The 244541-nt window shown below is 50.6% G+C and overlaps 3 protein-coding genes and 1 non-coding gene across 4 annotated transcripts; all 4 read right to left on the reverse strand.

Annotated features, from left to right (window-relative positions):
* Positions 1–5079: 5079 nt before the first annotated feature.
* RABIF (RAB interacting factor) lies at positions 5080–8162 on the reverse strand. The gene is made up of 2 exons (XM_058039717.1): positions 7977–8162; positions 5080–7909 (listed from the first exon to the last, which is right to left on the reverse strand). The coding sequence occupies exons 1-2, from the start codon at positions 8160–8162 to the stop codon at positions 7667–7669; spliced, it is 429 nt and encodes a 142-aa protein (XP_057895700.1). The 3' UTR covers positions 5080–7666.
* A 6957-nt stretch (positions 8163–15119) lies between these two features.
* On the reverse strand, positions 15120–45451 carry KLHL12 (kelch like family member 12). Its single transcript, XM_058039886.1, has 12 exons — positions 45368–45451; positions 44921–45118; positions 37873–38026; positions 36877–37094; positions 33534–33683; positions 31193–31307; positions 27688–27794; positions 25848–26043; positions 24092–24250; positions 22433–22531; positions 18035–18221; positions 15120–16657 (listed from the first exon to the last, which is right to left on the reverse strand). Exons 1-12 carry the CDS (start codon positions 45449–45451, stop codon positions 16531–16533), a joined length of 1794 nt encoding a protein of 597 aa, XP_057895869.1. The 3' UTR covers positions 15120–16530.
* Positions 45452–65601: 20150 nt separating this feature from the next.
* LGR6 (leucine rich repeat containing G protein-coupled receptor 6) lies at positions 65602–238614 on the reverse strand. The gene is made up of 18 exons (XM_058039639.1): positions 238418–238614; positions 173836–173907; positions 161176–161247; positions 147602–147673; positions 123976–124191; positions 114230–114301; positions 96357–96425; positions 94579–94650; positions 92797–92868; positions 91710–91778; positions 90649–90720; positions 87072–87137; positions 84597–84668; positions 81893–81964; positions 80717–80842; positions 76541–76701; positions 69239–69319; positions 65602–67770 (listed from the first exon to the last, which is right to left on the reverse strand). The coding sequence occupies exons 1-18, from the start codon at positions 238612–238614 to the stop codon at positions 66533–66535; spliced, it is 2871 nt and encodes a 956-aa protein (XP_057895622.1). The 3' UTR covers positions 65602–66532.
* Positions 77400–77492, reverse strand: LOC131093038 (U6 spliceosomal RNA). Its single transcript, XR_009115532.1, has one exon. It is a non-coding gene; the product is annotated as a U6 spliceosomal RNA (small nuclear RNA).
* Positions 238615–244541: the final 5927 nt, after the last annotated feature.

Consider the following 244541-nt stretch of genomic DNA (forward strand, 5'->3'; position numbering starts at 1 on the left):
TTGGTTTCTATTTCCCTCTCTTTATTAGTTTTCTCCTCTTACATTTTTTAAAAGTTCTTTTTCATTATTTACTTGTCTTCATGCTAATCCACCAGTTTTCTCACTTTCACCTTCCACTTCTGCCATTACAGTGTGGAGGAGAAACGAGGGTGTTGGTGCTTAGCTGCCAGCTGGGGTTAAAGCACAACACTTCCACAGTCCAGACTCCTTCATGTGTGATGGCCAGGCAGCAGAGGCTGGGGGAAGTGTCACAGACCTGACTTGGTTCTTGCTACCCAAAGTGTCACAGACACAGAAAAATCCTTTCTTTAGGATTTTTCCCTCTTCTGGGAAGCTGAGGCCCCAGAGAAAGAATGTAAGCAATGGTTATCTGCTCCTGTGGAATGCAACAGGTGCATCTGTGGTTGGCCCATGTTGGTTGTGTACAATTAAGGGCCAGTCAAAGACTGAGCTCTCTCTGGGACAGAATCAGAGAGAGCTCCTTTGTTTATTCATTCCTATTCTATTCTTAGCATAGCAAGCTTCTGAACTTTTCTCTCTATTCCTTTTAGTATAGTCTTACTGTAATATATATCATAAATCAATAAATCCAGTCTTCTGATCATGGAGTCAAGATTCTCGTCTCTCTCTTCACCCCTGCAACCCTTGCAAGCCCAGCAACACCCAAAGTGCACACAGGGTGGCTGCACTGAGAATCCTGTGCAGTGCTGAGCAGTAAAACAGGTAGGAACAGAAAGTGCTCAGTCCACTGGCTCAGATTTGAGACCCTCTGGGGATTCATGGTGACACTGATGGATTAGAGCAGGGCACCAGGACAGAGCTGAGCATTCATGCCCCCCATTAGCCCTGAAGCACTCTAGGCACTGACCTGGCTGGAGAGCTCCAGGTGGTGCAGTGCCCTGCCCAGGGGTTCATGGACAAGGCAGAGGTGCTCTGCAGTGCTCTGCACCACAACCAGTGCACCCAGCCCTGCACATGGAACAGCCTCTTTTCACTGCCCTCTGTGCCAAGACCAATTTCACATCAGCTTAGCTGGATCAGCAGCACACACTAATTGTCTGTGAAAGCAGGGAGGGGGTGCCAAGGAGTGAGCCAGAGGGTCCCAGTGAACTGCACTTTATGCTGTGCTGCCCTGAGTATGTCCAGTGCTGGCGCTGTGGCATCACCTCTCCCAAAACCAGAAGCTGTGTCTGGGGTACCCTCCAGCTACACACAAGACATTCCCTTTTGGTGCCAGCATACTGGGATCCCAACAGAAATCCCATATCCTAGCAGGGGCCTTGAGGAAAGGGATGGAACCAGATCCCCCCGAGCAATGCTGGCATCATGAGGGCTGTGGAGTGCTGGCAGCAGAGCCAGGCTGGGACACCTGTGGCTGCAGCAGGGACTGAGCTGCTGAGGCCACAGAGCCCCAGATCGCTGCTGAGGCACAGCCACAGCCCTCACACTTTGGTGGTCCAGAGCTTTATTCTGAATAAAGAATCCAGGCCTCTGAATGCAGCACCAGCTCCAACAGAACTCCCTGAGCCCGTGGTTGCTGCTCCTTTAACCCCGGGGAGAGGGGCAGGGAAGGGGCAGGGAGCCACCAAGCAGGGACAGGAGGGGAGGGACAAAGGGACAAAGGACACCTGGATGGCCCAATGCCCCCCAGGCACCTTTGGATCTGCCAATCACTCTGTGCCCTTCTGGAATGCCAGGACTGACAGACAGTGCTGGGAGGGGAAAGGAGAGGGGACTGACACACCTGGGAGGGAATGATCAGGGGAGGGACCCGGGGTTCTGGGGTAAACCTTGAAATCAAACCACAACACTGCCCTTTTTTGGTGCCAGTCCCTTGGACATGTCATGGCCTGGCAGAGAGAACCAAGTCCTCCAAGAGAACAGGAAAGAACGAGGCAACAAGTTCTTGAGGCCATGTCCTCATGTTCCACTGCCAGATATTCCAAATTACCCAGCGATTGTGCAACGAGCCGTGCTCTGGCTGTTTGCCATGGACAGCATTCCAGGCAGCGTGCAGAGCCAGCTGCTTCGGAAGGGGAAGGATACCTGTGCTGACACGGCTTTGCTCATTTTCCCTTGCTCTCAGGGCATCTCCTCCAGCTGGGCTGGAACAATGGCACAGGGTACTCGGGGCAGCGAGCAGATGGAGCGCTCTGCCTCTGCACGCACAGCGATTGCAGCAACTGTCAGCTCCCCGCAGGGAGCCCGGAGCCTCGGCAAGATAAGGAACATGAGGGGGGCAGAGCCCAGCTGGGCACACACACACCCGGCTGATTCCCCAGCCAGGAGAGGCGGGGACAAACACACCCTCGAGGGATCCTCCCAGCACAGCCCTGCCCCAGGGACGCTCGGATCCCATCAGCACAAATTACCCTGAAAGGTTTGTGAAGGACAGACCCGCCGGCAGCTCTGCCCTGTCCTGCCACAGACAGCCGGGACTGCTGGAAACACGCGGCTCTGGCTCTGTGCTTCGGCCTCCTGGGCACCTGCTGTGGCAGCAGATGCCCCACTGCATTCCTGGGCTCTGCATTTCTGTCCCACTGCATTCCTGGGCTCTGCATTTCTGCCCGGCTGCATTTCTGTCCGGCTGCATTTCTGGGCTCTGCATTTCTGTCCCACTGCATTCCTGGGCTCTGCATTTCTGTCCCACTGCATTTCTGCCCGGCTGCATTTCTGTCCAGCTGCATTCCTGGGCTCTGCATTTCTGTCCAGCTGCATTTCTGCCCGGCTGCATTTCTGGGCTCCAAACCTGCCCCGGGCTGTCCCGCCCAGCTCAGCCCACATGGTGGCTGAGAGGCAGGTGCCCTTCCCTCCCTGGCAGGGTTTCTCCAGGCAGAAGCTGTATCTGACTAGTTCATGTCTCTGTTCATGAGTGAGTCCCCAGGAAATGGCCCTGGGATGCTCAAGGGACAGATCCTCCTCCCCCAGGTGCTCCCACCCCCGCAGCTCTCCAGGAGTTCGATGTGCAGCACTTCAAAAACAAAACTGCAGAACCACTGGGATAGACTGTGCCACACTCGATTCAGTTTTAGAAAAGATGCAAGAAAGACTTTTCTCAGAGCTGCTTCCCCCTCTCTGAGGATGGAAGTGTTCTCTCAGCAACCTGCTCACTCTTCCTCAGGGGTCACATGAAGGGAGCCAAGCACTCAATTTTCACTCTGTGTAAGATTGGGTCATTTTCAGGTGCAGGGGCACTCACCCCACAGCACACTCCTGTGAAAATTGCCTTCTCTCCCCCCTCCAGCCCCACGGCTCACCTGCATTGCTGGGCTGCCATCTCCCCCCTCTCTGTCACTGAGGCGCCCAGCTGTGCTCATACCAAAGCTGCACTGGAGGGACCTGGCTGCCTCACAACTCAGCACTCAAGTATTTATGCTGAAATGCATAGTGTTGGTTGAAAGAGAACAAAGCTGGCTTTGATAAAAGCCCTCATGCTCTCTCTGCATTTTTATGGCCAGTTCCACTCATCTGCTGTGGTTTCCTGTTGTGTCCCCAGCCAGCTTCAAAATACTTGGTGGGTTTTTGGCAAAATGCTCAGTGGTTTTTTTACTCTTTGATTCTGGAGTTTGGCCTGTATTAACCTGACTCTGTGGGAGGCAGGGACGCTTTCCCTGCACCAGTTGTCCAAGGACTCTGAAGCTATTTCATCTCAATTGTTTCCTTTCCTCCTACTTATGTTCCTGCCAGGGAGTGCAATGTCAGATATGTAAAATTACCTTCAGGGAAATTCATAACACATTTCAGAAATCCCTGTTCCCCCACCAGCTCCCTGCAGAGCCGCCTGTGCTGATGGGGCAGTCCCTGCTCACACCGAGGTTCAGGGAATGCAGCAAGGTGAGCTGTGCAGGACAGGGAACACCACAACCACCTCCCTGGCCAAGCTGGCCCTGCTTTCATCAGCCACAGATCTCCTCTGAGCTCCGCTGAGCCATTCCCCTCCACTCCTGCAGGCACAGGTCCCACAGCCACAGAGATCTCACTTCATCCCTGCTGGGTTCCTCTGTGAGGCCTCAGCTGGATGGGACACAGCAAACAGCAAAGTTCTCCAAGCTGCTGCTTCAGAGTCCACACTGTCAGCACTGCCCTGGTGAGGATTCCCTCAGTCAGAAGGGAGGAATCAAGGAGAGGCCTCAGGTCCTGGCAGGCCCAGGCACCCAGGTTTGCTGACTTGCAGAGCTTGGGAAAGAGGGAGCCTTGAATCCTAGCCCCTCCTCCATGCACCACTTACCTGGTTCAGTGAAATGTAACTCATTTAGGGAAGGAAGAGTGTGATTGTGACCTCTGCAAGGCTTGAGTTGTGGCAGCTCCCCAGGACAGCTCAGCTGATCTCACAGCCTGCAGCTGTCAAAAAGGAGCAAAGGCCTCCATCCTACCAGTGTCCCTGGAGCATCCCACATGCTGCATGTGCCAACCCAGCAGCCAAGAAAGGAAAATTTAGCCTAAGTTATCAAATTTGACACACAAAGGGTTCAGCAGCTGCTCCAGTGGGAGGTTTGAGTGGGAATGGGAGCAGAGAGGTGAAGCTGCAGGAGGTGTAAATGCCAGAACCAGACCACAGCTCTGGGCTATGAACCCATCCCAGTACCAGAGCCAGACTGGAGCAAGGTCTGCTTTTAACCATCCTGAGCACATTTAGGGCATATAAACAGTAACCCATACAAACCAGGCAGGCACTAGAGATCCTGCCAAATCCACACCGCGAAGCAATTAGACAAAACTGTTTTTATTCGCCCCCTTGAACCTTGCTGGAGGGATTGGCTGGAGCACAGGAGGCAGGTTTGTTACTGTTCCCTCTCGAGGCACTGCTACATCTTAACACAGGAGGGTCTCAGGAGTCAAATCTATGCAGACATTAAATAGAAGAATCCATTTTCAAATTAATTTAAAGTGATCTACATGTGGAAATTCGGGTTTCTGCTCTGTCTTGGTATTGATAAAGATGGGCTGCAAGATGAGCCTTCCTATGCACCATGTAAGTGCTTCCCATGCTTAAGGGTTGTCCACCCTTATTTTCAAGGAGTTACCACAGGCAACTGGAAAACAGTTTTTCAACACGCTGGATAAAAAGCAGTGAAAATATTTGTGAGTCTATGTGAATTTTTATTAGCTCTCATTGACACAGGAACGGTGCAGCTTCAGCAGAGCCCAGACGTGGTGCTGTGTCCAGTGGAGCAGCAGCTGCTCTTCCCCCAGGCTGTGTCTGCTGGCTGGGACACTGCTCCCCACAGCTCCACTGAAGGCACAGGGGAGCTGCCTGAGCTCAAATCCCACACTGTGATGCTGCTTTCCCCCACCTCCTGCCCACCCCCTGAAATTCTCAGTCACCTCTGGGAACATGAATTAGCCCAGGTGCTGGCTGAGAGCTGGGCTGCACAGCTGTCCCAAAACCTGCCCCAGGTGTCTGTGCCACCAGCACTGCAGGGGTTTCTCATGGGCTGCAGGAACCCAGACCCTGCTGAGGCTGAATGACACCCAAGATCTCATCATACAAAAGCTTCTTCCCAAGAATTCCCATCACACTGGTCATTTCTTCTCAGCATTTCAAGCCTATGTGATCCTATTTAGTATTTAAGAGCCAGCAGAAAGCACACCTGGATCCATGCAGGACTCAGCTCCCCTCTCCCACTGAAGAGGAGCAGGAGCTCCCAGCATTCAGGGCTGTGCTGAGGTGGATTTCAGCTGCTGCCATTTCGATGTGAAGGCTTTGACCTGAGCTCTCCCATCTCTCCAGGGCTGTTCTACTGCCTGGGAAAGCTGCCACCACCCCCAGCTCCTCCCAGTGCCACCCACTGCTCAGGAATCCACAGGTGCCATTTCTTGGAGGTCATTTACTCAGTGGTACTCAAGCTGATTTCCAGTCTGTTCTGCACAGTGGCTCCTTCAAAATGAGGGGTGAGCAGTGCAGCACATTTAAGTAACATGGACTGTAACTCAGGGATTTCAGGTCAGAGCACATATCCTAAGAGAAAATAATCCAAATGAAAGTGTGAAATTAGTGATGTGATCCCACCATTTTGCCATGGGTGCAGAACCTGAGTGAAGCTCTCCTGTCCTTTGAGGACATCTGCTTGATGAACCTGTGCAGTCCTGGGGCTTAGGGCTAAGAGACAGGAAGGGCAGGAGGGAAGAAGCAGTTTCCATGACAAATGTCCATCTGACACATTCAGCAAGGACACAGCACAGGATTTGCCTCCTGCTCCTCAGCCCTCAACCTCTAGATCACAGTTGTGCCTCTCTCCCTGCCCTGATAAATCCTGACACCAGGCTGCACATTGAGGCAGTGTCTCCAAATCATTGAAGTGCAGGTGCTCAAGCACTGGGACTTGTTTCTGCCCCTCCTGCTGTCAGGATGCCTCTTCTGGGAGACTCATCTGAGGCTCTGCCTGCCCTACAGAGCCCTGCCAGCAAAATTGTTTCATTAGAGGGGTAAGGGAAAGGTTCTTCCCACAGCTTTGGGGCAGCACCCTACCCTAAACCTTGAGTTTGGTGGCACAAACAAATCCATCACCCTGCTCAGCTAGGTCAGCACCCAAGTGCTTGGGAGCAGAGGACAGGGATGTGTCCCACAGAGAGGCACAGCACCAGTGAGCCCAAAGCACCCCTGGACAACTCACACAGGGCTCAGCAATGGAGAATGAGCTGGGCCACGATTACCAGCAGTGATAAATACAGGGAGAACCATGGCTCCTGCAGCCTCCTTCCATCTTTAATCAGCTCTGTGCCCAGCTTTCAAAAGGCAGAAACCAAAACTGGTCACAATATCCCAGATCACTCTGACCACCAGCTTTTACACAAGAGAAATTCCTGACATCACTGTTTAACACACTCATATGTTCTGACATGCTTCAGCACTGCCTGTCCAATGATTCAGGTGCTTTTCAGGCTGGAATCTCTTCACTCCAGCTGCCTGAAAGCTCCATGGTCTGGTACATTTTCTTTGTTTGCTGCTCTATCAGCTTATGCTGTCTGCACATTCTACCTGTGTTTGTTCCCAAGAACTCAGTTAATAGGACTGCACACTTTAGCTGGAATGCCTCACACTCACTTCAGGTGCCACAGCTGTCAGGTGGGATGAGGTTTTGGAGAACATAAATGTTAGAGCTTGGGGCAGCGAACATTCCTTCTGAAAATCAACAGAAGACTCAGCCTTAAGCCCTGGAACTGCTGTGGCTGCAAGTCAGACAGTTTCAGCTGCCACGAGGACTCAGTGCAGCAGTGCTGTCAGTGCAGTCCCTGTCCCAGTGCCCCATTCACACGGGGTCGTGAGAGACACCTCAGCCCCCCGGAGCAACAGCAGCCTCCAGGGAAGCGGCAGAGTAGCCAGACAGGGGCAGGTTGGGCTAGGAGGCAAAGGTGTCAGGGTGAGCTGTCCCGGCAGGGCACAGGGACCCTCCCACCACCAACACTCTTCCCGTGTGGGCGCAGTGAGGAGCCGGCCGTGCCAGGGCTGTGATTCCTGGCGCTGCTCAGCTGCGGATCTGGGAAAGGGGGCGGCAGTGGAGCCGTGGGTCGGTCACACGGGGAGCAGGCAAGCTGCGGCCAGCCAGGCCGCGGGGCGGGCGGGCCGTGCTCGGCGGGGCCCGGCCGCGGTCAGTCCAGGGCTGCCCGGCCCCGCGGGGCTCCGGGGGCTCCCGAGGGCCGGGCCCGGCTCCCACCCGGGCCGGCGTCACTCGTGGGCCACGCGCTCCAGCGCCACGTAGAAGCTGTCCTTGTCGTCCAGGCAGTGCCAGCCGATGGGCCCCGCCTCGCAGTCGGCGCACACCAGGAACTTGACGTTGCCCACGTCGCGGGTGAAGCCCACGTTCTCGAAGGAGAACATGTCGCGCACCAGCCAGTGCTCCCGCAGCACGTCCCCGCCGCCGCCCGCCGCCGCCGCCGCCGCCTTCTTCCTCATGGCGGGCAGGAGGAGCTGCGGAGACACGGGGCCGTCACCGCCCGGCCGGCACCGCCCGCTCCCTCCCCGAACCCCCCGGTACCTCTCGGCGGGCGAAGGTGGCGGCGCCGGGCAGCAGCACCCGGGAGCCGCAGCGCTGGCACAGCACGGCCCGCAGGTTGCGGCCCTGCGCGCACACGAGCCCGGCCGAGCCCGGCGCGGCCGCGGGAGCGGCGGGGGCAGAGGCCGGAGGCGCCGCCGGCTCCATCTCCGCGCAGGGCGCCGCCATGGCGAGGGGCGGGACCGGCACAGTGACGTCAGCGGAGCGCAGCGGTGACGTCATCGCTGTGGTCCCGCCCCGCGGTGGTGGCCCCGCCCCTCTGCCCATCCTGGGAGGGGCCGGGAGCGCCGGGCTGGGAATTCTGTGCGGGAATGGTGCGCGGGAATGGTGTATTGGGAGTGGTGTATTGGGAATGGTGTACAGGAATGGTGTACTGGGAATGGTGTATTGGGAATGGTGTACGGGAATGGTGTAAGGGAATGGTGTGCGGGAATGGTGTATTGGGAATGGTGTACGGGAATGGTGTACGGGAATGGTGTAAGGGAATGTTGTACTGGGAATGGTGTACTGGGAATGGTGTACGGGAATGGTGTAAGGGAATGGTGTACGGGAATGGTGTACTGAGAATGGTGTACTGGGAATGGTGTAAGGGAATGGTGTACGGGAATGGTGTACGGGAATGGTGTAAGGAAATGGTGTACGGGAATGGTGTACGGGAATGGTGTAAGGGAATGGTGCACTGGGAATGGTGTAAGGAAATGGTGTACGGGAATGGTGTACTGGGAATGGTGTATGGGAATGGTGTAAGGGAATGGTGTACGGGAATGGTGTACGGGAATGGTGTACTGGGAATGGTGTACGGGAATGGTGTACAGGAATGGTGTACAGGAATGGTGTACGGGAATGGTGTACGGGAATGGTGTACTGGGAGTGGTGTACGGGAATGGTATATTGGGAATGTTGTACTGGGAATGGTGTACGGGAATGGTGTATGGGAATGGTGTAAGGGAATGGTGTACTGAGAATGCTGGGCTGGGAATGGTGTACGGGAATGGTGTAAGGGAATGGTATATTGGGAATGGTGTACGGGAATGGTGTACCGGGAATGGTGTACTGGGAATGCTGGGCTGGGAATGGTGTACTGGGAATGGTTTACGGGAATGGTGTACGGGAATGGTGTACGACGGATAGAACAAGAGGACACAGTCTCAAGTTGCGTCAAGGTAGATGTAAGTTAGAAGTAAGAAGGAAATACTTCACAGAAAGAGTGGTCAGAAACTGGAATCATTTACCCAGTGAGGTGGTGGAGTCATCATCCCTTGAAGAATTCAAAAAAAGACTGGATGTGGCACTTGCTGCCATGATCTAGTTGAACAGTTAGAACATCGGCCGGACTAGATGATCTTATAGGTCTCTTCCAGTCTTGAAAATTCTGTGATTCTGTGATTCTGTGAATGGTGTACTGGGAATGGTGTACGGGAATGGTATAAGGGAATGGTGTACGGGAATGGTGTACGGGAATGCTGCCACTGGGAATGCTGGACTGGGAATGCTGGACTGGGAATGCTGGACTGGAATACTGGACTGGGAATGCTGGACTGGGAATGCTGTACTGGAATCCTGCACTGGGAATGCTGGACTGGGAATCCTCCCCCAGGAATCTTGCCCTGGGATCTGGCTGAGACCCCAGCACAGGCTGAACCCCCAGCTGTAGCTGCCCCTGGGTCCCTGCAGTGTCCCAGGCCAGGCTGGACAGGTTTTGGAGCCCCCTGGGATGGTGGAATTGTCCCTGCCCATGACAGGGGGATGAGATGAGTTTTTTGGGTCCTTCCCACCCAAACCAGTCTGGGAATTTCTGGCCCCCAGGGATCCTGGACTGGCAGTGCTGTGTCTGTTGTGGCCCACAGGGACCATCAGGGACAGTCACTTCCCAGCCATGGGAGTCTGCAGGTGTCTGAATTCGTGGTTGGAGAAGGAGCTCAGTTGATGCTGGACAAAGGGAAATTGTCTCCCTTTAAAGCCTCCATCAGTGGAGATATTCCAGAACCATCTGGACGCAATCCTGTGCCGTGGGCTCTGGGATGGCCCTGCCTGGGCAGGGAGTGGGACCAGATGAGCCCCTGGAGTCCCTTCTCTGACCCCTCTGGGACCCTGTGAAGCTGCAGCAGTGATTGCACCAGGTTATGGGAGCACCTGGGCTGCTCTAACAGCAGCTCTGTGGCTGCTTGGCACAGGGAGAACCCTCAGTGGGGAGGGCAGGGGGCCTGAAAGGGGCAGGGGCACATTGGCAGCAATGTGTGACCCCACAGAGCCTGGGCAGTGCCAGGGCAGTGCCAGGGCTCACAGGCAGCACTGAGGGACGAGGCCCTGGGGCCCAGGGGACTCTGCTGCTCCTCACTGAGCACCTTTGGGCCCCTCTGGCTGCTCTGGGCTGCTGCTGCCACCCCTCTGTTGGTGTTGAGAAGATTGAAAGAGGGATTTGATTGAGCCACTGCTTCTTTAGAGGACAGGCCAGATCCCAGCAGAGCCCTGGTTTGGTGTAAATGTGCCCCATGCTCCTCCTGCTGCTCACTCCTGACTGCTGCCAAGAGCCCTCAGGAGAAGCCAGAAATGGGAACTGACATTTGAGGTGAATATTCACTAAATATTCTCTGGTGTTCACTAAATAAAGGAGTAGGATTTCAGCAGCAATACTTACACAAGCTGGGGTGTGAGTGTGGCTGGGAGACATCAGCTCACCCTCCTGGCACCTGGGCAGAGTTTGGGGGTTTGAGCTCCTGAGCTCTGTCTGGGGCTGTGTGGGGACCAGAGCAGGGGGAGGAGAGGAGCTCAGCAGTGCCACTGACAGCCCTGGGGCTGCCCTGAGCCTGGCTCAGACCAGAGAAAGGAACAGGGTCCAGTCCTGTCCCATGGGAAGGTGACAGGGTCCAGTCCTGTCCCACAGGAAGGTGACAGGGCCCAGTCCTGTCCCATGGGAAGGGGACAGGATCCAGTCCTGCCCCACGGGAAGGGGACCAGGTCCAGTCCTGTCCTACAGGAAGGGGACAGGGCCCAGTCCTGTCCCATGGGAAGGTGACAGGGTCCAGTCCTGTCCCATGGGGACAGGGTCCAGTCCTGTCCCACAGGAAGGGGACAGGGCCCAGTCCTGTCCTGGGGCTCAGGGAAGGCCCAGAACCCCCATGCCTGGAGATGCTCTGGACTCCACAGAGCCTGATCGATCCAAAGAGGATCAGGGTTGCAGACCCCCAGAGTGCCCTTCCCAAGCACAATTACCCCTGGATTCTGTGGGGTCCTTCCTGCTCATGGAGAGTCAACACCAGTTTGAGAAAAACACCCCAGAGCATTGCTGGGAGCTCAAATCCACCCCTGCCCTGGAGCTGACTCTGGCTGCCCCAGAGGCACCTGAGGGTCACTCGGTGTCACTCTGTGTCACTGTCTGTCACTCCAGGGTCACTCTGTGTCACTCTCTGTCACTCCAGGGTCACTCTGTGCCACTCCAGGGTCACTCAGTGTCACTCCAATGTCACTCCAGTGTCACTTTTCTCTCTCTCCAGAGCTTCAGAGCCTCCCCATGGCCACTCCTGCCCCAGACCAGCCAGGAAAGCTCTGCTCTGCCCACACATCTGCTTTGCAATGGAGGAGGCCTGTGGCTGCATTTCCCTCCACAGAGAAAAGCAAGGCACAACTTCCCGAGGATATTTCCTGGGAATCGCAGCGAGGAACCTCAGAGAAACAGAAAACAATTCTTATCTAATTTGCTCCTCCTGTTTTTGTGTTGGAAGATTGTTTATCTGAAGGAGTTTGTCAGTTGGATTCTGCTGAGGATTGTTTTGTTTCCTTGGCCAATTGGAAAAATCTGTGTCCTGACTTTTGAGAGACAGTCATGAGTTTTCTTTAGTATCTTTTAGTATTCTTTAGGATTCTTTGTAGTATAGTATAAGACAGTATAATAAAGTAATTAATTATCCTTCTGATACCATGGAGTTCTGCCCATCATTCTTCCCAGACATTGGGGATCCTGCAAATCTGACAGGAGGCCTTTCCCTGCCAGTCTGGAGCTGAACATTTGTGAGGTTCTGCTTGGCTGTACCACAGGTGCATATCCTAATTTTGGGGTAACCCAGGCTGTGAGGGGTGAGATCCCAGCCAGGTGTGGGAGGGGAGCCTCTGCCTGCCCTGGGAAGGCTGCAAACCCACCCTGCAAACCCACCCTGCAAACCCACCCTGCAAACCCACCCTGCAAACCCACCCTGCAAACCTGTCGGTTTCTCGGCTGTTTTAATGACCTGGAAAGGCCCGGGGTGGCCTTGGGCAGCCCGCGCTCCAAAGGACGAGAAGAGGCTTCAGGTTTTTTCTCGGTCTTCAGTGTTTATTAATTGTTTATCTAAAAGATTTTCTCTCGGCCCAACAGAGGTCTGCTCAGCAGCCAGCCATGAGCACACTGAGAGCCCCCGGGGCGGTCACCTATCTTTATACTCAAAATTACATATACAATATTTACTTATTTTCCCCAATACCTTTTACCCTTATTGACCAGTGCACTTTTAGTAATAACCAATCCCAAAGTGCCAGCATCACCACAGAAGATGGAGGCCGAGAAGAAGAAGAAGGACAGGACACGCCCCAATTCCTCCATCTTACTTCTCCAGACCCCCCCTGTACAGAAATCCTAAACCCTGTGTTTTACACTCTAATTAACTTATCCCTTCACCATTTATCCCAGTGAAATCCTCCCATCCTCATACAGGTGTCGTCTCCTGTGCAGGATCAAAGTCCAGCCACCAGACACTTCTGGCAACATTCCAGGACTCCCGAGCCCCCCAAGGGTGGTCTCGGTCACTCTGCACATCAGGACTGAGGTGCTGAGATCCCACACAAACCCACCCTGCCAGGCTGCACCTGCCCTCACCTGCTCACATTGGTGTGAGATGGGCACTCCTGAGGAGTCCCAGCCCATAAACCTGAGTGGCACCACAGCACCCTGATGTCTCAGCTCGTGGCCCCAGGCTGCTCTGGTCAGGGCTGGTGGCTGCAGTGGTGGCTCTCATTGTTGCAGCCCTTGTGGACAGTTCAAGAGGTAAATAAAAACCCACTAAAAAGATCTTTGGCCAATTCTTAAGTCTTGGATGGGAGCTTTCTTTGTTGGAAACTCACCTTTAATTCTTCAGTTCTTACTGAAGTTCTTACTTCTTCTCATTTCCCAGGACATTTCCTGACCACTGCACAAATGTATTCTTTCTCTTTCATACAAATTGGTTTGCTGCAAGGTGTTCATTCACAACCAGCTCAGTCAGGAAAACTGTAGTATTTTTAATTTATTTCTGTGACTGTTACTTTATCAGTTACTCTTGCAAAACTCCCAAGTCAGAGGTGGTGCTCCCATGCTTTGCTAGCTCCCTCTACATAAATAAGGCAGAGTGCTTAGTGTTTAAAGAAGAGCTGAGGTGATTATGTGTGCCTTAGCTGCAAGGCCTGCCTTGGTGATTCTCTCCTGCTGCTTCCATGCAGCCAGCAGTGGTAAGGGTGAAAATGTCTTTCAGCATTTTCTGCTGGATCATTCATGAAGCAAAGCTTCACTCTTGCTGGCCAGGGAGATCCATACCATCTTCCTCCCAAGCAGAACATTTTGTCCCTTTGTTTTGCTTTCAGCAGGAGCCTGGACATTTTCTCATCTCCAGCACCAACATGGAGCATTTTGAAGATTTATATTGTGCATTAACTCCCTGGAAACACCTTGAAGTTCCTATTCAAAACCTTCAGTACATCCTGTCATGGAGAGGCAGGGATGGATCTGCTGGTCACATCCTGCTGTGACCCAGTTCTGCTGCTGCTGAGTTTGTGCCCAGCCACACACTGGACACGGCACTCGTGGAGCTGAATCCCCCTGAGCCCCCTGCAGGAGAGCAGGGCTTGTCAGGGAAGGGACAGCAGCCACTGACAGCTCCAGGGGCAGCATCAGAGCCTGGCAGCTCCCCCTGCACCCTGGCAGAGGGCACAGCTGGAACAATCCATGGGTGGCACCAGGGAGTGCTGCGCTCCCCAAAGAGCCTGTTCCCTTCTTTGCTTCCCCACTCCTCACTGGTTAAAGAATGATGGAGCAGTTTGGGGACAGGTGTCAGGAGAGGCTCCTGAACATCTGGAGTGAGTGGTGAGCTGTTTGTGGGGGGACCAGGTAGCAGGGGGAGGATCTGGAGCCATCAATGAGGCAGTTTGCCCTGAAACCAAGAGAATCTGTTTTGCACATGGACAGATGAATTAATGCTGGGCTCCATTCATCCCACATGCCCATGGAGGAAACAGGAGCTGTAATTTTTTGCAACTGCAGCTCCACTGTAACAGTATTAGAATTATGGAATTGTTTAATTTGGAAAAGGCCTCTAAGACCATTGAGCCCAACCATTTCCCCAGCACTGCCGTGTTCACCACTAACCCATGTCCCCAGGGGCCACATCCACAGGTCTTTTGAACACTTCCAGGGATGGTGAATCCACCACTGCCCTGGGCCTGATCAGCCCTTCAGGGAGAGATTTTCCCCAATATCCAACCTGAAACTCCCTTGGCACAGTTTGAGGCTGTTCCCTCTCCTCCTGTTCCTGTTTGCTGGCAGCAGAGCCCAACTCCCCCTGGCTGCCCCTCCTGTCAGGAGCTGTGCAGAGCCACAAGGTCCCCCCTGAGCCTCCTCTTCTCCAGGCTGAGCCCCTTCCCAGCTCCCTCAGCCACTCCTGGAGCTCCAGCCCCTTTCCCAGCTCCATTCCCTTCCCTGGACATGCTCCAGCCCCTCAATGTCCTCCTTGTGAGGGTCCCAAGGCTGCTCCCAGGATTGGAGGTGTGACCTCAGCAGTGCCAGCACACAGGGATGCTCACTGGTCACAGCATGGCAGGTACACACCAGGTGTCATTGGCCTTCTTGGCCACCTGATGATTCATTATTGCTGCTGACTGTCATCTCTGCTCCATGCTCTTCTCCAACAGACCTGGCATGAAATTCCCTCATTGGGGAGTTCTCCAGGCCTGGCTGGTCTCTGTGCACAGATCTCACAGCTGGAGCAGCTGTTTTTCACCACTGGGCTGAAGCTGCAGGGCAGAGACACCTGAGGGCAGCTGCCTGTCTAGCACAGGCTTTGCACAAACCCTCCACACAGCAGTCAGTCATGTCTGGAAGGTGGAGAACAGAAGCTAAACTCCTACTGGCTCAGGAAATATTTTATTCTTTATACTTTCATTAAAAAATAAACATAGGAAACGAAACCACAGAACACTTGTGTGATAGAAACAAACGCAGAAGGTCAGAGCATTGGCTGAAAGTGCATCATTAGGTCATGCTACCACGTCCCTGATCCCACCCTGTCCCCAAGCAAGGAGTCAGCAGGAAGCCCAACGAGCAGCACTACATGGAGCCCAGGCACTGTGGGGCCAAGCTGATGGCAGAGGGGAGCCTGAGCCCCCACAACAGTGAGGCAGGACATGCTGAGCAGGGAGAGCTCCATGAGCTGCTGGGAGCCACTGGTGGAGCCTCACCTGGGCTCACGGGGCAGCCAGGGATAGCAAGTGTCACAGGATGTGGAGTCATGAGACAGGGGAATAAACAGCTGAGAACAAAGGGCGAAACAGAATCCTGGATGTCACTCCAGAACAGCCCTGGAAGCAGAAAAATCCTAGATGAAAGGAAAACCAACACAATGAACTTGAGTGAAAGGCTGCCTCAGGTGTGCTGGGCTCGGGTCTGTCTGGGGACAATCCCCAGTGCCTCACCCAGCAGGACCCTGGCGGGCAGCAGCCACTGTGTCCCTGCTCTCCTGGCCTCAGCTCAGGTGGCCTCCTCACAGGATGGGGCACAGCCAAGCCCCCGGTGCCACACATCATTTGCAGCTGGAGCTGTCAAGCTTTTTGAGGAAACACGATGTGATGAACCTTGCTGAGCACCTGATCAAGAGCACAAACACTGCAGATGCTTCTGTGGCAGGCACTGAGCTCCTCCCCTGCCTCTGCCCGTGGCCTCAGGCTCCGCTCACAGGGGCTGACAGCTTTAACCTTCGACTCCTTTGTGCAGCCCTGCAGACACAGCGACAGCTCAGGGCCCTCACACCTCACCCAGGCTGGCTCTGCAGTGCTGGGGAGCACGCTGCAACATTCAGGACGTACACAATGATTTGAAGCTGGAACACAAGAGCAGCTGGGCTCAGCCTCACACATCCACACGGCTGAGAGCGCCCAAGGACCCGCGGGGTCCTGCGGTGGCTGAAGAGGTGACCCAGGGCTATGTACATGTCCTTGGGAGGGGCCACCAGGCTGCCTGAGACCAGGCTGGGGCAATCTGCTCTGCCCACAGACTGAGCCACAGGAACAACACAGAGTGCAGCTTCTCCTGACCCATTCATCCCCTTCCTCCAGCTTCCCACAGAGCCCCTGATTTCAAATGACTGCTGAGATCACACAGTTATGCACATGCTCTAGTCACAAGCAGCACAGAAAGCTGCTGTTCTGGTGCCTATTCCCACAGCATCCACAACTCTCAAGAACAGTCACTGCAAATCATTTGGGACTCTTCCTCCAGCCGAGACATTTTAGAATGTTTTTCTTTGTGAGTTGCCTCTGCTCACTTCTCCCGGAGGACGCAGACCCCGGCGTCGCAGCGCTGCATCCCCAGGGAGGTGACGACTTCCCAGCTGTCAATGATGGGGTCGTAGCACTCGATGCTGCTCAGCAGTGAGTTGCCATCGTATCTGCCAGGACACAAAGTTACACATGAAGGATGGTGCTGGAGGAAGAGGCTGAGGCATTCAGAGCTCTTCCTAGGAGGCTGGAATAGCCCAAATTACCCAAATTATAACCCCTGCACCAGGCTGCCACTGCTGTCGGCTGCTGCTCTCCTGCCTGCCTGGGCCCTGGACTGTGGCATTCACATTCTCTGAAAACATCTCTTCACCCAAGATTTTTCTCCTGGGAAGCTGAAAAGACTCAGAGAAAAGGAAAACAATTCTTATCTCATTTGCTTCTCCTGTGTTTTGCTCATGTGGAATGTGAATGGAGAATATTTACCCACAGGTTGTTCCAGATTGCAAGGCAAGATGTTTTCTATTACCATCTGTATGGCAGATTATCTTTTGTCAAGTGGGCAGTTTGCCTTATCTCTCTCTCAATGATCACCATCACTCCTCCCTCAGGAGGGGACATCTGCTGATAACAGCTATTGAATGTCACTGCATGGCTGATAAGAACTACAGCATCCCATTGGGAGGTGTGAGCCCAGAGGGAGGAGCCAAGCATTCCTACCCGGATAGAATCTGGAGATTCTGGAACACCAGCACAGCTTCTGCACTGGATTGCCCAGAGGAACAGCAGCTGCCTCTTCTTCCCCTGGATCTTCAGAGGCAGAGACTGCACCTTTCTCCAGGATCCCTGCTCCAGCAGAACCAGCCCTGACACTGCAGGAGGGCTGAGCCACAATTCCAATGGGACTGCTGCCAACACCCTGACCCACAGGGTGTCAGGATGGGTTCTGACTCTGGCAGTGTTGTTCTAGTGCACTGCATTGTTTATTTTATCCTTTTATTTTCTTCCCTATTAAAGAACTGTTATTTCCTGCTCCCATATTTTTGCCTGAGAGCTCCTTAATTTAAAATTTATAGCAATTCAGAGGTGTGGGGAGGGTTTACATTATCCATTTCAGGGGAGGCTCCTGCCTTCCTTAGCAGACTCCTGTCTTTCCAAACCGAGACAGATTTGTTTCATTGGATTCTGGTGTGAGTTGTTTTGACTCTTTGGCCAATCAGGGCCAAGCTATGTCAAGACTCTGCAAAGAGTCAGGAGTTTTCATTATTATATTTTTAGCATTTTAGTAAGTATCCTTTCTGTATTCTTTAGTATAGTATAGTATTCTTTAATATAATGTAGTATTACAAAGTAATAAATGAGCCTTCTGAGAACATCGAGTCAGATTCATCATTCCTGCAAACACCACACTGACCTTTGTGCTGCCTGTTGTGGTTGGGCACAGTGACCCTGTGGGTGTCTCCCCTCACAGAGGAGAGGCCCCGTGGCACGGGCAGCAGCTGTGGGGTCCCTTGCAGGGCATGCAGAGCTGCAGGGCCCTGGCTTACCCGGCGATGGCGTAGAGGCGGCCCCGCAGCACAGTGGCCCCCACGTAGCAGCGCGGCGTGGTCATGCTGGTCACCGTGGTCCAGGAGTCGGTGCGGATGTTGTAGGCCTCCACCGAGGAGAGGTGAGCAGTGCCATCAAACCCACCCACCACGTAGATGTGGTCATTGAGCAGAGCCACGCCGGCCCCTGTGCAGAGAGAAGGTGGCACAGTGACACCCATGAGTGAAACTGGCAGTGTCTCTGTCCCTCAGGGAGCCTCTCAGGAACCCCGGCCAGTCCTGAGTTGGCAGACACTGGGAGGGCAACAGTGGGGAGACACTCTCTGTGCCCTGAGGGTACTGAGGGCTCTCCCGTGCCCTGAGGGTCCTGAGGGTTCTCTCGTGCCCTGAGGGTACTGAGGGCACCTGGGCTGGTCACCTTTGCAGCAGAAGAGACACCAGAGACATTGGTAGATGCTAAAGGGCTGACTCTTAGCACGGGTTAATCCAAGGTTTTATTGAGGGGCTCTGGGGGAGCTCCTGCACCTCAGGGGGCTGTCACAGACATCTTTTCTGAAAAATCCTTTCCTTAGGATTTTTCCTTCTGAGAAGCTGAGAGGCCTCAGGAATAAAATGTAAACATTGATTATCTGCTGCTGTGGAATGCAACAGGTGCATCTGTGATTGGTGTCATTCGGTTGTTTGTAATTAATGGCCAATCACAGCCCAGCTGGCTCAGACAGAGAGTCTGAGCCACAAACCTTTGTTATAATTCTTTGTTATTCTATTCTTAGCTAGCCCTCAGATGAAATCCTTTCTTCTATTCTTTTATATAGTTTTAATGTAATATATATCATAAAATATTAAATCAAGCCTTCTGAAACATGGAGTCAGATCCTTGTCTCTTCCCTCATCCTCAGACCCCTGTGAACACGGTCACAGAGAGCCCCTGCTGAGAGCCCCAGGAGATGTGCCAAGGTTACATTTAAAGGGAGGTGCAAACCCAAAGTAGAGAACATTTTACCAACCAATAAGTGACCCTAAGGGATGGGTACTGGGGGATGGACATTTAGGACAGTGTATGGGGCAAGGCTTGGGGGGCTGACCCCTGGCCTCTGTCTAATCACTCGAGATCCTGGATCAAAGCTTCTAGATGGAGGGATGGGATGCTGAGTGATTGACAGAGAGCCAGGGTGGGGGTTTGGGGATGATCTTAGCAATGGAAAGGGATTACACAGGTTAAGGGAGGGGGGTACAGTCTGGGATAAACCATTTGGAAAAAATACAGGGATATAAAACAAAATTACTTCAAAGTATTACAAAGTATAAAAACACACTACAACAGGCAGCACCAGGCTCGCTGCCACAAGGTGAACAGCTCAATTCCTCCCTCTCCAAAGGACATTTTTTATGCTTGTACCTCCCCTAAAATAGCTGATAACTCTGTCTTCTGTTGTTGTCTCCAATATGAAACATGAAAACACCTCACTCCACCAAACACTGCTGACTCTGGGGCATGGGGGGTCTGGGCAGCACAGCAGCACAGGAGTTTACCTGGGCTGACACCTGAGCACAGGTGTGTGAGCACAGCAGCACCAGGCCTGCTCTGCTGGCAGGCAGGGACAGGCTCCTCTGGTACTCTGAGTCCCTGGTGCCACCCAGCTCCTGGCTGTGGCCTGGAGAGAGCTGCACTCTGCTCCACGCTAAGCTGGAGAGGGATTTCCCTGGTGCTCCATGCTAAGCACACTGCTCCATGCTAAGCTGGAGAGGGATTTCCCTGACATTACTCCTCTGAAGACAAAATGAAAACTGGTTTCTTCACTGTTGCAGAGGCAGAGGTGGCTGGAGCAGCTGCTGAACAGGTGTTCTCACAGTGAAAGCAGACAATAATATGCTGCTCCAACTGGGAATTTATGAAACCAGCAGCAAATAACCCCTACCAGCCTTGGTTCCTCGCTGGCAGCCCCTCAGGTACAGCACAGGAGGACACTGTGACATTACCAGGCACTTGGTGGCCTCAGGGGCTCCTGAGAGCACAGTCAGCCCTGTCAGGCTGTCACCACCCACAGGGAACTCTTGCACTAATGAATATCCTGAAGGAAATGAGCCAGCTACCCTGGCATGGATCTGTTTCTTTACAAACAGGGTATAAGAGACGTTCTGTTCCTCTAAACACATCCTGCCTTTCCCTGCCTGTCCTTGCTGAGAGCCCCAAAACAGCTGGGAATGGCCAGGCTGGCCCAGGGGGCTCTCCAGGAGATGAAGAGACCAAATGCAGGCCTAATCAGGGAAATCAGGGTCCAGCAATGCAATGTGGCCAAGGTCTCTGAGAGGGGGCCTCCCTCCAGAACCTGTCCTAAGAGGTGAAAAGAAACAAGGAAGAAATGTTCTGTGTGAATAAAGGCAAGATTACTCTTAGTCCTGATCTTGGAATTCAAACATCTGCATGTGGATAAATCTTAGAGGGTTTTTTGGGGACAAAAGAAATCCTGCAGGGTCCCAGGTCACCAGCACTCATACCTAAGGTGTGAGTAGTTCGGGCTGTTACTACCAGAGTGGCAGCACCAAAACCTGAGCAAAAAAAGGCCCTTGGGCATGTTTCAGATCCAGGCACTCCAGGTCACAGTGCCAAGGAAGGAGCCACTGAGCCAGTGCTGGGGACAAGAGCCTCACCAGGGTCCTGCTGGCTTGTGGCACCAGGGAGCTCATGCTGCAGCCAAGGCACAGACACTAAAGCCTCCAGCTCCTGTGGGGAGCACAGACCTGGGAAATGCCTTTTGCAGAAAACTTGAACCCTGCTTTTGTCTTGAACTTGGTCTTGCTTGAACTCTGGTCTTGTCCAAAATCAGACTATTCTGGTGCCCACAGCAGGCCCCTAGAGAAAGCCATCTGATCCACAAGCTTCCTAGAGATTCATGGATTGACCTCACATGGTGCCTCTGACCTAGAAAAACCTGCAGATCTCATCCTGTGTTTTATATGTATGGCCTTCCTGGATGTGGAAAGTGCCCAACTCCTAAATCAAATCCACTCTTGGCAGATAAACCAACACTTAACAGGAATATCCCTGTCACAGGAATAAATATTTAAAGATTGGGGTTTTGGTGAATGCCACTGCAGGCACAAGAAAACTGAAATGTTTTGGAACAGAGCCCAGTTTTACTGAGTACCCAGTGCTTGTCCCTAACCAGGACCACTGCACAGGGATCACATGGAGCAGTGCTGCCCAGCTGGCTGTGAGGGCCAGTTATTGCAAGAAGCAGAGAAAAAGCAACTTCAAAAGGGATTTGGAGAGGGTCTAAGCACATAACTGTAAACACTGGGAGGCACACAGGGGTGGAGACACAGAGCAACCTTCCCATGCACACACAGGCAGGGCCAGGGCAGCAGGCCTGAGGCACACAGCCAGAGCAGGAGTCAACACACCTGGGCACACAGGAGCTACAGGAGCCCCATGACAACCCCTCTGAGAAATGAAGGAGAGTTTAAACAGAAAAATACCCCAAAAGTAGGATTTAAACTGTATTTTTGTCCTAGGTACAAGTGCCAACTTAAAGCTTGGATAGAACACCAGGCAGAGAGGCAAGTGAAGAGCTGGTGGGGATAATTATGGTGTGACTGCACCTTTTGTGTAAGCCCACTGCTGGGTGACAGTGCTGTGACAGTGCTGTGGCAGTGCTGGCCCAGAGCAGGGCTCAGGGGAAGGAGCCTGGTAGTCACACCTGCCCTCACCATGCCCCATGGAGCTGCTGAGTGCTGACCCAGTACTGGGGTCAGTCTGTGCCTTGGGAGCTCTTCTCCATGCCAGGCATTGCTCCTGGTTGTGGAAGTCACCCAGCATTTCATCAGCCTCCCTGTAACCTGTGATCCTGCCACTGCATTCCTCTGTACACACCTTGGGATGGAGGCATGTGAAAATTAATATTTCTCTTGGGAATTCAAGCCAGTAAAATCATCCTTTCTCAAAGCCAACCCACCCACTGGGGCCAGAGCATCCTCCAGGGCAGCAGAACACAGCAGCAGTGACTGCTCCCTCAGTGCAGCAGAAGCACACTGACCTCAAGGCACTGTGGCTGTGGATGTGACATCTGGTCAGAGAGAGAAAGCTAGATAAGCTTTCCCATGAATTGGTCTGAGGCAGCTGGAGAGAAAGAATGATAGTCAAGTACTAAACAATCCACAGGTGGTGTTTGTAGTAAGTTGTTTTCCTTAAGGCTGTTTACAGATGGGGGTCTTCTTAATTAGCCAGTGGTGATGGTGGTTTGGTTAAAGGACCAATCAGGTCCCTTATAGTGAACTAGAATATAAAAAGGAATGGGTTCCTAATGAAATTGTTATTAGCCTTCTGAACACACATGGAGTGTGTCACTCATTTATCTGAGTCATTTCTGACCCAGCAGTGACACTGTGGGCTCTTACCTGAGCGCTTGGTGGCCATTGGAGTGACATTTGTCCAGTGTCCAGTGTGGGGGTCATACCTCTCAACAGAATTCAGGATGTTCAGCCCATCGTAGCCTCCTGAAACAAAACACAGGAGCAAACCATGGGGTTCACCTGGGGAGAATGTTTTCTGTGCAGAGAGCAGTACCATGCTCTTCTAGTACTGAAATTACAATCGACTTCCAATCCTTAGGATCTGGTTTAAGCCCAGAGAAGAGTAATAAACATAATCCTATTTATACTGGCCCTAAGCATCCTCCTAACTGCACTGAACTTTTGACTCACCCAAATATCCCCCGACTCAGAAAAACTATCCCCATATGAATGAGGATTCAACCCCCTGGGATCTGCTCGACTCTCCTTCTCAATCCTCTTCTTCCTAGAAGCCATTCTCCTCCTCCTATTCAACTTAGAAATTGCCCTACTCCTCCTGCTACCATGAGCCACCCAACTACAATCCCCTACCACCACCCTAACCTGAACCTCCTCACTTCTCCTCCTCCTTACCTTAGGACTAGTAGGACAACACAGGAGCAAACCATGGGGTTCACCTGGGGAGAATGTTTTCTGTGCAGAGAGCAGTACCATGCCTGGGGAGCCCCAAGCACAGCGTGGCACTGCCATCAGCACAGCCCATCCTGGTGGGGCAGAGCATCCTGCAGCCAGCCCAGGGCCAGCTCTGCCCCACACTGCCCTGGGAGGGCATCACCTCCCCAAACCAAACCAGGCCAGCCCCATGGAGCTGCCTCTGAGCACACTGAGGCCACTGCTGGTGCAGCCCTGCAGATGTGCAGCTCCCAGGTCTGTGCTGAGGCTGAATGGTGTAGGCTGGGATCTCTCAGGAGCTGTTTCACAAGCAGATACTACAATCTGTGCAGCCCAGCAAAGGAGCAGTGTGCTGCCATCCACCCTGGGGAATGAACATGGTTGGTTTAGGCCAGGTTTGGCAGGGTTTGGAGTAATCTGGTCGAATGGAAAGTGTCCCTGCCCATGGGAGGGGGTGGAATGAGATGAAGTCCCTTCCAACCCAAACCATCCCGTGGTTCTATGAAACCAGTGCCTAAGATCTGTGACTCCCCAGGAACAGGACTGCAACAGAGGTGGGTGCAATGCTGGGCCTGCCTTTTCTGGGGCCTAGAAGGTGACCAACAGAAGCTTCAGAGTGCTTTGTCCTCTGGCAATCTCACTATATTCACAGCTGGTGTAGTGCTCTGAAACCGAAATGAGTGCTACAGGAAGAAGCTGGAGAACAGACAGCTCAGGATACATTTCTGGAGCACAACAGCCACCATTGCAGGTGCACTCCCTGTCCCACAGCTACCTGCTTCATCTCTGGGCATTCAGAGCCCAGGCCACACAAAGCCTCAGCTGGCATTTCTTATCCTCCACACTCCTGCCACCTCTCAAATGCAGTATGTGTAAATTGTGTTTAATTTGCAGTGATGTGGCAGCTACAGTCCAAGCCATTGTGATGGGCACAGTGAGGTCAGGCAGCACTCACACAGCTGTGAGTGCCCAGTGAGGTTAAGCCTCCTCTAACATGGACGTGACAGGTTGGGGCTGCTCAGGCAGCACTTGAATGTTCCCTTGGGTAAAAAGGCAGGCTGTGCCCAGCTCAGGGGTGCTGAGGGTACCTACCCAGGCAGTAGATGACTCCATTGGCCACCACGAGCCCTGCTCCCTCCCGTGCTGTCTGCATGTCTCCCAGCATGCTCCACTGGTCGATGTTGGGGTCGTAGCGTTCCATGCTGGTGTGCCGGCGGCTCCCGTCGAACCCGCCCGAGACGTAGATCATGTCTGCAGGGACAGAGGAGGCACAGGCACAGCCAGTCAGCCAGGGACAGAGGGGGCACCCAGGCACAGCCAGGGACAGAGGAGGCACAGCCACAACCAGTCAGCCAGGGACAGAGGGGGCACCCAGGCACAGCCAGGGACAGAGGGGGCACCCAGGCACAGCCAGGGACAGAGGGGGCACCAGGCACAGCCAGTCAGCCAGGGACAGAGGGGGCACCCAGGCACAGCCAGGGACAGAGGGGGCACCCAGGCACAGCCAGGGACAGAGGAGGCACCAGGCACAGCCAGGGACAGAGGAGGCACAGCCACAGCCAGTCAGCCAGGGACAGAGGAGGCACCAGGCACAGCCAGGGACAGAGGAGGCACAGCCACAGCCAGTCAGCCAGGGACAGAGGTGGCACCAGGCACAGCCAGTCAGCCAGGGACAGAGGAGGCACCAGCCACAGCCAGGGACAGAGGTGGCACCCAGGCACAGCCAGGGACAGAGGTGGCACCCAGGCACAGCCAGGGACAGAGGTGGCACCCAGGCACAGCCAGTCAGCCAGGGGCAGGCAGCACCAGGGCCCTCACACATGGAGCAAAGCTACAGCATGGACTGCAAATCACAGAAAACAGACCATGGCACACCAGGAGCCAAGATGAACCCAGGCTGCTCAGCCTGGCTCACAGGCCCAACAAACAAACACAAGTCCCATCTGGCCCTTAAATCTGCTTCTTGCTGATGGATGAAAGAGGATAAACACAATCCAGCTATTTTTTCTCATGCTGCAGAACCACTGAAACACTGCCATGCCCAAACCAAACCCTGCCCATGGTGAGCTTCATGTCAGTACCTCCCCAAAGCCCTCACTCTTTCCCTGCAGATGTTCCAGTCACTGCAGTGCTGGATGGTCACAGCTGTACTGGCTGTCCTGTGCTCAGTGTTGCCCAACACTGTCCCCACCCTCAGAGCTTCCCACTCCATAATCTCTCCCAGAGCCCCTTTCCCCCAGTTCACAGATACATGCTGCAGGAATGCAGCGGAGGCAGAGCTCCTCTCAGGATATGTGGGCAAGTTTTCCATTTCTGCATCCCAGTGATGAGAAGGCAGAATCTCAGGCTCCCCTCCTCCCGCAGAGCCAGCCCACTCTTCACACAGCAGCTCAGGGCACCTCAGGCTGGAGCTGAACAGGCTGCTCTGCCCTGGTATTGCAAATCAAAGGTGACTCTGATGAAGGGGAGAGAGAATGATGCATCTGACTCCATCATCAGAAGGCTAATGAATTGCTTTACTGTACTATACTATGTACATTGTATCTAAACTGGATCTGCCATGCACTCACCCTTGCTCACAACTGCACAGAACTGCACTCATCTCTGATTCTCTCGTGACTGTCCTGTGACAGCCTGACTCACACACACATTCTTGGCCCTGATAGGCCAAGGGAACAAAATACCCTCACTTTGGGTAAATAATCTCCATATTGCATTCTACTTCAGCACAACACAGGCCCAGCAAGCGAGATAAGAATTGTGTTTTCCTTCTTCTGTGCTTGTCTCACAGCTCCTCTCTGTTCAGAGGGTGTGTGAACACCACACCCTGGCAGTGAGCAGGACGTACCTCCAAGGGTTGTGGCTCCTGCCAGCCCTCTCCTCACGTTCATGGGAGCCACAGAGTACCAGATGCCATCCTCATCCGAGGTGTAATCCAGGCACTCCACGGAGCTGAGGCGGGAGCGGCCGTCGTAGCCCCCGATGACGTAGATGCGGTCGTGCAGCGACACCGTGGCCACGTAGCGCCGCTTGCGGGTGATGCTCTGTGACAGCAAAACAACACTGAGCTCAGGAAACAACAGCACTGGGCATGGAGACCAACCCCTCACAGAAACAACACTGGGCATGGAGACCAGCCCTGCCCTTCACCCTCTGCTGGCATGGAGACCAACCCCTCACAGAAACAGCATTGGGCATAGAGACGAACCCCTGCTCTTCACCCTCTGCTGGCATGGAGACCAACCCCTCACAGAAACAACACTGGGCATGGAGACCAGCCCCTCACAGAAACAACACTGGGCATGGAGACCAACCCCTGCCCTTCACCCTCTGCTGCTGCTCCTTTGGGAAATGACATAGATGTGGTCATGCAATGACACCATGGCCACGTAGCGCCGCTTGCGGGTGATGCTCTGTGACAGCAAAGCAACACTGAGGTCAGGAAACAGCACTGGGCATGGAGACCAACCCCTCACAGAAACAACACTGGGCATAGAGACCAACCCCTGCTCTTCACCCTCTGCTGCTGCTCCTTTGGGAAATGGCCACTGCCCCAGGGCAGGCAGCTCTATGGATTTAAAGAGCACAGCCTGAGTGACTGTGCCTGCCCCCACCTGGCCGTGCTCTCTTCTCAGGACTGTGCCTCTTTGCACTCAAATATTTCATTTATCCTGTGCTGCTGCATAACCTCTGATGCATTTGGGATGATTTTGTTAGCCTCCTATTACAATGGGAAAAAGTAGGGACTCTGAATATTTGATGAAGCTTTTAGCCTCCAAAAAAGATCAGAATCTTGGAACACCAGGTGATACTGAGTCTGCCCTGACTGGTGATACTGAAGAAGAGGCAGTTCTCCACACTGGGCGTGGAGACCAACCCCTGCTCTTCCACCTTGTCCTGCTGCTCCTGTGGGAAATGGCCACTGTTCAAGGGGAGGCAGCTCTAAGGATTTAAAGAGCAAAGTCTGAGTGACTGTGCCTGCCTTCCCCAGCTGTGCTCTCTTCTCAGGACTGTGTCTCTCTGCACTCAGATATTTCACACTAAATGTCATTTATCCTGTGCTGCTGCATAACCTCTGATGCATTTGGGATGATTTTGTTAGCCTCCTATTACAATGGGAAAAAGTAGGGACTCTAAATATTTGATGAAGCTTTTAGCCCCCAAAAAAGATCAGAATTTTGGAACACCAGGTGATACTGAGTCTGCCCTGACTGGTGGTACTGAAGAAGAGGCAGTTCTCCACCATTTCACACAGATAAAGGTGATTTTAATTTGAGTAGGAATATTCCTCAGTGCAGGAATTCTCTCTTCCCATTATGCTCCAAAACACTGCAAGCAGTGGGATCATGCAGCAGCCTTAAGACTGCACTGATTACACGGTTCCTATTGACATTCCAATTATCATCACTAACCTTAAGCTTCACACCCCTTCACTAAGAAACATGATAGTTCTCACTCCCACAGCCAAGATGTGGGTCTCTGCAGGCTCAGCTGATCAGGTCTATGACAACAACCCCCTCTCCCTCAGTCACTCTGCATTCACCATGTAAATCTCTAAAGAATTTCTGTCAGAAATCCTCAGCAGATTGCACAGGACAGCCCAAGGAGGTTGTCATCCAGCTGGTGCTGCAGATCAGTGTTTGCTCACAGCCTGCTCAGCCCAGTGGTGCTCAGAAGCATTCCCTTACCGGCAGGAAACTCCACTCCTGGGTCTTGGGGTCGTATTTCTCCACCACATCGATGGGGGACTGCTGGCTGCCGAAGCCGCCGATCACCAGCAGCACCTCGTTAGCTCCTGAGGGACAGAGGGACAGCAAAGCCAAGTCAATCCCTTCACAACCACAGGGTCACCTCAGGGGAACAACCTGGAGAAACTCTGAGCCTTCCCTGGCACAAAGCTGCCTCTAAATCCCTGTTTTTGTCTTGGCTCTGGAGAAGGGACCTAACCTGGCTCAGGCACTCACACTCCCTTGTCACTGTCACATTTTCTGGAAAAATCCCTTCACTAGGATTTCTTCTCCTGGTAAGCTGAGAAGCCTCAAAGAGAAATGAGAACAATAATTATCTGATTGCTTCTCCTGGGTTTGCTGCTTTGGAATGTGGTCTGGAGATTGTTTACCAACAGATGCATTTGATTCGTTTCATGTGAATTGTTTTTACTTAATAACCAATCACCATCAGCTGTGTTGGACTCTGAGGAGTCAGTCATGAGTTTTTATTATTCATTCTTGCTAAGCCTTCTGTCTGTATCCTTTCTCTTTCTTTAGTATAGTTTTAGTATAGTATAGTATAGTATAGTATAGTATAGTATAGTAGAATAGAATAGAATAGAATAGAATAGAATAGAATAGAATAGAATAGAATAGAATAGAATAGAATAGAATAGAATAGAATAGAATAGAATAGAATAATAAATCAGCCTTCTGGGAGCATGGAGTCACATTCCTCATCTCTCACCTCATCCTGGGGAGTCTCACAAACTCACTCCCTCTGTGCTCAGTAAGAAAGAGAAGGGAGAAACTCTTCAGAGCATGTGGCAGACAGTAGACTGAGGTGTTAGGAGCTGGCTGCTGGAGGGCTGTTTCTCCTAACATCAGAGGCTCTTTGAAAAGACAAGCTGCCTCAGAGACAGGTGGTGAAATTCACTCCTTTATATCTCCTTTTGTATCCTTTCTGCTATTTTCCCCAAACCTCTCACCACCCCACAGAATCTGTAGGAGAATGGCTGCTTCCCTGCAGCCTCCTCACAACACAAAGTCTCCTCTTGGTCTCAAGTGACATCCAGACCTGATTTAGGGGACTTTGTTCACCACATAACTGAGAAAGAAGTCAGGCTGTCTGAAGCTTGGAAAACCAATTAAATATTTTCCCAGGAATTGCCTCTTAAATCTTGTGTATTTTATTTCAAAATTGCATTCCCTCTATTTTCTCTGAGATGAATTCCCTGAATTTATCTTATTTCCTCCATGACTGTTAGTAACAGCTGTGACCTGGAGAGTTGTAACTTCCCCTCTAATCCCTGCCTGGAAGCCTCAGGCTTCTGTCTCAGGTTTAGAACAGTTCAGCATCCCCTCCACTCCTTGGCCCTTTCTGGAACAGGGAGTTTATCACTAGAATTTAGGACTGTCCAGCCTTTCATTGCACAAGGACTGAACATCAAACAACAAACATTTAACAAGAGTTTCTCTGTCACAAAGCAGAAAAGCTGCCACCTCAGATGAAGAATAATATAAAAAATAACTGGGAAGGATTCACAAGAGCTCCAACATCCTGGAAAGCCCCCCTTCCAGTAAGAAAGCTAAAAGTGCAATCAATTCAGCTCCTCCCATGAAAGTTAATACATGCCTTGATCACAGTTGAAAGTGACCCATTGCTGATATCAGATGGTATGGAATCAATTAAAACAGGTAGGGCTGAATCCAAAGCATGAACCTCAACAATAATGTGCAGTTTTAACCCATAAATCAGACAATAAAACAGTTTTTAAATGTCATTTTTATCAGGCGAAGTATTTCAACTAAGAATAAAATGAAATTTGTTTTTCTAAAATCACAGAATCACAAAATGGTTTGTGCTGGAAAAAAGTTTAAAGCTCGTGTCATTCCATGTTTGCACTATCCCAGGTTGCTCCAAGCCCCATCCAGCCTGGCCTTGGACATTTCCAGGGATGAGGCAGCCACAGCTGCTCTGGGCAGCCTCACCACCAGGGCCTCACCACCCTCTCAAGGGACAATTTCTTCCCTACATTTCCCCTCTTTCAGTGTGAAACCATTCCCCATTGTCCCATTGCTGCAGTTTCTGATGAAGAGTCCCTTTCTGGCTTCTTTGAGGTCCCTTCAGATACTGGAAGGCTGATGCCATGACAGGCTGAGCTGAAGTGCAGCTCTTTTCAACTGGCACAGGAATTCCCACAGAATGTGCTAAGGCCTGGACTAGGCAGGAACAGCATAACAACATTTCCTTCAGGCCAGAGAGGTCTGATCAGTGTGTCTCTGACAAACCTGATCTGCCCTCCTCCTTTTGTGGTTAAAAAAGGCCACAAAGGGATTTTGGAATCTCTCTCCACCACACCTGCAGTAGCACTGGAGACACACAGGGAGGATTCCTTGCAGGGAGAGTGGTCCCTGCTGGCACTGATGGCAGTGCCCTAGGAGTGCACCAGGACACAGGCATGGCACAGAAGAAGCCAGTAAAATCCTTTTCCTTCTTCTGTAGGTCAGTCCTACTTTTATGTTGCTCTTGAGTGCTCACAGCCCAAAGACAAACATTTTCTGTACAATTCAGTGACCATGCTTAGTAGAAGTTACAGAAATAAAGGAAGATATCATTTATTCGCCTTAACAAGGCTAGGGAGAAAATAAAAGGCACCTCTGAAGGGGAAGAGGGACATCTCCATCTCCCTCCTTGTTGCAGAATGAGTTATTTGTCGGGGATGAGCTATTTGTTGGGTGCAGGGAAAACTTGGGACTCTCAATGTGAGAACAGCAAGCTTCGTCTATTAAAAAAGCATCAGACACTTATACAACAAGTAATAAGCTCATAAATACTCTGTAATTTATACTGGCTATTAGCTACACTACAACATCAGCTCTTCCCCATTCTTTAAAAGTTACATCTCTCTTTTCTCATATCTCTTTCACTATTTGTTATCATACTACAGCTAGACTCAAAGACACACTATCTTGCAAGTACAAAACTTAAAATTAGCCACAGCCTTGTACTTTTCTAATTCTTAGCTACTCTCCCAACACCTCCTTGCACCTTCCCCTGTTCAATTTGCTGTGGAAGCTTGCTGTCACTGTAAGGCAACTGCCACTCACCTCACAGCTCTACTTTGAACTCTGATTCCTACCTCTTCAGATAGGAAGAAACTCTTCCCACACGTCTTGGACAGCTGCATGCTGGGACAAATGTATCGGCAGGCACCAGGTACTCAGGAGACTGGTTTTGAGGCCACAGCAGGGCCTGGGATTAAAGGCAATCAGCTAGACCCCACATTGGCACTAAACAATCATACTCTATAAAAGAGGCACCTCTGCCCTTTGTCCAGTCCCCTCTCTGTCCACTGGGGACCACGGCATGACAAATTACTGCTGTGAAGAACACCAACACAGTCACAAGGCACTAGAAAAGGGCTAACACAACACTTGCCAGTGCCCTGGCCCCTTCTCAGGCCCTTTCCCTGCTGCTCACCCAGACGTGCTCGTGTCCTGGGTCCCTGCATCTGGCTGCGGAGCTCGGGCCGAAGGTGGAATTTCTTGGCTTCGTCCACGAGGTCTCTGCACTGCAGGCTGCAGCGGATGAAGGGCTGGCAGGGGAGAAACATGAGTCACTGCTACATGCAATGTATTTTAAGAAACCTCAGAAGAACTGTCCTAAAGCCAACTCTCATCAGCTCAGACAGCATGAAAAGGACTCGTGTGCGGGCCCTGGGAAATGCAAAGGCAACTGAAGATGCTGAGCAGATCTGGCTCCATCCTCACAGTCTGGTACTGAAAGCTCCCCAAAGAAAATGGCTGCATTGGAACACTAAGGAAAAGCCACTACTGCTCCATTTAAGCCAGCAGAAGTATGACTAGGAAGGGGAACTGGCAGTGAAACCACCCTTGTTCTGCCCCACATAACCTGTCCTGCACCTGCCATTGGAGAAGAGAGGCACAGCACAGCACAATAAAACTGTTTAGCTGATTTACTGCCCTGATCACTGGGCACACGGGGACATGGAGTTGTGAAGAGGCAACAGGAATACTGAGGTCTTGTTGAAGAGTGAGGGGCATTCAAGGACAGCCTCATCTCCTTGCACACTGCTGTGTAATTCCCTTCCCTAGCCAAGGGCCTGGACCAACCTCCTTTCAGCTCAGCACTCATTTTCCCATGGCTGTTGGGTGTACATGCTCATGCTGCTTCAGTAGGTTCAGATTTACCTCTACAGGCTCCTGGTGTCTGTGTGAGGCAGCCACATGGGGCCAACACTCCACTCTCCACACTGCCCCAAGCTGAGGATGTGCCACCAGTGTGTGGCACTGCCAGACTGGACAGGTCACCCTCCACGTTCACTCTGAGAGCTGAGGGCTGTACACACTCTGGCTCAGGCTAGGTTTGGAACAGATCTATTTGTTCTGGTACCAGTCCCTTTTCCATTAGCTTAAATTTCAGTTTGAAGTGGACCACAATAATCTGACTGAACACCCTTTAGCTCTGGCACAACCTAACACAAGAGCCCATTAGTTTGTCCTGATTTAACAAAATCCATAATCTATCACATCTGAGATGACTGTTGATAAATCAGCCTTTTCCTGACATAGAGAAATGTCTGTCATTCACCATTCAGCACCTGTCAGGTGACAAGGACTGGTGACCCTTGAGTACATCCTATCACCATCTAACGTGAAGGCTGGTTTGACCTTCTCTGGGCCTTCCTTTAAAATCTTGCTTGGGGTCACTTCCTGTCTGGAAATGAATTAGCACTTAAAAGCTTAATTGTCAATTTGCAACATCCCCATTTTGGGCTGCCTCTGCAGCACCCCAGAACACAAAGCAGCAGTGTTAGCCATGGCTCTTGGCTGTGTGTTGGTCCTGGACCCACACAGCTGCTGCTTTTCTCACTCAGAGGTACTGGCTGGCCATCTGCACCTCAGACACCTTCTGAGGAGCCATGACCTTCCTGAGATCAATGCCAGCAATCCTCAGTCTGGGGAAGGGGACCTGCCAGTGCTTGTGAATGAAGGCAGAAAGCACTTGGAGACTGTGAGAGATGACAAGAGAAAGGTGCTGTGGATATCTGCAGAGGCAGCTGACTAATGGCTCTGGAGAGGGCACCCTGGGGCTGCAGAGCAGGATGCTGTGACTGCTGGCACAGCAAACAGCTCAGTGTGACAGCAGCGATGTGCTGAGCAGGGACAGCTGCACAGTGTCACCAAACTGCAGCAGAGAAAGGGCTCTGCAGCCATCCTGGGGCCAGCAGAGGCCAGGCAGGAGCAGCAGTGGCTGCTATACTGTAGCAGACTCCATAGAATTGTCTAAGACCCCTTGGAAGGCTGAGACTTAACAATAGGAATTGCTGAGTCATGATGAGACAGCAAAATAAGCTCCTGTCTTCTGCCCCTCGGAGCCCAGCTTATCTCTGCAACCCCACAGGTCACTTTCCCCTAACCCCCACCATTGGACAAGTTTGGGTCCCTCTGTACCCTATAAAAAGGGGCTGGTTTAGGGCATTCAGCAGAAGAGCCACTGCTGGAACCCTTCACACACCCCTCAATAAAACCATCACTGTGGAACCACCAGGACCTCTCCTTCTCCTCTCTCTCGCTGCTTCTCCCCCGAGCCCACTGGCGCCTGAGCAAGCAAGAGCTGGAATCCCAAGAGAGCTGATAATCACTAAAGAGCTGAAATCCACTGAGCTTGCTTAAGGCAGCAGTGGCTACGAGCAGCCTGGGTATCCAGGCACTCTGTCTCCAAGAGGGACTGAGCTGTCTGGGTAGCACTGCCTTGCTGGGGGCACAGCCTGCTCTGGGGCAGGGGCCCTTGGCCGTACCTCGGTGTCGATGACGTCGGTGATGTAGCGCGGCGTGAGCAGCGGCATCCGCACGTACTGCAGCAGCTCCGGCAGCGACGCCTCGCGCTCCTTCTTGGAGTGCTTCACCCAGTTTATCACGGCCTCGAACACCGGCTCCTCCGAGTCCACCTGCACAGAGGCACATCCTGATCAGGGGCAGCACAGCAGGAGCTACAGGCACGGAGCACAGAGTGCTCAGCTGCTGCACTGCTTCACAGCCAGCAGGGGAGCGGGACACTTCAGCTAGGAGTGCCTTAGGGAAAGCCCCATAACCACAGTGAACTCCCTCGCTTTCTTTTCCTTAAACCTGTGTTCGCTTTTTCCCCTGCAGCTGAGATCAACCACGGGCAGTGCAAGTCCCAGAGCAGGGAGTGCTATGGTGCAGAGCAGAGCCTGGAGCCAAGAGCTCCATCCACTGTCAGTGGGAACTCACAGGACAGCTCCCCCAGTTCTCTGGAGCAGGAGCTGTGATCCTGCAAAATTCAAAGGGCTATCAAAGAGATGATTAAATCATGTTTCCTTTGCACAGCAAAGTGTCTGCCCTAGGCCCTGGCAGCCCTGGGCCTATGCACTGCCCCTTGGACACTCCAGCCAGAGCAGGTACATTGAAGGTTTCAATCCACCTTTTAAAAACTACAAAGGATTTCAGAGTGGAAAATCCCAGGGCATGAATGCTACTGTTTATTTCTACTGTTTATTTTATTTTATTTTATTTTATTTTATTTTATTTTATTTTATTTTATTTTATTTTATTTTATTTTATTTTATTTTATTTTATTTCTGTCTCCATTTAGGACCAGCACATGCTGGTGCTTGCACTACTTCTGGAGATTACACTGACTAAATCATCTAAATTTGATCCTGTAATGAACCACAGATGCTTTGGACACCTATGATTATCAAAAGCAAAAGAATTGTAAATATATATATATATATAAAAGAATTATATATTACTTATTACCTATATGTATGTAAGAATTATATATTACTTATATATATATAAGAATAATATTACTTTAACATATATAAGAATAATATATTACTTATAACTTATATATATAAGAATTATATATTACTTATTACTTATATATATATAAGAATTATATATTACTTATTACTTATATATTACTTAGACTTTGTTTTCTTCTTGCACATCTATCAGATCATCCAACGTAAAAGGAAATCAGACATGAATTTATTATCACACAGTCTGTTAACTGAGACTAAATATGAAGATAAAAGAAGAGCCTGTGATGAAAGGACTGAGCCTTCCCACCAGCCTATGACTGGTCCCCTTTGAAATCCAGTTTGAAGCTGTCAGGCAGAATGTTTTGAAGGAGGGAGCCACAGAGGTTAATTATGTAAGGCATTCTTCTACACCATTGTTTTATATTTGTTACATTGTAACTTGGAATGGCCTCTTTCTCTTGGAATTACAGGGGAAGGACAATTAGAGCTCACAAAAGGAGAGCAGACTACTGTATTGTTTCCAATTTCCCCACCTCCTCTTTAAATGCAATAATCCTGTGTTGATTTATTCCCTCCTGAACTGAATGTCCTCAGATATATTTAACAGCTTTACCATTCATTGAATCATTTATGTTTTCTGATAAATGATGAGTAACACTAAATGCAGGATCACACTGAGGACCTGTCATTGCACTTCTTGAGCAGCCCAGAGATTTTCTGAGGGTGTTCCCTTACCACACTCTTGATTCCACACAGCACCTCTGTGCTGGCACAGCAGGACAGAGATCTGCTCCTTATCCCACATTGGTCTGGGCTGGAAGGGACCTTAAAGCCCATCCAATTCCACCCCTGCCATGGGCAGGGACACTTTCCACCAGACCAGGTTGCTCCTGCTCCTTGGACACTTGCAGGGATGGGGCAGCCACAGCTGCTCTGGGCACCCTGTCTCAGCATTCTCACAGGAAAGAATTTCTTCCCAACATCAAATCTAAATCTCTCCTCTTTAAAACTGTTAATCCTGGTCCTATCACTCTCTGCCCATGTAAAAAGTCACTCTTCCTCTTTTTTATAAGCCCCTATAAAAGGTTTCCCTGCAGAATCCTCTTCTCCAGGTGAACAGCCCCAGCTCTCCCAGCCTGGCTCCAGAGCAGAGGGGCTCCAGCCCTCAGAGCATCTCTGAGGCCTCCTCTGGACCCTCTCTAACAGGTCCCTGTGTTCCCTGTGCTGAGAACCCCAGACCTGGACACAGCACTCCAGGTGAGGTCTCACAAGGACAGAGAAGAGGGGGAGAATCCCCTGCCCTGCCCTACTTGTCACATGTTCTCAAGGTACAATAGTGCATGCCCACCACACTGCCTGCTGCAAGGTCTGAACCAGCCCTTCCAATGCACAGGGAATGTCACCTTTCCTGAGCAGATCATCCAAGAAACTGGGCTGGGTCAGTCTGAAGTTCCACATTATTTTCTGCTCCCAGTAGCATCACTGGCCACAGGAGCTCAGCCCCTCACAGCACAAAACTGCAGCCTGTCAAACACCAAGCACACTCAGCCAGAGCTGGGTCCTTCACCACTGCCTCACATGGTTTTTCTCAAGTAGCCTCACTAACAAGGGGATGTTGGCATGGCTGAAGACCACTTTCAAGAAATACATCAACAATTCTCCTCTGGCTGCCCCTGCACTGGCTTTTCAGGAATCCCATCAAAGATATCCCATACTTTGCTTCCAAGCATTCCTGTTCCCCTGAACTCTGAGCAGTGATTGCTTCAAGCCTTTCCACTGAAGCGAACATCACATCTCGACAAAATCCACCTTAATAAATAATCAAGTTCTCTCATCATTACCAGGGAATGTTCAACTTATTCATAGAAAAGTTGGAAAAATGCATTTGAGATGTTCCAGTCACATAGAATACCCTCCAAAAGCTCACCTTCAGGGAACTAAATCTCCCTAAAATCCTCTGCAGAGTCAGACCACCCTGCACCATCCCAGGATTCCTTGTGCAGCAGGCAAACATAAGTTAAGGCTTGAGGCCATTGCAGAAATGTAGGCATTGAGACAACTTATCTTCTCCAGGGAAAGGAGGGAATGAGGGCCAGTAACTCTGCAAAGGGAACTAACTCGCTGTGGTTGACTTGCAAGAAACACTTGTGTGACAACAAATTCTTACAGAGAAACTACATGGCATTGATAAAATTACAAACTAGCAAAAAGAAAAATAGATGCCTCCTGAAAATTAAATTTCAAATTCAGGAACTGTGTGAGGAGTCCATCCCAGGAGTATGGACTAATTACTGACTGGTTTCAATGTTTTATTTCAATGCTTTGCACAGTAATGGTACTTTTCAGGTTTTACCTGAATTTCATCACACTTGATGAGCTTTTCAACCTCTTCTTGATTTAAGAGGATAAACTCTTCATGCTGAACCACCTCTGGAAAATGTTTCTGGCTGAAGACCTCTGCAGCTTGCATTAGATCCACACAATTGTGTGTCTCAGCAAAATCCCGAATGCCCAAACAATTTGATGGATCCAGCTGGCTTTCTAGAAACTCACAGCAAGCTTGTTTCACACCTATGGAAAATTGGAGGGGTGAATGAGCACTGCACACTTACTATCAATCCACTGCTTTGGCAAGGCCTTCAAAAAAAAAGTTCTAAGCAATAATGAAAATCCAATTCGAACAACAAGTAAAAGTACTACAGAAACATCCACATGCATGTATTGCTTTGGAGACTGAAGATACTTGGAGCAGCCAGACCACGTGTTTGGGCTGGTGTGAGCTCTGACTGTTCCATTCCAATGAAAAAATTACATCAATCTGATACTAGGAATACTCCAATGTGAGTTGTACTCAGCTTCATGGATTACAAACCACTGCTGTGTCTGCCAGTGGATATGGCACCAGATTTCTGTGATAACTTTTAGGTAAGCTGTCTGGGATTTGGGATAATTGTCTGGGACAGCTCCATAGGTGCATGTGCAATGACAGCAACCAGTCTGTTACTGACCCAGACACACTGTGAGGGCAGGTCAAATGGCATCCAGGATTGCTTATTATAATAACCTAACTGAGCTGTAACATTTATGAGCTATACAGCTCACAATTCCTCTTGGGAATCCTCCTGCAGAAATACTGTAGCCCAAAGAATGGAACCTGTTTTACCATTTTGTTTTGCACCCAAATCTGTTCCTCCACCAATGAGACCACAGCACACAAGAAAAGAGAAGGTGGACATAACTACTTATAAATATCATTCCTCCCCCAGCCTCTCTTCCATGCACAGAGGGACAAACAAACCAAATTTCTAAACAGCAGCAATGATGCAATTTGTGCTAATCCTTCAATTACCTTTCAGCTGAAGCAGACATGCTGCTGGAAGCAATTCTTGGACGTTTTCTACTGTCACATGCACAGTTTCTGTATATACAAAGTCCAGCAGGATTTCCATGGTGGAGGCTGTCAGGCCCTGGATATCCACACAGGGTTTATCCTTCTCTGAGAGCTGTAAATTAAAAGGGAGACACAGCTTTATATTTCATTAATGTGATCAGAAAGCCCACAACCCTCAGCAGGTTTGAAAATAAGATCTGTCAGAGCTTTCAGGAGAGATTTGTCCTTTCTATTCTGGTGCTCACTGAAAGGATATAGGGAAGGAGGGAATTTCCTTACAGAATTCACTTATAGAAATGAGTAAGATACAAAAGTTGTTTATGGATCAAAAGGACAGTCACACAGCACAGTAAAACCTGCGAGCTGAGATCTGAGTCAGCAGAGATCCCATGTGTCACCTGTGCAAGACAACTAAACTCTCCTCCATGCAGTACTCCAAGCTTTATTCCAAGGGAATTCCCCCCTGAGCTGGATGTGTGTGACATGCTGCAGTTCCCATGGAGTTTCCATCTAAATGTTGGTCCAAACCAGGTTCTTTCACCTCGTGTGAAAGAGGCCAATCCACACCCAGAGTCTGGGGATTTGGTTCATTTCACTTCAGTAAAGAAAGGGGGGGCTGTGGGCCAAAGTCCCCAAATCCCCAAAGGCAGCCTGTTTACTATTAATACATTTTAGCAAACAAAGGCAATAATGTTCATTGGGGTCTGAGGCCATATATCATGGTGCAAATTGTAGGATAGATCATGAATGAACAGTGCAATGGGGAAGAAGGTAAGGGAGTAGAAGTCTATTTTTAGGCTGATGGGGATTTTGAAGTTTATAATGAATTTTCATTCTCAGAAGGAGGTGAGGCTTTCTGTTCTGGAGTGGATGTAGATTGCTATTGGGATTAGGCTGATCAAGAGGGAGGTTTTGACTGTGTTTGTAATTGTGTTGGGGGTGTTCTTGAGGTTGTTGGATAGAAGTGGAAATAGGATGGGGGTGGAGAGGGTTACTAGGGTTAAGAGTAGTTCTCTTATTGATTAGCCTTCTATATTCTATTGGTTAACAATTTCCTTGCTTCTGATGCTAATTAGTCCCATGCTCAGTCTCCCTCTTCCTCTGGGTCAGAGAACTTCTGCAGTTGGTGGCTGTGAGTCAGCAGCCTGGACATGCCCCTGCCAGCATTACCTTCTGCCCATTCAGAGCTGAACTCAGCACAGCTGCTGAGCTGGCTTTATCAATTTCTTCCTTATTTTGGGAGTTTTGCCAAGTGTCTCTGTGGCCCAGAAATTTGGCTCCTCTGTGCCCCCTATCAGTAGGACATCCTTCTGCCTGAGCTTTGGTAACTTCTCCCTGAGCATGTCCAGCCCTAAACCTGAACAAGTCAATTCTACTGACTTGTAATTTTCCTTTCCAACACCTGGACATCTTCACCACTCTTCTCTAAAACCAAGCCAAAGAAAAAGCTTTCTCAACTTGTCAGTATCCTGATACATTCTTCAAGCTTGTGGTGAACTTCATTCCTAAAATGAAACAAAGTAAAATGACAGTTTGTGCAGTGATGGCACTTACACAATCCAGGCTTTGTCCTCCGACTATTTAATCACCTCTATGATTAATTTTGGAATAATCATTTTTTCCAAGGAACATTATCCTCTCAATGGTCAATCTTTGGGAACACCAAATTCTGTGAATCCATCAAATTTGTACAAAACAGATTATATTTCACAAAGCATCAGTTTCATGGTTCAGTGCCTCCAGCACAGAGCTGCTGGCAGAGCACCTGATGATTCCTGACCAATGGACTGGCTGGTGGGCTCACTGATCACACCCTGCAGTTGCTGCCAGCTCAGCAGCATGGCTGCACCTCAGGAGATAATGATCTTCCTGTGGCATGCTGCAAAACCAGCCCCTGGCTGCTGGAGCAGTCAGCACCAGTGCAAGCACAATGCAGATGAAAGCCAGGGGCTTCTCTTGCCAAGAATGAGCCCAAAGTTGGTACAGCCAGTTGAGCAGAGGCTCAGGGAGCAAAAAGCATGGCCAAACATCATCACTGAGCTTCACATCTGCCACAGCTGGGCAAAAAGGAGGTGACACAGAAACAGAAAATAAGAGCAGTGGAAGCTCCTCCTGCAGAGGCACTCCATGACACAGCAGAGATGTCTGCTGGGACTGAGCCCTGTCTATCATGCAGAGACACACTTGCACAGAAGTACAGGAGGTAAGGGTGACCCTTGAGGGAATTTGAGGGAATTCAATTCTCTTGACTCAGTGAACAACCTTTATGGCTTCCAAAGCTGGGAAGGAACAGCAAATTACCTTGTCTGACCTGCTGTGTGACAGGCCAGGCATTGCATTCAGAAGCTAAAACCAGTTCCTGCCTTGGGCCACACAAAACATTCCTGAACCAAGACTAAGCTGTTTGTTCCACAAAGGACACAGGTGCCACCAAAGTTCAGAATTGATCAGACAAGATATTCAGATGATTCTAATAAGCAAATGAAGACACAGACCATACATATTTAGGATCAAAGGTGTTACAAATTTCTGTTTAGCTGTAAGCATCAGTTCTTCACACATCAGCTGGAGCTGATAAAGAAGCTCCTGACCCACAATCAACCAACCATGCACATACTGTATATTGGTGACCACAACACAAACCACAAGGACAACACCAATACCATACAGATTACCACTTCCTACTTCCCTTGTACTTCTGCTACACTCCACTGCTTGGTTGTTATTTTGCTCAGTTTACTCACATGATAAGAATGCCCAGGAGGAAGGAAGTATTTCATGTAAATTCATCTAATGTGTGTGATGCAGAATTGGGATCCTAACATTATACCTTAAAGAAGGGTCTCAGTGTGGAGACAATTTGATTCTGAACACAGAATCATGGACTGGTCTTGTTTGGAAGGGACCTTCTGTGGACCCTCTCTGTCAGTTTGAAGCCATTTCCCTTTCTCCTGTAACCCCAGTGAAAACAGTCTCTCTCCATTTTCTTGTTGGTTCCCTTCAGGTACTGGAAGGCCACCCCAGAGCCTTCTCCAGACTCAACAATCCCAACTCTCTCAGCCTTTCAGACTCATGAGGACTCTGAGCTGAGCTCCAGCATTAGAGAGCTGCCTGCAGTGCTCAGTGCTGGGCTGCTGGGACACAGACAGTCCCTGCTCCATGCAGCCACATCCTTGGATTCAGAATGCAAAATGATGGTCATGCAATGCAACCAACACATAGGCCAGGCAGCTTTCCTCTCCAAGGTGTTCACTGGTTACTTCTGAGGTTGTTCAGTGGCACCAGCCACATCTCTGCGGTCAGAATTTCAGATGGGTTTCCCACTTTGCTGTTTAATATCAGAGCTGTGCTCACTCTCCCTGAAGGGAGTAAAGTAGCCCATACATAGGAAGTGTGCAGCAGTACAGATTCCAAAAATCAACCACAGCATCCAGGAAAACAGCTAAGGACAGTCACTTCCAGGCCTCAGGAGTGTTGCCTCAAGATACCCAAGGTGCTGAAAGCCTTAAGGCAGGGGCTGAGGTTACAGCTCTTTTGCGAGACACAATGTTGCTTTCTCCATTCCACCCATAAATCATTCTGCTGGGTTTGGCAGGGGTAATTTATTCCCCTCCCAGTGGCTGGCATGGGGCTGTATTTTGGATTTGTGCTGAATGCAGGGATGATGATGGAGATGTTTTTGTTGTTGCTGAGCAGTGCTCACACTGAGCCAAGGCCTTTTCTGCTTTTCACACTGCCAGGCTGGCAAGGGGGCTGGGGGTGTGTGGGGAGCTGGGACAGGTGACCCAAAGTGACCAAAGGCACACCCAGGCCATTGACACCATGCTCAGCACACAGAGTGGGGGAAGAAGGAAGGAGGGCAGGGATGTTTGCAGTGATGGTGCTTGCCTTCCCAAGTCACTGCTGTGTCCTGGAGCCCTGTTCTCCATGGGATGGCTGAACACCTGCCTGCCCATGGGAAACAGGCAGTGAATTCCTGGTTTTGCTTTGTTTGCATGTGTGGCTTTTGCTTTCCATATTAAACTGTGTTTATCTCAACCCACAAATTTTCCAGCTTTTACCCTTCTGACTCCCTCCCTGATCTTGCTGGTGGGGGAGCAAGCACGGGGCTCTGAGGGGCTTGGCCGCTGCCTGGGGCTAAACCACGACAATCAAGCAAGAGAATGGGTCTAAAATTTTGCAACTCCTTTCTTACCCAAGGCTACTTCTTGTTTTTGCTCTTACTAATGCAGATCCACAAAAGTACTCTGGAATAAACCCCAATTTCTTCTCACAGGGGGAGAGAACTGCTGGCATGACAGTGCTGATGTGTGGCTCACTGTACCCTGGAGAGCAATCACAGCACAGAGAAGCTGACCATGTAAGAACCTGGAAACACCAGTTGTTTACTTTCAGAATAATATTTCTCTGTTCTGGGGGGAAAGAACCCTTCAATTTCTAGAACACAGCCTCCAAGAGAAGACAGAACAGTTTCCTTCTGAGGTGGAGCCAGTAATCAGCTCTTAAAAGATCCCAAGTTATGTTAACTTGGACAAACAAAGACAAATGCCAGTGCACAGCCAAGATCCAGGGGAGATAAAACTGCTCTGCAATTTTCACTACAAGGAACAACCCTGCAGGTAAAACTGATGCTGTTTCAGTGCTCCCACACTGCTCAGCACAGGGGCAAAGCAAAGTGTTGCAAAAAGCCTGGGCTTCACCAGGTGATCAGTGGCTTCTCCTCATGCTGTAAAACGGGAACAAAAAATGGGAAGGAATTAATACTAAGCTAGATTGAGAACTTCTTAAAATGTTAAAAGTCAGAAGTGAGAGAAGGAAGGAAACTCGAGACACAGAGAGGCAAAGGCAGTTCCTTATGACAACAGCATTGCTGACAGTCTCAGTGTTGCACTGGCTATGCACAGATGTGACACCAGGAATACCGTGACATAACCCCAGGAGAAAAGGTCAGGAATCCCATGGCAGAACCCCAAGATCAATTCTGAGCAAAGCCTCGTGCAGCCCAGCCTGGCACACCAGAGCCAAGCAGTCTCCAGAGCTGCAGGAGGCAATGCATGGACTGCTGAGGAACCCTGGCAGGGGCTGTCAGCCCATGACACCACACACACACACACACACACACAAACACTCTGAGCTCCCTGGAGTCCCAGCCTGGCCAAACCCTGCACCCACAAGGGCCTGGAGAGTGTCCAAGCACTGTCCCATCACAGCCCTGACACACACAGGAAACATGGCCACTCTGAGGCTCACCAAGCTGCCCCTTCCTGGAAGGAAGTGTCCCACAAACACTCTCTAATTGTTGCCCCTTGGCAGGTTGGGCACTTTAGGGTTTCCATAACAAAGAAACAAGTTTGGAAGAAACACAAACCAAGCAAAAGAAAAGAAACCCTTAAAGCAGAGACACTGTGGAAACATGAGAGAGCAAGCAATTCTGCCCACTGAGCACAGCTGCTTTCCCAGGAAGAATTTAATTTCCTAGGAAGATTCCCATGTCTGAAAGAAGGTCACAATGATGTTACAGTTAACAAGAGTGTAACAAAGCAAGGAGAGACAGCCCAGACCCAAAGCACAGCAACCCCCAGCCTTTGTTAGCAGCCACAAAGAACATTCTGGAGCACATGGAGTGACACTGCCTAGAACAAGGCCAGAAGTCACAAGCACTGGCAGGAACGTGGAGGCAAACCCAGAGAAGCAGGGACACCTCTGTACTGCTGAACACCTAGAGGTACTGGAGAACTTCAGCCTCCAGGGATTGAATCTGCTTTGTGTGTTTTCTTCATCTAATTACATTTCCTTTATGCAGAGAAAGAGCACAAACCTGATGAATTTACAAATTTCATGAAGATATGGAGAAAAAAATATATTGGTCTGAGGTCAGGCCACACATGCATCATTTTGGTTTCTCTGCACAGGACTGTAAACACCTGCTGCCCTGACAGCACTGAGCTAAGTGGCACACAGAGAGCTCTGCCACAGCCTTCGTGCCTGGGTAAAACAAAGAAAAAAAATCACTCTCTGCTGCAATGACTCTTGGGCTAGCAGGGAGGGCTTTAGGACCTGTGAGCTACTGAACAATGTTTCTCCCTGCTCACGGGCAAGGTGGCAGGATAAGGAAAGCATCTTCCATAAGAAAAAGCTGCAAAGATCGACTCCAACTTATAAAGACAAAGCCAGGCAAAGCATCTGACATTCAGCAGTGAGTGCCAGCTCCAGCTGAGGCAGTGCCTGTCAGTGACTCAGGGAAACTGCACACAGGTAGTGCAGATCTCACCGAAGGGCTGAGAGCCAAGGTGCTCACAGGTGACATGTGCTGGGTGGCCCAGAGCCGCCCCAGCCCCAGTGACACCCCCACACAGCCCAGCCCTCAGCCAGTGCCAAGGGCAGCCCAGAGCATCAGCAAACACCCTCCCTTGCTCTGCAAGGGCTGCCCAGAATCCCCAGCACGGCTCCCACAGCGCTGTGCCAGGGCAGGAAAGATGCCCGGAACCACGGAAACCACAAATCAGTACTAGAAAAATAAAGAAATGTATCAGAACCCTCTGGCTTGGCAGCTCAGCCTGGCAGCTCCCTGGGCACAGGGTGGTCACAGCAGACCATGAATCAAGGCCACAAGCTCTTAACTCCCCACCAGGTCACAATAAATGGCTCTGGAGTCACCATAAGACACAGAATCACCTCGAGGGGCTCCAGGGCCACCAAGACAGAACCCAGAGGGCTCCAGGGCCAGCATAGGGGGATTCACAGAGACCAAGGAAATATCCAGGGCCACCATGGGGGTTCCTATGGCACCCACAGCCACCATGAAGGGAACAAGAACCACAACGGGGGCATCCTGAGCAACCACGGGGAGTATCGAGCGCACTCCAGGATCACCACCAGGGGATCCTGGGCCCCCACGGGGGGATCCTGGCCCAGCTGCTGAGCAGCTCAACAGAGAACAGCCCAAGCACTGGGCGGCCCTGCCTCCTCCACCCACGGAGCACCCAGGGCCGGCGGCAGCACCGACCTCGCTGGTGAACATGGCGCAGAAGTAGTCGCTGCAGGCGGCCAGGACGATGCGGTGGGCCGGGAAGTCCTTGTGCTCCACGCGGAGGGTGACGTCGCAGAGCGTGTTGCTCTTACGCAGGGCGTTCATGGCGTTGAGGATGGACTTGGCGTGGGAGTTGGTCATGATGTCCTTGGGGGGGGCCATGGCGCGCGGCACCTGCGGGCACAGCCAGCACGGCCACATGGCACGGCGCCCGCCGCCGACAGGGGGCGCTGCCGCCGCGCCGCCCTCAGCGCCCGCCCTCAGCGCCCGCCCCGCCCGCCCGGCGCCCCCGCCCACCGCGACCCCGCGCCGACACCCGCCCGGAGCCGCCAGCTCAGCCCGGCCCGGCCCGGCCCCGCCTCACCCCGCCCTGCCCCGCCCGGTCCCGCTCGGCTCGGTTCGGCCCGGCCCGGCCGCACTCACCGCCGCGGGGAGAGGTCCCGGCCCGCACACCTCGCCTCCCCCCGCCCTTCCCTCTCCCCCTGCCGCGCGCTCTGATTGTGTCATCGCGCCGCGCGCACAGCGCCCCGCCCCTGGGTGCCGGGCGGTTGCCGAGCAACGAGATCGGGGCGGGTCCCACAGCGCCCCCCAGCGGCCCCCGGGGGACCCGCAGGACGCTGAGGGGCGGGGGGGGACGGAGCTGAGGGAGCTGGAAGGGGCTCAGCCTGGAGAAATGGGGGCTCAGCCTGGAGAAATGGGGGCTCAGCCTGGAGAAAAGAGGGCTCAGCCTGGAGAAATGGGGGCTCAGCCTGGAGAAAAGGAGGCTCAGCCTGGAGAAAACGGGGCTCAGCCTGGAGAAAAGGGGGCTCAGCCTGGATAAAGGGGGGTCAGCCTGGAGAAAAGGAGGCTCAGCCTAGAGAAAAGGAGGCTCAGCCTGGAGAAAAGGGGGCTCAGCCTGGATAAAGAGGGCTCAGCCTGGAGAAATGGGGGCTCAGCCTGGAGAAAAGAGGGCTCAGCCTGGAGAAAAGGAGGCTCAGCCTGGAGAAAAGGGGGCTCAGGGGGCCCCTCTGGCTCTGCACAACTCCTGACAGGAGGGGACAGCGGGGGGGAGCTGGGCTCTGCTGCCAGGGAACAGGGACAAGAGGAGAGGGAGCGGACACAGGCTGGGCTAGGGCAGGTTCGTGTTGGATACTGGGGGAAGTTTCTTCCCTGGAGGGGTGGTCAGGCCCTTGCACAGACTGCTCAGGGCAATGAGCATGGAATGGTGGAATCACCATGCCTGGAAGTGTTCAAAATATGTGTGGAGGCGGCCCCTGGGGATATGGTTTTGTGGTGAATATGGCAATGCTGGGGGAATGGTTGGACTCCATGATCTTAGAGGGCTTTTTTGACCTTAATGATGCTGTGATTCCATGATTCTGGGTTCCCTGCTGCAGTGCTCTGAAGCAGAGCCCTCACAGCTCGCAGAGCTGCCTCCTTCCCCTGGTGTGGCTCCTGCTGGGTGAATCCCTGGATCTGGCTCTGCCAAGCTGGGAGCCAGGCACCGGCAGCCTGCTCTAGAATCCCAGGATTTTTAAATTAATACTATTTTTGAGCTCTTCCCACACACACAACTCAACATCTCCGGCAGATCGCCTCCAGCTGACAGCCCTGAGCCGCCTCCGCTCCCCTCCTGCCCTCGAGCTTGCTTCCAAACCTGCCTGGGGATGAATTTTAAAACCTGAATCCATACATACAGTCAGGTGCACAGTCATTGTCAACAACCTGAGATAAATTCCCAGCTAAATGTAGAACAGAGTATGACTTAAGGAATCTGTACATGAAGGTTGAGATATTATCCTGGCCTGCAGGCTGATCATTAATTCATAAGCTTTGTCCTCCAAGAACCAGGGTCAGTGTTTGGAGGCTGTACATGGAATGAGAATTTGGAGGATTTGTTTGACCTCAACAATGCTAAAGAAGCAAAGGATTGGCAAGATCCAGCAGCTGGAGATGAGAATACAGTGTTTGGCAAGGAGGGCAGTTTACCACTGCCTTCAGAGCTGCAGATGCTCTGCCACAGGGGATTTTTGAGTCAGCAGCTCCTCATTCTCTAGATCAAACTCTAGCAGAAATTGTTGTTCTGGAGGCAGGTACCAGTATGTGTGTGAGACTGCATCATCACTGTTCCTCTGGGAGCTCAGAGTCAGGAGGGATGTGTGACCAGGGTGTGAGAGCAGACTCAGTGCATGGGAGATACAGCCTGGAGGAACAGAGGAAAGAGGCAGCATTTGCCTGCTCTGTGCTTTCTGTGCACCTCATTTCCCAACACTCAGCCTCTGTGTCCACCTGGGGCTGATTGTCCAAGGCTACAGATGAAATCCCTGGAGTACCAAAGGCCAGTTTGGAACAATGGGTGGCTCCCCCACCCCCTACATGGATGCAGCCTCACCTCCAGTCTGGGAGCAGTTTTGGGCACTGCAATGTAAGAAAGATCTGAAGTTGTTGGAGAGTGTCCAAAAGAGGGACACAGAAATAGGGAAGGGTCTGGAGGGGCCACACGAGGAGCAGCTGAGGGCACTTGGTCTGTTCACCCTGAGGCCTGAGGGTGCAGCTCTGATCTCTGCTCTGTGTGACAGTGGCAGGAGCTGAGGGAGCAGCTGGAGCTGTGCCAGGGCAGGGTCAGGCTGGGTATCAGGCAAGGTTCTTCCCCCAGAGGGTGCTGGCACTGCCCAGGCTCCCCAGGGAATGGGCACAGCCCCGAGGCTGCCAGAGCTCCAGGAGTGTTTGGGCAGCGCTGCCAGGGATGCCCAGGGTGGGATTGTTGGGGTGTCTGTGCAAAGCAGGGGTTAGACTGGATGATCCTCGTGTGTCCTTTCCAGCTCAGGTGTTCTATCTATAATTCTATGATTTTTTTTCAAGAAAAAAAATCCGAGGAAAATTAAGGCAGCCACGGTAAAAATTGCACATTGAAATAAAATGTTATATCTCAAAGGATGAAAAGCACAACACAATTTACTGTATGTTTGTTAATTTAGGTACTTCTTATTTGAATGGTGACATATATTGCATTGCTCTCTACATTAATGTTCTTCATATATTTTTATCCTTTTAAATAAATATTATTGAAATAGGAAAAAGGAACTAAAATAGAGAAATTAGAATGATCAAATTTGTGTAAACAAGAGCAAGGTGCATCACAGGGCTCAGAAATAATGTACAAATAAATTCACTGCAGCAATGTTCTTTAAGAATAAGCAAATATTCAGAATAAGCAAATATTTCAGAATAAGCAAATAAGTAAAGCAGGGGCTTTGAAAATGAACATGTCATCCCATGTGTGGGAGTGCATTTCAACCCCACAGTGGTGATGCTATCTAGAACACTCTGTACAAACACACCATGCTCCAAAGACACCTACATGTACCTGGACAAGGCTCTGAGCCACCTGATGTGTTGTTGGTTTGGCTCTGCTCTGAGTGAGGTGGGACCAGCTCTCTAGGCCTCTGATTTAAGTTGTGCTTTGGGTCTGGGTTAATGTCCAAAGCCAAGTTCTTTGGTTTGTTTAGATAGGACTTGTCTGGTCCTTGAAGCGCCCTCTGGGATTTCATAAAAAGCTCCCACCTGGTATGGTGCAAGGGAAGAACTTGGGAGAACTTTATCTGTAGCTTCATTTTGGGTTTCTCCCTCAGAATGGCTTGGACTGAGACACCTCCTGCCACTGGAACAGGCCCAGCCCAGTGAGTGGAGGAGCCACCTGTGCTGTGCTTATGTGAAGAGGCAGTTGGGATGTGGTGAAATGGCTTTTGAGGTCTGTGTTCCATGATTTTTGGGGCAGATGGTACTGAATCTCACCTGCAGCAGAGCTGCTCAGGCCAGCACTTGTGCTCCCAGGACTTCCTGCAGAGTGCTGTGACCCAAACATGGCACTCTGTTCCAGGTTGGAGGGCAAGATGTGTTCTGTTACCATCTGTATGGCAGTTGACTTTTGTCAAGTGGGCAGTTTGCCTTATCTCTCTCTGAGTGCTCACAATCACTCCTCCCTCTGAGGGGACATCTGCTGATAACAGCTATTGAATGTCACTGCATGGCTGATAAGAACTACAGCATCCCACTGGGAGATGTGAGCCCAGAGGGAGGAGCCAAGCATTCCTACCTAGATATAATCTGGAGATTCTGGAACACCAGCACAGCTTCTGCACTGGATTGCCCAGAGGAACAGCAGCTGCCTCTTCTTCCCCTGGATCTTCAGAGGAAGAGACTGCACCTTTCTCCAGGATCCCTGCTCCAGCAGAACCAGCCCTGACACTGCAGGAGGGCTGAGCCACAATTCCAATGGGACTGCTGCCAGCACCCTGACCCACAGGGTGTCAGGCTGGGTTCTGACTCTGGCAGTGTTGGTTTAGTGTACTGCATTGCCCCTTAATTAAAAATTTATAGCAATTCCGAGGGGTGGGGAGGGTTTCCATTCTCCATTTCAGGGGAGGCTCCTGCCTTCCTTAGCAGACTCCTGTCTTTCCAAACCAAGACACACTCCCTGGTGACTCAGGTGTTCTGCCAGCCCTGTGCTGGGACATCAGGGACACCGTTCCCAGCAGTTGTGGGAACACTCCCAGGCTGGGGAAGCTGCTGTCACACTGCCAAGCAAACCTGGTTTTCTGCAAATCAAGGTGAATACACAGAGTCTGTGCCTGCAGGTCCTGTAGGTTAAGGACACTGAGATGAGATCCCCAGGAAAAACAGCTGCTCTGGCTGTGCTCCAGCCCTCTATCTCCCAGACATACTCACTCTTTCTCTTAGAAAGACAAGTCAGACCCTTTTACTTGGGCACAGCAGTGCAGAGCCCAGATGCCCAGTGTGAGATGTTTTGCATTTGCTGTTTTTGTGGATCCCAGCTGGAATCCCTCTCACTCCTCCCTTGTTCCCTTGTCTGTAGCTCTCAGGGATAACAATCCTTGGAGTTGTCATTGCCCAGCAGAGTAACCTGGGGAGGGTTGTTCTCCTACACCTGTGCACTTGGGAAGGTGATTGATATGGCTTGGACAAGTGTAAGTCTGCCACAGGGAGGAACAAGGATTTCAAGGAACAGACAGATGGATTCTGGAAGAACTGAGGGTGCATCCAAGCCACCTTCAGTGCTTTGGTTTGAAAAGTCTGCTAAGGAAGGCAGAAGCCTCCCCTGAACTGGAAACTGTAAACCCCCTCTTCTGAATTGTTATAAATTTGAAATTAAGGGGGGCTCTCAGGTAAAGATATGTTAGCAGGAATAACAGTTCATTATTAGGGAAGAGAATAAAAAAATAAAATAAACAATGCAGTAAACTCAAACAACACTGACAGAGTCAGAACCCAACCTGACACCCTGTGGGTCAGGGTGTTGGCAGCAGTCCCATTGGAATTGTGGCTCAGCCCTCCTGCAGTGTCAGGGCTGGTTCTGCTGGAGCAGGGATCCTGGAGAAAGGTGCAGTCTCTGCCTCTGAAGATCCAGGGGCAGAGGCAGCTGCTGTTCCTCTGGGCAATCCAGTGGAGAAGCTGTGCTGGTGTTCCAGAATCTCCAGATTGTATCCGGGTAGGAATGCTTGGCTCCTCCCTCTGGGCTCACATCTCCCAATGGGATGCTGTAGTTCTTATCAGCCATGCAGGGACATTTAATGGCTTCTTATCAGCAGATGTCCCCTCAGAGGGAGGAGTGGGTGTGGAAGAGATAAGGCAAACTGCCCACTGAACAGAAGACACCTGCCATACCTCTTAACAGGTGATAAAATACATATTGCTTGGCAATCCAGGACATTCAGGAACTCACAGGGCCTGTGTGACTCAGGCACTGCACTGTTCAAGGAGTGGAGGTGTGCAAGAACTCTGGAGACTCAAACCAAATGTGCCCCTGAGATAGCAAGGAGAGCTTTAGCCTGAGTACAGGCAGGACCATTACAAACAATTCTGATTGATAAAAAAAAAAGATTTATTTGAAATACTTTAGGTATAAAAAGTTTTTTGGAGGCTCATGCACTTGTAGACACAAGACTGATGTGTTTTATTGTTCATTCACAGAGAAAATATTTTCTGTTGATGTTTCTGTTATTAGAAGTTTCCTTCTTTTCCAGGACTTTGATCCCTTTGGTCCCACACTGGGCCCATTCTCAGTGCTTGCAGGGCATGCAAAACTGTGGTGCTGTGGGAGAAGGATGGTTTGGGGAAGGCAGAGGAAGAAATGTTGGAACTGGGTTGACTGTAAGTCTCTTATGTCAAAACTAACAAAAGCCACCACCAGATTTGGAAATATCCTCTTGAGAACATTAATCCTCTGGAGGATAATCCTTTACCAGCCAGAGGCACTCAAAGGCTACTGCCAAGTGCCTCCTGTTTTCAGCTCCTGCTTGGAACAGCTCATCTGAGGAGCTTGTTCTCAATTCCTGTGCTGCAGTTTCCAGAAGAAACGTTCAGATACTGCATTTCAGCTCCTGTTGCAAGCCCTGTGTTAAGAAATGTTTTTATTCTCTTCCAGTCCAGTTACCCAATGGATGTTCTTCAGCTGGAAAGAAGGAAGAGGCGATCTCTTATATCAGAGAAACTGATATTCCTGGAAAAACAGGCCAATATGCACCCAGGCTCTCCTTCAAGTCTGAGCAGCAGCAGGGAGCTCCAGATTCTTCTTCAGCAGTGGTTTACCAGTTTGGGATAGGCAGGACTGTTGTGGCTGTGATGATGGAAGAAGCCAGACTCTTTGATCCCTCACTTCTTACACAGTGGTTTTCAATCTGGCTGCACTGTGGAGCAAGTCAGCTCCATCCCTGTGGGAGAAATTCATGCTCACTGTCAGGGCAGTGGTGGAAGAGGGATCCAGACTGGGCTGCTGATCTCAGTGATCTGCTGGGAATTGTTGCAGTCATGAATGGAAATATTCGTGGCAGATTCAGTTTGCTCCTCCCATGAGTTGCAGGGTAGTGACAACTCCAGCTGCCCACAGTATGGCTGTTCTACCTTTCCATGAGGTCACAGTGACTGTGGTTGTCTCCACTTTGCTCTTCACAGCATGAAGTGGGTCCAGTGAATGCGACTTAACAGGGAAAACTCACAAATACATCACTCAGGCCTTTAAATCACATCTCTGATCTTTCCCAAAGACACCGTTACATAACCATTATGTAAACTGTCTCCAAAAATCTAAGAAATGCCTCTTGTAAAAATACCCCACCTCCATCATGGAACTATTGTGAAAACACACAGAGGAGACCAAAAACACTGCCAAGGAGCTATCAAGAGTAAGCCCAAATTCCCACAGAGGAACTATTGTAAACCTAACCATAAAAAATGGAGGGATCATTGTACAAATCCCTTCAAAAGGCCCCCATGAGAATACTTCCAAATATCACACAAAAGATTTTTAATACTGGATGCTTTGTGGGATTTTTTAGTTGGTTTTTTTTTTATGGTCCTTTTAATGAGGTGTTTATTGCTATGCTTTGACATTACAGATCACTTCCAAAATGGCTTCTATGTGATGTTATTGGGGCAATTTTACAATCACCACGATGTTCCCAGTAAATCCATATGGTTTTGACTCTAGGGCAGCTTTACAATTGCCTTGATGATTTTCACAATTGTTTCATCAGTGACACCCTGAGGGCATTTTCTAAATGTCCCTTTAATGGGATCTCTGAGACTTGTGATAAATTTCTTTGCTGGGACCTTAGATCTATGTATTTTCAAAACTGCCTTTGGCTGTTGTTTCTGGTGTGCTGTGTCTGTAGTTCAGAATTTTTTTCCAGCTTTCAGAAAAGTCACAGAATTGTTGGCTCCTGGGCTGAGACTTTGGATAATTTTTCAAATTTTTCTGTCCTTTAGGTGAGAGCTTTGAGTCAATTTAAAATGACTTTGGGATACCAAGGTTCTGGAATTGGGGGATGTATTCAGGAATACTGTAAGAGAAGCCTCACAAGGGTGGTCTGAGCAGCAGTTTGAAAACCTCCTGTGATGAAGTGAGCTTGAAATGGCACGAGTCTGTTGGGGGGCGTCACATGGATGGGATGTGTCAGGCACAGCCCTGAGCCTGAGTGTCACCAGCACAACTGCACAGCCCCCTGCAATGGTGTGAGGATCCATGGGGATCTGCAGGGCTGTGGAGTGTTTGTGTGTCTGTGTGTCTGTGTGTGTGTTTGTGTGTCTGTGGGTCTGTATGTCTGTGTGTGTGTCTGTATGTCTGTGTCTGTGTGTGTGTGTCTGTGTCTGTATGTCTGTGTGTGTGTGTCTGTGTGTGTGTGTGTGTGTGTCTGTGGGTCTGTATGTCTGTGTGTGTGTGTCTGTGTGTGTCTGTGTGTGTGTCTGTGTGTGTATGTGTGTCTGTGTGTCTGTCTGTGCATATCTGTGTGTGTGTGTGTGTGTGTGTGTGTGTGTGTGTGTGTGTCTGTGTGTGTGTCTGTGGGTCTGTATGTCTGTGTGTGTGTGTCTGTATGTCTGTGTCTGTGTGTGTGTGTCTGTGTCTGTATGTCTGTGTGTGTGTGTTTCTGTGTCTGTGTGTCTGTCTCTGTGTGTGTGTCTGTGGGTCTGTATGTCTGTGTGTGTGTGTCTGTGTGTGTCTGTGTGTGTGTCTGTGTGTGTGTTTCTGTGTCTGTGTGTCTGTCTCTGTGTGTGTGTTTGTGGGTCTGTATGTCTGTGTGTGTGTGTCTGTGTGTGTGTGTCCGTGCGTCTCTGTGTGTATGTGTGTCTGTGTGTCTGTCTGTGCATATCTGTGTGTCTGTCTGTGCGTGTCTGTGTGTGTGTGTCTGTCTGTGTGTGTGTGTCTGTGTGTGTGTCTGTGCCTGTGTGTCTGTGTGTCCGTGTGTGTGTCTGTCTGTGTGTGTCTGTGCCTGTGTGTGTGTGTCTGTGTGTGTGTCTGTGTGTCTATCCGTCTGTCTCTCTGTATCTGTGTGTGTGTGTCTGTGTGTGTCTGTCCGTGTCTCTGTGTGTGTGTCTGTCTGTCCATATCTGCATGTGTATCTGTCTGTGTGTCTGCGTCTTTGTGTCTGTCTGTGTCTATCTGTATCTGTGTCTGTGTGTATGTGTGTCTGTGTGTGTCCCACTGTCTGTCTGTCTGTCTGTGTCTGTGTGTGTCTCTCCGTGTATGTGTGTCTGTCTGTCTGTGTCTGTCTGTGTGTCTGTGTGTGTCTCTCCGTGTGTGTGTGTGTGTGTGTGTCTGTCTGTGTCTGTGTGTCTGTGTGTGTCTCCGTGTCTGTGTCTGTCTGTCTGTCTGTGTGTGTCGGAGCTGCAGCAGTGCCCGCACACCACACGAGGGCAGGGCAGTTCCGAGCCGGCGCCAGCGCTGGGAGAGCTCCGGGAGCTCCGGGTGTGTGTGAGTGCGGCTGGAAAGACCCCGGGGACTTCTTCTGAAACCCCCAGGCAGGAGATGAGGGTCCCTCTAACCTTACCAGGGCAATATTTGGGTGTTACAGAACCACAGAAGGCTTTGAGTTGGGACGGACATTGGGACGGGCTCATCATTTCCCAGCCCCTGCCATGGGCACAGACACCTTCCCAAACCCTGTCCGACCTGGCCTTGGTGGTGCAGTTCTGGGACAGGTCCTGGGAAGCTGGGAGAATCTCTATCCTTGGTGGGCTCAGAATTTACCAGGAGAAGGTGCTGAGCAGCCTGTTCTGGCCTTGGGGTTATCCCAGCTATGGGGAGGGGGTTAGACTGGGGTCTTCCAGAACCCTAGTCTGACCAAAATTGTTTTAGATTTCTTTTATCTCTCTGCATAAAGGGCTGTATTTGAGTTTAATCTAAACTTCCTATTGAGGACCATAAATGTTCCAGTATTTATTTTGTATGTAGGTTCTGTATATTATATTATATTATATTATATTATATTATATTATATTATATTATATTATATTATATTATATTATATTATATTATATTATATTATATTATATTATATTATATTATATTCGTTTTTTAATATTTAACTTTGCCCTGTGTAGAACCTTTACAAGATCCCTTGGACAGGCTGGTTGCTGTTACAGCATCTGGGACATCTGGGACAGTCTAAATTATTTCAAAATCATAAACTGCCACTAAGAGGTGTTCTGTCTGGTACTGCTGTTTTTACTAACACGTTTTGCTTACAGGCTTTCTTTGCATAGGGACAGTGCTCCAAAATCCCTGTGTAGTTCACCAGGGCCAGGAGAATCTTCCTTTAGTTGTGTTTTGCAACCCTCAATGCTTTACAATGTATTTTCTAAACCAGTCTGTGTTTTAGTCAGATAAGGTCCAGGGAATATGGAGCTAGATCAGTTCACATTTTATTTGTTCATTCACAAAAAGGTTTGGATGGAAGGGAAATGAAATGAAAAAGGCAAATGTTTCTGTCCCTATACACTATTGAAAAAGCTGATGCTTTGAATCTTGATATCTGCAAAATTTTTCTGTAGATTCCTCTGTTGCTATTGGGTTCTGGACACCTGCTCCCTCTAGACTGAAATGGTAATGCCCACCTTGTATAGGTTTCATTAAGAAAGCCATAAGGGTTTTTCTTTTGCCTGTAGCATTGCAATGGAGCTGTTATTGTGCTCTGAGTGATGGGGTTGTTGGGGTGGGAAATGGATAGGAGGCCTTTTATGCAGGAAAGATTGCTGCCATCATGTGCTTTAAAGTTTTATGGGGCTATAGGCAGTAAAAGTCATAATTCTTCTATAAGCAATACCTCCTGTCCCTGAAATTCTGGTAAATAGGAGATCACACTGAATAGGAAAAATGAACTCACCAGAAAATTAAGTTCCCAATACTATGGATTGTCAGAAAATGAAGTTTCTTTATATTTTCTCTTTATTTTAACTCCTCAAGGTCCATCCCATGGAGGTGTGCACCCAGAGTCCCCATAGAACCAGGCTCTGGCAGAAGATTGGGCATGCCTGTCCTTGATGGCTGTGAGATGAATCTCATCCAGCTCAGCAGCCTTTAGCTAACATTCTTTATTCCCTGTGTCTGACTGAGCTCTAACTTCTGGTAAGTTCTGTTGGTTTTTTTGTTTGTTTTTTTTTTTTTTTTTCCCTTTTCAGAAACTTTCTTTGGAGCAAAAATGTCATATTTGTATTAAAAAAAAAAAAAAACACTTTCAGTTTGGAAGGACCTGTTTCTGGAAGGTGAACTGCATCTCACCCCATGGTGAGCACATGGTGAGGCTGCTGCAATTTCTGCTGTAATTTTGAGCATGTGGAAGGTATTTAGAGGTGAGGGTTGGATCCCTGGGCACAGTGTTTGGAGCACAGACCCTCAGTTAAGGATGAAGCACTTTATATACTGATTTTTTCCTCTTTTTCACTTGGTTGATAAATCCACTTCACTATAAGCTCCCCAAGGCTTTGTTAACAGCAGTCATTATACACTGCTAGGAAGGAGGAAAAAGAGCTTAGAGAATGTGTCTGTGCTCCTGATCACTGATGAGGCAGTGACAGAGCACTGAGTACCTCCGGTGGGGGATTCTGCTGCTAAGAGCTGGCAAAGAGATCTCTGAGCATGTGAAATGTCAGGAGCCAGGAGCAAGCACTGGAGGGAGGCAAGATAGAAGCTTCAGTTCAGCTGGAGAAGGAAATACCTCCTGCCAGAGCTGCTGTGTAGAGGGGCGTGAGGTTCTGTGAGTCCCCTGGGCCAGGGGATTTAGCATCTGTTCCTTGTGATCTGTGCCACAGACCTCAAGGGCTTTCCTCCTCCAACACTTCTTCTTATGATGTGCCTCTCCAGACTCCTGTGCAGATGATCTTTAAGGTCTCTTCCAACCCAAACCATTCTATGACTCCATGATTTTCTCTCTGCCCTCTCCCCTGTACTGACTGCTAAAGGTATCTGTAGCTGCCTGTGGATAAGGGAGATGAGGAGATGTGGACCAGCCTGTGCAGTACAACTTCTCTGATGCAAAGTCTTTTTGCTGTTTCTTGCTCACGTGGGAGGATGAGGAAGGTGGTGGTGTAGCATGTGTGGTGTCTGGCTGTGGCTTCCCAACTTTGTGTCTGCTGTTTGAAGACTGGAATTTTCAGATAAGCCTGCAAGAGAAGGGGCTTTCCAAAAATCCTCACCTCAGTGCACTCATTCCATGGAGATCTGGGGGACAAGTAAGGGCTTCTGAGGGATGGGAGTAGAATCCAAAGGACCAGGCTCCTGTTCAGCCTCAGGAGCAGCCACCACTGCTGTGACAGGAGTGGCCTGGTAGAGAATCCCCTCAGTGCCTGTGGCACTGGAGCTGCCATGCAGCTGCAGTGGAGCTCTGAGGGCCAGAGCCCAAGGCAAGAAGCTGAGAAATGCTGACTCTTTGCACAACAAAGGGCCCAGGGTCCTGTGGCCAGGCCATGGACTTGGACACTCAGAGACATGGCAGGAGCCAAGGCCCCCCAGATTTTCCTGTCCTTAGACGGTGATGGGATAAAAGCTCAGAGTTTTCTCTGGGGTGCCTCCTCAGAGGCCCCAGCTCAAGCTGTTAGTTTGTTATTTAGCTGTTGTACCATAATTAAATTCTTGTAAGGATCTGGACATTTGAGACTTTCATGGAGTTCCCTGATGGGAAACCCAGGATGGAGCTGGTGAGAAAATCTGGAGTCACTTGGTGAGTGTGGGGATGCAGCTGCAGAGGGACCTTGGTCCCAGCTCGGGTGGTGGGACAGTGACAGCCAGAGTGGCTCCTGGATGTTGGGACAGGGCAGTGCCTCTGTGTGATGGGCATGTGCTCTCTTGGGAATTGCCATTCCCTCTCCAGTTGCCTTGTCAGCACATCCCCATCCCTGCCTGTGCTCCCTGCAGAGCACACAGGGCCCCAGCCTGGCTGTTCTCACTGGCACAGATCTGCTCAGCCTGCTCCAGTAGTGCTCTTGGAAAGGCTCTGGAGCAACCTCACAGTCAGCTCAAACCCCTCGTTCCCTGCAAGCCTCCGGGGCTCTGGGATGTTCCTTATTCACAGAATCACAGAATCATTGATGTTGGAAAGGACCTCGAGGTCATTGAGTACAACCTGTGCCCAATCCCCACCTTGTCACCCTGCCCAGATGTCCTGGATTGTAAGATAAGTGTGTATTCTATCACCATCTGTCAGAGCTGGGGCAGTTCTCTGCTGTTCATGGGACAGGTTTTTCTTTATCTCTCCCACAGCCAATCCTCCCTCCAGGAGATCTCTGCTGTCCATGGCCAGTGAGTGTCCCTGCAGGGCTGATCCAATCCCAGCATCCCATGGGAGATGCTCCGCCCAGGGGAGGAGCCAAGCATTCCTGCCTGGATCCAATCTGAGCTTTGGGACACCCCAGCAGCCTTTGCCCCCTGCATTGCCAGAGGAGCAGCTTTCTGCTGCCCTGCATGGCCAGAGGGAGTCCAGGCCCATCTGCAGCAGCCCTGGAGCTGCAGAGGAAAACTCCCCCCTTGTGCAGGATCCCTGCTGCAGCAGAGCCACAGCTGGCACTGCAGGAGGGCTGAGCCCCCATGGCATGGGGCTGGGACACCACGCTGGCACACAGGGGGGCAACTCCTGTTCTCACTCTTTCAGTGGTTTGTTGTTGTTTTATTGCATTTGTATTTTTAATTTTCCTAGTAAAGAACTGTTATTCCTATTCCCATATCTTTCCCTGAGAGCCTCTTAATTTCAAAATTATAATAATTTGGAGGGGGGAGGTGTTGCATTCTTCATTTCAGGAGAGGCTCCTGCCCTCCTTAGCAGACAGCTGTCTGTTCAAACCAAGACACTAGAGACACCAGCCACCTCCACGTGTTCTTTGGACCCTGCGGGGATGGGGACTCCAAACCTCTCTGGGTAGCCCCTTCCAGTGCTTAACAAATCTTTCAGGAAAGAAATCCCTCCTGATGTCCTCTTGCAGTATGGTAGAAAAATTATAAAAGAAAGGCCTCATAAAATCAGACCTGCTCAGTTGGATGGATGGCTGGCCTGTCATTTCTTCTAAGCGCAGCTAGCACTTTGCAAGTGTCCATGTTAAAGCAATCCTGGTGTGAACAGTTTGTTAACATAACAATCTATTCCTAGGTAAAAAAACCCTCCATAAACATTAAACCTATCCCATCAGAACCAGTGAAGAAAATATGTAAACCCCTTAAGAGTAGAGAGATTTGATAGACAAGTAAAATACCTTTTACTAACAATAAAGTAATTGGCAAGAAAGCTCCTGACCAACTGGAGTCACACATGAGGTCTGTAAAACTGTATAAAAATGAGTTATGTGAATAAAGGATGGGCTTCTTCCACCATGAAGAAAATGGAGTCTCACCTGATTTATTCTGATGATGTCCAACCTGAACCTCCCCTGGTGATCCAGCCCCTCAATGTCTTTCTTGGAATGAAGGCCCCAGCACTTGTCAAAAGAGAGAATTGGACTCTTCAAGGCTTTGCTCACTCAACTCACACTGGCCACCTTCAGATGTGCAGGGCAGTTTTATTCCTCTTACAAGTGATTTTATTCTGTGTCGGGTGATGAGGCGTGTACATAGCAGGAATGCATTCCCAGAAACAAGACTGAGAGGAAGAAGTGATGTAGTAAAGTCAGAGAGATGGGGATGAATGGAGGGTTTATCAGCCAGGCAGTCATGGCAAGGCAGGGGAGGGTAAGCCAGGCTCAGGAACTGGAACCTGCTTTGCCTTAATGTGTCTTTTCCCTTTGCCCCTGATGTAACTGTGCCCATTGAGACATTGCCCTCACTGTCTTTCTCAAATGTCTCCAACGTGGTGACAAAAGAAAATGTGAAATTCCAGCTGTGGAATTTTCCAAAACACGAGTTTAAATAAAAAGGGAGGAGGAAGGGGGAAAATAAAGGTCTAAATGTGAGTGGAGAAGGAAGAGGAGAGGTGGGTTAGCAGGGTTAGGCAAGGAAAATAATCCAGTTATTTTAATTGATTAACTCAATTGGCAAATTGCAAGAGAAAACCAGAATATTAAAAGCATAAAAGGCTTTTTCCCCCAAGGGCTTGGAGTAAAACAACTGCAGACTTTTTGGTGCAATTGTTTTTTTGTTTGTTGACTGGCTTCATGGGGCAGGACAGCAAAGGGGAGGAAGAGCCCAGCTGTGTAGGAGCCAGAACTTCTTCTGGGCACTCCTTGAACCTCAGTGGCAACCTTGGACTCAATTTACCATCTGCTTCAGGATTAGAGTTGATTTAGCTGTGCTGCTGAAGGCTATAGTTTCCTGAACAGCTGATTTTGGGAAAAGTTGTCAGTGGCACCAAAACAACTCATCTGCTTCCATCCTCCTCTCTTTGCTGGTTCAGGGAAGCATCCATATTGAAAGTGGCCTTTGTTGTTTTTGTTGAGAATTAACCTCAAATCTTTCCTAGGTGTTGTGGAGTGGCTGCTGGGTTTTATACCTGGACTGGCAGCAATTCAGGATCAGCTTTTCTCACACTGTGGTGTAAGCATGGATGTAGAATGATGTTTTTTGAGAGGAGGAGCCAATTTTTGCGTCTACTCACCAAGTTCATGGCCCTTTTTCAGTTATAAGTGTTAAAATAATTATGATTATATTATTATTATTATTATTATTATTATTATTATTATTATTATTATTATTATTATTATTATTACTATTACTATTACTATTACTATTACTATTACTATTATTATTCCCTAGTGTTTGGGGTCAAGTAGTGTAGCGGTTAGGAAAAATAATAGGTAGGTGAAAAATTTTGAAAAATGTAGGGGTCTGAGCAGAATATTTCCAAGGATACTTCTGCTTCCCAACAGAATCCTTCCCAGAACAGGAGAGTGTACTGGCCAGAGGAATCAGAGCAGACTGTGAACTCTCCAGCCCCTTCCAACTGTGACCGTGTTCACAGGGGTCCCAGGATGAGGGAAGAGACGAGGATTTGACTCCATGTTTCAGAAGGCTGATTTATTATTTTATGATATATATTATATTAAAACTATACTAAAAGAATAGAAGGAAGGGTTTCATCAGAAGGCTGGCTAAGAACAGAATAAGAAGGAATGATAACAAAGGTTTGTGTCTTGGACAGAGAGTCTGGGCCAGCTGACTGTGATTGGCCATTAATTAGAAACAACCCCATGAGACCAATCACAGATGCACCTGTTGCATTCCACAGCAGCAGATAACCATTGTTTGCATTTTGTTCCTGAGGCCTCTCAGCTTCTCAGGAAGAAAAATCCTAAGGAAAGGATTTTTCATAAAAGATGTCTGTGACCTCCAATCTCTGCACCATGCTCCTTGCTATCACCTCTCAAAGTGATGCCTCTCCCTCCTCTGCCTGTGGGAAACATCCAGCTGGAGCAAGGCAAATTTCAGATGGATGTGTGGCTTTAGCCCTGGGATCCCCACTTACTGTGCTCCTACCTGAAGGCTCTGGGGACAGGCAGCTCTTGGCTGCATGAGGGCCATGTGGCCTTTACCCAGCACAGGACACCACGAGGTTCTTGCTCCATGCCCTTCCGTGGTCCCAGCTCTCTTCGGGTACAACCCTGTGTCTTTTGTAGCTGAGCCCTCTGTGAGAACATCCACCAGATCTCACCTTTTCCTGTGCCAGTCTGCCCATCTTTGACTGTTTCACCTTGAAACTCTGACAGAGACCATGCAGTGGAGCAGATACAAGGGAAGCCTCCACCATGGGGAGTACAGATTGAAGAACACAGTGTCTTTCACTTGGAGAACAAAAGCTGATCTGTTTGATCCTTGTGATGCTCCTGCTCTGGACCACACCAAGCAGCTTCCCTGTCCTGGATCTGTGATGGAAGGAAGAGATGTGTGGGGATTCAGGGCTGGGAGCACAGTGTCCATATGGAGAAAAGTGGGGCCTGGATGGCAGGGAAAAGATCCCAGCAGGAATTACAGATAAGAAAATGTTCACAGACAAAACGCTGAGATGAAGTTCCTCAGTTTTGCTTCTAGGAGTTCAAACCAGCAAGTGTTGTGTGAACAGGAGTCTGGGAATTGCCATCAGGCCTGGGGCAGTAATGGAAGAGATTTCCTGAGAAAGTGAATGTGGTTTTGTGTCACTGGAGAGCAGGAACAAGGTGCTAACCCCTTGGTAGATCAGGTCTGACCTGGAACTGCTGAGGTCACCTGCCAGACCTGATGTGTGGTCCATCCCAGTGCTGAAGATGGCCTTGCATTCTCCAAAATGTCTGTTTTCCTTTGGCCTCCAAGGAGGTCAGTGTCAGACATTGCCACCCCATGCACAGTTTGTTCCTCATCACTTGCACGCCCGTGGCCACAGCCGTGCTGCCCTCCCAAACGTTCCCAATCATAGCCCAGTCTTACAGAAATCACAATGTTGGTGGAAAAAACAATGAGGTTGAAAAACAATCCCGTAGGGTGCTTGCTCTGCTGGCTCTCTTTCAGAGGAGCTGCACATCTCCAGCCAGGAGGGCTGGACGAGGGGAAAATGAACATCTGAGCGTGCCTGCACGCTGCCTCCACATTGTCCTGCCACACAATGCTTCCGGGTCCCTCAGGGCCAAAATCCTCCTCACACATGCCATGTCTGCCCTTCAGGCTGTCCTGGCAGTGCCTTGCTGACGTGCAGGGGAAACCTCAGAGGTGCCCAGCCCTGACAATGGCTTCCAGAGCAGTTGTGCCTGTCACCCTGCCACCCCCAACACTGCTCCTCAGCTAGAATGCAGCCCACAATGGCCTGAGCCTCCTCCCTGGCAGCTTGGCCCAGCACCTCAGTGCCCTCCTGCCCACTTGGGCTGTTGCAGTGTGTCCATCAGCTCAGAACTGTGGCCTTATCACAGTGGGACTCCCAGCCTAGCTCCTGAATGATTTGGGTCAGAAGGGACCTTAAAGCTCAACTCATTCCACTCCTTGCCATGGGCAGGGACAACTTCCACTATCCCAGGTTGCTCCAAGCCCCATCCAGCCTGGCCTTGGGCACTGCCAGGGATCCAGGGGCAGCCACAGCTGCTCTGGCCACCCTGTGCCAGGGCCTGCCCACCCTCACAGCCAAGAATTCCTTCCCAATATCCCATCTAACCCTGCCCTCTGGCAGTGGAACCCATTCCCTGTGTGCTGTCCCTCCATCCCTTGTTCCCAGTCCCTCTCCAGCTCTCCTGGAGCTCCTTTAGGCCCTTGGAAGGAGCTCTGAGCTCTCCCTGGAGTTGTCTCTTCCCCAGGTGAGCACCCCCAGCTCTCCCAGCCTGGCTGCAGAGCAGAGGGGCTCCAGCCCTGTGGTCAGTGTGGTGGCCTCCTCTGAACCTGTTCCCACAGATCCACATTACCTTGTGTTGGCAGCCCAAGAAGTGGAGGCAGCTGTAGGTGGGGTCTCACCTGACCAGAGCAGCCTCACGAGCTCTTGCTGGTGGAGGATGGGGAGCAAGAACTTCCCTGTGTTCTGGCCTTGCTGAGGTCATTTCACACCTGTGCTGGTGGCCAGAAGTGGGTGACACAGTCTAAGCTGACTCCAGCATGGGTGTGGGACTGGCCAATCCAGGTGGAATGTGCTGCCTGCAGAGCCCAGAGTCACCCCAGGTACCACAAGGTGGGCAGGGTGGCACCAGTAAGGACCACACCAGCTGCTAGGAAGGGAGGTGGAGTGGTGTGGGATTGCTTTTACTTTTACATTTTTTAAAGAAGTGGTTGAAGTTAGTGCTTGGTAGAGTGGAAAGACATGTACACTGTTAGAGATGTGGGGAAAGGCATTTCAATGAGCATTTTCCAGAGAGCTCATACTCTGGATTTATGGCCTGCAGCAGAAATAGAAAGGTGCTGCTTTCTGTTTCCTGCAGATCCACATTTCACTGTTTTTTGGGCACCTCTTTGGTCAGTACAGGATGTGCTCTGTGTTTGTGCTCCCTCCTTCCCCTTAGCAGCCCTGCAAGGAGCACAGCCCAGAGAGGCCTTCAGGCTGTGCCTGCTGCCATGGGCTCTGAGGGGCTGCTGTGGCCTGGGCAGCAGAGGGACCAGAGGGAGCAGATCCCTGCTCCATGGCCAGCTTGTGCTCAGTTAAGCAGATCCCTGCTCCATGGCCAGTTTGTGCTCAGTTAAGCAGATCCCTGCTCCATGGCCAGCTTGTGCTCAGTTAAGCAGATCCCTGCTCCACGACCAGCTTATGCTCAGCTAAATTCCCCTGACTGCCTGTGCAGCAGCAATGTGTGGGAGGGCTCCGTGCCCATGGGAGCTGGGTAAGAGAATCCTGGCTGGTGCATTGAGCAGTGCTCCAAGGAGCTTTGTTCTCTCTGAGCTGACAATTCCTGAGTTGCCAGGAGATGGGCATTGGCTTTCAGAGGAAACTGAGCTTCCCTGGAGGGAGCCAAGGGACTCTTTCCTCCTGAGCAGTGAGGAAAAGCTCCTGTGCTTTACAGCATGTCTGCTTTTGGGGCTCAGGGCCCTTTGGGGTGATCTGGTGCTCTGTCTGTCCCTCCTTCCCCAGAGATGCTCTGCAGCCTGTCCTTCGCTCACTGGGGACACCCTCCATGCCTGCAGACATCAGTGAGGCAGAAAAAGGGTGCAGTGGGGATCCTGGGTGAGCTCAAGTAATGGTCAGCACATCCATGGGCAGCATCTGCTGGGGAGCCCTGAGGGGTGAGTGAGGTGCTGAGGGTCTCCTTTTGGCTGCCCTGGGCTGGCTCTGGCACAGACAGGCCCTGCAGGGCTGCTGGCCATTGCTTCATCTGGGAGGAGAGGGTGTGGGAAGTCCCCCATTGATCAAGGACACCCACACAATCCAGAGAGCTTTTATGCAGACCCACAGTGGACTTTTCCACAGCTTCCTGGAGGAATTGTTCATGGGAAGGCCAGTGCTTTCACCTGTACCAGCCCTGTCATTATCACCCACAGTCTTCCTGGCTCTGTTTTTAATGAGCCAAACATGAAAACAGATTTTGAGCACGTGTAGGATATCAGAGGTCTGGATCAGGATTCAAGTCTCACAATGGGCCATGTTTTTCATAGTTCCCACCTGAAGACTGTAGCAGAGCTTTGGATTTTGTCACTAAATTTGGGGGTCCCACCCTCTTCTCTAATTGTTGGATCTTGTTCCTCTGATTTCTTGGTATCTCTCAAGTTTCTCATCTTGAGATAAGACCACAGAAGTGGTCAAGTGGTCAAGTGCAGAGGAGGGAAGCAGAGCCAGGATCTGTCTGGTGAGTCTGGCTTTGCATAGACCCTGTTACATGATGCCCTTGCACTTTGATGCCGCAGATCTGTCCTGGAAACAAACTCAAACCCCTGAGCAGCAGATCCCAGGGTACAGGGTCTCACATGGGACCTGGAGGGGCACCTGGTGCCACAATGCTGCTGCAGGAAGGTGATTTGGCTCTTCCCTCTGAGAGCAGGGCTGGGGAAGGTGGTACCAACTCACATGGACACAGCACAATTTCTCAGCTCTCACTCTGGCAGTGCAGACAGCACCCAAGGCACAGCAGCTGCCAAGGGAACCACCAAGGTCTCCTCACATGAAAGAGGACAGAAACCAGCCACTGGTCAGCAACAGGGCTCATTTATTATCTCATGAAAATGAGTGACAAACAGCTGCAGTAACGTCAGCAGAACCAAAGCTTTGCCCAGGCCTGAGCCCTGAGCACAGGGCTCCCTGCTGCGCTGGGGGCACTGGGAGGGTTTGTGATGGAGTCAGAGGATTGGGAGATCCCTGAGCGGCAGGGAAGGGATTTGAGGCTGTTCCCAGTGGCCTGTGTCCTCCTGATGCCACCATCCCACAATGCTGATTTCTCTTTCCTCCTTCTACACCAGCTGCCTGCCCTTAAAACAGGAGAAGGCACATGCAGTGCCCAAAGTGGCTCCACCCCAGAACCAAGAGCCTCTTCCAGGGGTGAGGTTTGGGGGCAATGAGGCAGCAGCCAGACCCCATTCTCACCATGTCTGACCAGGAGCAGGTGGCTGCAGACAGGAGTGCCCCAGGTGTGCTGTGCTGTTTGAGGGGGCCTGCTGTGCCCTTGGGTGCCTTGGCTTGGTGCTGCTGGGTGACCTCAGGCAGAGCACATGGGATTCTCCGGGAACTGTTTGGGTTTGGCTGCTGCGGGTTTCAGAGACCCCTTGTGAGACTCTGTGGGTCAGATTGAAAGGCTGAGCATCCCCAGCTCCTGGGCTTGGCTGGAAGTGAGGGTTGTGTCCAACCCATGAGGCTCCCAGTGAATGAATGGGGATTCCCAAAGTAGAGGTGTCCAAAACTCAGGTGTACACATGGATATGCTGCTTTTGGTGGTGTGAGGCAGGCACCAGCCCATTTCCAGGGGTGTGTGGGACCTGCAGAGAGCCCTAGAGGACAAGGCCTGGGGTTCCTGTTGGTGGCCATGTCCTCACAGGTGGCCATTTCCAGGGGTTGCCACAGAGCCATGACTTTGGCCAAGAGGTCTCTGCCTTGGGAACACAAGCTTGGCTTTGCTGCAGGCTCCTCCTGGCTGGTGATGCTGCAGGGTGGGCAGGAGGAGCTTTCCCTGACCCACTTCCTGAGCCAGGGGGGCTCTCTCCCAGGCAGTTCCTAGCAGAAGTGAGACTCACACAGGGATTGTCTCCTTCCATGGCCAGCCCTGAGTGTCTGGAGCTCAGTCAGAGCCCTTCCAGGCCAGGGGCAGCTGGCAGAGCGGTGCCTGTTGCCCAGGCAGGTGTGATGGGGATGAGGGTAGACAGATTGTACTGGTGCTTTTCAGGGAGCCGTTTGTGTCACCTTACTGGCCCCTGGGCACTGGTTTTGGCCCTCGGTGTGGGCTGTGGGGCCGTTCCCACGGCTGCTCCCAGCAGGGTTATACGTGAGATGTGTAGGGCGGCGTGGCTGGGGAGGGGAAGAAGGTTATCCGGAGGCTGCTGCCAGACAGATCCCGGCTCTCTGGAGTTATCAGCACCTCACTGTCATTGAGGCAGGGGCAGTGCTCAGAGCAGCCCCTCTCCTTGCCCCTGGTGCCCACCCTTTGCTGGCAGGGGATGAGCGCCATGGAGGGGAAGCTGTAGCTGTCAAGGATGGGCTGCACTCCCAGGGAATCAGGTGTCTCACACATGTGGTCGATGTCAGAGAAGTTCACCAGAGCCTGGGTGGAGTCATAGGAGCTTTTCTCCATGTCATCAGCCCTGCAGGACTGGGGGAAGCTGCTCTTGTCCTGCCCTTTCTGCCTCAGCAGGCGGAAGTCATCTCTGAAGTGGGGGTTGAAGAGCAGGTAGAGCAAGGGGTTCAGGCAGGCGGGCAGGGGCAGGACCACAAGGAAGACGGATTTGATGACCTCTGGGGTGATAAGGAAGAGATTGAGGGTAGAGGAGAAGGTGAGGAAGGCCACTGGGCAGTAGAGGAGGCAGTTGGTGAAGATCAGCCAGGCCACATGCTTGACCATGGCGCAGTCCCAGACAGCGCTGAACTCCCCCTTGAGCAGGCTGCAGTAGAGGCGGATGTAGGTGCCCGTGATGGTCAGGAAGCAGAGCGTGTTTGTCATCACCAAGGCCACGGTGAAGCCCAGGCTGCTGGGTTTCCCCTCTGGGATGGGGTATGGGAGGCACAGAGGGGATGCTCCATATTCCCCAATGGAGAAGAGAGGCAGGATGGCGGCCACAGAGGACAACAAGAGGCAGCAACAGGCAGCGGCCTTGACCTTGCCCAGGGACGGGGACTTCCCGTATCCCCGCACGCAGGAGGCCGAGAGGCTGCACTGCACAGCAGCCAGGGTCAGCAGGAAGATGGCAGCCTGGGAGGCCAGCACGGACAGGAACCCTGTCACCCTGCAGCCCGCGCCCGTCTCCCATCGGGCGCCGTAGCGGGCGAAGCGGCCGTAGGTGAGGCTGTCCACGAGGGCCAGCATGCTGCACGAGATGCCCGTCAGCAGGTTGGCCCCGGCGATGGAGCCCACCAGGAACTTCACCGGGGACAGGTAGCTGGGGGAGGCAAAGACAGCCAGGATGACCAGCCCGTTGCAGAGCACCGAGACGAGGACGATGAGCCAGACTCCCAGGCGGATGATCCAGCTCTCAAACAGGTGATCACAGGGCTTGAAGGGACCTGCAAGACAAACCCCAGAGTTACACCCAGCAGGAACTGCCTCTCTCCAAGTCCCAGCCCTCTCCTGGCCCCATCAGCCTCATGAGTGCCTTGGAAAATAAATATGACATTGTCCCCCCTCTTCTGCAGCTGCCTCTTTGGTCTCCCCTGTGCTCCTGCCCTCACACTGGAGTGCCTCTGGCACCCTCTCAGATCTTGTCTAGGGTGGGAAGAAGGTGCAGGGTGGGGTCAAAATAAAATATAAAAAGCAACAATCTGATCAGTGCTCCTAAAATGTAAAAAAGTCATGACTGCAGACTCCTCTGGCGTGAGCCTGTTATTTGGGCTCCTCTGCCATTCCCTGCTCCTCCTCACGTTCCCCCTGGGAGCTGGTAGTGTGGAGATCTGCCAGGATGCTGCATCCTGCTCTGGCACTGCCAGCCTCTCTCTGTGCACTCAAGACCTTGGCTAAGAGGTGTCTGCACCTCTTCATTCACTCTGCATGAATGGGGATGAGCACCAGGAGGTGAAGTGCCTGGGCATGAGGGAGAGAGGGAGGGAGCTGGGGTGGCAGGGAAGGGACAGAGGGGTCTGGGCAGGCAGAACATGGAAGGATGTCAGGAGAAAGAAAGAATAGAAGTGTATGGAGGGGGAAGTGAGTAAGGGAAGGTCATGGAGGAGTAAAAAGATAACTGGTCTGGAACCTGAAAAAAGAAGAGAGTGGGCAATGGTATAAAATTGCCTCTGGGAGGGATTGGGATGTTTGAGTGAGTGGCTCAGCAAAAACAAAACCAGGGTGGTAGAAGTTTTAGGTGGTAGAGAGCAAAATAATTAGGGGAAATGGAGAAAGCTTTTTCATTTCTAAGGAGGTGAAGCTCAGAGTGCCAGGCAGCAGGACATGCCCTCAGCTGAAATCTTATTCGTTTTGCAACAAACTCAGTGGAACAACTGGTGAAGTCTGTCCCTGTCAGTGTCCCACAGCAGGCTGGCTGGAACCAGACCTCTGCAGCCTCCAGGTGTGCCTGTGTAGGACCCCACTCAGCTATGAACAGGGACAAAATCAGAAGGAAACTTCCTTGAGCCCCAGCCAGCATGTGCAGCCCAGTGCCTCCCCTCCCCTTCCTCAGGACACAGAGCAAAGTGTCCCTGCAGTTTGCAGTGCCATGGGTGTGATCAGGACACCAAGGACAAGGCCTGCCATGCAAAATTCCAGGCTGGATGAGGCAAAGCTGAGTGTCAGGAAATCAGGAGAACCAGAGCTGAGGGCAGCAGGTCAGTGGATGGAGGAGCTGGTGGTACCTGGAGTTCCTGCTCTGGTTTTCCTGACCTAGGAGAGCAGCTGCATCCAGGGGGGAGAAGGACACTCCTCACCTGTCCCCCACTTGGTCTAAGCCCAACCTTTCTGATCTGTAAGGTCGTGAGGGATCCTGGGCATTGAGAGAAGATCAAAGATCCCAATTCTGTTCAAAGGGTTTCCCTGGCTGCTCACCTGGGCTTGGTGTGCACTGAATTGTGGGGTGCAGCTTGGATTCCTCAAGGTCCAGCTGAAGATCATCTGCATCCAGGTCATCTGGGGAGGAAAGAACAAGAAATGGTGCTCAGATAAGAACCAGCAGAACCATCAGAGCCAAGTGGGTCAGGAGCTTTTTGTCGGTTTCTCGGCTGTTTGGGTGACCTGGAAAGGCCCGGGGTGGCCTTGGACAGTCCGGCGCTTCAAAGGACGAGAAGAGGCTTCAGATCTTTTCTCGGTCTCGGTGTTTATTAATTGTTTATCTAAAAGATTTTCTCTCGGCCCGACAGAGGTCTGCACAGCAGCCAGCCATGAGCACACTGAGAGCCCCCGGGGCGGTCACCTATCTTTATACTCAAAACTACATATACAATATTTATCAATTTTCCCCAATACCTTTTACCCTTATTGACCAGTACACCTTTAGTAATAACCAATCCCAAAGTGCCAACATCACCACAGAAGATGGAGGCCAAGAAGAAGAAGAAGAAGAAGAAGAAGAAGAGGACACGCCCCAATTCCTCCATCTTACTTCTTTAGACCCCCTGTATAGAAATCTTAAACCCTGTGTTTTACACTCTAATTAACTTATCCCTTCACCATTTACCCCAGTGAAATCCTCCCATCCTCACACAGGTGTCGTCTCCCATGCAGGATCAAAGTCCAGCCACCAGACACTTCTGGCAACATTCCAGGACCTCCGAGCCCCCAAGGGTGGTCTCGGTCACTCTGCACATCAGTCCTGAGGTGCTGAGATCCCACAGCTTTTCCCGCTGCCTGTCCTGCACACAGACCTTCCCAGCCAGTTCAAAGCAGCTGCTGGTGTGCAGTTTGTCCCCTGCAGTCACTGCTGCAGAGGGAGAAGATCTTGTAAACGTTGGTGGGTTGCAGTGTAGCCAACCCCTCTGTTTTTAGGTTGCTCTCTACATTTGAAGTGTGAGAGCCCCAGATCCCAGAGCTGTGGGACTGTGGTTCCCTCCTCCCAGCACTCTTTATTAAAAGTAAAGAAATCCTCCAGCCTGTGTGGTTAAAGAACACAAAGCCTTCAAATGCAGCTTCTCCATGGGAGCTCTCTGGGCAGGCCTTGTCCAATATTTGTTCATCAACAGGGATTTTGGGGCTTTGTTCAGAGGGAACCATCAGCCTCTTCTTGCAGCACAAATGTTTTGTCAGCAGCAACCACCACCAAGCAGTTCCTCAGCAAAGAGACAAGGGAACACAACATTTATTGTGTTATTTTATGTCCTGTAAAATCCTGGGACTGTGGTGCCCTGTTTTTGATCGTGGATGTTCCCAGGATTTGCTGAGGGATTTGCAGACTCTGCAGCCATGGGGTTTGTGCAGCCAGGCTGCAGAGCCCAGCTCTGCACCAGCATCTCTGCACCCCGAGCCAGGCTGGGCTTGCTGAGGGTCAGGCAGAGCCCCTGGCTGAGAAGGAGCTGCTGGAAGGGGATGGGGCTGAGCCCTCAGCTGTGTGTTCAGTGCAGGCTGTCACCAGGGTGAATGGCATCCTCTCAGCCTAATCCACGACTTTTCTGCTTTGTTCCTTGCTCCTGTTCCCAAAGTCCTGCTGGCTGGACACGGTGAGGACAGCTCTGTCCTGCTGCCCCATTCCCAGCTGTGGCACCAGCTCCCAGTGGAGAGTTTGGGAGGGTTTTCTGCCAGCAGGAGGAAAAGGAAAGGAAAAGTGGTTTTGTTCTTGCTACAACCTAGTAGCCAGAGAGTTGGATCTCTGGCTGTGGGATGAGCTCTCTCTTGGATGAATGGACTGATGCTGGAGCCCAGGTGTGCACCTGGCAGCTTAGACACTGGCCAGGAAGGCAAATCCCCACAGATAAGGCTGACCTGAGTGGGATTGATGTGTCTAATCTGTTTAGAAGTGGTGCCTCTCAAGAGCTGTGCTCCCTGCCTGTGTTTGAAAATGTGACTGGGATTATTTGATTAAAGGATGATGACAAATAACGTGCTATCTTTAGTGCCTCCTGACAAGCTTCATGGCTTTCTCGGCTTCAGGGAGCTTTGGAAAAAAAGGTCATTTTTAAAATCTGTCTGTGTAAGAATTGAAATATTACTGCTGCTTTGGAGCCTGGCAAGGAAACCCTCACAGTGGGATGGAAAAATATTTCATCCTTGTATTTTATAGTCTTATAAATCTCCAGTGTCTTTTCCAGCCACAGTGCGGAGGCTGTGATGTGCAGTCACGATACCCAAATAAAACAGACACAGCCTTGCCTTGCTGTGCTCTGCTGAGACCCAGCCCTTGGGAAAGTGTAACCTGTGCCATCCATTTTCTCCTCAAAGCCTGGTTTTAAGCCCAGGTTAAACATTTTCCTGAAGTGAAGGATGATCTCTTGTTTTGCCTGGCCTACTGAGCCTGCTGGGAATTACAGAGCAATCCTTAGTCAGCACAGTGGGATTCAAAGTGAAAAATGTACCTCTGTCTGCTCGAAACCAGTGCCTCTCCAGCCTGGGAGCTGTGAGAAAGGAAAATGGCTGCTGTGTCCCAGCAAGGCAGGCTGCATTGATTTTGAAGAAGCTGTTATTTATTTGAATTTTGCTGAGGTGCCTTCACTTTCTGAGGTCTTATGAGAAAAGCCCTCTTTGCAAGTAGTGCCCTTTCCATGAGAAAGGAGCTGCCTATACCAAAAGTCAAGTGAGAGGAAGAGGAGCAGAATTGCTGAGGAAGGGGTGGAACAGAAAACACTGGGCTGAATGCTTTTCCCCTTAGTGCTGCCTGCTCATTCCCTGCTCAGTGCTGTCTGTCTCAGCCAGGGCAGCCCCAGAGCTGGCAGGGCCCTGCCCTCTCCTCGGTGTGAGGGTGGCTGCAAGAGGCCTGGGCAGATCCTCTTTGGGGTCTGGAGTAGCTTTTTGAATGGCAGAAGTAGAGGTGTATCTCTGAGGACCCTGCAGGGTTTGCAGGTTGTTGGGGAAGATGAAACAGGAAAGCCTTATAAATATGATTGCCTGGCAAAAGATTTTGGGAACATAGAAACTATAAGTGAGATTGAAATGAAAGCAAACTTTGAGATCCCTCAGTTGCTGAACAACTGGAAAACAATGGTGTGGCCAGCTGAAGGTGATCCCCTTTTGATGGAACAACACCCTCTGCTTGCAGACAGGCCCAAGGGTCAGAGCAGACCCTACAGCTTGGCAGAAAGGCCCAAAGAGGAGTTTTTAGGGTTTAAAATGTAACACAGTGTGGTAATGTAATGATTCTTATAGGCTGTGTATAAATGCTGTAGGATTTGTATCTTGTACTAGATTGGTTAGTGAGAATTAGAATATTCAGCACAGAAGAAGATTTATGGTATTGCAACAGGAACCTCACTTTCTCACCTTTTTACTCTCTCACCCTCTCATCTTCTCTGCCCCTCTCTTCTCTCAGTCCTGCTCCAGCTGTGGCTGGCAGCTCCCAGCAGGGCCCTGCACCCAGGCCCTTTGCAACAACCCACAAGTTCCCAGCCCTGGCTGCAGAGATCTCTCATCTCCATCCATCCCAACTGTCCCATCCCCAATGCTCCTACCGCAGGTGGCTGCAGAAGTTCATTCTAACATTAACTCAGTTCTAACTTCAGAGGCTGCTGGAGGTGCTGGGCTGGGGGAGCGGTGTCCCACTGCCCAGGATATCACACAATGTGCTCCCTTCTCCCTTCCCACAGCTTTGTTCCATCATTGCAAACACATGCTGTAAGTGAATTCATCCCCCTCCTCTCCTCAGACCAGAGGTCCCCAAGGGAGGTGCTGCGATGGTGATGGAAGTGCCCCAGGGCACTTTTGCTGCCCTCCTCTGCAGCACCACTGGGAGCTGCTGGGGGCTGTGCTGGGGGCAGGTCCCTGAGCCATCCTTGGGTTCCTGGTCAGCCACAGAGGCAGACTTGGTGCAGGGGATGTCTGCTAAACACTGCCAGCTGTAATCCAGAGGCTGAGACAATTGGGATTGCCCAGCCTAGAGAAGAGAAGGCCCCAGCATTTAGGGACCCTTCCAGTGTCTAAAGGGGTGCCAAGAGAGCTGGAGAGCAGCTGTGGCTGCCCCTGGATCCCTGGCAGTGCCCAAGGCCAGGCTGGACAGGGCTTGGAGCCACCTGGAACAGTGGAAAGTGTCCCTGCCATGACACGGGGGCAACAAGAAGAGCTTCAAGGTTCTTCCCAAACCATTCTAGAATTCAATGATATCCCAAACATTGAAAGTGCTGGAAATGAGACCTTAACTATCCATTTTGGCAAGGTGACAAACAGTTTGAATGGTGAGATGTGCACTGACCACTCTAGTTTGGGCCCCAGGTGGGTGTTACGCAGATGAGAATGGACACACTCAGGTGCTGAGGGGGAGTTCCCAGCACCCAGGGCCCTGGGGAAGAGCTAGGGTCTGTGGCACCACCTGTGCTCTGGGTCTGGGGTCAGGGGCTCCCTCAGGGCTGGGCTTGGCTGGGATGGGGATGGGATGGAGCAGCAGAGGCTGTAGGAGCCACATCCAGGCAGGGCAGGGCACTGGAGCCTTTTCCTGTCCCTGCATGGCTGCCCGGGACGAGCTGCCTTGCACTGCCCAGCCTGAGGTTCTGGGAACCTCTTCCCTCATTTGGGAAGCAATGCACAAGGCTGAGAGGACAGAGCTCTCTGGAAATGTTCCCTGTCCCTCTCCAAGCTCTCCCACAGCATCCTGAGTGCCCTGACAAGCCTGGCTGGACCTGCTGCCACACAACCCTGAGGTATTTTCTCTCCAGCTGACCACTTTCCCTCTTGCATGAAAGGAATGTTTGGGAGCTTTTTTCCTCTTTAATGAGGAAGTGTTACAAGGTTCATACAACCCAGCTAAATGCCATCAGTGGCCATCAGAAAGGAAGCACAGGGAACAGAAATAAAGCCATGATTAATTAAGCAAAACAGCAATACCACAAACCCCATATCATCAAGAGCAGACCCTGCTGCTGGAGGTCTGCAGAGTCATCTGCAAAAGCTGCACATCACAAGGAATGGTGTTCCTGTGCATTTCAAATTTGCACCTCTGTGCTTTGATATTCCAAAACAGATCCAATGCTTTAACATCTGAAAATGGGAGTCTTTATGAGCTGTAAATATCCTCATTTGGCACATCTCAGAATCAGTCAGGAATCAGTCAGCATTCCCCTCCTGGTGCTGGGACTGGCCTGGAGGCCTGGGGTAGGTTCTGCTCTGCTGACAGGGCCAGGTGAGAGCATCCTTTGGCACATCAAAGACTGAGCAAAAGCAGCTCTGTGGCCCCTTGTCACAAACAAGATCTTCCCACAAATGCCATAATTTGCTGGACAAACCCCACAACTATCTGCTCTAGGACTGCCACAGTATGGGCTGCATTAATGATGGAAAAAGTGACCTGGCTCAGATGAAATCCTGCAGCAATGACTGAAACATGACTCCTCTGTGCTGTCTGGCCAGTGTTACCACCAAGTCTACCATGCTTCCTGGAGCCACAAATGCCAGCAGGAATCACATTGGCTGCCCTCTGGCTGCGCTCTGTGCATGTCTAAAGGTCATTCTCAGGAAGGATCAGTGCAGGAGCAGCAGCACAGGGCTTGGGGGGTCCCTTGCTGGCTCTGTCACAAAGTGTCTTGGTCATCCTGCCCAGAACACAGTGAGAGGAACAGCAGATTTGTCTTTACAAACGAGCTGTGGGTCTGCTGGTAGATAAAAGAAGCAATGGGAAGGATTCCACTGATTGATGAATGGAAAAAGATATTTGCTTTTACAAATAAACTTCAGGTTTGCTGATAAATGAAATTAGGCATTGAAAGATGAAAGAAACAATGGGGAAGAAAAACCCCTAAATTCCATAAGAATTAAAAATTAAAAGGGGGGGTTGTACATTAGAGGGAAATCTTTGGTATCAGGTGTTTTGGGAAGTCTGAACCTTTCAAGTACCTCAGAAATGGGGAATGAGAGAAGGGAAATGCAGCTGGGAAATTGGGATAAAAAGGAGGATGCATCCTCCAAAAATCTGAGAGATCCCAGGGGAATGCCCCATGGCCTCTCCCTTTATTCAAATAAAGTCAAAGGACTCCTCTGTCTCCCTTTGGACATAAACCCCTGGTGTTTGTGGGTTAATTTTCCTGACAGCAGTGTCCAGCAGCTCTGGGTCTGGCTGTGCCTCAGATGCAGTCCTGCCTGCCCAGGCTGTGCAGGGCAGCAGGGCTGGATGCCCAGAGCTCCAGAGCTCCTGGATCAGGTGGGTCAGGGCACAGCCCTCTCTCACTCTCCAGCTACCACGTGGATTTGCCTGCAGGATGTCTCAAGAGGCCTCGGAAGTGCACTGTATTTACACAAATATATAAATAGAATTAGCATCCAGGCTGTGCTCTGAAATGTTTGCACTCTCCAGCAGTTACAGAGGAAGCAAAGGGGTTCATGTTTTCCTTTATGCTATTCTGAGATTCTCTTGCAGAGGGGTCGCACCAGCCTGGTGCTGGAGCTGCTGCTGTGCTGTGGGGCTGGGAGTGCAGAGGTGCCTTGGACTCTGCTGGCTCCTGGAACTGGCCTCAGGCAGTCTGAGCAGAGCTGCACTTTGGAGCACAGAATAAATGGATTCCTGGACAGAAAGTGCTGTTCAGCCATGGAGCTTTCCTTCCCTTCCCTTGGTCAGTCCCTGTGCTGTGTTCCCCAAGCATGTCCTGTTGTCACACCTAACCCTGGCCTTGGCTGTAACACCCAAGAGAGAGATGACAGCTCTCTCTGCCTCCAGTCAGAGGGATGTTCCAGGTCTTTGAGTTCATTCTCTTACTCAGATTAATCCCAGGTCCTTCCTCTAGATGATGCAAGAACAAAGATTGATGTCCTGCCAAAGGCTCCACATTGCCCAGAAGCCTAATGACCAAGATGACCAAGCCCAGTTGTCCCAGGTAGCCTCAGCCACCTCCCAGTGCCTTGAGCAGCCTCCCTCCATGGCCAGCAAGGCTGAAATGACAAACATGCCCAAGGTGTGGGGGCTGCAGGTCCTTTGGCTCCATTGTGAAGGTTTGGATGTGCCAGACCTACTCTTTCTCTCACACAGGGTCACGAAATGGAGCCTGCTCGAAGCAATGGGCCCCCTGTGCTGAAGAAGGTTTGGATGTGCCAGACCTACTCTTTGTCCCACTCAGGGTCACCAAAGGAGCCTGCTCCAAGCAATGGGCCCCGTGTGCTGCAGAAGGCTCAGCCTGCCCTCCCTGAGGCAGTGTCACCTCTGAGAGTGGCACCAGCCCTGCAGAGGCAGGATGGCACCCCAGCTCTCAGCCCTGCCCAGGCTGATCCCCATGCAGGCTGTCTACTCACAGTGGTTGTCACCGTGGCCTGGGAACAACTCCAAGGTCCTCTTGTGGGGATCCTCCTCCTCAGGGGCCATGTCTTCTGCCTCCCACTGGCTGGACACCCTGAAGAAGCTGCTGCAGCTCCCATAGGCACAGCACTGGTAGGCATAGGGCACCTCCAGGACTCTGCACAGAGGAAAGCAGAACTTTAAGGTGTGTCCCTGTTGAGAGTTTTTTGCAGATTGAGGAGTTCTTGCCAGACAATGGCCATATGCAGCTGATGCACAATCCAGCCTGCTTGTGCTAATGGACAATGGACACGTGCACAAACAATGAATATTCAGAAATAGGGTCTGTATATCCTTGAAAGAGATACAAGAAGAAGAGTCATCAGGACTCAGCAAGTTTGTCAGCAAGCTTGGGAAAGTAAGAAAAAAGTGAGCCATGGGTGAGCCAGACGACCACAGCAAGATGCATGAAAAATTAGCAGATCCAATCAGCATTCTAATTTAGACACATGAACAGCTAGGATTAACCAATCGTATTAGCTAGAGACACGTGGACAGTAGAGATTTATTATAAATATAGTCTTTTAGGGATAATAAATTTGGCTTCACTGGATCATATTGGTTATGGTGTAATGACCCTGAACCTCTGCACCCCACATGTCCCCTCCATGGCCTGACTCCCCATTGCTTTGGACTTTTTGCTTAGTTCCTTCAGTTGTTCAAAGATGAAACTCATCTATACAGAGTCACAAAATATTCTGGGCCAGAAGAGACCCACAAGGGTCATCATGGGCAGCTCTGAAGTGAATGGGCCCTACAGGGATCACATCCACACTGTTGGTGCTATTAGCACCGTGCTCTAACCAGATGAGTCAAAAAACCATGGAACACTTCACAAAATTCTGTGCAGGAGCCATGCTGATGTTCTCTGTATCATTCCAGTTTTGGTACCTGTGCTGCTGACATGACAAAAGCTGGTCTGTGTGCTGATGGTTACAGTGGAGAGGGACTTTGCTTTGGTGGACCCAGGGCAGCCCATGGTGTCCCTGCACCACTTTTGATGCTTAAGGAACTGTCAGTCAATAGAATGTTGTCAAACACCAGGTTTGGAAACTGCTCTACAGTTCCCAGATAGTTCCTTGTCCTGGTTCCAGCCAGAACAGGGTTAATTTTTGCAGGAGGTGTGAGGGAGCATGGCCAGGACCCAGAGGTTATTCTGTACCATTTCACTCATTGCTGGGGGCTAGGGGGAAAGGAGAAAATGTGGTGGAGGAGCCATCTGGCATTTGTTTGTTTTTGGGGGCTTTCCATGTAAATAACTTTCTTTTCTTATACTTTTTGTTATTAATATTGTTGCTGTTAGTGTTTGTGTCTTATCTCATTGCTGTTTCCAGTAAATTATTCTTATCTCAACCCATGATCTTGGCCTTTTGTGCCTCCAGTTGGGGAGGAGCGAGCGGTGCACGGTTTTAGCAGGAACACTAAATTGGAGAATACCATTCCTAAACCACCACATTCCTAAAAACCCTTCTGCTGTTCTCCTCAGAATAAACTAGCCCCTCTCTCCAACATGCAATGGAGAGAAATGATCTTCAATTTTTACCCCAAGGCCATGTTTTCCCAGGCATCCTTTCCCTCCTTCAAGGGGAGAAGCTTCCCTAGAGCAAAGCTCCCCTTGCTTGCTGTTGAGGGCACCTTCAAACTCCACTTCCAGGAGTCCCAGCTCAGGCAGGGAATTCTCAGGTCTCCCAAGTGAAGCAAGTTATTTAAAAATGTCTGATTTCTACTCAAAAGTTGAATTGATAGTTGCTAATTATAGTATGTATTAGAAGGTTAATTCAGCAGCAGCTGAGCATCATCTGGATGCAATACCAGGCTGTCTGTCAGCAGCTGCATTTTTGGCTTTGCTGCAAGTCAGGGAGACTGCTGATGAAGGCAAAGGAACCCCAGATTTTTCAGACAATTAAGGTCCTCTGACAAGATCAGTAAATATGGTAAAACTCTATATTCTAAAAATATGCTTTTGTTTTATGTTCCCAAACATTTCTGGCCGAGCCCCGGGAGGGTCTGGAAATTCTGTATACAACTTGTTTCCTGTTATAAGCTCCAAATTAGATCCTATTATTGAAAGGTGGTAGGGAGGTGCAGCTCCTCCCAGCAAGGCTCAGAACTGCTCCCAGATGACTCCTGCAGACATGCCCCAAGAGTAAGGCTGCTTAATGGCAGCACCCCAAATTTGGGGAATGTTAATGGCTCCATTGCCTGGCATGGTTCACTGAAGCACTGCTGCAGGCTCAGTTTCTCTGCTGCAAACACAAATCAGCTCAAGAGATGTGAATGGAACTAATTTAGAGGAGAAACACCCTGGAAGTGCTGAACTTGACCCACCCTGCACAAGGGACTGACTCTTGGAGCAGGTCCAGAGGAGACCACGGAGCTGCTCCAGGGCTGGAGCCCCTCTGGAGCCAGGCTGGGAGAGCTGGGGGTGCTCACCTGGCCAAGAGAAGGCTCCAGGGAGAGCTCAGAGCCCCTGGCAGTGCCTAAAGGAGCTCAGCACTTGTGAGGGTGCAGCTTCAGTCCTGTGCCCAATTCTCACTCCAAGGAAGACATGGAGGGGCTGCAGTCAGGAAAGGGAAATGGAGCTGGGGAAGGGTCTGGAGGGTAAATCATATGGAGAGTGGCTGAAGGGGCTCAGCCCGGAGAAAATGAAGCTCTCCCCCATCAGCAGCAACCTTATCACTCCTTACAACTGATGATTTGTAACAAGGTGGGGATTGGTCTCTTCTCTGGGCACTGCAGGGAGAGAGAAAATGGCCTCAAACTACACCAGATGAGACTCATGTTGGAATCAGGAGGAATTCCTTCAAGGAAGGGCTTGTCAGGCATTGGAAGGGGCTGCCCAGGGAGGTGGTGGAGTCCTCATCCTGGGAGGTGTTCAGGGAACAACTGGAGGTGGCACTGAGTGCTCTGGGCTGGTGACGAGGTGGGGACAGGTCACAGGTTGGACTCGATGATCTCAGAGGTATTTTCCAACATTAATGATTCTCTGGTTCTGTGGCTGTGTGAAGAAAGCTGGAGAGGAACTTTGGAGAAGGGTTTGGAGGGACAGGACAAGGAATTGTCATTTCCTACTGGAAAGGACAGGGTTTGATGGGATATTGAGAAAAAATTCCTGGCACAGGGTGCCCAGAGAAGCTGTGGCTGCCCCTGGATCCCTGGAACTGTCCAAGGCCAGGCTGGACAGGGCTTGGAGCAACCTGGGATGGTGGAAGGTGTCCCTGCCACAGTAGGGGGTGGAACAGGATGAGCTTTAATGTTTCTGTCCAACTCACACCATTCTATTGTTGTGTGATCTTGGGTGTAGAAAACCCTCCAAAAGCTTCTGGAACCCCCTGCCATTTGGGAACCAGTCATGCAGCATTTCCTAGCCACGAATAAAAAAGTCAGAAGGAGAGAGCCCTGCACTGCAGAGGCAGCTGAAGGGAGAGCTCCACACTCCTCCTCAGGCCTGAGCTTTAATCCCTGTGTTGGTGCAGTGACCCCAGCCCTGTGTGTAACCTGGAGAAGCTCCAGCTTTGGGAACCCATCCTGGATGAGTGGGAGCATCAGCTCAGGCATTCTTGGCTTGAAGGGAACTCCCTGGGACACCCAAGCACGAGATGACTTCATCTGGGAGGAATCTGTGCTCCCTGGACCCTGGGTGTCTCAGCCCAAAGGCAGGTGCCACACTGGGACCCAGGAGCCAAGGAGGGTCTGAAAGTCTGAGCCTGCAGGACAGCCCTCTGCTCTGAGCCTTCTGCAGCCTCTTCTTCATCAGCCTGACTCCTCCAGGCTCCTCATTAATCCGTAACAGACAAGACACGGCCACACAAGCAGAGTTTATGGAAGAAAACCTGGATGTCATTAGGTAGGACTGCTTCTGGGAATGTTTTCCATTGAGAGGAGCCCTGAGCTGGGCCTGCTCCACGTTTTCCACTTGTGTGTGTGTGTTTGGGGTGGGGGTGGTGGCCTGGGAGCACATCACTGCTCTCCCATGGAACAGATTCAAGATGAGATGTGCAAGCAGCAGATGGATCCTCCTCAACCCATGGGCCTGGAAGTGTGGGGAGAGCAGGAGATGGGCCAGGAGAGCAGGAGGCTGAGTGCTGTGAGCAAACACAGCCCAGAAGGGAAAGAGCCAACACCTCAAGTACCTCATTTTGGGGAAGCTCTCCTTGCTGAAGGGCTCAGAGAGAGCTGGGTTGCCCTGGAGTTTCAGGTGGGTCAGTCCAGCCAAACCATCCAGGGGCAGCGTGGCCAGCTGGTTGTCAGTCAGGTCCCTGTGAGGGGAGAGCAGAGAGGGAGAGCATGGTCAGGGCTCTGCTGCCAGGGGTCTCTCAGCCAAGCAGAGGGCACTGCCTCAGTTTCTCCCTTGATGTGATGCTGAAATGAGGCTGGTGCTGCTCTGGGGCCAGGAGCTCTGGAGATAAACACTGCAGGGCTGGGGTTGGTGGCCATGCTGGCAGCTCTGGGTGGCATCTCCCTCCCTGTGCACATCTGTGCCCCACACATCTCATTCCACTGTGGGTCAGGAGTAGCTGCAGGTCCCAGCCCATCAAATACCCAAGGGTTTTAGAGAGGGGCCTTGTCGCAGACATCTTTTTGTGAAAAACCTTTCTTAGGATTTTTCCTGCTGAAGCTGAGAAGTTCCAGCAAGAAAATGTAAACTGGTTGTCTGCTGCTGTAGAATGCAACAAGTCCATCTGTGATTAGCCCATCTTAGATGTTTATAATTAATGGCCAATCAAAGGCCGAGCAATCTTGGACAGAGTCTGAGAGAGCTGCCTTTTGTATTCATTCTTTTCTATTCTATTCTTAGCTAACCTTCTGAGAGGAAACCTTTCCTTCTATTCATTTTAGTATAATTATAATGTAATATATATCTCATAAAATAATAAATCAAGCCTTCTGAACATGGAGTCAACATTCCTGTCTCTTCCCTCATCCAAGAACCCCTGTGAACACTGTCACAGGGGCTGAGAACTGGGGCCCTCCAGAGCCAGCACAGATGGTCTGCAGTGACTCTTGCAGAAACAGCCCATCCTGTTGATCTTCCTTAAAGGCATCTATGGAAGCATCAGGAAATAGAGGTTTAGTGTTCAGGATGAGAGCATCTTGGAGACGGCCCCTCCTGCACTTCATCATCCCTTTGTTAATAGTATTAATAGGAAACCTTGGGATTTCTTGTGTCCACATCAGTGCTGAGACATGAACCTCAACACATCAGTCATCCAACATCTCAATCCCAGGTGTTCTGGTAGCCCAGGGAGTGAGTCTGAGGTGCTCAGATACCCCCCATCCCTGGTGACAGAAACATCCCTGCAACTTACAGCTTGGTGAGGGAGTGCAGGGTCACAAAGGCTTCTGGGTGAATAAACTGGATGGAATTCCAGCTCAGGTCTCTGCAAGGCAAGGACACAGCAGTAAGAAGAGAGCAGAGCAGGGCAGTGAAGCTGCTGACAAAGGCCCTGGTGGGAGCACATGTGGGATCTGTAGCCCCTTGGTCAGCAGCAATTTCTGTCCCATTGCAGCTCCCCACAGACAAGTCTGGGGCTGTGTCTGGATGGTTTCCAACAGAGGGCACAAGAGTTTGCCTTGCAGGAGCTCCTCTGCTGAGACCAATAGGAAAGGATCCATGAAAAATGTTCTTTCCTGGCTTAATTTCTGCAAATTTGGGAATTTTTTGCCAACATGCCGAACAGGTGCCAGAGCATCCCCAGTGCAGTCACAGTGCTGGGTGGGGCACAGGCAGACAGGGCCAGTGTGGAAACCCAGAGCACATTGAGAATATTTCTGTGTCTGCTCTGGGGTGCCCTGACTGTGACCCTCATCCATTGAGAAAGTTTCCTAAACTTCAAGATAAACTAGAATCAACAAAAATGTGAAATAGATTTTAGAGAGTAGTGTAGGTGTATCACTTGGTGAGAAATTGAGGTTTGAGGTTTGGGGATTTTTAGTGTGTTGTGGATGGAAGCAAGATGGAGGGCACAGGGTGTTGTCCTGGGTTTCTTCTTCATGCTTCTTCTTCCTCCTTCTCCATGGGTTTGGGTGGCATTTTGTAATTGGGCAGAAAAGTAATTGGGGGCTCTTTGGGATCAGTTGTTGGGCTAAAAGGGGAAATAATCTAGGTGTCAGTTCTTAATTGGATAGTTTAGCTTTAAAAGGCCTTGTACCAAGAGATTGTTGGCCATTTTTGTGGTGCTTTTCCAGTGTGCTGAGCCTGATGTGGACAGCGTGCAAAACTTTAAATAAGCTAATAATAAACAGGAACCTGAAGACTGAAGCAATCCACTGCATCTCTCTTTCCTGACACAAAACCACTCCAGAAGGGTCTCCCCTGATGGGGGAGCCACCAGGGAGAGCCCAGCCTGAGCCCCAGAAGGTGAGGAATCAGCAACAGGAGCCCTGACAGCCCAGGGCTCTGGGGAAGGTGAGTTTGGAATGTCTCCTGCCATGCACAGATGCTTTGGGTTCACTGAGTCCCCTCAGAAAGCTCTGCCTCTATCCAAGGGAGACAGCTCCACTCCCTCTGTAGGCAGGGCAGAGGGAACCAGCAAACTGGGACACATTTCTTGCCCTAAGGCTGGCTACAGGCCAAACTTCATCTCTCCAGCTCCAAGGGAGCCGAGACACCTGCTCAGGTGTGTGACATTGGGTGGGATGGATCCTTTCCCAGGGACCAGAACACACCCAAAGCTGCCAGAGCTTTCTCTGTGTGTGTGACTGGGCTGGGGCAGCCTGCTCAGGTTCCCTGGGTGTCTGCAGTGTCACCTGCCACACCTCAGGTGTAACCACGGTGTCTGTGACACTCAGGGGATCCCAGGAACTGTTAAATGGCACTCACATTGCAGCACCATGGGAGCAGGTTTGGTGGGATTTAGCTCACTTCCTAACAGAACAGCAAATAAAGACTGTCAGGGCTCTTCCTAGATGGCACAGAGCCAGGGGTGCCCTTCAGGGCCTTGCCTGGCACCTGGGAGGGGACTCTGTGTGTGTGGGAGGTGCTTGGGTGCACCTGTGGAACACAAACTGCTGAGGAGTTTCAAACCAAACAGGATGGGTGTTCCAGGAGTGCATGGCCCAGAACCTGCCTGTGTAGGACAGGAGTGCTGGAGCTCAGGGGCACTCAGGAACTGCCCTGGGTTTCTCCTGGCATTCAGGAGCCTGTCTGTGATGTGGGCTCTGCCTTGGCAGTGTGTGGGGTGTGGGCACGAGGGGGCAGGTAAGGAGGGGGATCTGCAGGCACAGGGGAAGCCAAAGGATGGTTTGTGCCCTCCTCCTTCCTAAGGAGGAATGGAAGAGGGATGTTGGGAAGGATGAAACAGGAAAGCCTTATAAGTATGATTGCCTGGCAAAAGATTTTGAGAATATGGAAACTGTAAGTGAGATTGAAATGAAAGCAAGCTTTGAGATCCCTCAGTTACTGAACAACTGGAAAACAATGGTGTGGCCAGCTGAAGGTGATCCCCTTTTGATGGAACAACACCCTCTGCTTGCAGACAGGCCCAAGGGTCAGAGCAGACCCTGCCAGCTTGGCAGAAGGGGCCCAAAGAGGAGTTTTAGGGTTTAAAATGAACAGAGTGTGGTAATGTAATGATTCTTGTAGACTGTGTGTAAATACTATAGGATTTGTATCTTGTACTAGATTGGTTAGTGAGAATGAGAATATTCAGCACAGAAGAAGATTTATGGTATCGTAATGGGAACCTCACTCTCTTACTCTTTTACTCTCTCACCCTCTCATCCTCTCTGCCCCTCTCTTCTCTCAGCCCTGCTCCAGCTGTGGCTGGCAGCTCCCAGCAGGGCCCTGCACCCAGGCCCTTTGCAATAACCCACAAGTTCCCAGCCCTGGCTGCAGAGATCTCTCATCTCTGTCCATCCCCACCGTCCTACCCCCTGATGCTCCTACAGAGGGACTCAGCAGAAAATCCTCCCAGCAGAGACAGGGGCAGGCTGGGAGCTCCCCCAGCCCCCCTGGGCTCACAGCCCCCTCCCCAGCACAGCCCCAGCTGCTCCCTGGCAGGCAATACTTGCATGGAGCGCAGGGCCAGCAGCTGCACAAAGGTGTCTGCTCTGATCTCCTGGATCTTGTTGTGCTGGAGACCCCTGGAAAACAGAGACTGGTTTGAGAAGAGAGCTGAAGGCAGTGATGGAGATCTTTGTCCAGGGCAGCATTGTCACTGTGGAAGTTGCAGTGCTTGGGAGGCCTACTCTGATTTCAGGAGCTGAACAGGATGAGCAGGAAAATGTGTCAAAGCCATTCTCTCCTACAGCAGCGCCAGGGCTCAGACAGCCTCTGCTTTTGATGCCATCATGACTCAGTTGATGTGCAGTGGCCAAAGGTGCCCTGTTAACCCCAAACCCACACTGGTTTCCCACTCTGCTCTGCCCTAAGCCTCCAAACTGCTTTTTCCAGAGGAAAAGCTGAGAGCTTGGAGCCAGTGGTCAGCGAGCAGCTCTGTGTGACCCTTCAGGAAGGACCATGGGGTGCTGCCCTTTGCCTGGGGGAGGATGAAGGTTTGAGGGCTGAAGGTATCTCAGTGTTTCATGAAGAATTCTCTTGATGTCTTGTAGAACCCACTGTCCACATCTGCACATGAAGTGCCTCAGCCCTGCACATCCCCTTTCCAGCTTCTTCATCCCCTGGGAAGGGGAAAAATCAAGGTGAGAGTTCACACAGAATCTGTGACTGACCTACACACTCCCCACATCCTCAGGAGACATCCTGTATCCTGACCAAAACCTCATTTTGGTCCCTTAATAAGAAAAAAAATTAATTTTAATATTAATACTTAATATTAATATTTAATACTAATTTGATATTAATCTTTTTAGAGATACATAGGTATAATCTATTTGACTTCACTAGCCAAAAACTGGGATTTAATGTGATTCTATATTAATGTCAAGTCTGAATTTGGCATATTATAAAATTTTGTAAGAAGGAACTCAGGCAGAATATGTGAAACTACAGGTTTGAAATTTTGAACATTTGTCTTTTTTTGGTGTACTTTTTATTTTTTTCAAATGTTTTCCTGGGGGTACTCTCACAGCTGCCACAAAAAGCAGCAGGGGCTGTGTGCTCTCATTTCCATGTAGTTTCACAGTGCTCTAATGTGCAGTTTGCTGAGGCTGGATGAGCTGCTCTGACTATCCAGGCTAAGGTGCTACAGAGAGCAGGGACAACCTCTGCTGTGGGGTTTTAATGGGGATGCTGCTCCCATACATGTGTTCTTCCAGGTAGCAGAATTCTGTGAAAAATCATGGAGTCTATCTTGATTGGTTTTTTTAACAGTTTTTCTCAAAAAGGCCAAGAACTTGTGCTTTATTTGAAGTGTAGAGCCACATTTTGAGCTGAGTGTGAATAACTTTGTCTCAGAGCAGCAGCAGTGCCTCCTGGGGCCTGGAGAGGACCGAGTTCCAGGGCTGAGGAAGGAATCCCCCTGAACTGAGGAGGGGCTGGCCCTGGGCAGGGTGGACAAAATCTGCTTTGTGCCCATGGCATGGACCCCTCCTTGGAGCAGAAGATGTTTATGGTGGACATAAACCCATTTTTGATTAGCTCATAGCAGGGCTGGAGTTAGAGAAGGGAATTCAGTGTTGTCACATCCCACTTCTGTTTGAAGTGGCTGGGACCTCTGACAGGGCCTGAATTAAGCTCCTGTGCACAGGGGATGTATTTTTATTTATTCTGTGTGTGCACAGGGGATGTATTTTTATTCTGTATGTGCACAGGGGCAGAGTGGAGTGTGGGAATCCAGGACATCCCTCTGTCTGTCCAGGATGGCCAGGACCCCTGCCAGGGGGCTCAGAGACCCTGGCACAGAGCCCAAAACACCTGCGGGTTTGAGCAAATTACCAACCTTAGATGAAGATCTGCCACCCACAATAGTTTAGGTAGAATATTAGTGAAGTTATCACAAGGTGGAAAAGTAGATTTTGGGGTTTTCAGAATGGGGGTTCAGGGGGCAAGATGGAGGAATCTGGGTGTGCCCAGTCTTTCTCCTTCTTCTTCTTGGCCTCCATCTTCTGCTGTGATGGTGGCACTTACAGATTGGTTTAGAGTAGAAGCTCAATGTCTAACATAGGTGATAGGTATTGGGAAGTAATTGTAAACATTGTAGATGTAGATTTTAGTATAAAGACATAACACTGCCCTGGGGGCAGGCAGAGTGCCTGGAACTGTCCTGCTGGATGGACCTTGGCAGGGCAGGAGAAAATATTTTATAGATAAGATAAAATAAACAACCTTGAGAAGGAGAAATGAAGAGCCCTGACTCCTTCTTTGAGGATCAGCCTGGGAAAAGAGACTTTTGAACTTTTCTTGGGGTCGCTGTGACAAGCTAAAGATCCCAACAGTGGAGCTCTGGTCCATTTGCACTCCAAACAGTGAGTTACAATGCCCAACTTCCCCAGAGCTTGGGAGTTCTGTGGGTGGGAACCACCCCTCTCCTCAAAGCAGCCCTTTTCCCCAGAGCACAGCACAAACAAGGACATTTCCATACTCACAGCTCCTCCAGCTGCTGGCACCGGTGGAAACTGGGCAGCTCCTCAATTTGGTTGTGTGACAGCTCTCTGCAGGGAAAGGACAGCGCAGGAATGTTGGGACGCCAAAAGCCAGAGCCCCTGAGCCCTCCCTTGCAAGGCAGGTACTGCTGAGAACGAGGTGACCTCACTTCATCCTGCACAGCTCCACTTGTGGTATCCCAGAGAGTGGGATCTGCTCCCTGCAGCTGCTGCTGGCTCTGGGTGTCTCTGTGCAAGGTGAGGGCTGCCCCATCATTTCTTGTCACAGACATCTTTTATGGAAAATCCTTTCCTTAGGATTTTTCCTCCTGAGAAGCTGAGAGGCCTCAGGGACAAAATGTAAACAATGGTTATCTGCTGCTGTGGGATGCAACAGGTGCATCTGTGATTGGTCTCATGGGGTTGTTTCTAATTAATGGCCAATCACAGTCAGCTGGCTCAGATTCTCTGTCTGAGCCACAAACCTTTGTTATTCATTCCTTCTTTTTCTATTCTTAGCTAGCCTTCTGAGGAAATCCTTTCTTCTATTCTTTTCGTATAGTTTTAATATAATATATATCATAAAATATTAAATCAAGCCTTCTGCAACATGGAGTCAGATCCTCTTCTCTTCCCTCATCCTGGGACCCCTGTGAACCCTAACACAATTTCTGTGGAGGGTGAAGGTTGCCCCATGATTTCTGTGCAGGGTGAGGATTGCTCCATGATTTCTGTGCAAGGTGAGAATTGTCCCATAATTTCTGTGCAGGGTAAAGGTTGCCCCATGATTTCTGTGCAAGGTGAGGGTTGCCTCATGATTTCCCCACTCACCCACCCCCAGCCCAGCTCCCTGCCCAGCCCGTAGGCTGATGGAGCTGCTGGTACAGCTGGGGTGGGCTTGTCCTCCCCAGCCTCAAATCAGCTGGGAAAGGAAACCCTCCTGTGCCACTTCTGCCATGCCCAGCCCTGCTTTCCATGGGCACAGCACAGAGATGTATCTGCCAGAGCTTGCACAAGCTGCAGATGTGCCTGGAGAATTTCACCAGCTCCCTCCTGGCACAGCAACTCCACTGCCCATTGCCTGCTCCCCATTCAGCCTTTCCTGGCTTTGTCCCAGGGTCAGGGAAGGGGTTGTGCCATTGGCAGGGATTTGGTTCAGGACATTACAGACTTTGGCAACCCCTGGTCCTTGTTTTTTCAAGTGCTGTCATTCGAAAGCAGTTTGCAGCAAACTCCTCTTGCCACTGGTTCATGGCTCAGTGTCCTGTCAGCATCCAGAGTGGCTTGATAGTCAGAGGAAAACCCACCCTGGCACAGCTTAATGAGAATTTATTGAAGCTGAAACAGACTGGGGAAGGAGCAATGTTTAAACCCAGCTCTTTCCCCACCAGCAGAGACTGGATTTGTGGTTGTTCAAGGGAAATTTACCCCAGGGTAAAGTTTTGTATGTGGTTTCTCGGCCGACTTTCCAAACTCGGTTTCCATCTTTCTGCCAATAGATTGCTCCTCAAATATTTCAATTATTTTTTTTTTGCCAACCCACTCACCACCAGTTTTCCATGGTGGAGAGGAGGAGGGAGGGAAAAGCAAGCAAAAGGTTTGTGCTTGGCTCTGGAGGCTGTCACCCAGGATGGAGAAAATCCTTAGCTTCAGTCACTGTGTCAATGCATTGGGCTTGACAGGGCTGCAGCGTAGCTAACAGTGATGGGGAGAACCAGCCCCAGGAGTTATTTCTGGCTCCTCCAGACTGAGGGTAACCAGGTGCAGCCCAGAATCTACAAACAGAGCAGCCTCAGTCACTCCTGCTCTGTTGGGAGCACACCAGGATGAAGGTGCTGATGGCACCAAGGGACTTCAGCTCTGCTCGGGGCAGTGTCACCTATTTCTGCTTGAGGAGAAAGACAAATCTTCAGAGCCCAAGGAGCATTTGGACTACTCTGTCAGGCCCAGGGTGGGATTGTTGGGGCATTCTGAGCTGGACTCAATGATCCTTGTGGGTCCCTTCCACCTCACGATTGCACAAAATCTGTGCCCTGAGCAGGAGCTCTGGATAGAAGCAGCAGGATGATGCCAGGTTGATGCCCAAGGATGCCCTGCCTGTGTGGGGCATCCCAGGATGGCTGTGGCCCTCTGCCCCTGCAGTGGCTCCACAGTCCCTGTGCAGGGTCCTTGCAGAGAATCCACACCTGGAAATGCAGCTGTACCTGTGCCATCTATGGCCAGAGGTGTCACAGCCACAGCTCCTGTGGCTGCCCAGAGACCTGCAGGGAGCAGCACTGGCTCTGTGGGGACAGGGGTGAGGCATTTCAAAGGCAAGAGAGATGTGAACATGCACAAACATTGGCCCTCACGCTCTCTTTCCAAACCCAAAAGCAATGCAGTTAATGTCAGGAATGTTCACTAGGGAAGAGGAACAAGGGGCAAGGAACAAGGTGGTGTGTCCCAATAAAACTGTCCCACAGGGTGGTGGGGGCAGGCACAAGGAACAGGCTCTGCTGTGAGGGTTTGCAGTCTGATAACTGCAAACATAAACAGAGCTCTGGGACCCAGAGCCTGGGCCAGCCCAAAGGCTGCACTTTCATAGCAACTCATCCATTGAATTGGTCCAGATGTCTAAAGATGGGAGATCTTCCCTACAGGGACATCTGGAACCAAAAGCCTCTAATCTCCTAAGTTACAAATTGTCTTCTTTTATTTTTATGTTTTACTCTTGTTTCCAATTTCTGTGATCAAGAATTCACTCCTGTTGCTTTCCTGGAACAAACTTGTTTTCTTTTTCAGCTTGCTTGTATAAAGACTGATGAGAGGCAAGCCTGTTGTTGCCCTAAGGCTGCAAACTTGTATAAATCTGGCTCATGACTCATTTCCTGAGGATGTCTTTCACTGCAAACATAGTTGAGGATCTCAGGAACCAGGGATGTGATTCCTGAGATGATGCAGAACCTTTCTGAGATGTTGATTTCATCATGTACCAGGCTAAAGGAGAGAGATGACCCCTCAGCATCGTTCAGTGCCTGGCTAAGCAGGCAGAGCCAAAGAAACAGAGACCAAGCAAAACCCTGACCTGGCTGTGCTGCCCCAGGTGAGGAAATGAGGCCTTGTGGCCTCACAGGTCCCCATCAGGTCATACCTGATCCCTCCTGGGGTATGAACAGGATCCTTCCTCCAGGCGATGGCACTTGCTGCAGCTCCAGCTGCAATAAGCCAAAGCTGGGGCAGAGGGTGAAGGTGATTTCCCCCTTGTGTTTGGGCTGAGGGGAGCTGTGAAGGGCTGTGGCCATCCTAACCCATCTGCTTTTGTTCTCTGTCTACTCCCCCTGCATGGTGCAGGGCAAGGAGGAGGTGCTGGTGCAGCCCTGGGACCAGAGCAGCACCTGGGATGGAGCAGCAAGGGCAAGAACGAGCAAGAGCTCAAAGCAGTGATGGAGAAGGTGGAGATTTCTGCATGGAAAAACGATGGGAGCAAGAACCACAGGAGGGTCTCCCACAGCTGGCCCTTTCCCTGAGCTGGACAAAAGGAAAGCCCAGTAACTGAGGGCACTTTGTAAGGACCAGGCAGGCAGAGGCACGGGTTACTCACAGGACTCGGAGGCTGGGCAGCTGCTGGCACATCCTTCTGGGGAGGAAATGGATTCCTGCCCGGGTCAGGGTCCTGCAGGGATGGAGGAGAGAGAAGAAATGCTGTTGCTGGCAGTCAGCACACACACTCTGTGACCCCAAAGCCCAGCCCCAGATAGTGGCAGGAGAGACAATGTCAGTAGGGCAATAAAATACATGGAGAGGATAAAACCCTGCCTGGCAGCTTTGGAAAGAGGCACTGCTGCTGGACCTGGCTAAGGTGAATGTGAAGAGCTCTGGGCCATTCCATGAAGAGTTCTGGGCCACTGCTGAGTACTGAATTCACAGCTGTCCCTGGCCTTGCTGGGGGCAGGTGGCAGTGGCCTCTGTAGCATTCTCTGCCACCCCTGCTCCCTCTGTCCAGGCTGGACAGGCCTGGAGCCAGGACTGCTCAGAAGCTGTGTGTGAGGGATGGATGGATGGATGGATGGATGGATGGATGGATGGATGGATGGATGGATGGATGGATGGATGGATGGATGGATGGTCCCTGTGTCCCCAAAACATGGCAGGGCCAGGCCACACCCTGCCAGGGGTGCTCCAGTTTGGGCTCAGCATGGGGATAGTGTCCAAGAGAGCAGAACCATGTGTGGCCAGGGGCAGTGTGTCCTCCAAGGCCCTGGGGACATAAGGAGGGGACCAGAGCAGCTGCAGGAGCCCCAGCCTGGGTGGCAGATGTTCCTGATCTGCAATATGGTGCTGGTTCCAGTATGGGCAGAGACACTGGGGTGCAGCAGAAGCACTGCACTCACAGGTGCAGGAGGGGAGGAAGGAAAAAACAAACAAACAAATGAAAAAAAAAGGCTGGAGCACACTCAAGAGTCCCGAGAGAGCCACTCACAGGGAGGAAAGCTGGTTCAGGAGCCACAGGGGTGAAACGAAGCAGAAGGGTGAGCGACCAGGGAGAGGCAGAGCTGAACACTGCACAGCACTGGGAAAGTTGTCCTCACTGAAACAGCCTGGAGCACCTTGGAGGAGGAAGAGCACAGCTAGCAGGGCAAGAGGGAGAGAGGTGCCACTCACAAAACTTCTAGGCTGGTGGTGCCTTTGAGGTCTGGGAACTCCCTGATGTCCGTGGCTCCATTGAGGGACCTGCAGAGAAACGAGGCTGCACTGAGGTGGGCAGAGCACCTGGAGGCACCTGCAGCTGCTCAGGGCTCCAGACCCACCAGCCAGGGTGGCAAATCTGCTCCTCACACCCAGATGGGATCAGGGCCCAGCCCCAGCGTGTCCCTGTGGCTGGAGCAGACACTGTGTGGATAGAGCAGGATGGAGCTGGGGCTTCCATGCAGGGAGGCTTGGCAAGCTCCAAGCCTCTCCCAGCCACTGACATTCTTGGCACCATCTCTACCCAAATTAAATAAAAAACCCCCAAACAATTAGCATGGGGAATGTAAGCAGGGCATCCCACCCAAGCCTCCCTGGGTCTATGCATTTGGATCTAAAGAATGCAGGGCTATTTGAATGATTTATTTTATGTCTTGGGTGAGGCTTATAAATAGAGATTTATGAGGTTGTCTCTGCCTCAGTATTTTTAGTGCTGTGCCACAACAGGTTGGCTGAACTGCCAGAGTGGGGCAGCTGCTGTGGTTCAGGTGGTGCCCAGCCTGTGCTGGTGGCCCCGGAGCAGGGACAGGGCCAGACCTGTGAAGGAGGCAGTGCCACTGCCAGCTGCCCTGTAACATCACTTGTGCCATGGTGCTGGGACGTGTTCCTCCACTTCTCCATCTTGTGGAGAAAGGCAGATGACTTCAGTGTCCTTCTGTTTGGGCAATTATGCAGCAGCAGAAAAAGCTGATGCACTTGTGTATGGCACTTTGCTGCTCCTGGCACAGCTGTGGAGACCCTGGAAAGCCCCAGTGCCTGTCAGCTGTGTGGGGAGGAGGAATTAGTGGCTGGCTCCAAAATGCCCTTTCAAAATTAACCTTCCTCAGAAGAAAGCATCTGCAGTGTCTGTTCCTTAGAATAACCTTTGGGGTTGGACAAGAGAGAGGTTTCATGGTCCTCTGTTTGCACAGGGGCTTGAAAAAAGGGAGGGAGGAGGCCACAAAGGTGCCCAGTACACAGGGCTTGGGTGTTACCTCTCTGGGAATGGGCTTGGTGAACTTACAGAGTGTGGAGCTTTGGCAGGTACTGGAAAGCAGACTGTCCAACAAACTGGATGGGATTGTCATAAAAATGGCTGCAATGGGAAAGAGGAACAGGTCAGAGTCTGCTGCACACAAAGAGAAGGTCCTGTTACAGGTCAAAAGCCCCAGAGCCACCAGCAGCAAGCCATGCAGGAGGTGCTGCTGGGCTGTGAGGAATTCTTGCTCCCAGATAAACACAGGTTCTTCCATGGCCTCTTTTGGCTGGACATTGCTACAACTGAGGTCTCCTGATGCTCTGAATGGCCCCTTTGGGGTCCTGCTGAACCAGATGGGCTGGAAAGGTGTAAAACCCTTCTTCAGTCCTACTGAGAAACAAACACCTTGAACTGGTGTCACGTCCTGTGGTGTCACACAGAGCACCAGCTCCTTTCCCACTTGTCACAGTCAGTGCAGTGACCTCTTCTAGGACCCAGTGAGATGTGGGAGGAGTTGGGTGACCTCCTGCAAGAAGCACTTCCTCCCCACTAACTTTGTGTCGCAGACATCTTTTATGAAAATCCTTTCCTTAGGATTTTTCCTCCTGAGAAGCTGAGAGGCCTCAGGGACAAAATGTAAACAATGGTTATCTGCTGCTGTGGAATGCAACAGGTGCATCTGTGATTGGTCTCATGGGGTTGTTTCTAATTAATGGCCAGTCACAGTCAGCTGGCTCGGACTCTCTGAGACACAAACCTTTGTTATCATTCTTTCTTTTTCTTTTCTGAGCCAGCCTTCTGATGAAATCCTTTCTTCTATTCTTTTAGTATAGTTTTAATGTAATATATACCATAAAATAATAAATCAGCCTTCTGAAACATGGAGTCAGATCCTCATCTCTTCCCTCATCCTCAGACCCCTGTGAACACGGTCACAACAGTGGAAGGTTTTAGATGGGCAGATGCAATGGGGAGATGAACACTCTGGGAGTGTTGGCCCCATCATCACCCTGTGGATGCTGCCCAAGCAGATGGGATGAGGCTGGTGGCTCTGGCTGGAGCACTGAATGGTTTCACCCAGTGTCACCATGGCTTCCCAGATATTGGTATTTCTACAATTTAAGTCCAGTTTGGACAAGCAGAGCTTTTGTCACACGATTTTCAAGATCTGTGTGGTTCAGAGAAGTATCCAAAAATCCCTAACTGTGCCTGGGTCAGAGCAGACGTGACCTGACAGCTGGGTGTGTTTATCTGCAGAGCTTTGTGTCCCAGGTCTGGGCAGACACACAGGGATCTGCAGTCCCAGCTCTCTGACACGTGTGGCTGCTGCTGGAGCTGGCCAGCAGCTTTCTGAGCACAAGGAATAAACAGCAGCAGATGTCAGCCAGGGCTTAGGTGGTTTCCATGCAGACCACCTGTGTTTTGTTCCTCCCTTGCTATCAGCAAATGTCAGCTGCAGGGAAATCCTCAGCCTTGAGGATGCCCAAACTTCACATCCCACAGCACCCAAGGGCCTCAAAGATCCTGAGCTTGGGACTGATCTCTTGTCTTCCTGTGGGGAAGAGAATCATCCCCTCACTCCCATGGCCATTTCTTCTCTCTCACCAGCTTTGCTGAGGTTGTGTTCAGAGGCAACACTGTCCTCTGGAAGGAGAACCCACAGCAGTTCTGAGGAGGAGCCCAGAAGCAGCAATTTCAGCCTGCTTTGGCACATGGATAGCAAATACCAGATTGTTGTCATTTGTCAGAAATCCCAACTAAAGACAGTAGGAAATGCTCCTTTCTGGGCAATGTAAAGATGTAGGAAACATTATTTAATTTTCTTACATTGTTTGGAGGAGGGGATTCCCAACGAATGCGTTCTCTGGAATAGCTTTGATGTTGTTGTTGTGAAAACCACTGTTGGGAGAAACAAATATCTTGATATTAATTAAATTAACATTCTTTTCTCAACACTTTTAAAGCCAGAGAGCCTTCAGAATAATAATCAAATAGGAGATATAGGCTCCTTCCCAGGTGCAGCATCATCCCAGCAGGTGAACAAGGTCTGTGGTTTGGCAGGGCAAAATCTGCTGCATTTACTCTGTGAGTGTTCCATATGTGACTCCACCAACCCCACCAAGGGTACAAGGACTTCAGGTTTAACACTTTACAGGTCAGGAAACAAAAACAAGCAAATACAACATTTTGTATCCACCAGGAACTACAATTTTTGTGGATGATTTCCATAACAGCCCCACAGCTGCCAACCAGAGTGTGCCAGGAATTATCAGCCCTTGTGACTTTAAAGGATTTGTAGCTGGGATATTTTTGGTTAAGCTTGAGAACCAAATGACAGAACCAGAGGACACAATCTCAAGCTGCACCAAGGGAAATTTAGGTTGGATATCAGGAAAAAGTTTTTTACAGAAAGAGTGATAAAATTATGTAATGGCTGCCTGGGGAGGTGGTGCAGTCACCATCCCTGGGGGTGTTTAACAAAGCCTGGATGTGGCACTGGGTGCCAGGGTTGAGTTGAGGTGTTGGGGCTGGGTTGGACTCGATGATTTTTAAGGTCTCTTCCAACCCAGTGATTCTGTGAATTCTGTGAAAATTTCTATCAGCAAACTCGTTCAGCAGAAGAGAGCTCTGTGGGCACAGTCTGACCTCCTGTACAGCAAAGGCAGTCACAGGCTGCTGTGTCTGTCCAGGACTTGGACCAAGATCTGGGTGATGCCCAAGTTGTTTATCCCAGAGGAGGTGATTAGTTGATGACTATTTGGAATTTGCCTCTTCTTTAGTGAAGGCATTTAAAAAGCCATATTGGAGGGGATTAAAGATCTTATTCTCATTTTGAAGGTGAGGGTAATGATGATATTGGGCTGAACACAGAAATCTCATGAGAATTCTTCCAGTAAAGAAAAAAGTAGTGTCAGATTTTTACTCCAAGGCTCCCAGAAACATGAGAGCAGCTGCTTTTGTCCCACCAGTGTGACACAGGAACTGTGGATCCACATCACTCACCCCACCCTGGGGCTTCTACCTTTGTGGGTGATAACTGGGATGCTTTCTTATTTTTAGTCTCCCAGGCTGACCCGTTAGAGGAAGGAGAGCTACCCACTAAAATGGTCATACACTGGTAATTCCCTATTATAAGTTTATCCTAAGGGAGCCATCCTATAAATTTATCCTAAGTTTCTTTGCATTAGAAGAGGTGGCACAGTGGTGGCACAGGAGGTGGCACAGTGCCTTGCAGAAACTGTGGCCTCACAATATCAAGTTTAAGTCCAGGTTGTGGTCCCAAGCTAGGGAATGGACATCAGAAGCAGCCAGAGAACAGCTGGAATTTGAGCCCCTGAGATGCCACAGGAGAGGGAGGAGCAGAAGGAGGAACGTGCTCCAAGGCAGGCACAGAATCCCACTCCCCTTTGAGGTGTGGAGGCTGATGGGGAGCTGGGCAGGGCTGATGGAAATCGAGGGGATAAACTTTGAGGCAGTGGCTAAGGCTGGAAAGGAGAAGAAAGGCCTGGACTGAGTGCTCTCCTCCAGTCAGAGCACACCCGATGCTTTATTGGTCACTCTCCCACAGGGATTGGGTTTGAAAAGGAATAAAAGGAAAATCTCACAGCTCCTGCAGTCGGCCCAGTGTCCTGATAGCCCCGGGGAACTCCAGCAGCTCGTTGTAATTCAGATCCCTGAAAGACAGAGAAGGGAAAAGCCTTAATTAACATTTCTGTAGGGACTTGACCTTTGAAGCTGGGAACTTGGTCCTTAACGTGGGAGACAGGTTTTTCCTCCCATGCTGATCCAGCCACTGCCTGGAAACACAATCTCACCCTTTCCTGCAGCAGGAATATTGCAGCAGGAACATTCCCTGCTCAGAGCACTGCCAGGTGAGAGCCAGACCAAGCCATGGCTGTGCCAGGGGGCTCCTCCCAAGTGTCCTGTGCCCAGCACTGGGCAGTGGAGAGCTGCTCCCCATCTCCTGAGGGCCCTGGCCCCTTCTCCCAGGAGCTCAGCCCTGGGCCTTTGGCTCTCAGTAATTTTTCTTGGCTCTCCAGGTCAAAATTGGGTTCATTGAAGGACAAGAAACATGAGCAGCATCAGTTGTGTGGGGCCCATGAAGGGCTTCTCTGTGGTGCAGAGGGGAGCAGGGGCCATTCCCCAGTGGGGACATTGCTCATTCCCCATCTTGGGGACACTGAGTGTCCCTGCCACTGGGACAATGCTGTGACTGGGAACAGCGGCAAGAGGAGTCTGTGGGAGGACTTAGGTCTCCTTCTGATGGTTGGAGCCAACCCCACATTGGAATCTATGAGCCAAAGCTGGAAGTGATGTGCAAGAAGTACTGACACTGCTGAGCATTGTCTAATTTGCTGTGTAGTAAAATAAATAAAATATACTCTGTTGGTTGTAATGACAAGTGTAGAATTTACCTACCCTGACTTGGCAACTAAAAGAGACATTTGAGTCTGAATGAAATCTCAAGAGTTGTGTTTGTTCTCCAAGGATGGGCTTAACCTCTGGAAAAGGATTTATTTGACTTTTGGGGCACCGCTGGCGTTGAAAGTGAAGGGAGACGACCCATCTTGTTGTTGATCAGCATCGACTCCGATTTATTGATCAAATCAGTCACCCTTTATAATAGTGTTAATTAACTTCATGCATATTGCAAAATCCGAGCTCACGATAGGTTACAGGGAAAACTCTAACCCCTCCTTTTGTTTACAATACCCATGGTTGTTTATTGAAACCAAAATTAGTGTTCTCACTGTGATATGAAAAGTTCTCAAAACCTTCATATCTGTTCCCAGAGCAGCCAAGGACTGTTATGAGAAGACTGTCTGAGAATCCTGCTGTTTATAGAAAAGGTGTCTGAGAGCCTAGTTATTTACAAAATCAAGCCTGGGAACTGCTGCTTTACAGCCACCTTTTACTTTCCCATCAGCTGTATACCTTCATGGCCTCTTTCTTTAAGCCATGCTTGAACCAGGCTCTCCACAGCTGGCAACCTGGGAGGGGCAGCCCTTCAAAGGCACCAATCCTGCTGTTGGCTGGAGGGGGCCCATGGAGACTGGCTGGGCTTTGGGTGTGCAGCATTTCTCTAACATGCCAAACTTTCTCCTTGGAAGGCAATTTCAGCTGTCACAGTAACATTTGGCCCTGTCCTGGCCATGCCACTTTGCAATTCACTGAAGTCTGAAAGCCATGAGACTGCTTCCTACCTGCATGACACTCAAGTTTTAAGTGGTAGATACTTCGGAACATGATTACTGGCTCCTGGAGATTACTGTATAATTACACTTAATGAACCTCAAAGTAATTACTATGTAACCTGGATTGTGGTTTACGGAACAGAAATAACTGAGCATTTACACAGCAATGGGCTGCTGCCCAATTACCCTGTAATTCTCATCCTCTGGCCCAGGCTTGGTCATTATGTTATGATCTCTCTTGGCCCCCTTGTCTCTTACCTCTTCTCTCACTACCAGTGCCCCTCTTGGGAACGACTCCATGGCACCAGCTCAGCTTTGCCCTGGAGGTGTTTACACAGGAAATCAACCCAGAGAGCCTCTCCAAATAGGTCCTTCCAGGACTTCCAGTTTATATGATTTATGTCTTAGGGAATGCTTATCACACAATTACAAGACAGGGCACAAACCCAAGAGAAAAATATGGAATGAGGTTGTTGTGGGTGGATTTTGTCAGGTTTAGCTCTGACAAGGTCTACACCAGATCCTGCTGCTGGATTCCCTGAGAAGCCCAGGTGCTGGGGCAGCTCCTGGTGTGGCAGGGTTTGTCCCCTGACACTGAGGGCAGTTTTCCCTCCTTCAGTTATTACACAGGGATCTGGGTGCAGGTACTCTGTGCAGAGATTTGAGCTGATGAATCTGCTCCTGCAGGACCCAGCCAGGGCTCCTGCTGTCTGATAGCTGGCAGTGCTGGCACTCAGCAGGGGAGGAGCACAGGGCTGCTGAGACCCTGAGCTCTGCCTGCCCAGTGCCAGCCCTGCAGAGTGGTGGCAGGGTCCCAGCACACCTGAAGCTGCTGTATCTGTCCCAGGAGTGATGTCCCCTCCTCACATCTATTAGGCAGGAGAGCTCTGCCTCTCCCTGAACTTGCTCTGGCACACTCTGTTCTCATCCTGCTCCAAGCAGATCAGTGCTTTTCCTCAGACTTCCCTGTTTGAGCCCAAATTGATCTGTTCAAGGATAAATAGCCCAACACATGGCTGCTGATAGCCTCACTCTTGGCTTGTAGCCCCCTATCAGCTGCTTGGGTGCTCTTGGCCAGTGACTGCAGGTGGCACTGCCAGGTTCCATCAGGGCCTGGCTGAGGGCTCTCACTGCACAGGGTTGGTTACCAGGGGCAGGACTGGTAATGACACATCTCTGCTGCTCAGGAAGATACAGGAATGGATTTCCCAAGTGAACAAGCAATGGGAAGTGCAGGCAGGACCCCAATGGAAACTTTCAAAGCATCAGTCAAATCTGATTAACCTCCAGATCCCTGCACTGATTGAAATCAGAGGCATTAGCAGCCTAAGTTAACTGACAGCCCCAAATTATGAACATAAGGTGCATAATACCTTTAAAAATTTCACCCTACAGTGACTCCCTGAAATTAGAGGGAGATTCCACAGAGCTGCAGAGGTCTTTCAAGGCTGGGTGTCTGCCTGTGCCACTTCCCTCCCCTGCACCACAAACTGGGGCTGGGATGAGCCTGTGTGATGCCAAGGGATGGTCCCTGGAGAAGAGGCTCTGCGATCCCAGCCCCGGGTGACATTCAGCCCATCACTGCACTGTCACTGCCACTGTGGAGGCTTCCTGTGATGGCACAGGGCTGTTTTTCTGTGAGCTGCCAACAGATGGAAAGTATTTCCCAGCAGAGAGGAGCCTTGGCTCACCTGTGATTCACTAACAAAACAAGGGATCTTAGATCTGCCACTGGTATTATTTACAGGGAATAATTCATCGTGCTGTAATATTTGCTCCTGTCTTTAAAAATGTGTTTCCTTTCCAGCCTGCACCTCTTCCAGGCAGGCTGGTCTTTCATCAGCAGATGAAGGTTCTGTTTGTACCTCCCCATGTGAGCAAGTACGTGCAGGACCAGCTCTTCCTGAGCGAACACACAGCGCTCCCAGCCCTGGCAGCATCCTGGGGCCTCCCTCCCCTCTGCACTTGACACATACAAAGAGCATTCATTGTGTTCAGCAGCTCCTGCTGGGTGAAAGCCCATCTTGGAATGCTGGCAGCCACTGGGCTTGTTGGAAAGTGGAAATGCAACCAGGTGTAGTGCTGCTGCTGCACCCCAGCTGCCAGCGACCCCGTTCTGTTCTGTTCAGAGGAGACAATGCCTGTGCTCGCTCCTGCCCTGCTTCCTGGGTTTGGGGAGGTGAGCCTCCCTCCTGGAAAGAGCCCAGCTGCTGAGGGGAGCAGGTCCCTGGTGCTGCTCACAGGTGGCAGCTCTGGATGGAGTGCTGCTGTCGCCCTGATGTGTCCCCAGGGCAGCTCCCGGCCCAGCTCTGCCCAGTTCATGGGGCTCAGCTGGATGGAGGGGGATGGGAGAAACCAGCACTCAGGATGGCCCTCAGGTGCCATCTCTTCCCTGCAGTGGGGCCCCTCTTCCCAAAGCCCACACCCAAACCATGATGTGAAAAAATTTCCCTGTCCCTGTAGCCCCACATTTCTCTTCACAGAGAAATTTCTCTTCACAGAGAAGTGTAAGGCACATCTTCCCAAGAATACTTCCGGGTTTCACATTCTCTGAACCTCAGAGAAAGAAAAAACAATTCTTATCATTTGCTGTGCCTGTGTTTGTGCAAAAGTAGAATGCAACATGGAGATTGTTTACCCACAGTGATGGTGTTTTGTTTCCTTGGCCTGTCAGATCCAGGTGCGTGTGTGTGTTGGGACTGTGGGCTGACAGTCATGAGATTCAGTGTACTGTGACAGTTGTGTGCAGGGTTGAGTGCTTGGCAGATTCAGTTTTAGATGTATAGAATAATATAGTATAATAAAGTTATTAATTAGCCTTCTGATATCCATGGAGTCAGATGAACATTCTCTCTCCCTTACCAACGCTGGAGTTGCTGTTGATTTGCAACATGTCCCTTCTGTCACAGAACTGGAGTTGGGCCCTGGTCCAAGCAATGGCCCAGAAACAGCATTCAACCCCCACCAGAGTGCTCCTGTCCATGGGGAAGTTTCTGTTCATTTGGTGAAATCCAGTCCTCAGGTCTTTCCACAGGTGCTGTCAGGCTCCATCTGGCCCAGACATCTCCTCTCTGCCTGCTGTCAATGGGGAATTTGGCCCAGCCCATGTTCCTGCTGGTGGATCTCCAGAGCTTCTTCCCCAGGACTCAGATTGGAAGGACTCACAACTCGGTGGCTCAGGGATGATTTTGCTTTTTGACTCCAGTGGCAACGAAATTTCCTGTCCTGAGCATCAGAGAACTCACCAATCACAAACCCTCTCCAGGAGATGGTGGATGTAGGAAGGGTTGAACCTTGAAGGGTTCCCTTCCTTTTCCTGCCTTCCCTGAGGTACTTGGGCAATGCTTTGCTTGCCCAGCTCCATACTCTGCCACCTTCTCACTGCTGCCAGATTTGGGATGAAGCAGGGAAAGCTGCAAAAAGCCACATCACTGCTCCCACTGCACTGCTGGGGCACGGGCTGGGGTGGCCCAGGAGGGCTCTTGGCCCAAGGGAACTGGACCTGGCAGTGCTGCCCCAGCCCTGGGGTCTGACCAGTCCCTCCCAGTGCAGCTCTGATCTCCACTGAAAATCTCAGCAGTGTCCAGAGTGTGGCTGTTCCCCCCAGGACTTCTGTCTGCTCTCCTGTCACTTTGTGTGTGACCTGTGGGGTTCCCCACATGAAAAAGCTCATTGGTTGTTGCTCATCCTTAATAACTCAGCACAGTAATTTCCTTTTATTTTTCCCTCATTCTTATCCCAGGGATTAGGAAAATTCCTCAGCACAGGCATTGTCTTCCTGGAATAATTAAAGGAATGATTAAAGGACAACCCTTCCCTCCCCAGCACTTTGATTTCATCAGTTTCTCATCCAGAACACCAGGAATATTCCCCTGGATCAGCTCAAATATCCCTTTCTGTGCCATGAGGAGTTCCTGCACTCCCAAAGAACCCGGGAACAAAATTAGAAATCAGGGAGAAAAAGCAACTGAGGGAAAGGACCATCCAGCCCCAAATTAATCCCTGAATTCTGCTGTTTACTCAGGGAAAGAACACAAGGAATTTTTTTCTCTCCTTCTTTTTTTAAAAGGACAGGAGTGTTGTCCTTTTTGGCACAAAGGAAATCAAAGGCAGCATTCCTTGGTGGAACGATGGCAACACACCATGGCCATGGCCATGGCTATGCCAAGCAATAGGGAAGCCTCACAACAACAAAAATAAATTAAAAATAATGAGCATGACATAAAGGAGATTTCCCCATTATCAAGGGCTTTTGAAAGTGAAATCAGTCAGGCAAGAGGTTCAGAACTGATGTGCAAGAGCAATGGCTGTGAATAATCCCTTTCCTGAGCTAGGCTCAAAGCTACCAGCTCTAGCACGGCAGTGGGATGGCAGGAGGAGCCTTGTCTGTTCTTCTGCTTGAGATGAAAGCCTCTGAAAGGTCACCCAGTCTGCCCAAGACACAGTGAACTGGCTGGCTTTCCACTGTTTTCATTGCTAGAGGGAGCCTATAGCTTCATATTTGGATGATCTTAACCAACACTGTTGTTTATTTAGAAATAAAAGTAAGTTGACATCAAAGGCCCAGTTATTTTGGGCTTTAACTGCCAGGGTGATTTGAAGCTGACAGCAAGCAGGCTGGAACTATTAATATCTTCAGTCATGCCAAAAGGAGACAAGGAGGGGAAAGAGTCTCAGGTCAATTTTCTGCCTGTGAGGGACTATTAGTGGTTCCACACAGGAAGCCAAAAAAAAAAATTATATAGTACTATAAATTCTTCCATAAGCCACAAAACACCACAAATTTGCAGCTAATAAACCTGAAGATGAAGTGAGATTAGAAGCTGTAGATGGGACATTTGCTGACTATTTCAGTCCCAGTGGGGTTGGAGATGTTACCGTGGTGCCTGGAGGGGACTTTTTGTGCAGCCTTCTCTGAGGACCTGCATTTCCACCTGTCCTGTGCTGGCACCTCATCAAGCTGCCAATAAATGTAATTACTGCCTCTGCTAGTTCTGCTGGTTACTGTGGGCAAATCAAGCACTGGAAATGATTTAATTGGTAGTCTGGAAGCCCAAGGGGGCCATGGTGACCATGTAGTTTGTCCTCTTGCCCAGTACTGAGCAGAGAGCTTTACCCAGACTCCATACATCCAGTCATGGCTTGCCAGATCAGTTCAAATATGAAAAATAACTGCACAATCTGGTGCTGTATTTTATGGGATCACAGATTCATTAAGGTTAGAAAAGCCAAGATCATTGAGTCCAAGCATTAACCCCACACTGGAACATGTCCCTAAGCACCCTAAGTGGTTTTTTGAATGCTTGCAACACTTGATGTTGTGTAGCACCAGCCCAAAGCCCACTTTCCTGGCAGTGGCTATCGTGGCAATGGTCCCCTGAATGGGGAATAATTAGCATTATTCAACAAAAGGCTGAATAATTGCTTTATTCTTCTATATCACACTATACTGTACTATACTATACTATACTATACTATACTATACTATACTATACTATACTATTAACTTCTAACTCTTACAGACTGTCTGACACAGCTTTAACTTAATTGGTTAATTAATCTGAACACTATCTAGTGTCTAATTAAGAAACTACTCTTTAGTAAACGGTTTCCTATAACACATTCTACATGTGCACAACAACAGGTGCAGCAAGTGGAGATAAGAATTGTTTCTTATTTTCTTCTATGAGCTTTCTCACAGCTTCTCATAACTTCCCAGGAAATTCTAGGAGAGATGTGTCTCTCTCTGTTCAGAGGATATGTGATTACCACAGGTGGCAGCAGTGTGTGCGTGCCCTTGTGTAGCCACATTTCTCCTCACAGAGAAAAGCAAAGCCATCTTCCCAAGAATATTTCTGAGACTCACATTCTCTGAACCTCAGAGGATGATCATAACAATTCTTATCTCATTTGCTGTGCCTGTGTTTGTGCAAAAGTAGAATGCAATATAAAAATTGTTTACCCACAGTATTAGTGTTTTATTTCCTTGGCCTATCAGGGCCAGGCGGGTGTGTGTGTCGGGACTGTCAGCTGACAGTCACAAAGTTCTGTACAGTTGTGTGCAGAGTTGAGTGCTAAGCAAATTCAGTTTAAATATAATATAACATAGTTATATCTAGTTATATTATAGTTATATCATAGTTGTGTCATAGTTATATCATAGTTAAATTATAGTTATATCATAGTTATATTTTATCAGCTGACAGTCACAAAATTCTGTACAGTTGTGTGCAGAGTTGAGTGCTTAGCAAATTCAGTTTAGATATAACATAGTGTAATATAATATAAAATAATGTAGTATAATAAAGTAATTAATTAGCCTTCTAATAAAATAAAGTCAAATGCATCATTGTCTCCCCCTGGTCGAGGACAAAAATGTCCACTATACCCAACTTGGCCTGGGGGATGAGATGCTGCCAGTGCTGTAAGCATTGAGAGGAGGGAAGGGGGATGTGGAAGGACCCAGAGCACTTGTCTGGCTCCAGGCAATGTCCCCATCCCCTAAAGGAAGAGGGGCATGTTCACATGCACCACAGAGAGACAAAACACACCATGGGATTCATCTGCTAGGGTCAGTGTTTCCACAGGGACATGAATCATGCCCTAGAAAACCCCTTTTTTTTGCCAGTTATAAGGAGAAGCCAGGCTATGATGGAACTTGAGGAGTGCATGTGTGTCCCAAAGAAGCAGAGATGAGTTGCCCACTGTGGGGAGGTTGTCAGGTACTTGGGGTACATTATTCCTGCCAGGACCAAGCAGCAGTCTCTGAACAAGGATTCAGAGTCTGGAAATGTCCCAGCCTCTCCCTGACAGGGTTCTGCAGCACTTTACAGGGTTTCTGTGGCACTGATGGCCCATTGCTGACTGTCTGTGGGTTGTGCCTTGCACCCCTGCAGCCACCAGTCCCTCCCAGTGCAGCTCTGACCCCCACTGAACATCCCAGCAGTGTCCAGAGTGTGGCTGCTCCACCCAGGACTCGGGTCTGCTCTCTGACTGGCAGAGGTGATGGATAAATGTTTGATGTATTTAACCCTCTGCCATGCACATTCAGACACAAAGGGACCTCATTTCTGGGTGCTGGGACACACAGAAACACCCACGAGCTGATGGCTCAGGAGGCAGGCAGGGAGGAGGGGAAGGAGAGGAAGGCAAAGCTCAGGGAAGCCTGCTTTACAGCAGAGCATTCCCCAAGTGCAGGAAAGAAGCTGGGGATTTCTACCTGCTCCCCAAGGTGCACAAATGGCTGGGGATCAGCCCCTGGAGCTCTGCTGCTGGCAGGAGGGAGCAGAGCTCCTGTGCATCAGCACATCCATGGTGGAAACGTGCCCCCCAGCTGCCTCTGCTGCCCTTCGGCTGCCTGCATAGGCACCACTTCACATCACACAGCTCGGGAGGAAGAGGCACAGATAGCTGCTCCAGGAAAGGCTCTGGCAACAGGGAAAGGCTTTGGGCCAAGAGCAGAGGAGCTGAGGATCTGTGATGGTCACAGCACGTGTGCAGACTCAGAGGCTGGAGCTTGGAGAGCCCCAGTATCAGTGGCAGGGGGAGGCAGGCTGGAGAGCTGCTCAGGAGCAGGAGGGGGTGTGAGGGTGTGGTGGGCAAAGGGAAAACAAGGAGAGACCTGCAATGGAGATGAGCCTTACAGCAGAGCTGTGGAAAAGTGCAGCACCTCCAGAACCACCTTTTCACCTGAACTGCCTTCACTTTCTCTCTTTTTTTCTTTATAAACCTGCAAAATATCATGTCTGATATGGCTTGTGCTCTGCGAAAGCTTAGCCTGTTACAAGGCACTGACAGGTTCAGGGCTGAGCTGCACCAGGGAGGGCACGTTCCCAGTAGTCCAGGCATCAGCCTTAGGGGGAGAAGCTCTGGGAGGAGGGTCCAAGGGACACCCAGTCAGTGCCAGGTGTGTTTGTCATTTCAGTTTTATAGGTGACTCTGAGTGTTTGGAAAAGTCACTTTCCACACATACAGTGATCAGAGCAGTCAATGAACTTTATAGCTCTGTTCTTGTGCTGGGCACAGGGACCTGTGCAGCCAGGGCCCTGAGCTGTGGCCCTCTTTCCAAAAAGCCACATGTCCCCTTCCTTTCTCCATCCCCTCAGCCTGGGTACCTGAGTGCCTTAGGTTGCAAGATGTGGCTGGGGGTGTGAATTCTATCACCATCTGTCAGAGCTGGGGCAGTTCTCTGCTGTTCATGGGACAGTTTTTTCTTTATCTCTCCCACAGCCAACCCTCCCTCCAGGAGATCTCTGCTGTCCATGGCCACTGAGTGTCCCTGCAGGGCTGATCCAATCCCACCATCCCATGGGGAGATGCTCCGCCCAGGGGAGGAGCCAAGCATTCCTACCTGGATCCAATCTGAGCTTTGGGGCACCCCAGCAGCCTTTGCCCCCTGCATTGCCAGAGGAGCAGCTTTCTGCTGCCCTGCATGGCCAGAGGGAGCCCAGGCCCATCTGCAGCAGCCCTGGAGCTGCAGAGGAAAACTCCCCCCTTGTGCAGGATCCCTGCTGCAGCAGAGCCACAGCTGGCACTGCAGGAGGGCTGAGCCCCCATGGCATGGGGCTGGGACACCACCCTGGCACACAGGGGGACAGGGCATGTCCTCACTCTGTGTGTGTTGCTTTATATTTCTGCATTTCTATGATTTTTCCCCTAATAAAGAACTGTTATTCCTGCTATTTTTGCCTGAGAGCCCCTTAATTTCAAAAATTATGATTCAGAGGGAGGGAGTTTGCATTTTCCATTTCAGGAGAGGCTCCTGCCCTCCTTAGCAGACAGCTGGCTTTTCAAACCAAGACACTGAGCCTCTCCTGAAGTCCCTCCCATCCTCTGGCAGGGCAGCTTGGGATCACACAAGCAAGCCCTGCTGAACTGCCTAGGGAGCTGTGCTGACACTGTAGCATCAGGATGCTGAGGAAGTACCAGAGCAGCTCAGTGCAGCAAACAGGGTGTCCTTGAGGGGTCAGATCCATCAGCTGCTTTGGGAGTTGTACAGATTTGGCATTAACATCAAGAGACTGCACAAAAGGCTTCAAATTAAACATGCTGATGGAGAGAGATCCACATGAGGAGCAAGGTACCATTTGACAGACAGTTTTCTGGGAAAACAGCAAAGCCTGCCTGGCCCTTAAAGTGTTAAACAACCCTTGTATGAGCTGTGCTGGAGATATTTCCCATTTCCTTCTTCCTGCCTTCATTGCCCAAGGTGTACTTTATATTAATTTTCTTACTTTCTTTTCTTTTTTTTTTTTTTTTTCTCTCCCATAGAAAATCCAGCTCTCCAGAGGAGTTGGTAGGTTCCAGCTCTGCTCTGCATTTACAGACTCGACTAATTACCCAGATAATGGGATGGGTGCTGTGGTAAGGGCATTTCCTGTGAGGCAAGGTTAGGCAGATAAAGTGCCTGGAGCCAGAGGGTTTTGGATTCAGCCCTTCTGGGAGACGTTTCTAATTTATTAGTGCTATTTTTTAAAAATAAATTAAAAGGTTTTTAAATGAATGGAGGTTTGCTCTTTCCAAGTGATTTATCTCCTTTGTGTGATGGGCGGAGGAGCTGGCAGGGATGCAGAGGGGGAGGGAGAATCCAGGCAGAGAGGAAACAGCGGGGTCATCTCAGGTGGAGGGGATGGGCAGGGCTGCGTGGCCTCCCTGAGCACGTCCATGGCACACACAGGCTGGAGCTTTCCCAGAGGAGCAGCACTTCTGGGGCAGATTGTTCCTATTTTGGCTCCAGCCCAGAGACCTCCAGCACTCTGAGCTGGTCCTGGGGAGCAGCCATTGATTCCCCAGCCCTGCCAGGAGTGACCTTGGCGCTGCTGGGGCTGGCTGGGAAGGCAGGACACTGCCAGGACTGGCTTCTGCTCTCTGCCAGCACCAGCGGCTGGCTGAGTGAGTGTGCCAAGGCAGGGGAGCCCTGGCACTGTCCCTGCTCCCTGGGACCCAGCCGTGTCCATGACAGAGCCCACAGCAGGGCCACAGCTCTTACTGTGCGTTTTCCCTTTGCCTCAGCAGCCCCAGACAGAGCTCTGAGCAGGTGTTGGGGAATGTTGTTGGGGAAGATGAGACAGGAAAGCCTTATAAGTATGATTGCCTGGCAAAAGATTTTGAGAATATGGAAGCTAGCAGGTCAGAGCAGACCCTGCTAGCTTGGCAGAAGGGCCCAAAGAGGAGTTTTTAGGGTTTAAAATGTAACACAGTGTGGTAATATAATGATTCTTATAGGCTGTATGGAAATGCTAAAGGATTTGTATCTTGTACTAGATTGGTAGGTGAGAATGAGAATATTCAACACAGAAGATTTATGGTATTGTAATGGGAACTTCGTCCTCTTATTCTTCACTCTTGTCCTCTCTCTCTCACTCTCTCTCTCTCTTTGGGGCTCCTCTCTTGGGCCTGCTCCAGCTGTGGCTGGCAGCTCCCAGCAGGGCCCTGCACCCAGGCCCTTTGCAATAACCCACAAGTTCCCAGCCCTGGCTGCAGAGATCTCTGCTCTCCATCCATCCCCACCATCCTACCCCCTGATGCTCCTACAGAATGTGAGGTGGATTTTGTGGTGGGGACCCTGCACATGCTTTGCCAAGGTGCTGCCTGGCACTGCCAGCCCAGCTGAGCCACACCAGAGAGCACCAACCTGCCAGAGCCACTGCTGCTGCCCCCTACCTTGTACCAGAGCCCCCAGGGACTCTCATCCTCAACAGGATTCCTGTTGTGTGTGTGTGTGTGTGACAGTCAGCCCCCAGGGCCACCACCACCCTCTCCTGCTTGGACAAAACAGTCTGATGGGAGAATAAATAGCTTCCTCCTTTTCTTCAAAGGAGAGATCCTATCCCAGGGCCATCCCATGGATCTTCCCAAACCCTCCACCAAAGCAGTTGTGGAAGTGACTCACTGAAAATGCCACTGGGATGGGATCTCCAATGGCTGTTCCTCTGAAACCACAGCCGTGCCCTCCCTAGCATTCTGCCCCAGCCCTGAGCACAAGGTCTGGTGTTCCCAAAAACCAGTCTCTGCCATTGCAGGGATGCACCTGGCTGCAGCTGAACTGCTTCCATCAGCTTACCCTTAATACTTTTACTCACCAGGCTTATGACACACAAATCTCATCACAGAATTATGGGATGGTTTGGGTTGGAAGGGACCTTAAAGATCATCTCTTTTCACCCCTGCCATGGGCAGAGACATCTCTCACTAGCAGATGTCTAAACCCCTTGCCCTTCTTGCTGCTTTGTTAAAGACTGAGAAATTGAGTCTAGGATAAGCAGGAAATGTAGAAGTCAAGATCTTTCCATCCAAATGGCAGAATCAGGTGATGCTGCCAGATGTTTTCAGCAGGAGTTAAACATCCCAAAGGAGGATACACCATGGGGCAGGACTGACAGGGGAGATCTGGAACAGGGGAGCAATGCAAAGAGCATTGTGTCTGCAGTCTCAGCTCTTGGCATGCCTTGCACCTACTTCTTGCAAGAGATGGTGCCCTCTTGACTCTTTTCCATTTCAGCTCCCCATCCCTCACCCTCTCAGGATACCCTCACCCTGCTGTGCCAGGCTGTTTGCCATGGTCCAGACATTCACCCTGGCCACCTCTAGCCATGCCAGGGGGTGATGGATGTCCTTCCCTTGGTGTTTATGGTCTCCATGCCCAGCAGGGCAGTGCTGCCTCCTCCCTGCATTTCCTGTGGGCATCCCCTGACCTTACACCTTGTGTGGAGGATTGAGGCCATCACCCAAGGTGGCTACAGGAAGAATGTGTCACATCAGGGTATTTACACTCCCTTTTACTCTATGTCTTTGGGAAAGGGCTAAAAAATGCCAAGCTGCTCCCACTCTGACCATCTAATCCCTGGTTCCATGGCTCAGCTTGGGGCTTCTTCCCACAGCCCTGCAGGGTTGTTCTGTGCCATCTCTCAGGCTGGTGGGAGCTGGAGAAGGAATCTCACTGCTTTACAGGGCTCTTTCGAAACCCCTTTGGAACCTGGCCCAGGCTCTGAGCTGCTTCCAGCCTATCCTACCTGCCAGCTCTCCTTCCCAGAAAGAGAAGGCTGGGGGGGCGGCTGGGGAGCAGCCGGGTCTTGCCCTGACAGAGAAAATTTTCTTGGAGCTGCTTTCTCCAGTTTCATGCTGGTATTTGACTCATTGAGGCCTGGTGGGTGCTGCACATCTGCCTGTCCCCCATCAGTGAGGAGAACACTGTGCACTTGGCAGAGCTGACTTGTGCACAGGAGCTGCATGCAGGTCAATGCAAGGGAAATGTGAAGTCATTCATCTGGCTTCACCTCTTTCTAGATTTGCTGCCCTCCTGAAATATCAGGGCCAAGCCCTCTCCAAGAACAAAGATGCTCCACTGGGATCTGTTTTTGCAGAAATGCTGGAACTTGGAGCAGGTGAGCAGTGTGGTTGTACTTATGCAGCTCACACATTGCTGAGACCTGCACGGGGCAGTGCCTGCTGCTTCTCTCAGGGTTTTGGCATTTAATAAAAATAGAAGATTTCCTGTCTAGCTGAATATGAGAAGAAATATTTCCCTTAGGGAGACAGAGGTTTTTGCACCTAAAACTTCCCAGGCTCTTCTGAAAAACCTGAAACAATGTTTTCCATTCAAATATTACAGTTCTTCAACTATTGTGCCTGGTTTATAATCAGCATCTGGCCACAAATACTCATTTTAGGAACCCTGGAGAAATTTCTGTCTTCACCAACCCTTACCATCCTGCTGCCTTCCAGGAGGTAACACCCACGGGGTAACTGAGAGCATGGTTTGGCCTCCACAAGCCAAGAAAATGTGCTAAGTGCTGTCAACAGAATGTAATCATAATCTGAGTTAAAGGATAAATGTGGAGACTATAATCGTCTCCACATGCACAGGAGCTGAGAGGTGGAAGGTGGATGCAGGTCCAGCAGCTTGGCTGGGACACTGCAGCCAAAAGTTTGGCAGTTTTTAGCCCCAGAGCTTGCCCAGCTTTGGTCAGCAGACAGGTGGGTGCTCAGGATTGACATAGGGGTGGCTCCACTTGAGGAACACCCATTCCTCAGGGGTCACTGAGCTGGAATTCCTGCTGGCCCAAAGGAGAGACTTGGGTGTTCAGCCAAGAGGAGCAGAAGGCCTCTCATTGCTCTGGAGGACCCTTTTTCAGAACAATCAGACGTGGAGGAGAGTCTGGAGCTCTCTGCCCCAACACTGTCCTGGGGTTGTGGGACCCTCACACCCATCCATCCTGCAGGGCCTGGGCACAGCAGAGCCCTGTTCCACCAGGACCTCGCTTGGAGGCTGGATCCTCCCAGGGCTCCTGATCAGCAGAGAAGAGACAGGGCTTGCAGAGCTGCAGAGCCCCCAGATTGCTGCACAGCCCTGGCCATGCAAGCACTGGGAGCAGCAGCAGGGGACACGGAGCTCCCCAGGTGCTGGGTGACATCTCATATGGGGGCAAAAAGCAAAGAAAGGGTGAGAGTGGGAGCAGGAGAGAGGGAAAATGAGCATTCAGCAGAAATGGCTGTGGAAACAGAATTATCTCCCAGGGCTATGAAACCCTTTAGTTTTTCCCATGGCAAACAAGGGGCCATCCTTTCCTCTGGAGCTCCATCCTGCTTGGGATGGGCAGCAGCATCCCTAACCACCCTGGCTGCAGAGAAGAGTTGCCCAGATGCAGGCTGGGATGTTGCTGCATGTCTGCTACAGCCCAAACAAGGCTTTCTTCCATCAGCGAGTTCTCTGCTTCTTCCTGCAGCTCCTGCCTTTGTGCTGCCTGGGTGCCACAGCTCTGCCCTCACACATTTGCCTGTGACCACCAGAAATGACTGGGGAGAAAGCCAAGCTGGGACCCGTGGGTCACCACTGGAGACCATCCATCAGCCTCCCACCCCTGGCACAGCTCAGCCTCTCCCCAGCTGAGCCCTTCTGGGTGGCCACAGGATCTGCCAGTCTGCAAGGCAGAGACAATGTGTGTCATGGTCGTGCCCTGAGGAGTGTGTCTGGGGACCAGGGGTTTGCCTGCTGCTGCCACTCTTGCCTGATAGCTGCTGTTGGCACCACGCTGGGCACAGAGGGGCCCTGTCTCCTTGAGTGGCACTTGAATGCTGGGAAGCAGCATCTCCTCCTGCCATGACCTGGACCCCCTGGTTCTCCTGGCAGGAATTGAGGGCCTGACTCCGACCCCGAGCCTGCATAAAGGGACATATTTCTGCACAATTGAAGGCATCAAGCACCTCTTCCAGTCTTTCAGAGCCCCAATTCATGTGTTTGCTTGTTTATGTTTCCTCCTGGGCCCATGCACAGCACATGAGGCCCAGGCCGCTCATGCAGCTGTCACAGCACAGGGAATGTGTGGCCAGGCTGTGGGATGAAACTGTCCCTGAGCTCAGGGTGAGCTCCCTGCTGCTAATCACAGAAGGTTTGGCTTGGAAGCAACCTCAAAGCCCATCTCATTCCAGCCCTGCCATGGCAGGGACATCTTCCACTATCCCAGGTTGCTTCAAGCCCTGTCCAGCCTGGTTTTGGACATTTCCAGGGATGGGACAGCCACAGCTGCTCTGGGGACCCTGTGCCAGGATCTCAGCACCCTCACAGCCAAGAATCTCTTCCAACTATCTGATCTCAATCTACCTTCCTGAAGGTGTGTCCTGGAGGTGAGTTCATTCCTGATTCCCATCCTCCCTGCAGTCTTCTGAGGGATTGTTTCCCAGCCACACCAAGCACAATGAAATCAGCTGGCTGCGGGTAATGCCAGCAGACACAAGATCCCCTCAGAGATACCCCTGACATCCCCTCAGAGATACCCCACAGAGATCCCTTCAGAGATCCCCACAGAGATACCCTCAGAGATCCCCTCAGAGATCCCCACAGAGATCCCCTCAGAGATCCCCACAGAGATTCCCTCAGGGATACCCCACAGAGATCCTCAGAGATAACCCCACAGAGATCCCCACAGAGATCTCCTCAGAGATCCCCTCAGAGAAGCCCACAGAGATCCCCTCAGAGATCCTCACAGAGATCCCCACAGAGATCCCCTCAGAGATCCTCACAGATATCCTCAGAGATCCCCTCAGAGATCCCCCTCAGAGATCCCCTCAGAGATCCCCATAGAGATCCTCACAGAGATCCCCAGAGAGACCCTCACAGAGATCCCCACAGAGATCCTCACAGAGATCCCCAGAGAGATCCTCACAGAGATCCCCACAGAGATCCTCACAGAGATCCCCACAGAGATCCTCACAGAGATTCCCTCAGGGATACCCCACAGAGATCCTCAGAGATAACCCCACAGAGATCCCCTCAGAGATCCCCTCAGAGATTCCCCTCAGAGATCCCCTCAGAGATCCCCTCAGAGATTCCCCTCAGAGATCCCCTCAGAGATCCCCACAGAGATACCCCACAGACCCCAGAGGACTTTAAATGCCCCAAACTCGAGTCAGCCTCTCACTTTGGTGGTCAGGTATTGGGAGGCTTTAGGACCATGCCCATTTGCTGAGGAAGGAGACACAATCCCTGAGAAGGGAATGCATCCCAGCTCTTGGGATTGCACCTGGACTGGACTGGTGTCCAGGGCCTTAGAACCTCTTGCTATCCACCCTGCCCACATGCACAGATCCCCCTGCAGCAGCAGCACAGGCACAGGAGGAAAGCCCAGGCTCTCACTCCCCCATTGGCATCATGCCCTGGGCATCCACTGGTGCTAGGAGCCAGCCCTGCTGCTGCCCTCAGTGCCTGGGGACCAGGGACATGTGTAGGGCTGACCCCCTTTCCTCTATGTGGAAATGGATTTGTAGAGACTTCTTAAAGCTTGACAGAAGGCTCAGATAATGTGTATCTGTATGTAAACTTTGAGATAAGAAATGTTGACTTAGATATGTTATGGAACAGGACATTGTTGAGAGAGAAATGGAACTAGAAATAAGTTTCAAAGGATGGTTTTGTAAATAAGACTGGATACTGTGGAGAAATAGAATTATGAAAGATGCATTGTAGTGGGATTCATAAGGGGTAATTTTAGATAATTGGTTTTAAGGCATTTGCAGCATGGCAAGGCAAAAAGCTGATAAGCCAAGAAACACTTATAATGTATTGAAATTAGGAAATAGTTGGCTTCTGATTGTGATGCTGTGAATTATAACATCTGTATTGTCTCACCCTTCACATGAGACTGAAAATAAAATAAAATAGAAGTTTTTGAAATGCCTCTCAGTTACCCCATCTGTGGGTCAGAAATGGGGTTAATCTGACAATGCATGCTGTGCTGGGGGATGAACACACCCCGTGTTTTTAGAGCAGAGAATAAACAGGCACTCACAGGGTTTCCAGGCTGTGCAGCCCATCAAAGCCGTTAGCTCCCAGGCTTTGGATCCGGTTGTTGTGCAGGTGCCTGTGGACAAAACAGAGAAGGTCACTGGGGGTGCAGGCTGTCCTTTTCCTCTGGTCCAGAACATCCTGTAAGCTGAGCACTGCCTGGGCTGGGATGCCAAGGGCACTTATGGGGTTCCCTCTCTTACCCCATGAGACACATGTTGGGTGCAGTAGTGCTTGCAGAGCTACTGAGCTCCCACTCCTCTCAGGAATTCCAGGCTCATGTAGGAGTTTCCCTGAGATCTCCACCTTCACAGCTGCCAGGTGGCTGTGGATGAACATGCTTAAGCAAGAAGCTTCAAGAAACACCCTAGAACTCACCTTACCCTGGGCTCAACCCATCTGTGGCTTCACCAGCTGCTCATGGGCACTGGGTGCTATCTAAGGACACAATTGTATTTGGGCTCCTTGGAGTCTTAGTACCAGCAAGAAGACTTTGAATGCAAAATCATCCTGTTAGTCACAGTTTATTATCTTCACATGTGAAAGGGGAAAAAAAAGGAAAAAAGAAAACACTGCCAGCTCCTGGACCAGCTCCAGTTTGATTGCAGTGAGAGTTGTCTTCAGCTCAGTGCTTCAGAGCGCCTGGCTGAAGTGCTGGGGCTATGCCACAGGCTGATGCACATTCTCTGCACCATAGGAACAGTTTTTTCCTGTTCCCCTTCATCCTGCTGCTACATGCCACAAACACCTATTGCTTACAGGCTTGGGAGCTCCCAGCCTTAACATTGGCACTGGGAAGCCATGTGCTGGGGGGCCCTGCAAAGCCACCTAGGGTAATTTTGCCTTGGAAGCTCTGTAGGTGATGAGTTTCTGGAGTTCTGGGTTCTGTGTTTCCATGAATCCTTCACTTCCCTGTCTCAGTCTTTTGGCAAACCCAAGCCCTTAATCCCTGGATTCCTCATCTTGGGTTATCACAGACTCTTGTGTATGTGTGCACATCTCAGTGCTTCTTCCATATCACTTCTTCTGCAGCTATGACTTGTAGCTAATTGTGCATCTCCCTCTGAAATTCCACTCAAAGGCACCTCTGAGTCCATGGACAGACTTCTTGTGAGCAGTCTGAGAAAAGTCTGCTGAAAACAGGAGAAGACAACCCACTGCTGCCCAGTCTGCACTTCTACCAGCCTGCACTTCACCCCCTTGATGATGCTCTGTGTGCTGACTGCCCACCAAGGTCTCTCAGGAGGGGTTTCCTCATCAGTTCAGATTCTCTTTTAACACCAAGTCCCTATGGTGATTTGCTGCCGTACCATTCCCTTTGGGGATCATTTTGTCCCATGCCCGTGGTAGCACTAGCAAGGGATGCACCAGCCTTTGTCCAATGCTGCTGCCTCCTCCCAAGAGCCTGGGGGAGGCTCCATCCTGGCAGGTGGATCAATGATTTTTTCATTATTTGCTGCTTGATCTAAATGTGTCTCAGCTTGAAAAATCTCTCCCTCCACCTGGATTTGAGCGTGAGCTGTTTGGCTGAGCACAGACAGCTCCCACTGCCAAATATTGTAGGGTAAAACAGGAGGAAGCTGGGAGTGCTGCCCTAGCCAGGCTCTAGGGCAGTTTGGTAGGCACCTGCAAAACAGAAACCAGCCTGAGAAGGATGTTTGTCACTGGGATGAGAACATACAAACATTTCAGAGGAAGGGGAAGGGAAGGGGAAGATATCTGATAAAATATGTTTTGCTCCTTTGAGCAAACGGGAAAAAAGAAAAGGATGTTGCCTGCAGGAAAACTTGGATTGTGACTTTTAGAGGAGAAAAGAAGCCTGAGATCAAAATGAGAATCTTATGGGAGAATTTTCTCTTTGTCACAAGAAAAGAAGTTCGTGCCCAGATGGTTTCCTCCATCAAAAGTTAGCACTTCTGGTCATGCTGCCTTCTCTTCAGCTGGTGCTGAAAACCACTTTGAGCTCCTTTGCCACTGGATACTGCCTTTGGCAAAGAGAGGGTTGGGGTCTGGAGTTGCTGTGGGATCACATGAAGAGGTACCACAAAAACCACATATCAGGTGTGAGGGGACAGTGGGGAACAAGGGAATGCTGAGTGCCAGCATTCTGGATGCTCCCTGGAGCTTTGTCAGGATGGTGTGAGTGGACACCTTGTCTGAGCTCAGACATGCTGCCCAGCTGACTGCTATCATTGCAGCCAGGCAAGGAGACAGCAGAGAAAAGCAATCACCTGCTGTGTTTATATTTGGCTCAAGAGTGCTTTGTTTGGAGGCAGAGTAATGAAAATCATCCGAAGGAAGTTCTTTGTTGGTGAGAAAATTATGAACAACCAAAAAAGGGAGTTATAAAAAAATTTGCTGTCCAAGTTGAACTCTAGAGTTACCCAACCACATGGCAATAATAGAAACAAGAGAGCTGGAAAGGTAAACAGTTGAAAAGACGTTCCTGCCTTCCATCCTGCCTCATTTTTTGTCCCCTGGTAAACAAATTTTAACAAGTGGAATTGCAACATCTCCAGTGCTTGTCAATTTGAGCTCAGCCCACACAACGTTATATTCTGCCCTGTAAATTACAGCTCAGCTGGTTTGATAGCAGCTCAAGGTGCTTGATTCTGGGCTATAAACAACCCCTGTGATGCAAAAACATGGGAAGTCTTTAAGCTTTTGCTGTAACCCATCCGTCACCCTGGTAAGGGCAATGGGCTTTAGGAGCTGGGTCTCTTCCTTTGCAGGTCAGTGCCATGGGGTGAGGATGGGTTTGGGCAAATACCCATGGAAAGCTGTGCCCAGGATGAGGACAGTCACTGCTGTTTTGTGGGCTGGCTGTTCTCAGCCATGCACCTTCATCAGAAACAGGAACAGCCATGGCCACACTGAGCCCTGGCAGGGTGGGAGCTCCTGCAGCAGCACAAGGGCTCCCACCTGCCATGGGATGAGTGAGCTCCTTGGTGAGCCCTTGCTGAAACCAACATCAGTGACAGCGGCTGCAGAATCCCACACGGGCTGGGGACAGAGGCTGCAGCCTGGCTGGTGCCTCAGGTGGTGAGAATTTAGAAAAAAAGCAGGAAAAAATCAAACCCTACAGGATTAATTCTGACCTGCAATAAGAAACACGCAACAGACTCTAGAAAGAAGATTTTCTCTCCTTGCCAACAATTTCTTATCAGAAATTGGGAATAAATGGGATTTCCTCCATCATTCATGCAGCACCCTTAGTGAAATTTGTTCAGTTTTCATCTGATTTCCTTTTCCATTTAGTTTTTCAGTGAATTCAAAGGTCCTGGATAACAGTTTGAGAGACAACCCAACACAGGCAGCCCCTTCAACTCTGGCAATGCCACCTCCAAGGGAACTGCACATTTGTCTTACACAGAAAGGAAATAAGCTGAACTAGTGCCTAAATACCGCTTTAATGAAGGTGTTTGTCTCTATGGGCAAGGAAAGGGAAATTTTATCAACATCTGCATTGAACAATGCTGAAAGCAGATCTGGCAGGACAAACGTGGTGCTGATACCCACACTGGTAACTGGATGTCAGTGAACTGAAATGGGTGCAGAGAAGAGCAACAAAAACGATCCAAGGGCTGGAAAAAAATAGGATGAAGACTTAGAGAACTCAATCTGTTTAGCTTATTAAATAAGATCAAGGGGATGAGTGCAGTGTAATGTATAGGATTCTTCCTGGTTAAAAACTGGGTACTAAAATGGTTCTGTGATTTAACAGAGAAAAGAATAATAAGAACAAATGTCTGAAGTCAAAGCCAAAGAAAATTTAAATGGGAAATATGAGTGGGTTTTTTTTTTAACACTAAGGATGATTAACCACTGGAACAGACTACAAAGAGAAGTGGTGGATTTGCCATTGCTTTCATTTTTAATGACTTCATTTTTTTCTTTTAAAAAAGGACAAATGCAAACATTTTCCATCAATTATTTGCATTAGATGATTTGAACCAAGCTCAAATCTGACATCATATGAATTCTCCCCTGACGAGCCACAGCCATGATGACCTTCCATCTTTATTGTGGCAAAATTGTCCTTTTCCTCAACTTGGCCATGGATAAGTAGAGAAATCTAAATCATGAATGGTGCAAATTCCATGGATTGTTTCCATTACTGGAGGACCAGCATGAGGCTTGTCTGGTGAAGAATAAAGCTCGATCAGAAATGACATTCTCAGGGTGCACTGGAGCACGATTTGCTTCTTCCTCAAGTGCTGGAGAAGGAAATCCACTTTTGCCAAGACAGCAAGCTTGGTCCTCTGAGAGAAAAGGCACTTTTGCCAATAAAAAGGCTCATGAATGGGACCCAGATGTCCCAGGCAATATTGTTCTTAGTGATAATGAAGTGCACATGCCTGGCACTCCCTGCCAGCACCAAAGTTCCCAACAACTTCTCAGAGAGACACTGGTAACCCCCTTGCACAGGTGAGGGCAGGGATTCATGGGCTCATGCTGCACCAGGCTGGGCTTTGGGTGCTGGGAGGCCCCAGATGGCACTGGAATGACTGATCAGCTTCCCTGGGAAGCTGGGGTGTGTTGATGGCTCCTCCTGGGCTAGGAAGACACTGAAGTGCAGTGATCCCTTCTGAAAGTCTCAGCCAGAGTTCCACCAGAACAAGGACAGAATGAGAGTGGGAACCCAGGAGTCTTGCCAACAAGTTTTCTCTTCTAGTCACTAAACCATTCTGTTAGAGAGAGAGCTGCATCGTGTCCTTTAATGACAAAAACTGTGAGAAAGAGGAATTCTACTAAAGACACTTCATTTACTGTCTTCACACTTTCAGCTGGAAGGTGCTGCTGAGTGACCTTGACAATAAATTATCAGCTGATATTCAGGTTGTGTGAATGCCCAGTGCAACAGAGGGGAGAACCAGTCCTCTATGAGCACACACACTGTCAGGCTTTTATACATCTCCAGGGGAGAGGTATTGGTGCTTAGTAGATATGAAAAAAAGCAAATGAAGTGACAGGGATAGCTAGAAGAGGGAAAATGGGTACAGAACAGCATTGTACCATGATATAAACCAGAATTAATTTTTGGCTTTGATGCAGTGTACAGAGTTGGTCTCTTCACCTGAAGGTGTGAAGGAAAAAATAAGTGTAATATGAGAACGGACTTCTGATTTTACACAGACAGGTAGCAACAGGACAAGGGAAAAAGAAGGTAGATTTTTTTTTAACTGAGAGAGAGTAGATTTAGGTGAGATGTTGCGAAGAGATTCTTCCCTGTGAGGGTGGGCAGGCTCTGGCAGAGGTGCCCAGAGCAGCTGTGGCTGCCCCTGGATCCCTGGCAGTGCCCAAGGCCAGGCTGGACAGGGCTGGGAGCAATCTGGGACAGTGGAAGGTGTCCCTGACATGGCAGGGGATGGAACAGGATGAGCTTTGAGGTCCTTTCCAACCCAAACCACCCTGAGATTCCATATTGCAAACCAGGTAAGAGGATGGGGACTGGAAGAGCTGAGCTGAGGGAAGGGTGCAGTAGACATGACAAATCCAGCAGTGGCACAGAGGAGATGGACACACAGCACAAGAATTAGAGGGTGTTAAACAAAACTAACTGGTAAGGGCATGAGAACAACTTTTCCCAGAGTCCTTTTTTGACCAGGTAGGCAAGGGTGAGGGCCAGGTCAGAGGAGTGGAGCTTCTCTTTTGCTCCCATTGTGGGGCCAAAATGATTCCTGGAGGCTTCCAGGGGCCAAGGCTCCCTGTGGACCCAAACAAGGAAGGATTTGGGTTTTGACCTCTTTTGCTCTAACTTAAGGGGTTCTCTGCTATGTGATGAAAGTAAAACTACTTGAAGATTTTCTCTATCCAGGTCCCTCATTACAGGGCAAACTTCTCTACTTCTTGGCCTGTTTTGGAAAGTTCACTCTGGCTCTGTGTCCCACACACATCCCAGCACCTCTGCTGAGAGCTCCTTTGGTGACAGCAGGGAAGAAGGGAACTGCAGCCCACTGCAGAGATGTGGCAGCAAGGACACATCTGCAGCATGGGGGATTCCCTGGCAATGTAAGATTTTACTTGAGAACCCCTCTGAAGAGTGGCACTGCAAAAGGTGCTGTGATTCTTGGCTTGAGACTTCTTGCTGAATTCAGCTGACAGAGGAAATGAGGGACACTACTGAGAGCTGCTGTCAGACACTTCATTGGACTGTCAGCACAGCAGCATGGGGGTTTCAGATGCTGACTGCTGAATGAAAAATCTCTTATGCTCAAGAAAGAAGATGATTTTTATAAAGCAACCTTTACTTCATGCAAACCATCAGCTGAAAAGTATTCAGGATTATTTCTGTGTGCAGCTTCTAAGATACATTTGGCCCTGAATAGATCAGACTGGAAGGTAACCACCAATTCCCATGAAGTATCCTGATCAAATATCCACCTCTCTTCTGCCATCAAAGCACAGTGCCAGCACCCCAGCTCATGGAGCCTTTGTTATTAAAGCTGGGAAAGGATGGTGCCAGTTACAGAGAGTCATGGATTTCATGATGAGTGATGAACATGGGGCTCTGCTCCCTGAACAGCCTGCAGCCCTAGCTCGAAGCCTGCAGCAGCAATAGATGGGAATAAGATCAGGGAATTCCTCAGCAAAGGTGTCATTTATTACAGACACCAAACCTTTAAAGTATTCCAGATTGAGGCTCTGATGTCAGTGCTTGTGGCAGTGCAGGATGGTGAAATGGTTCTGCCCAGGGCACAAGGGGTGTGGAGGAGGAACAGCACACCTGGGAGCCTCCTGCACTCAGCCATGGTCAGCTGTGGTCAGCCATGGTCAGCTGTGGTCAGCCGTGGTCAGTCGTGGTCAGTAATGCTCAGCCATGGTCAGCCATGGCAGCTGTCATCAGTCATGGTCAGCCATGGTCAGTCGTGGTCAGTTATGGTCAGCTGTGGTCAGCTGTCATCAGCCATGGTCAGTCATGGTCAGCTGTGGTCAGTCATGGATCAGTCATGGATCAGTCATGGTCAGCCATGGGTCAGTCATGGTCAGCCATGGTCAGCCGTGGCCAGCTGTGGTCAGTCATGGTCAGCTGTGGTCAGCTGTGGTCAGTCATGGATCAGTCATGGTCAGCCATGGGTCAGTCGTGGTCAGTCATGGTCAGCTGTCATCAGTCATGGCCAGCCATGGTCAGCCATGGTCAGTCATGGTCAGCTGTGGTCAGTCATGGTCAGCCATGGGTCAGTCGTGGTCAGTCATGGTCAGCTGTCATCAGTCATGGCCAGCCATGGTCAGCCATGGTCAGTCATGGTCAGCTGTGGTCAGTCATGGTCAGCCATGGATCAGTCATGATCAGCCATGGTCAGTCATGGTCAGCCATGGTCAGTCATGGTCAGCCATGGATCAGCCATGGATCAGTCATGGTCAGCCATGGTCAGCCGTGGTCAGCCATGGTCAGTCATGGGTCAGTCATGGTCAGCTGTGGTCTGCAATGGTCAGCCATGGTCAGCTGTGATAATCCATGCTCAGCCATGTCCCGCTGTGTCCCTGAGTCCTGACCAGGCTGCACATGAGGGTTTCCCCTGTGCCCAGCCCCTCTGCCCTTGCCTTTCTCCCCAGGGGCTCATTCTAAGCCTGCAGCTGGGAGTTCTGTGTCTGTAGCAGCGGGCAGGTCCTCCATGTACCTGCAAACCCAGACTTTTGCAGAGGAAGGCCACAGACCAGCTGCACCCTGGTGGGGAATGCCTTCTCTCCAGCTTGGCTGCGTTTTGGGAACATTGGCTTGTCAGCTCGGTGGGTGAGTCTGGAGCAGGGACATGTCCCTGCTTGGGACACAGGAGGGACACTGGGTGACTTTCCACTGGTGATGTGTTGACAAGGGCTTGCATGGAAGCAGGGGAGAGATTGATGGGGCCAGTTCTGCCAAACACTTGTGATCCCACAAAAATGCAGCATCGTGTCCCGCAGAGCCTGGCAGGATCACACATGTGTTCCCTTCCAATTGTGTGTGGTGGGACATTATTCCCTCCCTTGTGACCTAATGGTCAATGACTTTTATTTCTCAAGCCTGCCTGGTTAATTAAGGAGTTGCTTCTTGCCCACAGTATGGGATGAGCCGGAATGAAAGCAGCATGCTTTGGAGGCTGAAATGAAACCCCAAATGTCAGCTCACCCGCTGAGTGAGCTATTAAAGCCGACTGAAGTGGTTGCATTATGGTGGCCAGGGGTTGCCTTAGAGAATGAGCACTATTGTGGGTGAAAACTACTTTTTTGATTTTTCTCAAGTTGCTTTTTGCTTTTCTCCTAAATAAGCCTTTATGCTTTGTCTAAACAGATGAATTTGATGCTTAATAAAACTCTGAACTGTGCTTTGTCCAAGCACTTTCCATGCTGGATGGTCTCAGTAAACACTTTAAATTTTGAAAGGGAAATAATTGCTAAACTTTCACTAAGGCACTACATGCTGAGGTTACTTAACACCCTGCTATCAGTACAAATTACCAAACTAGAGGTGGCATTTCATGTGGATAGAGGAGCGCTAAAGCATTTGGCAATCACCCTCCAACTTGCTAATCAACACCAAAGAAGTAACAACCATCCAATTTGCACATGTGAAGTTCCTCTTAAAGGGAAGATAATCTGTTGATAGAAAGGATGCCCCTCCAGAGCAGCTGCCAGAGGGATCAGCTCCCTTCTGCCGGAGGTTGTGCCTGGTTTGGTGTCTCACTGCCCATGGAGGGAGCGTTTCCATCCCGGAGCAGCGCTGCTCTCTCTCCCCAGGAATCATTTCCATCCCATAGCAGCGCTGCTCTCTCTCCCCAGGAATCATTTCTATCCCATAGCAGCGCTGCTCTCCCCAGGAGCGTTTCCACCCTGGAGCAGCTCTGCTCTCCCTCCCCAGGAGCGTTTCCATCCTGGAGCAGCGCTGCTCTCCCCAGGAATCATTTCCATCCCATAGCAGCGCTGCTCTCTCTCCCCAGGAATCATTTCCATCCCATAGCAGCGCTGCTCTCTCTCCCCAGGAATCATTTCCATCCCGGAGCAGCGCTGCTCTCTCTCCCCAGGAATCATTTCCATCCCATAGCAGCGCTGCTCTCTCTCCCCAGGAGCGTTTCCATCCCGGAGCAGCGCTGCTCTCTCTCCCCAGGAGCGTTTCCATCCCGGAGCAGCGCTGCTCTCTCTCCCCAGGGAATTTTTCCATCCCTGGAGCAGCGCTGCTGTCCCCAGCGCTCCCAATTCTGGCCAGGAGATTCTAACAACAAGAACTGGACAGCAACCACCGCAGAACATCTGACCTGCAGATGTACCACACTCATGCAAATAAGCAGGCACTGGCTTGGACAAGGTGTTGACGTTAGACCTTTGGTTTAAAATCGTATTTGGTAATAAAAGGGGGTGGGGGAGGAAAGGGAGTGAGCTGGTATGTTTTCCAAGGAATTAAAATATTACTTTTTTGACCTGACTGCAGATTGTTGCAATTTAATTATTTTTTTCATGTTGCTAGAAATTCCTGTAGTTTTAACACAGAGATTGGAGGGACAAAAAGAAACGAGGTTTTTGTTGCTTGAGTCTTCAAGGAAAATAATCTGGTTTTTGTTTCCAGTTACTGATTTTTTTTTAATACAAAACATTTGTTGGATTATATCAGGGAGCTTTCTAGCTCTTCACTGAAAAGTGGGGAAAACGTCAAAAATCAAAAGAGGCAAATTTAGCAATTCATATCAAATGAGGGGGAACAAACCCTCTGCCCCTTGGAACCCCTGGGGCAGCACCTTGTCCCAGCCAAGGGAATAAGAACTGGAGGAGGCTTACAGCACCACGAGGCTGCTGAGGTTCTGGAAGGCGAAGTCGGGGATGTGCCAGATCTGGTTGAGGGCCAGGGTCATGGCCTGCAGCGCTGGCAGGTGGTTGAGGGCGCGCACCGGGATCTCCGTCAGCGCGTTGTCGTCCAGCCACAGGTGACGCAGGGACAGCAGCCCCTCAAAGCTCCTGTCGGGCACCACGGAGATGAGGTTTGCATCCAGGCGGCTGCGTGGGAGAGAAACAGGGTGGGGATCAGTGAAAGCCCTTCCTCAGGTGTTGGGCAAAGGGAGAGGGATGGATTGATGGCCAGGGAGATTGGACTGGGCTGTAAATAGGAGATGGATTGGATTGGGCTGTAAATAGGGGATGGATTGATGGCCAGGGAGATTGGACTGGGCTGGAAATAGTGATTAACATGAGAAGGTGTTGTGATTCTCCCACCTGTGCTGGGAGATGTCTGCCTGTGGAAACCCAGAGCACATTGGGAATATTTCTCTGTCTGCTCTAGGGTGTCCTGACCCCCAGGGCAGCACTGACTTTGACCCTCATCCATGGAGAAAGTTTTCTAGACTTCAAGACACACTGGAATCCACAAAAGTGTGAAATAGATTATAGAGAGTAGTGTAGGTGTATCACTTGGTGAGAAACTTAGGGTTTGGGATTTTTCGTGTGTTGTAGATGGAAGCAAGATGGGGGTGTTGTCCTGGGTTTCTTCTTCATGCTTCTTCGTCCTTCTTCTTCATGGGTTTGGCATTTTGTAATTGGGCAGAAAAGTCTGCATTGTGGGCTCTGTGGGATGAGTTATTGGGTTAAAAGGGAAAATAATCTAGGTGTCAATTCTTAATTGGATAGTTTAGTCTTAAAAGACCTTGTAACAAGTGATTGTTGGCCATTTTGTGCCTTCTAATGAAAAGCTGCAGAACTCACAGTAGTGAGACTGTTTTACTGATAAGAAATAATAAACATCTGAGTCTGAACATGAACTATCATCTCAAGTGCCTTCAATCCAGACCCAGAGAAACTGATATCTGCTCACTGCCTAGTGATACCTCAGGTTTGGGCTTTTCTGTTTTTCAGATTCTGTGCTGCTTTAGTGTGTGGGTCTGGGCTTCATATAAAGGGATTGTAAGCTCTCTTCACAGCGCAGGGAGACAAAACAATTCCTTCTCCAGCTGGGGACCAAGCAAAAATGATCCAAATCTCAGGCCCAAGAGAAAAAAACAACATGGAATGAAGAGAGAGAAACAAGAGGGATGGGACTGCGTGGGCCAAAGCTGTAATTGGACAACTAACTGCAATATGCAAATGGAGCAGAACTGTGGGATCCCAACCACCAGGGGTACCTGTGCAGGAGTCAGACCCTGTGTCACAGGGCAGGAGCTGAGCCTGTGCTCTGCTGTCACACCTTTGGGCCTGTCCTCCCCTCCATTTGCCAATTGCTTCTTTTAATCATTGTGGAACGCTTAAACCTGTTGAATTTGAGGTTTAATTTGCTGAGAAATTTTAATTTTGAACATTTGTTTTTGTTTCAAAATAGAATGACAAGCCAAAAAATATTAAGGTTATTATGAAAAAACTTTAAAACTTAGGTTTTGGAATCATCTCTCTAAAGACCTTTTATTGCAATGATGGTAAGCAGGATACAATGTGTTATCTGTAGATTTTGAAACCAAATTATAAGAGGAAAATACTTCGGATTTGGATGAAATACCAGGAACCAATTATACAAAATTTAAATTTCCATCCACAGCCAACAGAGCTTATTTTATTTTTCCAAGCTATCTAAGGCAGGGATCTCTGAATTCAAATTGCAGAGAGAAAGCACTTTGTCTCTTATCAAAGCAAGAGAGAAGGAAGTTAACAGACCTGTCATGGCCCAGCCTTCAAATCAATGATCCTCCAGAAAGGAATGTGGTTAAGAAATTAGTATTCTTGACTATATAAAGTAATATTTTTGATGAAAGTTGAACACCAGACACTGTTACCCCCCAGGTATAGCCCTTTTTCAAAGAGTACCAACATTTCTTAATTTAAGGACACTGCAATAACTGCAGGAAACCAAAGGCCCCATCACGACTGGGAGAGGGGAGAGGCTGGGTGCAAGCCTTGCTTTCTGCAGGGGAGTGTGGATGGTATTTCCTGGGGGAAATTCTCAGATAATCCTGGGAAACAAACCTTCCCTACATCACAGAAAGAAGCATTTCCTGCCCTGGCTGGACAAATCTGGAGATTTGTACCTGGTTAGGAAGTGCAGTCAAACCTTCCTGAGATCTTCAGAAAAATGTCCTTAAAATGCGGAGTACAAGCTCTGGTGCAGCATCACCTTAGACTGGAATGATAACCCAGGGTGGGTTAAACCCTATTCCATTATTCCCATTTTTCCACTTTATTGTATTAACCTCAGAGGATGGTGAGGCCCTGGCACAGGTGCCCAGAGCAGCTGTGGCTGCCCCTGGATCCCAGAGGGCCAACACAAGACAATGGATTTTGATTTTTCCTGTTGAGAGAGTGGGAACTGCAAGTTCTGCCCCAATTTACTTACTGCCCCCACAGCTACAAACAAATCAGATAATAACATCATTCATCTACTTGAGACAACAATTCCGAAGAATAAAGATCAGAAAAGCAAACCCTGCAGCAGCTCAGAGTAAGGCTAAGTATTCTATTTGAAAATTCCACCAAAATGTTTTTGGACAAACAAGAACATTTTGAGCAAAATTAAAACTTCTGCACAAAATGTTAATTTTTGTTATTTTTTTCCATTCCTTCCTCGGCATAAGAATTCTGTTAGGTTTTGGCATCATAAACTGTTAAAATAATAATAATAAAAAAGCAGCACTGCTTATTTTTCCCAGAGATATTCTTTCATCCAAATCCCTATAAGTTTAATGAAAATTGTTTTAAAGTGAATGCTCTGTTTCAAGTTTAATTAATTAAAGAACAGATGATGAAAATACCCATGAGGGTAGTTATAATTTCTCAAACCCAAACTAAGCTTTCAGAAATGTAGATGCTAAAACAGAGCCAGGGGCTGGTACACCAGGCTGGGCTGGGACAGGGACAGGGCAGGGACAGGGATAGGGACAGGGACAGAAACAGGGACAACAGGAGCAGGGACAGGAACAGGGACAGGGATAGGACAGGGACAGGGATAGGATGGGAAGAGGGATAGGACAAGAACAGGGACAGAGACAGGGTTAGGAAAAGGGACAGGAGCAGGGACAGAGACAGGGACAGGGACAGGAGCAGGAGCAGGGACAGGAACAGGGATAGGAAGAGGAACAGGGACAGGGACAGGGACAGGGATAGGACAGGGACAGAGACAGGGACAGGAACAGGGATAGGAAGAGGAACAGGGACAGGGATAGGACAGGGACAGGAACAGGGACAAGGGAGCGAGGTGGAGCCCATGTCCAACTTTCCATCCCACTTTGCTCATGACCTCCTGAGTCTGACCCACAAAGGAGTTTGGCTTGTGATGGTGCCCCAGGACCTGGGGAAACCATGAATGCTGCTGGCTTTACTCTGTGGCTGTTTAGCAACACCCAGGAAAGGCCCTTTTTCCTCTAAGGATGTCCAAGGGTATGAGAAGTGCAGCACGGATCCTTGGTGGAGGCTTTTGAGTGCTTGGATCCATCCAATGAGTTTGTTAACACTCCTGGATGGCCTCTGGCTTCAGCCTCGTGTCCACAGCTCTGTGCCTGCACAGCTCCTGTCAGTGAGAGGTGACCTTTGCAGGGCTCAGATAATCCCAACTCTGCTGCTCCTCAGCTCTGCAGGGCTGCCTGGGCACCTCCTGGCGAGGTGTGATGTGTGGCTGCTGTCTGTAGGAGTGACAGGGGGTAGGACAGTGGGGATGGATGGAGATGAGAGATCTCTGCAGCCAGGGTGGGAACTTGTGGGTTATTGCAAAGGGCCTGGGTGCAGGGCCCTGCTGGGAGCTGCCAGCCACAGCTGGAGCAGGACTGAGAGAAGTAAAGAGAGAGGTAAAGAGAGAGAAGGCAAGAATGTGGTAAAGAGGATGAGAGAGCAAGGAAGGGTAAAAAGAGCAAAGTTCCCATTTCAATACCATAAATCTTCTTCTGTGTTGAATATTCTCATTCTCACTAACCAATCCAGTACAAGATACAAATCCTACAGCATTTCCATACAGCCTATAAGAATCATTACATCACCACACTGTGTTACATTTTAAACCCTAAAAACTCCTCTTTGGGCCCCTTCTGCCAAGCTGCAGGTTCTGCTCTGACCCTTGGGCCTGTCTGCAAGCAGAGGGTGTTGCTCCATCAAAAGGGGATCACCTTCAGCTGGCCACACCATTGTTTTCCAGTTGTTCAGTAACTGAGGTATCTCAAAGCTTGCTTTCATTTCAATCTCACTTATAGTTTCTATATTCTCAAAATCTTTTGCCAGGCATCCATATTTATAAGACTTTCCTGATTCATCTTCCCCAACATCTGTCCATGAGACACTCTCTGGGTTCACCTTCTGGGAAGCTCTAGCCATGTAATTTCTGTCAGTCTGCTCCAGAGTGTGGAGATCAGAGCTCAGATTCCTTAGTGGAGCAAAAGGGAGATTTTCTCATGGTACAATGAGCTGGGCCTGAGAAGTCTCAGAATCAGCAGCCTGCTTGGACCACAGCACAGCAAGATGCACCTATCTGGAGCCAGGTAAGTTAAAATGAGGAACAAAGCAGTGCCAAACAAATGGTGAAGGCATTTCACAAGCAGCATGGTGGGCAGGACTCCTCATTGCCTTTGCAGCCCTGCTGAGGGGACATGGGCTCAGTGACAGCTGCATTCCTGGCACCAAGGGATGGTTAATTGCTCCTCAGGGAGCTGCTGGCTCTTTCTGCAATAGATGTGCATTCTTGCTAATAAAAGCTGTGCATCTGGGGATTGCTAATTGCTATGGCTTTCAGACAGCTCTCTACTCTCTTCTGGAAGCAGAAAAGCTGAAGTTCTTGGCACAGGGTTGTTAGTAATTATATCAATTATACTAAACAAAAACCAACCCAACAGTTCTCTCCTTTCTTCAGTGTGTGACTCTGGCTCTGTAAGTGTTTTGTGTTATGATTTATACCTGAGGTAATTGGGCTGATTAGTGGGTAAATGAGACAGCACAGGCCAGGGCTGGCTCCTCACCTTCCACAGAGATGTTTTAATCTTTGTTTCACCAAATCACTCAGTTGGTTTTCCTTGCAAGCTTTAACCCTTTGCTTGCTTGCAGAGGAAGGCACCTCTGGCAGAGCTGCTGGATGGCTCAGGAGAGGAGCTCATCCCACCCCTGCTCTGAGCAGTGCTATGGGTCTGGAAAGAGCATCACACACAGGGACTCCAGATGTCAGCATGGCCAATGCTTCCAAGTGACTTCACAGGCCCAAGCAAGGCTCTGCTGAGCACTGGCCTGTCTGTTACATGCAGAAGGAGCTGATTTTAAGTGGGACATTCAAGAACAACAGCTTATGAAAACCAACAGCTGCTCAAAGTCTCAGTTTCTGGCTTTAGAGCTGCATCTGCTGCTGAGAGTTACAGGGTGCTTATATGGCTTAAACATGACACTGACTCAGGTCCTCAAAGTGCCTGCAGCCACCTCAGGCCTGGGGACTCAGGGGCAGTGAGAGAGGGAGCTGCCTGCAAGGACATCCACAGCCCACTGCTCTGAGGCAGCTTTTTCCCTGGGCAGATGTCCACATCTCTGCAGAGCCATGGTGAGAGCACCAGGTCAGCTCGACATGTGAGTGTGGCTCATCTTGCCAGCTGCTTCCTTTGCTGCTGCTGCTGGGGAGGCAGAGGAACCTTGTAGGATGAGAAATATAAGTGTTTCCTCCTTGGGCAGGATGTTTTCAGGTCAGCTTCATACTGAGTTCTAACATGCCTTGGAAGAGCCCCTTCATTGCTTGAATGTTGTCTGTGTTTGAGAAATGCTTGTGGAGAAATCAACTGCCTTGTCTGGAGCAGTCCAGAGAGGATGGTGGCATCAGGAACACTTCTAGAAGGAACAGGCAAACAGGGAAGTTCTTTTCTAAGGAGAAAAGGTCAAGAGTGGGAGATTCCTCCTTTCCAGTGACCAGAAGACAAATCAATGCCAGCAGTGCAGCCACTGGGGAGGTCTGGCAGGGGTGGGGTCTGTGCAGTCCTCAGTGCAGTGAATGAATTGTGAGGTTTGTGTTAATCCTGAGCTGATCTTGTGTTTTCTGTGTCACAGACCCAGCAGTTTCTGAGAACTGTCTTTTCCCCAGAAATGCTCCCAGAGTGTTTCATAGGATGTACAAGTGTGTTTCTGAGCTGTTGGTGTCATAACTGGCAGAATAACCAGAACAACCAGGGGATAACCAGAACCAGTCTCTCTGTTCCCTAACAGATGTGGTGCAAATGCCTCACCCTATGACTGGCAGAAGCAAATTTACCCACCTCTTACCATTTCCTTCTGGCTGTGAAGCCTTTACAGGGGGAGCTGCAGCCTGGAAACCAACAGAAATGCTCAATACCATGCTGCCAGGACATGTCCCAGATTTTGCTGCTGTTTTTTCCTTCCTCACACACATCAGAGTCAGTGAGAGCTGTCTGTCTGCATGTCTTAGGCCACTGACTGCCCTGCAGCACAGGCTGGGATGTTCCCCACAGCCCAGTCACCACAGGGGCAAAAAATATTGTGAGCCCATCCTCACAGTATTTTTTGCAACACTTTGAGCTGTTATCTCCCTGATAAAGCTGGAGGAGACTTGCCACTGAAGATAAACAGCACTGAGTGGTGCAGGTGCTCTCTCCAGAGCAGGGAGCTCCTCTGTGGTTCCCTGTGCACAGCAAACCACAGAACACAAAGAAAGTTCATTCTGGAGGGAGATTTGTGCCCATTGAAGGTGTGAGGGCTGAGCCAGCAGCATTGGCTGCCACCCCTGCCACCCCACCCCAGGGACAGCAGAGAGCAGCTCCTGCCTCCCTGGCCCCAGAGCACACACGTGTGTCAGCTGAACAGGGCTGAGCTCACCAGAAATGTCTAATTGGTGCCTCCAGGCAATCGTGTCTCTCTTCCTGTCTGAGTTTATCTTGAAAGGCTCGATTGAGTTACCTCCTCTCCCATAATAGGATCTAAGTTCCTTGTAGTAACATAAGAAGGAGATGATGTCATTGCAGCTCCATTTCTCCGATAACTCACTCATGACTGGGGCCAAGAGCTCAGCTCCTTTCTCAGGCAGAGCTCCCAGCCTGAGTCAGGAGCTGCCTGGGGAGCCCCAGGAGCTGCTGAGGGCATGGCCAGGGAGGGCTCGGCCAGGGAGGGCTCTGGGGCCACCCTGCCCGAGCCCACTCTGTCCCCACTGTTATGAGTAGAACACCTGCCCCATTTTTTTTAAAAGGTTGCAGAGTTAACACGTTGGGCCAGTTGCTGCCAGGGTAGAGTTCTAACTGTTTGTTATTGTAATCACCTGTTGTTGATGGTTAAGAATTCCCTCTTTGTCGAGTGACACCCTGCTGCTTCCTAGAGGATGACACTCAAAAGGTGAAGGGACGTCAAAGTGACATGCAAATGACATCGGATCCAGCATGCAATGGGAGAGACCCCTCACCAAACCTAGCCCAAAACCCCTAAAACAACGAGCCAACACAAAACTGACGAATCAAAGTGATGTCTAGACGTGAGGAACAGAATCCAGTATCTGCCAAGGCCTTTTTACCCCTCACCCTAACTTAAAGATGTCAGCTAGACAGAGGACATCAAATATTAAACCAGACAATCCAGAGATTTTCCAGTGCTTTCATGAGGATGGAGCCCCCAGCTCTGCCCACAGACTGGTGGACAAAACTGCACTCTTCCTCCTCCTCTGAGTCATTCCTGAGAGCAGCAGTGGCATGAGTGTGGACCTGTCGGTTCTTCCCATCCAAGCTGATCACTTTTAATAAAGGTATTGAAAAGGAGAAAAGTCTCCTGCCCGTGCTTTTTTTTGGGGCTAAGAGTGACCTTTAAAGGCCACCTAATCCAATCCCCTGCAATGAGCGGGGACACCTTCAACTACACCAGACTGCTCAGAGCCCCATCCAGCCCTCAATGCTTCCAGGGAAGGGACACTTCTCTGAGCAGCCTCTGGTAGTGTTTCACCATCTTACTGTAAAAAATTTCTTCTTTGTATCTAGTCTGAATCTCCCCTCTTTTGGTTTAAAACCATCACCCCTTGTCCTATTGCTACAGCCCCTACTAAAAAGTCTGTGCCCATCTTGCTCATAGGCCTCCTTTAGGCACAAGAAGGAGCTCTGAGGTTTGCCCAGAGCCTTCTCTTCTCCAGGCTGAGCAGCCCTATCTCCCTCAGCCTCTTTCCAGAACAGGAGGGCTCCAGCCCTCAGCATGGCCTCCTGTGGGACCACTCCAACAGCTCCATTTCCCCCACTGCCACGAGGGAGGGCAGCTCTGGGCTCACCCTGCCTGAACCCACTGTGTCCCCACTGCCACACTGCCAGCTCTGGGGTCACTCTGCCCGAGCACACTCTGTCCTCAATGCCACACTGCCAGCTCTGGGGTCACCCTGCCTGAGCTCACTCTGTCCCCACTGCCACACTGCCAGCTCTGGGGTCACCCTGCCCGAGCCCACTCTGTCCTCAATGCCACACTGCCGGCTCTGGGGTCACCCTGCCCGAGCCCACTCTGTCCCCACTGCCACATTGCCAGCTCTCTCATGCTGCTCCTTGTGCCTGCTCAGCCCTTCTGGGGCCTGGCACACAGAGGCTCCGGGCCCTGAGCCTGCCCAAGGAGTCCAGGGAAGAACAGGGTTCTTCTATCAACTGATAACACCTGGGAGAGGACAAAGGCAGCCAGGGACTGCAGTACTCACCTGGAAAGGGAAAGCTGGGTTAAATTTCTGCCTGCCTATTGTGTCTTTGCTGCCATAATGAATTGTAGATTCAGAGGGGAAATGGAGCTGTTGGAGTGGTCCCAGAGGAGGCCATGCTGAGGGCTGGAGCCCTCCTGTTCTGGAAACAGGCTGAGGGAGCTGGGCCTGCTCAGCCTGGAGAAGAGAGAAGAGAGAAGAGAGAAGAGAGAAGAGAGAAGAGAGAAGAGAGAAGAGAGAAGAGAGAAGAGAGAAGAGAGAAGAGAGGGCTCATCTTCTCTGAGGGGAAACCTCAGAGCTCCTTCTTGTGCCTAAAGGAGGCCTATGAGCAAGATGGGCACAGACTTTTTAGTAGGGGCTGTAGCAATAGGACAAGGGGTGATGGTTTTAAACCAAAAGAGGGGAGATTCAGACTAGATACAAAGAAGAATTTTTTTTACAGTAAGATGGTGAAACACTAACAGAGGCTGCTCAGAGAAGTGTCCCTTCCCTGGAAGCATTGAGGGCTGGATGGGGCTCTGAGCAGCCTGGTGTAGTTGAAGGTGTCCCTGCTCATTGCAGGGGATTGGACTAGATGACCTTTAAAGGTCACTTTCAGCCCCAAAGCACTCTATGATTCTGTGAATGACACATTATTGCCTTGTAGGCCAGCTCCTCCACCTTGCATCCCTGCTGTGCCACAGAAAGGCTCTCAGCCCTCCAGCAAGACTCACAAGTGGTGCCTGGCTCCATTTCCAGCTGGAAACTTGTGAAAACCATCCCAGGCAGTGAATGGAAGTTCAAGACACAAACGTGTTTGCAGTTGGCTGTGGAACAGGACCCGGTGAGAAAGTTTGCAGGGCTCTGTTTGGATTGCAGTGAGTCTTCCCTCCTGACTCAATGGGGCATGTTTCTGTGGGAAGCTCTCCACGAGGGATGCTCAGGAAATGAAATCAGAGCAATACCTAGACTCCACACAAAGTGTCTTTGGTGTAGACAAGAGGGCTTTGTTATCCCCGGTTGCAAACACCTCCAAAACCCCTCAGGTCAGAACGGTGCAAGAAGGATTGCCAAAATCTCTGTGCAGCTACAGAAACTGCTGAAAGCTGGGCAGCTGTGCCAGCTCCCCGACCAGCCTCTCCCTGGGCCCTGGCACTGCCCCCTTGGCCATGGTGCCAGGCCCAGGGGAATGGAGGAGGCTCAGGAGGCAGCTGGAGCCTGAGCAGGGTGGCTCAGAGCCCACCCAGCAGCAGGGCCTGCATTGGAACCATGGTGTTTGTCAGGCACAGGGCAGCTGGGCAAGAGGAGGGAGAGCAGCCCTTGGGACAGAAGGAACAGGACATGCTGAGCTCTGGGGAGAGGGCTCTGAACAGATCTGGGCACAATTGTTGCTGGGTCCAGCCCTGGGCCCTCAGAGAGAAACACACAGGCCTGTTTATGTGGGTCCAGAGGAGCCCACGGAGATGGTCCAAGAACTGGAGCCCCTCTGCCCTGGAGCCAGGATGGGAGAGCTGGGGGTGCTCACCTGGAGGGGAGAAGGCTCCAGGGGACCTCAGAGCCCCTTCCGGGGCCTGAAGGGGCTCCAGGAGAGCTGGAGAAGGACTTGGGACAAGAGATGGCACAACAGGACACAGGGAATGGCTTCCCACTGGCACAGAGCAGGGTTAGATGGAATATTGGGAAGAAATTCTTGGTTGTGAGGGTGGGCAGGCCCTGGCACAGGTTGCCCAGAGCAGCTGTGGCTGCCCCTGGATCCCTGCAAGTGTCCAAGACCAGGTTGGACAGGACTTGGAGCAGCCTGGGACAGTGGAAGTTGTTGCTGACCATGGCAGGGGTGGAACGAGTTGAGCCTTAAGGTTTCTTTATACACAAACCATTCCAGGATTCCATCATTCTATGACAGATGTTGCCAGTTTAAGTGTGTCCATTCCTTGCTCATCTCCCTATCTCCAGTTTGCCTGAAGCTCCTCATTGAACCACAGCTCCTTACACACCAATGCCTGAACACCTGGGATACATCTTCCTTTGGCACTGACATGTCTCTTGTGTGGAACAACTGTTGTCTGTCATTTCCATTGAGCCATCCCCCGGGACACACAGCATGGCCTGGGTGCTCAGGTGGGTGGGTGGGCTCAGGTTCATGACATTTATGGGTTATGCCATGACAAGGTTAATGGAAACACATCAGAATGTTCTTTATGGCTTTATGAGGCAGGAGTGTGGATGAGAGCTGTGAATGTTATTTATTCAGTGCTCACAATGTGCCCAGGACACACACTGGGGGCAGCCAAGGCACTTCCTGAAAGCTCTTCCAGCCTGAGGTGGGAAGTGACCGTGTGTTTGAGGAGGGTGTGAAGCTGGAGCCAAGTTTCAGTGTGTGTCAGAGTCTCTTCTGAGGGACCTCTGCTTATTGAAAAGTGGGTTTTGCAGTCACTGCAGTGTGGGCAGAGAAAGGGGGAAACAATCTGGGGAGATATGTGAGCACCAGGGGCCCCTGCTGCATTGCCACAGCCAACAGAGAGCAGTCTGGAGGTGACTGCAGTGCCTGGAGGGTACAGCCAGGCAGGAATAGGCACTGCTGGACAAGCACAGCTCCAAACACCCCCTGTGCTGGGAACTTCTCATTGGCAGCACAAGTAGGAATTCTGGAAGTGCTGGGGCATGGCAAGGGAGTCCCTCACCATCCCCATCACCATCATCCCCATCCCCATCACCATCACCCCCTTCCAAGTGCTGCCAACCACCAGCTCAGTGAATGGGGAAATTGGAAAGTGAAGTCTCAAGAGAGAAGATGCCATCATGGACATGCTGGCCCCACTTAAGGTCATTGGGACCTGAATGACCTACTCTGCACATTCCAGGAGAGGATTTCAAAAGAAAGGAAGCTGCTGCTTTTTACACATTGTGAGCACAGCTGAGGCAGCTGATGCAGCTGGGGCAGTTTCTCTGTCTTGTATCTCCACACACCATCCTTGGAGGAGATACCAATTCATGCAGATAGCTTTTTTCTGTATTATTTTCCAGTTCTTGACTGAGGTTTGCTAAGCTTTTAGCTGTTAGCCTGGTAAACCACACAGCACTCTTGTCTTCCTGGGAGAGAAATAGTGGGATCGTTCACAGCATTGACACTTACAAGCATGAGATACATGGACATTGCCTTTGCATAAACTTCACAGCAACTCATTGCTGAAAAACAGCAAGTAATGAATGGAAAACAAATGCAGCAAGGATTTGTTGTGGCACTGCTGAAGTGAACTGCTCCTTGAGGATGATACATTCAACAGCTTGTGTGTGGTCATTAAATCTTCCTCTTAAAAATGCCATTGAGACCATTGTACTGGGATAACCACATTGCATTTCATGGTTTTTTACTGCTAAGCAGAAAAGACTCAAATCTGACCAGCTGAGTTCCTCCTACTGCCAGGAAAAAAAAAATCTATGTCTGTGATGCACCAGCAGCCATGCCTCCTTTCTGACTTGCTCTGAGAACAGCAGTTGCAAATTCAAATCCCTCCAGCTCTGGAGTGTAGATAAATTCCTCCCTGGTTAGAGGGTTAGCTGCTCCTTGCATTTGTATTTTTTGGGTGAGATGATCTCCTCTGACAGATTTCCCTGAGGGCTACACAGATGTGCAGGGGACTGTGGGGAGCAGAGATGCTCAGCCCTGCTTTGGTACCCTGCTCTGATGGGGTGTGCCAGCTTGGGGGGCTGATTCTGCTGGATAAAACTGAGGAGTGGGGACAGGGACATTTTTCTTTTGCCTTCCAAGTGTAGGAAAACCACATCTCACCCAGCCTTATTCACACAGTGAATAAAAAAGCAGTTGTAGGGTCTTTCTATAGCCAGAAGAGAAAACCAGATTCCTCCAGAGAGTGATTCATGCCCCAGAGAGGACTCTGAGATAACAGAGATGATTCACCCTCTGCAGATGCTGATCATTTTCCACTGCTCCTGGGTGAGGTAATATCTCAGCCACGGTCAGGGGAGACAAATCCACCTGGTTTGCCTGAGGGAGACGTGGGCACAGCAGAAACTTATCCAAAGGGAAGGAAGGTTGTGTAGTGAGGCCATGCTGGTGACTCAGAAGAATTTGATCTCCTTCCTGGCAGTATTTTAGGATCTTCCACCATGAGAGAAGGATGCAGCACCCCAGTTACAGCAGAGGCACAAAGACACAGTCCCCTGGTCCCAGACACTCAACATCCCTGCTGCAAAGCTGGCCCAGGGTTCTTTGTGGCTGTGCCAACCACAGTGGCTGATCCCCCTGCTGTCACCTGTGGGCTGCAGGGAGCTGATTCTTGGGTCCTAGCACAGTGACCAAGATACAGGTCTTGCCCCAATAAAAGAGAGTGGTGCATGATCTGCCAAGTGGATTTACCAACTTTGGCTCTTAAAAATACATTGCTGCTCATCACTGCAGTAAAAAATGGTTTTCAGAGGTTCTGGGGAGCACACTCTGAACAGCATGGGGACATGAGCTGAATGGCAAAGAAAGCTGCTGGAACAGCCAATAAGGTCCAGCCATGCTCTTTGTTTCCCACTCAGGGATACTCCTGAACCGAGACCTAGGATTTGGGTCAGGCCTAAATGAACAGAGGAACAAGTCCAAAATCGGAATGTTGAACTGCATTTGTATTCTAATGCACCTTTTTCTCCTGAAACCTGGTCTGATCTTGCTAAGCCATTGTTGCCTGTCCTGGTGACAAACACAGAGCTGCAGTGGCAGCTCAGCCTGGCTGGAGGGAAGAGCAAGGGCACGGCAGGTTGGAGAACAGCCCAAGGTACACAGAATCACAGTAATGTTATCTGTCCAAAGGCTGTGCCAAAAAAGCAGTAATTCCTCTGAATTTGCTTTATCATTGATGGATCAAATGATGAGAAGTGGCCTCAGAAGAAGACAAAAGAGAGTGATGAATGTTCTACCAAGTGGATTTACCAACTCTGGCTTTTGGAAATACATTGCTCCTCATCATTTCAGTAAAAATTGTTTTCAGAGGTACTGGGGAGCACACTCTAAACAGCATGGGGAGGTGAGCTGAATGGCAAAGAAAGCTGCTGGAACAGGAAAGAAGGTCCAGCCATGCACTTTGTTTCCCACTCAGGGATACTCTTGAACCCAGACCTGGTTCAGGCCCATGTAAACAGAGGAATGAGTCCAAAATTGGAATGTTGAACAGCATTTGTGTTCTAATGCACTTTTTCTCCTCAACCTGGTCTGATCTTGCTAAGCCATTGTTGCCAGTCCTGGTGATAAACACAGAGCTGCAGTGGCAGCTCAGACTGGCTGGAGGGAAGAGCCAGGGCATGGCAGGTTAGAGGACAGCCCGAGGTACACAGAACCAGAATAATGTTATTTGTTCAAAGGTTGTGCCAAAAAAAGCAGAAATTCCTCTGAATTTACTTTATCACTGATGGATCAAATGATGACAAGTCGCCTCAGGAGAAGACACCAGTCCCTTCCAGGGACATCAGCCCACCTGAAACAAAATGGCATCATCTCTTCCCTGTCTGTGCACTGGCTCAATTACACAAGCCACTGTGCCATTTCCAGGTGACTCCCAGGCTGTGCAAGCTGTACCTGGGAGCTGGGATCATGGCATGGCAGCCGGAGAGTCTCCTGCTTCCACCCAGCTTCAAGGAGCACTAGCAGCAACCAAACTTGAGCAAAGACTCACCACACCATGGCTACATCAGTGCCTGAAAATGAACTGCAGTGCATCCAGATGTGTGGCACATCTTCCTGCAGTGGTCACTTCAATGTGGTGAATGTCTGCTCTTGGACCCTCCCAGCCTATCTCCTTTGGAGAAATCTTATCAAAGCCTGAAGTGCCAAAATGGAGATCAGGATTGTGAAAACAGGAGTGGGGACAGAACTCTCTGACTCAATTGTGCTGCTGTCCAGAGCTGGAAGAGAGGTCTCAGGGAAAAGGGGAGTTCAGAGCTGGGATGGGAAGGTTTTGAGCAGCCTGTGCCCTCACAAGTGGAAGGACAGCATGGTGCTGGCACTGTGATACCCACCCTGGGCTCATTTCCCTGCTGCAGAGGAGTCCATAAGAGGGGAAATCCAAGGTCCTGTGTGCTCAGCAGCAGCAGCAATCACCAGGGAAACATTTGCAGTCACTCTGCTCCAGCCCATCCTCATGCACTCCATCAGAGCAACCTCACTGCTCTTCCCTGGTCTCCTTTTGTGCTCCAGAAAGACTCTGAAGCCAGTAAATCAGAGCTGAGGTGGGCTCACCACAAGACAGCTCTTGTGCCAGCAGGGTGCTGGTCACTGCTGTGCTTTATTGACTTTATAGGTGTCAGTTTGTCCACAGCTTTTATCCCCTGAACAACCCATGGAAACAACACCTTCCCCAAACCTCACAGCATCACCTGTGATTTATAGAGAGGAATATTGCTGTGAACAGCAAACTGTCAAATCTCAAACAGATCAAAGAAGTGAAATGAGGAATGAACAGACTGAGCTCTTCAGGCCATGCTGATTCCAAAGGAATTTTTTTCTTCCTTCTGTCATAAGAATTTATATGCTTGTGAGAATCTGATCTGGTGGGGAGAGCCTTCCTCCTTTGTCTACATCAAAGTCCACATGTTCTCAAATTGCTATAAGTCATTTTTTTGCATTTTAATCTCTGGCCATATGTAGGAAAATAATTACCTGCCTTAAGGGACAGGGGAGGAAGCAGCCTTTATTGCATTTCCACAGGAGTCCAAAATGGTGGCAAACTAATGGGATGGAGGAAGTGGATTGTTTTAGTTAGAGGTACAATTAAACTGTGTACAGGGAGTTACATGTCAGGCTGATTTAGCATTTATTGATTATGGGTCAAGTACAGCTGGAGGGAAATCAGAATATAATGGGAAATTACAGCTTTAGCAAGCAGGAAGATGATTTCAGTGTTTTTAAGAACAACATTTATGGCAGAGTTTCTCCTCCACATTGCACCCCCTCAGCTTGTGAAGGCCAGATGAGCAGAGCACAGCCCTGCTGTCACACAAGAGTCACAAACAAGAACGAGCCCTTGGTGGGGATGGTGCTGATGGGACCAGAGAGCTGCTCAGGGGAACCATGGCTGATTTCAGCTGGGAACAGCAGGTTCATGGCACAGTGGCAGGAGAATTCTGAAAATATTCAAGAGGGAGGCAAGAGTGTGATGGAGAAAGGGGAAATAAAATGAGGGCAAGGCCAGGACCAGAGGGAATGGGGCTGCTGCACGCTGGGGCTGGCAGTGGCTGCCTCTGCCCTGGCTGCAGAGCATGGCTGGGTGTAGGGGGACTGGCACATGCTGGCAGGAGGGAAGCAGTTCCTTTTCTGCACACAGGAGGAGTTGCCAAGAGACAGAAGAAGATGGGGACACAGTCACAGGTTGTTTTCCTGGATGCCATCAAGCCCAACAGCAGGAGAGTCAATCCTTGTGGGATACAGAGCTAGGGAATGAACCACAAGGCTGATTTGCCAGCAGAATGGAGCATCTTGCCAGAGAGAGAAAACCCAAAGTGCAGTGTGGAAATGGGGTAAGGGGAGCTCAGTCTCATGGTGCAGGATCTTGAGGTTTAACTCTTCTGCCTGGCAGTAAATCCTCCCTACCCCCCCAGGCTGATATAGACAACACTCACCCTCAAGAGCCAGACACATGCTAAACACCTTCCCAAAATGCTGATCTGCAAGAAACTCTCAAAAAAGCTTTCCATAGGCACTTGAAAAAGAAAAAACCAGGAGTTTATCTTGATCTCTTAATCCACCAGGTTTCTTTTCTCTCTGCTTTCTCTACCTCGACAAGCTTGGTAATTATAATTTATAGCACCTGCTCACTTTGAAATACCTTGGACTCTTTCTGCCTGGCAGAGGAACAGACACAGTGCCCATCTGCTTTAGGTAAGTGCTCACAAACCACAAAGTCGTTAATTAGACTGACACACGACTCTTCCAGCATGCACATGGTATGTTGTTACTGCACCTACAAACCACTGGCAGCCAGACACTCTGCCAGGGGAGCACAACTGCATCTGAGCATTATGTAAGGCCTTGGCAGCCCTTGCAGGGCTCAGAGCATTGCCATCAGGTGTGCGTGTTCTTTCTAATCCTCCCCACTGGCCTTCCCAACACGCTTCCAGATAAATCAAACCTGCTGGGAAGCAGCTCCCTCGTGCTTGATAGGAGGCTCGGTCTCCAGACCTTGGACTTTTTTTGGAAATCCAAATTCCTCTTTGTGTTCATCTAGAGAAAGCTGTCAAGGTGTCCTTCCTGACAGCTCCAGACAGTGATGTGTCCCCATCCTGGAGCTGACAGCTCTGGTTCTGGTCTGGGCATGGCTGCAGCTTTGCAGGACCTGGTGAGGGGTTTTTGTAAGCACAGGGGTGTGTGATGTGGATGGGGCTGTCTGGGTGGGTGTGACACTTGCCTCCTCATACTGGCTGACATCCATGGACAGAATGACCCATGGATACTGCTGGGGAAAGCCAAACCTTTTCAGGAGGGGTGGTGCAGACCACAGGAGGTCCCTGATGACCAATGGTTGGTGATACCCAGTGGTCCAAGCTGGAGCAGCCAAGCTTTGGGTCAGAACATGGCATGATGGCATCCTACACCTACCAATGCCCTTTTGGCACAGAGTTATGTGGGATGGATGGAAACCTGGGATTCACAGCACCCCGGGGAGAGTTTGCAGGAGGGAGCCCTCTTACCATGTTTGAAATGTTATTTATTAGCCAGAACTCAGAGCTGCATCTTCCTTGGTTAGGAAGGATATGGGGGGATCACACAGGGCAATGGGAATGTCCAAGAGCAGGAATCCAAAGGGGAACACTCTGACTCTGCCATCTCACTGAAACTTGCCTGAACCATTTTTTTTCTGGTTTGCTGTCACCTTGGTTTTTTAAGATTTTCTAAGCCTTCTGATGTTGACATTCTTGTAGCGAACTTCCTCACACACTTTCTGTAAATAACTGATTGTTTTGCATCCCTTTATGGAGGAGGAGAAAGTTGATAGACTGTTGGTTTGTCCAGTGTCATTGGAGAGGTGGCACTGTCACCCTCCAATCCACTGGCACTTTTGGAAAACTATAAATGTTGAAGTCAAAAAGTAAACTTCCCTTTTTCTTCACCTCGAGAACAGCAGTGTGAGCTTGTGTTCTTTCATGTCCTATAACGACAGCTGTCTGTCCAGTGAAGGACTTTCAGTAACTTGGGCTCCCAGGAGCCAATGTGCCTTATCAAGAGTTGTTAAAATTTGTGTTCTGGCAGTGCTGGTTGCACAGCGTGTCTTTTGTGGGGGACACCATCCCTGTCATGAAAAATTCTGCACACCTGAAGTCCATGAGTTGGCAGCTTTGAGAAAGCTCCTTACCCACAGACAGGTCCCCATCAGAAGGCAAGAAGAGAAGCAGAACAGTGTAAGCATGGTCTTTGTGACACCTGTGTTTCTCCTTTTTTATCTGTGTTTTACAGATCAATGTGTTACATTTAGACAAAAAATGTTGTGTGGCTATTACAAGCTCATTTCCTTTCAGAGTGAGAAACCAAGACAGATTTGTAACTAAATGTGTATGACAGAATGTGTTTTAGAGCCAGATGTGAGCAGGCCCCAGGTGCAGAGAGCCCCTGCTCTTGGTGCAGAGGATGAGCTGGAGCCCTGTGTTCAGGCTGCCATGAAGCCAGAGGTGAAAGGCACAGGGGGTGCAGGTGCACTGCAGGAGAGCCCCAGGCTTTCCTGGGGTTGAGGGCTCTGGAGCAGAGAGTTCATGCTCTGACTGTGCCCTGGCTCTGATCACTCTGCACAGGGCACTTCAGCCTGCATCAGCCCCTGGGGACCTGTCTGTGGGTAAGGAGCTCCCTCAAAGCTGCCAACCCACGGACTTCAGGTGTTTTTCATGGCAGGGGTGGTGTCCCTCACAAAGGACATTCTGTGGAACCAGTGTGACCGTGTTCACAGGGGTCTGAGGATGAGGGAAGAGAGGAGGATCTGACTCCATGTTTCAGAAGACTTGATTTATTATTTTATGATATATATTATATTAAAACTATACTAAAAGAATAGAAGAAAGGATTTCATCAGAAGGCTGGCTAAGAATAGAAAAAGAAGGAATGATAACAAAAGTTTGTGGCTTGGACTCTCTTTCCGAGCCAGCTGACTGTGATTGGCCATTAATTAGAAATAACTCCATGAGACCAATCACAGATGCACCTGTTGCATTCCACAGCAGCAGATAACCATTGTTTACATTTTGTTTTTGAGGCTTCTCAACTTCTCAGGAGGAAAAATCCTAAGGAAAGGATTTGCCATAAAAGATGTCTGTGACAAACCAGCACTGGCAGACCACTAATTTTAACAACTCTAGATGAGGCACACTGGCTCCCTGGGAGCTCAGGTTACTGAAGATCCTTCACTGGACAGACAGCAAACCAGAAAAAAATGGTTCAGGCAAGTTTCAGTGAGATGGGAGAGTCAGAGTGTTCCCCTTTGGATAAAAATGAGGAATATCTTTCCTTAAGCCCTCTGAGTGAGAGCATTTATTGAAGTTTCTTCCTGCCGGGCCTCCCTCTCCTTGAGCAGGTACATGAAGCTGATCTCCTGCTGTCAGGGACTCCCAGATTCCCTGCAGATTTCCAGCTGGTTCTTTATCTCTGTGCATGCACCCTGCAGGAGCTGCCTGCCCTGCCCAGCACTCTCAGCCAGCAATCAGAGGGACTCAGGGCAGGTCTGGATGCTCCTCCTGCCTGGGGCCAGGCTTGGACCACAGCAGTGCCACAAAGGGACCCTGCAGCTCAATTCCAAAGCCTGGGTGATGTGTCCTGTCTCATCCTCTCTAAATGCCCTGAAGCCAAGGCAGCTGCCACATTTGGAGACAACTGGAGTTCACTGACACAGGTTTTTGCTGCATTTCAAATCTACCTTTGTGCTGTGCAGGCAGTGAATGCCAGCCTGCCTCTGTCCCACAGCGGCTAGAGCATCCCTTTCTGTCCCATTTGTCTGATCACCTCATCTCTTGAACTGATTGGCAAGTTTTTCTGATAGAACTTAGCTGAAAGCAATTGTTCTCAGTCTCGACTTGGTTTTGCTGCTTCTGTTGTAATCCTGAGAAAAGACCTGGTCATTAAGAATCTGCCTTTCCTCTGCTGTGTCAGTTTGTCCCTGAGGGATGCCCACTTTCCCTTCAAATCCTGCCTGAACCCCAGAAGGACAAACATGGACACCAAATGTAAACACTTGAAAGAGCAAGAAAATAACCACCACACAATCCCTTTCTGTCTGGTGCTGGTTCCACCCCACTCCTGTTGGCTCCCATTTTCACCCCTTCCCTGCTGCCCTACTTGCTTAGGATGTGTGGCCGACATGCAAACACAGAGTTAATATTTCACCAAGTGCCACACAAGTCTGGACTGTCATGGTGTGCCTCAAAGCCACTTCCCCTTCTGAATGGAAAAAAGGAATCTCTGAGCAGCACAAAGACACTGGGGCTCACATGGCCTGACCGGTAATTCCTGAAAACAGAGCTGTGGGTGACCTATAGGTGTTCCAGGCTGGCAAAGTTTTTGGCAATGGATACACAGGAGTCTCATAAACTTGTGGAAAATGACTCAGATATTTGAAAAAGAGGGGGGAAAAAATCACTTCAATGCAGACCTGCATGGAGTCTCTTGGTCTGAGGTGAGTAGCCACATTTGGAGTGGCAGTGGAAACCAAGCAGAGCATCTCAGCCCTGTATTCCTCTTCAGACACTGGGCTGTGTCACCAGACCTGGTTCTTGGGACCTCACCAGCCCAAGAGTCTCTGCAGGGCAGCTCATGTGGGAGGAGGAGAAAGCTGCTCTCTACAGCTGCCTAAAAGGAGTGGGGATAGGAAAAGAGGAAATGGCCCTATGCTTGTCTAGGGGAGATTCAGATTAGATATTAGAAATTATTTTTGCTTTGAAGGAGTGGTCAGACACTGGGATAAGTTGCCCAGGGAGGTGGTGGATCATTGTCTCTGGAGGTGTTCAAAGGTCTCTGGATGTGGCCCTCAGGAATGTGGTGTGGGATCAATGTGGTGGTGCTGGGCTGGTGGTGATTAGATGATCCTGAGGGTCTCCTCCAACCTTGAGGATTCTGTGATTATATGAAAGTGCAAATCATCACCTTTGTCTGCACATGCCCTCCACACTTTAAAGAAGTCAGGCTGGAGGCAGAAGAGGAGTTTTGTGTGGTGCAATGCAGGGCAGAGCTGGCTATGCCTGTTCCCTGGAGAATAACCATCCTGTGGAGTACCCACCCTGGAGAACAGCTCCCTCCTGTCCTCTCTGTGCTCAGGGCAGGTTTCACTGCAGGCAGGTTTCAAGCCCAGTCTCCCTCAGGTTGTCTAAAGCAGCTTATTTCTTCCAAAAATTTGCTTTTACTCTTCAGTTTCTGCAGGAAGAGCACTGGAACCCAGCTGGCCTTAGCTCCTGACCCATTTTGGAGACACCTGGGAAAACCACCCTGGGTGAGGTGGCCTCAAGATGCATTAGGAGCAGGTACCTCAGTGCTAATTCACACAAGGATCCTCCCACCCTGCCCCTTAAACAACCCCAGAGTGCTGCAGGTGTCTCCTTGGGGTGGTTGGCATTTGCCCTGTGGTATTTTGGCAGGTGCTGAGGGCTGAGGACATGGAGCATGTGAACCTCCCAGCCCTGGCAGTAGCGAATGCCCCGGGACTGGTGGCCAGAGCTGCACTGGAGGCTGTGGCAGAACCTTCAGAAGGCAAGGCTGGCTCTGCTCTGGTGGCACTGGCTGTCACACACTGGCAGGGCACAGTAGAGACAGGCTGAGGCAGTTCCTGGGGCTGTGACGTGCTGCTGGAACCCCCCCTGGATGCTGAGAATTTCAGACTTTCTGTGCTGACAGGCACTGACCCCCAGGAGAACACTGCATTGACCTGAGGCCGTGGAGAAGCTTCCAAAATGGAATGACAGAACTGGGATTGTGGGTGTGGAGTTTGAATAGAAGTGTGTGATATCACAGGGTAGGTAATATCATAGGGTATGGCCTCTGTAATATCATAGAGGAGCATGTAAAACCTAAAACTTAAGAGTTTAAGGTTTTGGAATATAGTAATATATATAAAGCAAGATGGAGGTTTTAGGGCAGAGGCTGCTCCTTCTTATTCACCTTGTCCATGGGTTTGGGTGGTTTTGTGTAATTGGATTAACAAACCTGCATTGCAGGGCATGGGAGGTTGGTTATTGGGTTAAAAGTAAAAATCATTTAGGTGTCATTTCTTAATTGGATAGTTTATCCTTTAAAGACCTTGTAGTGATAGATATGGGGCCATTTTTGTAGCTTGTTAATGAAATACTGCAGAACTCACTGCTTGTGAGACTGTAAATTAGTTAAGGAAAAAATAAGCATCTGAGTCTGAACACGAAATATCATCTCAAGCACTTTCAATCCTGACCCTGAGAGAGGCAGAAAAGAAACCAAGAACCAGCACACCTTCCATGCCATGCTTCCCTTGAAAGAGAAATCACTTGGAAAACAACCTGATCTCAAAATCCCTGGAGTGGGGGTCTTGACTCTGGCACTGGTGGTGATGTCAACACAATTTAATAATAACCACAACCATGTGCCAGTGATGTTTCAACAACAAATGTTTCAAATCTCTTCTGGCAGAAAGAACATTCACATCCTGCACAGCCAACACCCCCATTGCAAATTAATATTTAAATTCATATTTACAGAAACTCCTACTGGGTACTGGGAGGGCCACACATGAAGAACTGTGCCCAGTGTAAGGAGGATGAGGAGGAATGAGACAGGTCCAGTGGCTGAGCCAGGGTCCCAGGGCATTTCCCCATGAGCAGAGGTGGAAGGAGCAGAGAAGGGGCTGAGAGGAGAACTGCCAAGGGCCTGCAAGCAAAGATGATGGAGCCAAGCCCTTCAGGGTGGTTCCAGGTGATCAAACAAAGGGTAATGACCACAAATTTCCTTCCAGGAGTTTTAGGTTGGACTTGAGAAAAAGTTTCTTCCCCAGGAATAGCAGTTCCAGGCTACCAGTGAGAGGGGAATCTCTGTGCTTGAAGAGACAAAGCTGCAGCTGCCCCCTGAGTATTTGGGATAGTCCTGCTCCAAGCAGGAGACTGCCAGAAAACATTTCTGGGATAAAAGGGCTGTGTAAGCCTGGGACTGAAGTTAAGGATTAAGGGATAAGGGCAGATTTGCAATGGTTCAGCCCAACTCAAACACTCTTACAAGCTTCAGCTGTGCTCCCTGCCCCAAACACACCTTCCCTAAATCCACTGGCACTCCCAGGTCTGGTCTCAACTCCGCCCCTACTCAGGAAACAGCAGAATTCCAAAGTGCTGTGATTTTTAGGGAACACGGGAGCACAGACCTGCTGTGGGTACAGGAAAAGCGCAATCACAGGGCTGAATTGTTAAAGTCTTTAAAGCAGTTCTACCCTGCCACAATTATCCTCCTTTTGTGTTAAACAGCCCAATTTGCCCTTTGCCAGCCCAGACTGAGCTCTGTGCTCCCTGGCAGGTCCTTTCCCCACTGTGGTCCACAGTGCAGAGGACAGAGACTCTCTGGGTGGATATTTTCCAATGTTCCTTGAAATATGCATTGGCTCTGGTGGCCTTTTCATCACAATGCACACATGGGGAGTTGTAATTTCAACATCCTCCACCAAGACAGTGTTTCTTCCTTGAAAACTGCCCTCCCCTCCCTTCCACTCTAAGTGACAGTAATCTTTGAATAAATTGGAAAAGAAAAGGAAGAAGGAACAGAACATCCTTGACAAAGGAACTAATGACTCAAATGCTGGGAAGCCTGGGGTACCCAAGGGACTGTGCAGCTCGCAGCATTGATTTTTAATGACTTACAGAGATTGGAGATTTGGAAGATCTCTCAGTGCCTCTGCAGGGATGCTGCTCAGCTGATTGTTCTGCAACATCCTATAATTAGAAAAAAGAAAACTTTGTTAAAAACCCAACAAAAACAGCCTGACATGAAATGGAGGATGCTGCTGCTTGTTTCTCAAGTTGTTCTGGGCTCTTGCTGGAAAGGCTGGAAAGCATCACTTGGCCAGCAAGGGCTCTTAAAAGGTGGCTGGCAGGTAAGCTGGCAGATGAGCTGCAGCCCAGTGTGGCCCAGGAGGTGCAGCAGAAGGGCCAAGGGATGAGTTTGGTGCTGCACAAAGGGGCCTCTGCCCTGCAGATGTGCCTCTGTTACCCCAGACTGACACCAGTGCTCTGAGCCAGGCTGTCCCACATTTATCCTGGAGTCAGGCAGCCTTTGCCCATGTGTGTTCCCTCAGTGGTTCCCTCCAGAGGGGATGGAAACCAGCCCTGGGCAGCTTTCCTACGCCACTGAGGCACAGCAGGCACAGAGGGTGAGGAGGAGCTGCTCACAGATGTTTGCTCAGGGACCCCACAGCTGGCAGCAGGAACTGGAACTGCCGTGGAAAAAACCAAACCAGAGGCTGCAGAGAGAGCAGGTGCCTGGGGCTGGTGGGCTGGACAGGCAGGAGCCAGGAGGAGCCTCAGGAGTGGAAATGAGTGCAGGGCATGGAGGAGGGCCATGAACATGGGGACACCTACACAGGGATGGGAAAGGAGGAGACAAAGGGGACAGTGCACCCAGGGGTGTGGAAGGGGCTAACAGCAAGCCTGTTAGCTAAAGGAGCGAGAAGAAGCTGATAAGAAGCAAGAAGAAGCTGACAAGGAGCTCTCTCAAGGCTGTAACCAAAGACACCAAGAGAAGTGAAGAACTGAAGATAAGAAGAGATGAAGTATTTTTAGAAAGTTAGTTGAAGTCACTGTAGCTTTTCACCAATAGTGTTATGTTAACTTATTGTAGCCAACAGTTAAGGTAAAAGAAGTATAAACAATTAGAAAGTGAATAAAAGGTCAGCCATGTTCAATAATAAAGAGTTGCCATCTGAGACTGCTTGTGGTCTCTGCTTTGTGCTGTGACCGCCTCGACAGCGACACAGGGGTGGGGTGGGTGTGTGAACAGCTCTAGGCATGGAGGCAGAGTGAGAACCACACTCCAAGGGCTGCTCCAGACCTGGTCAGACACAATCCTCTCTCCCTGACCCACTGGAGCCCCACACATCTGAGTTTACTGCTGCCATCACCTCAGCACCTTTGCAAAGGCTGTTCCTGACTCTGGACATGCCTCTGTCCTGAACTTTGTTCCTTCCAGAGCTGGGACATCTCTGAAACAAGCTCCCCTGGGTGACAGACATATCCCAGCAAGGTAGCTGGGCCTGGGGAAGTGCCTAAAAAGGAAGGTTTTACATTCCTGAGGTTACTCAAAAACCTCCTTAGAGTGATTGGAGATGGCATGAAAAGGGGAGTGGTGCTTAGGGTCCTATCATAATTTACTGCCAGTGTTGTGGTCTCAGTGGTGAGGGGCAGCCCAAAGAACATGGACCCATTGCAGTGACTGCAGCCTTTCTGCCAAGGATTCAGAGTCTGAGGAGGAAGGAAAATTTGAAAGAGACATCCTTTATAAAAGGGAAGCTTTAGGGCACAAAACTCTTCGACTTCTGGAAGAAAATGGGGACTTACCAGTAAATTATTTGTATGAACACAGAAGAAAGAGCAAGGAAATGAGGAACTGTCAGTAGTAGCTCGTGAAAAATGAGTTGTGCCAAAATTTCTTTTTTATACAGAGTAAAAGAGCATAAGAATGGAGAAGAAAGAATAGACACCAGCTACCATAACTTATGCTTTCCTTTAGTAAAATGTTAAATTTTGACATTCAGTGCAGGGGAGAAGATGTGTTTGGTACAAAAGGGCAGCAGAGAGGCCACACTTAATAAATGGTTCCCTTCCAAATGAAGAACATGATTAAGGATCGACAGCATCTCACCTGGCATTCCTGCCAACAACCTGCACATAAGTGGAGAGAGGTTGGTGGGGAAGAGCAGTTGGGAAATGCAGAATTCCACAGAGAAACTGAGGGAAAGGCTCCTGTCCTGGATTGCCAAGGAAATTGGATTCCATTTGCCATCTGTATGGCAGTTGTCAAGTGGGAAGTTTTCCTTATCTTTTCCACACCCACTCCTCCCTCCAGGATGCTGATAAGAGGCCATTGAATGTCACTGCATGACTGATAAGAACTACGGCATGCCATTGGGAGATGTGAGCCCAGAGGGAGGAGCCAAGCATTCCTACCCAGATATAATCTGGAGATTCTGGAACACCAGCACAGCTTCTGCACTGGATTGCCCAGAGGAACAGCAGCTGCCTCTTCTTCCCCTGCATCTTCAGAGGCAGAGACTGCACCTTTCTCCAGGATCCCTGCTCCAGCAGAACCAGCCCTGACACTGCAGGAGGGCTGAGCCACAATTCCAATGGGACTGCTGCCAACACCCTGACCCACAGGGTGTCAGGCTGGGTTCTGACTCTGTCAGTGTTGTTCTAGTGTACTGCATTGTTTATTTTATCCTTTTATTTTTTTCCTTCCCTAGTAAAGAACTGTTATTTCCTGCTGCCATATTTTTGCCTGAGAGCCCCTTAATTTAAAATTTACAGCAATTCAGAGGGGTGGGGAGGGTTTACATTCTCCATTTCAGGGGAGGCTCCTGCCTTCCTTAGCACACATCTGACTTTCCAAACCAAGACAGCTCCATAGATGAACAGGGCTAAAAGGCTGCACAAATACAGCTGGGCATTGGCTATAGCTCTGCCTGGGCTAGTGAGAATCACAGGAGAGCCCGGGCAGGGCAGAAGTGCTCTTGGGAGAGAACAGAGACACTGGGAGTGATTGCAGGGGGTGTGAGGAGCAGGAGACACCACCTTTGATGCTTCTGCTCCTCCTGATGCTGGGCAAGCCCTGGCCAGGCCACGCTGTCCCACCTGGGCCCTGCCCTGCAGGACACGAGGCAGCAGCAGAGCAGCAGATGACAACAGGCAGAAGGATGGGGAAATGCCAAATCCTCACCTCTGGGGAGCATGGAAGAGAAACTGCAGGGCTGGTAGAAGAGTGGGATGGATGGGGCTCCCCCAGCCATGTCCCCCTCCTGCAGCTCCTGTGCTCAGCTGGGCCCTGGGCAGCACAGGGGGTCCCAGGGCTCACAAGGGCCCCTCCAAGCCTCTGCACTCTGGCACTCACAGCTGCTGCCCCCTCAGCTCCTCTGCTGTGCCCCTCACAGCTCCCTGCCCCTCTCATCCCCCTCTGCCCCTGCCTGGGGGTCTCTCCCCTCCTGCTGGCCGTGCTCGGGCCAAGGGCAGGGGCAGCGAGCACCAGGAGCTGCCTCTGCTGCCCCCAGAGCCCCTTCCCACGGGGGGCACGCTGCCAGGCTGCTGGCACCCCCCTGCCAGGGCTGGCACCCCACAGCACGTGGGGCTGCTGGCAATGGGCCCTGCAGCTCCATCACCACGGCCTGAGCTTCTCCTTCTGAGCTGTGCAAGGGTCCTGGGAGCCCCAGGGATGGATCCCGGGGGTTCTCTGCAGCCCCTGGGATGGAAACCTCATCCAGGTGGGCAACAGGGACCAGCACAGCCCCTGGGGCTCCTGCTCCTGCAGAGGGATTTGTTTCTGCAGCCCAGGTGTGCTGGGGAGGTAAACCCTGGGTCCTGCAGCCCAGTGAACTGGAATAATAATTAATGTGTGTTAAAAATCAAGAAGATGCAGAGCTGGGCACAGAGAGATACAGAGTGAGGCTTCAGAAAGTGCTTTCAGGGTTTTGGTGGGACAAACATTGAATCTCAGTGGCTCTCTGAAATGTGAGCCTGGTGTTTAGTATTGGTCACTGGAAGTATCTGAAGTCAGCACTAAAGCAAAGCCCATTGTCACACTTCTGCTGGATCCTGCTGCCTGCCATTCAGTACAAGTCCCTCCTCCAAGCAGTAAAACAGACTGAGAGACTTTCCAGACCACCATCAGCATGGACTGGCTCCAAAATGAAGCCATTTTGGTGCAGACAAACAATATTTAAGGAAGATGTTTCAGAGACCTCAGAAACCACTGGAGTGGTGGACAATGCTGTTTTTCACAGCAGCTAGAGAAGTTTTCAGATGCTGGGACTGGGACAAGAACCAGTGCACTTCACATTGCACATAATGAATCCAATAACTCATCATCAGAGCATGACACAGAGAAACCATAAACCAATTCCAAACAGAGTTTGATAATATTCTAGGGACAGGGCCACCCTGGTGTTAAACAAGAAATTCTTCATTGGGCCTCAAGCTCAGGAAAGCTCCAGCTGTTCTTACAGGGAGCTCAGGTTTTAGCAGGGGAAGGCATGCTGTGTTTATCCCTGGATGTCCCAGGATGGCTTCTCTTACAGGACAGCCCCCATCAGGCCCTGCTCACTGCACTCACTCCTTACACATCACATTAGACCACCCTTGCATATTACTTGTTGTTTATTTTTCATAAACAACATACAACATGATTGTGGGAAGAGCTCAAATAATTGTACCAAAACCTGGTGGAAGATGCCAGGTGGATGATCCTACACACCTGCAGGATCACACCTGCTCTCTGTGCCACCTCCTTCCTGGGGTTAGAGCTGGTTCTGATTCTGGTTTATGCTCCATACCATAAAACAGGAGCATGGCAAAAGGGTTCTGAGGATAGCAGGGCATCTGAAAAGCTGGGACAGGGCTGCTGGGTCCCTCCCTGTCTAAGTTGTGGTGTTTTGCCCTTTGGGGTGCTGCTCTTGTGTAAGAAAGGGGAAGACAATGCTGCAGCTCACTGAGGAGACCACCTGCAGCATCCAAGGATGGCCAACACATTCTGCTTCAAGAGGTCACTGCACCATTGAATGTCAGCAGCATTGAAAAGAGGGAACAATTCTCAAATCAATCATCTGTCACCTCCTGACTCATGGTCCTAAAAGCCTGGGGCAGGCTCTGTTCCCTCCCCACATTCCTGCTGCCCCCAGGGTAGGAAGCTGCTCTCCAGGGTGTGGGCAGGGAGGGTGGTGCAGGGTCTGTGTGGACCCCAGGGTGCTGGATCTCTGCTGCAGGGTGCCTGCCTGAGGCACAGACAGTCTGTGAGGCTGCACCACAGTCCACAAAATCACAGCAACCCCAAGATCCCAGATCACACTGGCCTCAGCCTTTGTCTGTCAGCATCTGTCTGTTCCTGCCTCTCCCTCAGCTCCTGCCTTCCAACAAAATCCCTGGATTTCATTGGCTTTCCTACAGCAAGGCGCTGCTTCAGAGCAGCCTAGAGACAACCTTAGAGCTCAAGTCCTTCTGGATTTGTTTCTGCAGCCAAGGTTTGCTGGAGAGATAAACCCCTGAGTCCTGCAGCCCAGTGAAGTGGAATAATAAGCATGGAGCAATCCTGGTCTAGTTGATGTGATTTCTCACTTGCTGAGTCTAATTTTTCTTAGAATTTATTCAGGGTGGTGAGGCCCTGGCACAGGGTGCCCAGAGAAGCTGTGGCTGCCCCTGGATCCCTGGAAGTGTCCAAGGCCAGGTTTGGGGCTTGGAGCATCCTGGGACAGTGGAAGGGGGTGAAATGGGATGGTCCTTAAGCTTCCTTCAAATCCAAACCATTTTGCGATTCTATGACCTTGCTGGTTGATGAGCCACCTTCTGGACAGGCTGAGGACACTGATGAACATGACAAAGACTGCTCAGAGCAGCAATGGCTCAAGCCCAGGTGTGGATGGAGCACTGTCACCTTAGTTGGCACTGCTCAGGTGGTACCAGACACCAGCAGACACGGACACTCCACCTGCTGCCCACAGCAGCCTGACTGGAACCACAATAAATCACAGCTCCTCAGAGGTGGGGTTTCATTTTCACAAGCAGGAGGATTGTTTGTTGGCAGGGGCCACGCCTGAACGACCAGAAAAATGTTGGGATCGGGTCCCATCACAGCAGGATCCTTGCACAAGAGAGCTCAGCAGACACACAGCCCTCAGAGGTGCAGGCCTGTGCATGATAAAATGTCCCCATCCTGGGAGGCTGAAGTGACTCAGCCAGCACAGTCAAAGGGCTGTTATTGCTGGAGGCAACTGTGCCTGGAGCCCATGCATGGGGATTAAAGGCATTCCAACCTCTGCACGTTCCTTTTCCCTCCCAAAGGGAGCGTCTCTTGGATGGGCCACACCATTCCCTTTGTCTCAAAGCCATTTCTGCACTGCACAGCTCAGGGCTGGCCAAGAGATGGGTCTATCTAGGGATTGCTGAAGTGTCCCAAGCCACCTCCAAACCTGCCATCCTGGGGCAACTTGACTTTTCTGGTGATGTTGTTTGATGTGTGCTCACACACCAGGTGAGTCAGCACCTGTCCTGGGCCTCAGGAGCTCCTGAGGTCACTGCTGAGAAGGAAAAGAGGAGGGGATGGTGAGGGGGGCATTGGGTAGGGCCCATCCAGGGCTTGTGGTGTGTGCTGAGCAAGGCCACTCCTGTCCAGCCTGCCTATATAAGGAGATGAACCATGGGCAGGGCTGGGCAGGGCGTGCTGGGAGGGGGGTCAGGCAGTGCTGAGTGCACACCCCAGGCTGTGCTGGGCAGAGCTGGGCACTGCAGGGCAGTGCTGGGCAGTGCTGGGCAGTGATCACACCCCAGGCTGTGCTGGGCAGAGCTGGGCAGTGCAGTGGTCACACCCTGAGCAGAGCTGGGCAGTGCAGTCCTCACACCCTGGGCAGTGCTGGGCAGTGCTGTGCTCACTCCCCAGTCTGTGCAGGCAGTTTGGGCAGTGCTCACACTCTGGGCAGTGCTGGGCAGTGCTGTGCTCACTGCCCAGGCTGTGCAGGCAGTTTGGGCAGTGCTCACACTCTGGGCAGTGCAGTGCTCACACCCTGGGCAGAGCTGGGCAGTGCTGGGCAGTGCAGGGCAGTGCAGTGGTCACACCCTGGGCAGAGCTGGGCAGTGCTGGGCAGTGCAGGGCAGTGCAGTGGTCACACCCTGGGCAGAGCTGGGCAGTGCTGGGCAGAGCTGGGCAGTGCAGTGCTCACACCCTGGGCAGTGCTGGGCAGTGCTGTGCTCACTGCCCAGGCTGTGCAGGCATTTTGGGCAGTGCTCACACCCTGGGCAGTGCAGTGTTCACCCCCTAAGCTGTGCTGGGCAGTGCTGGATGGTGGTGGGCAGGGCAGGGGCAGAGCTGGGCAGTGCAGTGCTCACACCCTGGGCAGTGCAGGGCAATTCTGGCCAGGCCAATGCTGGGGCAGTGCTGGGCACTGCAGTGCTCATACCCCAGGCAGTGCAGTGCTCACGCCCCGGGCTGTGCAGTGCTCACACCCTGGGCAGTGCAGGGCAATGCTCACACCCCAGGACAGAGCTGGGCAGTGCTCACACCCTGGGCTGTGCAGGCAGGCTGGGCAGCACAGGCTCTGCACACTCCCCCAGGCTGGCTGGGGCTTGCTGAGGAATGGAGTGCCAGGATGGGCCTGCTGTGGGAGCAGGGTCTGCAGCCAGGAGGATGCACTCAGGCATTTTGCCCTCCATGCTTTGGGGTGAGGTTGTGGTTGCACTTGGAGTCTTTCCCCGTGGAGTTTGGTGTGGGATTCCTTCTTGGCTAGAGAGCCCTGCTGTTGGTGCAGCCTGTTTAGCCAGGAGTCAGAGCAGGGGCACTCCTGGCTGTGCAGGGACACCTGAGCAAGGCTGGGGTGTCTGGGAAGCTGTGGCAGCACAAGTCAGCCCATGGCCAGCTGGGATGGGACCTTCCTGCTGATGGAGCTCCAGGCAGGACACCTGGAGGTGAGAAGCATCCAGGCAGCTCATGAGGAGCTCTGGAAGGATGGAGAGGTTTCCAGTTTTCCAGATACTCTCATTAAGCAGCATATTCTGCCACCTTGGAAAGGGAGTTGATTTTGAAAGGGAAGGAGCTTGCAGAGGGATCAAAGCAGGCTGTGGAGTGGCTTCCAGTGATCCTGGCAATGAAGCTTGCACTGAGGAGCATCAGCCCTGTGGAGAGGAGGTGGGTGCTGCAGAGCAGCCCCAGAAGAGCTGCACTCCCAAAGTCTCTGCACAGGGCTGGACTTGCCAGTGCAGAAAACCCCTGAGCAGCAGCTCCTGTCCACCATCCCCTCTGTCAGCCTGCCCTGTCTGAGGGGGCTGAGGAGACCCTTGCCCTTGGTGGCTCCAGGCTCCATGCATGAAGACCCCAGCCCATCCCAGCAGATCTGGGGCACGGTGTTTGGTTGGGCTCTTGCCCTGCTCCCTTCCAGGTTTCCACACACCTGCTTCCCTGGGTGTACCCCTGCATGCTTTCTGCACAGGCCTATCTCCATGGCCACTTTCCAGGTGGTTTTTGTGCAGTGAAGCAGCCAGAGGAGGCAGAGCCAAGAATCTGCTCCAGGTTGCAGCACCTCTGGGATTCACTCCGAGGGCAGGGAGAGACCATCTGCACAGGCGGGTTGGTGGAGGAATTCCCAGGGTGTTTCCCATCCTTTTTTAAACATAAACTGATTCTCTGGGAAGACTGGGAAAGCACCAGGCCCCTTGACAGCCCAAGAAGCATGTGAGAGTTTACTTGTGGACCTGCACATGATTGCAATTAGCCCTAGGGCTCTAGCACACTAAAATTAAACCAAGAAAATTGTTTCCATCCCCAGATATCAGCCTGCCTCCTCAGGGGACTCCCTTGCCACCAGAGGGAAGATCTTTGACCCTGCTGTGAGTCAGCTGCTGAATTGCCCAGGTTTCAGCTGGTCATGGTTGGGGCAGCCATTCTCAAATTGTCAAACCTCAGCCAGCCTGGGACACAGCACCCATGTCTCTAAACACAACATCCCCAATATCCCTGCTGCCATCTACTCCAAAACCTGCTATTCCTCGTGTTCACAAATGGAGATGATGGATTTCCTGACTCATTGCAGCAGCAGCTGTAGTGAGAGCCCATGGCAGCACCATATCCCACTGCAGACAGGCCAGGAGAACCATCAGAGACTTTTGAAAGTGAAATGCTCCCAGTGGTGTGGGGTCTGGTAGTGCTCCTGTTTTGAGGGAGCAGGAACTTTGTGAAATAAGAGGTTCATGGGTGGAGCAGTCGCTGTGAGCATCCACCCTCCTCCCCTTGTCCTTGAAGGTCTGTGTCCATTCTCAGTCCCCTCTCCTCCAGGTTAAGTGACCTCATGTCACAGACATCTTTAATGAAAAATCCTTTCCTTAGGATTTTTCCTCCTGAGAAGCTGAGAGGCCTCAGGAACAAAATGTAAACAATGATTATCTGCTGCTGTGGAATGCAACAGGTGCATCTGTGATTGGTCTCATGTGGTTGTTTGTAATTAATGGCCAATCACAGTCAGCTGGCTCAAACTCTCTGTCCGAGCCACAAGCCTTTGTTATCATTCTTTCTTTTTCTGTTCTTAGGCAGGGATGGGGATCAGCCCTGGTCTGTCATGTACACATTGCAGGGTGCCAAGGGGTCTGCCAAGACAAGGAAGAGAGAATGAAATCTGCCTGTACATTCTCTTTCTATTCTTCTGTCTATTCATCCTTCTGATGAAATCCTTTCTTCTATTCTTTTAGTATAGTTTTAATATAATATATGTCAAAAAATAATAAATCAAGCCTTCTGAAACATGGAGTCAGATCCTCATCTCTTCCCTCTTCCTCAGACCCCTGTGAACACTGTCACAACCTCATCTGATTCACTGTTCACCACCAGAACCTAAATCCTTCTCACTGGGCTGCAGGACCCAGGGTTTATCTCCCCAGCACACCTGGGCTGCAGAAACAAATCCCTCTGCAGGAGCAGGAGCCCCAGGGGCTGTGCTGGTCCCTGTTGCCCACCTGGATGAGGTTTCCATCCCAGGGGCTGCAGAGAACCCCCAGGATCCATCCCTGGGGCTCCCAGGGCCCTTGCACAGCTCAGAAGGAGAAGCTCAGCCCGTGGTGATGGAGCTGCAGGGCCCATTGCCAGCAGCCCCACGTGCTGTGGGGTGCCAGCCCTGGCAGGGGGGTGCCAGCAGCCTGGCAGCGTGCCCCCCATGGGAAGGGGCTCTGGGGGCAGCAGAGGCAGCTCCTGGTGCTCGCTGCCCCTGCCCTTGGCCCGAGCATGGCCAGCAGAAGGGGAGAGACCCCCAGGCAGGGGCAGAGGGGGATGAGAGGGGCAGGGAGCTGTGAGGGGCACAGCAGAGGAGCTGAGGGGGCAGCAGCTGTGAGTGCCAGAGTGCAGAGGCTTGGAGGGGCCCTTGTGAGCCCTGGGACCCCCTGTGCTGCCCAGGGCCCAGCTGAGCACAGGAGCTGCAGGAGGGGGACATGGCTGGGGGAGCCCCATCCATCCCACTCTTCTACCAGCCCTGCAGTTTCTCTTCCATGCTCCCCAGAGGTGAGGATTTGGCATTTCCCCATCCTTCTGCCTGTTGTCATCTGCTGCTCTGCTGCTGCTCGTGTCCTGCAGGGCAGGGCCCAGGTGGGACAGCGTGGCCTGGCCAGGGCTTGCCCAGCATCAAGAGGAGCAGAAGCACCACAGCTGGTGTCTCAGGGCAGGGGGTTCCAGCCCAGCAGCCCTTCACTGGCCAATACCCCCAGGGAGGTTCAGTGTGAAGCCTGAAGGGTGATTTGCCCTCTCTGAGTCCTCTTCTCCCTTGATTTTCAGCAGAGCCAGAATGGTTAAGTATAAACTCAGTGCTTTGCCTCTGCCTAGAGTGAGGAGACAGGACTTTCCTCCATGCTCCTGTCTTTAATACCTGACATCTCAACATCTCCCTGACGTTTCCTGTCTCATGGGGTCTTCAGATCCCCATCTCCAGATACCCTCTGAAGAGGGGAATATGTGTGTGATTTTGGTGGAGATTTCCAGGTGAAATGCCCTGATCCCTCACTCCCCAAGCTTCTCAATGCAATATTTCCAGGTGAGATGCCCTGGAGTGGGGTGAGACACTGGTCCACCCATGAACTTTCTATTTCACTCCTCAAGATCTCAATGCAACATTTCCAGGCGGAAATGCCCTGATCCCTCACTCCTCAAGCTTCCCAATGCAATATTTCCAGATGAAATGCCCTGATCCCTCACTCCCCAAGCTTCTCAATGCAATATTTCCAGATGAAATGCCCTGATCCCTCACTCCCCAAGCTTCTCAATGCAATATTTCCAGGTGAAATGACCTGATCCCTCACTCCTGCTGCCTCTGGGTCCCTGGTGAGCCTGTCCCTGCTGCCTGTGGCCCTGTCCTAGGGCAGAGCTCACCCTCTCCTCCCCACGGGGCTCTGAAGGGAGGCACTGCTCCAGGAAAGTTGCATTTGCCCTCACCCAGGTCTGACACAAACAGAATTGATCAAAAGCACCTTGAAAAGCTCCCGTCCCCAGAGCAGAAGGCTCCTCTTGTTGAAATTGGGTGGGAGAGCTGCGGTTTTTCCTCAGTTCCTTTGATTTGTTGCCTAATGCAGGGGATGGATAAATCTCTAAGCCCTGAGATTTAGGGCAGGATTCATACTTTACATCTTCAGAAGACGTAGTAAACAGCCTTATACTCTCTAATCCTGGGAGCAGGTTTGTACCTGCTCTCTCTGCATAAACTGGACCAGCTACAACAATTTCTCATTGTGGCTGAGTTCAAAACATCCCCTTGGGGATGAAATGTTTATTGCAGAAGATTTTTAAGATGGTTCCTCAGGGAGAAAGGGACTCCCACCTCAACATCCTGCACAGACCCTGGGGGCTGTCACAGGGACACAAGAACAGAGTAACTCCATGAGGAGTGGGACACCTTGGGAAGGGGTGAGTGTGGCTGCCACAGCAGAGACAGCTCAGATGAGTGGGGATTCCAAAGTTTCCAGAGGAGATTTGTCTCTCAGAGCTTCCCCACTGGGCAGCAGGGGTGGGTGCTGCCTGCAGTGACATTTATTGAGCAGGGTTAGCCTGCGGGTACATTTATTGAGCAGGGTTAGCTGCGATGGTCTTTATTGAGCAGGTTTAGCCTGCAGTCACTTTATTGAGCAGGTTTAGCCTGCAGTCACTTTACTGAGCAGGTTTAGCCTGCAATTGCCTTTATTGGACAGGGTTAGCCTGCGCTGACATTTATTGAGCAGAGTTAGCTGCAATGGCCTTTATTGAGCAGGGATACCCTGCAGTGACATTTATTGAGCAGGTTTAGCCTGCAGTGACATTTATGGAGCCCGGTTAGCAGGTCCCTGATGGCTGCAGAGCTCCAGGGTCCAGCTGCCTCCATGGGATCCCTTAGGTCACACTGCCTAAGGATCCCAACCTTTCCCAGGTCACTCCAGAGCCCTGCAAAGGCCTCCTGGGCTGTGAAGGGCTTTGTGGTGAGGGCAGCTTTCCCAGCTTACCCTTTCCCAGGTACCTGGACCTTGGAGTTGCTCCAACCCAGCCCCAACAGAGCAGCAGAGCAGAAGGGGCCAATTTGGGGTCTGGGCTCCACATTTGGGGGACACCACTTGAGGGGGGTTTGGTGAGTTTTATGCACCATGTCAACCTCTGCAGATTCTCACAGGGCACATTGTGGGCACACCATGCCCTAGGGGGACCTGCCCAGTTTGTGGGGTGAGACATAGCTCCCCATTGGGGAGGACACAGCTCCTCATTGGGGTGGGACACAGCTCCCCATTTTGGGGGACACAGCTCCTCATTGGGGGGGACACAGCTCCTCATTGGGGTGGGACACAGCTCCCATTGGGGTGGGACACAGCTCCTCATTGGGGTGGGACACAGCTTCCTCATTGGGGGGGACACAACTTCCATTGGGGGGGACACAGCTCCCCATTGTGGGGGAACACAACTCCCACTGGGGTGGGACACAGCTCCCCATTGTGGGGGACACAGCTCCTCACTGGGGTGGGACACAGCTCCCCATTTTGGGGGACACAGCTCCTCATTGGGGGGGACACAGCTCCTCATTGGGGGGACACAGCTCCCCTGTTGGGGGACACACAGCTCCTCATTGGGGAGGACACAGCTCCTCATTGGGGTGGGACACAGCTCCCCATTTTGGGGGACACAGCTCCTCATTGGGGTGGGACACAACTCCCACTGGGGTGGGACACAGCTCCCCACTGGGGTGGGACCCAGCTCCCCACTGTGGAGGGACACAGCTCCTCATTGGGGTGGGACACAGCTCCCCACTGGGGTGGGACACAGCTCCCCAGTGTGGAGGGACACACCTCCTCATTGTGGGGGACACAGCTCCCCACTGTGGGGGACACAGCTCCTCATTGGGGTGGGACACAGCTCCTCATTGTGGGGGGACACAGCTCCTCATTGAGGGGGGACACAACTCCCACTGGGGTGGGACACAGCTCCCCATTGTGGGGGGACACAACTCCCCAGTGTGGAGGGACACAGCTCTTCATTGGGTGGGGACACAGCTCCCCATTGGGTGGGACACAGCTCCTCAGTGGAGTGGGACAGAGCTCCTCAATCACCAAGGGCAGGTTTGCCAGGGTGGGTTTAACACCTGACCCCACACCTTGAAGCTTTGCATCCCCTCGGGATGGCTGCAGGTCCCTGCTCATGGCCAGGGGCTGGGGAGAGGCAGGGACAGGGATTGCCCTGCAAAGAGGAACAAGTTACTTACAGGATCTTCAGGCTGTAGAGGCCAGAGAAAGCTTCCCCTGGGATCCTGGAGATCTGGTTTCCAGAGAGGCGCCTGCAGTGGAAAGAAGAGGCAGTCATGTGTCAGCATCCTTGTGATGACAGTCCTTGCGTGCAGAGGCTTCACAACCCCTCCATGCTGCACTGTCCCCTCCAGGGGAGGCTGCAGCACCTGCAAGCTGGGCCACAAGCCTGAGCTGGGCATCATCCCCTGAAAATCCCAGCATCATCCCCTGGCCCAGCCTGAGGAACAGCAAAGAAAATCCCAGCGCATCCCCTGGCCCAGCCCGAGGAGCAGCACAGAAAATCTCAGCTCTGCCAGACCTGAATCCAGCATTTTCAGCATCCAGAGACAGCTCATTGCTCAAAGCCATTTCTTGGATAGACACAGGTGCCCAGCACTGAAATACAGCACAAGGAGTGAGCAGCCCACAGACCTTGCTCCATGCCAGCCTTGGCAGAGAGACTGCAGCAGGGCAGAGCTGTTTCTGCTCATGGATTTAGGACTGTCCCTAAATCCTGGCTGGTGAATGAGGGCCAAAGGGATGGGAGAGGAAGCAAAGAGCAGCATCACAGTGGAAAATGGGACGTATCTGTGACATAGAGAAAAGAGCAGGGGAGAACATTCAGAATTTCCTGAAAGAATTTGTTGAAGGAAACCTGTGGGATTTGCCATTGTACAGCATCACCTGATCTTAGAATTCAAAATTCAACAAGGCCCAGAGCAAGCTGAGGAATTAAAAGGTATTTGCATTTTTCATTGCCATTAGAAACTGGATCACTGTTACCATCAGGACTATGGTGGGAACATGTGGTTGAGCCAGGACTGAAGTCCAGAACTTCTGAATCTAGGCTTGATCTAGAGAAGAGGTGACTTTTCTCTTTCTCCTCTTGTTTTGAGGACAAACATGGATGAAGTCCCAGCCCCCATCATCCAGAAATCATAAAGACAGTTCAACAACCTGATTAAGACCCCAAATTGCCACTACAATTGGGCAAGAATCTTGTCTACTTGACTTGGAGTGGAATATTGCATCTCCAAAACAGAGACAGTGAACATCATTTGTGACCAGGCTCATCTGCATTCTCACACAAAGTCCAAACCAGGCCCAAGAGGTTGGGCACAAACAACCCAAGATTTTTAGCACAGACCTGGCAAAGGTATTCATTATCTCTTGTTTCTTTTTAGGCATTTTTTAGGGGAAGGAGACAGGTGTGGAGGCTGAGCAGTGCAATCCTGCCTGGAAGAGTGCAGGGGAACTCTTGGGATCTCTGCTGCTCACAGTGACCCTGAGATGTGTTAAAGTCTCTTTTCCCAGCCTGGTGCTCGAAGAAGGAGTCAGAACTCTTCAGTTCTCGGTCTCAAGGTTGTTTATTGTTCCTTATCTATAAAATTCTTTCCCCTGCCCTGCCGAGGTCCACTCAGCAAGAGAGTCAGAGGCACTCTGCCTGCCCCTGTTATCTTTTTATACTAAAAAATATAAAAACTTTTTAGTATTATTATTAGTATTATTAGGGGCAGTGTTATCTTTTTATGCTAAAAACTACGTGTACAATATTTACAATTACTTCCCAACACCTATCACATGTGTTAGACAGTGAGCTTCTACCTTAAACCGATCTAAAAGTGCCAACATCACAGCGGAAGATGGAAGCTAAGAAGAAGAAGGAGAAAGGCTGGACATGCCCAGATTCCTCCATCTTGCCCCCTGAACCCCCATGCTAAAAACTTCAAAAAGCTATTTTTCACTCTGTGATAAATTCACTGTCATTCTATTTAAACTGTCGTGGCTTGTAATCCTTCATATAAAGCTTGGTAATTGTTTTTTCCAAGGGCTAAATCAAAGGCAAAGGGGTCTGGGGCTCTGTGCCAGGGTCTCTGAGCCCCCTGGGCAGGGGCTGGAGCCCTCCAGGGCAGCCAGAGGGATGTCCTGGGTTCTGACAGGGATCCAGGGCTCTGCAGAGGTCACCGAGGGGACCAAGGTGTTGTGGGCAGCCAGGCTCACCGGTGGCAGAGCCCGTGTGGGTGTCTGAGCTCTCCCTCCCCTCGGGAATCTGCAGAAAATCTCTCCCATAATGAGGCCTCTGACAGCACAAACAGCACAGGGTCGTCTCTTTAATGTGTGAGAGCAGGTTGGAACCTGCCTCCTGCAGCACATGATCCGCCTGGCAGGCTGGGCTATTTGTCACTTAGGGGCTGTGATTTGGGGTAATTGCTGCTTTTGATTGCTGATTTCCACATGGGAGGGAGGGAGTGCTGTCCGGGAGGCTGCAGTGCTTGCCTGGAGGGGAGGTGTTCCTGCACGGCATCTTCAGCCTGCTCCTGCATCCTCCTCCTCCCTGGCTGTCTGTCTGTCCTCACCTCCCCGCAGCTCCGGGTTGCTCACACCTATTCCAGGCTCAAAGTGCCTCTCTGCTCTCTTTTCTGGGTGTGTTTGAGTGTTTGCCAGGTTCCTGAATGGATCTGGGACCTCCAGGATTAGAAGCCTGCTCCTGCATCCTCCTCTCCTCCCTGCCTGCCTGTCCTCACCTCCCAGCAGCTCTGGGCTGCTCGCACCTACTCCAGGCCACTCACACCTATTCCAGGCCCAAAGTGCCTCTTCTGGCAGCTCTGTGCCTCCCTGCTCACTTCCCTGGGTGTGTTTGAGGGTTTGCCAGGACCCTGAATGGATCTGGGACCCCCAGGATTAGAAGCCTGCTCCTGCATCCTCCTCTCCTCCCTGCCTGCCTGTCCTCACCTTCCTGCAGCTCCAGGCTGCTCACACCTATTCCAGGCCCAAAGTGCCTCTTCTGGCAGCTCTGTGCCTCCCTGTTCACTTCCCTGGGTGTGTTTGAGGGTTTGCCAGCTCCCTGAATGGATCTGGGACCTCCAGGATTAGCAGGAGAGGAATGTGGAGCTGAAATGGAGCCCCATCTGGGGCCGCCGGCCTCAGAGGGTGCCGGGGAGCCCCAGATGCTGGTGGGACACTGCAGAGCCAGCTGGTGGCACCTCAGCTCTGTGGGTAACACAGAACATAAGGGAGAAATAACTCTGTGTTATTTTGAAGCACATGCCCTACTTTCATTGGGTGAAATTAGAGGTTTCTCAGGTGAATTTAGAGGCCCAAAGCACCCCCAGCCCCAGATAAGGCCCCGTGCCTCACTGCTGCTGCAGATGTTTCTGTCCTTGGCCATATTGCACCAGGCTGTGCCTTGTCCCTGGCTCACCTCTGGTCTCTGGCTCTTCTCTCCATGCCTTTTACTCCTCCCTGCCCCTGGGGCAGCCCAGCTCCTCTCCCCAGGGTCAGGGTCCATGCCAGGCCAGGAGCAGGCCCAAAGGGAGGCCCCAACCACAACCACGTCTCTGAACTCTCCTCTCAAGGCCATTGACAGTGTCACTGGGGTCCAACATGGGCTCTGCCCACTTCTGTGCAGGGGCTGGGAGGTGGGACAGTTCTGTGATTGTGCACACAGGCTGAGTTTTCCCTTTCCTAGAGGGCTGCATGGCTGGCTGTGCACACAGGGTCTGGAGGTGTAGGGTTTGCTGGACCTCCAGGACAGGTGCTGATGCTGCTGGGGGTGTTCCAGGTGTTCCAGGCAGGGGAGCATGGCTGTGCCACCTCTCTGAGAGCAGACCAGGAATGGGTGAGCCTTTTGGGGTGTCCTGTCAAGGGTGAGCACTGGAAACATATCATAGAACCACAGAACAGTTTAAGTTGGAAGGGAGCTTAAAGCTCATCTCATTCCACTCCTTGCCATGGCAGGGACACCTTCCACTGTCCCAGTGTGCTCCAAGCCTTGTCCATCCTGGCCTTGGACACTTGCAGGGATCCAGGGGCAGCCACAGCTGCTCTGGGCACCCTGTGCCAGGGCCTGCCCACCCTCACAGCCAAGTATTCCTTCCCATTATCCCACCCACCTCTGCCCTCTGGCAGTGGGAGCCATTCCCTGTGTCCTATCCCTCCATCTCTTGTCCCCAGTCCCTCTCCAGCTCTCCTGGATCTCCTTTAGGCCCTGGCAGGGGCTCTGAGCTCTCCCTGGAGCTTCTCTACTCAAGGTGAGCACCCCCAGCTCTGCCAGCCTGGCTCCAGAGCAGAGGGAGGCTCCAGTTCTTGCTTCCATGCCATTAACTCCTGTGCCAGGTCATGTCAGAGACCCAAGACATAAAAATCTTCCTGTGTGTGACCCTTCCTCTGTCCATGGTCACTTGGCACTCTTCCAGGTCCGTGGTTCCCTCTGTCCCTCTCACTCAAACTCTCCAGAAATCCCCCTGCTTGGCAGACAGGCACCCATTGAATATATCTGCAGGATTCAGATCCCACAGGAAACGCAGTGAAATGGTTCTTTCCTTTCCATTTAAAATGGAACAATAACATTTGAAGTGATGTTGCCAGTGTGACATCCCCTGAGACAGCTCCTAATTCACTCCTTCTGTGGAGGAGCTTGGGTGAATAACCCCACCAAGGAGGACAGAAAGGCACTGCCTTTGCCCTAAGCACAGGGAAGAGGAGCTATTCTTGCAGGGCTGAAATTCTGGTCCACATGGGCTCAGCTCTAGGCCTGCTCAGGGCTCTTTTTAGGACAGACTTCATTCAGTGTTATGTCCTGTTCTTCTGAAGTTTACACTGTGACATGGGGTTGGGAGAAAGAGAAAGCTCTGCGTTTAAAAAGTGGCTGATAGAAGAAGGAGGGAAGGGGCAGGTAGAAGGGGAGGGTGACAGCTGGATGTGGCTGGCTTGCTTCAGAAAGCTTGTGGTGGATTTTAGATCCTGCCCCCCCGCCTCCCCTTCCACCACTCCCGTGATTTCTGGGAACATTCCTCCAGGCTTTGATCTGCATTCCCAATACACTCCAAGTTGGAACAAACTCATGGTTTACCACTGTATGGTTGCTGCTGTTCAGTTACCACAGGCTCAACCCTCCTGTATCTTGGGCTTCTTGGTCATGCTGCAACTTCCATGGCACGCCCGAAGGCTGTGCTGGGCAAGATGGCTCATGTCAGGTGCTCAGGCAGCTCAGGGATGCTCTTATCACTCACATTAGGAGGCAGGAACGTTGCCCATTGGCAGGACAGGACAAACATGTGTGTCCATATCCCAGTGAAATTCTCCCCTTGCCAAAGTTTCACTGAGCGTGTCGGCCGCCCCTTTGATCTCCTGCTCAGGGTGGTTTCTCAAGCACTCACCTCTCGAGGCAGTGTGCCCAGACACTCCATGCTCCTGCCTAAACTGTGTCATCCTGCCAAGCCTGGGCCTTCCCCATGGCACACAGGGGACCACAGGCCCCGTGTCATGCCTGGGTTTGTTCTTGTGCTGGTGCAAAGCAGGAATGAAGCCAATTAAGTCAACAAGTGAAAACATGGTGCATTTGAGGAAAGGGCCAGGCCTGGACTCTTCCTTCTCACACAGGAATCTGCAGCTGGTCCTAGTGTGGTATCTCCTGAAGATGCCTCTAATGTGGTCTGTGCTGTCTCACTCCATCCCTGAGGAGAAGACTGTGCCTGTTTGTAGCCCTGCTCGCTGTGCCCCCTCAGTGCCTGTTCCAACTCGATAGATTGATCGCATTTGTTCTTTTGTTTATGGTCCTCAAGCCAGTTTTCAACCCACATGAATGCTCATATGCAAGCCAGTTTGCATTCATTTGCCAAGTAATATTAGTGAGACACAGCTCCTTAATGAACAGGACACTGAAAACCTTCACTCCATCTCTTTATATTATAAATTGCAAAGGTTTTCTGTTTGTTCCCTCCAAACCTTCAGAGCAGTTTTCACTTTTGACTCTACTTTTGGTGCTCCACTTGGGGTACCCAGAACATAATTAGTCATATGGAAAGCAGTTTCCAGGAAAACTGGGGCCAGCTATCCCACCTAGCAAGGATTTTTCAGTTGCTGAACACTCTCCCTGGTCTAAATGGAGTAGAAATAGAATGGAAATTTCTAAAATTTCCAAATATTTTGAATTTCATTTGGGGAGCTGCAATATCTTGGCCTCATTGGTCAATGTTCATGATAGACAACCCCTTAGAAGCCCTTCTCTCCTGCACCTTGGCCATTGCTAAGGACAGTCCTCACCCCATGCACAGGGATGAGCTTTAGAAGGCTTCATCAGAGGAATTATCCATTAACTCTCTCTGTGCTTTTGCTCACCCACTGAACTGATGGAGCAGCACCATCCTCTGCCAAGGACTGGTGCCAGAAAGTCCTGGATCAACCAGAGCTGGTCTCCTTTATGACAATGAGTTGTGCCCTGGTGCCTTCTCTGCACAGGAGCTGTGCAGAGTCCTGGGGGAACCACAGAGGCCAAGAATTCAGAGCTGCAGCTCTTTAGCTATGGCCACCTGGAAGTGGAGGGCTATGCCAGGCAAGGTGACTGCCAAGGGAGCAGTGAATTCTGCTGTGGATTCTGCCTCCAAATCTCAGCATGGCAAAATAATTTCATGGCCCTACAAGCATTTGTGTCTCCATGACCCCTGTCCAGCATGATGCGTCATGGAAACCCCACCAAAGCTGCTGTCTCAGGAGTCCCCTACTTCAGACACTGCACTGCTCCAGAAGCAGCTGCTCAGCGCAGTGCCAGCACATGTGAGCATTGCCCAGGAATGCCAGCCCTGCTGCCACAGAGGAGCTGTCACTCTCACAGGAGCCATGCCCCACTACAGTGCTGCCTCCTCCAGGTGTGACAGTGCCTTGGAGTGAGAGCCTGTGCTGAGCACCCCCCAGGGGGGATGTTCCAGATGCCTGGAGGCTGATGGGGGGCTGGGGGTGCTCTAACAGCAGGCAAGGGTAGCCAAGAGCAGCCCTGGTGCCCCATAAGCTGTGATGGCTCCATTGGACCACATGGGAAGGGGGAGTGAGAGGGGGGTTCCCTCACAGGTACAAGCAGGAGAGGAGGGCTGCTGCATTGCCATGCCTGCATGTCCTAGGGTGATGTTATGATGCTTGTATCCCCATTCCTGTGTTCTGTTTATGCTGGATATCATGTCCTGTGTCTTCAAGACTGGCTCTGAAGAGCGAATGTTTTGTTTTGGTTTTGTTATCAGCCGCTCCCCCACGGCTGGTGGGACACAGAGACAGGGCAGTACATGGTGCTGCTTTTGCTTTTTGCTTTGCTTTTTGCTTTGCTCTTGCTTTTTGCTTCTGCTCATTAGTTAGTTTAGCTAAGCAGCCCAAATTTTCCCTTGACTGTTTCTCCTTTCCCTTTTTTTGGACCTACTCAAGCCTGCTCCGGACTGGGACCTGGGAAACACCGAGAGTTTGCACCTTGTGGCCTAGCGTGGCCTGCTCTGGGCAGCAGCCATTCCCAATGCTGGAGGGACTGATAACAGAGAGGCCACCCCCAAGAGAGACTTTCTGAAGTTGTCATCTTTTTCAGAGCAGTAAAAGAGTGTTGTCACCTGGTATTGTTCATTCTGTGTGCTGGGGGCGCTTTGCCTGTTAAATAAACTGATTCTTTCCACTTCTCTCCAAGGAATCCTTCCCGACCCAGTTGTGGGGAAGGGCCATGTGGGTTTGCTTTCTGGAGGGGCCCCCCTTTTGGAGGTTTTCTCCCAAATTTGCCCTAAACCAGGACACTGCATTTTAATTCATTTTGCTTTTGTGCCATTCCTTGTTCCCCAGGCTGGCAGAGCAGGCAGCAGCGGGTGCTGAGCGCGGTGCTGAGCCTGCTCCCCATGCCGGTGAGTCCCTCTGCCCCCGGGGCCCGAGAACAGGCAGGTGAAAGAGCCAGTGGCTGGGAAGGGGTCTGATCTTGCCGCTGTGCCCCGAAGCAAGAGGTGAATGGCAATGAACACCTGCCTTTGGCTGCAGTTTCCCCTCTTGGCACCAAGCACTCGCGCTTGGATTCAAAGCGCGGTAACAAAGCCCTCGCCGGCGAACACATTTCAACATGTTATTATTCCCAGGCCGGCTTTCAAGATCTCTTTCTATTCCTTCTGTACTGATTGCTCTTGTTTCTCTTGGCTCCCAGCTCTGGCTTTTCAGGCTTCATTAACTGGAATTTATTAGCAACTTTAAACAATCTTCCTGCTGCCAAAAAGAGAGAAAGAAAAGAAGAAGGGGGGGGAAAAAAAGGAAAGAAACAAAGGGGAGACATACTAAACTCTGGGCTGTTCCCTGCCTGTGTGAGGCCCAGCTCTGAACACCTCTATGTGTGCAGGTTTTCTTTGGAGGGAATGTCTGGTGAGTGCCTGGGCTGGGACTGTGCCTGCTCATGCACCCTCTCCTGTTTCTGGATGGGAGGCTGGGCGCCAGAGGGGTGCACGGCCGCTGAGGCCCCTCTCCCACTCCTCACCAAAGGCAGGTGAGCCTGGAGGATCTGGTCTCTGGGCATCTCCTGAGTATGAGAACTTATTGCACTCACAACACCTTCCTGGGCAGCTCTCAGTGAATACAAACGGCCCAGAGGGCACACCTGAGGGCCTGCTCTCATCCCTGGACAGTGAACCTCTGGCAGTGAAAACAGCTTTACCCAGAGCACACAGGGAGTGAGCTGGAGCAGTCCCTGTGCCCTCATCTGTGCCCTAACCACAGCATTCCCCCTGATGCCATGGGGACACGTTTGGTGTGCAGAGCAGAGAGGAGCCAGTGCAGAAATGCCCTGTGGGACACAGCCTGGCTGGGTGTCACAGTGACACTCTTGGGGGATGGCTCTGCTGTCCTCAGGACCCTGCTCTGGTTTTATCCTCACAGGCCTCCACCCAGTGTGCAGAGGAATAATGTGCTCAGGTGGGCTCACAGCCTGGTTTGCAGGGCTCCACAGCAGTGAAGCCTGGCACATTTTGTCTTTATTGTCCATGGGACACAGGGGCTGCATCCACCCATTTTTGCAGCTCTCTTCCCCTTTCCCATTATTCCTTTTCCTCAGCTGAATCCCAGCTCCATGCACAAGCTCAGCCATAAGCCCAGCTGATCTCTGACTTCTGGAAAACTTCACTTGCATGAGGAGCCTGGGGGGGGTGCTAAAATAGAGGAACAGAAGGAGGAGAAGTGGTGAAAGGTGTGAAACACCAGCTCTCCTCCATGGGACCCTGGGCTACTGTGGCTAAATCTAACGAGAGAGAAGATGGAATCAGAGAATCATGGGCGAAAGCAGGAGGGGAGAACCATGAGGAGGAGCCAGAGAAACCTGGGCTTTCTCTGACTCTTGAAGAAGATTAAGGTTATAAAGGACAAGAGGTGTCAAGAGTTCCTGGGATGTTTCTCATAATTTCATAGAATCTCAAAAAGGAGATTTGAAAATCTGGGTTGAACTTGGCAAATTTTTTGCTGAGGAACCTCTGATTTTTTCATAAGGTTCAAGCACCTAAGGTATCTTTGGCAATAAAGCAAATATAATTTGAAATACCCGTTTCTTTTAGGGCTTTACCCAAAGTAAAAGACTAAATGTTAAGCGGTAACTTGAAGATTAAACTATTTTTTCTCTCTCAGGCTAAAAGAAATTTTTGGGGTTGACTAAAGCCCCAGAACATCAGTTTTAGTTCACCTTGAACTGAATTTTGTAAATTTTGTCTTTGGTTGCTCCAGCCTATCACTCACCTGGTTTCTCCAGCAGGTAATAGGGAACCTAAGGCTGTAGATATTGAACTATCAGAGAGCATCCAAAGGAGGGCAGTGAGGATGATGAAGGGCTTGGAGGGGAAGTTGTGTGAGGAGCATCTGGGGCCATTTGTTCTGTTCAGTCCCCAGAGAGGAGGAAGAGGGGCAGGCACTGATCTCTCTGTGAGCAGTGACAGGACCCAAGGATTGGCCTGATACTGTGTCAGGGCAGGGAATTGGTCATGGCCCCAGGCCTGACAGAATTCAAAAGGCATTTGGACCAAGGTGACTCTTGGGGACGGTGCTGTATAGGGCTGGGGGTTGGACTTGGTGATCTTTGTGGGTCCCTTCCATCTCAGACCATTCTTGATAATCTTTGTGGGTCCCTTCCACCTCAGACCACTCTGTGCCTTTGTGACTCTGTGCAGGAGGCAAACTGGGGCCATAAAGCCACCCAAAATCCCTAGGGGTGAGAAACCTGCTGAAGGCTTTCCATCTACCTGAACACAGGCACTTGCAGAGCCCTCCTCACTGTCAGCCCTTCCCTGGTGGAGGGGACAGGCAGGGAGAGCTCCCTCCTGCCCAGGAGACCCTGGGATGGTGGGTTTGGGGTACCTGGGCTGTCCCTTGCTGCTCAGCAGAGCTTTCTGCTCTTCACTCCCCTGGCATGTCCCAGCTCTGCCATGGGGATGAAGACAAAGGGCTTGGGCTGGTGTGCTACGTGTCACCCTGGCAGACACTGGGAATGTGTCCCAGGCAGATGAAATCAGCAGAGATCTGAGCTGTGAAACCTGAGCAAACTTCGCTTGAGGATGTCTAAACAAGCAGGATTTGTTTGCTTGATTCTTATGCGTGTCCTGGCACAGAGGGTGATCCCAGCCTGAATGTCATGGTCCTGATGTAATGTTGTGGGATGAAAATTTGGTGAAGATATAAATTAAAAGAGCAGGGGAAATGCCAGGCAAGTTGCATTATTGGTCAATGACAGCCCTGTAAATGCTGTACAAACTGTCCCTGTCCAGCTGTTGTTGTTGAATCACTTTTAATTTGCCATAATATATAAAATTTTTTCCTTGCTTGATTTAATATAAATTACTTGATTTCCATAAATAGGATTACTATCTTACTGCTATCAAATCCAAGCAGACACTTTGCTATGCACAGGTATATGATGCTGCAGTTTGCATTTCTTCCCTTAACTGTGATGTCAATCCTTTCCAAAGGAGGACTTGTGACACACTGGACCTCCAGTAAAATATTATCTAACAACTTCCAACTATTTTTTCAGATTTTCCTCTTTAAATTTTTCCCCTTTGCCTGTTTCATTCATAATTATTTTTGGCTGTGGGGAGCTGGCTGTTTTGGAACCTATGAATATTTATTCCTTGCTGGTTGAGGCTGCTCTGTTTGTGCATGATGTAACCAGGACACGGTTGCTTGCAGCAAGACAACTGCTAATTGTGCACAGAGTGTGTGAGAAGCCTCAACACCCCCAGTGAAGGTGCTGGGTGCCCACATTTCAATGTGGATGTTGATAAAATGAAAGGAGAAAGGCTGCAAGATGGGTGCAAAGTGCTGAAGAACCCACTTCTGTGGGCAGCTCTGGCTCCAAAGCCAGAAGACGATCAAAAATGTTTCCAGCCTGCAAATGCCTGCTGGGGTGGCTGGGGTCCTTACAATTCCAAAGAATTTGAAATACAGATAGATGGTGATCAGTTACAAGACCACTTGAAGTAAAAACCTGTAATATAAAATCACAGAATCCTACAATGATTTGGATTTGGAGGGAACTTAAAGATCATCTCATTCCACCCCTGCCATGGCAGGGACACCTTCCATCAGCCCAGGTTTCTCCAAGCCCCATCCAACCCAGCCCTGGACATTTCCAAGGATCCAGGGTCAGCCACAGCTTCTCTGAGCACCCTGTTCCAGCATCTCACAGGTGTGAGGGTGATATCTGTAATTCTGACATTTTGGAAAACACCATTTATGAAATGCCAGTGTTGTGCCTTGTGGTGGCAGCAAGATCTGATTCAGAGAAGTGAAAGTTGTTTCATTTAGGCAGATTGAGTTGCAGTAACTGTTATATACACAGTAAGTTCACAACACACATCAAATGAAGCATTAATATTAGGATTTCATGAATGCAATAACAGTGTTTTGAAGAAATTGTGTTTTCCAACAGAAGCTGTTGTGTTGAAAGTACCAACAGCATGAGAATAACACCTGGAGGTATTTCTCATGGTCAAGTGGAGTAAGACCATACAGGTGCAATTTACTCATGCAGAAATGGTCAACCTCAACATTCTGCCCCCTGGGCTCCCATTTTTTGGGGCTCACAAAGGATTCCAGTGGTTTCTTGTGCTGCTGGTTAATTTTCACACTTTCAGAAGTGGGGCCACTCCTTCACTGACACACAGCCACATGCTGGTCCCCAGGACTGGGACTGCTGCTGTGCCTGAGTGTGTTTGCTCAGACCTCAGTGGGACAACTCAGCCTCTGGGGAAGCTTTTTGGTTTTCACTTTTGCAGGGTGGCTCTGTGTGACATCCCCGGGGGGCTCAGTGTGACACTCCTGAGGGACTGTGTGTGACATCCCTGGGGGGTGCATGTGACATCCTTGGGGGCTGAGTGTGACATCCCTGGGGACACAGGGACTGCGTGTCACATCCCTGAGGGGTGCATGTGACATCCTTGGGGGCTGAGTGTGACATCCCTGAGGGACTGAGTGTGACACCCCTGGGAACTGTGTGTGACCCTTGAGGGACCCTGTGAAGCACCCAGGGGCTTGTGTGTCTCTGGGCTGCAGGAGGCTGTGAGGGAGACCCTGGCTGCTGAAGGGTGAGTGGAACTCTCTGTTTGCTGGCTCTGCCCCAGGGTACAGTGCTGATTTCTGAATGAGAGATGAGTTCCTCTTTTATTTGGCTTTTGGCACCAGCTCAGCCGGAAGGTGACAACCTCAGCAGAACCCCATAGCTGGAGCAGCAAACAAACCCTGTCCCACACAGGCTACTCCCAGCTGAGCCTGCAGCTGCAGGAGCAGCCCTGGAGGCGGTGGCAGTGCTGGAGGAGCCTGTGCAGTGTCCCCCCAGCCCCACAGCACCCCCTGCCCATGCAGCACCCCGTACTCACAGCTCCTCCAGGAAGCGCAGGTGCCGGAGCGCACGCGGCTGCAGCTGGCTGATGTTGTTCATGCTCAGGTCTCTGGCAGGGAGCAAACACAGAGGTTTCTGATCAGTAGTTTGCACAGAATGAACCTCAGTGCCAGGCTCTGGGTCCCCTCTGTGCTCGGTGGGAGGGTGAGAAGCCTCTGCAAGCAGCATTTCAGTGTTAACATCTGATCACAGCCCAGGCTCTGCCTGCAGAGGGATGGATGGAGAGGAGTAGCCAGAGAGAGCTGGCTCCTTCAGGGTGGTCTGCCTGAGCTCCTCCAAGTTCTGAAGCAAGTTAGGACATTTCCCAACAGCATCAGCAGTCCTGCTGTCTCACAAGCTCTGGAGAGGGAACAGGACGCCCCCTGATACTGGAAAGGACAGCATGTCCCTGGGCCCAGGAGCATCTCTCTGTCACCACGGCCATGCCAGCCCCCACAGGGAGATGTTCCAGTGTGGGGACACACATCTGCCTTTGAGGAGCCAGCAGCCCATGAGAGAAGGGGTCCATCCCACTGGACTGCCTTTCTCTACACTGCACAAACCAGAGAAGCACACAGCACTGAGGGGCACAGCTTGGCTCTGTGGGTGACAAACTGAGGTTGGGAGGTGAAGGAACCTGGCTGATTGTGCTTGTCTCACTCTGCCATCTCCAGCTAAGGGCTCATCTCCTCTGCCTGGCTTCCAGAGAGCCTCTGGAGGAGGCTGTGCTGGTACCCAGAGGGTCCAGGGTGGTGCTGAAGCCCTCTGCCCATTACAGTCACTGTGAGCTGCCTGAGCAGAGCTCTCCCCATCTGAGGGTGTGAGAGCAGCTCAGTCTGTCCCAGCTGATTCAATGCACAAGCTGGTATTGGGGAAAACAAGGATATTTTCAGGTTGTTCTTGGGGTCAGTGCACAAGCTGGTACCTGGGGAAAACAAGGATATTCCAGGCTGTTCCTGGGGTCAATACACAAGGTGGTATCTGGGGAAAACAAGAATATTTCAGGCTGTTCTTGGGGTCAGAGCACAAGCTGGTATTTGGGGAAAACAGGGATGTTTCCAGGCTGTTCTTGGGGTCTGATAGCCCTCATGAGCAGCTGCACATGAAGAAACCCACACTGCTCACCCCAGCCTAGACCAGGCTGTGTCCAGGTTAGCAAGGGAGCACTGACCATTAAAGCTGAGGTAAGATGAGGCAGAATTAAAAGCTGGGGTGGTTAAACCCGATGGGAATAGATGGGGCATATCCCCTGGTGAGCATAGCACCTGGGCAGTGTCTGTGGGTGCTGAGAGCCCTGTGGGAGGCACAGGGGCTGCTCTTTGTCACTGGGCACTGTTCAGCTCCTCCTGGCACTGAACAGCACAGCCTGAGGGGTGTGATGGGAAAATGAGCAGAAACAACAACCAAATGAAGGCAATTTATTTACTCTTTCCTTCTGTGAACCTCACAGACTTGTGAGCCTGAGGAAGGCCCTCCCCTGCCCTGCCAGGGCACTGGGAATGCCTTGGCATTGGAGAGGCTCATGCCAAGCACAAGGACAGAAGCACGAAGGAGAAAATCCCCTCAGGAGAGCCCAGCAATGCAAGAGGGACCTCTCTGAGCTGTTCCACCTGCTCAGAGCACCTGAGGTCCCCCAGGTCTCATAGCAAATGATCTGCAGCATCTCAGCTGGCTTTGGGCTCTGGGGAGGAAATTGCTTCACTGAAAAATGTACCGAGATCCTTTGTACTCCTCAGTAAAAAATGCTGGAGTTTTGCTGGTAAAGAGCATAACACCTGGGGGGCATAGGCTTCTACATTTTGACCACTTTCCCCAAAAAACCCAAACCACCATGTTCTAACCAGCTCCATTTGGCATTGGTGTCGCTGCAGGTGACACACCAGGAAGGTTGGAAGCTGTCTTTGCATATTCTCTGGAGAGGTGTCCTGTGACAAAACCACAAACTTTTGTGAGCCCTTTTGAAAAATACTCCTGAAGAAGTTTACTTTTTCCTTTATAACTTTCTCTTCTCCAAAGAAGTAGTAGAAAACTCACCAAAAACTCATGAGAATTCAAAATTCTGTTTTCAGAATGAGTGCTAAAAGAAAATTATTGCCTGCAGTGCTCTGTGTGTAATGCTGCATTCCATATTTTGGTGATCCTGGGACACAAGGGTTAAAATATTATTTTGTGCTGCTTCTATTTTTATTTTAAAACCCCCAAGGGCAGTTGCTACTTAGCACCCATTAAAACATCTTTTTTTCCTACATCAAAGTGTCTCCTGTTTGTGTTGTAATGAATCTGTCTGATGTTTTGACATGTTGTGGAACAATGTGAAAATAACGAAAAATAATGTAAAGTGAAAGACTGTGAGACAAAACACAGATCTGAAACATCCAAGATCTCCTCAAAACTCTGAGGTATATTCCTTAAGTTGCCTTCTGCTGGTAGTATAGAGAATACCCCTTGCCTGGCACTTTCCAAGCCTCATGGAAGTGATTTCTGTGTGCCCAGGTGTGGTGGGGACAGCTGGACAGTGGCTGGGTCCAGGTGGCTGCAGGGATGTCCAGACCCATCAGTCTGGACCCATCAGGATGGGACTCATCAGTCCCAAACAGCAGCAGGGCTCTGGGTGGCTGAGGATATGGGAGAATATAAAATAATAATTTATCTTATTGTAATTATCTTATTATAATTTATATTATCTATAATTTATTAAATAATAAAATATCTTTTATTATCTTTTAGAATCCTAGATGGTTTGGGCAGGAAAGGACCTCCAAGCTCATCTCATTCCACCCCTGCCATAGCTCAGGCACCTTTACTGTCCCTGGTTTCTCCAAGCCCCATCCAACCTGGCCTTGGACACTTTCCTCCTGCCCTGATCCACAGTTAAAGGAGAAAATCCATACCTAAAAGGAAAAAATCCAGACCTAAAAGGAACAAAATACACTGGTTTTTGAAAAAATCTTCCAAAAGGCAGAGGAGAGATGCCCTTATCCCATCACCCTGCAGCCTCACAGCTCCACAGAATGTGGTTTTCCTTTCCAAGCCCCCCTCCTGGCCACGGGCAGGTCTGAGACAAGGGGGTCTCTCCCACCATCTCTTTGGGCAGTGAAGAAGAGCCCAGCCTTTTTTTCAAGGTTGTTACATAGAAAATATTTTGAGTAAATTTATTTAAAAGTCGCTGCTGTTTTGGCTGTTTGAACACTCTGGTGGTTTGCAGGATTCAAGTGTATTACATCTCCACTGACAGGGCAGATCCTGGCAGTGCTTTGCCAGCTAATGAACAGCAAGGCAAAGGTTCCAGGGACTCAGTTTTGCCATGAACTCTGCACTGTGACACCTGCCGGGACCACCAGAGCAGGGGACATCACACCCGACCTGGGGTGCTGCAATCCCTGGCCTGGCCCTGGCGTGAGGACAGCGGGGAATGTGCAAGGACAAATGGTGTGAAGGAGGAGCAAATTCCTCCAAGGGCTGGAAATAAACTTCCCAAGCACAGCTCTGGACCTGGTGATTTTTCTAGCCACAAAAGTACGAGATGTTTCTCCACAGGCTGTCCATGCTTGTGTGAAAGCTGAGGCACAGGATTCTTGCCTGAAGTGTTGTGGGAGTAAATATTTGACTTATTACTCATTTAAAGATGTTGTTGACTTGTTGCTGTGTTTTCCCAAGCTTGTGATTTTCCTCTTAGTAAGGTTTCTTATGTTATGCACATCCCCAACACATGCAAGGGTGGAAATGCTTCCTGTCAGAGCAATCAGAGGAGCTGTTTATCTCCTCAAGTGTTTGGGGGTGGTTACTTCAGTCAGCCACATTCAGTTCATTTAAAAGGAACCCACAGTATTTGAACTTTGTTGGATTATTTTTTTTCTGCAGCATCTAGCAGAATAAAGAGGGATCCATGGATAAATGGGTCAGGAGCTCTTCTGACCTTTCCCAGCTGTGTCAGTGACCTTGGCTTTCCAAGCTAGGGCTCTCTTCTGAGTGACTGAAGAAGGAAGAAGAACCCTTCCAGGGAAGCCAAATAAGTTCTGGATCACTCGTGTCTGTGCATGGCCCTTGCCATTTGCACTGCAGAAACCATTCCAAAGGTGAGCTCTGTACCAGAGCACACAGTACAGAAATGCACAAATTATTCAAATCAAAGTCCCTTAAACTCTAAAAGAAATCAGAAAGGTAGGAGAAGAAATGGGGTGCTGCAGCTTCACCCAGGCTCGCAGGACCTGCAGAGGAGCTGTCAGATTCTTGCCTTGGAGTTCATGATACCTCCCAGCACTGGTGCTCTGGGACAAGCCACCCCTCTCCTGTCCCAGAGCTCCCCTGTTCCTCCTTCCCCTGTCACTGCCATGTCTGTCCTCTCTACAAAATATCAAATAAAAGCAGGAATTCTTTTGCTGTCAAATCACCCTTCATGGCTGTGGTCTGGAATGCAGCCAGCAGAGTGAACTACTCTACTACTCCCAAAACTGAAACTCTGCTCTCGTATCACCCTGCTTACCCAAGAAGCCTTTTAATACCTCTTGCATTAGGTGTAGGATACACCTATGCTTTCAAATGGCACTGCACCAAAGCCATCATGGCTATAATTAGTGTGATTTAACTTTCCCCCCTTCCCCAACTCATTCTAAACATTTATCGTAAGCATTTCTAACTTGTACCTGCAGGAAAACTGAGACACAGTTCATGGAAACTGAGCTCATGTGATTCAGCCTCAGACCTTACAACTCCTCTGGCCCTTGAGGGCTTCCTTAAATTGTTTGCTTTGATGTCACCTTCTTTCATGAACAACCTTTGATTATTCACTGATTAGCTGATCTTCCTTTACCAGAAAAGGAGGTGACACACACACGGTGCTGGGCTCGCTGCTGGGACTGCCTGCCACGCTGTGAGATGGTGAGCACAGAGTTTTAGCTCAGGGGTCATAGGAGAAAAGAGATAAAAGGGTTTATCCTTGGCATCACTGCTGGACAGGATGTGTGGGGTGCTCTGAGCCATGGGGTGTAGCAGACCCAGAGCCTGCAATGCCACCATGGTGTTCAGCAGCCCAAGATAGGAAATGCCCAGCGATGGTGACTGGACATTAGAAGCCCCTTTTTTCTCCTCCAGACCCCTGCTTATCTCCCTGTAACTCTATAGGTCACTTTCCTTTAACCCTTAGTATTGGACAATTTCCAAAACCCCTGTACCCTATAAAAACCCCTACTTTTGCCCAGTTTGGCAGAAGAGCTGTCCCTGAGAACCTTCACAGAAGATTCAATAAAGACACTACTGTGGAACCTCACACAGCCTTCTCCTCTCTCCCTGTGTCTGCCCAAGGCACCCAGCAAGCTGAGAGCTGAAATCACAAATGAGATGATAATCATTAGAGCTGATATCACCCATGCCCCCATGGTGTTCAGCAGCCTAAGTTAGGAAATGCCCAGTGATGATGACTGGACCTTAGAAGCCCTTCTTGCTCCTCCAGACCCTTTATTATCTCTCTGTAGGACTGTAGGTCACAGTCCCCTCGACCCCTTCTATTGGACAATTTCTAAAACTCCTGTACCTTATAAAAACCCCTACTTTTGCCCAGTTTGGTAGAAGATTCAATAAAAACACTCCTGTAGAACCTCACACAGCCTTCTCCTCTCTCTCCCTGCCATAAGGCACTCAGCAAGTAAAGAGCTGAAATCCCAAATGAGCTGATAATCACTAGAGCTGATATCACCCAAGCTTGCTAAGGCGGCCTGTGGCTGGGAGCTGTTTGGGAACTGGGACAGGCTGTGCTGAGCAGGGCTGGGCTATCCAGGGCCCTGCAGCCCCCCAGGGATATCCCAAAACCCGTTGGGGGCTGCATTAATGGAACTGCGGATGTCCCTATGGGGAGCTGTGGATGTCCCTGTGCAGCTCCCTGAAGGAGGCAGAGAAGGCACCTGCAGGGCTGGGTGGACCTGCAGGCTCTGGGACAAAAGGGCAGGAATTTATGCTGAGGGGGCTGCATGAAGGACACCCTGCAAGTTTTGCCTAAGCAGCATCCCCAGGATGCTCCTCTGGGGACAGCAGGATTGGTGCCCCTGTCACAAACCCAAGGCATCTAAAGCTGCCCACTTGTTCCAGGTTGCAATGCAAGATGTTTTCAATTACCATCTCTATGGCAGATTATCTTTTGTCAAGTGGGCAGTTTGCCTTATCTCTCTCTGAGTGATCACAATCACTCCTCCCTGGGAGGGGACATCTGCTGATAACAGCTATTGAATGTCCCTGCATGGCTGATAAGAACTACAGCATCCCATTGGGAGATGGGAGCCCAGAGGGAGGAGCCAAGCATTCCTACCCGGATAGAATCTGGAGATTCTGGAACACCAGCACAGCTTCTGCACTGGATTGCCCAGAGGAACAGCAGCTGCCTCTTCTTCCCCTGGATCTTCAGAGGCAGAGACTGCACCTTTCTCCAGGATCCCTGCTCCAGCAGAACCAGCCCTGACACTGCAGGAGGGGCTGAGCCACAATTCCAATGGGACTGCTGCCAACAGCCTGACCCACAGGGTGTCAGGCTGGGTTCTGACTCTGGCAGTGTTGTTCTAGTGCACTGCATTGTTTATTTTATCCTTTTATTTTTTTCCTTCCCTATTAAAGAATTTCCTGCTCCCATATTTTTCCTGAGCGCCCCTTAGTTTAAAATTTATAGCAATTCCGAGGGGTAGGGAGGGTTTACATTCTCCATTTCAGGGGAGGCTCCTGCCTTCCTTAGCAGACTCCTGTCTTTCCAAACCAAGACACTCCTGATGTGTCTTCCCAGGCACAAAGCAAAGTGTTTCCTCAGAGATTGGCTGCAATTAATTAATGCAAGCACAATTAATGCAAGCAGAAGCCAACAGACCTAAAGCAACACAGGCTGAAGCCCCCCTAGAACAACACAACAGGACCAGGGTGCTCAGCCAGGAGGGTTTGAAGGGGAACCTGCAGGTGTAGGGCTTGGCTGAGGCCAAGCAGAGACACCTCAGAGCTAGATGTGCATCTGTCCATAGAAAATTGCACATCTGGCAGAGAGATTCTCCTACAGAAAGAGCAACTCCTGCCTGTGCCTGGGAGAAGACATTCCCCAACCACCTCTGTTACTCCAAAGGGGCAGAAGTTCTGGTCCTTATCTTCAGTCCCCTGAGGTGCCCCACATAGGTCTCACTGTCACTCAGCAGAGCAGGAAGCCTCTGTCTTACTGCTCTTGCAGCTGCCTTCATGAATTTTGTTCTGCAAGGTCTCTGCAAGCTCAGGTTGCTGTTCCTGGACCTTCACAGAGCCACAGTGGGGCACCCCATGGGCCTCTGCCTTCCCTGGTACCTCAGTGAAATCCAGGGTGTGTAGCTACAGCTGGAAATAAGGGCAGCCATGGCCCCAGTCACTGGAGAAGACTTCCAGTATTTTGGGAAATGAAACTCTTGCTTCCTGTTTGTAAGGAAGCAAAGTGACCCCAAAGGACAAATCTGACTGGGATCCTGGTTTGAGCCTACTGAAGCTGCTGAGAATCCCAGATGGTGACTGTCCTCTCAGCCCCTAAATTGCTCTGCTGGATGAATATGTTCATATTTTTCAAGATGTTCAGGATATTAATATGCTCTCTCCCCAGTCCAGGCTCAACCCAGCTCCTCTCACTTTTGGTGCTGAAGCTGTGGCTTCCTGGACCATGAAAATGTCTTTACTCACAGTCAGGCAGGTGAGCAGAAATTTTTGTGATTGTGAGGAGAAGCTAATGACCTGCTATCCTTTTGATTAATTAGTTGCACAATTACAGCATTAAGGCCTCCCAGTCCAGCAGTCTGATTTCATGGGGAACTGAACAAACCAGACCAAAATTCCCATCCTTATCCTGGAAAGGCCCAGCACTAGGCCTGTTCTTGTAAGGAATGAAGCACCCTGAAATCCCTGGGTGCTGAGCACTGTCTGTGCCTCTCTCCTGGCCACTCTCATTAGCATCCAGTAAAAATACACAGTTACACCACCAGAAAAGAAGCCCAAAGGCAATAAATGATGGTTTCAGAAATACTTCACATTATACTAGAGTGATTCATAAAGGTTTTCACTATCTCTTTTCCTCTTTATCTTGAAATCTCCAAGGTCACCACAAATGCCTGAATTGCCTGGGGCAAAGCTGGGGCTGATGGTAAAATGGTACCTGGAGCCATAGAACCAGCTGAAATTCTTCCTAACAGCCTGCAGGTTCAAAACTACACTAAAGGTAGTCTCCAAAAGAGAAGGAGAAAGGGAAGATAAAGAGATCAAAGCACTCAGAGCTCATTTACATCACACCATATCTGGAGGCACCAGCACTGCTTCAATCCCGTATCACTGCAATGGGCAAGAGCTGAACGTGTTTCTACTCCCACCTCTCCACGTCTGAAAATAGATCAGTCACCTCAGATCATCCCCCACGTGTAGGCCCTAGCCCAGATCTCCACAACATTTCAATAATGAACTCTCAGCCAAGGCCAGTTTGCCAGGGTGGGATTAAAGCCATTCCTGCACCAGAAGCTGGGTCTGTGCAGTGGGAGCAGTGACCCTGGGCAGGTAAAGCTCTGCCACCCTGGCTGCTCCTCCTGCACCTCTCCCTGTGCTCTGTGCCAGGCTGTGCCCTGTGCCAGGCTGTGCCCTGTGCCAGGCTGTGCCCTGTGCCTGCCCTGTGCCAGGCTGTGCCCTGTGCCTGCCCAGGCTGTGCCCTGTGCCAGGCTGTGCCCTGTGCCAGGCTGTGCCCCGTGCCTGCCCTGGCTGTTCCTTGTGCCTGGCTGTGCCCTGTGCCTGCCCAGGCTGTGCCCTGTGCCAGGCTGTGCCCTCCAGCAGGGCAGCAGGAAGGGGCTGAGCAGGGCACTGGTGCCTTTCTGCCCCTGGGAGTGGCTGGTGAGGGAAACAGAAGAAATCACTTCTAGAAACCTCTGCCAGGTCAGGGCTGCCATCGCAGCCCAGGGGCTGCCAGGGGGAGTCAGGGGAGGCAGGAGGATGTGGGGTGAAGCCCAGGGCAGGTGGAAGCTCAGGGCACTTGGCTGCAGCCAGGTGGAGGAGAGGGGGATGAGAACAGCAGCCCCTGTGCCAGGGGCAGGAATGAGACCTGGATCAGAGCATAAGGGCACTCTTCCTAAATAGCAAAATTGTAAATTTTGCACAGTGTGTCATAGAATCACAGAATCATAAAATATCGTGAGCTGGAAGGGGCCCACAAGGATGGAGTCAAGTCCTGCACAGGACAACCCCAAGGATCTCCCCATGTGCCTGAGAATTGTCCAAACACTCCTTGAACCCATGGAGGTTTTCTCCTTGGTTCTGTCTCCTGTCTGTAGCTGTCCTGGCTCCCAAGGAACAATCCCAGGGGAGACAATCCCAGCCCTGGAGCTGTGAGGAGCAGGGAGGAGATGGCTTCTCTGGCTTGGTGCAGCTCTGGGGAGCACGAGAGGCACTGACACCCCCTGGCCTGTGTGAGTGCTGTGGTGGCTTCTGTGCCATCACACAGAGATGGGCATGGGGAATCTCCCACTGCTGGGGAAGATGAGACAGGAAAGCCTTATAAATATGATTGTCTGGCTAAAGATTGTGAGAATATTGAAACTATAAGTGAGATTGAAATGAAAGCAAGCTTTGAGATCCCTCAGTTACTGAACAACTGGAAAACAATGGTGTGGCCAGCTGAAGGTGATCCCCTTTTGATGGAACAACACCCTCTGCTTGCAGACAGGCCCAAGGGTCAGAGCAGACCCTACAGCTTGGCAGAAGGGGCCCAAAGAGGAGTTTTTAGGGTTTAAAATGTAACACAGTATGGTAATGTAATAATTCTTATAGGCTGTGTGTAAATGCTATAGGATTTGTATCTTGTACTAGATTGGTTAGTGAGAATCAGAATATTCAGCACAGAAGAAGATTTATTGTGTTGTAATGGGAACCTCGCTCTCTTACCCTTTTACTCTCTTACCCTTTTACTCTCTCACCCTCTCACCCTCTCTGCCCCTCTCTTCTCTCAGCCCTGCCCCAGCTGTGGCTGGCAGCTCCCAGCAGGGCCCTGCACCCAGGCCCTTTGCAATAACCCACAAGTTCCCAGCCCTGGCTGCAGAGATCTCTCCTCTCCATCCATCTCCACCATCCTACCCCTGATGCTCCTACACTCCACACCAAACAGGGCAGGCTGACACAGCCCCTGCCATTCCCTCTTTCACCTCCAGACAGAGCAGCCAGGGCAGCAGTCTGCTTTGAGTTGGATGTTGGGCAAGAAGCACAATTTTTCTTTTCTGTTACCATTCTGCAAGTTCATGTTTTTGGTGATTGCCATGAAAGAGAGGTCCAGAAGAAATTGGTTTGGGTTGATCAAAATAATAAAATCCATGTTGTTTTTTTCCCCCCCTTCAGTGTTGACATTAAAAAAATCATCCCAGAAAGGGCATTGTAAACCAGAAGTAATTTGAAAAGAAAAATGCTTTCTGTCCAGAAAATGTCAAAGCAGGGCTTCCCAAACTCTTTAAAACTCTTTTTACATGTCAGCCTAACTTAATAGGGTTCAGAGTTGGTAAGTGGATGAGCTGGGTCAATCTTAACATTTTCATTCTAAAAGAACCTTTAAACTACAAAGAAATATTGGGGCCTGAATGAGAGCAAGGAACAATATTTTAAAGCAAAAAAAAATGAGATTGCAAGTATATGTCCTTTCTTCTCACCATGTCCTTTGGAGCAGCCACAGCCCAGCAACATCCTGACTTCTGGCAACTAAATGGTCTCCACTATGAAAAGTGGAGACTCTTGAAAGAGAATGAAAAGAACCTCATTCTTTTGTTGAAGGAAGAAATTCATTCAAGAAAAGCATGAATGAAAAAGAATGAAAGTGAAAATATGAAAGGAACCTCACATCCCCTTGTGTCCAGATTGGGGCCCTGTTCCCTGTCCTCCTCCAGGTCTCTGCTGCATTTCAGATCCCCCCTTGCCAGACTTTTTGAGCACAAAATACCTTCTGTGGGAGGAATTATTGTCTTAACCTGGAACGGCTACCAGGGAAGGCGAACCCAGCAGCATCTTCCTCTTTGCTGCCCAGCCAAAGCCTTTTGAACAAGACAAGGAGCAGCAAACAGCAAATCAACACAACTGGTGCATCTCTAACATTCGCCACGCAAGGATCCTTGAAACCAAACGGGTGTTGGAAATGTGTGCCCTCCCAAATACTGCAGAGATTAACCCACTTCTGGAACCAGGAGAGCAGCTCAAGATCAGCCAGGGATGGTTTAAGCCACAGGGCTGTTCTGGGCAGGCAGAAGCTCCCTGGCAGAGGCTCCTGCACGGACTGGAGCTGTTCTGGCACCACAGCACCTCAGAAAGCAGCTTATCCACTACAGCCTGCCCTGCCTGCTCTGGGTCCTGCCCACAGCTCCCAGACCTCTCTGGGCAGTTTGCCCCAATGCTCAGAATAAAGGGATTTATTTACAGCCCACCTGGTGCCGCCTGCACAATGGTCCAACCACTCTTGGAGCCACATGGTGGGAACAGCAATAAATTCCTGTGGAAATGGTCGTGGGAGAGAACTGATGCACCTAGAGAGCAAGGTTTGTTAAAGGGTACCAAACAGCAGACACTGATGTACGGAAACCCAGAGCACCAAGAATATTTCTCCGTTTGCTCTGACCCCCAGGGGAGCACTGACTTTGACCCTCATCCATGGAGAAAGTTTCCCAGATTTCAAGATAGACTGGAATTCACAAAAGGGTGAAATAAATTATAGAGAGTAGTGTAGGTGTATCACTTGGTGAGAAATTGAGGTTTTGGGATTTTTAGTGTGTTGTGGATGGAAGCAAGATGGAGGGCACAGGGTGTCCTCCTGGGTTTCTTCTTCATCCTTCTTCTTCCTTCTTCCTCATGGGTTTGGGTGGCATTTTGTAATTGGGCAGAAAAGTCTGCACTACAGGCTCTGTGGGATGAGTTATTGGGTTAAAAGGGAAAATAATCTAGGTGTCAGCTCTTAATTGGACAGTTTAGTTTTAAAAGACCTTGTAACAAGAGATTGTTGGCCATTTTGTGCCTTCTAATGAAAAGCTGCCGAGCTCACAGTAGTGAGACTGTTTTACTGATAAGAAATAAAAAACACCTGAGTCTGAACACGAGCTATCATCTCAAGTGCCTTTAGTCCAGAGCCAGAGAAACCCATAACTGGTACCCCCACACTGAAGGAGACAGGAACAGGAGATGGGACAGGGTGTAAGGATATGGGCCAATGTACACATGCAGGACTCCTCTGCTTGCAGATGAGTGAGGAGGGTGTGACAGAGGCAGGATGCTGGCTGGATGCAGTAGGACGATGTGCAGTAGGAGGATGTGCTTTTTATGTACAAATTGCTGGTAAAGAATTGTATAGTCTCTCTATACAGACACAAGACAAAGATACAAGACAAAATAACACAGAATAAATCTCTCTGTGGCTATTCAGTGCTACATCTGGCTCAAAGGTGCCTAAATCACTGATTGCCAGTACCAGTCAGTGTGTCCAGGCAGGCTGAGGGCAGCACAGCAGCAGAGGTTATTGAAAGTTGTCTTCTTGTGGCTCCCAGAGGCTCTGGGTGGATTTCCATGAGCAAACACCTGAGAATGACAGGCTGGCTGTGCTGGAGACCTGGTGTGACCCCAGTGCTTCCTGGGTGTGTACCTGGCTGGGACTGGCTGCAGACCACCTGGGTACCTGTGCTGAGAGCTCTGGGTCTCCTTTGGGGAGCAGGCTGAGGGCAGGAAGGTGTGGGTTGCACACAGACAAGCTTCCAGCTGCACATGGGGTTCCTGCAGCCACTGTCACCCACAGCCTCCCTGTGATTGCACCAGCTCTGCACAGAGCAGATCTGACCCCATATATTCTGGAGAAGTATCAGTTGAAAGCCTAAGGAAAGGCAGAACTTGGGTTAGGGAGTTCCACCTGTACTGGGAGCTGGAAGCCCTCGTGCACTCCTTCTGTGTGCCCACCATTAATTTGTGCAAGAGCACCTTGCACATCTGGCCCAGAGCAGCCACATCTGTCCTGTTTCCCTTCACTGCTCACATCCCCCCTCTGTGAGGGTGTTCACAGGGGTCCCAGAATGAGCAAAGAGATGAGGATCTGACTACATGTTTCAGAAGGCTTGATTTATTATTTTATGATATATATTACATTAAAACTATACTAAAAGAATAGGAGAAAGGATTTCATCAGAAGGCTAGCTGAGAATAGAATAGAAAAGAATGATAATAAAGGTTTGTGGCTCAGGCTCTGTGTCTGAGCCAGCTGGGCTGTGATTGGCCATTAATTAGAAACAACCACGAGACCAATCACAGATCCACCTGTTGCATTCCACAGCAGCAGATAATCATTGTTTACATTTTGGTCCTGAGGCCCCTCAGCTTCTCAGGAGGAAAAATCCTAAGGAAAGGATTTTCCATAAAAGATGTTTGTGACACCTCTCTGCTGCCAGCCCTGAACCCCAGGGCTGTCCCATCCCTGCAGCTGATCCTTCTTGTCCCCAGCCCTGCCCCAGTGACCATAGAGAACTGCTGGCCAAGGCTGTGGCTGCAGGGCAGGACCTCCACAGCCTGGAACTGCCAGAAGTGCAGGTCAGCACTCTGAGAGTGCTCACTTCCATCACACGGAGGAGTCTGGCAGCACACAGCTCCTCCTGTCATTCTCTGGCCGGCAGGAAATCAGAGGAAGGCTCTGACAGGTGTCAGTCACTGTGGGGAAAGGCTACAGCAGTGAGGGAAAAGCTGCTGAGATGGAGAAGAACTGGGAGAAGGCACTACTGGACCAGGCTGCCTCTCCCCTTGGAAGCCACATTTTGGTGGGGGTAACACCAGACCATGTATGAAGTCACACCAAACCATGTATGGAATCACAGAGTCATTAAAGGTCTCCAAGATCATCAAGTCCATTTAACCAAATGTCACCCATATCACTGTGGGCCCTCAAGCAGCCATCAACAAAGAGTGTGTTAGAGCTCCACACTGCAAAAATATAAGAACTTTATGATCCCCCCCCCCCATTAACAGACCAACCTATATTTAAATAGGAGAATTAATGCTAGAATGAGTAACCAAGGTCCTCCCTCTACGATGCAAGCTTGCATCCATACATTATTAACAAATCACCAATATACAACAAATCAAACAAGCAGAGTATTAAATATCTAGTTAACCCGACAGAGGAGTGTCCATTGAGAAAAATTAAAACCTGTGAAAGGAACTAGGCAAACCCATCAAGGCCCGAATGTTTATCAAAAACACAGCCTTCAGCAAACCAAAAACAAGTATTGAACCATATTATGGCAAAGTACCACATCTGCACCAACGCCCTGGGGACAGGCTGATCCCAAAGTCCTGAGAGTGGCAAGTGAACAGTAAAGGAGAACTGGAGGGTTGGAGTAGGTGCACTGCTGAATCTTAGTGCAGTTTGTGCCTGTCACTATGTTGAAGATTGCAATGCAAGTTGTTTTCCATTACCATCTGTATGGCAGATTACCTTTGTCAAGTGGGCAGTTTGCTTTATCTCTCTCTTTGAGTGATCCCAATCACTCCTCCCTCGGGAGGGGACATTGCTGATAACAGCTATTGAATGTCCCTGCATGGCTGATAAGAACTACAGCATCCCATTGGGAGATGTGAGCCCAGAGGGAGGAGCCAAGCATTCCTACCCGGATAGAATCTGGAGATTCTGGAACACCAGCACAGCTTCTGCACTGGATTGCCCAGAGGAACAGCAGCTGCCTCTTCTTCCCCTGGATCTTCAGAGGCAGAGACTGCACCTTTCTCCAGGATCCCTGCTCCAGCAGAACCAGCCCTGACACTGCAGGAGGGCTGAGCCACAATTCCAATGGGACTGCTGCCAGCACCCTGACCCACAGGGTGTCAGGATGGGTTCTGGCTCTGGCAGTGTTGTTCTAGTGCACTGCATTGTTTATTTTATCCTTTTTCTTTCCTTCCCTATTAAAGAACTGTTATTTCCTGCTGCCATATTTTTGCCTGAGCGCCCCTTAGTTTAAAATTTATAGCAATTCAGAGGGGTGGGGAGGGTTTACATTCTCCATTTCAGGGGAGGCTCCTGCCTTCCTTAGCAGACTCCTGTATTTCCAAACCAAGACACACTACTTGGAAGTAGGCAAAATTTGGAAACATCCTACAGGGGACCAAATCTAATAAATTTTGTAGTTGAAAATGTCTGAATGGCTGATTGAAATGCTTTATGCTCACATCAAAACATTTCATTCACTAAAAGCCAAGCCATGACAATGCAATAGTTAATGACAGGCAGCACCTGCACAAACTAACCCGAGGCTGAATTTGGAAATATCAAAAGTAAAATGAAACCCCAATTGAAACAAAATCCTTCACTTCAGACTCAAACATCTCCAATATGTTTTCATTCGAAAACTAGAATTTTTGAATATCTCTGTTGCCTGGACACTTTTGCATTTGAGGAAGAGCAGTTTTTGCTCTGGGAAGCTCACTCAGAGAAAAGCCTGGTTTCCCTGGCATTGCAGGGGGATCCTTTTGCTGCTCACAAGCAAGTTACCATTTGTGGGTGTCAGGTAGTGTAGGAGAGGCACTGAGGGAACCTTGGTCTTGATTCTGAGTTGATCCTGCCTTGTGGCCACAGAGATCTGTGACACCACAGGCTCTCCCAGACAGCACTTAGGGCTTTCCCCTAGGGGGGAAACTGCATCCAGTCCCAAAGACTTGGTCAAAACTTTGGGCAAACAAAGAGCAATAGTTGTGTTCAGCCCAGAGCTGGCAGAGACACCTCCCAGCTGTGTCTCTTGTCTTTCAATCCCAACTGTGTCTCTTGTCTTTCTATCCCATTTGTTCTCTTGTCTTCTGTATGCTCTGAACCCCAGCAGCCAGGTCAGCAGGGTCCTCCCTGGGCAGAATGGCTGAGAGAAACAGGACAGGTGGGGAAGAGCTGTGGGGCAATAAGAGCCCTGTGCCTGTGCCTTTTGTCATGGATTGAGGTGCCCTCAGTTCAGGTTATGCTCTCCACCAGCAGGGAGGAGTATCACAAGGATACAGGATGGGTCAGGCTGGGTGCAGCTCTGAGCAGCCTGGGCTGGTGGAACCCTAACCCTGACCTCAGCAGGGGAGTTGGAGTCAGATGTGCTTTAAGGTCCCTCCCAGACCAAGTCAGCCTGTGGTTTACAATTCTATGTAATTCTACAGTCCTGTGGCTCTAATCCCCTGCTTTGCCCTGAGAGGAGCTGCCCCTTGCAATGATGGGGCAGCAGAACCTCCCTCAAGGTTTGCACTTTGCTGTTTTAGTCTGGTTTGTGTCATGACTTTAGTCACGAGTGTGAGAAGCAGCTGTTTAGACAAAGGGCTACCTGTGCAGACTGGGATTGTCAAAGACACTCAAGTAAGGCCCTGAAAATTGCAAAGAGCAGCAGCAGCAGCACAACTGCAGGACGGCTGCCTTGAGAGGAGAAAACCTGGCCTAACCCAACACCTGCTGAGCAGCCAGGCAGTGCCCAGGGCTTGCCTTTCAGCCCCTTGTCTTGGAGGTGGAATTCTCTGTGCCAAAAAGAGCAGAGAAGGAACAACCATGTCATGACAGAGCTGAGTACATTTAATGCAGTCAAGCAGGAAGGGAAGGCAATAATTCACTCTGGAGCAGGGCTGCCTTGGGATGGTCTGGCACAGAAGATGATTTATATTTAGAGTTGGGCTTGGCAGGTGCTTTTATGGACCAGAAGTTTGGTTTTCAATTGTATTCAACCTGTCCCAAAAGCTTTTCAAACCATTCCAGCTCGTGGCATGGCCAACTATTAACTAGGTCAGTTGGGAAAGAAGTGCACAAAACTGCCCTCTTCTGTTTCCTGGGAGCTGGGCAGTGCTGCCTGCTGCCAGAGGCATGACGCATTGATCAGAGCTCAGCCTCTTCAATATCCTGCCCCAAATATCTGGGTGGAGTGGCAGGAACCCAGAGCTGGGCTCCTGCTCTGCCCCAGTCTCAGGTTTTGGTTGATAATTGCTGCCCCGAGATGTGCAGGATGTCTCTGTTTTGGCTCGCATGTCCAAAGAAAGAGTCAGAGCTCTTCACTTTTCAGTCTTCAGGTTGTTTATTAATTCTTTCTATAAAATTTTCTTTCTGCCCAGCTGAGATCTGCTCAGCAGGGCAGCCACAGGCACTCTGTGTTGTCCTTTCATCCTACAAATTACGTATAACATATTTACACTTAATTTCCCAATACTTATCACCTGTGTTAGACAGTGCACTTCTACTCTGAACCAATCCCAAAGTGCCAACATCACTGCAGAAAATGGAGAACAAGAAGAAGAAGAGAGACTGGACATGCCCAGGTTCCTCCATCTTGCCCCCATAACCCCCATCCTAAAATCTACAAAATCTAACCAAAAATCCTAAAATCTACATTTTCACCCTGTGATCATTTTATTATTACATTATTTAAACTTCTGTGACTTTCACGTCCTCATACAAAGCTGGTAACTTGCTCCAGGGGTCAAAATCAAATGCCCAGGTGCTCTGGGCTGTGTGCCAGGGTCTCTGAGCCCCCTGACAGGGTCCTCAGCAACTCTGGACACCCAGAGGGATGCACTGAGGTCTGACACCACAGCCCTCTCCCCTGCCCTCCAGCCCTCTCTGCTGCCATGCTGAGAGCACTGAGAATTGAAAGCCAGAGGAGACCATTGAGCATTGAAATCCCAGTTGAGAGCACTGAAAATTGAAAGCCAGAGGAGAGCACTGAGATTGAAAGGCCAACTGAGGCCACATTTTTCCAGCACTGTGACAGACAACTTGTCCATGGGGCTGTGCTAGGATGGGTTTTGCACCAGCCCTTGGTGTCAGCTTGTGACAAGGCTAATGCTCCTGAAGCCAGTGCTGGCCACTCAACACCCACACAGGAGGGGTGTGGAGGGGCTGGGGCACGCTGTGCTCAGCAGCTTGCCCACTTCACTCTGGAACCTGGATTTGAGCCTGTTAGACAAAGCCTTGCTGCCAGAGCCATGGGGATGGACAAGCCTCTGCTGGTGGCCAGGCCAGCATGAAGTGTTTTCCTTCATCATGAGACTCTGAGTAAATGAAAACTCGAAAAAAAAAAAAATTGCTCCTGCAAATGTTTCTGCCTTCCCTTTATTTTGTGTAGGAGGATGAATTTGCAGAGTGAGAAGGAGGTATCACTTTAACTTAAGGAAGAAGAACAGGCTCTGGGGGATTCACAGGCAATCCCTGCCTGAATTCTAGTGGCTGAGCTTGCATATGGGGACAGAGTCAGGAAAAGGAAAAAGGAACAGAATTTGACACAATTCAGAAGCTCAAATAAAATTTAAAATAGCTCTTTAAGTATCAATGAAGTCCTGGATCTAGAGTTTTACAAGAGCTGAGCAGCACTGGCTTTCCTGCTGGTCCTGGTGTGGAAAACCACAAGGCTGATGTGAGGTGCAGAGATGAGATATCCCTGGGCATCTTCCACTGACCCCTGGAAGGGCTGTCAGAGGCCATGGCATCAGTCTGGACATGGATTTCATCCATTGCCTCCCCCCAGCATCCAGCACCAGAACTTTGGGGGGTGCATAGCCCCAGGCTGGGGCTGTCCCCAGCATTTTCCCCTGGCACTGCCACCCTCTGCCCAGATTGTCTGCCAGGCTGTGCCCAGCTGATAATGGCAGTGCTCCTGCTGGCAGTGTGTGTGCAGAGCTGTGCTGAAGGGCCCTAACACATCACCCTGCAGCTCCCTGCTTGTGTTCTCACCAGCTCTCTCAGCTGTGTCCAGGGCCACAACCCAGAGCTTGGAAAACTCGGTGAGGCAGAGCTGTCAGGAGGGGCTGTAAAGGTGGATAAAACTGTGCAGCTGCATACTGAGCCACACCAGCCACTCAGGAGAGACACAGCACCTGGCTGGAGCAGTCCAGAGCCCAAGCAATGTGGCAGCCTCAAGTTTTGGGTGCCAACCAAGTGGTGTTTGCACCTGAAAGGATGATGAGGTGTTGGCGCTGCTGCTGCAGCATTTCCTGGTCTGTGCCTGCTGCACCCACACCACAAAGGGAAGGGATTTCAAAAGCACCACGGGCAGTTGAAAGTTGCAAAAGTGTTTTTTCCTAGCTGAAAACAGATCCCTCCTCACCTCACACAGCCCACAGGACCTCACCTCTTGCACTGACTTTCTCACCATGCACCCACACACTTGTGTGATCTGGCTTGTGATGCTGCCTGTCATGTCCTAATGCACTATCAAAGGCATCAAGGAGAAGTTTAATTCTTACTGATGAGGTAAATGAAAGAGGGTTGGGACATTTTTTTGCTCTGAATAAGGAAGAGGGGGGTCACCAACCAGCCATGGTTGAGAAATCTGGCAAAAGAAGTGTCAAAGCAGGTGGGGTAAGCTGCACCCAGGGGCAGGAAACCTTCCCAGCACAAGAATTCAGGCTCTGGCTGCCATCTGTGAATGCAGCTGCTGCTCAAAAGGTGAACCTTGGTGCTCAAAAGGCAAACTTTGCCTGCTGCAAGCACCCTGTGCTTGGGACCCTCCCTGGCTCTGCTTTGCTGGCAGGGCAGGACAATGGAGGCAGTTCCGGAAGCAAAGAAAGTTCAAATTCCTCCAGCCGATTACCTCATGGCAGTAAATCTTCCACCTCTCCTTCCCAGCCACAGGTGAAGCCTGTCTATTGTCTGGGGAGCCTGTCTGTCTGCCCAGCACAAAGGGGAGAACAATCTGTGGGTTTGTGTAACATCCGATGCATTAAAACACAGAATAAAGCAGGAAAGGGCCAAGGAGAGCTGGGTGGGGAGGAGATCTCCAGGGGCTGCTGTGATGCTGGGGGTGTCTGCTTTGCTTCCAGCCTGTTGGTGCAGGTGTCATTCAGGCTGCAGGCTGGTCAGGGTGTCACATTCACATTCTCTGAAAAATCCCTTTGCCCAGCTGTAGGAGCATTGGGGGTAGGACGGTGGGGATGGATAGAGATGAGAGATCTCTGCAGCCAGGGCTGGGAACTTGTGCGTTATTGCAAAGGGCCTGGGTGCAGGGCCCTGCTGGGAGCTGCCAGCCACAGCTGGAGCAGGGCTGAGAGAAGAGAGGGGGAGAGAGGATGAAAGAGAGAGAGAGGGGATGAGAGGATAAGAGAGTAAGAGATCGTAAGAGAGCAAGGTTCCCATTACAATACAATAAATCCTTTTCTGTGCTGAATATTCTAATTCTCACTAAACCAATCTAGTACAAGATACAAATCCTATAGCATTTCCATACAGCCTACAAGAATCATTACATTACCACACTGTGTTACATTTTAAACCCTAAAAACTCCTCTTTGGGCCCCTTCTGCCAAGCTGTAGGGTCTGCTCTGACCCTTGGGCCTGTCTGCAAGCAGAGGGTGTTGTTCCATCCAAAGGGGATCACCTTCAGCTGGCCACACCATTGTTTTCCAGTTGTTCAGTAACTGAGGGATCTCAAAGCTTGCTTTCATTTCAATCTCACTTATAGTTTCCATATTCTCAAAATCTTTAGCCAGGCAATCATATTTATAAGGCTTTCCCGTCTCATCTTCTCCAACACCCAGGATTGTTCTCCTGGGAAGCTGAGAAGCCTCAGAGAAAAAGGAAAACAATTCTTATCCCATTTGCTTCTCCTCAGTTTTGCTCCTTTGGAATGTGTTTGGAGATTGTTTACCCACAGGTGATTGTTCCATTGGATTCTGCTGTGAGTTGTTTTGACTCATTGGCCAATCAGGCCCAAGCTGTGTTGAGACTCTGGAGAGAGTCAGGAATTTTCGTTATCTTTTTAGCCTTCTGTAAGTATTCTTTCTGTATAGTATAGTATAGTATAGTATTCTTTAATATAACATAGTATCATAAAATAATAAATCAATAGTCAGGGATGTGCTGGAGAGGGCTGGGATCCCTCAGGGCTTTCAGAGAAGGGGTTCTGCTGCCCACAGCACTGTCCAAACCCTGTCCATGTACCATAAAGCTGCCTTCCCTGAGGCCAAGCTGCCCAGTGTTCAGGCAGCTAAGTGGCAAACAGCCCCTGAGGGCTGGTGGATCATCTGCTGGTTCCCTCTGTGGTGCCCCACTGCACTGCCAGGCACTGATCTGCACCAGAAGAAAGTGGAAAGAAGAAAGTATTTTGTGCTAACAAGATGCAGATTTTCACAGAGCAACATCTCTTTGTTATTGCCATCAGAGCTGATGGTCCTGCATTGATTATGGGCCCGTGGCTGCTAATGGAGGCGCACTGTCCAGCCTTGAAGCTTGCTGGAGCCACCCTCACCTTTCCTTTGGTTCTTCCCAGGAAAGACCAAGGTTCTGGGGAGTTAAAAATCTGCCCAGTCCATGTTTCATGCACTTTATCCTGCTCTGTGGATGTGGGGAGATGAGGAGCACTGCAGCAGTGTCTGCATTCTGAGGCATTTTCCATAGTCTGGAAGAGCCAGGAGCTGCACCTGCGAGCTGATAGTGCTGGAGTGCACCACAGTGTGAGTCCTTCCACCTGCAGCCCTCTCTCTCAAGCCCAGCTATGGCAAGACTCCAGCCCCCAGTCTTGCTAGACCAGCTTACTGAGAGCAGGAGATAGAAGCCCTAATGAAAGCAAAGAATTTCTTTAAAGCAAACAGAATGAGTCCAGAGCTGTGCAGACCATGAGAGACTGAGGATAACCCAGTGAGGAGCAGAGATCAGGCTTGCTGGATCCTTGGACACCTGGGTGATGTCTGACCTCTCCCTGCCCTGCTGCACCACCAGACCAGGTGCTCTGCTGCCCACCAGCCCTGTACTGAGTGTTCGATGTCTGGGTGCATGTCAGAGCTCAGTGCATCCCTCTGGGTGTCCAGAGTTGCCAGGACCCCACTGGGGGGCTCAGAGACCCTGGTACACAGCCCAGAGCACCTGGGGGTTTGATTGTGACCCCTGGAGCAAATTACCAGCTTTGTATGAGGATGTGAAAGTCACAGAAGTTTGAATAGTATAATAATAAAATTATCACAGGGTGAAAATGTAGATTTTAGGATTTTTGGTATGGGGGTTATGGGGGCAAGATGGAGGAACCTGGGCATGTCCAGCCTTTCTTCTTCTTCTTCTTCTTGTTCTCCATTTTCTGCAGTGATGTTGGCACTTTGGGATTGGTTTAGGGTAGAAGTGCACTGTCTAACACAGGTGATGGGTATTGGGAATTAAGTGTAAATATGTTATACGTAGTTTGTAGTATAAAAGGACAACACAGAGTGCCTGTGGCTGCCCTGCTGAGCAGATCTCAGCTGGGCAGAAAGAAAATTTTATGGATAAGAATTAATAAACAACCTCAAGACTGAAAACTGAAGAGCTCTGACTCTTTCTTTGGACACGTGGGCCGAAGCAGAGACACCCTGCACATCTCGGGGCAGCAATTAACAACCAAAAACCCAGAGGTGCAGGAGAGAAGCAGCTTCTGGATGGGTGTGAAGGGCACATCCCTCATACATGTTTGGCAAGGCACATCCCCATTGCTGTGCCCTGGGAGCCTCTCTGTGTGCAGGAGGTGCAGGCTGGACACAGGCCTGTGGGGCAGGCACAGGACAGCACAGGATGTATTTCTCATTTGTGCACAGGACAGCACAGGATGTGTTTCTCATTTGTGTTCCAGCACTGCTGCACTCTCTGCTCAGGGCTTTGACAGGCATTGGCTGCAGTGGGCACCTCTTGTCCTCTGCAGCCCCCCTTGCAGCACTGTGCCACCTTGTTCTTTGCTTTCCCAGGACACAGAATAATCCCCAGTGTTGCTGGCTGTTCTTTCTGTGCAGCCTGGGCCAGGGGGGGTTCCTGTAGCCCCCAGGCAGCAGAGAAAGGGCAGCAGACAGGAGTGGGGTCCCGCAGTGTGGAGGCACAGGAAGGCTCTGCTGTATTCCCAACTCCAGGTGACTCCTCTGCCCTGTTTGAGTGGAGCTGACCTTGGACATACTGACATTTGTGTGGGAATCCAGGGAATGCTTTGGGGTTTGACTGCCTTCCCACTCAGGATGTGGCCACGCACCCTGGGATATGGGCAGACTCCTTATCATGGTTGGAACAGCTGCTGGCAGCCAGATTGTGAATAAACCATCTTTAGAGCCATGGCTTGACTTGCCTCAGGTCCCTGTGGCACTTTAGGGTGGAAGGAGGAAACTCTGGATGCCAATGAGTCAAGGAGCATCACCCTAGGCTGGGCCGGCCCTCTCACCCAACTCCAGTTTGCTGGTTTTATCTCATGCAGCTCAATTGTGCAAAATGTTTCTGGGGGAAAACAGTGATTGTGTTATTTCCTCCCCATGTTTTGGACTCAGCTTTGGGATCAGAAGCATTTCATTGCCCCAACAGACTTAGGCACAGAGAAAGAGAAAGCCTCTACACTGTGCTGAGAGCTGACACAGCTACCATGACCCACCCAACTGCTGAATGTTGTTGGGGAAATCTAAAACCACCAACACAGCCCCAGAGTGATTATTTGAACCCAGTCTGAACCCAGTTTGAGCCCAGTCTCACCTGCTGAGTGATGGATGAGGGCTGGTGTCTCCTCAGCAGGCTGCACAGGTGCCCATTTGTGAGCCAGCTGTGCCCACACATCACCTTGAGCTGTTCCTCACAGCCACAACCAAAGGTCACTGTCCTGAAGGGCCCTAGGAGTGCTCCCCACACTGTTCCTGGCAGTTGGCAGGGCTGGATCAAGCTGCTTTTCATGGATGTTTTTGTGAAATGGGGCTGGGAATGTGCCACAGCCTCTCCATCTGTCAGTGCCCCAACAGAACCCCAGAATCCCAGACTGGTTTGGGTGGGAAGGGACCTTAAACCTCATTTTGTTCCACCTGTCTGCCATGGACAGGGACCCCTCCCACTATCCCAAGTTGCTCAGAGCTCCATTCAGCCTGGCCTGGGACACTTCCAGGGATGGGGCAGCCACAGCTGCTTATCCTGGTCATCCTGTGCCAGGGCCTCTTCACCGTCACAGGGGAGAATTTCTTCAGTATATTTAACCTAAATTGCCCCATTTTCAGCTCAAACCCATGGCTCCTTGTCCTGTACTATAGCTCCTGATGAGGAATCTCTGCTCAGGAGCTCCACATGCCCACACCAGTGTTCACCAGAGAATATTTGGGCAGTCACTGCTTCCCTCTGAGCTGTGCTGGGCGCCACCAGAGGATGGGACAAAGCAATGAACCCATTGCAGAGACAGAGAAAAGGGGTTTGACTGATATTTTCTTTGCCAAATGCTCTTGTAGAATGATAATTCAAGACTTGGCAAGTGAGCATTATGTTTTCTAATTTGTGGAGGCACAGGCTGCAAAACTCTGGAAATACTAAAATGCTCTGGTTTTACAAAGACCCTTGGAAAACATTATTCTTCATGCAAACTGACATAGTAAAATAGACTGAATTGCTTGAAATCAGTTCAGACAAAACACTGTCTTCAGCTGAGAAAAAAATGCTCCTGCCTTTCAGCTTGTGAGAACAATTGGAATATATTGTTCTAAGATATTGTTCTAGGATTTATTTTTCTGTTTCCTACAGTTTGTCCATCTCCATTTACAAAGACCACCAGCCAGGAATCAGAAAGGACCTGGTGAAAAGCCAGCTAATCTGATCAAGGCTGACTGAAATATTCCCAGTGTCTTTTTCAGAGCAACAGCAAAGCTTGAATACAATATTTGCTTTCTGTTTTCTACCTAGAGAGCAGTTCTCCAGCAGCAATGTCTCTATCACATCACAGACACTCTGGAGCTCCAATTAGGAAACCTGTTAGCAGGATTATCTGAGCTACAGGTCCAAGCGATTCCCATTTATATTTCAGTGTCTTTGTGAAGTCAAACATGGTTTTGTTTGACCCAGCCTGGTTCCTTGACTGGACAGCAGTCAATTCCTCATGATTCATTTTCCCAATGGAAACTTGAGACGTTCTGGCAAACACCACCATGTTCTGAAGGAAATATTCAATTTGAGGACAAAAGTGCATTTTGCCACTTAAAAAATCCCTAAGACAGAAACTTCCCTCTCCCATTGAGCAGCTCCTGCCTGGAGGAACAGTGCCAGGAGCTGCTTGTTTTGGAGCCAGATTCTCAGAGGAGCTCAGCTTCCCTGTAGGCACCTCAGCTCAGTCTGGATTTCATAAAGAAGTAGCACCAGCAGTTCCTGTTGACATAATGACTCAATTTCTGAGCACCTCAGCACCAAATATACTGAGCACTTTGAATCCAGCTGTCATGGGTTGAGCCTGGCCTGGCACCCACTGGAGCTGCTCACCCACTCCCCTTTGCAGCTGGACAGGCAGAGACAATTCAATGAAGGGTTTATGGCTTGAGATGACACTGATCTCAGTTTGGAGGGAGGGGGTTTACATTTTCCATTTCAAGGAAGACTCCTGCCCTCCTTAGCAGACACCTGGCTGTCAGGACCCAGGACATCCCTCTGGCTGTCCAGGATGGCCAGGACCCCTGCCAGGGGGCTCAGAGATCCTGGCACAGAGCCCAAAACACCTGTGGGTTTGATTATGACCCATGGAGCAAATTACCAACCTTGTATGAAAATCTGCCACCCACAACAGTTTAAGTAGAATATTAGTGAAGTTATCACAGGGTGGAAAAGTAGATTTTGGGGTTTTAGGTATGAGGGTTCAGGAGGCAAGATGGAGGGATCTGGGCATGTCCAGCCTTTCTCCTTCTTCTTGGCCTCCATCTTCTGCTGTGATGTTGGCACTTACAGATTGGTTTAGAGTAGAAGCTCACTGTCTAACACAGGTGATAGGTGTTGGAAAGTGACTGTAAATATTGTACACGTAGTTTTTAGTATAAAGGCATAACACTGCCCTGGGGACAGGCAGAGTGCCTGGAACTGTCCTGTTGGATGGACCTGGGCAGGGCAGGAGAAAATTTTTTATAGATAAGATAAAATAAACAACCTTGAGACCGAGAAATGAAGAGCCCTGACTCCTTCTTCAAGTGCCAGGCTGAGAAAAGAGACTTTCCAGCACATCTTGGGGTCACTGTGATAAGCTAAAGATCCCAACACATGGCTTTTCAAGTCAAGACACCCACACTGCCTCTGCTCTTAGCCCACACTGTCCTGTTCCCAGTTCTTGCTCTGTTGCCAGCCAGTGGCTCTCAGACCTCCTTATGTCCCTCTTCAAAAATGTCCCCGTGTCCCCCACCTGCACAGCTGGCTGCCCTTCTCTCCGTGGCTGGAGAGGAACATCTGCTGGGCAGCTCACAGACTGCATCCCCTGCGAGAGGTCGCTCATCAACAGCTGTCATGGGCAAAACAGCCTCTAATTAGAGATATGAAATTAGTTTATTACAAACAAAACCAGAGCAGGATAATGAGCAGTAAATAAGCCCTTAAAAACACTTTCCTCCCACCCCTTGTCCTTCCCAGCTCTACCTCCTACCCTGGCAGTGCAGGGAGATCAGGAATGGGGGTTTGGGTCAGTCAGTGCCCTGTGGCTTCTCCTGCTGCACAGACCTCCCAGGGGATCCTGGCCTCCTCTCAGGCATCCACCCATCCCTGTGTGGGCTCCTGCAGGGGCTAAGGGGGGAATCTCTGCATCCCTGTGGATCCTCAGAGGCTGTGGGTGGATCTCTGCATCCCCCATAGATCCCCATGGGCTGTGGTGGAATCTGTGCATCCCTTGTGGATCCCCATGGGCTGAGGGTTGATCTCTGCATCCCCTATGGATCTATGCACCTCCTGTGGATCCCCAGGGGCTGTGGGTGGATCTCTGCATCCCTGTGGATCCCCATGGGCTGTGGGGAATCTCTGCATCTTTTTGGATCCCCATGGGCTGCAGGGGCAGAGCTGCCTCACCACAGCCTGCAGAGGAATCTGGGCTCTGGTGCCTGGAGCACATCCTGGCCCTTCCTCTCCACTGCCCTTGGTGTCTCCAGAGTTGTTCTCCCATATTCTCACTTGGCTCTTTTCTGGCTGAAATTAAAACTGCTCAATCAACGTTTTTGCTTATCTTTCTTCTTAAATCTGTTGTCACAGAGGTGTCACCAGCCTCTCTAACTGGCCCAGCCTTGGCCAGCAGCCTGTCCATCTCCAGAGCCATCAGGGACTGGCTCTGCCAGACATGGTGGAAGCTTCCAGCAGCTTCTCACAGAAGGCACCCCTGTAGCCCCCTGATACCAAAAGCCAGGCCATGAAAAACCAATACACCAACCCAGAGAGAGATCCTTCAGAGGGGCCTGGGGCTGTCTGACCCAGCATGGAACAGGAGGAAGGAAGCAGGACATGGTTCCTGTGAAGTTAATGATATTTTGGAAAGGCAGAAGAGTCAGAGAAGTGGTACATAATTTACCAGAACTAGTCTGTAATATCATCATGAAGGGATCAGTAACCCATGCTTTTATAATTTCATTTATACCAATTCTGTATCTCAGTTATATTCACTTTTATGATCATTCCACTGTCAGTTCACACAGAGAGAGAGAGAACCCTGCACCCAGAACAGCCTTGAAAACTTCTGAAGTTGAATTTTTTGACTAAAGTGCTTCCCAGCGTGGGAACTTGCTCTGAGCGGCAAAGGGAGGAAAGGCCTGGCAAAATGAACATTTTCCTAAGCTCCTGAGTCAAAAGCATGTGGAACTGGCTGGAGCAGTACAGCAGGACCTGCTGGAGTCAGCAGGGGAAGCAGGGATTTGAGACCAGAGCACGGAACTGATTCATGGGGATGACAGAGAATCACAACTTCTCTCTTTCTTCTGCCATGTCCTTTGTGAGCTCTGGACCCTGAGCCTGTGAGATTTGGATTTAATTGCAGATCAGGACGAGGGCAGGCACCACTTTGGGTCATTCCTTATGACTTCAGCAGAGCTACCACACAGTTTTATAGACCACAACCCAGGCTTTACAGACTGGCTCGGCTGTGGCTTCCTCCCAGCCCTCCACACCTGCCTGTTGATCACCCTGAGCACCAAGCTGGCACATTTCTCAACCTGCCTGCAGGAACTGCTCCTGGCTGGCCATTACAGCCCTGCAGCCCATGCTGGGTGCACACAGGTGCCAGTTGCTCTCTGGGTTTCTCAAAACTGATTTTCCCTCATCTGTTCTCCTGGCAGAGCTCTGGCACCTGGAACAGGCACAGATTTCTGTGATGCTCTCCCAGTTCTTGGTTCCTCCTACCTTCTGCTCCCAAAATGCTCACTGATCATTTTCTCATTTCCTTTCTCTTTACCAGTGACCAGCCCATACCAACTGAATCCCTTTACGAGAGTTTGATGTGGGCTCATTTTGGAGACTCTGTAAATTCAGCCACTAATTTCTGTTGGACCAGATGCCTGTTGGCACCTTCAATGAATGGTTTCCTTTTCTCAGATCCTCCTCTTTTTATCTCGTACCAATTTACCTTTCGTAATTTAGTCTACTAATTCTATTCCTTGCTTCTACCTTCATTCCATCTGATGGGCTTAAGGGTCTGTGATTCTTTGGGTTGCCCCTGGAGGCTTTTTGAAAGCTGATGTTGAATTTGTCCCCTTGCATTTTTCAGGCAGCAGAACAGGTTTAAGCACTGGGCTAAGCACAATGGTTAGGAGGTCAATACCCTCAAATTTGGATGCCTTTAGGAGCTGTGTGAATTCCACCTGATATTTGTTGTTATTCACCCTACCCATTTGTTTTCACATTTGTCCACATTAAGAATGAGTTTGAGGGAAGCACCCACAGCCTGTTCTCAGGGGAAAACTAAGAAAATGATTTAATTTTATGGTGATGGCCTTGTGTTTGAGCAGCTCTTCCCATCCCTGCCACCTTTTGGCTTGTTGGATTGCCTGCACCTCCTGTGTTGGAAATATTATTAGTGGCTGCAATTACAGAGAAAAAGCAATTACCTATTAAGAGTTGTCTGGCTCCTTTGCCCAATTTCCCAATCATGTGAAGGGGTACAAGGGACTGACTCCCTTTGCACAATCATAAAATTCCCAAAGCCATTAGGAGTGAGGGGATAACATTGATGTTTGATGTTTGTCTCCATCAGCCTGTCATCAGCAGTGAGGTCACCCCAGCCAGGATTTGGGGAGGAAGGTCCCTGGCATTGCCCCAGCCTGGGTGAGTCAGACCAGTCCTGCTTCTTTCTGCCAACACAGGACTTGGCTGTGGAGACACAAGGCTGCTCCTCCCACCTCTGGGCAGGTGACCACACTGCCCTGGGAGGAGATCTGGCTTCCTTTATCCATTGTCAGACCAGCATGAAAGCACCTGGAGAACAGCTCTGAGAGCCAGAGGGGTTGTGTGTCCCTCAGCTGTGCCACATTCTCTTTGTGGGCAAGTAGGATGGCTTATTTCCATTGTACATCAAGGTTTGGGAAATCAGCTAAGAGTGATGAGAAAAGAGAGCTTTACTCTTGATCTTGAAAATTAGATTGTAGGGTATGTCTTTACAAAACTGCAGCTCAGAGACATCTGAAGTTTGGCAAGAGAATCCTCAGAAGATAAAACAAAAATTATCTTTTGGACCAGAAACAAACTTGAGTATTTGGTGATGCCCTTTGGCCTGTGTAGTGCTGCAGTTACCTTGCAAAATTTTTAATTATGTTTTTTGGAGATTTACTATATTCCTTTATAATAATGTTCTTGGACAACAGCATTGTACTTTTCACAGGACATGAACCAACCAGAGCAGCTTGTAAAATCAGTCCCAGAATACTTGAGTTGTCACAAACTCATATGCCAAATTAGAGAGGTAAAATTCTGAAAGGTTTTCCATGAAATTCCTGGGCTGCTTCAGCTCCCCAGAGGCAATGGAAATGAGCTCTGAGAAATCACAGACATGGCCACGCCAAAGACAGTTACTGGATTCCAGTGCTTTCTTAGCTTCATTAGCTTTTATCACCAATTAATTAAAGACTTCACCAAATAATCTTCCCATTTCTGGACTTACTAAAGAGGGGGATGTTTGAATGTCACCACCTCAGTTTAGAAGCTTAGGATGTACATGCCTACATCTGAGCTAGACTTTGGATTTCCTTTCTTGTCCCATGGGGAGAAACCAGTCCTTTCACTGTGTGATTCATGCTGCCTGGTTTGGATGGGGAGCTTTAGGTGGAGGTAAATCACGCCCTGCTTGCTGAGGAAATATGGGATAATTTTGAACAGGTTTTTATAATTGTCCCATTCATAATACCCACAGACCCTTCCCACCAGGTCATTGTGAAAGCAGCTCTTTCTCACTGTGCTGGAGGAGCAGTTCCAGCCAGGTAAAGACCTTTCAGCCACATCTTGCGCCCAAATGAGCTATTCTTGGTGATGACAGCAGCTGAACTCAAGAGAATTAGCAGCAATTGATGAGCTCCTGCAGCTAGGGTGGGAACACTGGGGAAGATAAAGCACCATGGTCACAAAACTCAGCCACCATTAACCCACTCTGTCTCCTGGTTATCATCTTTCTGCTCACCATCTTGCCTTTTGCCTGTTGGAAAGATGCAGAAAGTGGGTTTGGATTACAACCAGCTCTGGTCTGCAGTCCTGGAGGTCAGAGTTAAACCACCTGGGGTTTGTCACTGTGAACTGTTCAGCCACCCTAAAGAAGATTTTGCTGACTCATGGCTCACAGTATTCAAGCAAAGCCAGCTGCCCATGCAAGGCACCATTCAATGGCTTCATAAAGGACTCAGAGGCAGCAATTGAAGGTATAATTAAGTTTGTTGGTGACACTAAATTGGGAGGACACATAGGGCCTGCAGAGAGCTCAGCAGATGAGTGAGCAGAACAATTATGGAATCATAGAATGGTTTGGGCTGGAAGGGACCTTAAAGATCATCCCATTCCACCCCATGCCATGGGCAGAGACACCTTCCACTATCCCAGGCTGCTCCAAGCCCCATCCAGCCTGGCCTTGGGCACTGCCAGGGATCCAGGGGCAGCCACAGCTGCTCTGGGCACCTGTGCCAGGGCCTGCCCACCCTCACAGAGGATTTCTTCCTAATATCTAAACCTAATCTCTGTCCCTTTGAAGCAGTTTCCCCTCATCCTGTCATTCCAGGCCCTCATAAACAATATCTTTCCATCTTCCTTGCAGGCTCCCTTAAGGTACTGCAAGGCCCCAGTTATGGCACCCCAAAGGCCTTCCTCCTCTGTGCTGAACAATGAAGTTTTAACCAGGGCAAGTGCTGGATTCTGCACCTAGGATGGAGCACTTTGGGTGTGTGGGCATGCTGGGGAATGAGGGCTGGAGAGCAGGAAGGGAAAGGGACCCTGGGCTCCTGGGCCATGGCACGTCAATGAGCCAGAAGGGCCAGCAGGTCCTGGGGGCCCAGCAGTGCCAGGGAGGAGATTATCATGGCAGCAGCCCCCTGAACAGGGAACAATTGTAATTATTCATGCTAATGAGTCATTAGCATTGACTCCATGATTGCAAAAGGCTGATCAATTCCTTTATTAGGCTATACTATATTATACTATACTATTAAGAAACTCCTAACCCTTACAGCCTGTCCAATACAGCTTTAACCTAATTGGTCAATCAATCCAAACACCATCCAGTGGCCAATTAAGAAACCACCCTTTGATAAACAATCTCCATAACACATTCCACATGTGCACAACAACACAGGTGCAGCAAGTAGAGATAAGAATTGTTCCTCATTCTCTTCTCTGAGCTTTCTCACACCTTCCCAGGAAAATCTTGGGAGAGAACTCTGTCTCTCTCTGTTCAGAGCATATGTGATCACCACAGGAGATTGTCCTGCTCTGCTCTGGGGCAGCCTCACTTCAAGTGCTGGGGCAGTTTTGAGCCGCACAATCTGAAAAAAATCTAAATCTGTTAGCATATAAAGGAAGGGTGCTGGGATGGTGAAGGGTCTGTAGGGGTCCCATGAGGAGCAACTGTGGTCACTCAGCTGAAGGAGAGGGGACTAAAGGGAGAGGTCATCCCAGGCTGCAGCTCCTCATGAGGGGCAGCTGTGCTCTCTGTGACAGTGACAGGAGCTGAGGGAGCAGCTGGAGCTGGGCCAGGGCAGGGTCAGGCTGGATCTCAGGAAAGGTTCTTCCCCAGAGGGTGCTGGCACTGTGGGGTGCGGAGGTTCCGAGACATCACGCCATAACCAATATGATCCAGTGAAGCCAAATTTATCATCCCTAAAAAGACTATATTTATAACAAATCTCTACTGTTCACGTGTCTCTAGCTAATACATGATTGGTTAATCCTAGCTATTCACATGTCTAAATTAGAATGCTGATTGGATCATCTAATTTTTCACACGTCTTGCTGTGGTCGTCTGGCCCACCCATGGCTCACTTTCCTGAGCTTGCTGACAAACTTGCTGAGTCCTGATGATTCTTCTTCTTGTATCTTTTTCAAGGATATACCGACCCCATTTCTGAATATGTCCATTATTCATTGTTTGTGAACATGTCCATTGTCCATTAGCACAAGCAGGCTGGATTGTGCATCGGCTGAATATAGCCATTGTCTGGCAAGAACTCCTCAATCTGCAAAAAACTCTCAACAGGGCACTGCCCAGGCTCCCCAGGGAATGGGCACGGCCCCGAGGCTGCCAAAGCTCCAGGAGTGTTTGGGCAGCACTGCCAGGGATGCCCAGGGTGGGATTTGGGGGTGTCTGTGCAGGGCAGGGGCTGGACTGGATGGTCCTGGTGGGTCCCTTCCAGCCCAGGAGGTTCCTGATTCTGTGGTGTGTGATGCTCACATCAGCCTGCTAGCCCTGGCTGGGAGCCCACAGTGGAATGCTTGGTTCAAGGTATGAACAAGCCACGTTTCTGACCCAGGAGGTTGTTCAGAGATTAGAAGCTTCTCACTCTATTATTTTTGACCAGCCTAGCACGCCTGGGGACAGCCAGGACTGTGTTTTATAGGCCAAACCCTGCCAATAGATCAAGGCTGAGGAGCTGGAGGTGCCTCTGCATCTGTAATCACACCAGCTCTCTTTAGCTGATGTTTTGATGTAAGCTTACATTTCCTACCTCCATGGAATCAGAATGACTTTTTATTGGCCTTATTAATCAGCTTAATTAAGATAATGCACCTTCTACTATGTACCTACCCTCCTGCTATTAAGGAGCAGCTCAGCTTTCCTTAATTTGTAAACTTGCTGTCTGCTGGGATTTCTCGCTGCATTAATTTAATCCATGTTTTGGAAAGAACTTCTTATCTTATTAACTTAAAATGCTATGTATTCTCTTTAAGATAATGGGTAAATATAGAAACTAAACTAAACTCTGGGGTGATGGTTTGGTTTGCACTGTTTGACTGACCAGGTGTATTTTATCCTGCTTCCCATAGCATTCCTCCTTTCATTTATCTCTACAATTGTCTGGACTGACAGGTTGAGGTCTATCAATTATTTTCATCTCTGGCACACTAAATTACAAAAGGCCAGATTTCTCACCTAGGCCAGACTGTGCCTTCTGTACCCTTCTGTCTTCAGAAGGGTTTACAGTCCCTTCTGAAAATATCAAAGGGAGTCTTTAAAGCCCAGCCAGATTTTCATTGTTTGGAGTCTCCAACTTCATCAAAAGAAGAGACAGTCTAGACAAAACACCTACAAACTTCACTCTCATCTAAAAATGTAACTGTTGTTTTTGTGGGGAACCTTTCACAATTTCTGCCCAGATCCACCCAATAAATTACATCTTTGCTGCTTTGAGTTCTTCCTCTGTTTCATGAATCCCCATGAAAAAGCACTTCCCTCCCTCTCATCTACCTTGGGGACCTTCCAGAGCGTCAAATCCAAAAAAATACTGATTATAAGGGAGCTCACAGGGCAGCATTTCTTTGCTTTGAGAGTTGTGCACATTGGAGAACTCCTGAAAAGGCACTGAAATCTCATGAAAATTTGCCATCCATCAGACGCTGGGAAATGCAGGACACACTGTGGTAGATGGAGTCTCTACAGAGCCTCCATGTCCAGGGAAGCTCCTACCAACAATGCTGGACCTGCATGATAAATAATGGGCCAATAATCCCAAAAGCTTCCTACACTCAGCTGCCAACAGCTCCTCAAATCTCTGCCCTCTTTTAATAATTAATTAATCATCTCTTACTGATCCCTGCTTTGAGCTCTAATCCAGCCTTTCCCTGTCCCATAGACCTTATTTCTGCCTGGAAAAACATCTCTGTTTCTGTTTTGTTCTGGTTTCAGCAGTTGCTCCAGTGGAGACCCACAGCACAGCATGGGAGTGTCAGATGAGTTCCTGAAGGCTTTTTCCCTCTTTCCACCTTCAGGAAAACAGACTGGAAACATCTAAAATGCTTGGAAAGGATGGGTATGAAGGGCCAGGTGCCTACACAAGCAGTTTTAGCAAAGCCAGGCTTGGCCATGCCTCTCTGAGGGCAGGCACAGGCAGTGCATGAGCTCCTGCAGTGACAGAGGGAATAAATCAGGGGTGGCCACCTGCCAGAGAGGGACTTTATATGAGGAGCTGGACTGAGGCTGCTTCTGCATCCCTGGAAGTGTCCCAGGCTGGGTTGGATGGGGCTTGGAGCAGCCTGGGCTGGTGGAAGGGAATCCACCTGCCCCTGCACCCCTCAGGCAGCCAGGCTCTGGGGCACAAGGAGTAAAACACAAACAAACCTGTCCCACAGGTAAAAACCCTCCTGAGGAACAGCCCTGACACAGCCACAGCTCCCCAAGGAAACCATGGCAGTGACTCTGCTGTCTCCAGGGCCACTCTGCATGAGAGGGGTCCTGAGCTGAGAACACAGGGCTGAGGCAGATCCACCAGTCAGTGTCAGGCTGCCAGGACCACAGACAGGTCCCAAATGTCCATGTCCCCATGGCCAACACGTCCCAAATGTCCATGTCCCCATGGCCATCAGGTCCCAAGTGTCCATGTCCCCATGGCCATCAGGTCCCAAGTGTCCATGTCCTCGTGGCCAACAGGTCCCCAGTGTCCATGTCCCCATAGCCAACAGGTCCCCAGTGTCCATGTCCCCGTGGCCAAAAGGTCCCATGTGTCCATGTTGGAGTGCTTTTTTCCCCTTTCCACGTTCAGGAGAACAGACTAGAAACGTCTAAAATGCTTGGAAAGGAGGAGTATGAAGGGCCAGCTGCCTACACAAGCACTCTTAGCAAAGCCAGTCCTTGGCCATGCCTTTCTGAGGAGAAGCCAGACAGGCAATTCCCTGATGGGAGGAGTGCAAATGAACAGAACTTTTACACTAAATAAGTCACCTTGCTCTTTCCTAGGCAAGGTACATAGAGAAAATAAAGTTATTCCTGGGACACAGCTCCCTGCTGTGATCAGAGGATGTTGTTCCCTCTGGAAACCCAGCTGCAGCCCCTCAGGGCACCCAGGGCTGCCCATCCTGCCTGCCAGCACTGGGACCTGCTCCCCTCCATCCCACCCATCCTGGAACCTGCTCCCTCACAGCTGCAGAAGACAATGCACTTAAACAGAGGAGATTCACAGGCACCACTAAGTCATGAGAATTCTAGGGGGAAACAGGAGTTTCTGACAGCAGGACTGGGTGTGAGTGCTCACACTGGCAGGAAGGTTGGAAGCTCATGCTTTCACATCCCTGGTGGTTGCTGTGGGGTCAATAGTGAAGGGACCCTCCAGCAGGGTGTTTCTAATTCCTTCTTTTGACAGATGTGATTCAGAGCAAATCCACTTGGCTGCATGACCTGGAAGCTGGTGGATGAGGAGGATTAAGGAGCAGGTAATTGCCAAAGACTCAGAGAGCCAAACTCTTAAATCACCGAGGAGGACGCGGATGAGATGGGTTCATCTCCTCAGATCAGTCCCCACATTCCTGCAGAGGCAGCAGAGCCAGAGGAATGCAGAGCCTGCACACATCACTAATAATGAATTGTTCCATTGTGACTGGTAATGGGAAGGTTCACTAATTAGAGGGAGTTTTGGAACTGCAGGGGGTTACCCTGGCAGACCTGTGCGCAGGCCCCAGTGCTCTCCTGGGTTGGGAAATCACGAGCAGAACTTGTGCAAACTCCCCACCTCTGGCTGCCACGTGCTGGACCAGGGCCTGAGGGCTCAGCACTGGATTTACCCAGCTCCTCCTGGTGCAGGGAGGGCAAACTGGGTGGGACAGCAGTGGGGCAGAGCAGGAGTGGGGAGCAGAGCTCTGGGGGGAGGCAGTTCCTGCCTGATCCATGCTCTGACCCAGCCCTTGCATGTCCCCATGTGCCTAATGCCACATGCAGCTGCCCTCCAGAGCCCTGGCCATCCTCACAGTGCTGGAGACACTGGCACCACTGACAGCCACCAAGAGGGAACCTGCAGGGCTCTCAGGTGGAAAGAGCTGCCAAGGACCCTCCCCACCACAGCACCAGGTGTTGTCTTATACATATTTATATATCATGAGTTCTATTATCACTATAGGGCAAGGATTTAATGCCACCAGAGTTCCATACCTCCTCAATGTTTCTCACAGACAGCTCCTCTAAGCACTGACTCTTCCTGGTCCTTGCAGTAACCATCTGACTCCATTTCCCACCAATCCACTCTTTTATAACACTGTTCTCATTTGCTACAGGTGTGGCCTGTTAACATCAGGCCTGCTCCTAATCTTTAGTAATTGGTTCAGCTGCAACTCTTTACACTCTATACCAATTTCATTTACCCATGCTGTATCCCTCTACACCAGGCTGCTCCTGCTGTTTATTCCTCCCACAGCTCCAGGCAGGGAGCTGGCCCAGATGTTCCTCATCAGTGAGAGAGGAAATCCCACCAGCCCCTTTTGCTCCCATGGCAGCTGCAGAATGTGGGAGCCTTTGCCTGCTCTGGTGGAAAGCCCTGAGTGCCAGCTCTGCTCCCTCCCTTCCACTGATGGTGCAACGAGCCCAGAACCTGTGGCCTGGTCTCCTGGGAGAACGGCAGTGAAGCATGTGGGCCATGTCTGGAAATCAGATGCCCTGTGGGTGATTCACTGGCATTCCCTCTGCTCATGCACCAAAAGATCATCTGTCCTGTCCAGACAAGTTTCACCAGAGTGAGCAACAGCAAAAGGCAGCAATATTCCAAAATAACAATATCTGAGAGGCTGGAGCTGACAGGATCCACCTGTGGGAAACAGGCCCCAGGTGTTCCCAGGGAACATCTGGTGGGCACCCTGTAAGGAATGTGGACAGTGAAACACCTTTCCTGTCACAGAGAAAGCCATCAGACACTATGGCAGGCTCCTGGCTGATGGAGGTTACACATTCTGCAGCCCCAGCACTCCAAAATCCACAGGGCAAACAGCTCTGCTCACCCTGCTGAGTGCCAGCTGGGGAAGTCCCACTAGCAGCTGGCCAAGGGAGGGTTAATGCAGGCACCTCCACCCCTGCAGGTACAACCCAAGAGGCTGAGAGGAGGAAGGAGGGCACTCTGCTGCTCCCTGCCCCTTCTGTCCCCCTGAGCTCCTGCTGCACTGGCCACAGGGCAAGGATTGCTGTGGTTCATCCCTGGCCTCCACAGAGGCTCCTTTCCCAGAGGTTTTTCCCTCCTCCTTTCTCAGAGGCTTTTCCCTGCTCCTTTCCCAGCAGCTTGGGATCTGCATTTAAGGAGATGCTGGGCAGGTGGATTCCCTGCTCCCTCCTTGTTGCAGACTCCATGGAGCTTGCGAGAGCTCCATGGAGGGCTGAGGCTTAAAGATAGGAATTGCTGAGTCATGATGAGACAGCAAAATAAGCTCCTGTCTTCTGCCCCTCGGAGCCCAGCTTATCTCTGCAACCCCATAGGTCACTTTCCCCTAACCCCCACCATTTGGACAAGTTTGGATCCCTCTGTACCCTATAAAAAGGGGCTGTTTAGCCCATTCAGAAGAAGAAGAGCCGTCCCTGGAACCCTTCACACACCCCTCAATAAAACCATCACTGTATAACCACCAGGACCTCTCCTTCTCCTCTCTCTCGCTGCTTCTCCCCCGAGCCCACTGGTGCCTGAGCAAGCAAGAGCTGGAATCCCAAGAGAGCTGATAATCACTAAAGAGCTGAAATCCACTGAGCTTGCTTAAGGCAGCAGTGGCTACGAGCAGCCTGGGTATGCAGGCACTGTGTCTCCAAGAGGCACTGAGCTATCCAGAATTGCCTGTACCGCACGGGGATAAGCCCATATTGGAAGACCTGGGTCTTATCACCTCCTCCTTGAGCAGGCAGGGTTTGCTCCTGGCTTCTCCCACAGCTCTGGGGAAGGGCTCCTGGCACACAGCTCGTGGCTCTGCAGGTGACCTGCCGGGTGTCACAGTCTGTGTCAGAGTCTGTCCTGCCAGGTGTGACTGTCACAGTTTGTGTCAGTCTGTGCTGCCAGGTGTGACTGTCACAGTCTGTGTCACAGTCTGTCCTCCAGCCCCCCAGCTGCTCTGGACATGTGCAGTCTCTGTCTGCTTGAGCTATGGGCACTCCAGTGCCTCACAGGAGCCTCAGTGCTGTGCCAGGGCAAAACCAGCTCTCCTCTAAGGTCTGCTTGATCACAGAATCATGGAATCATTGAGGCTGGAAAAGGCCTCCAAGATCAAGTCCAGCCATTAACCCAGCACTGCCAAAGCCACCACTAAACCATGTCCCCAGTGCCACATGCACACATCGTTTGAACAATTCTAAGGATGGTGAGTCCAGCACTGCCCTGGACATCTTCTGCTAGGGCTTGACAACCCTTTGAGGGAGGGTTTCTCCCTAATATTCAGCCTTGTATTCTCTAATATTCAACTTGAGGCTGTTTCCTCTTGCTGTTCCCTGGGAGCAGAGCCCAACTCTCCCTGGCTGTCCCATCCTGTCAGGAGTTGTGCAGAGCCAGAAGGGCCCCCCTGAGCCTCCTTAGCTCCAGATCCCTCAGAGACCCCCCAGCCCCCTCAGCCACCCCTCACCAGCTGCTGCCCCAGACCCTTCCCCTTGTGGTGCATTGTTGGGTCACAGCAACATCTCTGCTCGTGCTCTCCCTTCTGAAGATCTCAGCCTCGCCAGAAAGCACCTGGAGCTCTGTTTCAGAGAGCACAGAGAGCATTGGTCCCAGCCCTGGAGATCTGTCCCACATCCCAGACCTGGGCTAGCCAAGGGGGAACTTTAAAATGAGGAGCATTGTGAGAAAAACCATGGGTAACAAAAGGGGGACAAAGCTCCTCCAGCACAATCTGAGGGCTCTGTCCTGTGCTAAGAACTGCAGCCATGCAGGTTGGGGGAGGTCACTGTCACAGACATCTTTTATGGAAAATCCTTTCCTTAGGATTTTTCCTCCTGAGAAGCTGAGAGGCCTCAGGAACAAAATGTAAACAATGGTTATCTGCTGCTGTGGAATGCAACAGGTGCATCTGTGATTGGTCTCATGTGGTTGTTTCTAATTAATGGCCAATCACAGTCAGCTGACTTGGACAGAAAGTCCAAGCCACAAACTTTTGTTATCATTTCCTTCTTATTCTTTTCTTAGCTAGCCTTCTGATGAAATCCTTTCTTCTATTCTTTTAGTACAGTTTTAATGTAATATATATCATAAAATAATAAATCAGCCTTCTGAAACATGGAGTCAGATCCTCATCTCTTCCCTCAACCTGAAACCCCTGTGAACCCTGTCACAGGTCACCCCCTGCCGGGATTCCTCAATGTCTCAGGGTACAAAAAGCCCTTTTATGTCCCACCATGAGCCTGGTGGGTCTGGTGAAAGTTCAGTCTCTGTCAGGAATAGAAGGGCTGGCCAAGGAACCATGGAAAATTTCTGAGCTCAGACACAAAACTGCACAGATCCAAAAGTCCCTCACATCTGCCAAGCAGAAGAATGTCATAACTTAATATTAATTTTTATTTGGACCTGTAGAAAAATGATGGTATGTCTGGGCCCCGCCCCAGAAGGCTGGTGATGTTTTATGGGACTCTGGGCAAGACTGTGGGACTGAGCTACAGGCATCAATATTACATCTCTACTGTTGTGAGAAAAATAGCCAGGGAGAGTGTCACAAAGCTGATGAAAATCATTACAGAAAGAAGGAGATATAAAGTGAATAAGTCAGATTGATTTATCAGAAATGGATTGATTTATCAAGATTGAGAAGAATCCTGCCCACAGCAGCCATGCTCTGGAAGATCAAGACCAACAATCAGATTAGCTAAAGCCTGATTCTAATCTGCTGTGGCCATGAATTAACATGGTGATAACAGGATCTGGGAAGAGAGCCTCAATCTCCACACCAGCCTGCAGAAACCTGTGGAGAAGTGAAAGCAGCTGGAGCTGGGGGAGTTGATGGGGGTAGGAACTGATCCTGGCTGGGATGGAGAGAATTTTCCTACAGCAGCCCATGGGGTGCTGCAGTGTGGGTTTGTGACCATGCTGAGACCCCAGCAGTGCCCTGGCTGTGCTGAGGAGGGCTTGCACAGCAGCTTTCCCCCTCTCTTCTCCCCAGGAGCAGTCTGGGTGCATGTGAGAGGGACAGAGCACAGCTGGACAGCTGTGACCTGAGCTGGCCAAAAGGGTGTCCCACCTCCTGTGGCACCAGGCTCACACTGAAAGCTGTGGGGAAAAGGGCAGCAAGGGGGCACATTAGTGGCTCTGACATTGACATTTGTCTTCCCAAGGAGCCCTGAGGTGTGACAAAGCCCTGCTCCCCTGGGAACACCTGTCTGGCGTGGGAAGCAGTGCAAGATCCCCTTGGTTTGTTCTTCCTGCACACCCAACTTTGCTCTCCCTCCTAAACTATTGCCTTTGTCTTGACCCATGGGAGTTCTCAGCGTTGTCTTTCTGATTCTCTCCCTTGTAGGGGGATACGGTATGGGTAAATGAAGGTGGTATAGAATGTAATGTTATCCCCTAAAGAGTTGCAGCTGAACCAATTACTAAAGATTAGGAGCAGGCCTGATGTTAACAGGCCACACCTGTAGCAAATAAGAACAGGGGTATAAAAGAGTGGATTGGTGGGAAATGGAGTCTGATGGTTACTGCAAGGACTAGGAGCAGTTGCTGCTTAGAGGAGCTGCCTGTGAGAAACATTGAGGAGGTATGGAACTCTGGTGATATGAAATCCCTGTACCATAATGATAATAGAGCTCACAATATGTAAGACAACACTCCCTGATCCTGCTGGGGAGAGGGATCAGCAGGCACAAGCTGCCTTGCAGGGCCAGGACAGCCCTGTCCAGTCAGCCTTGCATTGGCTGCAGCTCATCTTGGCAGCACTGCAGCCAGAGTGAGACCTGTGCTGCCCTGTTTGGAGATCTCCTCTTCTGAGAAGTCCCAATCCACACCAGCTCTTCTGTTTCTTGGACTGCTGCACAATAACCCTTGAGGAGCCACTGAGCATCCCACCTGCCTTCCTTCTGGGCAGCCCCATCAGCTGCAGTTCAGTCCCAATCTTGGGCTGTGTGGAAGGGGTTTTACAGCAACTTCTGTGAGCCATGGAGAAGTCTGAGAAGAGGATCTATGTTTACCCTTGAAAGAATTTTCTGGCAAGGTCACTGGGATAGAAACCAAGAAAGAAAGAAGAAGAAATAAGAGAAACCTGCAAGTGCCTGTTCCAATGAGCACTTTGTTTCTTGTGACCAATGAGTAAAGTGTAAACTTATGAGTTTTGTAAGAATGCATAAAAAACGCGCATGCTGTAATAAAAACAGTTTGAAGCCTTCTGAAAATGGTCTTCTGTATTGTCTTTGTCTCAACAGGGCTGCCTGCAAAGAAAAGCTCATGGCATAGAGGGAGAGACTGCTCCCCATCAGCTTCATCAGGCAAGATTTCCTGCTCCTGCAATCTCACGTGTACCCATGGGCTTTATAACTTGATTTCCCCACCTAATCTGTTGCCCTCTGCTGCCATGACTTTGTCAGCCAGCACCATTCTGAGCTCACCTGAGCCTCAGTGTGCAGCAAAGCACAATCCAGCCAGTTCCATAAATGTCATTGCCATCCCCACAGAGCTCAGACCCTGGGCCAGAGCAGCATTCTGCATCTCTGGAGGCAACAGAAACAGTCCTGGAGAAGGGACTATGCTGGGTGACAGAGATGGATAAACTGCTGGGATCCCAGGGGAGAGCTGCCTGGAGATATTTGACTCCTCTTGCAGGAAATGTGATGAACAGGGAGCAAAAAACAGTTGTTGACACTGTAAAATGGAGAATAGCGTTTTTATCAGAACTGAAAATTGCTGGTGGTTTTCAGCAATTTTTGGCTGATAATTATCTGTGTTCAGACCAAAGACTTCCCAAAAAGAAACATTATGGCTGAAAGCTTTTGAAAAATGCCTTTTGGACTTCTGGCCTTCTCGAGAGGACATTTCAAAACCAGCAGCTGTGAAGTTCAGCCAGAAGAAGCTGAGGCTCCAGCCCAGAGGATGCATCCTGGTTGTGGGGACGCACGGCAGACAGGATGCTGTCACTCGCCCCTCTGACGCAGGCAGACGTCCCTTGTGGTGCTAGTGCTGACAATCCAGGCATTTCTGAGCCCTTCCCTGGGGAGATGCTGCTCCTGCCAGCACCTCAGCCAGAACAGCCTGGATCTCTGTGGCCAGGCAGCCTTGCAGCCCTGCCTCCCAAAAACCAGCCATGATTTACAGGCACAGAGTCTGGGACAGCAGAGCGGGGAGCAGCTCCGTGCTCTTTGGTAGCAGGCTCCGAGCTTGCTATGGCCCCATGGAGGGCCGAGGCTTAAAGATAGGAAGTGTTGAGTCATGATGAAATAGCAAAATAAGCTCCTGTCTTCTGCCTCTCGGACCCCAGCTTATCTCTGCAACCCCATAGGTCACTTTCCCCTAACCCCTACTATTGGACAAGTTTGGATCCCCTTATGCCCTGTAAAAAGGGGCTGTTTAGCCCATTCAGGTTAGAAGAGCCATCCCTGGAACCCTTCACAGACCCTTCAATAAAACCATTGCTGTGGAACCACCAGGACCTCTCCTTGTCCTCTCTCACATCTGCTTCCTGACTTGCCTGGGTGCCTTAGCAAGCAAAGAGCTGGAATCACAAGAGAGCTGATAATCACTAAAGAGCTGATATATATTATGCTTGCTAAGGTAGCCAGGGGCTGAGAGCAGCCGGGGTACTTGAACACTGTCCCTGTGAAGGACTGAGCTATCCAGCCCGTGCTGCCTGCTCGGGGGTGAATCAGCCCAGAAGGAGTCGGGATTGTCAGAACTCAGTGCATCCCTCCGGGTGTCCAGAGTTGCTGAGGACCCTGCCAGGGGGTTCAGAGACCCTGGTACACAGCCCTGAGCACCTGGGGATTTGATTGTGACCCCTGGAACAAGTTACCAGCTTTGTATGAGGACCTGAAAGTCACACAGGTTTGAATGGTGTAATAACAGAACATTCACAGGGTGAAGATGTAGATTTTGGGGTTTTTGGTGTGGGGGTTATGGGGACAACATGGAAGAACTTGGCTGTGTCTAGCCTTTCTTGTTCTTGGTGTCCATTTTCTGCAGTGATGTTGGCACTTTGGGATTGGTTTAGAGTAGAAGTGCACTGCCTAACACAGGTGATGGGGGTATTGGGAATTAAGTGTAAATATGTTATACGTAGTTTGTAGTATAAAAGGACAACACAGAGTGCCTGTGGCTGCCCTGCTGAGCAGATCTCAGCTGGGCAGAAAGAAAATTTTATAGGTAAGAATTAATAAACAACCTCAAGACCGAAAACTGAAGAGTCCAGACTCGTTCTTTGGACGCGTGGGCCGAAACAGAGACATCCTGCCCATCTCAGGGTAGCGATTAACAACCAAATCCCAAGACAGGATTACTGTCTGACACTCGTTGCTTGGCTGGGGCTTACAGCCCAAGGTGGGAGATGGATCCCAGCTGCATTCCTCACCAGGAGATGCCTGCAGGGATTTGGGCTGAGGGGCTCTCCAGCCGAGCCCAGCCGTGGGCTGGCAGTGCTGGAGCCCCTCGGGAGGCCAGGCTGTGTGTCAGGGATGCTGGGAGCTGGCTCCTCTCAGCCGTGTCTGCTCCCCTGAGCAGAGAGCTGACAGACTCTGTGGTGTCACCAGGAAGCCACAAGGCATCAGAGCTCTTGCTTTGTGTTATCCTTGGGTGGGTGTCCCCATGTGTCAGATCCCAGGACATTCCTCTGGCTGCCCTGGATGGCTCAAGACCCTGGCAAGGGGCTCAGAGACCTTGGCACAGAGTCAAAGACACCTGTGCCTTTGATTTTAACCCATAGAAACAATTCCCAACTTTGTGTGAAGATTTACAAGCCACATGAGTTTGAGTAGACTGCTAGTGATTTTGCCACAGGGTGAAAAGGTAGAATTTTGGGATTTTTAGAATGGAGGTTCAAGAGGCAAGATGGAGGAATCTGGGTGTGTCCTATCCTTCTTCTCCTTCTTGTCCTCCGTCTTCTGCTGTGATGGTGACACTTTTGGATTGGTTTAGAGTAGAGACAGACTGTCTAACATAGGTGATAGGTATTGGAAAATTATTGTAAATAAAGTACACCTAGTTCTTAATATAAAAAACCAACACCACCCCAAGGGCAGTCACAACCCAACCTGCTGGACAGATCTCAGCAGGTCAGAGAAGGAATGGAATAGATAAGGAAAATTAAACCCTGAAAAGCACGACCGAGGAATCTCGACTTCTTCTGTCGTGGGGCTGCAGGGCTGAACCTCCTGTGAGGAAAGTTCCCTTGTTTTATCCATCTCACCCTTCCAAAGGCCAGAGGAACTTGGATCTGGGTATCATGCCGGCAGACAGGAGTTCTTCTTAATAGTATAATATAATATAGTATAGCTTAATAAAGCAATTGATCAGCCTTCTGCAATCGTGGAGTCAATGCTTATGACTCATTAGCATGAATAATGGCAATTATTCCCCATTCAGGGGACTGCTGCCATGATAATCTCCTCCCTGGCACTGCTGGACCCCCAGGACGCAGTTCTTCCATCAAACCCCAGAGCTGTCAGTGCAGCAGAGCCAGTCAGCTCCACTTTTCCTGTGTAGACAAAACCCAACTCCAAGCTGAAATTTCCTTAAGACACATCTTGTATTTCAGGATCTTTTGGTGCTGCTTTTCCTGCGAGGAACCAGGTCGCTCTTGTGGGAGTTTAGCCATGGAAAAACTGCTGTGGATGGACCTGACTCATCCTCCCCCGCTCCCCAGCGTGAGTCAGGTATTGTGGTTCAGGTAGAAAGTGAAACCTGATGCTCTGCAGAGCCTGTGACAGGAGAAAACCCCCATGGGATTGTCCTGGGGAGTCCCCTCCAGTGCCTGGCCTCACTTATGGCCCCCCATTAATGAGAACAGGGCAGGACCAAGGAGCAGCTGATGGCGAAGGCTGCGCAGATCCACAGCACGTTAAGGATGGAGCTGGTCCTGGATCAGGAGTGGTGTGGCCAGCAGGAGCAGGGAGGTCACTCTCCCCCTCTACTCAGCACTGGTGAGGCCAAACCTCGAGTGCTGTGTCCAGTTCTGGCCCCTCAGTTGGGGAAAGACATTGGGACACTCGAGTGTGTCCAGAGGAGGCAACAGGGCTGGAGAGGGGCTGGGAACACAAACCCTGTGAGGAACCCCTGAGGGAGCTGGGGGTGCTCAGCCTGGAGAAAAGGAGACTCAGGTCTGCCCTCATCACTCTGCACAGCTCCTGAAATGTGCCTTGCTCAGCTGGGGCTGGGCTCTTTCTCCAGGCAGCACTGACAGAACCAGAGGTCACAGCCTCAAGCTGCACCAAGGCAAATACAGGTTGGATATTAGGAAAAAGTTTTCACAGAAAGAGTGATAAAGTTCTGGAATGGCTGCCCGGGGAGGTGGTGGAGTCCCCACCCCTGGGTGTGTTTAACAAAGCCTGGATGTGGCACTGGGTGCCAGGTTTGAGTTGAGGTGCTGGGGCTGGGTTGGACTCGATGATCCTGAAAGTCTCTTCCAACCCAGTGATTCTGTGATTCTCCATGTGCTGCATCCAGACCGCCCTGGCAGAGCGTGCTGGGTGCTGGAAGGGGTTGGAGAGGGCAGGACACAGCTCTGGGCCCAGCCCTGCTGCAGTGCAGGAGAAGCAGGGCACAGGAGCTCTCTCCACACCCAGTGACACCAGGAGCCTGCTCCAGCCTCCACTGCAGCCTCTGAGCTGCTCAACCCTGGTCGCTGAGAATTTTAAACTTTCTCTGCTGACAGGCACTGACCCCCAAGAGAATTTGACCTGAGGCCATGGAGAAGGCTCCCAAAATTGATTGATAGAACTGGGATTGCGAGTGTGGAGTTTGAATAGAGGTGTGTAATATCACAGGGTGGAAAACTTAGTTTAAGGTTTTAAATTGTAGTAATATATATAAGGCAAGATGGAGGTTTTAGGGTGGTGGCTGATCCTTCTTCACCTTCTTCTCCATGGGTTTGAGTGGTGTTATGTAATTGGACAGAAAAGTCTGCATTGCCAACTTTGTGTGATTAGTTATTGGGTTAGAAGTAAAAATAATTTAGGTGTCCTTTCTTAACTGGACAGTTTAGCCTTAAAAGGCCTTGTATAGAAAGATAGTTTGCCATTTTGCAGCTTGTTAGTGAAATGCTGTAGAACTCACTGCTTTTGGGGCTGTTATATAGATAAGAAATAATAAACATTTGAGCCCTAACACAAAATATCATTCTAAGTGCTTTCAATCCCGACCCTGACAGAGGCAGAGAAGAAGAAAAGGAGCTGACACTGAGGCCTATGAGGACACCAACTCCCAAACTCCTCACACTGAATGGCCCAAACACCAGGGACTGATTTTGTGATGTCTACAGAGCAATCAGGGCGTCTCGTAAAGAATGGTGAAAATGTCTGTTTTCACTTTTTATGCTGAAACTGCTCTGGAATTGCTCCGACTGGAAACACCCTTCCAAAGGCCAGAGGAACTCAGATTTGGGGATTATGGCTGCATTCAGGAGCTCTTCCATCAAACCCCAGAGCTGTCAGTGCAGCAGAGCCAGTCAGCCCCACTTTTCCTGTGTAGACAAAACCCAACTCCAAGCTGAAATTTCCTTAAGACACATCTTGTATTTCAGGATCTTTTGGTGCTACTTTCATCTCCAATCCACATATTGCAGGCCTATAATAATAATAATAGCAATAATAATAGTAATAATAATCGTAATAATGGTAGCAATAATGATAATACCTTTTGTATGTACATAGCACCTTTCATCCAAGGATCTAAGTCACAATTACAGCCCCACACATTCCTGCACATTACAGCCCTATAATTCTAAGACTGTTCAAGTATCCAGACTTCAAAGGGAATGTGGATTTCCCCTGCAGCCCAGTCATGGTGCCCAACATGCTGGAGATGTTTCAAAGGTGTTTCAAAGGTGCCTTGGCAGTAGCCAGAGGTAGTCAGAGCAGCTCTCTGAAGCTAAAAAGAGCCTTCATGGGTTCTTCCCTTCCCTCTCCCAGCCCCTCTTTAGTGTCCCTGGGAACTCAGCACAGCCCTGGGATGAGGGTGATGCTCCCATGGGACCTTTGTGTCTGTGCAGTGGGAGGGGAAAAGACAGAAATGTTGTTGAAAGGAAAAGCAAGTGACAGCACAAGCTCATCTGGATGACTGCGACTTCCAGCCAAGGTGGAGCCCACAGCATTTTGGTCAAAAGTAAGTTCACGGAAAAATTGTGTTCCACTAAAAAAATCAGTGAGGCTGGGGGAAATGGTGGCATTTTTCATTGTAAGACCTTTTTTTTTTAAAGGGTTCAAAGATTTTCAGATGACTCAAAAAAGAAAAGTACTCTGGTTTGGGTCAAAGCAAAATGGTTTGGGGATAGTCAGAGAAAACTTGCTGTGTTTTGGTTTGGTTTAGTTTTAATTGCTTGGGAAACCTGAAGAGAACATCCCTACTTGTTTAACCTGAGCCAGCCTTTTCCCTCCTTTTTAGGCTCAGCAAAGAGCTGCACCAGCTGCTATTTACCCCATCCATGCAGGAGGAATTGTGCTGCAAGGATAGGAGCTTCCTACAGAAAACAGAACTGGGCTTTACAGCATCTCTGAGAGCTTCTCTCCCTGCTCTGAGCTGCTGCCTTGGCTGTGAGGAGTTTCTGAGCAGCTGCTCTGACTTGTGGCTGCTCCGTCAGTGATGAGGTCAGTGCACATGAAAGGCAGCCACTGAATCTGAGAGTTCAGTGGTGCTTTTCTCTTCGTGTTGTGGCTGAACAAATGGAAAGCTCAAGAACTTTTTAATAAACTTCTAGAAGGTATTTTAGCTTGAGAGGTCCAGACATGTGGCTGGAAAGTCTCTAGCTCTTCCAGAGCACCAGTTTGAGCCATTGATCTGAAAGCATGTTGGGAAGGGGTTATTAGTAGTGCTTTAAAGATGGGGAGACTGAGGCACAGGAAAAGAAGAGTTTTGGGGTCAACCATAAGGCTGGGACAGAACTGAAGACCTGTTCCTCATGCTGCCCTGTCCTTTGTGTCTCCCAGCTATATCACACAAGCTTGTGGGACACCTGTCCCCAAAACTCTGAGTCCTTGTGTGCCTTCATCTCTCGGGTTTTGGTTGTTAATTGCTGCCCCAGATGTGCAGGATGTCTCTGCTTCAGCACGTGCAACTGAAGAACAAGTCTGGACTCTTCACTTTTCAGTCTTGAGGTTGTTTATTAATTCTTATCTATAAAATTTTATTTCTGCCCAGTAGAGATCTGCTCAGCAGGGCAGCCACAGGCACTCTGTGTTGTCCTTTTATACTACAAACTCCATATAACATATTTACACTTAATTCCCAATACTTATCACCTGTGTTAGACAGTGCACTTCTACTCTGAACCATTCCCAAAGTGCCAACATCACTGCAGGAAATGGAGACCAAGAAGAAGAAGAAGACAGGCTGGACACACCCAAGTCCCTCCATCTTGTCCCCATAACCCCCATACCAAAAATCCTAACATCTATATTTTCACCCTGTGATAATTTTATTATTATACTATTTAAACTTCTGTGACTTTCATGTCCTCATACAAAGCTGGCCGTTTGCTCCAGGGGTCGAAATCAAATCCCCAGGTGCTCTGGGCTGTGTGCCAGGGTCTCTGAGCCCCCCAGTGGGGTCCTGGGCAACTCTGGACACCCGGAGGGATGCACTGAGTTCTGACATTCACCAGGAGAAACCCTTTCCCCAGAGCATCTGTGTGCTGTTAGATCTCCCCTAAGGGGGCTGGATGCACCCCACAGTCTCCCCAGAGCTCTCCATGGAGGAGCAGGGCGGTTTTCACAGCTCACCTCAGGCACACCACACTAACCAGCATGGGCTGCTGCACATTTCCTCTCCCCCTTCTTCAATAAATCACAGCTTCCAGCATTCATGCTTTTGTCACTAATAAATCTTCTGCTGTCTTACACCACATGAAAGCACAACAATGCCTGAACTGGCAGGCACTTCCCTGCACAGGAGCAGCTGCAAACACAACCTGCAGCACAGGAACCTGCTGCCTGGCCCTGAGCTGCAGAGAACTTACACTCACAGGTAAAGGAGGGCTGCTCCATGCTCTAGAAAGCCCCACACATGTTGCTTTGATTATTAAAGATTTTTTAGGCTTTCTGATGTTTACATTTTTGTAACAAACTTTCTGTAAGTAACTTGTTTTGTATTCTTTTATGAAAGAAGAGAAATTTGATAGACTGTTTAATGTCATTGGAGAGGTAGCACCTTCACTTTCTAATCTACAAGAATTAGAATTTAGAATTCTATAAATGTTAGAGTCAGAAAATAAACTTCCCTTTTTACTTTGAAAAAAACAGTGTGCACATCGTGTTATTTTGTGTCCTTTGGTGACACACGTGGAACATGAGGGCACACACACGTGGAACACATCAAACCTTTCTGTGCAACAGGACCTCATTAATCCATGGAGCACACTGCCACAAGAAATCAGGGCAGCACACAAACCTCACCTGCACCTCTAATCAAGGTCCTGTCCTGGCTTTTGTTCAGTGTCATTGGAGAGGCAGCACCTTCACTTTCTAATCTACTGTCACTTTTAGAATTCTATAAATGTTAGAGTCAGAAAATAAACTTCTCTTTTTACCTTGAAAACAGCAGTGTGTGTGCATCGTGTTATTTCATGTCCTATGGTGACACACAGGGAACACCAGGGCACACATCAAATCTCTCTGTGCAGCAGGACCTCATCAATCCATGGAGCACACTGCCACAGGAAATCAGGGCAGTGCACAAACCTCACCTGCACCTCTGCTCAGGGTCCTGTCCTGGCTGTGGTGCCTTTGCTCACACACCTGAGCCTAAAGGTGCATCTCTGTCCTTTGGTAGATGAGGGGACCTTCCAGTTTTGGGATGATCTGACCCCTGCCAGCCCCTGTGCCCAGGAGAAGAGATCCAGAGAGCAGCTCTGTGGATCTGCATCTCATCCTTCCCTGGGAGCAGCCAGCTGAGCATGAGCAGCACAGAATTCCTGGCTGTGTCCTGAGCCAGGGTGAGCCAGAGCTGCTGGGGAGGGCAGGGGAGGCTCTGAGAGCTGCTGACAGGGCTGGAGACCCCCTGCTCTGCAGCCAGGCTGGGGAACTGGGGGTGTTCACCTGAGAAAGCTCCAGGGAGAGCTCAGAGCCCCTTCGAGAGCCTAAAGGGGCTCCAAGGGAGATGGAGAGCGACTTGGGACAAGGGCCTGGAGTGACAGGACAAGGAGGAATGGCTTTGAACTGCCAGAGATATTGGGATAGTGGGAAGGAATTGTTCCCTGTGAGGGTGGGCAGGATCCCTGGCAGTGTCCGTGGCCAGGCTGGACAGGGCTTGGAATAACCTGGGACAGTGGAAGGTGTCCCTGTCCATGGCAGTCAGGTGGAACAGGATGAGCATTCCAGTTCTTTCCAACCCATTCTGTCATTCCAAGATGAAATGCTCACATGGCTGTTTCCTTTCTCAGCCGCCAAGCCCTGAAGGGTTGGTGCAGGGGGACACTTTCAGGGACGCAGAACCAGGGACAAAGCAGAACTGCAGAGATTGTTTCCTGTGACCAGAATTTTTTCTTGCATCCTCAGGGAAAGACAGAAGATGAATTTCTATCTAAAGGTGCAAATGTCTTTCCTGCAGGTTTCATGCAAAGATGAATATTTGCTTTACTGAAGTTGAGAAATACCCACAACGTGAATTCTCTTGAAATTTCAAGACGCAATTATACCCAGAGCCATCCTCACATCAGGTGACATCCTTGGGGAGGTGACTCGTGCCTTCTGACCCTGCAGGTCCCTGAGATCCCTGTGCTGCCACACCTCACACTGCCACAGCCCCCATTGCTCCATGCTGGCACAGCCAGTGCTGGGAGGTGGCACAGGCAGGGGAGTTCCAGATTGCAATGCAAGATCTATTCTGTTACCATCTGTATGGCAGATTATCTTTTGTCAAGTGGGCAGTTTGCCTTATCTCTCTCTCAGTGATCACCATCACTCCTCCCTCAGGAGGGGACATTGCTGATAACAGCCATTGAATGTCCCTGCATGGCTGATAAGAACTACAGCATCCCATTGGGAGATGTGAGCCCAGAGGGAGGAGCCAAGCATTCCTACCCAGATATAATCTGGAGATTCTGGAACACCAGCACAGCTTCTGCACTGGATTGCCCAGAGGAACAGCAGCTGCCTCTTCTTCCCCTGGATCTTCAGAGGCAGAGACTGCACCTTTCTCCAGGATCCCTGCTCCAGCAGAACCAGCCCTGACACTGCAGGAGGGCTGAGCCACAATTCCAATGGGACTGCTGCCCACACCCTGACTCACAGGGTGTCAGGTTGTGTTCTGACTCTGGCAGTGTTGTTCTAGTGTACAGCACTATTTATTTTATCATTTTATTTTTCTTCTTCCCTATTAAAGAACTGTTATTTCCTGCTCCCATATTTTTGCATGAGAGCTCCTTAATTTAAAATTTACAGCAATTCTGAGGGGTGGGGAGGATTTCCATTCTCCATTTCAGGGGAGGCTCCTGCCTTCCTTAGCAGACACCTGGCTTTCCAAACCAAGACAAGGGAAAATGTCCCAAATGGCCTTCAGGGCTCAGTGTCACCTAACAAACCTTTCAGCCTGGGTGTAGGGCAGCCCATGCCTGCCTGCCCCTGGCCTCCCTGCCAAATTTCTGCTCCCTTGCAGCCTTGTGGTTCCCACCGTGGCACATCTGATGGGATGACACGTGGTGCTTGGGCTTCACCCTCCCTTTGAAGCAAGGGAATGTTCCTAATTGGAGCCCCACGGGGATGTTCAGAGCTGGAAACCATCCTGTCTCCCGGGCTCTCTTTGTAGTGGGGCCTGTGGCTGCTCACCAGAACAGACAGCCTGTCCCTAGAGCATGTCCTGCCCTTACAGGTGTGTTCCACTGCTCCACTCCCATGGGCACTGCTTTTCATTTGCAAATCCTTCAAAGGGCTTGAAACTGCCACAGGAAGGCTGCAAACAAGGCAAAGGGAGACAGAGAGCTGTGGATAGCCTGAGAGACCTGTCCATCCATGGAGGGGAGGAGAGTGGGAGCTGCCCTCCTTCATCCCTGCCAGCAAAGCCTGGTGCAGCTGGGAATGGTTTTACATGAGCCCTTTGTGGGTCCTTGATGCATCCCTGCAGGACTGGAGGCATCACCTGAGCTTCCCTGGATCCTGCCCCTGCTCTGCATTCTGGCACAGCTCCTGCCTCCCCACGGGCTGCAGCCTGGCAGGACGTTTGTCCTTGGTCCTGCTGCTCCTCACAAAAACCTTTCCTGATGTCTTTCCTGCTCCTACCAAACTCATGCTGTCCCCTCCCAGCCCTGCCAGCCCTGCCCTCTCCCTTCCCATCACTTTTCAGAGTGATCCCTGTCCTGTCTCCTCTCCTGTCCCTCCAGTCCCCGTCCCTGAGCCCAGCCCAGCCCCTGGGGCAGGACCTGAGGAGCAGCAGCGAGTTCCAGAGGCAGGGAGCCATTCCACACCCCGGCTGGGTGTGCGTGTCCCAGGCACTGCCCTGCCGTGGGCAGAGGATGCTCCCTGTTCCCAGAGGGGTCTCTGGGCTCCACTGCAGAGCTGGGAACGCTGTGCTCCCCTGCTCCCTGTGCTCCCCTTGCTCCCAAAGAGCTCCCTGGGCTCCCCCTGCTCCCCGAGGTGTCCCTGGGCTCCCACTGCAGAGCCAGGAGTGCTCTGCTCCCCCTGCACCCCACAGGGGTCCCTGGGCTCCCCAGAGGGGTCCCTGGGCTCTTCCCTTTCCCAAAGGGTTCCCTGTGCTCCCCCTGCACTGCAGAGAGGTCCCTGGGCTCCCCCACACCCAGAGAGATGCCTGAGCTCCCCCTGCTCCCCGAGGGGTCCCTCAGCTCCCCCTGTTCCCCGAGGTGTCCCTGTGCTCCCCGAGGGGTCCCTGTGCTACCCCGTTCCCAGAGGGGTCCCTGTGCTCCCCGAGGGGTCCCTGTGCTACCCCGTCCCCAGAGGGGTCCCTGTGCTCCCCGAGGGGTCCCTGTGCTCCCGGTCCCTCCCGTTCCCCCCCCGGGCCGCCGCTGCTCCCTGACCCAGGCAGGTGCGGGGGGGAGCGGCGTTCGCAGCCCCAGCGCTGCCTTTGGCACCGGAGCCCCCAGCAGAATCAAAGCGCTTTTCAAAGCAAACCTTCAACTGCTTTAATCGCCGGCGAGAGCTCCTCCCACACACATCTAAGGGCCATGAGCTCAGTGTTTGCGTTGCCCCGGGCAGATTTATGAGGTTATTCTTCAAGAAAGGGCAGGAGAGAGGGGAGGCTGTGGCACATTGCTTAGCCCGGGGGGCGGGCAGGGAGCGGGGGGAGCGAGGGAGGCTTTGAGATGCAAGGACCTTGCAGGGAGCCGGGCGGTGCAGGAGAGGAACAGCGGGATGGGGCTGGGCGGGCTGGAGCCCAGGGCTTGGGACCGGCCAGCAGCAGATCCCTGCATCCCCGGCTCCTCCATCCATCCCCGGCTCCTCCATCCATCCCCGGCTCCTCCATCCCCTGGCTCCTCCATCCCTCCATCCTCAGCTCCTCCTTCCCGCGGCTCCTCCATCCCCGGCTCCTCCATCCCCCGGCTCCACCATCCATCCATCCATCCATCCATCCATCCATCATCCATCCATCCATCCATCCATCCATCCATCCATCCATCATCCATCCATCCATCCATCCATCCATCCATCCATCCATCCATCCATCATCCATCCATCCATCCATCCATCCATCCATCCATCCATCCATCATCCATCCATCCATCCATCCATCCATCCATCCATCCATCCATCCATCCATCCATCCCCGGCTCCTCCATCCCTCGGCTCCTCCATCCTCTGGCTCCCTCCATCCCTGGCTCCCTCCCTCTCTCCATCCCCTGGCTCTTCCATCCCAGGGTGATCTGGGCACCAGTTGCTGGTTTTGGGATGAGGCAGAGCCGTCCTGCATCTCCCTCGTGCAGGAGTTGAATTCAGCCTCTCATGGGTCCCTCCCTTCTTGATCAGCCTAATCCCAATAGCACTCTACATCCACTCTGGAACAGAAAGCCTCACCTCCTTCTGAGAATGAAAATTCATTATAAACTTCAAAATCCCCATCAGCCTAAAAATAGACTTCTACTCCCTTACCTTCTTCCCCATTGCACTGTTGATACCATGATCTATGCTACAATTTGCAACCTGATATATGGCCTCAGACTCTTATATTACAAAATTTTTCACCTACCTACTATTCTTCCTAATCGTCATATTCATCCTAATCATTGCCAACCTCCTATTTGTCCTATTCATTGGCTCAGAAGATTCCAGAATTCTGTGGTATCTGAAAGTGTCCCCACCAAGAGTCAGAGATCTGCCCACATCCAGATGCTCACCACCACTTCAACCAGCCCTGCAAGAGAAGCCTCTTTGCTTTGGAACTGAGATCCTGGGGAGGTCTCAGATGTGATGGCACTGTAGGCCCAGCCCTTGTCACCTGCATTGTCACCTGCATTGTTATCTGCATTGTTATCTGCATTGTCCCCTGCATTATCACCTGCAGAACTGCCTGTTGTATCTGGAAGGACTTGAGGGATGCACCCCTGAGACCGTGTTCACAGGGGTCTGAGGATGAGGGAAGGGATGAGGATCTGACTCCATGTTTCAGAAGGCATGATTTATTATTTTATGATATATATTACATTAAAACTGTGATAAAAGAATAGAAGAAAGGATTTCATCAGAAGGCTGGCTAAGAATAGAAAAAGAATGGAATGATAACAAAGGTTTGCGTCACGGGCAGAGAGTCTGAGCCAGCTGACTGTGATTGGCCATTAATTAGAAACAACCACATGAGACCAATCACAGATCCACCTGTTGCATTCCACAGCAACAGATAATCATTGTTTACATTTTGTTCCTGAGGCCTTTCAGCTTCTCAGGAGGGAAAATCCTAAGGAAAGGATTTTCATAAAAGATGAAAATCCACCCCTTGTTCATGGACCAGTTTCCTCCCCAGCATCCCATTAATGCCAGCCCTACCCACCCTGGGCAAACAGCAGCCAGGTAAAGGGAACACTGCTGGACCCAAACCTCGTGGCATCAAGAGCAGAAGGGAGCAGACCCTGTGGCAGAAAAGGGGCCTGGGAGATGAAGCAGCAGGAGGAAATGGGAAGAAATGTCATGAAACTCACTGGAAATTCAGAGACTTCTGAACTTCCTTTCCTTTGGGCCTAGAACAAAGAGCCAGCATGTCAATATTTAGCATAGGACAACAACAACAACAACAAAAAAAAACAACAAAAAAACACACTGTGTTTCAAAAACAGCAAAATGTTTTGATTTGGTAGTGTTGAAGTCCTGCAATGTGAATATTAAATGGCCTATGGGTAAATGTAACAGCAGCAGGTGAAAATATGTAAATGGAAACCCTTTTTTAGAAAGACACCATGAAATGAAAACATTGAAATGATCTCTCCTGACTGAACTTGTTCCTACATTTATACCGTTTACAGCCCCATGAACACTGTCCATTTTCATTAAGCTTTTCCTTTTCAATTCAATGAGATATTGCTTGGAAAACCATCCCACCAAACATGCTCCTCAGGCTGCTCCAGGACTGACTTCACCATTAAGGCATGCTGAGAGCTCTGGGGCTCAGCCTGGAGAAAAGCAGCTCTGGGGAGACCTCATAGCCCCTTCCAGTGCCTAAAGGGGCTTAAAGAAAAGAGGGAGAGCAACTTTTACATGGGCAGATAGTGACAGGATAAGGGAGAATGGCTTGCCACAGACAGAGGGCACATTTAGATTTTATGTTCATAAGAAATTCTTCCCTGTGAGGGTGCTGAGGCCCTGGCACAGGGTGCCCAAAGGAGCTGTGGCTGCCCCATCCCTGGCAGTGTTTGGGGTCAGGTTGGATGGAGCTTAGAGCAGCCTGGGATGGTGGAAGGTGGAATGAGATGATCTTTGAGGTCCCTTCCAACCCAGACTGTTCTGGGACTCTGTGATTAATGGCCCTGCAATTCTGGCTTTGCTCTGAGCACTCCCACCCATCCCTCACTCCCTCCAGCCCCCCTGAGCTGGGCTCCCTCACCACTATTTTGTCTGCTTGCTGTGGAGTTTGGAGTCTTTGCACTGCCCTGAGCCTGGAGTCCAGACTCACAGCCACCAAGCATCTGCAGAATCGTGCTCATCATCCTCAGTGCAGGGATGAAGGCACACTGAGCACTGCCAGGGGACCAGGGCATTTCAGCTCCTGCTGGCCTAGGAGCTCCAACTTGCCCAGAGGACACAAAAGAACATTTGGAAACACTTGCTGAGGAGCTGTGCTGTTCCCTTGGTGCTGTTCAGGTTCTCTCACAAGCTGTGCCTGCTCTCAGATTTTCTTAGTTTGGTTTTCTCCTCCTTGCAGGCTGGGGAGCACAGGACAGGAATTCCTGTTTCTGGTTAGTGCCCATCTCCCTGCTCCAGAGGGAAACACCAGACAGAGCCCTAGATTCAGTGCCAGCAGCTCTCCCTGAAGTCAGTCCTTGGTTTGGACCTGCACTTTAGGTATCCCAAAGTGCCATTGAGCAGGAGTGCTGGGAGATGTTCCCCCTTGGGGCACTCACAGCAAAAAGCCACTGTCACCCATGGGAGAGCCTGAGGATGTGATTGAGGTGCTGGGCAAAGGGAGCTGAATCCCTGCCTGCCTCTAAAGTCTTTGGGCTGCTGCTGGCAAGGATGCAGAGCACACCTGCATCCCTGTGTCCCTGTGGAGTGCCTGTATGGAGTCAGCAGATGGACTCTGTAGAGTCCCTTTGAAGGAACCCAAATCCCTGAAAGCAGGAAACCCTTCTTAGTCTTGATATTTCAGGTGTGGGGGGGAAAAAAGCTCCTCAAAGCTGATAAATGGTGAATATAAACCTGTGAATGCACTGCAGTGTGCAGAGCCCAGCTCTTCAAGTGTCCCTCACCAGCTTTATCTCCCTCATCCACAACCCCAAGCCCATAAACATTTCCCATTGTTGCTGCTTTGGTTTCCTTTCTCCCAGGCATTCCCAAGGAGGAGATTGTGGGCTTTGGACTGTGCAGGCGTCCTGGATTGTGTATAAGTGTAAGATAAGTGTATATTCTATCATCATCTGTTAGAGGTGGGGTAGTTATCTTCTGTTCATAGGGCAATTTTTTTTTATCTCTCTCACAGCCAATCCTCCCTCCAGGAAATATCTGCTGTTAATGGGCCATTATTTATTATGTTCTCTTAATGGGCCACTGAGTGTCCCTGCAGGGCTGATCCAATCCCAGCATCCTATGGCAGATGCTCCACCCAGGGGAGGAGCCAAGAATTCCTGCCTGGATCCAATCTGAGTCTGGCACAGCACAGCAGCCTTTGCCCCCTGCATTGCCAGAGGAGCAGCTTTCTGCTGCCCTGCATGGCCAGAGGGAGCCCAGGCCCATCTGCAGCAGCCCTGGAGCTGCAGAGGAAAACTCCCCCCTTGTGCAGGATCCCTGCTGCAGCAGAGCCACAGCTGGCACTGCAGGAGGGCTGAGCCCCCATGGGATGGGGCTGGGACACCCCCTGACACACAGGGGGCAGGGCCTGCTCTGCCTCTGGCAGTGTTTGTTTGTACTATTGCATTTTTAATTTTATTTTTTAAATTTTATTCACTAGTAAAGAACTGTTATTCCTGCTCCCATATCTTTGCCTGAGAGCCCCTAAATTTCCAAATTATAATAATTTGGAGGGAGGGGGGTTACATTTTCCATTTCAAGGGAGGCTCCTGCCCTCCTTAGCAGACACCTGGCTTTCCAAACCGACACAACAGGGCAGGAATGGCTCTTCCTATCAGTCTGCCAGCAGGAGGAAGGTCTGTCAGAGAGCACCCACAGTCTGGTGCCAGCTGTGGCAGCATTTGTTAGTCCTGGGCTGCACTGTGGCCTGAGAAGTGGCAGGGTCTGGGAGTGAGTCTGTGCCTCTGTGGTGTGTTTGGATGGATCCTGGTGCAACCTGGGGCTCCTGTGGTGACCTTGGCATGAAGATGGAGCTGTAGATGGGCCCTGGCACTGGGCACGCATCGGGCACAGGATGGTGGCTCACTGGTCTGTACACAATCACCTGGGGCAGGAGGGCAGCACTGACCCCAGGAAGGATTTATTTACACTTGGCGTTGGGATTTTGTGCTCTCTGCATTTTTGGCTTCTCCCTCCTTCTCCCTAAGGTGTGTGAGTGTCCTAAAGGCACACAGGGGTCTCTGTCACCCCTGCAGGGAACCCCAGGGAGCTTTAATCACCCCCTCAGCCCCAACACCCTCCAGGGCTGTCCTGCCTGCTCAGGCTTCCCCAGGGCAGCCCCACATCCTACTGTGCCAGCTCCTGGGGCAGCTCCTGGGTGCTCCCCATGCTGGGGGGCTCTGGTGGCTGTTTCTACCACAGGGGGGCTGCAAGGGGCAGATGTTGCACATAGGGAGGGGTTTGGGCTGGGGGGAGCTCCTTCAGCTCTGCTGCTGTGCTGCTGCAGGCACCAGCTCTGTGTGAGCCTGCAATCCTGCTGCCTCACCCACCTGCTGCTCTGTGGCCCTTTAGGAATTGCAAATATCAAGAAAAAGGCACCTTTCCTCACTCTGCCCTGTGCTGCACCCAGCACTGTATGACATGGGAAGTGTCTTCTCAGCTTCAAAGCATCCCTGTCTCCTGCACATCCCTGTCAGGGCACTGGGGCACCTGATTCCAGAGGGCAGCTCAGAGGAGATGCCCTCAGAGGGTGAAGCAGGGCCCCAGACTCCCAGGGGGATGCTAAATTCCAGACAGGGTCTCAAAATGTCTCTGCAAGATGAGAACAGTCCTGAAGGCTCCTGGTCCCATTCTCCTCAAGGGAAAGAGTGTGGGGAGTGAGGAGTATCACACAAGATGCTTGGTGACACCTGGGAGCAGCCAGGACCTGCTGCTTTTCCCTCCCCCAGCTCCGGCTGTGGCAGCAGCAGCCTGGCAGCCCCATCAGCTGTGTCCTGCCCCACATCTGCCAGCCCCATCAGATGTGTCCTGCCCCAGGTCTGCCAACCCCATCAGCTGTGTCCTGCCCCAGGTCCCTGCTGGTTTCCCAGGACACAGAACAGCTCTGCAGGCTGTGCCTGGCTCCACAGCAAGGTGTGCAGGGCCAGGATCACAGCAGGCACTGGTGTTTCTGGGGATGGGCACAGAGCAGCAGAACTGACCCCTCTGTGGGGCTGGGGAGACCTGAGACCCCTGGGAAGGGGGGATGGCTCCTCCAGCTGAGCTTTGAGCCATGGGGCTTCTGGTGTGTGGCACCCTCCAGGTTTGTGACCCTCATCTCTCCCCCTGAAGCATCTGCCTTCCCCTCTCCCACAGGGCTGTGCTCCCCTGTCCTGGATTCCCAAGCAAGTTGGATTCCATTTGCCATTGTATGGCAGTTGACTTCTGCTCAGTGGGCAGTTTTCCTTATCTCTTCCACACCCACTCCTCCCGCCAGGGGGACATCTGCTGATATCTACTGAATGTCCCTGCATGGCTGATAAGAACTACAGCATCCCACTGGGAGATGTGAGCCCAGAGGGAGGAGCCAAGCATTCCTACCCGGATAGAATCTGGAGATTCTGGAACACCAGCACAGCTTCTGCACTGGATTGCCCAGAGGAACAGCAGCTGCCTCTTCTTCCCCTGCATCTTCAGAGGCAGAGACTGCACCTTTCTCCAGGATCCCTGCTCCAGCAGAACCAGCCCTGACACTGCAGGAGGGCTGAGTCACAATTCCAATGGGACTGCTGCCCACACCCTGACCCACAGGGTGTCAGGTTGGCTTCTGACTCTGTCAGTGTTGGTTTGATTTACTGCATTGTTTATTTTATCTTTTTATTTCCTTCCCTTTTAAAGAACTGTTATTTCCTGCTGCCATATTTTTGCCTGAGAACTCCTTAATTTAAAATTTATAGCAATTCCAAGGGGTGGGGAGGGTTTCCATTCTCCATTTCAGGGGAGGCTCCTGCCTTCCTTAGCAGACTTCTGGCTTTCCAAACCAAGACATCTCCACTCTGCCCCGCTCTGTCCCACATACTGCTCACACCAAGAGATTTGATCAGTCCTCACAAAACCAGGAGCAATAGTTAGAGTGTTACTGCTCTCTTTAACTATTGACTAGAAGGGTGTAGAGAAGCTGGAGCCAACATCTCATAGGAGCTGTGCAGGGCAAGGATGAGAGGTAATAGGCACAAAAGAACCATAGGGATTTGCAATTTGATATTAGGAAACATGGGATTGTAAAGAATGAGAAAAAGGTGAGGGACTCTTCGGGATACTCCTAAGATTATTCAGTAGGTTTGCCAGCTGGATGAGATCCTGACCAGCCTCACAAGATGGACCCATTAGAATGTGGATAAGAGACCTCCAGAAGTGTCTTCCAGCCCAGGATATCTGGGCAATCCATCCAGTACCTCCCCATGTATGTGGCTGGGGATAAGAACCTGTCCCATCCCTCTAGACCTGTGCAGGGTCAGGGCGTTTGTGCTCCCTGCCCAGCTGATGCCCACTCGTGGCCACGGCACCACTGGTGTTGCCTTTCCATCCCAAGGTGCTCTCTGCTGAGACAGATTCTCCCTTTCTTTCCTGCAAGTGACAGCTGGACAGGCCAGCACATCCCTGGGGGGACCTGGCAGGCACAACCAACACGGTGTCTTTTGGTTTTTAGTGAAAGAGAAGCAGCCTCAGCAAACTGAGATCCTTACTACACCCCAGCATTGTCACCTGTCCCCCTTGCAGGGGCTGGTAGCCAGGTACATGGGACTGAGGGGCTCAGGATTATACAAAGCAGGTGAAATATTTCTAATTTTCTTTTTCCTCTTGGGTATTAATTTTTAAAGAGTCCACTCTCTGTTAATTTTGATTTTTTTTGCTTTTGAGCATATTTTGAATGTTAAATATTCCCACGTGACTATGAGGAACAGGTAATTTCCAGCTGCCTCACGTTAGAAAACCCTTGGCTGGTGGTTTAATTTTGCTTGTTCATTTTGCATCATTGCCACTTTTCCTTGCTCATTAACTGCTCCTCACCCCTCCTGGGGCAGGGGCTGCCCTGAGCACCTGCACCCAACTCAGGCACCTTCCTGGTGACAGCCATGGGGACAGAACTGCACCAGACCCTGTGATATTCCCTGGGCAATCTGAGCTGGGGCTGCTCCTCCAGCTCATGTGCAGGGTGGGCAGTGGTGCCAGGGATCCCAGCTATGACAATATTTTAAGCACCAAGAAGCTTTTCCCATTTCCCCATCCTCCTGTGAGCCCTTTAGTGCACTGGCCTCTCTGCTGCACAGGAACCTTCCCCGATGCAGCTCCACTCTCCTGCACCCCTCAGCTTGCTGCAGTTCTCTCCAGGGAGCCCCAAAAGCTCCAGCCCCCTGTGCTGCAGCCCCAGAGCAGCTCTGACACACACTGAGGGACAGAGATGGGTGACACAGGATGGCACCGGCACCTCAGCTAAAGGGGAAATCTCTCCCCTCTCCTGGACCACAGCTGCAATTTCACCAGTGATGGAATTTTCACACTGAAAACACCTGGTTTGGGATGGATGGGATCGGGGTCATGTTCAGAGAGGTGCAGGAGTGAGCACGGTCGGGATTCTTGCAGGGATGGGGGTGAGTACAGCACCAGCAGGATGGGGCAGGGACACCAGCTCATTAGTGTGAGGCAGTGTCTAATCTAGGGTGATTACTGATCCTTTCTTTTGCTCCAGAGGAAATGCTGCTCTCACAGTGCCAGTGGCTTGCTGACAGCACAGGGCACGGAGCAAAGAAGCCGGGAAGTTTTGTGAGCAGCTGCCCACCAGCTCCGTGCTCCTGCTGCCCTCCCAGGGCTCCCTCTTCAGCTCTTGTGGCTCTCCAAGCACTCCAGCATTTCTTTACATATTTGAATGTGGAGTTCAAGCCTGTATTTCCACAAAGAACTTAGATCTCACTCCAATATCCACACTTCCTACAAAATTTATGCTGATTTGCTGTGACAAACCCCCCACCTGTACCTGGGGTGCTGATCTCACACAACTCGCTGACAGTAGTGGCAGGAGCAGGGAGGAACCCCAGCTCTCCAGGGCTGCTCCAGCCATTCCCAGCTCGTCCTGACTCTCCACCTCCATCCCATCCGTTCGGTGCTCTCTCTCCCTGGCAGGGTTATTGGGGAAGCACCAGACGGGTCGGGTTTCCCCAGAGAGGAAGGAGGAACACTGAGGCTCCCCCGACGCCACTGGGACAGACACGGGGAGCGGGGCCAGGACAGACGCGGGGAACGGGGCTGGGACACCGGGAACGGGGCCGGGACAGACGCGGGGGATACAGACACGGGGAACGGGGCCGGGACAGACGCGGGGAACGGGGCTGGGACACCGGGAACGGTCCGGGACAGCCCATGGGGGAACGGGGCCGGCGCGGACATGGGAGATAAGAGACACGGGAATGGGGCCGGGACAGACACAGACACGGGAACGGGAACGGAGCCGGTACAGCCCATGGGGGAACGGAGCCGGTACAGACACGGGAGAAAGACACGGAGAGCGGGGCCGGGACAGACGCCGGGAGCGGTACGGACACCGGGAATGGGGCCGATACAGACACGGGGAGAGCGGGGCCGATACAGACACGGGGAGAGCGGATCCGGTACAGACACCGGAACGGGGCCGCGGCCAAGGGACAGCACCGGCAGCATCCCGAAGTGCAGGGTGCCCCAGGCTGTCCCGAGGGTCCAGCCCCGCTGAAATCCAGCATTTGTGACAGCGCCCGGCTGCACCGCTCCGGGCCGGCAGCACCTCCGAGCATCCCCCCGGTCCATGCACGGGGATCCGTGTCCCAGCGCTCCGTGTCCCTGCTCCAGCCGCCGTGGGCAGGGTGACGGCGGCACTGAGCTCCGGGAGCACCGGAATGTCCCTGGGCTCGTGGGACAGCTGTGCAGCTCCCAGCCCAAGGGATAGCCCTGCGGACATGACCTGCAGCACCTTCTCTGAGCAGTGGCACCAACGCGCGCCCCATCGTGTGGCACCGCAGGGTGAACGGGGTGCCATCCTGTGCCATCCTGTGGCATCCTGCGGCACCTCAGGGTGAAGGGGGTGCCCGATGGGGCTGCCCCTGTCCCCACAGGAGCGGGCAAGGTTCTGCATTCTCCCACATTTGCCTGTGACTTCTCACTCGTGGGGCAGCCGGTTCCAAACCAGCCCCAGGGACAGCTCTGTGCGCTCACACCTCATGCCACAAGTGGTTCCCTCTCCCAGGGGAAATACAGCCTGCATGTTTCTCTCATCTTTCATGGTCTCCAGCGAGCATCGTCCTTCTCCTGCCTTATTTCCCTTCCAGCTAAGCCAGAGCAGCTCGGGCCATCCAGTGGCTGCGCAAGACTGCGCTCCTCAGGCGAGCGGGAGGAGCAGAACAGCTCTCACCCAGCACGGGCACCCAGCACTGGCACCCAGCAGCTCCCACCCTGCACCGACAGCTTACACCTGGCTCTGCAAAATCCCCTCCTGGGCGGGTTTGGGTGCTGTGCTCTGACAGCTGAGCACCTGCGTCTCTGGGAAAAGCATCCCTATGGTCTGTGTGCCACCCCAGGCAGTGAGCACAGCATGAACATCCATGCCCAGCACGGCCCGGGGCTGCTCCCCGAGGGCACACACGGCTTCCCCTGGCGCTGCCCTGGCAGCATTCCGAGCCGGGAACGCCGCGCTCCTGCCCAGCCCGCTGCCAAACAGCCGCGGCTGCAGCGCTGGGTACGAGCTCGGAAAGCATCAGGGATAACCTGTCCCCCTGAGAGGGATGTTTCCTCTCCCGGTTAAACCCTGAGATTTTCTACAGTCATTTATCAGGATCCTCAGCCATCACCAGAATGATGGCACCGAGACCACCTCGGGGCTAGAAATGAACGCAGCAGTCTCTATCAATTAACCCTTCGGGGCATGAAACATTCAGATAATCAATAATTCCTCGATAAAATTTATACATAAATCATCACAACACTTACCAACCCCCCAGACCTCTTCCTTTAATACTCGTTTTAAAAAGGCAGCTCGGACACTGCTGGTGGCCAGCACAACCCGAACCCCGCAAAGCTCTGAGTTATTGCAGCTATTGAAACGCTTGACAGAAGGATCCCAGAGCAGTTCGCGCTAATTGCTGTGTAAAAACACTCCATTATGTGCTCAGACAATCAAAATCGAGCCGGCAAGTCAGTTCAGGGTCCGCTGCAATCCCGGAGCAGAGCGAGCAGAACATCGCAGTGCAAACATTGCGGGAGGAGGGGAGCCTGGCAGCTCCTGCCCTTAGAGCTGCCTTTCCCCTCGTTATTTCGCTTGGTTTCTAATTTCCACAGGAAATTTAATTTCGGGAATATGTGGCACCAGCTTCCAACGCGGAGGAAAGCTGCAAACTGTCGGAGGGCTGCGGGGGAAGCACCGCAAAGAGCAGCAGCGAGGGTTTGGGGTCAGGCTGTACTTACAGGTAGGCGGTGAGAGGGCTTAGGCTGGCGGGGAGCTCCGAGAGCCCCAGCTCGGAGCAATCCACCGAGAGCACGATGCCATCCTGCTCGCAGTGGCACTGGGGCGGGCAGGAGGGCGCGCCCGGCTCGGCGGGCACCGCCTGGCAGCGGGCACTGCCCGCCAGCACAATGCCCCACAAGAGCAGCAGCCCGTCCATGGGCACCGGGCAGCTCCGGGGATGCGCAGGCATCGCTGAATGATCTTGGTTATTGGGTTTCAAGGGCTGGGCAGGGGCGTGAGACACTCCAATGGGAGGAGTTAAACTTTCTACTCTTTCCTTCTCTCTCTCTCTCTCTCTCTCTAAGAGCTGGCAGGAATTTCATTCAAAGGGAAGAAAGGGAAAAAAAAAAAAAAGTCAAAAGGAACCTCAACAAATAAAGACCTGTTCATAGCTCCAGGACGCAGGGTTGTTTTGTAAGCGTGTTTTTGTGAGATAGCAGGGCAGGGGAAGGCAGAGCTGCCTCCAGCAGGGCAGGGGAGTGAAGCAGCGAGGCAGGAGCACCCAAGGCACTTCGGGGGCTCCGGACTCGGGGACGCTGAAATGGAACCCCAGATAAAGGACTGAGTGTCTGCGCTGGGTGCTGAACTCAGCTGGGACAGGAACGTCAGGGGAGAAGGGACTGAGGAGCTCAGGAGCAGCTCTCTGCTGGCAGGGACCATGCCCGAGGCTGTCTGTCTGTCTGTCTGTCTGTCTGTCAGTCCTGAGCCGTCCCTCTCCAGCAGCCTGGGATGGAGCAGCAGTGTCACAGGGCTCCATGGGGGACACAGTGCTGTGTTGGCTTTGCCCAGGTGTGACCCTGTCTGAGCTGTGCTTGCAGGAGCTGCCCAGCACTGGTGGCAGGAGAGGGGCTGGGCTCCTTCCAGAGCTCTTCCTAACCCTGGCTAAAGTGGCCAAAGTGGAGAAATAACCCATTGAGAGGGCGTTTGAAGCACCTGGAGCTGCGTCACAGCCTGGCTGAGCAGGGGGCACTGCCAGGGTCTCACAGTGTCCTGGCACGTGTGGGATGGGCACCACACCAGGATGCTGTGCCAAGGAGCTGCTGAGCTCTGGGGCAGCACAAACACCTGCCCAGCAAAGGGTTCTGACACCCTGTGTCCCCTCTCATGCCAGCCACGGGCTGTCAGTGTCACTGTGATGCCCTCAGGAGGGGTCACTGCTGTCACCCCATGGCAGGGGGTTGAGGGATTGGCCCCACAGCTTGAACCACCCCAAATCTCTGTACAGAGCCAAGCACCTCCTCTGTGACAGGGACAGCAGCTGCACGTGGGTCTCACCTGAAGACAGAAAAAAGCTGTCCATGGGGGTTTAGGGGGATCTGGACCCTGGTTTGTTCCTCCCTGGTTTGTTCCTCCCTCTCACCCTGCATGGAGGAGGTGAATGGGGCACAGAAGGAAGGGCCCAGGTTTGGGTGGCTGCGAAGTGCACCCAGAAAATCACTCCCCCTGTACTCATGCAATGGCAAAGTGCCCCATGGCCAAGGCACAGGCTGAGGGTGCTCTCACAGCCCTGCTTCCTCTGAACAGGCCTTTCCTTCTGGCATGAGAGTTTCCTGACTGACATCCCCATTACCGCAGGATAAAGGAGGCTGGAGTGTTATCTGGGGTCAGGAACTGGCACAGGGGGAGACTGAAACAGCTCCAGCTCACAGGGCTGGGGGGCCTTGAGCCCTGTGACAGCAGGATCTGCTCCCCAAAAAAGTGCTGAGATGGAGCTCAGGGTTCAGGGCGGATGCACAAACTCTGGCTGAGGGCTCCTGGCTGGGGTGATGCTGGATCTGAAATATTTCACTTGCAAAATTCAGATCCTGCAGCTCCAGGACTCCCTGAGCCTGCTGCAGTCATTGGAGAGATCATCCCCCAGTGCAGAGCAGAGCAGAGCAGAGAGGGGATTTTGGTCTGGGAGCAGGAACTGGTTGAATTGGAATTAATCTGCCTCCATCATGAACAGTGCTGGGGATGTCATTAATTAAACATTTGCAATGTCTTTTGACAGCTCCAAGTGTAAAACACAAAAGCTTGGTGGGGAGACAGGAGCCCTCCTCAGAGGGATGAGTCCCTGGGGCTCTCAGCTTCCCCTCCAGCTCTGGGACACTGGCAGGGACTGGGAAGGCTGGAAATGCTCTGGCAGCAGCCAGGAATTGGAATTTGGGCTGGAGAAAATTCAGAGCTCCCTTGGATCCTCGTGTCATTTACAGGGAGGACAGAACCCTTGAGCTGTAGGAGGGGGTGAAATCCAGGTGGGTTTTCATGGTTTAGATAGAATCCTCATGGATTCACTGCAGCTGGATCAAAACTCCCTTGGATCTTGTGTCCTCTCCAGGGAGGACAGAACCCTTGAGCTGTAGGTGGGGGTGAAATCCAGGTGACTTTTCATGGCCCAAGCAAGATTCCATCCTCATTTCTCCATCCTTCCTGGAAAATGCAGCTGGATCAAGACTCAGAGCTCCCTTGGATTCTTATGTCATTTACAGGGAGGACAGGTGGGTTTTCATGGCTTAGAATCCTCATGGATTCACTGCAGCTGGATCAGAGCTCCCTTGGATCCTCGTGTCCTCTCCAGGGAGGACAGAGCCCCTGAGCTGGAGCTGAGGGTGATCATTTCCTCAGGAAGGTTCTGACTGCAATTTTCACATTTCTGTGGAGCTGCAGGTCTTGACATTGCAGAGCTTTTCTCCACATGCCTCACTTTGACTTCTCTGTTTGCTTTTTATTCCAGGCTGGTTGGGGTGGTTCATATCCATGTCTTATTTCTTTGAGATCTTGTAACACCAGCCAGCATCCAAAGCATCACTTATTCCGGCGTGTCACCTGGATCCTGGCAAAACTGAGGATCTGCAGACTGAGTTACTTGCTCCACAGAGCTTGGATGCTTCCATGGTCTCATAGTTTAACATAGGAAAAAATTAAAGAAGTTATACAAAAAGTCTTTATATAAGTAACATATACTATAAGTATATAAGTATACTTATATATATATAAGTATATATATACACACATATATATGTGTATATATATACACACATATATATAAGTATATATACACACATATATATATAAGTATATATATATATATATATATATATATATACTTATCTATATAAGTATTGAACCACTGAAAAACTAAACACACCTCCATGAAAGACCCATGTTAAAGATGAAAAAAAACCCCAAGAAACCAAATTTATTAATCTCAAAATTAATAAAATCTCGAATTAACCAACCAAAACCACTACACATGGCAAACCTGGAATTTCCGAATAAGTTCCCCGGGGGTGGAAATGTAATTTCCAGCCCAGTCTGGCTGAAGCTGCAGCTCAGAGTGATCCGTGCATCGCTGCTGCTCGGGGTTGGGGTTTTCCTGCAGCTCAGCCGTGTTTCTGTGTTGTCCTCTAGCGGCAGCGAGGGGAGAGCGCTGCCCCTGCCGGGTTCCTCTGGGTCTGGACTGAAGGCACTTGAGATTATTGCTCATGTTCAGACTCGGGTGTTCGTTATTTCCTATCGGTAAAACAGTCTCACCACTGTGAGTTCTGCAGCTTTTCATTAGAAGGCCAACAATCTCTTGTTACAAGGTCTTTTAAGGATAAACTATCCAATGAAGAACTGACTCCTAGATTATTTTCAGTTTTAACTCAATAGCTAATCACTAAAAGTTGGCAATGCAGATTTTCTGTCCAATTACACAAAACCACCCAAACCCATGGAGAAGAAGGTGAAGAAGAAGGAGCATCCTCTGCCCTACAACCTCCATCTTGCTCCATATATATTGCTATATTCCAAACCCTTAAACTCTAATTTTCCCGCCCTGTGATACCACACACTTCTATTCAAACTCCATACCCACAATCCCAGTTTCATCAATCAATTTTGGAAGCTTCTCCATGGTCTCAGATCAATGCAGTGTTCTCCTGGGGGTGGTATCAGTTTCTCTGGGTCTGGATTGAAGGCACTTGGGACAATAGTTCATGTTCAGACTCAGGTGTTCATTATTTTTTATTAAAACAGTATCACAACCATGAGTTCTGCAGCTTTCCATTAGAAGGCACAAAATGGCCAACAATCTCTTGTTACAAGGTCTTCTAAGACTAAACTATCCAATTAGGAGCTGACAACTGGGTTATTTCCCCTTTTAACCCAATAACTCATCCCACAGAGCCTGCAGTGGGACTTTTCTGCCCAATTACAAAATGCCACCCAAAACCATTGAGAAGAAGGAAGAAGAAGCATGAAGAAGAAACCCAGGAGGACACCCTGTGCCCTCCATCTCGCTTCCATCCACAACACACTAAAAATCCCAAAACCTCAATTTCTCACCCAGTGATACACCTGCACTACTCTCTGTAATCTATTTCACAGTTTTGTGGATTCCAGTCTGCCTTGAAATTTGGGAAACTTTCTCCATGGATGAGGGTCAAAGCCAAACAGGCAAATCTTACTCATCTCCCCTGTTTTGGCCCCTGCACTGATGGAGGAGGGCAATGGTTGGATGCTGCACATCTGGAGCAGGATAAACATGAAGAACAACATGGCCCAGAACTCAGTGGGCAGCTCAAGCCAGGGGTTTGTTTTGTTTTAGTGCTCTGTTGTCTTTCTGTCCCCCTCTGGGTTTCGTGGCTCTTGAGCTGCAGGGCTGGAAAATTATTAATCCCAACCACAGCTCCCACAACACCCTCTGTAAGCATCTGTGGCTGCAGACTCCACTGCAGCCCTGGGTGGGAGGCCATAAATTCATCATCATCATCATCATCATCATCATCACCACCAGCCCGGCCTCCTGTCAGGCAGGAGCAGCACAGGCTGTGCCACAGACACACCCTGGTGGCACAGCCATGGCACTCACTGGGCACAGCCTGGGGGACACTTTGTAGGACAAATCCCTGTCCTGGGCTGCCCTGGGATGAGGGGTGGGAGAGGTTTTACTGTGACTCCTGTGAGCCACAGAGAAGTTTGAGGAGTGGATCCATGTTTACCCTGAAAGAATTTTCTAACAAGGTCATTGACACAGAAACCAAGAAAGAAAGAAGGATAAATAAGAGAAACCTGCAAGTGCCTGTTCCAATGAGCACTTTGCCTTTCCTGATCAATGAGTAAAGTGTAAACTGATGAGTTTTGTAAGAATGCATGAAAAGCATGATTGCTGGAATAAAAACAGTTTGAAGCCTTTTGAAATGGAGTGTGTTGCTTTGTGTTGTCTCTGTCTCAACTACAACAGAGGAGCTCCCACCACAGCTGCTGGAGGAGCTTCACTGGAGGTGTCTACAGGCTCACCTTGTGCTGGGAGCACCATGCAGATGTGCTGGCCAGATGTGAGGGCCGAGGCAGGACTCACTCCTGGACCCATGGAAGCTCTGTGGGCAGCACCACAGCACCCCCACCATGGCTTTAACTTCCCTCCTCCTGTCTCAGGCCAGTGCCCTGGAGCCCTGTGCCACCAGCTGTGGGTGACACCCCGTGCCCTGTCCTGGGGCTGTGTCCCTGTGCACACACAGGACACCCAGGGACCATTTCCAAGGGCCTGTGAAGGTTCCTGGTGCCCTGCCCATGCATGGGGAGGATGGACAGTCCTGTGCTGTGCTGAGCTCCAGGGTGAGCCTGGTGTGGTGCCAGCAGAGCTCAGCCCAGCCCTTGCTTGGTCACTGCCATCAGGGCATGGCCTGGAGTGTGCCCAGGCTGATGCTCTGCTCTTCTCCATGGAATCAATTCTGTCCCATCCTGAGCCTCCCTCCTGTGCCATCAGCCCAGAGCTGAGGACACAGGGGTTTGGGACTATTCCTTCTTGGGCTGAGACCCCCAGCACTGGGGAGATTCTGTGCTGCTGGGCAGCTCCAAACTTCACCTGTCAGCTCCAGACTCTGGGCAAATGGCACCTGCTCTGGACCAGGTTTGTCTTGGGACTCTAGCTGCTCACAGTGACCCCAAGATGCATTAGAAAGTCTCTTTTCCCAGCCTGGTGCTCGAAGGAATCAGAGCTCTTCAGTTCTCAATTTCAAGGTTGTTTATTGTATTTTATCTATAAAATTCTTTCTCCTGTCCAGCTGAGGTCCACTCAGCAGGACAGACAAAGGCACTCTGCCTGCCCCAGGGCAG

The sequence above is a fragment of the Melospiza georgiana genome, chromosome 23 (genome assembly GCF_028018845.1).
Source record: "Melospiza georgiana isolate bMelGeo1 chromosome 23, bMelGeo1.pri, whole genome shotgun sequence".
Taxonomy (NCBI): domain Eukaryota; kingdom Metazoa; phylum Chordata; class Aves; order Passeriformes; family Passerellidae; genus Melospiza; species Melospiza georgiana.

What these genes read in the sequence shown, in the direction of transcription:
- RABIF (XM_058039717.1), bottom strand. Translation starts at nt 8,162, where the DNA reads ATGGCGGCGCCCTGCGCGGAGATGGAGCCGGCGGCGCCTCCGGCCTCT. An exon ending in CCACCTTCGCCCGCCGAGAG is followed by an intron (nt 7,910 to 7,976) that starts GTACCGGGGGGT and finishes GTGTCTCCGCAG; the next exon opens with CTCCTCCTGCCCGCCATGAG.
- KLHL12 (XM_058039886.1), bottom strand. Translation starts at nt 45,451, where the DNA reads ATGACACAATCAGAGCGCGCGGCAGGGGGAGAGGGAAGGGCGGGGGGA. An exon ending in GCGCCATGTTCACCAGCGAG is followed by an intron (nt 38,027 to 44,920) that starts GTCGGTGCTGCC and finishes TTTAATTTACAG; the next exon opens with CTCTCAGAGAAGGATAAACC. An exon ending in ATGTCTGCTTCAGCTGAAAG is followed by an intron (nt 37,095 to 37,872) that starts GTAATTGAAGGA and finishes AATTTTCCATAG; the next exon opens with GTGTGAAACAAGCTTGCTGT.
- LGR6 (XM_058039639.1), bottom strand. Translation starts at nt 238,614, where the DNA reads ATGGACGGGCTGCTGCTCTTGTGGGGCATTGTGCTGGCGGGCAGTGCC. An exon ending in CTTCCAAATCTCCAATCTCT is followed by an intron (nt 124,192 to 147,601) that starts GTAAGTCATTAA and finishes TCTCCCACGCAG; the next exon opens with CCGCCTGGATGCAAACCTCA. An exon ending in AGGCCACGGTGACAACCACT is followed by an intron (nt 69,320 to 76,540) that starts GTGAGTAGACAG and finishes TTTCCTCCCCAG; the next exon opens with ATGACCTGGATGCAGATGAT.